The sequence below is a fragment of the Staurois parvus genome, unplaced genomic scaffold (genome assembly GCF_062004578.1).
Source record: "Staurois parvus isolate SC_StPar_1 unplaced genomic scaffold, SC_StPar_1.0 ptg000152l, whole genome shotgun sequence".
NCBI classification, from domain to species: domain Eukaryota; kingdom Metazoa; phylum Chordata; class Amphibia; order Anura; family Ranidae; genus Staurois; species Staurois parvus.
Window position 1 is genome coordinate 2904133 of NW_028317948.1, and position 288358 is coordinate 3192490.

The window sequence follows — 288358 nt, forward strand, 5'->3', positions numbered from 1 at the left end:
CTGGTGCGGCACTGAAATCACACTACTTCAGTGCCATTCCAGAGCCGCATATCAGTGCGTTTTGCACCGCCGATTTCATAGCATTTGAATGACAATTGCACGGTCATGCAACACTGTAATCATATGACATTTTTATTGTTATTTTTTTAGACAGATCTTTATTTTGATAGTATTTAATCACCATGGGGTTTTTTCTATTTTTTGCTTAACAAACTAAAAAAAGACTGAAAATCTTGAAAAATATTTATTTTTTTTAGTTTCTGTTATAAAATTTTGTAAATAAGTAATTTTTGCTCCTTCACTGATGTGCGCTAATGAGGCTGCACTGATAAGCGGCACTGACGGGCACTGATAAGGAGGCACTGATAGGTGGCATTGATAGGCATCACTGATGGGCATTGACAGGCATATCTGATGGGCACTGAAAGGCAGCACTCATATATGGCACTGACTGGCACTGATAGCTGCCACTGAAAGGCAGCTCAGATGGGCACTGATATGTGGCATTGATGTGCACTGGTAGGCGCTGACAGGTGGCATTGATGGGCACTGACAGGTGGCACTGATGGGGCTACACTGATCATCAGTGCCCTGATGATCAGTGTGCATGTCCCCTCTGAGGAATGTCCCTTACCGGCTCTCTTCTCCTCTCGCGCTGTCAGTGTGAGGAGAGAAATGCCGATAACCGGCATTTCCTTGTTTACATGTGATCAATTGTGATTGGACACAGCTGATCACATGACAGAGTCGACCTCATCATCTCTTTCCTCTGATCGGTGATCCGCTGTTTCCCGGGGACACAGCGCATCACCGATCGCCGCACTCCCCTGGGGGCGCGCATGCACAGAATGGGAAGACATGATATGACGTCCTCCTGTCATTTCCTCCTATATTTCCTTCCTTTTAAATACCACCAAAACAAAGCTCTGTGTGTAAATAACACAAAAAACAGCGCAAAAATTAAATAAATAAAAATAATCACAAATAAATAAATGTCCGTGTAAAAATATATATATGATATTTCAAACATAAGTCCTTATTTTCCCAAAAGGATTTTCAAAACAATGTTCCAAAATGTGCTTCCACCTAATCACCACGTGAAAAATAATATTGACCGCACTCACCAGATGGAGGTGAGTAATAAGCCTCATAGGATATAAGGGATCCTATAGCCCCTCAGGAGGAACTCAAATCGCCTTCACCCTGCTTAGATACAGCAATCGACTCCACTCTACTTCTCCATGGAATCCTCAATAGTGTGCAAGGAAAGAAAGGCTACATAGTGTAATACTGCCACTCAATACCATATAAAATCGATAGAATAAGGACACTCACATGTTTCAATAACATAACAGGCCTTGTTTAATAGCCTCAAAGGCTTCAAAGGAACAAGTTTCCAAATTGTAAATATAGGTGTTACGGATCCGCCAGGTGGCACCTCTGGCAGCCCACTAGGCGGAATCACCCGGAGCGTGGGGTCTAAGTCCCGGTCTGCGTTTTCACCAGGGCCCCTGATGGTGGGGATGGACTTGGAGCAGAACCGGGACCAGGTCACGACCTCCGAGCAATACCACCCATGGCAGAGGGAGCCTCCGTGGATAGAAGTAGGACAGAGTAGAGTCAGATGTGAGGAGGCCGGCAGGACCTGGCAGGATAAACCGGCGGTTGTCACCGTGGGAAATGGCGTGGTACCGAGACAGTAGGCAGAGAGTGGTCAGGTCGCACGCTGGGTCAGTTACCGGGGTCAGTCCGCAGAATGGTCAAACAAGCCGGGGGTCGGGACAGGAGAAGGCAGCGTAGTCAGGGACAATCCGGGTCAATCACAGGGGAAGGCAGCGTAGTCAGATAATCCGGGTCAGGGCAGGAGCAGGCAGAACGTCAAACAATCCGGGTCACAATCACAGGAAACACAGGTATCAGATCAGACCTTGCGGCGATTTATGACAGTGCAGGGCATCTTTAAATATCGCGCCCTGCACTGCCATTGGCCGCCCAGGACGCGCCCCCGGGCTGTCATTGGTCGCCCGAGGCGCGCCCGCGGCTCCTACTGCGCATGCGCGGCCTCCTGTCAGCCGCGGCCCGCCGGGATCTGGTGCCTGTGTCCCGGCGTGAGCCGCCGCTATTGCGCATGCGCCGGGGACGGAGCCGCGGCGGACCCTGACAATAGGGATCTCACGCTTTAAGGATCACTGTAGAGGATGACCAGCTTTCCACCTCAAAAATGGCTACTTCAACCGCAAAAGTCGGCGTGCGTTCCAAATACCGGAAGTGACGTAGGCCAAGAAGACGGCAGACCGGAAGTGCGTCAATGCGTTTCGCCCCACCCACAGGGCATTTTCAAGACACCACCTTCAGTATCTAGCCGTCTTTTATACCCCTTAAGGAGACTCTCTCCCTAAGGGGTATAAAAGACAACCAGATACTGAAGGTGGTGTCTTGAAAACGCCCTGTGGCTGGGGCGAAACGTGTTGACGCACTTCCGGTCTGCCGTCTTCTTGGCCTACGTCACTTCCGGTATTTGGAACGCATGCCGACTTTTGCGGTTCAAGCAGCCATTTTTGAGGTGGAAAGCTGGTCATCCTCTACAGTGATCCTTAAAGCGTGAGATCCCTATATTTACAATTTGGAAACTTGTTCCTTTGAAGCCTTTGAGGCTATTAAACAAGGCCTGTTATGTTATTGAAACATGTGAGTGTCCTTATTCTATCGATTTTATATGGTATTGAGTTGCAGTATTACACTATGTAGCCTTTCTTTCCTTGCACACTATTGAGGATTCCGTGGAGAAGTAGAGTGGAGTCGATTGCTTTTAGGATCTCTTGTGAGATAATTGGTATATGTATGGCCCAATTAGCAAGATCTGTTTCCATTACTGCAAGAGGACTGACCGTCCCAATGGTGCAAGTCCTTTGCAGACTAGTTGCCATTCATTGGTTTTAGCACCAGTGTTTTCCAAAGTTGGCATGTCTCAGTTTAGTAGAAATTGCAGCTTGCAACGTTTGTCCCGGGGAAAGAGTCCAATAAAAAAAATATCCTGAAATATTTAGCTGTAGTGTTTAACCGCTTTCCCACCGTCCTATAGCAGAAATACTTCTACAGGTTGGCAGGGGTGCGCAAAATTTATATACGTGATTTTGCATTTCTGGGTAGGGGGCGCACATGGCCTCGGCTGAAAATCACCCGGTCCCGGCCAGTGATTCCATCCGGTGATCACCATGTATCACGGACGGGGTAGAGACCTGTTTGTAAACAACACAGATCCCTCCCCTGTCAGCTCCTGCCCACTGATTTGTATGGCTCTGCATAGCAAAGCCATACAAAGCAGTGTGCTTACAGTGTAAATCACACACACAGTGAAACAGCACACAGTTAACCCTTTGATCGCCCCAGAAGTTAACCCCTTCCTGCCCAGTGTCATTAGTACAGTGTCAATGCTTTGTATTAGCACTGATCGCTATTTTGCTGTCACTGGTGATCTCAGTGACAGTTAGTCAGTGTCCCGTTCCACACCCCCCAGTGTTAGAATGCCCCCCGAAGTCCCACTATAAGTTGCTGATTGCCGCCATTACTAGTACAAAAAAAAAATCCACTATATATACCGCCATTTGTAAACACTATAACTTTTGCATAAACCAATTAGTTTACATGTTTTGGGATTTTTTTTTATCAAATACATGTCGCAGAATACATTTTGGCCTATATTTGTGACGAAATTTGATTTTTAAAACTTTTTTACTGAACGTGCTTATTAGCAAAAAGTCAAAAATACAGTTTTTTTTATCTCAAAATTTTTGGTCTTTTTTTTTTATATAGCGCAAAAAATAAAAACCACACAGGCGATCAAATGCCACCGAAAGAAAGCACTATTCATGGGAAAAAGGACGTAAATTTTTTAATTATTTAATATTCTTACTTTGTTATTTATTACTTTTCTTTACCCTCTCACAACCAGAGGACCTTTGTGTCCATGCTCCCTCAGCTTGACAGCTTTTCTGTTTCAATATTTGTATTGGCAATTAAATGTACAAATTATAGGAACATCGCATCCAAGACTTTATCAGTAGGTAATTTAAAGAGTAACTTCACTTTTGTTGAGAAAAAAACCTTCCCCTCTGGGTGATGTATTTACATTGCAAGGGATCCTACCTTTTGTTATTCTGAAGGATTAGCTGTTTGTGTCCCATGTTCAGAGTGAATTTTTATAGGAGCAGTTTTATAATTATCAATTAGCTGCTGCACCTGCCAGGGTCTGAGGAAATTGGCAGGGTCTGCATCCCTTTCTGGATGTGATTTCCCTTTGAGAATATCTCACCAAAAATTATATTTTTGTTGCAGAGGATGCAAAAAATATGACTTGCATCTTAGTGTTGACTTCTGGGAAATTCAGTAAGCCAATCACAAAAGCAGGAAATGACATTTTTGCGGGACGTTCTGTACACCATCTGTGTACAGAATGCCTCCAGGTAGCCATATTGTATTACATTTTACAGAAATTTACAACGCTGCAGATTGATTTAATAACACTCAATTACAATATTACATTGATTGCCATTGTCATTGCCATTGTACACGCTATATTTTTTGGGTCGGGGAGTTGTTTGCTAATTTTCTTCCCATGAAAGTGGAGTTACCCTTTAAGTGCAAAAGGCATTTCATGTACAACATCATTTTTTGTACCGAGGTCTGGTTTGATATTTCTCATATCAATAGCTGTGCCATACACTTTTTACACAGGTTGAGAGCTCACCAAAATGATATACTCTAATGAACATGTTTCTTTAATCAGGTGCATATGACAACCCAGGAAAATGCAGAACGAATGCCGAATAGAGAAAGAAAAGGAAGAGAAGAGAGAGAAAGCTAGAAGAAGAATATCAGAACATGTGGGTAATCAGAGTTTTGTTCCGTGTCCATCTCCCCTGCCCTTTGTTGGAACTTCGCTGATTGTCTGTCTGCTGAAATATAACTTATCCAAGGGTCCCAAGAACTTTCCAATAAATGTAGTTTATCATTCAATGTGGCTGATAGCTTTTTATGCACCATTTGCCATGACAGCATTCACTACTGAAAAGGGGATGAACAAAAGACATCCAGGACCTGGTGACTGCTATTCTGGCCACTAGGAATGTAAACCAGACCAATTTTTTGGAATGCTTTGGTGCCTCCTCTATTGGTTGGTTAAGTAGGGCCTGTAATGGGGACTTCTTAAAATTGACGAGGGTCAAAGAAAACACAAAATTGTATACACAAATCCCAAACCTTTGACCTTGAGGGACTGACTTGGTGTCACTGACATCCCCAGTGACACAAATACAGTGATCAGTGTTAACAAAAAGCATGGACACTGTACTAATGACACTGGGCAGGAAGGGGTTAACGTGGGGCGATCAAAGGGTTAACTGTGTGCTGTTTTACTATGTGGGCTGTGTGTGTGTGTTTCACTGTAAGCACACTGCTTTGTATGGCTTTGCTATGCAGAGCCATACAAAGCAGTGTGCAGGAGCTGACAGAAAAGGATCTGTGTTGTTTATACACAGGTCTCTCCCCCGTCGGAAATACTCAGCGATCACTGGGTGCCGGCGAGAAATCACCAGCCGGGACCCGATGATTGACAGCCGAGGCCGTGAATGACGGTGTGGGTAGGGCGCACGCGTGTTCCCTACCCGGAAATGCAAAATCGCATGTGTATATATACAGTCAGGTCCATAAATATTGGGACATTGACACAATTTTAACATTTTTGGCTCTATACACCACCACAATGGATTTGAAATTAAACGAACAAGATGTGCTTTAACTGCAGACAGTCAGCTTTAATGTGAGGGTATTTACATCCAAATCAGGTGAACGGTGTAGGAATTACAACAGTTTGCAAATGTGCCTCCCACTTGTTAAGGGACCAAAAGTAATGGGACAATTGGCTTCTTAGCTGTTCCATGGCCAGGTGTGTGTTATTCCCTCATTATCCCAATTACAATGAGCAGATAAAAGGTCCAGAGTTAATTTCAAGTGTGCTATTTGCATTTGGAATCTGTTGCTGTCAACTCTCAAGATGAGATCCAAAGAGCTGTCACTATCAGTGAAGCAAGCCATCATTAGGCTGAAAAAAACAAAACAAACCCATCAGAGAGATAGCAAAAACATTAGGCGTGGCCAAAACAACCGTTTGGAACATTCTTAAAAAGAAGGAACGCACCGGTGATCTCAGCAACACCAAAAGACCCGGAAAACCACGGAAAACAACTGTGGTGGATGACCGAAGAATTCTTTCCCTGGTGAAGAAAACACCCTTCACAACAGTTGGCCAGATCAAGAACACTCTCCAGGAGGTAGGTGTATGTGTGTCAAAGTCAACAATCAAGAGAAGACTTCACCAGAGTGAATACAGAGGGTTCACCACAAGATGTAAACCATTGGTGAGCCTCAAAAACAGGAAGGCCAGATTAGAGTTTGCCAAACGACATCTAAAAAAGCCTTCACAGTTCTGGAACAACATCCTATGGACAGATGAGACCGAGATCAACTTGTACCAGAGTGATGGGAAGAGAAGAGTATGGAGAAGGAAAGGAACTGCTCATGATCCTAAGCATACCACCTCATCAGTGAAGCATGGTGGTGGTAGTGTCATGGCGAGGGCATGTATGGCTGCCAATGGAACTGGTTCTCTTGTATTTATTGATGATGTGACTGCTGACAAAAGCAGCAGGATGAATTCTGAAGTGTTTCGGGCAATATTATCTGCTCATATTCAGCCAAATGCTTCAGAACTCATTGGACGCCAAAGAGTTTTTTAAGGGAAAGAAGTGGAATGTTATGCAATGGCCAAGTCAATCACCTGACCTGAATCCGATTGAGCATGCATTTCACTTGCTGAAGACAAAACTGAAGGGAAAATGCCCCAAGAACAAGCAGGAACTGAAGACAGTTGCAGTAGAGGCCTGGCAAAGCATCACCAGGGATGAAACCCAGCGTCTGGTGATGTCTATGCGTTCCAGACTTCAGGCTGTAATTGACTGCAAAGGATTTGCAACCAAGTATTAAAAAGTGAAAGTTTGATTTATGATTATTATTCTGTCCCATTACTTTTGGTCCCTTAACAAGTGGGAGGCACATATGCAAACTATTGTAATTCCTACACCGTTCACCTGATTTGGATGTAAATACCCTAAAATTAAAGCTGACAGTCTGCAGTTAAAGCACATCTTGTTCACTTCATTTCAAATCCATTGTGGTGGTGTATAGAGCCAAAAATGTTAGAATTGTGTCGATGTCCCAATATTTATGGACCTGACTGTACATGATTTTGCGCACCCTTGCCGCCCTGTAGCGGTATATCTGCTTAAGAATATATTGACACCCGCAGCAGCTCAAAGGCGCTGCATTTTGAGCGAGGAGAACTCACCTTTCCCCCACCACATTCTGGTATAAACCAGCCCGGAGCGTCATTTTTCAATTGTAGAAGTGCTGCCACAGGAGGTAAAAACAGGTGGCTGAGCCACCACATGAAACCCATTCAAGTAAACGGGCCCATGCCACAACTCAATCACTTTGCTTGTGGTGTGATATTTACATACAAGATTTCCATTTGACTGGCAAAAAGGGATGTTTAGTTGGTGGCAGTATAACTTGCTGAATGTCTAGCAGCCACTGCTCTACCACCCTCTGAAAAGCAAGTCACTGCACAACGCCTTGCAAAGGCATGGGTTATTCACCAGTAAAATCCACCTAATGTGACTCATTCAATTGAATAGGTCCAAGCTGCAACTGTGTGCAATGTACACGGTTGCAGCGTGGTGGTGCAGACTTTTTAGGGGTTAAAACAGGCCATGTCCTTAACGCCTGTAAAATGTCCTCTGAAAAGCGATACACCACTCTTCAAAGTACTAAAGCCCTTCAGTGCAACAAGCCCTTAAGTAAAGAACTGTTGTAATTTTCTTTTTATCAGCGCTGCCATTATGAAGGTTTCCCTTCACTTCCTGTCCTTTAGACTCAGCAGGAAGTGTAAGGATAGCTTTCACTACTGCCCTCTGAAAAGCAATTCACTGTGCAAGGTTTTTTAAAGGGGCAACAAGAGCTGCTATTCTCCTTCACCTCATTTATGTATACAGAATAGATATACAATATATGTAATTTTTCTTTTCCCAACAAGCATGCATGCTCCAGGCGTACTCACAATATCATTAGGCAGAACAAAATGTAAGGCCTCATTCACACAGGGTGGGCTCCGCCTGAGCGAGGGCCGTATTTACCCACACAGGGGATGCACACATGTTCCGTGCATCTCTGTGCAGACGGTCCCATTGATATCAATTGGGATGCAGCAGCTGCACAGACGGCCCCTGCTGCCATTTTGACATCTGTTTGGATGCGGGTCCTCGAATGCAGACCGTGTGGAGTTCAGGGACCTGCATGACCCGCATCCACATGAATGCTCTGTGCATCCATAGGTAAACACAGCCCTTGCATGGACATATGCTGTAGTATGCTCCATATAAATGAGGCCTCAAGAGCCAATCCGAGTGGCTCTGTGCCTTGTGATCGTTGTAAACCAATCAAAGCTATTACAGTAGTAAACACCAGCTAGGTTCATTAATTTATTACAAAAATAATTTTCTTTAATTTCCGAAAAAAATTACTATTAGAAGGGAACAAAAAAAAGTTTTTTCGTAAATCAAACCCTGGAGTAATACACAATCGCACACTGCAGCCCACAATATAATGACTGGTTTTGTGTTGAGAGAATGCCCCTTGTGTAACCCTTCATGGTAAATGATCCAGGCAGAGCCAATATGTCTTAGTACACTCCAATTCAGATCTGGCCGACTCCCCATTTATATCTTCCACTTTCCCTGTGGTCACTCTGGCTTTCAATTGATTACTGAAGCCTTATGTAACCACCTCAATACCAGCATGCAAAACATGGGATCTCCATGAGGTGTCTGATTTCACAAAAGGGGTCATTTTTGTTTGATAACAATAACATAAGGGGAAGTTTAACCATTAGCCGCCCGGCCAATGGCCGTTTGGCGGCTTCAGATGTGTATCTGCATTCCGGGTGCACGCCATTTGGCGTGCTCCCGCACATGCGCCGTTTGCGCTAGTGCAGAGCGGCGCAGCAGTGCGATCTGTCATCGGCCGCGCACCTTGGACACGGCCGATGACAGATCCGAGTACCGGCTCCCGTTGCTGGTACCATGTGACCTGCTGTGACCAATCACAGCAGGTCACATGACAGTTGTATACAATGGATGGCTTCATTCATGCCATCCATTGTATACTGGTGTCTAGCTGTGAATGGTCACAGCTAATCACATGCACATGTCATGTGATTAGCTGTGACCAAATCACAGCTAAGCACAAAAAAAAAAAAAAAAAAAGCTGAATGAATCGATTTCATTCAGGTAAATGCTTGCTTATAGCAAAGTAATTCTTTGCTATAAGCAAATTGTGTAAGAAAAAAAAAAAAAATACTGATCACTTCCCCAAAGTAGTACAATGTTACTATGGTAACATTGTACTATTTTGGTCATAGTAAAATATGAAAAAAAATCTTTAAAAAAATTTAAAAAAATGTAATAAAAAATTAAATATAATAAAAAAAAATATATATATATATATATATTTTTTTTTTTCATACTGTCACCAGTCAGTGTCCCTGTTCACCGCCATGCCAGTTATATGATGACGCTGTACTGCACTGGTGACAGTATGTAAAAAAAAAAATAGTGAAAATAATTTTTTTCATTTTTTCATTTTCCGAAAAATTATGACAAAAAAATACAACTTCAAAAAACTCGCCATGCCTCTTATGAAGTACGTCGGACTGTCTACTCTGCAAAAAGGGTCCATTTGGGGGATATCTGTACTATTCTGACATTGTTGGACCTCAAGAAATTAGATTGGCCGTCAGTACTTCAGGATTGATCAATTTTCAGATCTATACCATAGTTTGTGAACTCTATAACTTTCCTAAAAACTAAAAAATACATCCTAATTTGGGTTATTTTCACCAAAGACATGTAGCAGAATAAATCTCGGCCTAAATTTATGAAGAACAATTATTTATTTGTAAACTTTTATAACAGAAACAAAGAAAAATGTGGTTTTTTTTTAAATTTTTGGTCTTTTTTTGTTAATTTAGCAAAAAATAAAAACCCCAGCGGTGATTAAATACCACCAAAAGAAAGCTCTAGTTGTGTGAAGAAAATGATAAAATTTTAGTTTGGGTACAGTGTTGTATGACCGCGCAATTGTCATTCAAAGTGTGAGAGCGCTGAAACCTGAAAAATGGCCTGGGCAGGAAGGTGTAAAATTGCACGGTATTGAAATGGTTAAAAAATAAATGTTCTTGTTTCCTTTTTTGAATTAAAAATATAAAAGTGGTTATAAATACCATCAAAATCTCTATCTGTATAAAAAAATTATGTAAAAATAATCTGGGTCCTGTGTTGCATGACCTAGTAATTGTCAGTCACACTATCACAGCACTTAGTGTTACTAAACCCCGGAGCCTGCATTCACTATACCTAGTCTCCCACAGTACACAGAACATGGAAATGCAATCATTTCAGTAACTACAAACAGCAAAATACTTTTTTCATCAGCAGTATATAGCAGTCTTGTAACTTCTGTTAGTGTCCAACTGAGCACTGGCTAAGCTTATAGGAGGTGTTTCCATTCTTCTCCGACAGTCCTATGAGGCTGTACAACCCCTGACCCTCTGGACATTGATGATTAGCCCTGTACTGATCACATGCACTCTTCCCCCAAAAAACTATCAATACACACAGAACTGAACATGTGCAGAGTGTCTCCTAGGGGCTCTGTACTTTCAGCGGATGGATTGGGGACAGTAAAAGAAAGGGAGGATCAGAGAAGACAGGATCAACCTGCCTTTTTACATAATGTGGAGGATTAACCCCTTAGGTTCCACAGTGAGTATAACAAGCATGCTTTACTGCATATACAGACTTATTTTGCAGTTGTGGGTTTAGTAACACTTTTTAAAACTGCAAAATAACCTGGTAATGGAGGGGGTGTTACATGCCAGTATTGACTTGGTTAATTGAGTACAATATATTGATATATATATTTTCATCATGTAGCTTCTGATAAAGGAAGAGGGGATAGAAAGCATAAAAAAGGATGGACTTCAAGAGGTGGGGGCTTGGGCCGGAGAGGGGCAGCTGAACAGCTGAGAGGGACTCCCCACACTTCTCACCTACCATTTCCCTCCATTCCCCTTCAAGGCCCTACACCATACCCTATGCGTCTTTCCTACCTCACTCTCCTTCCCTCCTCCCACCCTTCTTTTTTCTTACCTCATGCCCTCTTACCCTCTCTTTACCTCTGCTTCCCTTCCCCTACTTCCATTTGATGGGGCCGTCATAGTTCTGAGGTCAGTGCCACTTGGTAGAGCCAGTTGCCTGAAGCCAGTGATCTTTCTAGCTGTCTGCGGGGGTTGCATTCTTCTCATTGACCACCAATGTAAGGGGCAATTTTTCACTGGCCGCCAATGACTTTGTTTTAGTAGGGGTTCCCCGAGACCAGAAAATTATTTCAAAGGTTTCCGCTGGGATAAAAAGGTTGAGAAAGGTTGGTCTAGACCAGTTTTTCTCAACCTTTTCAACACAGATGAAGCCTTGAAATAACTTTCCGGTCTCAGGGAACTTCTGCTAAAAGTGACTATACCTACAACTCATGATACATTAATGTGATGGTCAGGGGGAAGAATGCTCCTTACACTTAGGGTCATGGGGAAGAATTACCCTCTTCCAGAAAGCTAAAAGGACCAATGATGTCAGTGGGAAGTTATCTAAGAGGCAGAAATTGTTTAAGGAACCTCTAGAGCAGGGGTCCTCAAACTTTTTAAACGGGGCCAGTTCACTGTCCCTCAGACCGTTGGAGGGCTGGACTATACTTTAAAAAAAAAAACTATGAACAAATGCGGACACAGTACAGGAGATAACCAGAGACTGTGGACATACAACGGCGGCGGGAATACTGGGCCGGCCGCTCCATAAGACGCACAGACATTTCCCCCCAAGTGTGTCTTATGCAGCGAAATATACGGTAAATGCAGGACACCTTGCTGGGTCAGATCTGTGTACAATGTAAAGAGAGAGAGAGGGGGAGAGATGAGGAGGGGGAGAGAGAGAGGGGGAGAGGGGGGGGGAGAGAGATGAGGGGGGGAGGGGGAGAGAGAGGGGGGAGAGATGTGGGGGGAGAGAGAGGAGGGGGGAGAGAGAGAGGGGAAAAAGAGAGAGGGAGGAGATCAATCATCTATTGCACTTATCTAGGGTCCGTGGCCATGATACCCGACATGCAGCGATGGAGTATCCTCTCTTGCTCCCCCTCTTCCTAGTCAGCTCTAGGCTCCGCCCTCCGGCCGTGGCGGTTGCATGCACTGATCAGAATAGATGGCCGGCTGGCTGCAGAGAGGCCAGGTGAGTGGTGCGGGTTCATAAACCGAGCCCACCTTCCTGTATTCTAGAATTGCTGATCCTGCCCTCCTGCCTCCCGCCCGAGCCCTGCCGAGCTTCTCCGACTTGCCAAACCCTAGTCCCTTGCCTCGCGGCAGATACGCCCCTGCCCGGTGGGCCGGATAAATGTCCTCGGCGGGCCGCATGTGGCCCACGGGCCGTAGTTTGAGGACCCCTGCTCTAGAGGAACCCTGGTTGAGAAATGCTGGTCTAGAGCCTTCTATTATTAGTCCCCCACTGCATGGGGACTGCGGCTCATTGCACTCTACCCTGTATCCTGTAATCGCCCTTACACACCAGGGCCTTGGTTATGTACTCATAGCTCATTACTGGTATATAGCCTGTCACCTCATGTACACAACTCCTACGCATTGTTCTGATTAATGACCAGATGTTTGGTTTGGTATTTTTGGGTAAATTCTCTTTCCCCTCCCTCTCCTTCACATCTACTGTTGTAATGTTGGCTTTGGCCCCCCAGGGCCCTTTCTTTTTTTTTAACTGTTATTTCAATAAAATATGGAACTAAAAAAGAATGGACGTTTCTTTAATTTTGATTTTAATTAAAAAGTTAAATAGATACTCCTTGTCTTGTTTATAACAAAACTGCAATCTCCAACATCCTTGTACAAAGGTGGACAGGACACCCACGTTGAAATTCTCTTCACCATAAACAGGTACTCTATGAATATTAAGATCTTTCCAAATCTATTCAGACAAACTTGCATTTTACAATGCTGGTAGATTTGCACATAACAAAGGTAAAGTAATGACCTCGTGCATAAATGAACATAGTTATTCTATCCTTTTGATATGAAAAAATGAAGTTTGCCTGGTCCGCTATCAGTGCCAACTTCACACACATGAATGTGTATATATAGTGCATTTCCTCATATTTTATATATATCATTCTATCTATGATACACACATTTTATATGCCTACACTAATGTGACTCATTCAAGTGAATAGGGCCAGGCCACAACTGCATGCGGTGTACATGATTGCAGCGCGGCGGTGCAGTCTTTTTAGGGGTTAAAAAAGGCCATGAGGAGACAACCTAGTATCTCCTCATTGACTGGCAAAATGTCCTCTGAAAAGTAACCCATCACATTTCTCTTCAGAGTGCTAAAAGGGTAGAATGAGCCCTTAAGTAAGGAACTGCTGTAACTTTTTTCATCGCCTGTGTCTCATGAGGGAGATTTCCCTTCACTTCCTGTCCTGTAGACTCAGCAGGAAGTGAGAGGATATCTTTCTAATGTGAGGGAAATCCCCTTTTAGACAGTTGTCAGCGGAACAAGTGTCTCCATTGGAACATTTTCTCTGAATTCCTGTTCTGGTGACAACGTGAAATGTCATGGCACATGTGGTGCTGTACCCAGCTTTGTGTGTTACGCCGACATGCAGGGAAAATGCATTTTCCTAGAAGTGACAGCAATGTTCCGGTGCGAATGGCTCCTTCTAGTTGGATCTTTAGAGCTGAATAGCTGGACTGAATGCTGGGGAATTGGTAGACCTTTGACCTGCTGTGATCTCCTTCCCGGTACATTTCCCTGATGTTCCATAGAAGTATGAAGCCCACACTTCATGCTGCGCCAGCCTGCCTATGGTCAGATAGTGATTCCTCTAAGGCCTTGTTTACACATGTTGTCTTCTGAAAAGCAATCCACAGGAGATCTCTTTATAAAAGCATTTGATAGGCGGCTCGTAGCAGTTATGTCGCCTCCACACCATATGTGTTAACTATTAAAAACCTGGAGCACCATGCCTCAACCCCCTGCAGAAGGGCTTGTTCACACTAGTGGTTGAGGGGCAGTAAAACCTCCCGAATGAGCATTTTTCTTGGCCCCCAACCCCTCCCTCTGTAGCTGCAGAGGCTGTGTCCAAGGGTGTAGTCATGGCGTGGCGGCAATGTTTGGCTTAGTGGCTGCAGCAGGAATCTCCCCCCTGTTGCTTTGGATGGGCCTAGTGCCTGCTGACTGTGACCCATTCAAGTCCACCACCAGCATTCGGCCACCTTGCCCAGGTACAAGGCAGTGTGCTCCATGTCCGAAGGCTTCACTTCCCACCAATGTCCTGCGTTGGGGGGCGCACACAGAGAATGCCCCATGACATTGGAGTCGTCCTCCCCCATATCCCTGTACTCCTCTCCTCCCCTCCTCCTCTCACATAGGACTCGTCACACGTGTGTGCAGAAACTCTCACATACATTCACCAACGTTTATCTGCTGTTTTATCTGCGTTTATTCCTCTCCTATTGCATTTTGGTGTGTTTTTTCCTGTGGTTATTCCTTGTGTCATAATTTCCTTTGTGGGGGATGGAGAGGAGAGATAGAGGAGCGTTCTTTTTCATGGTGGTATTTGGGGATGTCTTCAGCCATGGCCCTGATTAGTGTCCGAGCTCTAGTTAGATATATACAGTGAAGGAAATATGTATTTGATCCCCTGCTGACTTTGAATGTTTGCCCACTCACAAAGAAATGATCAGTCTAAAAATTCTAACATTGAAAGACAGAATAGCAACAAAACATCAAAAGAAATGCATGTCTAACAAATGATGCACTGATTTTCATGTTCATGAGGGAAATACGTATTTGATCCCCTATCATTCAGCAGGATTTCTGGCTACCAAGTGTCTTTCATGCAGGCAACAAGCTGAGATTAGAAGCAGTCTCTTAAAGGGAGTACTGCTAATCTCATTTTGTTACCTGTATAAAAGACACCCTCATGAACATGCAAATCAGTGCATAATTTGTTAGACATGCATTTCTTTTGAATGTTTTGTTGCTATTCTGTCTCTCGGTGTTACAATACACCTACCATTCAATTTTTAGATTGATCATTTCTTTGTGAGTGGGCAAAACCAGCATGGGATCAAATACTTATTTCCTTCACTGTAGGTCCCCCAAAAGTCATACAAGGCCCTTTAGGTCTGATGTGACTGGAACCCCTCAAAATGGTGTGGGGTCCCTCCCTGCCAAAAGTCATACCAGGCCCTTCAGGTCTGGTCTTACTGCAACCCCCCCCCTTCATCAAAACAACCCAAACCAGACGTTTTAGGTCTGAAGTGAGTGGCCCCCCACAAATATGCATGTGTACCCCTCCCACCAAAAGCCCTACTGGACTCTTTAGGCCTGGCCTGAATGGAACCCCCAAAAATGAATGGGGTCTCCCCAAAAGCCCTACCACGCCCTTTAGGTCTGCGCTGGCTGAAAATCCAAAAATATGCTTGGTGTACCCCAAAAGCCATGCCAGGCCTTTTAGGTCTGCTCTGACTAGAATTCCCAAAATATGTGTGTGGTCCCCACTAAAAGCCATACCAGGCCATATAAATGTGACAAATGTGTGTATAGTCCCCCCAAAAAAGCCATAGCAGGTTCTTTAAGACTAGTCTGACTGGAAATTCAAAAACATCCATGGGGTCCCCCATATCGGACCCCATAAAACAAAATGCGGGGGTGCGGGAAAGCGGGAGAGGCGAGAGGGGGCGCTAGAGGTACAAGCATGACCGGACAAACACGGGGGTCTCATGGAGTGTGTCGCATGGAGTGTGTTTGGGGGTATAGGAGAGTGTATGGGGGACACCTGGAGAACGCTGTGATGTAGAAGAGTGTGTAGGAAACATTTGGGGTGTCTAGAAGATTTCTCTTCAATTCCTTTTCTGGTGACAGTTGAGATTTCTAACTCTTCCCTACTTTATTTAATTAACCACTTCCACACTGCCCTATAGCAGAAATACTGCTACAGAGCGGCACGGGCATGCAAAATCTGTATATAGCAGTCCCGCTATAAGTTGCTGATTGCTGCCATTACTAGTAATAAAAAAAAAAAATTCCAGTATATATTCCACCATTTGTAAAACTTTCACGTAAACCAATCAATTTACACATATTGGGATTTTTTTTTAGCAAAGACATGTAGCAGAATATATTTTGGCAGAAATTTATGACGAAATTTGATTTTTAAATTTTTTTCACTGGGCACATTTAATAGCAAAAAGTCAAAACTATAGTTTTTATTTCAAAATTGTTTTTTTTTGTTTATAGTGCTAAAAATAAAAAACGCACAGGTGATCAAATACCACCAAAAGAAAGCTCTATTTGTGGGGAAAAAAAGGATGTAAATTTCATTTGGATGCAGTGTTGCATGACCGCGCAATTGTCAGTTAAAGTAACGCAACGCCGTATCGCACAAAATGGCCTGGGGGGGTGTGGGGGGGTGTTTAATACTGCAGGTATTGTTCTATGTGAAACACAACACTTTATAAAAAAAAAAAGTATATAGACATAGTTCTAGCAGAGGGGCCAGTGGGTGTTCAATAGCGCTGCTTCTACAATCACACCTGTGTCATTCCGCTTCATAGTGAGGCTGTAATCAGATCCGAAGCTGTATTGTAAAAATAACTCCCTCGGCCCACATTATGTTCTTTGGCTGCTGACGCCACTGACCTTATTACAGAGAAAGAGAAATTTCTGCTGTTTCAGGACCTGCTGCGTACAGTGCATTCAGCTCTTGAAGAAACTACAAACTAGCTGTGCAGGAAAGGTAAGTTTATGAATTGTGATTTCTATATATAGAGTTCAGTAAAGATCACTTGAAGCATTCCTGAATTTATAAAAGGGTCAGCCTAATCAAAAGTGACATTTCGCTATTAGGGGAATGCCGTGAACCAGGTTATCTAATAGCTTTTCTTTGTTTCTCAGTGGCTTCAATTACAAGATCTCATATCGAAAGTTCCTAAATTTGTCCCAAGCCACAATCACTGCAAAGCCTAGTAAAGAATTCTCACTTCACCTGTTCAATTCTCTAATAATAAAATAGATAAAAATCCAACAGCAAAACTGAGACCTCACTGTTATTGCCAAGGCGTGTATGCTTTGATCCAATCTAAAAAACAGAAATGGAAATATGATCTTGATGAAGAGTCATTTTTTTAATAAAACTGCAAAGTGCAGTGGAATGCTGTTACCCACAGAAACTAATTAAATACCCACTTTTAATATAACTGACCATTCTGAGATGCAGAAATCTTAATTTTTAATTGGTGATGTGGTTTATTAATGCTAGTGATTCAAGAGGAACTGGTGCTACAAAACCAGTGAGGTACATGCCTCATGCTTGTGATTTCAATTAGACAAACTTTCTGAATGTATTTGTAAATGATGTATTGTAGAACAGTTTATTTTTTCTAGGGCTTTGCAAAGGGTCTCATTTTTGAGAGTAGGGTTACAAGTCCCAAGGGTAGCACAACGAATGTTAAAGATCAATTTCAGGTTGATTTCCGCAGCAGGTCCTGAATTCAGCTCACACATCTTTCGATGGTTTTCCTCTTAGGAGATTGGGTGATCATGAGCCTTCAGAAGGTGATATTTTTCTGAGGAAACTGTCTTTCTAATTTCTGATTTATAAAGAGTCATCTCGCTGGTTGATGGTACAGAATTGTATTTTGCATCCTGATTTTTGACGTAATATTTCCTCTTCTCCCAAGCCTTTCTCCAACAATGTTATATTATACATGGTAACTTACATTATGCTTATTGTATTTTGAATTCATTGTAACTCTTCATAGAACATTATTATTATTATTATTATACAGGATTTATATAGCGTCAACCGTTTGCTCAGCGCTTTACAATATAACGGGAGACAATACAGCAACAATACAGTTCAATACAAGAGGGTCAGGAGGGCCCTGCTCCCTAGAGCTTACAATCTAAGAGGGAGGGGCTAGTGGTACAAAGGGTAGTAACTGTGGGGGATGGACTGGCAGGAGGATTTGAAAATTCCATTATTAGCTGAGGGCAGGATAGGCTTCACTGAAGAGATAGGCTTTCAGAGATCACCTAAAAGTGAGCAGAGTAGGTGATAGTCCGATAGATTGGGGTAGAGCGTTCCAGAGGATAGGGGAAGCTCTGGAGAAGTCCTGGAGACGAGCATGGGAGGAGGAGACAAGGGAGCTTGAGAGTAGGAGGTCTTGCGAGGAGCAGAGAGTACAGTTTGGGTGATATTTGGAGACAAAATTGGTGATGTAATTTGGGTTGAGTTATAAATGGCTTTATTTCTTATTGTTAATGTTTTGAATTTTATCCGTTGGGCAATGGGAAGCCAGTGAAGGGATTGGCAGAGAGGGATGGCAGATATGGAGTAAGGTGGATGAGTCTGGCAGCAGCACATCTCACAATATTACGGAATAAAAAAAATAAGACAATAAAAAGATGATTTCCAGGTATGGAAATTTTTATATAGTTACAATGGTACTGCTTGGACTGATGTAACTATGCATATACCATAACAGGCGGATCCCTCTGGAAGCTGGAAATTGCTGTAGTAAGCACCACTAATATAGTCATCTCCCATTGCCCTGCTGTGACCTGGACATAGGCAGTCACCTGCTTGTCACTGGCACTATACAAATAATGCGTTGTATTTTCTCAATGTATGCAAAGCGTCCTCTGCCTGGATGAGGTTGAGACAGTGATGTCACCATCCTGCCTCTCCACCCATCCAATCAGAGAACATTTTGCATTCATTGAGGCACCCAGAAGCTAATGGAAATCATTGTAGTGGCTGGGGGCCTGCTATGGGGATCAGCCAGGTACAATATACTGTGGGGGAGATTTACTAAAGCTGGTTCATTCAGAATCTGGTGCACCTCTGCATGGTAGCCAATCAGCTTCTAACATCAGCTTGTTCAATTAAGCTTCAGCAATAAAACCTGTAAGCTGATTGGTTTCCATGCAGAAGTGCATGAGATTCTGAGTGAACCAGCTTTAGTAAATAAACCCCCGTGTGTCTAGTTACAATAGTCTAAGCTGGACCAATGTATCTATGTAAAAATATCCATGCCTGGAATTCTTTAACATTGGGAGCATGAAGAGGCTCAATACTCTGCCTCCATCTATCAGTATGGCTATACATATCATACAGAGTATACTTGGCAATCAATGCCTATTAAAGAGTGGAACTGATGCTAAAAAGGCAGGCACAGGGCAGATGGGGGCGAGGGGGTGGGAGGTGAGCCGTCCGGTGTGTCAATAAACGCAGACAGGGTAGCTTGGGAACAAGCACACACGAGTGCCCCATAGCAAGGGGCTAGCTAAGGGGGCACTCGACAAAGAGGAGGAGCCAAGCGCGCAGGTGCAGGATCCCAGAAGAGGAGGATAGGAGCTGCATTGCACAGGGCACATAAGTATAACATGTTTGTTATTTTAATTAAAAAAAGTGAAGGTTTAATGTCACTTTAAGCAAAATTAATACTTAAAAGGCATGGTAAACTTTCTTACCTGCACCTTTTTGTTTTTCAGCTGAATAGGATGTGCATCGTTCACGTACATTCATTGTGTCATTTGATGCCCTGTACACACAGTCCATAATAGAAAAAATCTTTGCATTCCTTTGACAGCAGTTTCTGTTTGTGGTGAAATCTGAGGCATGTACAGGTTAATGCACGATCTCTGTCTGTAGTGTGAGACCTGACACATCCTGTAAAGAAACTATATATCCCACAATCCCTGGGAAGCTCAGTTTAGTGCTTTTGTGGGAGAGATCTAAACAGTAAATAGATGTGATACAGACACAAACAGGCAGCGCATTCACAGACACAACGAGAGTTCACGTATGCAGCTAGATATGCTTCATCACCTTAGCACTCCCACATTTGGGATGCAACACAGAGGGGGTGGTAAGGCATGCACTGGATGCTCTGTGACCTAGGACAGGAAGTTGTCCTCTCCCTCAACATGTGTGCCCAATATTACAAGGTAAGATAAACAAACACAGGGAATTTAACTATGCCGATAACTAGTTAAAACAGCAAAGATAGTTAAAAGTGTACAAAGCATTTAAAATTATTTTCCTTTAAAGAAGAAATCTGTGCAGATCTTTATGTTCCCATGCAGCGGGGCTGTGCCTACACTGCATGGGTTAAATGCTTGTTTTTGTCTAGGGGCTCAGAAAGTTGAAGATATACTTACCTAATCCGCCGAGTGCAAGACCGGTCCCCGCTGCTCCTGCCCCCCCAATGCTAGCGGTCTTGTGAATGGGCTGTTCCTGACGTCATCATGCCCATTGGCCAGCTCTGGAGGATGACAGGAACAGTCCACCGCTGGACATGGGGGAGTGCGGTTTTCCAGAGGATTGGAGGAATATGTATGTATATCTTTAACCTGAGTCCCCATACAAAAATTAGCACTTAACCCATGCAGTGCAGGCACAACCACACTGCATGGGAAAATACATTTTTTTACCAGAGTTCTACTTTAATACTTTCTGAGTTCAGGTCCACTTTATATATACAGTATAAGCCAGTGTTCATTTTACTCCTGCAGTAAAAAATTTAATGATCTGTCATTTTAAAGCATTCTTCAGGAGTTGGAGACAGTTTTGATGCCCACTATGAGCTTAATTTTGGAATAAATGGGTGCAAGATCTAAAAATGACAATTTCTTACCCACTGTGGAATAAATCTATCAGCTCAGCAATGCAGACAACAAGAAGAGTGATATCTTATGTAACTGATTCACTACATTACACCTGAATATATAAATTCCACCTCTGATGCTCAGAATTAGTGAGTGCCAAAATAAGAATGACTGCTACCTGGTTTAGCTATACATATTTTTAGCACCAAGATCTATGGAAAATAATTGCAGCTTTTCAGTTGGTATGTATCTGATGCTTACGTTATAAATTCCACTGCAAGTTTACACTAACGATCTGCACAAAATAAAGATAAGCATAGTCATTCCTGTATTTGTATAGCTCCAACATACACTATATTGCCAAAAGTATTGGGACGTCTGCCTTTACACTCACATTAATTTTAATGGCATCCCAGTCTTAGTCCATAGGGTTCAATATTGAGTTGGCCCACCCTTTGCAGCTATAACAGCTTCAACTCTTCTGGGAAGGCTGTCCACAAGGTTTAGGAGTGTGTCTATGGGAATGTTTGACCATTCTTCCAGAAGCACATTTATGAGGTCAGGCACTGATGTCAGACGACAAGGCCTGGCTTGCAGTCTCCACTCTAATTCATCCCAAAGGTGTTGAGGACAGTCAAGTTCCTCCACCCCAAACTCACTCATCCATGTCTTTATGGACCTTGCTTTGTGCACTGGTGCGCAGTCATGTTGGAACACAATGGGGCCATCCCCAAACTGTTCCCACAAAGTTGGGAGCATTAAATTGTCCAAAATGTATTGGTATGCTGAACTATGGTTGTCCTGCAACTGATCTTTCCCCCATTACTGACTAACAATGCCTTGTTCTGCACTGTGTCTATGTGTGGGGGTGTCAGTTTTGGTAGAGGCAGGGCTTTGGTTCCTCATTTCAGTGCCCTCAGTGAACAACAAAATAGTATCATAACCAGATCTCACTCAAAATCTCCTGAGAGTAGCAGTCCGAGGCAGCAGTGCCTCCCACAGAGCAGATATACAACTGTGAGACGGTATGCACAGGAGTGCCTAGGCACACCCATATACCAGGAAGTACACTGCTATTTATAAGGAAGACTTTAAGGTACATTTCAGGGCGCCGTTTAGGCACAATTAACACTTCTACTCTATAGCAAAGCAAATCGTCATCAGGGTTTTTGTCAAGAAAGTAAGTACCGCCCCTGGATGATGCATGAATAAAGGTGATTCCAGGCTTCTGGGGGTAAATGAAGTTGAAAACATTATAGGGGGAGTACCATGATATCATTAAGTGCCGGTTCACATATATGCGGATTGGATGCGGTTTGATCCACATCCAATCTGCATGACATGTGAAAAAACATTGCTTCTCATGGTGCCTGTTCACTTATGTCTGGTGCATTAGCGATGTGGATTCAGTGTGGATTCCGTGCTGTTTGAAAAAGAGTCAAGTATGATTTCTGAGCAGTGCCTTCAGTGTGTATAACAGCCCCACATAGCTGATCAGTCATTCATAAAATGGACAGCCCATACATCGCTCCTTCACTGTGTCATCTATTGGCCAGGCTGTGGGTAAAAGCAGACTACACAAAAAGTGGCAGCCATCCCAACCTATAACCAGCCTTAGTAGTAAGGTACACATAGGTGTTACGAATCCGCCTGGTGGTGCCTCTGGCAGCCCACTAGGCAGGATTACCCAGAGCGTGGAGTCTAAGTCTCAGTCTGCGTGTTCACCAGGGCCCCTGATGGTGGGGATGGACTTGAAGCAGACCAGGACCAGGTCACGACCTCCGAGCAATCCCACCCGTGGCAGAGGGAACCTCCGGGGATGGATACAGGAGGAGAGCCAAATGCGAGGAGGCCGGCAGGCCCAGGCAGGATGGATGGATGGAGGGATGGATGGACGGATCGTGGTCAAACTAGCCAGCTGTCACCGAGGGGGCAGCGAGGTACAGAAACGGCAGGCAAAGGATAGTCAGGTCACACACAGGGTCAATAAGGGAAGGTCAGTCCGCAGAGAAGTCAGAACAAGCCGGGGGTCAATATCAGGAGAAGGCAGCGTAGTCAGGGCTATCCAGGTCAATATCAGGAGAAGACAGCGTAGTCAGGACAATCCGGGTCAATATCAGGAGAAGGCAGCGTAGTCAGGACAATCCGAGTCAATATCAGGAGAAGGCAGCGTAGTCAGGACAATCCGGGTCAATATCAGGAGAAGGCAGCATAGTCAGGGCAATCCGGGTCACTAATGGTACAGGCACAGGAACACAGGTACAGGAAGAGACCTTGCGGCAATTCATTACAGTGCAGGGCATCTTTAAATACCGCGCCCTGCACTGTCATTGGCCGCCCAGCGGGGACTCGCGGCGCCTACTGCGCATGCGCGAGTCTCCCTCAGCCGCGGCCGGCCGGGACCTAGTGCCCGTATCCCGGCGCAAGCTGACAAGACCGCACATGCGTCGGGCGCGATGCTGCGGCGGACCCTGACATTTCCCCCCCCCCTTATGGGCACCCTCCGGGAGCCCCACTGATTTCTCCACCGCGGGTGGGCACGACAAAACTCCCAGTTGAGCCTGGGAGCGTGAACATTTTGAGCTGGTTCCCATGAGTTCTCCTCAGGGCCATAACCTTTCCATTTAATCAGAAACTGCGTCTGGCCCCCCCTCTTTCGGCAATTTAGGATCGCTTCTACTTCAAACTCCTCTTGCTCGCCTATGGCGACTGCTTGGAGGTCTGGATTCTCTATCCGGGAAGGTATCTGGCCTGGCTGGTTTCAGAAGTGACACATGGAACACCGGGTGGATCCTGAAGGTCTCCGGAAGCTCGAGTTCATAAGCCACCTTGTTGACTACTCGCTTGATCCGAAATGGGCCAATAAACTTCGGGCCCAACTTCCTTGATGGACACAGCATCTTCAGGTTGGTTGTTGCCAGCCAAACCTGATCTCCAGGTTGTAGTAAAAGCTTCCCCCTTCTCTTCTTATCAAAAGCCCTCTTGTTATCATCCTGGGCCTTTGCAATGGCCTCCTGAAGTGCCTTATTATTGATTCAAAGTATCTTGCGATGCAGGTACAGAACTTTCAGGCATCAGATCGGGAAGAAAAGTAGGATGAAATCCGTAGTTGGCAAAAAACGGGGATTGCCCCGTAGCTGAGTGGTTCGAGTTGTTATATGCGAATTCTGCAGTTGGTAACAGCGTCAGCCAGTCGTCCTGTAGGTAGGATGTGTAACATCTCAGGTACTGCTCCAATGTTTGGTTGGTTCTTTCCGTCTGACCATTTGTCTGGGGATGGTAAGCGGACGAGAGAGATAGTTTGATTCCCAATGCTTCACATAAGGCCTTCCAAAATTTTGACGTGAACTGGACTCCACGATCAGACACAATATCTTCGGGAACTCCATGTAACCTTACCACTTCTTTGATAAAGATCTGTGCTGTTTCTGGTGCTGATGGCGTATTTTTCAGAGGTACGAAGTGGGCCATCTTAGAAAAGCGATCCACGATCACGAATATTGCTGTGTAGCCTTGAGATGGTGGGAGTTCGACAATAAAATCCATGGCGATCCTTTGCCAGGCTCGATTGGGTATTGGCAAAGGGCGCAACAATCCCCAAGCCTTATTTCTGGAGGGTTTATTTCTTTGGCAGGTAGCACAAGTCTGGATGTAGAGCTCGCAGTCCTTGATCATGTTTGGCCACCAAAACGAGCGCTGCAGCAGCTCCAGAGTTTTCGTGATTCCGAAATGGCCCGCCATTGGGTGGTCATGGCAGTGGCCCAGGACCGGATTCCTACTGGTACTACGATCCGTCCTTCCTTCCAAAACAATCCCTCGTGGCTCTGGAGGACCGTCCCAGGCGGAGTTGGCATTCCCACGAATGCGTCAAGAAGCTTGGAGCACAACTCCGTCTGAAGAATGAGAAAATTTCCAGAGGGTAAGATAGTGTCTGGTTTAGGAGTGACTTCGGGATCTTCAAACATCCGAGATAGGGCATCTGGTTTTGTGTTTTTAGAGCCGGGTCGGTAAGTAATATGAAATGAAAATCGAGAAAAGAAGAGTGCCCATCTCGCCTGGCGAGGTCTCAGTCGTCTTGCTGTTCTCAGGTACTTGAGGTTTTTGTGATCGGTAAATATGAGGATTGGATGTGTGGCTCCTTCTAGCAGATACCTCCATTTTTCTAGAGCGGTCTTAATAGCCAGGAGCTCCCGATCACCAATGTCGTAATTTCGTTCTGCTGGTGTCAATTTCCTAGAAAAGAACACTACAGGATGCAGGAGCTCCTTGGTACCTTTCCTTTGGGACAGAACTGATCCTACCGCGTTTTCGGAGGCATCCACTTCCAAGACATATGGTAGAGATGAATCAGGGTGGCTGAGAATAGGAGCGGAGGTGAATAGTCCCTTGAGAGTTTCAAAGGCAGTTTGTGCTTCAGGAGTCCACTTAAAGAGGGTCCCCTGTTTAGTCAATTGCGTGATAGGGGAGACCAGACAAGAGAAGTTTCTGATAAACTTTCTGTAGAAATTTGAAAATCCAATAAAACGCTGTACACCCTTCTTATCTGCGGGTATCAGCCAATCTAAAATTGCCGTGACCTTCTGAGGGTCCATCGCGACCCCCGCGGGAGAGATGACCAGACCCAGGAAAGTGATACTATGCTGTTCGAAACAGCATTTGTCAGCCTTAGCATACAGCCCATGTTGGCGTAAGCGTTCCAACACCCTCACCACATGATCCCGATGAACCTCGAGTGAGGGGGAGAAAATTAAGATATCGTCCAAATAGACGACCACAAAAACATCGAGGAAGTCACAAAAGACATCATTAATAAAGTGCTGGAAGGTGGCCGAAGGTTGCAGAGCCCAAAAGGCATAACTAAATATTCGAAGTGACCGAATCGTGTACGAAAAGCCGTCTTCCATTCGTCACCTTCCCTGATACGAACCCAATTGTAGGCCCCCCGCAAGTCCAACTTAGTAAAAATCACCGCGGTCTTTAATCTCCGGAGGAGTTCGGGGACCAAGGGTAACGGATAGCGATTCTTTATCGTGATCCTATTTAAATCACGGTAATCAATGCAGGTCCGCAACGGCTTGTCTTTCTTTTCAACAAAGAACAACCCGGCCCCGGCTGGGGAAGTGGAAGGGTGAATAAATCCCTTCCGGAGATTTTCATCAATATATTCCCTTAGTACCCCTGACTCAAGCTCAGACAACGGGAAAATACGGCCGAATGAAATCTCGGACCCCGGCAGGAGGTCTATAGGACAGTCATACGATTGGTGTGGTGGGAGAACGTCTGCCCCTCGTTTGCTAAACACATCCAGGAAGTCGTGGTAGGCCGGGGGAATAGTCTGAGTCAGGTCTGTGTCTCCATCCATGCATAGGAGAAGTTGGGGAGCCATGGGCCCTGAAACGTGGCAATGTTTTTGACAGTATGGGGACTGAAACTGAACTGTTCCCTTCTCCCAATCAATCTGGGGGTTATGGGCCTTCAACCAAGGGAGCCCCAGGACTGGGAAAAGGGGGGACGCGATGGCGTCCAGACGGAGAAATGCTCGGTGATGGTCAGCTACTATGGTGTAAATAGGGGGTGCCTCCTGATCTACCACCCCTGATTTAATGCTGGACCCGTCTGCTAGAAAAATGTTAAGCCCCATTTCTTTGGTTTGGAGAGGGATTTTTTGCCGATGGGCAAAAGTGAGATCCACAAAGCAACTACATGCTCCCGAATCAATGAGTGCTGTCACCGACACAGTTCTTCCGGGGAGCTGTAAAGACACAGGTATAGCCAGGTAACTAGACTGATTAACCCTCTCTGCTGATAAAGAAGAAAAACTGGAAGTGGACTTACTCATTTTTGCCGGACAGGTGCGTACCAGATGACCAGCCTCTCCACAATAGAGACATAGATGCTGTACCCGTCTCCTCTGGCGTTCTTCAACCGATAGTGACGGCCGGGCCAGTCCCAGTTGCATGGGTTCCGAGGTGTCCCCAGGTTCCGAGCTCCGAGTACCGCTCCACGGGGCTGGAGCTGCTCCCCTTGGTGGAGTCCATGCTGCCCTTTGACCCTGGCTGCTCCTCTCAAACCGGCGCTCTCTTAGCCTGCGGTCAATCTGGATGGCTAACTCAATCAATTTTTCTAACGAGTCAGGAAGGCCTACCCATGCTAACTCGTTCTTTAGGGCCTCAGAGAGCCCGATGCAGAATTGGTGGCATAATGCCGCATCGTTCCATCGTGTATCCCCCATCCAACATCTAAATTCGGATGCATACTCCTCGGCTGCTCGTCGGCCTTGCCGCAGAGAGTACAGGGCCATCTCTGTGGAAGCAACTCGCTGCGGATCGTCATATAATATAGCCATGGCGTCAAAGAATCCTGTCACAGATTCAAGTCGGGAGTCGTGATTCTCCATCAGACGATGAGCCCAATCCTGGGGCTCATCCTGAAGTAGAGAGACTATAAATCCCACCTTGATGGTCTCGGTGGTGAAAGTGCGGGGCTGTAGGTCAAAAAAATAGGGTGCATGCATTCCGGAAGGCCCTGAAGCGACTCCGGTCCCCACGGAAGCGTTCCGGCAGGGGCACACGGGGTTCAGGAGTAGGGGGTGCGGCTACTGCTCCGGAAGCTGGGGTTGCTGGCGACTCCCCGGAAGGTGCTGCAGCAACAGGACCCTGGGTAGGGGGTGCAGGTGTGACTAGCGTCTCCATACGATTCTCTAAATGGTTGTAGCGGTCGTGCAATGTCTGGACGGCCTGGGTTAGCGCTGCTAGGTGCTGGCAAATATCCTCTAGGGAAGCTGGTCCTCTTCCTGGCTCTGTCATGGCCGCAAGGTACTGTTACGAATCCACCTGGTGGTGCCTCTGGCAGCCCACTAGGCAGGATTACCCAGAGCGTGGAGTCTAAGTCTCGGTCTGCGTGTTCACCAGGGCCCCTGATGGTGGGGATGGACTTGAAGCAGACCAAGACCAGGTCACGACCTCCGAGCAATCCCACCCGTGGCAGAGGGAACCTCCGGGGATGGATACAGGAGGAGAGCCAAATGCGAGGAGGCCGGCAGGCCCAGGCAGGATGGATGGATGAAGGGATGGATGGATGGACGGATCGTGGTCAAACTAGCCAGTTGTCACCGAGGGGGCAGCGAGGTACAGAAACGGCAGGCAAAGGATAGTCAGGTCACACGCAGGGTCAGTAAGGGAAGGTCAGTCCGCAGAGAAGTCAGAACAAGCCGGGGGTCAATATCAGGAGAAGGCAGCGTAGTCAGGGCTATCCGGGTCAATATCAGGAGAAGGCAGCGTAGTCAGGACAATCCGGGTCAATATCAGGAGAAGGCAGCGTAGTCAGGACAATCCGGGTCAATATCAGGAGAAGGCAGCGTAGTCAGAGCAATCCGGGTCACTAATGGTACAGGCACAGGAACACAGGTACAGGAAGAGACCTTGCGGCAATTCATTACAGCGCAGGGCATCTTTAAATACCGCGCCCTGCGCTGTCACTGGCCGCCCAGCGGGGACTCGCGGCACCTACTGTGCATGCGCGAGTCTCCCTCAGCCGCGGCCGGCCGGGACCTAGTGCCCGTATCCCGGCGCGAGCTGACAAGACCGCGCATGCGTCGGGCGCGATGCTGCGGCGGACCCTGACAGAAGGGCAATGCACATCGCAAACAAACAAAGAATTTCCCAGCAACACTTACCAGCCAGCCTGCAAAACAACCAATTTGCCCCTGTCTACCAGTTTGCATTAAAAACAGAGGGTTTTGTTTGCACACATTTGCATACATTTTCAAATACATGCGTAAGCCACAGTCCCGTGTCAAGGGTCCTCTGTATACTGTGGACCTAACTAAAATTTCCAAAGCATTCCATAGTAGGAGCACATGCTTCAATGGATAGGTTAAGAACAGGTATGCCTGGAGGAGCTAATCCCTCCTTAAAGGTACAGGGACGCACGTGACACCGAGCTATACCAAAATGACAGCAAAAGCATCCAATGCATCCCTACATCCAAAATTAGCCAACTACAATTTACACATGTATTTGCAAAATGTGTGCAAACAAAACCCTCTGTTTTTAATGCAAACTGCTAGACAGGGCCAAATTGGTTGTTTTGCAGGCTGGCTGGTGTTACTGGGAAATTCTTTGTTTGTGTGTAAAACCAGCCCTGATGGACACACAGTGCTGCCAGCTATGTGATCTGTTTTAGTGAAAGGCAGCACTGGTCTCTAGAGTGCGCCCTGTTGTCAGAGACCAGCACTGTCAATCACAAATCTGCATGGGATATATGAAGATGGCAACACAGGAGTCAAGGGAATATGGCTAGGGGTTTAGTTCCACTTAAAAAAATAATAAAAACCTGAAAATTATACACTTACACATTACTTAGCATGTATGTACTTAGCATGACAAAATGCATCTGGTGATGCTAGATGCAGTCTAAAGCCAGAACCATGGTGGTACATAGTCCGGCTGAAAAAAAGACAAAAGTCCATCCAGTTCAACCATAAAAAAAAAAGTTATAATCCTATACCCATAGTTGACCCAGAGGAAGGCAAAAAAAAAAAATCCAGCAAAGCATCATCCAATTTGAGCCTGCTGGGAAACAAATTCCTTCCTGAATGCTTAGCCATTGTCCCCATTATAAAATGTACTCTCCATTACTGCTAATGACTGCTCAATTAAAATAATATAAAAGAGCTATAAAAAAAAAAAAAAAACACTTTTACAAGAGAAGCATCGGAATATATATATATATATATATATATATATATATATATATATATATATATTTTAAATGGTTAGCACTTCCACCTGGCAGTACTAGGGTCATTGGTTCGAATCCCAACCACGGCACCACCTGGATTTTGCATGTTCTCCCTGTGCTTGCGTGGATTTCAGGTACTCGGGTTTCATCCCACATTCCAAAGACATGCTGGTAGGTGAATTGGCTGCTGTCTAAATTGGCCCTAGTATGTGTATGTAGGAATTCAAGTTAGGGACCTTAGATAGTATCCCCCTTGAGGGTTAGGGACTGATGTGAATTTACAATATACTTGTAGCCCTGTTTTGGGGGGGGGTTATGTGAAATGGCCCACACCAAACAAGCTATGGCGCTAACCTGTATATGAGTAGGCAATCCTGAGCCTTCGCTATATGGAAGAGGGGGTTGTGATAATACAAATGGCAGTGCCTCCACCTAGAATAGGGATCCTGCAATTGAGGAGACTCACCCCTTTCTAGGAATGTAACAGGTAGACAACTTAAAGTAACTATACATAGCAGTATTAATGCACCCAGCTTATATTTCTAACATGAAAACATGTCACCACACCTGTATGAGATTAATGCAAAGTTTATATAAAGCAGCCACATAAAACAGGATGCATAAGAATAACATTCAGGAATTACAATTTAGCATAAATTGGGAGGTTGCAATTATACCCGGGTATATGTGCATGTAGTATACAGAATACCTCCAACCATGGGTTACAGCGCAGTCCGGTTGCAGGGGCCCCTGGAGAGGTGAGAGTCAATAAGATGCACGCTTCCACTTTAGATGCTGTGATGGCGTCCAAGTAACATGCGGATGATTGCACTGCTTGTCTGAAGATCAGCGATGCATCACCTAAAAGGATAAAATGCCCTATCTATCCTTACTCTTAGTCCCTATCCCTAAACTGGGCTGTCACCGCAACCGGGCCTCTATCTGTCTAAGTGGCCGTCGGATGCCTAACCTACCTCTAGCCTAATCTATCCAACGCTCCCTATGCTAATCCTAGCTAAAAGGAAATCCAGACCAATAAGGATGTTATGGCTTTAAGCAAAGAGGCTGCAAAGATACACTGCAATTAACAGAAAGTTCACCTGACAGTCTTATGCAGGTGAAAACACTGATCTATATATATATAGACAACTATAAGGATTCTGCAGTGTGTAAATAGAATAATGATAATGAACCACAAATCTCTCTCTTACAGAGATATTAGGGTTCCTATACAGAAGTTGAAATATAAGAGAGGCAGACCTAATCTGCTTCAGTAACAACTAAATAGATAGCAGCCTTGTTAATCTGGATCATTACTCACAGAATCACCATACAGTTCTCCCCAGATACACATGGCAGGCTGGCACCCTCTGCCTGATACTTCCTGGAAAACAAACTATATAACATCCTGGGGTTTCTTGACCTCCTTGTAGGGGCAGGAAGCACACCTAGGGACTTGTCTGTAATGGGACCTCTATGGTAGTGGCTGTATATGGATGTAAACAAACCACAACTAGTGTATAAAATAACAGTTCCCTACATACTGTACATGTAAAGCACTGCGTAAATTGACGGCGCTATATAAGTACCTGTAATAAATAAATCATACTTACCTAGGTGGATGCAGAATCGGTCCGATCCTGCATCTGTTCCCCGCCGGCTCTAAGGGTGAGAATTGAGAGATCAAACACCGCAGATCACTAATTTCTCCCCACTGCTCAGAGCAAAGAGCCAGGACTGTCAGTCACCGCTGTCTGCTCTGCCTCCCCCCCGCACTCGCTGGAGTACTGGGCTGTGATGGGGGTGGCAGGGGCTGGCTCAGGCTCTCAGCGGCTTGCTGACAGGCTGAGCCAGGTGCTGGTTCAAGCTCCTGGGTGGATTCTGACTGTATGGTCAGGATCTTTCCCCAGCCTGGACTGACTCTGTGACATGAGCTGGTCACAGGAGTGCAGAACGAACTGCACTCCTGTGATCCACAGGAGAAGTACACCCAAATGAGCTTTGGCTGTACTTCTACTTTAATGCTTTCCTCCAACATTAGGTAAACCTCATCACTTTTATTATGCATTAGCAATACAACATTGGGAGAAAAGAAAGGTGAAAACATAAAGTGTATTGTTCAATGGTAGAGATGGTCTATTGAATAAAAATTGAATTTGCATTAACAGAACTGACAGTTATAAAGCCAAACAAATATAACAATATGACAGAATGCTAAATCTTACACATTTGATCTATTTAGTCAGTAAAAATGGAAAGATTCATAAAATTCCAGAGTGACTATTCTCCATCTGATTTACAATAGCAATATTTATATTATACAGTAGTTGTGGGAGTAAAATGACTGATAGCATTAGTAAGCACATGAGATTGAGGTCTTCTCTCTGGATTGCATAGATTTTAAAGTATACTTGAATATCCACGGTTGTCCTCTTTTTCTCTATAGAACATACAAAATATGTCCCATCTGAAAGAATTAAAAAAAGGTATTCATCATATAACATAAGGTATGACTCTAGAAAGATTAATAAAAGTCCAGGGTGCATATTCTCCATCTGATATACAATACCAATAATTATGTTATCGTTGTGGGAGTTAAATGACCGATAGCGTTAGTAAACAAGTCTAAATTTGAGGTTTTTCTGTTTAGATTACGTAGATTTTAAAGTATACTAGAAATTCCACAATCGTCCCCTTTTTCTCTATAGAACATGCAAAATGTGTCCCATCTGAAAGAATATAAACATAAGGTATAAAATGTGGACAGAACTTTCACTTTAATGTGGATAGTTATTTTTATGGCTAGGGTTTGGGCAGTGTTACAGGAACAATGACTGACCTATAGGTGAATTCCCAAACCAAGTCCTTTACACTTTTAGAAAAGCTTGTTTGCAAATATTTCCTGAGTTAAATAAAATAAACCCTCTCTAAACTCCAGTGATGTACCTACAGACAGGGCCATGGATAAGGGGGTGCCATTAGTCCTCCTGTACAGGGCCCAGGCCAGCAGGAGGGCCCAGGCAGCTGGGTAAATTAGATGTGGGCAGGAAGGGTGAGTGGCACAGTGGTGGGGGGAGGGGGCAATTACTGGACCCAATCCCCTGTATGGCTCTCTCTGCAGCAGCTGAAAGCTAGCTTCTTCTCCTCTCCCCTCTCTGATGGATTTCAACCGCTGCAGAGAGAGACATACAGGGGATCAGTTCCAGTAATTTACCAGCCCCTTCCATTCCTGAATGAACATAATGAGTGATCGGTACCAATCGCTCACTGTGTTCATTCATAATTGAAGCCTAGTAAACTGTGTTATTTTGTGATGATGGGGGGCCCTGTTAGGTTAGCTGTATGGGGCCCTGTGGTTTAGAGGGCCCTTTCAGGTTGGCTGCAAGGGGCCCTGTGGTTTCTAACAGCAGCCCTGCCTACAGATAGAGAAGAAAATTCACCCAGCGCAGCCTATTACCTCCATGATTTCCTCCAGGGAAAAGCTTTGTCTAGGTTGAATGTTCTTGTCCAATCGCTTTTCCCTGAAAGTGAGTGACACTGAGGATGTCTGCAGAGAGTGATTCCTCCTAATCCCCAAAAGTAATACACATGCTAGATCATCCAATGATGTTTTGCAATAAAGATTGTATGGCAGTCAGATTGTGCATTCACCATCATCCGCCATTTATTGTCTATAGGTAGCTTTAAGCTTGACATCAGTCTTGAATACACGTAGTATAAAATGCTTCAAAACAGACTTGAATGCAGACTGAATGAAGTGGGGTGGGCTGGTAAAGCGAGACTGGGGATGAGAGGACTAGCTATTGATGGATATCTTCTAGCCAGGAAATGAGGCAGGCTCTCTCTGATTTGCTGCAGCTTCTAATACACAGTGTGAGAGGCTCACAGTGTACAGTGAAATTAGAATAAGCAATTTTAGTACGGAAAAGTGGCCTGGACATCTCTGCAAGACTGAATATAAAGCTAGAGTTCGACATTCAAAAACTTTTTCCACTTTTTGTATCACTTATATGAAGGTGTCCTCTCTCTTTATACTAACTACAAACCGTAACGTAAAGGGATTATTTATAATATTGTGTGTAGTGTACCTCCTACATGGGGTAGTGGAGTGGTCTTACCTTCACCAGGGAGAAAGCTAGCATTTATCTCAGAGTGGATCCATGGCTGCAGTGGAGATCGTCACACGGCAAGGAGGGGTGCCATTCACTGGTCTTTAATTTTATTTTAATCAGAAACAATGTTTATTAATGTTGAAGTCATACAAATCTCAAAATGACAAAGCATATGAAAGAATGGTATCAAAGACTCAATCATTAACAAACCAAACAACATAATAAAGAAAACCTTCCAGTGCTATCACTTAGACAGGAAATCCAAGAGTTTCTGCACCATTACAGTGATAACATGTTACAATGCAATCAGATGACATGGTAATTTTTTCACATACAGGACAATAGGAGTATCCCCAGAACAGTAGACCCACAGGAAACAGAGAGCACCGCGTCTCCCACCAGGGAATGCAGGAGAGTCATAGGTTAGCTTTGAGAGAGTGATAATCAATTTACAATTAAAAGTAATTACAACAGCCTATGCATGATTAGATCAAAAGGGGCTAAACCTGGCGTGGCCAACCAAGCATCCCAAAGTTTCTCAAATTTACACAAACATCCTCTATACTGGTATACTAAATGGTCATATCCCATAATTTGCTTCCAGTTGGTAACAGTGCGAGGAGTATCCAAGGTGCTGGTCTTTTTAAGTTTTATTGATTCAGCTTCACAGGGAGAGAGGTTTGGTTAGGTCTCCAATAGCAATGAGGGCTTCCAGACTCCATTAGCCCAAGGGAGTGCCAGGATACTCTGAGGGTAGACGCTGATCCCCCTCCAGCAGACATCCATCAGGAACTTCCAGCTTGGAAAGATTACTCTCCTCTACAAGGCACAGCAGCCTGAAAAATCCTTTGCTAGGCCCCATAGGAATCAGGCCTACACAGCACAAACACTTGTACTTATCCTCCCCAGACCAAAGCTCTGGGTGAAAGAGAGATTCACCAGGCCACTCCTCAAGCATTTTAGCCTCCCCCAGCATGCACCTCTACAGGAACCTACTAAAGGTAGTCAGGAGGGACCTAAAGACTTAATAGTACAAAATGTGCTACCATCCCAGAACTATGGCTAAGTGCCTGTGACACCTTGCATCAGCAGTACAGTACTGCAGCACTTCTAGAACAAATGAGAAGCTACAAATTGTTCCAGGCAATCTACTACCCAGGAAAGGTAAATGACACACTTTAAATACAAGGTGGATACACTTGTAAAGACTAAGAAGCAAAAATGATGCACAAAGTTGGATAGCCCATAGCAACCATGAAATTTCAGTTTACTTTAATTGGATCAGTTAAGGAGTGATTTTTGGATCAATTATTATTGAATAATCTTGTATATGTGTAAGTGCTGATTATGGTATGGAAAACTATGCCTTTGTCAGTATAACTCATTTTACTATTTGAAGGTACGCAGATAGCGTTGGTAGACAAAGCTGTAAATAATGTCTACAGTGCGCGCCAAGCATAAAATGATAATAGATTTCTCCATTCAGAAGGATATGGTTCTTGTTTCAGAGAATGCAAAGGGATTTTTTTATTTTTGCTTGAAGCCTGAGAGTGCCTGAACTTGTTTATCTTGCCATAAAATTCTCAGAGACTTTGCGGGCCTCACTTAACACTCAACTCAGCTCAACAGCTGCCACAGAATTGGTTCAAAATCACACGCACCCTGCACTGTAGCTGTAGTGTAGAACAGATACATATGTGGAATATCTTTATGCCATTATACACAGTACTGATGTAGTGGCGCTCAAGTTTAGCTAGGGAGAGCTAATTCGTTTTTTAGGCAGAGGTTGAGTAGCAGCCTGGGATGAGTCAGCCAGGTTACTCTAGGTCAGTACTGTGGGCTCTGCAGTTCCCTGATACCTCCCCCTGCTCTGGAAGCTTGATACGTTTCCGCTAGTCAGTGGGTGGGGGTGAGGAGGGGCTGATCTGCATACTTATGAGGCCTTGGCCAATCCCCAAGCAGGAGGCTTGGCATGGAGCCAGGACAGCCCTAAAATATGATTGAGCTTGATCAGCAGGGAATAGTGTGTCTGGTGGAAGATGTAGTGAAGGTTGGCGTGTAGAGCCTTGGAGGGGGCCTAGGAGAGGGGCTTACCTACAGGCAGGAGCTGAAAGGAGATTCTCTCTGCTTCATTGTCTCCAAAGAGTGGACAACCTGTGGAGCAGGAAGGTGCCAGCCCAGCGTAAGGCCTGAAGGCAGCCACCGACCCACCAACCTCACAGGAGAGGCAGAGTGAGTAATCCTGCACCCCATGGGCTGGTTAAGGGGAGAGGGCAGTCAGGTGGAACACCTAACTAGCTTCTCATCTGGGACTGTTTTGCTATGCGGCAGTTTCAGTGTCCCCTTGGCCAGGGATACCCTCAGGCAGCTGGGTGAAGAAAAGGATTCATCTGGGGTCTGAGGGGGTACACCAGAGAGCTGGAATGCTCCCAAAAGAGATACTATTTTTGTCCACATCTGTACATGGTTGCTAAGGAGTTTGTCCTCAAGTTTGCAGTTTCCTTAGGCATCCCATACACCCTTCAACCCCAATCAAGTTTTTAACCCCTTAATAAAATCACAAAACCAAGCTCAAGGACTGTTTACTGACTTCAGTGTGCAGGTGTGGAAGGAAATGTGTGTTGCCTGGCTGTGCAGAGCTGTAGTGGGACCCACAAATCAGAGACTCCTAAGGGGGTAGTGCTACACTAGTTTCTAGGGCAGTGACTAAATCAAACCAAGAGAATGCAGATGAAAAGGGAACAATTGCATGGATAGCCTCTACTATAAGGTCACAACTTGATTCATACATTAGTCCCTCAGCTGCTCTAGCAGGTAGTACTGTGTCAGAATGAAACCTGATCCTGACCAATTCTTCATTGTGCCTCTGTTTAGAGTGAAAATCTGTCTCATCTACAGTAGTACATTTTAAAGAAAAATTGTCCCAAAAGTATAGGCAAGTATTCAGTTACTGAAGTCGAAAAAAGGGATACAATCACATACATCCCCAAATATGAACAAGGAAAAATAGGACAGGACTAACACGTGATGTGTGCAGCTGTGCATTTATTATAATCTTACCAAAAGAATAGTGCTGTAAAACAACCATCAGTAAAATAAGTCAGGAAGACAGAAAGGGGGTTTTTAACTAAAACTGTGTGGTGCATAATCTGGTGCAGCTCTGCACAGAAACCAATCAGCTTTCAGGTTTTATTGTCAAAGCTTAATTGAACAAGCTGATTGGTTACTATTCACAGCTGCACCAGATTCTGAGTGCACCAGTTTTAGTAAATCTCCCTCAAAGTATAAAAAGATCATAAGGAACAAAATGTCGGATTCAGGAGCGGACTGACCATTTGGAAACTCGGGCACTGCCTGAGGGCCCGGGGTCAGTAGGGGGCCCCATGAGATGCCCCTGGTACCTTTTTCATAGGCTTTTTTGAGTTTGGGCAAGGACACAGGGGCCCCATGATCCCCTATTGCCCGGGGGCCCCATGAGTTGTCAGTCCGCCCCTGGTGGGGTTTATTCCAGACAGCAACAGGCAAAGAGGTTTGAAGTTTCAAGTGAATGTTTCAGGGTAAACCATCTTCATCAGCAGATACCTGGTCATCATCAAAAGGAACCGATGCCCTATATCAAAATAAAAAGCCAACAAGAAAAACTCCAATCTGGTTCATTAAAAACGCTAATGGGGATAAAGCAGAGCATTCAATTTGATGGTTTTGTGTTGATTACTGTTTTTTGAGTAAAGAATCCAAAGACCATCACTCCCATGATTTATTATCCTGATGCAAGACTAATAAGTGCATTTTCTCTATTATGAGTGCATAATTGATTTCTATTATAGTCTTACAAGCTTGAGATAATACACAAGGTCGTTGCGTCCCTCTTTTTCTTGTTTTGTCGAAATCCTGCCTTGCATAGAATACTACTAAAGAGAATGCAAAGCATGCTGAGCTTCATAAAAGGGATTGGATTGTAACATCTTCATATATTCCTGTAACATGAATGCATATGAGGCTGATTTAAATTCTTATAAAATCAAGGGGAAAAACACTGAAAAGATGTATTGCTTTAGATGTGCTTCTAGTAGTATTGTGTTTTAATTACACCTACAACTACTCTCTTTATTGTAGAATGAATGTGGAAGTGAAGCTTTGTCTCCTGTTGGCGGTTCTCAGTCAGCAAAGTACTGCAGGTGCCCAGAATTCCTTTGTTCCAGGTACCCAAAGAAATTCCACCAGAATCTGTACTATCTGATTTCTCTTTGGCGGGGTCACCAATGGGGCACAGCAGCCTGAATTCCTTAAAGTAACTATGTTCATAGCAAACTGTTTATAAAGCTGCAAATTCAGTTACACGCAGGACCTTCTGGTGCTTGCACACAACTTTCAAATTTGTTTTGTACACTTTGGAGTCCCAAAAACATATGGTGCAAATCCTGACATCCAGAAGCAGAGTTAGGAGATGACTAACCTCCCATCTCTGTGTCCAGCTACTGCTCCAGAAGAAGGGCAAGAAAGGCTGGCTGTTGGGGGAGCACTTGCAATAATGCAGATGTAGCATCCCCCTAGATAGGTGTTAGGTTTGGATAGATTAAACTTAGTTGTGTTTTGATAGGTGAATTCAGTTGTTACACTGTAGCCAGTGTGGTTGTAAGTTTTCATGCACACTGGACATTTTTACAGCTGCAATTTTTGGCTTTTGGAGTTTTTTTTCTAGTGCCAGTAAACTCCCCAGCATGTTATCCTATGTGTCCATGCACACATAGGCTGTAATCAGCGTTTTTTGAATGGAAAAAACCCCAGAACTAGTGGGTTTCTAATTGAATTGTTTAGCTGAAAAAACGCTCCAATGCTGAAAAACGTGGCAGAATGCGGTAAAACGCAGCAAACCGCCGTTTTTGGGTGGTTCTTTTAGCAAAATTTTTTTTGTGTAAAAAACTCTAAAAACTCAAACACGGAAAAACGCAGCTAAACGCTAAAGCAAAAACACTGAAAAACTTGCGTTGTAAACGCAACTTTACACAGCTAACACTAAAAGCGTTATTAAAACGCCCAGTGTGCATGGAGCCTAATTGTTGTTAGGTAAAAGCATAACTTGCACACTGTAATCAGTGTTGCTGTATTGTGCAAGTTAGGGCTGCTTAGTGTGATCAGCTGCAGCCACCCTGATAGCTCTTTCTGTATCCAGAAAGTTCAAGAAGCTTTTGGATATTAGGTGTGCAGCTATGCAGATGGCAGTGTGAATATTGATATAGCCTGCCTATCTGAGGCTGTGATGGCATGCTGGGTAACTGTATACAGTATCTCACAGCAGTGAGTACATTTTATTATATCTTTTCATGTGACATCACTAAAGAAATGACACCTTGCTACAATGTAAAGTAGTGAGTGTACAGCTTGTATAGCTGTGTACATTTGCTGTCCCCTCAAAATAACTCAACACACAGCCATTAATGTCTAAACCGCTGGCAACAAAAGTGAATACACCCCTACGTGAAAATGTCCAAATTGGGCCCAAAGTGTCAATATTTTGTGTGGCCACCATTATTTTCCAGCACTGCCTTAACCCTCTTGGACATGGAGTTCACCAGAGCTTCACAGGTTGCCACTGGAGTCCTCTTCCACTCCTCCATGACAACATCACGGAGCTGGTGGATGTTAGAGACTTTGCGCTCCTCCACCTTCTGTTTGAGAATGTTTCTCAGATGCTCAATAGGGCTTAGGTCTGGAGACATGCTTGGCCAGTCCATCACCTTTATCCTCAGTTTTTTTTTAGCAAGGCAGTGGTCGTCTTGGAGGTGTGTTTGGGGTCATTATCATGTTGGAATACTGTCCTGCAGCCCCAGACCATGTCACTCCCACCACCATGCTTGACTGTAGGTAAGACACACTTGTCTTTGTACTCCTCACCTGGTTGCCGCCACACACGCTTGACACCATCTGAACCAAATAAGTTTATTTTGGTCTCATCAGACCACAGGACAAGGTTCCAGTAATCCATGTCCTTAGTCTGCTTGTCTTCAGCAAACGGTTTGCGGGCTTTCTTGTGCATCATCTTTAGAAGAGGCTTCCTTCTGGGATGACAGCAATGCAGACCAATTTGATGCAGTGTGCGGCGTATGGTCTGAGCACTGACAGGCTGACCCCCCACCCCTTCAACCTCTGCAGCAATACTGGCAGCACTCATACGTCTATTTCCCAAAAACAACCTCTGGATATGACGCTGAGCACGTGCACTCAACTTCTTTGGTCGACCATGGTGAGGCCTGTTCTGAGTGCAACCTGTCCTGTTAAACCACTGTATGGTCTTGGTTACCGTGCTGCAGCTCAGTTTCAGAGTCTTGGCAATCTTCTTATAGCCTAGGCCATCTTTATGTAGAGCAACAATTCTTTTTTTCAGATCCTCAGAGAGTTCTTTGCCATGAGGTTCCATGTTGAACTTCCAGTGACCAGTATGATAGAGTGAGAGCAATAACACCAAATTTAACACACCTTCACCTCATTCACACCTGAGACCTTGTAACACTGAGTCACATGACACCGGGGAGTGAAAATGGCTAATTGGGCCTAATTTGGACATTTTCTCTTAGGGGTGTACTCATTTTTGTTGCCAGCGCTTTATACATTAATGGCTGTGTGTTGAGTTATTTTGAGGGGACAGCAAATGTACATTGTTATACAAGCTGTAAACTCACTACTTTACATTGTAGCAAAGTGTAATTTCTTCAGTGTTGTCACATGAAAAGGTAGAATAAAATATTTACAAAACTGTGAGGGGTGGACTAACTTCTGTGAGATATTGTATATTCAGTGAGCACACTGAGCTCTGGGTCTTTTTCCTGTATAGGATTGGTCCAGCCTGGAGGGGGGCATGCTGACCTCTCAGGCAATGCTGCTGAACCTTCTGCTGTAGGCCACGGGTGGGTGACATGAAGACCTGAGTGCTGAGACCCAGGTTCTCCTAAAGCTACATGAGGGGCCAGCTACTGAAGATCTGGTGTGGTATCACTGAGGAAGGCAACCAGCTGTTCTTGGGCCTTGTGAGCAGTGTTAATTTTGACGTCAAAATTCAATTTAGTTTTAGTCATAAATGCCATTTTAATTTTAGTCGTACTTTAGTCATCTGCATTGTTTTAGTTTTAGTCGTATTTTAGTCAACTAAAATCTCCAGTACATTTTAGTCCACTAAAATCATTTTAGTCCATTAAAATCTAATGGGTTTAGTTAAACTGTAATGCATTTCTTAAAGCGGAGTTCCACTCACTCTGTAAAAAAATAAAAGTCAGCAGCTACAAAAACTGTAGCTGCTGACTTTTAAAAAAACAGCCACTCACCTGTCCAACGATCCCGCGTTGCCTCCGCCACAGCCCGTTTCACCAGCCGTCCTGTATTACGGGCGCCAGCATCTTCAGTGTGGGTACTCAGTTGTGACAGCTTCCGGCTTCATAGCCGGGTTCCCACTGCGCATGCGCAAGCAGCGCTGCGCTTCCTGAATGGCCCCGTCGTCTTCTGGGACCTGTCACGTGTCCCACAAGACTTCGGGGAGGGAGAGTAGGAGGAAAACTTCCATTCCCGATCGCCTAGGCGATCACAGTGGGAGGGGGTACCTGTCAAATTCGGGTACCCGTCTCCCCCGCTCCCCAAATGTCCAATCCTTAATGGGAATGGGGAGTGGGGGAACAATCTTTAAAGCGGAACTTCCACTTTTGGGTGGAATTCCACTTTAAGCATTTCTCCAGAATTTCCAAACTCATTATATACTCCTGGAGTAAAAATCTAATAACATCTTATTATTTATGGTATTAAGGTTTGAACATGCACTACAGACACAGATTTAGCAGTTGTGACATATAACCAGAGTTAATTCTTATGTCAAATTTGGATTTAATTTTTGTCATAATCTTTTGACTAAAATGCCATTTAAGTTTTGGTCGTATTATAGTCATTTGAATTCTTTTGGTTTTAGTTGTGCTTTAATCGACTAAAATAGTATTAATTTAGCCGAAGAAAATATTTTTGGCAAAATTAAGACTGCTTGTGAGTACAGACACTTCTAAAGGATCTTAGAGACTGTGTGCTACTTAAACCCCCCTGGTACTAGGAAGTTGGCTGTGGGTCTCACTAAAGGGGACACCGACTGGTGTTCAGAAGTGCTTTGTCCGCTTAATCTCTTACCAAAAGGTACTCTGCTCTACTTTGCTGCTACTACTTCTACTACTTCCTTAAAGCTGAAGTGATCTCTTGCCTACTCTAGCTGAATGTACTCTAATTAGCTTATTGTTGTTCTACGCTAGAAAGGCCATCACTCTGAATTGGAAAAAACCTGCTTCTCCATCTATTACGTCATGAAAGTGGATAATTAATGCTAATTTACCACTTTATAAGTATACTTATATGCACAGAGGATGCCTCAAAAAATATGATAGAATATGGTCCAAATGGCTGGCCAAACCCTCCACTGCCTCTGACATGCCATAGTCTGTGCAATATTGTATTTTCATACTGCTTTTGTATTTTCTACTAGCCTTTGGGACATAGTGCTCGCTATAATGTACACTAGTATGGGAAACTTCATATGTACACATTTATTTCTTGGTTGGTAGAGACGACCATGTGGGCATCTCAGAGTCTCTTTTGATGCAGCCTTTGTTGTACTTTCTTTGGATGTATGATTGACCTTCTCTGCCCCTGCGAGGGTAGGATAAATGTGAACCAATTTTAATGTCGTTTGTATTTATGCTCTCAATGTGTTAAAAAGTTTAGTAAAAAAATATTTAAAAAGAAAAGCTGAAGTCTACTGTTTTGTTTCAAGCACAGACTTCGTCATAGCTTATTGGAAAGAATACCTCAAAGTCCTCAACTGTACATAGTTCTTGTTTTTGGAGTATCAACACCCTTAGACTGGTCATTGGAGAATTGTATGAATGAGCCTATGTGCCTGGCTGCAGGGCAAAGCTTTTGGGGAAGTGCTGGGGTAGTGCTGCATATACTTGCACATTATGGCAAACTTACCTCTGGTTGTTCTGCTTCCTTAAAAAAGTTCTTTTTTACGCTACAGTTTGTTTATCAGCTGATGGGTAGTTCAGGTAATAATAATAAGGCAGAGGGAAGGAAGGTGGGAGTGTAGCACTGTATTTTGGCTTCCAGAAATTATATTCAGAGTTTCCTAATGTGCTCAAGCGAAACTGAAAGATGGCTTCAGGACATTAGATGCTATTCTTTTACCTAGGTTTCTCACTTGACATTTTTACAGAGGTATTTTTTTTTACTACAGTGCCAAGTCACATTTATTTGTTGGTGATATGGTTAAGTTTATTTAAAAGGTCCTTATTTATACTTTTAGATACAACAAAGTCATTAACGGAATATTTTTTTTCCCTGCTGTTATCAGTACTCCTTCTCTTTATATACAGCAGATAAAATAAGTATTGAACACGTCACCATTTTTCTCAGTATATTTATTTCTAAAGGTGCTATCGACATGAAATTTTCACCACATATCAGTAAAAACCCATGCAATCCATATATACAAAGAAACCAAAACAAATAAGTTCACAAATTGAGTTATTTGTAATAAAATGGAATGACACAGGGAAAAAGTATTGAACATGCTAACTGAAATGTATTAAATTCTTCATACAAAATCCTTTGTTGGTAACGACAGCTTCATGAGGCCTCCTATATGGAGAAACTAGTCACGTACATTGCTCAGGTTTGATTTTGGCCCATTCTTCCACACAAACCGTGGGCCTCTTCTATGAACTGTGATCTTTAGTTCTCTCCATAGATTTTCTATTGGATTCAAGTCAGGTGATTGGCTGGGCCTTTCTAGCAGCTTTATTTTCTTTTTTTGAAACCACTTGAGAGTTTCCTTGGCTTTGTGTTTGGGATCATTGTCTTGCTCAAATGTCCACCCTCATTTCATCTTAATCATCCTGGTAGATGGCAGCAGATTTTTATCAAAAATGTCATGGTACATTTTTTCATTCATCCCTCCTTCAATGACATGAAGTTTGCCAGCACCGTATACTGAACAACAAACCCACACCATGATGTTCCCACCTCCAAGCTTCACTGTTGGTATGATGTTTTTGGGGTGATGTGCAGTGCCATTTGACCTCTAAACATGGTGTGTATTATGGCAGCCAAGGAGTTAAATTTTGGTCTCCTCTGACCAGACTATATTCTCCCAGTATTTCACAGGCTTGTTTAGATGTTGTGCAGCAAACTTTAAACGAGCTTCAACATGTTTTTTCTTCAGCAATGGAGTCTTGTGTGGTGAGCGTGCATACAGGACATGGTGGTTGAGTGCATTATTGTTTTTTTTAAATAATTGTACCTGCTTATTCCAGGTCTTTCTGAAGCTCTCCACAAGTGGTGCTTGGCTCTTGGACAACTCTTCTGATAATTCTTTTCACTTTTCTGTCAGAAATCTTGCGAGGAGCACCTGGTTGTGGCCGGTTTATGGTGAAATGATGTTCTTTCCACATCTGGATTATGGCCCCAACAGTGCTCACTGGAACATTCAGAAGTTTAGAAATCCTTCTGTAACCAATACCATCAGTATGTTTTGTAACAATAAGGTTGCAAAGGTCTTGAGAGAGCTCTGTGCTTTTACCCATCATGAGACGTTTGACACCTTGCTAATGAGACCCCTTTTTAGGCAATCAGTTGAGACTGAACCAGCTGATATATTAATTTGTACTGACAAGGGGCAGGATTGCTTTCTAATTACTGATATATTTCAGCTGGTGTCTTGGCTTTCCATGCCTTTTTGCACCTCCTTTTCTTCATGTGTTCAATACTTTTTCCCTGTGTCATTCCATTTTATTACACATAACTTAATTTCTGACCTTATTTGTTTTGGTTTCTTTGTGTGTATGAATTGCATGAGTTGTTACCAACATGTGGTGAAAATTTCATGTGAATAGCACTTTTAGAAATACTGTATATTTGCTGAGAAAAATGGTGACAAGTTCAATACTTATTTTACCCATTGTATACTGTACAGGAAACCAAGGATGGATCCAAGATGGGAACTATGTTTCACTCATATTTGTGGTCCTTTTAAGAAGGATGATTTGTGTGCAGTTGGTGTGCTCAGGGATTCTCACCTATGCAGGGTGAGGGGGTTCCAGGACATTCCAATCAGAAAGGATAGTACTAATTTACTGCGCTCTCTTGATTAATAATTTCTTATTTGGGACCCGGAATTTAGAGGTTCAGAGAGATATTTGGATGGGAAAGAACCTCCACTTTTTATTACAGGAACTCTGGTCCCAAAAGGGTTAAACTTACCTCCAGGAAGAAAGCCTTAAATACAGGAAGCTCCTGGAGCAGGTGTGGAGTTTGTAGGAGGTTTGGTGAGCAGACAAGTGGTCGGAGTGCTGCATGTCTGCTGGGAGCTGCCTAAAAACACCAGGATTGAACTTCCTGCGGGTAAAACCCTTGTATGAACAAAAATAAAGTGTGGTGTGCTGTCCCTTTAAAAAAACAGACAACCAACCCCACACATATTAAATAGTCCTTAAGTGATATTCAATCCTTCATGAGGAACACTCTTCCTTTGAATGTCTCAGTGTCCACAAAATTAGTCATTCACATTGTAAAACATATAAAAGATCAGTTTTCCAATCACCAAAATGGAACACTGCTCTTTTATGTTTTACAATGTGAGTGTTTTATGTGCTTAATAAAAGCTATTTATTCATTATGCGGGATAGCACTATGAAGCACTGTTTCTTCTTTTGAGTTACTAATATCCCATTGGAGATGTCTCTTAAAGGGACAGTACGTGTGAAGTAGCTGCCAACAGATGGCAGTAGATCTGCAGTGAGTCATCAACACAAAGCACTTGTGACCTATCATGCTGTAGGTCATAGAAAGAGGTGAGCATGTATTGCACGCAGGTGATGGGAATTTGTGTTGGACACCAGAGCACTTTTAAGGATGTACCATTTTGAACGAATTCATAAGAACACCGTAGCACTTGATTTAGAGCACTTTGTTTTCAATATCATTATGAGCGCATATAGTTTATTGTTATTATTTTGATTTTATATATACGGTGTTGCACTACGAGTTTTTTTTTTCCTTTTTTTTCGAGCCACATCTACATTGGAAGCCATAAGGGTTAGTCTCAGTGAAGATAATCTCATAGGAAGTAGCTACTAAGAGTTGGAAGCTGACTTGCAACTACTGTTAATTACAGCACATTTCACCTATATAGTGTGTAAGTCAAACTGCAAGGTGAGCAAGCATTGCACTTACAGTATAGGTGTGAATCACTCATTTTGTGGACACTGAGACACTTTAAGGCTAGGTTCACACCTATGCAGGTTGCGTTTGACCCGTTTCTGCATTGCGTTTTGCGTTGCGTTTTTGCACCTGCAATTTTGCCTTGTTTTTGCTGTGTTTTGCCTTTTTATTTTTTCATTTTTTTTCTTTGTTGTTGCTAGGCAGATTTAAAATGCAAAACGCATAACAAACTCGGCAAAAACGCAGCAAAAACTCACTACATGCTTTTCTGCAGCATTTCCATTGAAGTCTATAGAACCAAAAACGCAACTTTTTGCGTTCAAAAAAGTCCCTGACTCGGGTGAAAACGTGGAGTTGTGAACATGTCCCATAGGAAATCATGTTAAATGGACTGTTTCAGCAAAACGCAAAATGCTGCCGAAAACGCTTAGGTGTGAACCTAGGGTAAGGAAGAGTTTCCTCATGAAGGATTGAATATAAATTAAGGAATTGGGAGATCACTGAGTTTTATTTTATTAGACTTCTGAGCATATGGTGTATATTTACTATTTAATATGCATGGGGTAGGCTGGCTGTTTGTTTTTTAAAGGGACAGGGCAGTAGGACATGCTTCCAATCACATGATCACTGTGAGACCCAATTACAGTGACCACACAATCAAGAAACCCATGAAACACCTATTGTGTCTGTGCCCTACTTTGGGCACAAACAGCAAGTAATACATGCATGTAAACCAAGATATACAACTCTTACATAAAAAGTCCAAAACAAATAAAGTGAAAAACAATAAAGTGTCCACATGTGATTCTTAAAAATATGGTGCAAACCAACAAATGTCCACGTGTGATTCCTGATATTATAACACAATAACATAATCCATAAAGTGCAACCATTCTTCCGCAACGGAGTGAAATAATATAAAACTTCAGAAAAACAAAGTGCTTCACTTAAAATCCACCAATTCCTGATTCTTGTTTCCACTCCACCTGATTGTACTACCACCATCACAGAGAACTCACCAGACAGCCATGACCTTCTCAATTAAGAGTTGGTCTATATGCGCCTGTCTGTATGTATGAATTCCCCCACTCCAGTACGTCAATCCACCATGCTCCTCATTGTTGGCTTCACCAAGGATGCCATGTGTTAAATGGGGAGAAGGAAACTCCGATACCATTTTATTAACATTTACATCAACATGTATAAAACCATTGGTAAATCTGCTCACATGTTATAGTGCATTAAGCCCTGCACTTGTATTTAAACATTGGGTTTGAACATTCAATGTATTACCCGGCTGTCTGCCTCACAATGCTCAGAACGCTCCACACGTCATGCGTATCTCACCACTTCCGGGTCACCAGGGATTTTGAATAAAGCACTTTATTTTCCAGAAGTTTTATATAATTTCACTCCGTTGCGGAAGAATGGTTGCACTTTATGGATTATGTTATTGTGTTATAACAGGAATCACATGTGGACATTTGTTGGTTTGCGCCATATTTTTAGGAATCACATGTGGACATTTTATTGTTTTGTACTTTATTTGTTTTGCACTTTTTGCACTTTATGGATGATGGCAATATTTATGAAATATATATGTAGTTTCCCTTAAACGTTATTGTGTTTATAATAACAGGAATCACATGTGGACGTTTGTTGGTTTGCACCATATTTTTAGGAATCATGTGGAAATTTTATTGTTTGCACTTTATTTGTTTTGCACTTTTTTATGTAAGCGCTGTATATCTAGGTTAATATTTATTTTTCACATTATTGTGTATATCACAGCAGCTATTGTGTAACGGGGGGTTAATACAGTGCAGGTTTTTGGTTATATCTAATACATGTATGTAGTTTTCCCATGCACATTATTAATGTTGAGGTTTTTTTTTTTTTCGTGGTGGGTCATGATAATGGCAAGAAATATACAGTTTAAATGTTACATACATATATATATATATATATATATATATATATATATATACGCTGCTCAAAAAAATTACATAGTTAGTCTGGCTGAAAAAAGACATCCAGTTCAACCAAAAAAAAGTTATAATCCTATACCCACATTTGATCCAGAGGAAGGCAAAAAAAAAGCAAAACGTGATTCAATTTGCTCCTGCAGGGGAAAAAATTCCTTCCTGATCCCCCAAGCGGCAATCGGATATTCCCTGGATCAACTTTACCTAGAAATGTTAGTATCCAGTTATATTCTGTGTATTCAAGAAAAAAAATACAATTTTTAAAGCAATCCACTGAGCTGGCCAGAACCAACTCTGGAGGGAGTCTATTCCACATTTTCACAGCTCTTACTGTGTAGAAACCTTTCCGTATTTGGAGATTACATTTTCCTCCAAACGTAAAGATTGTCTCCTTGACCTCTGTGATGACCTCAAGGTGAATAACTGTACACTGAGTTCACTAAATGAACCTCTGATGTCTTTATACATGTTGATCATATCCCCCCTTAATCTCCTCTTCTCAAGAGAGAATAAATTTAGTTCCTCTAATCTTTCCTCATAGCTGAGCTCCTCCATGCCTCTTATCAGTTTGGTTGCCCTTCTCTGTACTTTCTCCAGTTCCCCAATGTTCTTTTTGTGAGTTGGTGCCCAAAACTGAACTGCATATTCCAGATGAGGTTTTACTAATGATTTGTACAGGGATAATATGATATCTCTCTCTCTCTGGAGTCTATACCTCTTTTAATACAAGAGAGGGTTTTGCTTACTAAACAGTGTATTGAAGTTGGCTTGTAAATTGGAGAAATCCTGTAAGGACGTTATTCCACTGTACAGTTTGGTGACATCTGCAAAGACTGAAATGGTATTTTTAATCCCAGACCCTACATTGTTTATAAATATATTAAAAAGTAAGGGTCCCAACACTGAACCTTGGGGTACACCACTGACAACCCAAGACCATGCAGAGTATGAATCATTAACCACTACTTTCTGAATACGATCTTTTTTCTAGTTTTCTATCCATTTACATATGGATTTTTCCAAGCCCGTAGACTTTAACTTACACATTAGCCGTGTGTGGGGAACTGTGTCAAACGCTTTTGCAAAATCCAAGTCTACCACGTCCACCGCCACCCCTCTGTCCAAGGTTTTGCTCACCTCATAAAAAGAAATCAGATTTGTTTGACAGCTTCTGTCTTTCAGGAATCCATGCTGTCTGTTGCTTAAAATTTTTTTTACAGCAAAAACTAATCTGGGTGGTCTTTTATTAAACTCTCCAGTATCTTCCCAACTATAGAAGTTAAACTAACAGGTCTATAATTACTTGGTAAAGATTTTGACCCCTTTTTAAATATTGGCACCACATTGGCCTTACACCAATCTAGCGGTACTATGCCAGTCATTAAAGAGTCCCTAAAAATTAGAAACAACGGCTTTGAAATGACAGAGCTCAATTCTTTAAGGACCCGTGGGTGTATGCCATCCAGTCCAGGTGCTTTATTCACCTTTATTCTGTCTAAATATTTCTGGATCATATCAATTGTGAGCCAACGTGGATCATCTGGAGCTGTGTCAATACCATGCCCATTATGGACAAGAGCTCCTCCATGCTTCTTTGTATACACAGAGCTGAAGAAGGTATTTAATTCATTTGCCTTTTCTTTGTCCCCAGTCACCCACTCTAGATTACTTTGTAAAGGGCCTACATGCTTGAATCTGACTTTTTTACTATTAATATATTTGAAGAATTTTTGGGGTTGGTCCTGCTATCTTTTGCAATCTGTCATTTGTCTTCAATTTTGCATATTCTGTTATATTCTTTGTAATGTTTAAACGATGATAACGTTCCTTCATTTTCATATTTATTAAAAGCTCTTTTCTTATTATTTATAGCTTTTTTAACTTTGGCCATAAGCCACATAGGTTTGAATTTTAGCCTTTTAAACTTGTTGCCCAGTGTCTTTTTGAAGAACTCCCATTTTTGTCTTGTGTTCATCAATGCCAATATTCCCTCTCAGTCTAAGTCTTGGAGAGCAGCTCTCAGCCTTGGAAAATTAGCATTCTTAACTGGTTGCCATCCAGCCACAGTGTTTTTACTGCGGCAGGACGGCACCGCTGCGCAGAATCACGTTTTTAAACGTCATTCTGCAAAACAGGTAGGGGGCGCGCGCGCCCACCCTACCTGTGCCGCCGATCGCGGCCGCAGGTGTCAATCACCGGGTCCCGGCCGGTCATTACCCACCGGGTTCCGGCGATTACCGGCAATCACTGACAGAGAGCACGGCTGCAGTGTTTACACTGCAGCTCTCCTCCATGTCAGTTCCGAGCACGCTGATCCTGAGAGAAGAGTTTATCTCTCGGGATCAGCTTGTTCCTGTGAAGCACACCCCCCGCCCCCTAGTAAAACACTCCCCTCACAAAGTTAACCCTTTCATTACATAAAGAAGTTAACTCCTTCCTCCCCAGTGCCATTAATACAGTGTCAGTGGGTTTTTTTTTTTGCACTGATCACTGTATTGGTGTCATCGGGGATGTCAGTGACCCCAAGTCAGTTCCCCCCCAGTGTTAAAATGTCCTCCGCAGTCCTGCAGTCCCGCCATAAGTCACTGATCGCCGCCATAAGTCGTTGATCACTGCCATAAGTCGCTGATCGCTGCCATTATTAGTATAAACATTTTTTAAAATCCAGTATCTTTCCCGCCATTTGTAAACGCTATAACGTTCACGTAAACCAATTAATTTACACGTATTGGGATTTTTTTAGCAAAGACATGTCGCAGAATACATTTTGACCGAAATTTATGATGAAATTTGATTTTTAAATTTTTTTACTGGACATGTTTTATAGCAAAAAGTCCAAAATATGATTTTTTTTCTCAAAATTGTGAGCCTTTTTTTTATAGCGCAAAAAATAAAAAACGCACAGGCAATCAAATACCACCGAAAGAAAGCTCAATTTGTGGCAAAAAAAGGACGTCAATTGAATTTGGGTGCAGTGTTGCATGACCGCGCAATTGTCAGGTAAAGTACCGTAGCGACGTAACACAAACCGCTTCTGTAACCGCTTCCTGACCGCCCTATAGCAGAAATACTGCTACAGGGCGTCATGGGTGCGCAAAATCACATATATATACGTGATTCGCACTCCTGCGGTGTTCAGATAGCGTCAGATTGGCCGTCAGTACACCAGTCATCACATTTAACCCCTTGATTGCCAGGAACACGCTCATACACAATAAACCTCCATTACAATATCGTTGATCAGATCAGCACTATACCAGCGTTCACATTAGTATAGTGTCCCCAAAAATGTAGCGTTAGCGGGATCAGCCCCAGCACGTGCCAGCACCTGCGTTTAGCCCCTACGCTTCCCCCCCCTTCTCCCCCAGCAAGTGCAGGGTCAGTAGGTCACTGTCACTTGATTCATTGCACACAAAACCGCAGTGTTCGCAGAGTTAGGCCTGATCTCTGTTAGCGCTTGTCAGTAAATTTTGATGACTCTCATACGCAGCAGAGTGCCAGTACTAGTGCCACGCTTCCTTTTGGTGAACTGGCGAGTACTAGTGGCCTAGTACATCCTGGTCTTTCACATATCTCTTAGATTGTAAGCTCCCAGGATCAGGCCCTCCTAGCCCTCTTGTATTGAACTGTATTGTTCTGTATTGTCTCCCGTTATATTGTAGCGCTGATCAAACTGTTGGCGCCATAAATCCTGTATAATAATAATAATAATACCAGCACTGCAGTATGACTTGGGGACGTGGTGAGTCCCATAAGTGTAGTACAAGCTGGTGCGGTGGCAAGCACAAGTATTGTCCCACAACCACCAAGATTTTGCACACAGGTCCGTAGAGCCCCTAGTATCCTTCCGGATGTGCTTGCAAATCCCGATTGACAGCCCACAAATACTGCAGCACCCGTACTTCCCCCATTCACTGCCCAACCCATAATTCAGGTGGAAATAGCAAATTTAACTACTCCCCTTGATTTTTGGAGCTGTTTTTCACGGAATATCTGTATGCGTTGATTGTGGATCAAAGCAATTTATATGCACAGCAATTTATCGCCACCAACCCAAATTCAAACTTTGCCAGACCAGTCGCATGGAAACTCATTACGGTTTTTGAATTTACATTTTTTTGGGGCCTAACCCTCAACATGTGCGTTATTAAAAAAATGAATTGCGGTTGTATTGGTCCGCAGACGTGATTCATCATATGCCGTGTTCTTTGCTGCCATGGCCAGGCATAGATATGAGACTATAATGTGTTTTATGCATTTCAATGACAATACACTCTATCATCCTCAGGGTGACCCTGAATTTGACCGGCTCCACAAAATTCAGCCCCTCGCAAATCACCTTAACCAAAACTTTGTCTATACTCCCCAGCAAACATCTGCGTTGATGAGTCCCTCATTCATTTTTCTGGCCGCCTTGCATTCAAACAATTTCTCCCCTGCAAGCGTGCCAGATATGGGGTCAAGATGTAGAAGACCTGTGAGAGGGCAACAGGCTATACTTATGTTTCAGATTTACGAGGGAAAAGATAGTCACAAGGAGCCCCCGGTTGCCCAGACTACATGGGGAGCAGTGGCAAGATAGTGTGGGACTTGGTGTCATCTTTTTTCCATATGGGGTACCACTTATGCGTGGACAATTTTTATTGAAGCGTGCCACTATTTAGACATTTGTACAATCTTGGAACTGGCGCTTGTGGCAAAGTGTGACCTAATGTGTGCCTACCATTAGAAGTGGGAGCATGCAGGGCGGTATATTCTAATGATGGGCATACCACACGCTTTTTCTGGTAGCGATTTCTCTTTTTTTCATTCAGTCCACAGGCTGTATACAAAAAAAAAGAACATAGCATATACAATGAAAAAATGAGATCTGCAAAATACTATAACTTTCACACAAAGCAATCAATATACACTTATTGGGATTTTTTTTACCAAAAACATGTAGCAGAATACATTTTGGCCTAAATTTATGACGAAATTTTAGATTTTTGGATATTTTTTATGACGGAAATGAAAAAATATTGTTTTTTTTTTTCAAAATGTTGGGGATTTTTTGTTTATAGCGCAAAAAATAAAAAGCGCACAGATGATCAAATACCACCGAAAGAAAGCTCTATTTGTGTGAAAGAAAGGACATAAATTTTTTTTGGGTGCAGCTTTGCATGATTGCGCAATTATCAGTTAAACTAGTGCAGTGCTGTATAGCAAAAAATGGGATAAATTACATTATCTATACCATAGTTTGTAGACACTATAACTTTCGCACAAAGCAATCAATATACACTTATTGGGATTTTTTTTACCAAAAACATGTAGCAGAATACATTTTGGCTTAAATTTATGACTAACTTTGAGTTTACGATATATTTTTTATAGCCAAAAATAAAATAAACCGTTTTTTTTCAAAATTTGTGTTTTTTTTTTGTTTATAGAGCAAAAAATAAAAAGCGCACAGGTGATCAATTACCACCAAAAGAAAGCTCTATTTGTGTGAAAAAAAGGACATAAATTTCATTTATGTACAGCATTTCATGACCGCGCAATTGTCAGTTAAACTAATGCAGCGCTGTATAGCAAAAAAAGGCATAAATTGCAGTATTTATACCATAGTTTATAGACGCTATAACTTTCACACAAAGCAATCAATATACACTTATTGGGAATTTTTTGTTTACCAAAAACATGACCAAACAATCAGAAACAGACTTCATGAGGGTGGCCTGAGGGCCCGATGTCCTCTAGTGGGCTCTGTGCTCACTGCCTGGCACCATAGAGCTCGATTGGCATTTGCCACTGAATACCAGAATTGGCAGGCCCACCACTGGCGCCCTGTGCTTTTCACAGATGAGAGCAGATTCACCCTAAGCATATGTGACAGACGTGAAAGGGTCTGGAGAAGCCGTGGAGAATGATATGCTGCCTGTAACATCATTCAGCATAACTGTTTGGGTGGTGGGTCAGTGATGGTCTGGGAAGGAATATCCATGGAGGGACGCACAGACCTCCTGACTGCCTGACTGCCATTAGGTATCAGGATGGAATCCTTGGACTCATTGTCAGACCCTACGCTGGTGCAGTGGGTCCTGGGTCCCTTTTGATGCATGACAATACCTGCCCTCATGTGGCAAGAGTATGCAGGCAGTTCCTGGAGGTTGAATGACCCCCACGCTCGCCTGACCTAAATCCAATAGAACAACTCTGGGATATCATGTTTCGGTCCATCCGACGCCACTAGGTTGCACCTCAGACTGTGCAGGAGCTCAGTGATGCCCTGGTCCAGATCTGGGAGGAAATACCCCAGGAAACCATCTGTCGTCTCATTAGGAGCATTTTTTTTTTTTAGCATTATCTTTTCCCAATATTTTTATTTTGTCTCAGTGTATTAGTATGATAAACTTGTGCATGTGTACATATTTGTAGCACCCCCCTGACCCCTGGAAGCATGGTGGTAACCAGTGATGCCAATCGTCAGTATTTTTACTGGCAGCCAGCAGAAAATGGGCACTTTTCTCTTGCCAGTGTACTGTATGCCAGTGACAGGAAAAGGCTGCCAGTTAAAAATATGGCTATGATGCTTGGCTCGGAACTGCACATGAGCTGGGCATCAGTCACTTTAAGGTGCAAAACAAAAAGCTTACACTAAAACTCCAGGGAGAGAGGAATAGGGCACAGGACACCCATGAACCTGTAGACTAGCAGACTCTACAAAAATAGAACAAAATACCCAAAGTCCTCACAGAAAAAGAACTTTGAAGCCAATATGGCAAACTGTGATAGCAGATCTTGACTGTAAAGCACTTGTTAGATCAGCTCTCTGGGTAAAAGACCCCATACTCCAGTGAGGTCCAAGCTCCACATTCAAGTGTCTTCCACCCTCCCAGACATCTGGAGGTCCTCTATAGCTCCTCAATTCCCAGGCTTGGCCCTGAATCCTGGGTCATCCACTCAGGCAGCAAATGTTTTAGCCGCAAGCACACCCCTCACTCAGGCAGTAGGCCCAGGGGAGAACAGACTCCTCAAGGTCACTCCCTACATATTTATATCCTCTCCCAGCATGCACCAGTGGTCTGGAAACTTCTACTGGTTGGTCAGGTTGAAATAAATATTCATAACTCTGATGAATGCAGCTCTCATGCTATAACCAGGGGCAGTAGTGCCACCTACTGGCAACAGAAGGACACATATAGTAACCAGGGCCCAGGAAAAACCAAAAGATGCTGAGCTATCAATTTAGCTAAGCAGACTGCAGCTTAGCATCACTAAACATAGATAGACACTCCTGCTTAAGACAGGGTGGATACATATATTGGATAATGTTTTATTTTTTTCATTAATTTATATGTATGCATTTTTCCATTTTATTAAGTTTTGAATAGGGTGACAAAGGGTTAGAATCCCTGTCAGGTTTCAATGCTATATGGAGCTCTGTTAGAGGGAATTCCTTCATTTTCAGATGTGGGGACAACCTTTTACCAGACAGGAAGTGAGGGAAAAATCAACAATAAAGAAACGGGTTCTAGCATTCCAGTACATAACGTAAAAGAGAGTTTTCTTAATTTCCTGTCCCGTTCTGTATCTAATAGAGCTCTGAACAGCAGCAGAACCACACAGGGGTTGTAATTTTTCCCTGCTCTCCCCAAAAAAATAACTGAATAAAAAAGATTTGCCTATGGATACACTTTCATTTAAACCTGACATATCTATTATTGTCCCGGATGAACGGGATACAGTTCTCCTTGAATGTTCAATAAAAAATCCAACCTGTAAAGCCTCCCTTGATAAAATATACAAAAATTCTGGATGCAGTAAAGCTTTACAATTGCATCATGCACAATTGATTGGAATCGTTTCCATTGTTCTCCTATGAATACAAAAATGAAAAATAAGCTACAAATACGTAATATGGACCGACTTCTGCAGGTGTGATGTTTTAGATCAGGTGTGTGGCTCCACTCCTCCCCCTGGGGGAGTTCATGTGTATCGCCTATTCTTTTTGATGAGATGTCTCGGGTGAACCAGAGGTTGTTGTTTTTTTATTGTTTGAAGACATGTTTTGGGCTTTGTTCCTTTCCCCCATTTCTATTTACATCTGGTCAGGAATAAATAAGACGTAAAAAGGAAAAAGCAAGATATTGTCAAGAAAGTTTTGGATCTTTGTGATCTCTGCTTTGTTTGATTACCATTTCTGTTATTCTGTTTATTACGGGATCTGCGTAACCACGTTGTTCCATTTATGTGTAATTCTGCTGTTGCAGTGATGTCATTGTGGATTCTGTAAGTACTGTTCCATTTTCTCTATTATCTTGACAATAAAAGATGTTTTATCATAGCATAAACATAAAAAAATATGTAATATAGATAGTGTTTTGTTTTTCGTTTTTCAGTTGTGAGTGCACTTTATACATTGAAAATGTTTCACAAAGTTTCTGACTTGCAGTAGGAAAAAGTTTTTTTTTTTTTTTCTTTTTAATGACTACGCTTATAGATTTTACGTAAGGGAATGGGACAAGTCAAGCCATGTTGTCTCAGTGAAGAAATAAACTACATGAATGAAGGATGCTAACATGGTTATATTTTTCCTTTTGGCCTACAGATTTGCCTCCACAACTTTTGCAAGGACTGGTCAGTATATCCCTTTCAGTTTTTACTACATTTTAATAAAAAGGCTGAAATCTTATGTACTATCTTTTTTTCTAGGATGAACTGATGAGCAGAAAATATTTGATTGGTAAGCTGATATTTCAGATAGTTCATATTCGGTAGCAAGAACTATTCAAACTAATGTTATATTAAAATGAGTCTGTGGTAAGGCAATCAACAACCTCTGATCATTGTAAAAGAATTGAAAGCTTTTTTTTGAAGAGAAAAATTACAAAGTAAAACGAAGAATTTAAAAGTAAAGTAATTAGCACATGTGGTGACCCCAAGAAATGGCAGTGGTTTCCAAGGATCTGGTCTCTTGATTAAAAAAGTCTAACTCTTTTCTAGTTGTGAACACTTGCCACTGGCAGCACTTGGCAGCACTGATTATAAACCTCTGAAATGAAAATTGAACAGAGCATATCCCTCTATAGTGTGTACTTGCTTCAATCCAAAGCACTCAGTGTGATTTCTTTCTTATCTCTCTTCCCTCACTTTCCTCTGCTATTTTTAGGAGTCACCTCTGACAGTCTAGCCACCCTCTACCCCTCCAGCACACAGAAGGTGATTAACCATTTGCCGCTCGCCCTATGGCCGAATGGCGGGCGGCAAATGTCATCAGCGTTCTGGGTGGACGCCATATGGCGTCCTCCCGCACATGCGCAGATTGCGCTCCTGCAGAGCGGTGCAGCGGCGCGATCTGTCACCGGCCGTGTACCTCGGACACGGCCGGTGACAGATCTGAGTATCGGCCCCGTTGCCGGTACCATGTGACCTGCTGTGACCAATCACAGCAGGTCACATGACAGTTGTATACAATGGATGGCTTCATTCATGCCATTTATTGTATACTACTGCCTAGCTGTGAATGGTCACAGCTAATCACATGCACATGTCATGTGATTAGCTGTGGCCAAATCACAGCTAAGCACAGAAAAAAAAAAAAAACCCCTGAATGAATCGATGTCATTCAGGTAAATGCTTGCTTATAGCAAAGTAATTCTTTGCTATAAGCAAATTGTGTAAAAAAAAAAAAATACTGATCACTTCCCTAAAGTAGTACAATGTTACTATGGTAACATTGTACTACTTTGGTCATAGTGAAATATGAAAAAACAATCTTAAAAAAAGAAATATAACTTAATAAAAAATAATTAAAAAAAATTAAAAAAAAAATATATAATTTTTTTTTTTTTTTCATACTGTCACCAGTCAGTGTCCCTGATCACCGCCATGCCAGTTATATAATGATGCTGTACTGCACTGGTGACAGTATGTAAAAAAAAAATAGTGAAACTAATTGTTTTAATTTTTTAATTTTCCGAAAAATTATGACAAAAAAAATACAACTTCAAAAAACTCGCCATGCCTCTTATGAAGTACGTCGGACTGTCTACTTTGCAAAAAGGGGTCATTTGGGGGATATCTGTACTGTTCTGACATTCTTGGACCTCAAGAAATTAGATTGGCTGTCAGTACTTCAGGATTGATCAATATTCAGATCTATACCAGTTAGATATCTATATCTAACTCTATAACTTTCCTACAAACTAAATAATACATCCTAACTTGGGTTATTTTCACCAAAGACATGTAGCAAAATACATCTCGGCCTAAATTTATGAAAAACAATTATTTATTTGCAAACTTTTATAACAGAAACAAAGAAAAACTTTTTTTTTTTTCAAATTTTTTGGTCTTTTTTTGTTAATTTAGCAAAAAATAAAAACCCCAGAGGTGATTAAATACCACCAAAAGAAAGCTCTAGTTGTGTGAAGAAAATGATAAAATTTTAGTTTGGGTACAATGTTGTATGACCGCGCAATTGTCATTCAAAGTGTGAGAGCGCTGAAACCTGAAAACTGGCCTGGGCAGGAAGGTGTAAAATTGCCCGGTATTGAATTGGTTAATAGCCTCAACTCTGCATGTTTTCCTATGTAAGGGGGGGGGGGGGTGTCTTTTCGGTCCACTCAGGTATCAGATTACACTCACCTCCATACTCATCCTATGCAGTGTGTGAGGTCATATCCCTGCCTTGTGTTTTAGAAGGCTGTAAAAGAGAGAGGACTGCAGATAAGCAAGTACATTATTATTTTTATACTGCACAGGATTTATATAGCGCCAAAGTGCAAACTGTTGGTGCTGTATAAATCCTCCACAGCGCAAAAAGATCTTTATGTGCAAAAAGTCAAAAAAAAGTCCCAAAAATAAGAATGTGCTCCAATCCCAGAAAAAGCGCTCAACAAAATCTTCAAAAGGTGCTCACACCATCCGTGATTGACAATCCAATCCCCACTCACCAGATGGAGTGGACTCTTTGCTAGTATGGCTAAAGAGTCAAACAAGCTCTAAAGACGGGGTGTTTCCTCCCCAGATACTGTGGCAGGCGCAGCACCCTTTGGTGCCTTGTGCGCTGTGGCATTAGAAAAATTATGCAATTGCTGTTTCTTTGTTTGATTAGACTGACTTTACTCTGTAATTCCTCCAATGCCGCTCTATGGATGCAGTAGGTTTAAAGAGCACACCGAATACTTTAGTTAATCTTCTTCATATAACTGCTTACAATGGCTTATTTCTTTCATATTACAATGGTTTAATTCGTATTACATTGGGTTGATTCGATAGCTTATCTCGATAGGTTCAATAGATTTGATAAATTCGTTCTGTATATTTCGATAGATTGATAAATTCACTTGGATTTCTAAATTCGTTAGATTACTCTACAGTGACTTGATTCGTAAGTTCGGTGGAACTACAAGTAAACACACACAACAGTTTTTAGACACAGATCTACCTGCACTGTTAAACAATAGAGGAACACACAAGTGCATTAAATACCTATTTGGCCTTCTCTACTTCCATGGAGCTTCTCTGATTGGAACTTTGTCTGTTTCCTCCTCTGTCTGGTGAGCATGTGTGTCTAGAAAATCCTAGCAGGGAGTTTTACACAGGCACAAATGTGAAACTGGCTGGGATTGGTTAAGGCTCTGTACAGTATGAGGCTGTCTGTGATTGGCTCACCTTTAACTAACTCTTAAAGGCATATTTTCCTTTTCTGCTTCTGCTAACACAATGAATATAGAAATGTCATATAACAATCAAAGACATAAATTACAACAATGATTCTGCTTTTGGCTTTAACATATGCACATATATACTATACTGAGGTTATTGGCAGGTTTGGTATACACATATATGTGAACCATATTAACAACCTAGGACTGGTCTTAGCTGGCCAGCTACAGATACATCTGCACTTGATATCCTCCAAAAGCGATTCCCACGTTTAGATGGCAATGTAAAACAAAGAAGAACACAAATAATAGTGCAATACTGTATAAAACTCTTTATTCCTTACCTACTGCCAGTCCACTTCTGCAAAGGAGGAATTTATATGGATTTCTGCTATAACTATGAGCCTCAGAAGCTTATTATAGAAGCGTGAACACAATTTATATCATGTGAGTACATTAAGGGCAGTAATTTTTAGGAATAAAGAGTTTTATACAGTATTGCACTATTTGTGTTCTTTATTTCTTTACATTGCCATCTAAACGTGGGAATCACTTTTGGAGGATATCAAGTGCAGATGTATCTGGGAAGGAAACACCCCATCTTTAGAGCTTGCTTGACTCTTTAGCCATATCAGCAAAGAGTCCAGTCCATCTGGTGTGTGGGGATTGGATTGTCAATCACAAATGATGTGAGCACTTTTTGAAGATTTTGTTGAGCAGTATTTCTGGGATTGGAGCACATTCTTATATTTGGGACTTTTTTTGGACTTTTTGCACATAAAGATCTTTTTGAGCTGTGGAGTGTTTATATTTATATTTGATTGTTTTTTTCCTTTAATGAGCAACGGCATTTAGATTTGGATTATATATTTAATTTTCCTTTGGCGCAGGTTGATTTCATTTATTGCTATATAAATCCTGTATAATAATGTAGGAGGACTTTTTCATCTCTGTGTATAACCTGGGGTTTGTCACTTCATCGGTTAAATGTGAGGGTTTACAACCATTTTAAAGTGGACCTTTCCCCCCCTTTCAACAAAAATCACATCAGCAATATTTTTTAGTTAACCACTTTCCCTCCAGAGTATTTACCCCCCTTCCTGACCAGGCCATTTTTTGGGATATGGCTCTGTGCAGGGGCGGACTGAGCAGTAGGTGGTCCCATGAGATGCCCCTGGTACCTTTTTCATAGGCTTTTTTGAGTTTGGGCAAGGACACAGGGGCCTCATGATCCCCTATTTTTCCCACAAATAGAGTTTTTTTCCAGTAGTATTTGGTCGCCTCTGCATTTTAAATTTTTTTGCGTTACAAACAAAAAAAGACTGACAATTTTGAAAAAAAAAACCCAATATTTTTAAATTTTTGCTATAAAACATCCAGTAAAAAAATAAAAAAAATCAAATTCCGTCATAAATTTAGGCCAAAATGTATTCTGCTACATGTCTTTGCTAAAAAAATCTGAATACATGTAAAATAATTGGTTTACATGAAAGTTATAGTCTACAAATGACGGTATATATACTGGAATTTTTTTTTATACTAGTAATGGCGGATATCAGAAACTTATAGCAGGACTGCAGTGGGCATTCTGACACTGGGGGGGGCAACTGACTAACTGCCACTAACATCCTAATGCCACTAATACAGTGATCAGTGCTATTAAAAAGCACTGACACTGTACTAATGACACTGGGCAGGAAGGGGGTAATAACTTAGGTTGTATGCCCCTTGAGGGTTAGGGACTGATGTGAATGTACAATATTTATATGTGTGAAGCGCTACGTAAATTGACGGCGCTATATAAGTACCTGTAATAATAATCTGGGGGGATCAAAGGATTAACTGTGTGCTGTTTTACTAGGGAAACATGCAACTGTGTATTTCTCTGCTGTGCAGAGAAGTACACAGCAGCATGTTACTGCTGGCAGGAGAGAGACCTGTGTTGTTTACTCACAGGTCTCTTCCCTGTCACTGTCCCTCAGCGATCTTCAGGTGCCAGCGGGGAATCTCTGGTGACCTGGTGATCGATATCTGTAACCACTAATGGCGGTGTGGGCAGGGCGGCGTGCACACAACCCCTACCCGGAAATGCAAAATCACGTATATATACATGGTTTTGTGCAGCCCTGCTGCCCTGTAGCAGTAGTTCTGCTATAGGGTGGTACGGAAGCGGTTAAAACATTTTTTATTGTTTAACTAATGAATGTACAGCAAGTATTTACAATGACTGTTTTTCCATTTCCTGGTTGTGTGAGGCACTGGTGACTGATCCAGGGCCTCACAGCTCTATCCTGGAAAGTTCCTCTCACAGAAGTGATACCCAGAGTTCTAAGCAGAGATACAGAAGTAAAAGGAGTAAAAATTGGGGAGGAAAAGAAAAATAAAGTATGCAAAGTTTAAAATAAAAAGCCTGCAATTATCTGTACATATCTGTTTGTCATTACTAAGCATTTCTTAGGTAATATTCCATTTTAAGTACAAAAGACAGCAAACATTTAGAAATATACTTACATACTAGTAGCCCCAAATGAGTTATTTCTCTCTTCCTACCAGGCAACCGGTAAGCAGGAAACAACCATGATATATCTCTGAAAACAAGGCAATAAGTCCGACTTACTGTTTGGGATTGCTGCCCTGGAATGCCCTGCATACATCACCACTTGTCATCGATAATGGAATTTCTTGTAAAGCAAGAAAAAAAAATATGAAGAATATATTTAAAAATATATATTTTTAAAATATATATATTTTTTAAATATATTTTTCAGATTTTTTTTAACATATAAAAAAGTAATTTTAAAATATATTTTTACATATATTTGTAAATGCATTCCGAAAATGTAGATTTATATTTTTAAAGACATACAGTATACTTGAAATATATTTTTTAAAATATTTTTCATATATTTTGTAATAGAAAGGCATTTTCACATACAGTATATATACAGTGAGGAACAGAAGTATTTGAACACCCTGCGATTTTGCAAGTTCTCCCACTTAGAAATCATGGAGGGGTCTGAAAATCACATTGTAGGTGCATTCCCACTCTGAGAGACAGAATTTAGAAAACAAATTCAGGAAATCACATTGTATGATTTTTAATGAATTTATTTGTCTTGCACTGCTGAACATAAGTATTTGAACACCTAAGACACAGCAAAAATTCTGGCTCTCAAAGACCTGTTACTGTGCCTTTAAAAAGTCCACCTCTACTCCACTCATTGATCTAACTTAGTAGCACCTGTCTGAGCTCTTTAAAGACACCTGTCCACCCCACAGTCAGCCAGACACCAACTACTGCCATAGGCAAGACCACAGAGCTGTCAAAAGACTCCAGAGACAAAATTGTGGACCTCCACAAGGCTGGAAAGGACTACAGGGCAATTGCCAAGCAGCTTGGTGAAAATAGATCAACTGTTGGAGCAATTGTTAGAAAATGGAAGAGGCTAAAGATAACTGTCAGTCTCCCTCGGATTTGGGCTCCATGTAAGATCTCACCTCGTGGGGTATCACTAATGATAAGAAAGGTGAGGAATCAGCCCAGAACTACAAGGGAGGAGCTAGTCAATGACATGAAGAGAGCTGGGACCACAGTTTCAAAGGTCACTGTCGGTAGAACACTACGCCGTCATGGTTTCAAATCATGCATTGCACGAAAGGTTCCCCTGCTCAAGTCATCACATGTCCAGGCCCGTCTGAAGTTTGCCAATGACCATCTGGATGATCCAGAGGAGGCATGGGCGAAAGTCATGTGGTCAGATGAGACCAAAGTAGAACTTTTTGGTCTAAACTTTACTCGTCGTGTTTGGAGGAAAAGGAAGGATGAGTTGCATCCCAAGAACTCCATCCCTACTGTGAAGCATGGGGGTGGTAACATCATGCTTTAGGGCTGCTTTTCTGCGAAGGGGACAGGACGACTGCACTGTATTAAGGAGAGGATGAATGGGGCCATTTATTGTGAGATTTTGAGCAACAACCTCCTTCCCTCAGTCAGAGCATTAAAGATGGGTCGTGGCTGGGTCTTCCAGCATGACAACGACCCGAAGCACACAGCCAGGATAACCAAGGAGTGGCTCCGTAAGAAGCATATCAAGGTTCTGGAGTGGCCTAGCCAGTCTCCAGACCTAAATTCAATAGAAGATCTTTGTAGGGAGCTGAAACTCCGTGTTGCTCAGCAACAGCCCTGAAACCTGACAGATCTAGAGGAGATCTGTGTGGAGGAGTGGGTCAAAATCCCTGTTGCAGTGTGTGCAAACCTGGTCAAGAACTACAGGAAACGTTTGCAAACAAAGGCTTCTGTACCAAATATTAACACTGATTTTCTCAGGTGTTCAAATACTTATGTTCAGCAGTGCAAGACAAATAAATTCTTTAAAAATCATACAATGTGATTTCCTGAATTTTTTTTTTCAATTCTGTCTCTCAGAGTGGGAATGCACCTACAATGTGAATTTCAGACCCCTCCATGATTTCTAAGTGGGAGAACTTGCAAAATTGGAGGGTGTTCAAATACTTCTGTTCCTCAGTGTGTATATATATATATATATATATATATATATATATATATATATATATATATAATAATTTTTTTTGTTTATTGAAATATATTGAATATGGAAAAAATTGTAGCATTTCAAATATATGTCAATATATTTGGGAAGAATATTTTTAAAATATATTTCAAATATATTTTTCTTCCATGTGGGAGTGCTGTCACTTACATTGCAGAGTGTACGCTGAGTTGCAAATGCTTTCCAACCACGCTGCTAGCACTGAGATGACTATATAGTCATCTTCATTCTAGCCGAAGGTACGTTCCACTGAGGGTTGCAAATAGGTAGGTAAGTGTACTATAATGCAGAAGAGACATTGGGGTTTATTTGCTAAAGCTGGAGAGTGCAAAATCAGGCTTTCTTCTGCATATAAACCAATCATCTTCTAACCTCAGCTTGTTCAAGTAAGCTTTGACAATAAAACCTGGAAGCTGATTGGTTTATATGCAGAATCGCAACAGATGTTGCATTCTCCAGCTTTAGTAAATAAACCCCATTGCATGCCTGTTCTGCAAGAAAAAGCCTGCCTGTTGACGTGTTTTATATTTTACATTTAGTTCCATTTTAAGTTAAAGTGATACTTTTTGTTTTTCGATGAGTAGTGGTGTAGTGCCCTCTTACAAGCACCAGGTGCTGGGGTCTGTCAATTCTATAGATTCTAACTAAGGAAGCAAAAAGCTGACAAAGGTTCTAAACCTTTCACACTGTATCCAAAACAAAAGCTGACTGACCTATACTTTATTAATGAGAGATTTAACAAATTTGTTACACAGCTGTCACGCTTACTCATAATGTAGGTGGTCAGGCACTATAGCTGGCTTCTGTGTTTTTCACTTATAGCATATCCCCATAAGGCAAGCAGGCCTGCTGTTACTTAGTTTCCCCCAGGACTTATACACAATACAATAGTGCCTGGCCACCATGCTAGGGCTAGCACAAACTGAGCACAGGAAACAGGTACTTGCGGTTGGCAGACAGGCAGAGTGGTTCAATGATAGTCTAGATAGGCAGGCAAAGTTCAGAGTAGTCAGGGACCAATCCTCAGTCAAAAAGCAGGCAGACTTCAGTGATTAGTCGATATCTACTCAAGGGTTATAAACAGAGGAAACAGCAAACAGCAGAGCAAGACAGACAGGGAGTTTGAGCACCTACTATACACGCTATCATGAGCATGAGACTGCAGGCTTGGCTGGCCTAAATCAGGTTTGGTCTGCACCCAGAGACTGGTCATATCAATAACCTTGCCCGTGGCCAGACAAGGAGAATGTATCACAGCCAAAACCAGGATGCTGGAATGAGACCAGCAGCTGTGATGGAGCAGGAGCGCTAGACTCTCCTGACAACAGCAAGACAATGTAAAAGTGGAACTAAACCCCCCAGTATACTCCCCTCCCCCTTCCAGCAATGTGACGGTTACATCTCCCACCAACCAGTCATTTTCTCCTGGGTGCTGGTTTTTCGACCTTATGTGAGTCAGTCATTCTAGAACAGGTGAAGTGTATCAGAAATAAATGCAGAGCTGCGCATGTGCAGCTCAATGTACATTCGGTACAACACTGTGAGCAGGCAGGTAAGTTAGTATTATTGCAGGAGAGACCTAGCATGTCTCTTCTGAAATAAAAAACTTACCTGCTCGCTCTTTTACAAAAGTTAGGTTTAGTTTCACTTTAACGTCCCTGGCGGTATTCCTGAGTGTAGCTCGGGGTAAAGTTTCAGTACCAAAAGTGGTAACCCCAAGCTGCACTCAGGAATACACTGGGGGTCTGCTCAGGGATCTGTTCTTTACTTACCTTGTCCTGTGCTCCCACGATGTCCCTCCTGCAGTGTCCCTGGCAATGTCCTCCGGTGGATGCCGGCATCTGTCTTCTGGGTTCTGTCCCCTGCGAGCGTCGGGACATACGGGGGACGGAACGGCGGGAAATTTGAAAATGACAAAAAGTGACATTCACAAAATACACTAAAATCACATAGTAAAACATTACTGTATCAAAGCATTTCACATACATTTTGTCCCGAGTGCTTTGTCCTGTGCCCTGCCTGCATTTTTACTGTTCTTTCTGCCTGGAAACTGAGAAATGTCCATGGCGTCCAAAAAGCATCCCTTTAGGTCAAAAGTGGTTTTAGACCAGCTAGAGAACAGCCATAGTAAAGTAGAACCACTTGCAGAATTGAGTGATAATGATTCGTGGGGAAATTCGTCATTAGACACTGAAAACGATTTTGCGACTTTGCTCAGTGATGTGCGAACTTGGCTCTATATTTCAAATTTCAGTGTTTTTGGTTTGATTATATTATTGAATTAAATTTATTATTATTATATTATTATTTTTTATGATTATTTATTAAATTATAATTTATGATTTCGTGTTTCAAATTGTAACATACCTGGGATGTTTACTAGACTCTTGCTCGGACAGATTTCAGTGAGTTATTCCTAAAAATTACAGGCCTACAATAAAAAAATACATATTTCCATGCAAAAAATGTACCGCTTTGGGCACAGAAATATGGACATAATCAGACCGGTAAGGAGGTTAAGGAGGAGTAGCAATCCAGATTAAGCAGAAAGAAGACACATGTACTACAGAATTGCTGCTTGATTCCTATATTTCCTTCCTTTGGTGCTCACAACATTAAAGCAGTAGAAAAAAAAAAGGTCCCCTGCAAGGTAATGTCATAATGTGCTAGTATATATTGCATGCTAACACACTATGTAAAACGTACCTTAAAACGAAGCCCTCCAACGTGCACTGTCCCCGCTGCAGCAGCTTCCATCTTCACTTGGTCTTCCTTCCGGGTTCGTGAGCTTCGGCCTTCTGACAGGCCAGGTTGTGATGGTGTCACTCCTGGGCCACGGCACAGTACTCTGAAGGAACGGCACAGGTATGCTGTTCCTTCAGAGAGCATGGGCCGGCTCTAAAAAAGAGAGAATATCTCCTAAATGCTGCACGTTTAGTAGATACTCATTTTACCGACAGGTAAGCTTTAATATAAGATTACCTGTAGGAAAATGCTACAAACAAGAATTTACTACCAGATTACACTTGCTCCCGACCACTTCTTAATTTGTTTGTGTTTTGAGACAAATTGTGCCTCATCTACCATACTAAATCTGTTGAAGAACATTGCAAAATGTCTCAGTTGGGTGCCAAGGATAGCAGGTACATGAGTCATAAGTACTTTCATAAGACAACCTGATATGCAGTTGATGTGCATTTTATTTGTTACTGATATCCTTGATTTTTGTTACAGGTTTCCTTCACATACTGCAGTTTCAAAGGTAATTGTTTTCTTATACACATAATCTAAATCTAAATACATATATATATATATATATATACATACAGTGGTACCTCGATTTATGAACGCCTCAGTTAATGTAACTGTTGGTTTACGAATGAAAATCCACTGAAAATAATGCCTCAGTTTATGATTTTTTTCACAATATGAAGCAAGTTTCCCCAGGATGCATTGTACCTGCGAGGTTTAGAGCGCCGCCCCAGTGCATGCTGGAGTCTGTGGGTAGCACGTGGTGTCGAGTGTGGAGGTGTTTTTGCATCGAGTTTTGGAGCCATTCTGGAAATTTTTTAATCATGTCCCTGTACAGTATTTATGTCTTTAAACTGTGCTTTATAAAGAGTTTTGAACAGATAAAAGACTTTTTCTTTCTGACCTCCGGAAAGGATTAATTGGTTTTCAATGCATTCCTATGGGAAACCGCATTAGATTTGCAAACTAAACGTACCACTGTATATACAGTTGTGTTCAAAATAATAGCAGTGTGTTGAAAAAAGTGAATAAAGCTCAAAATCCTTTTAATAGCTTTTATTTCCATACACACAAATAAATGCATTGGGAACACTTTTTATTCCAAATCAAAACATGAAGAAAAATATATCAAATTTGTGTTGTTCCTCTAAAAAAAATTGAAGAAAAGTGAATATTAGACTGTTAAAAAAAAATGTTTTTGTATTCTTCTTTACAAACGCAAACATTCACTAGATAAACTGAAAAATGTTTGAAGATTTTGCTTTCCTTTGAATCACTTAATTAATATTTAGTCGTATAACCAGTGTTTCTGAGAACTGCTGTACATCTGTGTTGCATGGAGTCAACCAACTTCTGGCACCTGTGAACAGGTATTCCAGCCCAGGATGATTGGACTACATTCCACAGTTCTTTTCTGTTTCTTGGTTTTGCCTCAGAAACTGCATTTTTGATGTCACCCCACAAGTTTTCTTTTGGATTAAGATCCGGGGATTGGGCCGGCCACTCCATAACGTCAATCTTGTTGGTCTGGAACCAAGATGTTGCACATTTACTGGTGTGTTTGGGATCGTTGTCTTGTTGGAACACCCATTTCAAGGGCATTTCCTCTTCAGCATAAGGCAGCATGACCTCTTCAAGAATTCTAATGTATTCAAACTGATCCATGATCTCTGGTATGCGATAAATAGGCCCAACATCGTAGTATGAGAAACATCCCCATATCATGATGCTTGCGCAACCATGCTTCACTGTCTTCACAGTGTACTGTGGCTTGAATTCAGTGTTTGGGGGTCGTCTGACAAACTGTCTCCGGCCACTAGACCCAAAAAGAAGAATCTTCCTTTCATCAGTCCACAAAATGTCCATTTCTCTTTAGGCCAGTCAATGTGCTCTTTGGCAAATTGTAACCTCTTCAGCACGTCTTTTTTTCAACAGTGGGACTTTGCGGGGGCTTCTTGCAGATAGCTTGGCTTCACATAGGCGTCTTCTAATTGTAACAGTACTCACAGGTAACTTTAGACCTTCTTTGATCTTTGATTCTTAGATCTTCCTGGAGCTGACTGTTGGCTGAGTCCTTGCCATTTTGGCTATTCTTCTATCCATTCGAATGGTAGTTTTTCACTTTCTTCCACGTCTTTCAGGTTTTGGTTGCCATTTTAAAGCATTTGCAATCATTTTAGCTGAGCAGCCTATCATTTTCTGCACTTCTTTATATGTTTTCCCCTCTCCAATCAACTTTTTAATCAAGGTACGCTGTTCTGAACAATGTCTGGAACGACCCATTTTCCTCAGAATTTCAGAGAGAAATGCACTGTAACCAGCATGTACAACATTTGCTGCCTTCCTTCCTTAAATAAGGGCAATAATTGCCACCTGTTTTTCAAAGAATGAATGACCTCACTAATAGAACTATACACTGCTATTATTTTGAACATGCTCCTTTCAATTAGTGGTTCAATTACACAGAATCAGCAGCAAGCATGTCATGACTGTTGGGTCTGTTGGATTTCTTTTACTCTACTACACCTGCTAGTAAATTATTTGCCATGTAGAATTATCATTTCTACTAAAAACAGTGACTGATCAGGTTAGTGATGTCTGACTGCTATTATTTTGAACACAACTGTGTGTGTGTGTGTGTATATATATATATATATATTGGGTATGGTATTGTATGGGAAGTATAATATATACAAACAAATGAATTACTGTATATTTATTTTATTGATTATATAATCCTCCCACTTGTGTAGTTTAAAGAACTAAACAGAGGATCCAATGTTTCTATTTTTCAATAAGTAACTCCTAATTCAAAACACAAAATTCAATTATAAATAACTTCTTATCTGTTTGTGCATTTATTTTGGTTCTATGTACAGAAATGTTAGCAATCTGTTACATTTCAAGAAAGGGTGTATTTATAAAGCATCTGATATTAACCAAACATTAACTGCAGATGAATCTTTCAGGTGTTTGGATCCTGGGTTCACATATAGTATATGCGGTGCAGTATATCGCATGTGATACGCACAGGAACTGCACTGCATTCCTATGGAAATCACATGTGATTTGTATGCGGCGCATTCAGAACCATACGTTTTGTATGGCTCTATTCACACCGCAGGTCCCTTTTTTTTGGTCCGCACTACAATCGTATTGCATGGGTATTCACGCCTATGCGATCCGATTCTGCACATTGCACGGCATTTTGCGATCCGCTTTCAGAGTGTTAACATACACACCCGCAGCAGTTCGCATGAACGGGGTGCGATTCTGATGTGGTGCGGAATTCACACAAAAAACACTGCAAATTCTGCACCGCATCAGTGTGAACCAGGGCTAAATGGCAGTGATTGATTTAACATCAGTGAATGTTTGGTGAAAGTCACATCCACTGCTTTATAAATAGGCCCCTAAAAGTTTGCTTGTGACACAAGAATTCCTGTCCTGGGGATAATGAAAGTTATGGCACACACAAGTAAATGACCACAAATACCTTTCCTAAGGTATTGTCCTTGTAGTTATATTCATTGATAGCTATCTAAGTTTACTTAGATCAGTGGAGATCACTGTAGTAGCACCGACTACTACAGCATTTTCTAGCTAACATGAGGCAAACAAGGCATCTGCCTTAGGTAGCATTTTTCAGGCAGAAGGGACAAATGACGTCGCTACAAAGGGCTGTGCTGGGGCAGAGGGGCTTGCTTGTGTGTGTTCAGGCGGGGGGCAAGCTTGTTTGTGCTTGGGCAAGAGGGGGGCTTATTTGTGTGTCCTCGGGCAGGGGGGGGGGCGAGCTCGTGTTTGCTCGGGGGGGGGGGGGCGGATTCGGCTGTGTTCGGGCGAGGACAGGCGAGGAGACAGAGAACCTGTCATCCATGCCCAATAAAGGGCACAATGTCTATGAAGATCTACAGGTTCTACTCATTTTACTAGGAGGTGCAGTATGTGAGTCTTCTCCAAGGTGCTGGTTGGTAACTATATTGGTGAAAGCTCGATGTAGACTAGAAAATGTTGGCAAGTGTGAAATGACTTTGTTGCATTTTATATTGTGAATTATTGGACATGGTGCCAGCACTGGAATGAGTCCTGTTAACTCTGAGTGGCTTCAAAGTCTAACAAGTTGTGCAGCACCCATCTAATTTGTGTCGGGCAAACCAGTCATCCATAGTGCTTGGTACAGACCAGGTCTCTCCGGCCGGTCCACGGTCTCTGACCATCTCCTGTATCCTGTCCGCGGTCTATGACTGTCTCTTGGATCCTGTCCGCAGTCTCTGACTGTCTCCTGTTCGCAGTCTCTAACTGTCTCCTATACTATGTCCACAGTCTCCGACTGTCTCCTGTACTATGTGCACAGTCTGACTGTCTCCTGTATCCTGTCCACAGTCTCTGACTGTCTCCTGTACTCTGTCCACAGTCTCTGACTGTCTCCTGTACTATGTCCGCAGTCTCTGACCGTCTCCTGTATCCTGTCCACAGTCTCTGACCATCTCCTGTAGTATGTTAGAAGACTCTGATCATCTCCTGTATCCTGTCTGCAGTCCCTGACCTTCTCCTGTATCCTGTCCGCAGTCTCTGACTGTCCCCTGTATCCTGTCCACAGTCTTTGACTGTCTCCTGTACTATGTCCGCAGTCTCTGTCTCCTGTATCCTGCCTGCAGTCTCTGACTTTCTTCTGTATCCTGTCTGAAGTCTCTGACCATCTCTTGTATCCTCTCCACAGTCTCTGACCATCTCCTGTAGTATGTTAGCAGAACCTGATCATCTTCTGTATCCTGTTTGCAGTCTCTGACCTTCTTCTGCATCCTGTCTGCAGTCTCTAACCTTCTCCTGTATCCTGTCTGCAGTCTCTGACCAACTACTGAGGTGGAGCTCTAATACAAAGAGTTGGAGCCTAAAGCAGAATGGGCGGAGTTTACCCCCCCACACACACACTCCCCAAACCCTCCCAGTGCCCTGTATGTGTCTCCCTGCAGCCCACCCCCCCAGTGCTGCCAGCTTCCCTCCTCTCCTTACCACTAGCAGCTGCAAGCACACAATAGGATCCTTCAGGATGGAGAGTGGGGGAAGGGTCCAGTAAATATGTCACATTTTCCAGCCTCTTCCTTTCCTGAATGAACACAATGAGTGATCGGTACTGATCACTCACTATGTTCATTCATAACTCAAGCATAGTATGCTGTGTTTTTGTTGCGGGGGAGGGGGCCCTGTTAGATTGGCTGAATGGGGCCTCGTGGTTTCTAACAGCAGCCCTGCCAACAGGTATGGAATATACACACTTACATTGGTTCAAGCTGTAATTATGCAGTTGCATAGTATGTAGTATGCAAGTTCAAACCTGGAGTTCATGTAATTTAAAAAGTAATTTGCAATAATTCTGCATCTTTCATTAAAATACTACCTAATGATCCTGCCATGAAGGTCTGTGTTTAGGCACTTCCTGTTATGGGCTAACATAATTATCTCCCAATTGTGCTCCTGCGTGGCCACAAGGTTGTATGCTCCATTGATGCCGACACTCATTGCAGAGGCATTGTCCAGTAATGTCATTGTCAGGAACCCAGTCCAAAGCAAAGATGTGCTGCCGGTGTTAAAGCAGGATTCCCTCAAGAGTTGGAACTTTTTCCAAGCAGGAGCAAATTGGATCATGCTTTGCTGGGTTTTTTGCCTTTCTCTGGATAAACTGTGGGTATAGGATTATTAGAAATTATATTGTTAGAAATCCGGGAATATCAAATATTTAATACCAAGGACAGGTGTCTTGTGTTCCCATTGCGGGATTTTTCTGTTCACCGTTAGATGTCCTAGTGTCCCCATACAGAAGATCCTCTTCCTGTTCTGACAGTCATTAAATGAGTGGGACTTGACAGTGAGAGATAGAAGTTCTAAACCTTCCATTTTGTACCAGTGGATTTTTTCCCCTATTTTTTTCTGTGCCCCTATTGTGGAGAGGGGGTTCCCTCACTCCTTGTGCTGCCTGACATCTGTCAAACGGATAGGAAGTGGTAAGATTATCCATTACTTCCTTCTCCATCTGCCAGCTGTCAAAGAAACAAGGTGTGTGAAGAGATCTTCCAAATGGGGACATAGGCAACAATAAAGATGTCCTAGATGTTCTCTCTGCCCATTATTCAAAGACTGTTGTGGATGCAATTTGACTTTAAAGTGTTAATAAACCCAGGACCCTGCATTTAATATATCTAATCTCCCATAGTACACACAACATGGAAATACAATTATTTCAGTAAATATAAACTGCTAAATACCCTTTCTCAGGTTCCACAGTGAGTATATCAAGTGTGCTTTACTGCATATAGAGACTAATTTTAATGTTGTGGGTTTAGTAATTAGTAACATTTTAACTTGCGTTTATTGAATGCATGTAAATTATAAATGTTGTATATAATCACTTACTTTACAGAAAGCTCACTTTAGCTCTCCCTTTGTAGCCCCAATACCTGGACATCTGATCTGAAAGACAAAATAAAAGTTTACCTGTATTTAAAATATCTGCAAGAAATTGAAGATCTTCAGGTAACCCCAAAGTACCAACAGCTTTTTGAAGATCAATACAAGTAACGTACACTCTGACTTTCTGAATTTCTGGATAGTTAGTTTCAGAAGAGCGCAGCTCCTTCTTATTTCTTTTTTAGGACTTTACATGCTATCACAGTGTTTCTCATTTATTTATTTTTTATTTATTACAGGTACTTATATAGAGCTGTCAATTTACGCACCGTTTACATCTATATATTGTACATTCACATCAGTCCCTAACCCTCGGGGTGTACAATCTAAGGTCCCTAACTTACATTCATACATACACATACTAGGGCCAATTTTAGACAGGAGCCAATTAACCTACCAGCATGTCTTTGGAGTGTGGGAGGAAACCAGAGTACCTGGAGGAAACCCACGCAGGCACAGGGAGAACATGCAAACTCCAGGCAGGTGGTGCCGTGGTTGGGATTTGAGCCAATGACCCTAGTACTGGTAGGCAGAAGTGCTAACCACTTAGCCACTGTGCTGCCCCATTTGGAGTGATACTGTTGGTTTCCATCTGAACATCTATAGAAGGATGCACAGTACGTGAAGCAATATATTCAAAGCTAAACGCTAGGCATTTAGACACAAATGAATGTTGTCCATAAATACATACTTAAACCTGTTATTTAAATGCAAGCAATGTATGCCCTCAAAATTGCCTTGATATTAGATTCTTAAGCTGGCGATAGATAGGTAGACTTTTGAACAAAATTAGGAAAAGAATGTTCTAAGAAAGTTTGTTTTTCCAATCATCAGTGGGTCAAATTGATGTTTGTTTTTAACCACAGTGATGAAAAAATTCAAAGGAGTAGATTGGAAATTTTTTCTCGAACGAATGGATTTCCAACAGCTTATGCGGTTTTCGTACAGTAAAGTCCACTCATTCCAAGATCAAATGTTAAGCATAAACAAAGTCTTTTCAACAATATTCAAATGTTCTGAGAATTTCAATACACTTTTCCCAAGTCTTTTCCTAAGAATTTCCATTCGAAATTCTCTCCAGCTAAGGCCTGCTTTACAGCTGTTGTACAAGTGAGTTCAGAAAGAGAAAGGAAGAAGCAGCACAAGGGATGACAAAAAGCATGCTGATAGAAAGAACAGCAACTGAAAGATGAGCTCATGACTGTGCTTTTCCTCTCTGCTGCCCAGTGTTCAGGGGGTCCATGACAGCCTGAGTTCAGAGGAAGCAGGTTGAATGATGCTGGCCATCATTCAGTTTGAAAGACAGAGGCCATCTACTGGCAGATAAAAAGGAATGTGAAGGACAGCTGACAGCAGATTGAAGGTGAGTATTGCAGCAAAAGATTTTATTTTTTAATGAGCTGTTAATTTTTAACTTGTGACTGAAGCTCTGTTTTTATTGTTGCTAAAAAAATTGTTGGAGGAAGAAATTAATTGTGATCAACTTCTAAACAGATGCAAATCTATGAAAGCCTAATTGCACAGACCGAACTGAAAAAGTATAGGTGTTACTGTAAAATGTACAGAAACTTGCCAGTTCAGGTGACAATATGTACATCCTGTAATACAAATTACAATCAATGCTTCTGTACTTGCAAATATGCAGCAAGGAGGCTAATCGAGAAAGTTGTACCCTGTAGTGACAAAATATTATTTCTGATTGTACTCCATGATGTCATGACACAACAAAAATGTAACAATGTGACAAATAAATAATAAAATACATAGTAGTTGGGGGGCTGTTACTGTCATGTGTGTTGCATTCAGCATAAGGCCCTGTTCACACTTGAGCGTAGCAGAAACGCGGGCAGAAACAAGCAAGATAAACGTGCAATAAACGCACTACAACACGTATTGCGCTTGCAGTGCCATTATTTCATTTGGCACCCCCAAATGCAGGTAGCAGCCAAAGGTTTTGTAAAATGTAAAATGCAGCGCTTTATAAAATGTTGATAACAGGCAAAATGCTAATAAATTTAGTCACAATGGTGACAATACACAATGAAAAATGTATGTGAGGCGCTGTGAATGTGGTGCTATAGTGAATAATAGTTCATATGTGTCACGCTTAGCGACGGCAAAAACAATGTTATTAGTGACAGTAGTGAATAGTCCAACATATGTGCTGAATAAAATCATCCAAGCACAAATCTCAAATAAAAAGTCCAATAAATCCATGATAGAAGGTGAAAAACGACTCCGTGATAAATTACTTCTCATGAATGCACTCACCAGAAGCGCATATTAAATGCTCATTGAAATATGACAAACTGCTCCACAGGTAAGAATCGTCCACTGAAATGCTCACAGTATGGAAATGAATAACACTGGCCTCATGCTGTATTAAGGAATGACTCCAGCAGACCTTTCCACCGTAGGCAAAAAAACCCAGCAAACACAGCCCACCTTAAAGGGAATAGCTCGCAAAACAAGCCACAAAAAAGGAGCGCTTATGGTGCAGTAATTAATTTATTAAATTCATAGAAAACATCCACGTGGGAAACAAAATGGCAAAATTACACTCTCAAAGATGGCCGCCGGACCTCCGTGAGGACGTGGCGGCGTGACGTCAGTATAACAGGCAAAAGTTTTGCCATGCATTTTTCAAGCAACAAAACACGAATAAAGCATGCTATGCAAAACAGGCTTGGCTCATGTCCAAAATTTGGTACATGAACTTCTTTTAGCATGTTTTAGCATGAAATTATTAGTGCCACTTCAAAAACGAGTTAAAGTTGCCCATAAAACACAAGGCAGTGGCGTCCTTCAAGTGTTCAAGTATAAAGAACAAAACATCCATAAAAACAACATTCTAGGCTGATGAAAGATACGGTAAATTATCAGTCTTGTTTCACTATGACCACATTGAAAAGCAAGAACCTGTATAAACGGTATTACTCTTCTTTTAATGAAGCTTTCTATAAAGAATTACATCACGCAAATCACTGGAGACCCAGAATACCTTCTGTCTGAACTACAACAACTTGATCACCAGTTATTTCCTCTTGCTATGAAATATCTGCTCACAGGGAAGAAAGAAGACTTTACTGAGGTATGTGAAAACATAGTGCTCACTTACTGAACTACAAATGATGCTCTCCTTCATCAATGTGTCTGAGGGAAGATCTGTGCCATAAACAGTGTAATAAATCTGAACAATTGATGTTCGATATAACAAAACGATTGAATCGGACATTGATTGAGCAAGAAAAAAAAATGACATGACTGATGAGTGACGGATAGTGGTGGTCTTGATCAATCTAAGTCAATTAGTTAGAAAAAAAAATCAACTGTACAGGATCAATTGATGGCGTTTTTGTACCCTTATATTTAGAATGATCGCTAGTGAACCTATATGATCAATATTTTCCCAAAACAACTAGTCAACATGGGTCGATCAAAACCATCACTATGTGTTGCTGATCATTTGGCCGCACCATTTTTGTCTCACTTGATTGATGTCTGATTCAAACATTTTGTTGAATTGGACATTGATTGTTCAGTTTTATCGCATCATATACGGCTGTTGATGAAGAAGAAGCGTTTTCAGCTATCTGATACATCCAGGTGTGTCAGATAGTGTGACCCATGGTAAGAGCTGTGGTTCCTCCCGCTGAACCCTACATCACTGTATCCTGCATTGCCCAATGGGGGACGCACTGTCATACATACTCTGAAGGGTCAGGCAGGAGTGACATTTGGAACTCCTTCAGAGAGCAAAGATTTAAAGTCCAAATGAGCCTTCAGTTTCCATCAGCTAAATACATTCCAGGTGCATCAAAATGACAAATCTTCAAGGCTTTATAGTTCACTTTCTTTCTAAAGCAGCCACAGCCTGAGTAGACAATGGAGAAAGCAAAAACAGCGCCTCCAAGTGTAGACTTTTCGTAAAATTGATTGTTCACAAAAATTGGAGACTCACATGTTAAAATCAGAATAGAGGCTTCTTATTTTACATGAGTTGCCAATTTTTGTGAACAATAATTTTTTGTGGAGAGTCTGCACTTAGAGGTGCTGTTTTTGCTTTCTCCATTTTTTACATTATCCAGAGCCAGCTTCTGCTCTCAAACACAGCTTGCCCTCAGTGGATTGACAGACTTATGATATGTTATTTTTATTTAGTCTACAGGACTTTGAATTTTTATACTTTTACGCCAGTGTTCCATGCGCCTAACTTTATCCTTTGTTACAGCCTGAGTAGAAATGTCTGTCCCCTGCCAGGGGACCCTTGTTCTCTGTATGGATGCTGTAATCTCTCTGATAAGCCCCTCAGACTTATAGTTCTACAATCAGCAAATGTGCTAAAACCTAATGTACCAACTTTAAAAAGATGTCAGGTTCTCTTTAACCACTTCAGTACTTGACACTTTAACACCCTTCCTGCCCAGGCCTATTTTCAGATTTCAGCGCTGTCATGTAACACTGTACCCAAATAAAATTTTAATTATTTTTTTGATGTAGATAGAACTTTCTTTTGGTGATATTGAATCACCACTGAGTTTTTTTTTTGCTAAATAAATGTAAAAAATACCAAAAAGTTTGAAAAAAAAACCCACATTTTTTTTTGTTTCTGTTAAACACTTTGCAAATAAAAACTTTCTTAATAAGTTTAGGCCACATGTATTCTGCTACATTTCTTTGACAGAAATAACAAGTCAGTGTATATTATTTAGTGTGTGTGAAAGTTATAGAGTCTACAAAGTGTGGTATTATATATTTGAAAATTGATCAATCCTGATGTAATGACGGCCTCTCTCATTTCTTGAGGCCCTAAAATGCCAGGACAGTACAAATACCCCACAAATTACCCTTTTTTTGCAAAGTAGACAATCCAAGATATTTAATATGAGGCATGACATTTTTTTAAGTTGTAATTTGTTTTGTCATAGTTTTTTTTTGAAAATTCAGAAATTAAATACAATTTTTTCCACAATTTTTTTACATACTGTGACCAGAGTAGCACAGTGTCACCATAGTGAAACTGTACTGGTCTCTGGGGAGGTTTTTTACACTATGATTGCTTATTACAGTGATGATTACTGTAATAAGCAATCATTTTTATGAATGGCATCCATTCATGTCTCATAGTGTAAAATTGTGATAGCTGCAAATGGCCACAGCTATCACATGGTACAGGTGAGCTGTGATTGGTCCTGTCTGTACCATGTCATCACTGTGACCAATCACAAAGATCACAATAGTACAGTATGAATGAAAGCGATTGTGTACACTTGACATGTGATCATTGTGATTGGTGACTGCATTGTGATCTGTCTTCCGCTGCTTCTGGTGACAGACTGCACCACTGCAAGGGCCCTAGGGTGCGCATGAGGCCCGTGCCCAGAGGACGTCTTATGCCGTCCACCCAGGATAGCGGTGCTCCCGCCTGAAAATTTTATTATAATTGGCTGGGTGGGAGGGGGTAAAATGTATATCCAGATTACCTAAACTTGCCCCAAACCTCACTCTCCCCCTCTAGATCATGTCATGGCATTATATTTTTCTTTTGCCTTACTCATTTAGCAAGAAACTGCTTTTGTTGCTCCCTTCCACCAGGCGTGTATTATTCTTGCAGGGGCAGCTGCTGGGAGGTCAGTTTCTATTGAAGTTAGCATGGCCCCAAAGAACTACACCTCCTACGAGTCCATACCCTATGCATGAGTGTAGGGACACTCTTGGGAGTCAAGGCAGCAGCATTGCTTCCCTGGGAAAGACAACAATGTATGCATGTTGAGTAGGGCAAGAGGAGTGAGGGGATAGGTGGACTTGTGTAGTCCAGCAGGCAAGGCTGACAATGCTAGATGGAAACAGGTACATGCATTTCCATAAGGACAATCCACAGTGCACCTGAACTTCCTCTCTGGTGATACAGATGTCAGATATATAGTGCAGTAGCCAAGGATTTTTGTAGCTCGGTGAGCAGTGATCAGTATTCAGACACTAGTTCCCCATTAGGTCCACTCCCCTTGTGATTGGCAGTGGGCGGATAAAAAAAACTGAACAGATTCCCTCATCCACACAAGCTGGGTGGATGGAGGAATGCTCCCCACTATGCTATTGTATTCTTACAGGGGGACTCCTCTGCTGTCAAAATAAGCTGATCAGCCAATCTGCTCCAGCACAGATCAAAGGAAAATTTTCCAACAAGCTGGTTCGAACAAAATTGATTATTAGTTCAACTTCTGTGGAATGGGAACAGCCATAGTTAGATTGAAATTTGACCAGTCCATGTTGAACTGGTCGCATTCCAGTCCATCTATGGCCAGTTTTAAGCTTGTGGTACATTGGAGTGTTGGTCAGTAGGAAGAATGGTCCTTACATTTGAAGTACTTTGGAAGACTTCCCCCTTGCAAACAGCTAAAAAGATCATTGTTGTCAGTGTTTACTCATCTGAGAGGCAGATATTGCTCATAGCTCAAGGAACCCCTAACAACCTTTGGAGGAACCCTGGCTGAGAATGGCTGGTCCACACTATACATAGGTGACAGGTAAAATCAGTTTAATTGAATAAAATGCTTACTACTTAATCTGGTCCCAGGACATGTGGGGATCTATTTATAAATGTTTTCACACTAGATTCATACAACTTTACTCAAGACTCACACATATTTTTCTTATAATAATAAAAAGACCAATTGGTCTTTTACTTCATTTAGGGATGCTAAAGTGTATACATAGCTAAAACCATTTTCTAGCTTTGAATAGAGTAGGGAGGGTCACCTAGTACAAACACAGGAGTGGTTCTCTCCAATGGGAACACAGACACCAATAAAAATTTGACAGGGGGTCTAACCCTTGCCCATTCTATCAAAAACTATCTAGTGTCAACTGTTCTTTATTTGTGTTGTTCCAGGACATCAGTATTTTTCTGGATTTTGAAACCATGAGAGATAAGGTATTTCAATGTCCTATAGCAAATCGAACATTATTCACCCTCACCTACCAGAAATGCCTTCAAGCTCTGAATTCAGCAGACTGTGTAGACATACTGGGACAGGTTCTACGCATGTATGGGATGATGTATTTGGACGCAAATATGATAGTAAATTTGCCAACTGAAATATTAGACGACCCCTTCCGAAACCTGTAAGTACAATGTCGTATGCAATTATTATCTGGCACATACAGCACTATTGTTGTGTCCTTTGATCCCATATCTACATGAGTGTATAACATATTTAATATATTTTAACTTCCTCTGAATTATGTGAGGAACTATAGAAAATATTAAAACTATGGAAAAAGCAGGTGGTTTGGGATTATGTAAATATCTGAATATTCACTCATAAAGCCTATCGTGCATGTATATGTAAGATCCACTTATCTTGCAATCCACCATGTTAAAGTGATACTAAACACACACTGTTTAATTTACATTATCCCTTATATTTCTGTATATAGATGATGGCACTGTAATTATTTTAATAAAAAAAAAATCTAAGTACTTTTTTCCTAATCAATATACAGCTGTCACATGAACCAACTCTTTCCCAGCCTGTCTGCAGGGAAACAGTGGCAGGAGGAGATTATTTTCCTCTGCTGCTCATCACATCTTCAAAATAAAAAAAAACAGACTTTGGAATACAGAGTAAACATAAATAATATCAATAAACTACTTTAAATTGTTATACAAATATGTACTGTATTTGAAATCAAATCTTTATTATTTTGTGGAAATAACATGGTGTGGGCAGATTTCTGCCAGTCACGTCCCTCCAGATTGTGTCTTCGAATAGGAGGAAGGTGATTTCTACAATAATCTACATTTAATATACTACCCCCATTGTTTTTAACTAGATAGTGGGCATGGAGGAGGAAGGGAGTGGGCTGTCATTTACCACTGTGTGTAAGCCCACATGTGTGACTCTATAGTCACATGGGCTGCTCAGGCGTGATTGGGAGGAAATACTCAGCACAGAAACTCACTGAAAACTGAGCATGTGCAGACTTGCCACTACAGCTACAAAATCTCTAGCTGAATTGGGGACATGAATCTCACAAGAAGAATCTCCATTGCTGTGTAGGACTCCATCCTTGTGAAATTTGGAATCCTCGGCTTTCCCATGATCTCTTGCCAAGTCCCAGTTTAGCCTCACCTAGGCATGCTTGCTGGATTCATGATTGTAAGATGAGTATGTAGTGCCCCTCTAGATAGCCACGGGAAGCTAGATAATTTTTAGTGAGATAGGCTGAATAGCAGCCTGGGCATGAGGCAGCCTGGGTGGGAGTCAGCCAAGTCAATTTAGGTCAGGGCTGAGGGCTCTGCAGGTCAGTTCCCTGATACCTCCCCTTTATCTAGAGACTTAGTGAAGTCTCTAGAACTTAGTGGGTGGGGGTGAGGAGGGGTTGGCCTGCACACTTATTGGTGAAAAATCCCCAAGTAGGAGGCTTGGCATTTGGACGGGGCAGCCTTTAAGTATAAGAGAGCAGGAGAGTTCGGGTGGAAGATGAAGTGAGAGGCTGAGATGCAGGAGCCTGGGAGGGGGCCCAGTGGGAAGAGGCATACCTCCAGGCTGAGGCTGGAAAAGAGGATCTCTCAACCTGAGCAGTCCCCTGAGAGAGGACCACCTGTGCAGCAGAGAAGGAGCCAGCCCAGCAGAGGGCCTGAATGCAGCCACCAACCCGTACCTGTCAAGACTAGGACTCCAAAAAAATTATATGCCACCTTTTGAGTTAAAGCAGAGTTCCACTCAAAAGTGGAAGTTCCACTTCCTCCCCCCTCCATTGCCATATTTGGCACCTTTTGGGGGGAGGGGGGGATTGGTTACCTGGTTTTGACAGGTATCTGCTCCCACTTCTGGCTCAGTTAACCGTGGCGAAGTGAGCCGGACGTTTGGCCCCTTCCTCCCTCCTGCAGTCTCCTGGGAACTTTCACAGGTCCCAGGAGACTGCCGGACCAATTAGGAAGCGCAGTGCGACTCGCACATGCGCAGTGGGCACCAGGCTGTGAAGCAACAAGCTGTCACAGCCTGGTGCCCACAGTTGAGATGCCGGCGCCGTGGAGGAAAAAAGGGGAGAAGGGATCGCGCGGGTGAGAACATCACTGGACTTCGGTACAGGTTTTGTGTGGTTTTGTAGCGTCTGACTTAATAAACACAAAAACGTCCAGAACTCCACTTTCTGTTCCGGTTTATGTCAGCAATGAGGTATAGATGGTCAGACAGCGATGCCTCAGAGAGATTTTGTATTTTATGAGGATTTATGATAACCATGTATACTGAGTACATTTTTGAGTACAAGACTTTAAATAACATGAACAGTTTTTTGAGGATATTAAACTTTGCTGGTGCATTCTCTATTCATTTCACAGTAGTCTATAAACATTTGTCTCCACACTTCTCCATTGACCTAATCCACAGCTGTAGCCCCACAAAAAGTCAAATGTAGATTTCACTAAGATTTCACTAAGCAAAAACTTGCTCAAAGCTATGATTCCCATGTAGTGCAGTCACCAAACTCTGCACTGTGGCAAGGAGTCCCAAGGTATGGATGTGGTCCAGTGGGGTGCTTGATATCAAGGGATACTTTCCATAGGCCTAAAGTTTGAGAAACCTTTGGATTTCCCTTTAAAATGTATTGGTGATTCAGTTTCCCATTCAAAGCAAGCAGGACTTCTTTTATGAGTCTACCCTTTCTCTTCTTGTTTTTTTAGGTCATCTGTGTTTAGAGATCTATATGATAAAATGACAGCTACTAACCAAAGAGCCGTGTATGAGTGGATGACTCAGACTCTTCAAAAATTCTACCCCGTGTATGGTGAGTGTAAAGTACATTTGCAGCCTTTTGCTGATATTGTAGATGAAACGCTCTCCTTTTCTTTAATCTAGCTTGTTACTGCAGCGTAACAGGATAGCCAATGAAAGGAAAGTGAGAATCAGCAGAGCCGATTGTGTCTCACTGACCTCCATTGCAGGACACACCTGTTAGAAAAAGAGAGAGCATCTCAGGACAGCAGGGTTTCCCTTGCCATGTACAATAACTCACTTAAAGATACAACTTCATCAGAGGCAAATGAAATTGTAAACGTCTGTTCCTTTGCTTTTGTGAAGTCAATTAATTGTACATATAGCTGGCAACATTTTAAATCATTATTACAGACACTTTGCCATCTAAGCTTGGAACATACAGCATTGTCAAGGTAAATTTTATACTGAAACTATAGTTTCTTTGTTTTTCTCAATGCTGCCCTTCAGAAAACAATAATGTAACTAATGTACTGAATTATAGAAACAAAAAAAAAGGGCGCACAGGCCTGGTGCATTACCTTAATAAAAATGGGATTTATTTATAAATAGTAAAATTCTCACAAAGAAATGTAAAATCAGACCACCAGACCACCCACAGGGGTTCCTGAACCACTCTGCATTCCTTGCGACATGCTTCCCATTTTGATTCCATTTTAATCTGATTTTACATTTCTTTGTGAGTATTTTACAATTTATAAATAAATCCCATTTTATGGAAATGCACCAGGCCTGTGCGCCCTCTTTTTGTTTCTTATATACAGTTCTCTTTGGATTTGCCTAGTCCGTTGAGGGCAGCAAGGCTTGCATTTCTCTCTCACTCATGTGGGGATACTGATATTGTTAGTCCACAGTCCATCGCAGGAGCACATGCATTCGATTGCTTTATTCTTCTTTACTGAATTAAAGAGTTAAATGCCACTTTCATTGTTTAAAATACACCTCCTGGTGCCAATATTCTTTCTCATGCCCTGTAGAGAGTACAAGAAAACCCAGGGCACTCTGCTTTGCAAGTAACTACCAGCTCCTGTAGTCTCTGGCTCTGTTCCACTCTCTCCAGCCTCCCTCTCCTTAGTGTTGGCTCATTACTGTAATAAACATGTTATAAATAGACCAATAAATAGACATTGGAATGAGACAACGGGCAGCTAGAGTTAATGATGATGCCAGTTTGTTTCAGGTATCATAGAATGACCCCTTCTTTAGGTCTTGGAGGTTTGGCAGCATGCTCAGAATTACTACAATGAAAAAGACTGATAGATGTCAACATAAATAAAATAATACTGTATAATAGTGCAATCCTTTGATTTACATGCAATATAAGACAAATTATTATAACCTTGGGAAAGGTTAATAATACCTCTATCAGACCTTTACTGTTGTCTGTATCCTTCAAAGGGTAAATTTACCCTCCCTTCCTGTCTCAGTGTTAATGGGAGGTAAACTCTAGAGAAGACATTCTCAACCAGCAGAATGGAACCCTAGGATTTATTCAGAGGTTCTATGAGTTCCTTCAGCTGTGGCTGATTGTCCTCCTATTTGATTTTGCCTGTATAGTTTTGGGGCCAACACAACAAAGCTGGCTGTATGACACCAATGATTGCTTTAGCTGTCTGTAAGGGGGCATTCTTCTCACTGTCCGCCAATATAACACATATTTTTTCCACTGACTCCCAATAAATTGGTTTTAGCAGGGTTTCCTCTAAACCTGAAAATAATTTCAAGGGTTCATTGGGGGTAAAAAGGCTGAGAAGGGCTGCTCTAGAGTGTATTCTCAGTATACTCCTATGGATCTTCACAATGTGCAGGGGTACCCTGCATTGTATTATGTGATCCACTGGGGGATGTTTCCCAGTGCTGCCATTGCTGAAATTTTAAAGTTATACTGCTTTCGAAGTGATTGTACGGAAATCTGATCATTATTACACGGCTTTCATTTGAAATTATTTGAAGGTACAAGCATGAAAATGTTTCACGAACGAAACCAGATCCTCTGATCTTTGTTTTATCAGTAGAGTTTTTGTCTGAAAATACAATACAAATACATTATTATTATTGTTATTATTATAATACAGAATTTATATAGGGCCAACAGTTTGCACCCTATATAAATACAAAATGAAGGTGGACATTACAGTTACAAAACAATTATAGTGTAAGAGGAAACAGAGGGCCCAGCTCATTAGAGCTTACAATCTAGGAGGAAGGGTTGAGTGATACAAAAGATAATAGCTGTGGGGGGATGAGCTGATGGAGGAAATAATAGGCAGTTTACTAGTTAGAAGCAGGATAGGCTTCTTTAAAAAGAGAGGTTTTCAGTGATCGTCTAATGTGTATAGATTAGGAGATAGCCGGACAGATTGGGGTAGGGAGTTCCATAGGACGGGAGAAGCTCGGAAGAAGTCCTGGAGGTGAGCATTGGAGGAGGTGACATGGGAACTAGAGAGCAGAAGGTTTTGGGAGGATCGAAGAGAGCAGTTTGGTTGATATTTTGAGATGAGGTTGGTGATGTAGCTGGGTGCAGAGTTGTGGATGGCTTTGAATTCGTATTTTGAATTTTATTCGTTGGGCAAGTGGAAGCCAGTGGAGGGACTGGCAGAGATTTGCAGGGAGTTGCAGTAGTCGAGGCTAGAGATAACCAGGGAGTGAATTAAGAGCTTTGTGGTATCACTGGTTAAAAAGATGCATATTCTGGAGATGTTGCAGAGGTTGAGGTAGCAGGATTTGGACAGGGATTGGATGTGAGCCTGAAAAGATAGTTTAGTATCCAGGGTTACCGCTAGCACCCTGGCATGCAGGGATGTGTTGATAGTGGTGCTATTGATCCTGACCAAGAAATCAGGGGAAGAGGCACATGGGGGAGGAAATATTATGAGCTCAATTTTGGATAGATTGAGTTTTAGAAAGTGGTGTGACATTCAGGCTGATATGTCTGTTAGTATATTGGAGATACGTGAGGAAACTGATGGGGTGAGCTGAGGAGAGATAAGATAGATTTGTCTGTCGTCAGCATAGAAATGGTATTGGAAACCATGGGAAGCTGACCCAAAGAAGAAGTGTAGTTCGAGAATAGGAGAGTTCCAAGGACAGAACCTTGGGGGACCACAACAGTAACAGGAGTTGGAGAGGAGGAAGTAGAGTAGTAAGTGACACTGAAGGTGCGGTGAGATATGTAAGATTCGAACCAACGGAGAGTTCAGTCACGGAGACCAAGTAAATAGAGTTTTTTGAGGAGGAGGGGGTAGTCAACTGTGTTAAAGGCAGCGGAGAGGTCGAAGAGTAAGAGTACGGAATAGTGATCGTTGGTTTTAGCGGTTAGTAAGTTGTTTGTGAGTTTTAGGAGAGCAGTTTCTGCTGAGTTTTATGGTGAAATCCAGACTGAGGGGGATCAAGAACGTTATTCTCAATGAGGTGGCAGCTCAGCAGGTTGTAGACTAGACGTTCAAGGAGTTTGGAGGAAAAAGAGAGTAAGGAGATGGGTCTTAGGTTGCCAACATTGGTGGGGTCCAATGAGGCCTTTTTAAGTATGGGGGTGACTACGCATATTTTAGAGAGTTGGGGAAGATGCCAGTAGAAAGGGAGAGATTGCAGATATGAGTTAAAGAGTGAAGGATAGAGCCAGAGAGTGGCCGTAGTATTTGCGAGGGAACAGGAACATTATATCACTTCCGAATTTTCTTTCTGTCATACAATAATTTTCATAACTTTATTAACCTCTTCACTTTCGATATGAGATTAGCATGCAAAAAAAAAACGTACGATCATTCATTCAATATTCTCATCGTGTGTACGGGGCTTAAGACTAACTGGCTCCTTGAAGAGCTGAGCTTACAGAAGGCAGACCCTAAAATGATACTAAGCACACAATGTTTAATGTACATTATCCTTTTTCTGTATGTGGATCATAGCACTGTAATTATTTTATTTAAAAAAAACCCATCTAAGTACCTTTTTCCTAATCAATATACAGCTGTCAAATGACCCAGAACTTTCCCAGCTTGTCTGCTGGGAAACATAAGCAGGAGGAGCTTCTAGTCCTGTGCTGTTAGTCACATATTCAAAATAAAAAACAGCCCTTGGAATACAGAGTAAAAATAAATATTTATTATTAATAAACGGTTTTAAATAGCCATACAAATATATATTTGAAATCAAATATGGATTATTTTTTGGCAATAACATGGTGTGGGTGGATTTCTATCACTCACAGGCTGTGTCACATCCCTCCAGTCTGTGTCTTAGAATACCAGGGAGGTGAAGCCTCCATCAGTCAAGATTTAATATCCCACCCTCATTGTGTTTAGCTGGTTAGTGGGCATGGAGGAGGAGGGAGGGAGTGGGCTGTCATTTACCACTATATATGCCCACATTTGTGACTCAATAGTCACATGGGCTTTCTGATGTGATAAGAAAGAAATGATCAGCATAGAAACTCACTGAAAACTGAGCATGTGCAGTAACTGCCAACACTGCTCTGTAAAATCCCCGCTGTTTTGGGGACATGAACAGAAGGTAGAGATAGAGAATAGCAGGATCTACCAGATTTTTGCAAAATATAGAAAATGAATCCCTTAGTGACTAATTGAGTTTGAACAGTATTTTAAATATTTTTTAATGATGTGGATTTAGTGACTCTTTAATGCTATGGATGTCTGGGATGTATTTATCATCTTAGTGTAGAAATATATTCTATGATTACAGAAGCCAATGGATCATCATCATCATGGGTAACCGCAGAGAGCCTCTGGATATTGGGACAACTTATGGTTCTTCTACCACTGAATGAAATCAAGAAAATAAATATTAATGAGGTAGGTTAAAAATAAATATTTATTCTCTTCACAATTATTCTGACTCCAGTTCTATCAGACTTTTATGTCTGGCTTGAGCAAAGTTGAGCCATGCACTGCAGACAATCTTTGCCAGCTAGCTGAATTCACCAAAATAGTTGGCATCCACAAACATAATTTATCGTATGTAGGTGGATTCAAGTATATACAAAGATGATGTGGTAGAATTAAGTATTTGGAGGTCAAAGGAAACATTCTCATCTAAACTTGGTTTACAGGATGAAAAAGGCAATTGTATCACAAACTGGTGAAGCTGATGACTGGAGAAGCTTCTAGAAGTCAGTAGGCTTTGTCCCCCTCTCCCCATTAAGGATTGGCACCTTTGTAGAGTGGGGGAGGGAGCGGGTACCCAAAATTGACATATACCCACTTCCACTGGGATCGCCTGGGTGATCAAAAGCGGACGTTGTCCTTCCCCTCCCTCCCCATAGTTTTCTGGGACATGTGACAGATCCCAGAAGACTACAGCACCATTCACAAAGTGCAGCACTACATGCACATGTGCAGTGGGCATCTGGCTGTGAAGCTACTGCTGTCACAGCCGGGTGCGCACACTGAAGATGCCGGCGTCGGGGAGAGAAGACGGCTGGTGAAACCAACCATGGTGAGGACACCGCTCAACTGAGGGACAGATAGGTGTCTGTATTTTAAGTCAGCAGCTACAATTTTTGTAGCTGCTGACTTTTATTTTTTTTTTTATTTAACTGGAACTCCGCTTTAAAGTGGTAATAAACTCAAAAGCAAACATTTATTATATTGCAGCTTACCCGTTCCTAGCTGTGATGGCTGCATTTGCTTTCTTTTTCTTATTTTCACCTGGTGATCTGGTCAGTAAGTCTGTTGTTTTTCAAAAGAACGAGCTATCCTGCAGATGTAGCAGTTACAGGGATGAGACAAACCATTCACCACTGACAGGGGTTCTTACACTAGTCAGCTTTTATTTATTTATTTACATAAAACCTTTATCCCAAAAGGATAAAAGCTATTGCTATAACTGCTTATAAAGTATTAGCTGAAGTTTGGCCTCAGTTTGTTAGTGTATCGGCAACTGCTAGCACATCTAGCAATCCCCTCCCCCAGATTAACAAAGCTGCTGTCCAAAGGTGCCCCCTGTGCTCCTTTATCCAGAGTTGAGGCACTCTAATACAGGAGGTGTGTTACATGCCAGATCACCAGGTGAATATAGAGGGGGGAAAAGCCTACAAAAATAAAACTAATGCAGCTACCACATCTAATGATTGGTACTGTAAGCTGCAATATATATTTGGTCTTGGGTTTAATACTGTTTTAAATTCACTAATGTGCAGTCAGCAATCTATTCATAATAAAAATCTGTCTACAGTGAGAACATTTTCTAAGATAGTGAAACATTCCATATGCTAAGACTTATTCTAGAACTAATTAGTTTAACACTCTGCTCTGTTCCTAGATCCGCGTGTTTATTAGCTATGACAATGCTACAAAGCAGCTGGATACAGTGTATGATATCACACAAGATCTTGCCAAAGCATTTCTGGCACTTATAAACTCATCGGGGTTTGATATGAGGAACATCTCCACTATATACAGGTAAAATGTCAGTATATTTCATGTATTTTCAGGCTTCTCTAGTCAAAATGTGAAAAAAATTAAAGTGAGCAGCTACAAAAACTGTAGCTGCTGACTTTTAAAAAATAGACAGCTGACTCTCAATCCAGCGGTGTCCTCACTGCAGCCGGTTTCACTGGACGTCTTCTCACCGCAGCATCTTACGCCTGGGCACACGGCTGTGACAGCTTGCGGCTTTACAGCCAGGTGCCCACTGTGCATGCATGCACCTTGTGAATGGTCCCGTAGTCTTCTGGGACCTGGGGTAGTCTTCTGGGGTCTGTTCATAATATTAGAGGGTGCCTCGGGACTGTCCATAATTCTAAAGGGTGCCTCGGGTCTGTTCATAATATTAGAGGGTGCCTCGGCACTGTCCATAATTCTAAATAGTGCCTTGGTACTGTCCATAATTATAGAGGGTGCATTGTAACTGTCCATAATTTTAGAGGGTGCCTTGGAACTGTCCATAATTCTAAAGGGTGTCTCAGGACTGGCTGTAATTCTAAAGGGTGCCTCGGGACTGTCTATAATTTTAGAAGGTGCCTCGGGACTGTCCATAAATCTAAAGGGTGCCTCAGGTCTGTCCATAATATTAGAGGGTGCCTCGGGACTGTCCATACTTCTAAAGAGTGCCTCGGGACTGTTCATAATTTTAGAGGGTGCATTGGAACTGTCCATAATTTTAGAGGGTGCCTCGGGACTGTCCATAATTCTAAAGGGTGCATTAGGACTGTCCATAATTTTAGAGGGTGCCTTGGGACTGTCCATAATTCTAAAGGGTGCCTCCGGACTGTCCATAATTCTAAAGGGTGCCTTGGGTCTGTCCATAATTTTAGAGGGTGCCTCGGGACTGTCCATAATTCTAAAGGGTGCCTCAGGACTGTCCATAATTTTAGAAGGTGCCTCGGGACTGTCCATAATTTTAAAGGGTGCCTTGAGACTGTCCATAATTCTAAAGGGTGCCTCGGGACTGTCCATAATTCTAAAGGGTGCCTCAGGACTGTCCAAAATTTTAGAGGGTGCCTCGGGACTGTCCATAATTTTAAAGGGTGCCTCGGGACTGTCCATAATTTCAGAGGGTGCCTTGGGACTGTCCATAATTCTAAAGGGTGCCTCGGGACTGTCCATAATTTTAGAGGGCGCATTGAAATTGTCCATAATTTTAAAGGGTGCCTTGACTGAAAAAAGGTTGAGAGACACTGGCCTAGACAATCGCAGCAGAAGTGTCAGCGTGTACCTGTCAAAATCGGGTACCCGCTCCCCAAAGTTGCCAATCCTTAACAGGGATTGGGGGACGAGGCCTTAAAATGGAACTTCCCCTTTTGGGTGGACCTCCACTTTAAGGAACCATGATCTTCACCCTACAGTCCTCCACTGACCATTGACAGTTGTCACTGACTCTCTGATGACCTCCAATCTCTTTGAGGGCATGATGGGTGACAGGTAGTAGGTAGACCAAAGAACTTAATGCCTGAGCAAGACAAAAATGTTTACAGGCGTCAAGCTCTTGGGCATTAATTCATTTCATTGACTTGAATTCTAGGTACTGAAATGAATGCTCAAGCCCTAAACACACCTAGCATTAACACACATTTAGGCTTGTTTACAAGCATCAAGCGTTTTTTCTGCCAAAATGCTGCTGCTCCTGGACACACTGGCAGTGGGTTTTTTCCTGCCTCTAAACTCTGCTGCACTAAATGCTGCTAAAAGTCTATTTGTTCATGGACACATAGGCTAACATGGAGGGGTGTTAGCAGGAAGCAGGAAAAAAAATACCTGACGCCACTAAAAGCAGCAGTAATAACATCCTGTGTGTATGAGGCCTTAAGGTAAGTTTTGATCTTGGACTAGCAGGAAGAAAGTTTAAAGATAACTCTAAGACCTGGTTCACACTGATGCGGTGCTGATACTTTGGCAAGTGAAACCTGAACAAAGCTGGAGACCGCTGTAACAGATAAATGGCCTGTGGAATGGCCTGTGTCTTGCTGCCCATCTCCAGATATCCAGCCAAGAGGACCCCAGTGTTGGGCTGGGAGTGGGACTTCTTGCAGGAGACAGTCTCTTCCACAGACCCTTACCATTGCACCACTGACACTGTGAGGCCTACATCTCATCTGCTGCCTTGTGGTGCACAGAGTACAGCCGGCCTCATTCACCTCCATCCAGCCTACACGAGTGACTATCAGGGGCCTGACAGGAGGACACCTTCATATGGTGGTGAGAGGTCCTTTGGCCCCTCTTATTTATATTAATCTCGCTTGCTGTCTTTGGAAACTTTGATGTTGCCAGTAGAGCTCTCCCCAAGACCCTTTGGGAATATTCACTCCATAGCCTGGATATGGATTACAAGTACCCTCACTTTGAGGGTGAAATGCTCCAATGTGAGATCAAGGGCCCCACCACCAGCAGACCCGCTTTTTATATCTTTGGCCAATGGCTAGACAGGGCCCATACACTGTAGTTAGTGTTATTTGTGCTATGTTGTGTTGTAGAGGTATTTACTTCAGTTAGTGCTTTTGTATCAATGTTGTTCTCTATTCAGTCACCTAGGGCATTCTGCCAGGGTAATTTGAAAAGCAGTTAGTGGGAAAACAGCATTTACCTTGTTGCATTTATATGTGTTTCAGTATTTGATATTGGGTTAACACTGTCACTGTCAAAACTTTAACATTCTTCAGCCCTTTGTACATCTGGTACAGTTGTGGCCAAAATTATTCAACCCCCAATGCTGTAAAGGGGTTTAGGGACTATAGTGTACATTTGGAATTGTATTCAGAATCAAATCCTACAAGGACGTTGTAACTACCCAAATGCAACTAAAATGACATCAATTGTTTATGTAATACAGTAGTAAATGGTTCTTATGTGGTTTCTTCATTGCCACAATTATTCAACCCCTTAAAGACTACCACTCTGAAGAACAGAGGTTCATACAGGTGCTTTCCATCAGGTATTGAAAACACCTGTGGATGTCACCGAGCAGCAATCAAGCATAATAAGCACCAATTAGGCAGCTTTAAAATGACTGTGATACTCAGCTCCTTCTAGACATTTACTGGTGTGGTTACAAACATGGTGAAGGCAAGAGAATGGTCCAGGAAGACAAGAGAAGAGGTGATTTCTCTTCACAGGAAGGGCAATGGCTATAAGAAGATTGCAAAGATGTTAAACATACCAAGAGACACCTTAGGAAGCATCATTCGCAAATTCAAGGCAAAGGGCACTGTTGAAACGCTACCTGGTCGTGGCAGAAAGAAGATGCTGACTTCGACTGCTGTGCGCTACCTGAAGCGTAGAGTGGAGAGAAGTCCCCGTGTGACTGCTGAGGAACTGAGAAAAGATTTGTCAGATGTGGGTACAGAAGTTTCAGCCCAGACAATAAGACGCACACTGCGTAATGAAGGCCTCCGTGCCAGAACTCCCAGGCGTACCCCCTTGCTGTCTCCAAAGAATAAGAAGAGTCGACTGCAGTATGCCAAAAGCCATGTGGACAAACCACAAAAGTTGTGGGATAGTGTTCTGTGGACTGATGAAACAAAATTAGAACTGTTTGGGCCCATGGATCAACGCTATGTTTGGAGGAGGAAGAACAAGGCCTATGATGAAAAGAACACCTTGCCTACTGTGAAGCATGGTGGAGGGTCAATCATGCTTTGGGGCTGTTTTGCTTCTGCAGGTACAGGGAAGCTTCAGCGTGTGCAAGGTACCATGAATTCTCTTCAGTACCAGGAGATATTGGATGGAAACGTGATGCAGTCCGTCACACACCTGAGGCTTGGGAGACGTTGGACCTTTCAACAGGACAATGATCCCAAGCATACCTCCAAGTCCACTAGAGCATGGTTGCAGAGGAAAGGCTGGAACATTTTGGAGTGGCCATCGCAGTCACCAGACTTAAATCCGATTGAGAACCTCTGGTGGGACTTAAAGAAAGCAGTTGCAGTGCGCAAGCCTAAGAATGTGACTGAACTGGAGGCCTTTGCCCATGAAGAATGGGCGAAGATACCCGTAGATCGCTGCAAGACACTTGTGTCAAGCTATGCTTCACGTTTAAAAGCTGTTATAACTGTAAAAGGATGCTGTACTAAGTACTAAGATTGAATGTCACTTGGGGGTTGAATAAAACTGATAATGCTGTGAGCACAGAAAAGACATTTGTGGTTATTTCATTATAACTGTTATGTTATATTTGTCTGACCTACAAGTGCCTCTTTAATGTAAATGTAAGCAAGATGACTGAATGATCAAAAGCAATGTCAAACTGGCCAAAACACTCAATTTCAGTGGGGGTTGAATAATTTTGGCCACAACTGTACATCGAAAGTCTGAAGAGGTTAAACAAGCTTGAAGCCGTGAGCTTGTTTCTGTTTTTACTAGCCGGCTCCTGGCGTTACTGTAAATATGATCTGGGCGGCTTTAGAGCTGCCCGATCACTATTATTTGACTTGCTGAGTGCCGTGTGTGAAAAATTAAAATTTGCTCCAGGGAGGAAGTGTTTAAACAGCACTTCTTTACAGAGTTTTTTCTTACTTAAAGTGAAACTAAAATCATTTTTACCTTAATGCATTCCTTGCACTAAGGTAAAAAACATTTTTTATTTCTCTGTCCTCCTCCTTCTCTGTGTGAAGGGGAAGAGAGGGGAGAAGAAATTCAGCACTGAGCACAGCTGCATCTCCTCTCCCCTCTCTTTCTCTTCACACAGGGACTCGAACAGCAGCAGGAACCATTGGCTTCTGTTGCTGTCAATCAAATGCAGTAAAGGAGTCCTGCTAAGTCCTGCTGTGTATGTCTATGGAGTGCAGCTCGGGAGTAATCAGACACTGTGTGCCTCCATAGCAACAGCTTGCTATGGGGACAAATATTATAGAGAGAAACTTGAAAAAAAGAAACTAACGCAGTCATCACATTTTAGGACTGTTAAGCTGTAATATATTTCATTTTTGTTCCTGGGTTTAGATTTCCTTTAATGGCAGCTCTGTCTTGCAGAGGTGCTGATTAGAGATGAGCGAAGTATTCAAAAATTCGATTCGGCTGATTCGGCGAATTCGAGGAATAAATTCGATTCGATGCGAATATATTCGCTGCGAATTTAACTTATAAAAAGGGTGTTTCTAGGCTTCAGAGAGACTTTATATTAGTGCAGAACACTGTACCTTTAATTTAAATGCCCTTGGAGTCTGCTGGGGAAGAGAAATAATACTGTCAGTCAGTATGACATGCAGATGAGTGCCGTCGATCTTAGAATCACCGCACACTTCACTCATTTGGGCAGTCACGGGGCCAAAACCAGAGTGTGGAGCCACAGTGTGGCGGTGGAGGCAGCAGCAATGGGAGGCCATACAGCACCCTATGACAAAATGGAACCCACCAGCAGTGTGAGGAGACCTGAAAGTGGCACATGGCAGAGTGTGGCGATGGAGACAGCAGCAATGGGAGGCCGTACAGGGATCCATGAGACACTCTGGACCTGGCAGCAGCATGAGGAGGCGGTACAGGGGCCCATGGCATATTACGGGACTGGCAGCAGCAATGGGAGGCCCGTAATCTGCCAGCACCCTATGACAAAATGGAACCCACCAGCAGTGTGAGGAGACCTGAAAGTGGCACATGGCAGAGTGTGGCGATGGAGACAGCAGCAATGGGAGGCCGTACAGGGACCCATGAGACACTCTGGACCTGGCAGCAGCATGAGGAGGCGGTACGGGGGCCCATGGCAGATTACGGGCCTGGCAGCAGCAATGGGAGGCCCGTAATCTGCCAGCACCCTATGACAAAATGGAACACACCAGCAGTGTGAGGAGACCTGAAAGTGGCACATGGCAGAGTGTGGCGATGGAGACAGCAGCAATGGGAGGCCATACAGGGACCCATGAGACACTCTGGACCTGGCAGCAGCATGAGGAGGCGGTACGGGGGCCCATGGCAGATTACGGGTCTGGCAGCAGCAATGGGAGGCCCGTAATCTGCCAGCACCCTATGACAAAATGGAACCCACCAGCAGTGTGAGGAGACCTGAAAGTGGCACATGGCAGAGTGTGGCGATGGAGACAGCAGCAATGGGAGGCCGTACAGGGACCCATGACACACTCTGGACCTGGCAGCAGCATGAGGAGGCGGTACAGGGGCCCATGGCAGATTACGGGCCTGGCAGCAGCAATGGGAGGCCCGTAATCTGCCAGCACCCTATGACAAAATGGAACCCACCAACAGTGTAAGGAGACCTGAAAGTGGCACATGGCAGAGTCTGGCGATGAAGTCAGCAGCAATGGGAGGCCGTACAGGGACCCATGACACACTCTGGACCTGGCAGCAGCAAGAGGAGGCGGTACAGGGGCCCATGGCAGAGTGGCGAAGCGTAAGCAGCTTAAATTGAAGGCCATACAGAGGCCTATGTTAAAAATAATAACATGTTTGGGGCATGATTCATGGCGGATTTAGTCAGTTGTGTCAGGAACTGGTGGTTTGAAATCTAGACTAATCCACGCCTGATTCATTTTCACAAACGTGAGTCTCTCCACACTTTGGGTGGACAGTCGTGTCCTCCGCGGAGTTACAATACCTCCTACCGCACTAAACACGCGCTCCGATGCCACGCTACTGGCCGGGCATGACAGCCTTTCAAGGGCAAATTCAGCTAGTTGGGGCCAAAGGTCAAGTTTCGTTGCCCAGTAGTCAAGGGGATTGTCTACCTCGGTTGGCAGGGTGCTGTCCAAGTAGGCCCGAGCCTGTTGTTCGAGGTCCTGCTCCAGGTCCACCTGATGCTGCTGCTGCTGCGGCTGGTTAGTAGTTTCCTCACTGCGCTGGTGAAGAAAGCTACTCATCATTGACTGCAGACTGAGGCAGCCGCTGCTGGTGGAGCTGCCACTAATCCTACCACCCCACCCCTCCCCTGCTGCCATGGCAGCGGAACGCGAGCGCACAGGGCCCACAGTGTCTGAGGATGGACGTTGGCGCACAAAGGCAGAGACCAACTGACTACATAGGTGGTTTTTATAGTACGTTATTTTGGCCTCCCTCTCAGCAGGTGTGAAAAAGGCCACCATTTTTGAACGGTAGCGAGGGTCCAACAAGGTGGACAGCCAAAAGTCATCCCTCTGTCTGATGGTTATTATTCGGCTGTCGCTACGCAAGCAACCGAGCATGCTATGGGCCATTTGTGCCAAGGAATGCGAGGGACTCCCTGCCTCCATCTCCACAGCATACTGCCACGGTGCGTCTGGGTCCTCTGTCTCCTCCTCCTCCTCTACCAGATGCTCCTGCTCCTCCACTCCTGTCCGCTGAGTGGAAAAACCACCCATTTCACTCAATAATTCCTGAGCACCAATGTCCTCCTCTACCTCCTCCTCTTCTTCCTGTCCTGCCCCCACAGGGGTCATGTGGCGTTGAGATCTGTGCGCCACGTCTACCGCACCCTGACCAGCCATTGTTAACAGCATTTGTTCCAGGACGTGCAACAGAGGAATGACGTCGTTCATCCCATAGTCCTGCCGACTCACGAATAGCGTGGCCTCCTCAAAGGGTCTGAGCAAGCGGCAGGTGTCACGCATGAGCTGCCAATGGCTGACATCTAAGTTACACAGGGGAGTACCTTTATCCGCTTGTAACATCAGGAAATCGGTGATGGCCTTTCGCTGTTCGTAAAGGCGGTCTAACATGTGTAGGGTTGAATTACACCTTGTTGCAACGTCGCAGATCAGGCGATGCTGTGGAATTCCGTTCTGCCGCTGCAGCTCAAGGAGGGTGTGCTTTGCGGTGTAGGAATGGCTGAAATGCATGCAAAGTTTACGTGACATTTTAAAGATGTCTTGCAGTGGGATGGTGGATTTTAGGAACCGCTTGACAACCAGATTGAACACGTGAGCCATGCATGGCGCATGGCACAACCTTCCTTGACGCAGAGCAGACACCATGTTCTTTCTGTTGTCGGTCAACATGGTTCCGATTTTCAGTTTGCGCGGAGACAGCCATCTGTCGATTTCTCTGTTCATTACACTCAGAAGTTCCTCCCCTGTGTGACTACGTTCGCCAAGGCATACCAGGTGCAGCACAGCGTGACACCGTTGCGCCCTGCACATGTGATATGCCGGTCGGGTAATGGGACTTGGCACGAGGGTGGCGGCTGAGGACACGGCGGAAGAAGAGGTGGTAGAGGCGGACATCTTTGCTGGACCAAGGACGTGCAAACATGGAGGCAAAAGCGGCGTGACCTGTCCAAGTTGCTGGTGCGGCTGTGCCGGCACCACGTTCACCCAGTGGGCCGTAAATGACATGTACTGTCCCTGACCGTAGTTACAGCTCCACACGTCGGCGCTGCCGTGCACTTTGGCAGAGACCGACATGCTCAAAGACTGGCCCACCATCTCTTCTACATGTGAATGCAGGGCTGGCACTGCCTTTTTGGCGAAGAAATGCCGGCTTGGCACTCTCCACCGCTGCGCGGCACAAGCCATCATTTCTCGGAAAGGTGCTGAGTCCACCACTTGGAAAGGGAGGGACTGCAGCACCAGCAACTTGGACAGGAGGACGTTCAGCTTCTGCACCGTCGGGTGCGTGCTCGCAAACTGTTGTCTCTTGGAAACGGATTCCAAGAAAGACTGCTGACGGAATCCGTGAAGAGGAGTAGCAGGAGAAGGAGCATCTGAACGAGCGGAAGATGCCAACGAGCGACAACTCCCCTCAGCAGAGGTGTTGGAGCCTTGACTGGCTGATAGAGGGCGATTGACGTCGGGTGACGGAGCAAGTAACGGAGCGGGTGATGGAGCGGGGGCTGGGGCAGGCAGAACCGCCGTATCTTTATCACGGTTTTCCCAGGCCACCAAATGGCGACGCTGCATATGCTGACGCAACGCTGTAGTCCCAACATGGGCCCCCTGGCCACGCTTGACTTTCTGGCCACATAGTCGACATACGGCTACGTTTACTTCCTCGGGCGGCTTGACGAAAAATTGCCACACCGCCGAGTAGGAAACTTTGCCCCCGCTACTCCTCACTGGCTGACTGCTACTTCCTCCGTGCACACCGGCACCACTACTGGCCGTGGTGGTAGGCTGCAGTGGAGCTGGTGCTCTACTCCGTGGCCGTTTGCCTCCACTGACACTGCTGCGACCCTGCTGCCTCCTGGGCAACCCACCGACTGTTTTGCTCGCTGCCAAGCTGGCACCCTCTTCTCCTGATGATGCGGAAGCAATAGCCTGATGACGACGAGGCTGCCAAGTGCGATCAGCCTCATCATCATCAATTAGGGTCTCCGCCTCACTACTAGCCCCCTCGGCTGCGTGTGGGTCAGGAGACAGACCTGTCTCTAGACCGGCTACCGAGCCACTCTCCTCGCCAGTACTTCTTCGCCTGGCTGCTGAAGAGGCGGATGTCTCCCCCCGTTCCTGACCGCCCTCTGTTAGCTCTTCCTCACTGTACAGTGGGGCTGAGCCCACAGCATGCGATACTTCGCTTGGTGAGGGAACACCAAAGGACAGGGGCAGGTAGAGGACACGTGATTTCAGTGGGCTTGCTCCCGGGCCATGCCAACTAACGGTTGTGTCTGACGTACCCACCGACCGTTGGCTGTAGGTGTCAGAGGTGACCTGGGAAGAGGAAGACGACCGAGCCAACCAATCGATGACGGCAGGGTTGTCGGTGGAGACACGACCGCTGGATGACACCGGGAGCACTGGCCTCTGGCTGCGACTAGTGCTGCCTCGACCCCTTCCTCTGCTGCCACGTCTGCTCGCTCCTAAAACATGGCCTCCTCTGACACTCCTCTGCGTGTTGTCTGACATACTCTTTAATTCAACGATTCTGTGTCCCTGAGTAACAATTCTGTGTCCCTCAGTAACAATTCTGTGTCTGTCCCTGAGTAACAATTCTGTGTCCCTGAGTAACAATTCTGTGTCCCTGAGTAACAATTCTGTGTCCCTCAGTAACAATTCTGTGTCCCTCAGTAACAATTCTGTGTCTGTCCCTGAGTAACAATTCTGTGTCCCTGAGTAACAATTCTGTGTCCCTGAGTAACAATTCTGTGTCCCTCAGTAACAATTCTGTGTCCCTGAGTAACAATTCTGTGTCCCTCAGTAACAATTCTGTGTCCCTGAGTAACAATTCTGTGTCCCTCAGTAACAATTCTGTGTCTGTCCCTGAGTAACAATTCTGTGTCCCTCAGTAACAATTCTGTGTCCCTCAGTAACAATTCTGTGTCCCTCAGTAACAATTCTGTGTCTGTCCCTGAGTAACAATTCTGTGTCCCTGAGAAACAATTCTGTGTCCCTCAGTAACAATTCTGTGTCCCTCAGTAACAATTCTGTGTCCCTGAGTAACAATTCTGTGTCCCTGCGTAACAATTCTGTGTCCCTCAGTAACAATTCTGTGTCCCTCAGTAACAATTCTGTGTCCCTCAGTAACAATTCTGTGTCTGTCCCTGAGTAACAATTCTGTGTCCCTGAGTAACAATTCTGTGTCCCTCAGTAACAATTCTGTGTCCCTCAGTAACAATTCTGTGTCCCTCAGTAACAATTCTGTGTCTGTCCCTGAGTAACAATTCTGTGTTTCTCAGTAACAATTCTGTGTCCCTCAGTAACAATTCTGTGTCTGTCCCTGAGTAACAATTCTGTGTCTGTCCCTGAGTAACAATTCTGTGTCCCTGAGTAACAATTCTGTGTCCCTCAGTAACAATTCTGTGTCCCTCAGTAACAATTCTGTGTCTGTCCCTGAGTAACAATTCTGTGTCCCTCAGTAACAATTCTGTGTCCCTCAGTAACAATTCTGTGTCTGTCCCTGAGTAACAATTCTGTGTCCCTGAGTAACAATTCTGTGTCCCTGAGTAACAATTTTGTGTCCCTGAGTAACAATTCTGTGTCCCTCAGTAACAATTCTGTGTCTGTCCCTGAGTAACAATTCTGTGTCCCTGAGTAACAATTCTGTGTCCCTCAGTAACAATTCTGTGTCCCTCAGTAACAATTCTGTGTCCCTCAGTAACAAATCTGTGTCTGTCCCTGAGTAACAATTCTGTTTCCCTGAGTAACAATTCTGTGTCCCTCAGTAACAATTCTGTGTCCCTCAGTAACAATTCTGTGTCTGTCCCTGAGTAACAATTCTGTGTCCCTGAGTAACAATTCTGTGTCCCTCAGTAACAATTCTGTGTCCCTCAGTAACAATTCTGTGTCTGTCCCTGAGTAACAATTCTGTGTCCCTCAGTAACAATTCTGTGTCCCTCAGTTACAATTCTGTGTCTGTCCCTGAGTAACAATTCTGTGTCCCTGAGTAACAATTCTGTGTCTGTCCCTGAGTAACAATTCTGTGTCTGTCCCTGAGTAACAATTCTGTGTCTGTCCCTGAGTAACAATTCTGTGTCCCTCAGTAACAATTCTGTGTCCCTCAGTAACAATTATGTGTCCCTCAGTAACAATTCTGTGTCTGTCCCTGAGTAACAATTCTGTGTCTGTCCCTGAGTAACAATTCTGTGTCTGTCCCTGAGTAACAATTCTGTGTCCCTCAGTAACAATTCTGTGTCCCTCAGTAACAATTCTGTGTCCCTCAGTAACAATTCTGTGTCTGTCCCTGAGTAACAATTCTGTGTCTGTCCTTGAGTAACAATTCTGTGTCCCTCAGTAACAATTCTGTGTCCCTCAGTAACAATTCTGTGTCCCTCAGTAACTATTCTGTGTCTGTCCCTGAGTAACAATTCTGTGTCTGTCCCTGAGTAACAGTTCTGTGTCTGTCCCTGAGTAACAATTCTGTGTCTGTCCCTGAGTAACAATTCTGTGTCCCTCAGTAACAATTCTGTGTCTCTCAGTGTTAGGAATGGACTGGCCAGCAATGGTGGGACTCACCTGCCTTTTGATCTGCAGTACCAGGGCTGGCCAGCGGGTGCTCCCAGCAATCAGAGACTCAACCTTTCAGCCAGCTAACACCTGGAACTGATGATGCTGGGGTATTTAAGGGATGGCCAGACTTGCAGACTCTGCCTTGGTGTTGTGTTTGTCCTGGGCCCTGTATCTGTCCTGCATCCTGTTTCTGTTCCTTTGCTGACTTCTCCTGCTCTGATCCTGGCTTGTGACCCTGACCATTCCTCTGTCTGACCCTCTGTACTATGCTGCTTGCTACCTGCTGAACCTGGCCTGTGACCCCGACTATTCTCCGCTTGCTCCCCCTGTACCTACCTGCCCAATTGATATTGACCCGGCCTGCCTGACGACGCTTGCTTGTATATACTGTTATCTGTGGGTGGTTTGGTTTGGTTTGTTTGCACTGTATTATGTTTTAGTATTGCACTGCGTTTATGTTTGTACTGTTAGTGTTAATAAATTATATTGTTTATAACATATCTGAGGTCTGCGTTTCCCTGCTTCAGTCACACACCTCTGGTCATACCTGGGAGCCCTGACATTACACCAAGGCCAATCCTGACCAGAAGTGGCTGCACAGGGAAGCCATCTTGGCTTGTTGATGGGAAGGATGGATCTAGATGAGGTTGAGTATTTATCTCTGCTAGTGCTTGATGACAGAGAGTATGCTTATCAGACTCTGAAGGAGTATACCCGGGATGAACTGCTAGAATGTATACGGCTCGCTCATGTTCTAGTAGATCAGGGCACAGTTTTCTCTATGGTGCAGCCATTGATTCAGGTTTGTGTTGAGTTGGTTTCATCTGGTTTCCCCGAATGCAGGGATGAATTTTTGCCACCATTTAGTGCAGACCAGGTAGAGTCCCTGGTGTGGTTATTAGAGGATGATGTGGGTTACTTTCTGGAGCGTTATTCCACATGTTCACCACAGACACTGAGAGATTGTATAAACGCAGTGCAATCATTGACCAGACAGACTTTGTGTAAACTCAGCTTTGTTCAACCCCTACTGCAGACATGGACAGATTTGTTGCACCCAGCCTCAGTCAGCTTACAAAGACCCAGTCCTGCTTCTAACTCTACTCCTGTATTCCCACCAGCTCCTCCAGTTACAGCCCAGTATACTTGGCTATCTACCGCATGTCAGTACCCTGTTCCCACTCGCTGCACCTATCCTGCCTTTAACCCTGTAAAAAAGCCCTCTGTAGCAACTGCTCCCTCTCCTGTTCCATCCTCCAGTTCTTCTCTGTCTCCAGCTGCTCCATTCGTTTGCAGACCTGCGTTTACTTGCAGTGCTCCAGTAGTTAAAACCAGAAAAAAGCGAAAATTCTTTCCAACCAATACCATCCTGCCAGTATCCAAACTGGTGAGCCTGCCTTCCGTGGTTCAGACTGATGCCTGTACGCAGCCTGAAGCCTCTACTCGGCCTGAAGCCTCTACGCGGCCTGAAGCCTCTCCTCAGCCTGAAGCCTCTCCTCGGCCTGAAGCCTCTCCTCGGCCTGATGCCTGTACTCGGCCTGATGCCTGTACTCGGCCTGAAGCCTCTACGCGGCCTGATGCCTGTACTCGGCCTGATGCCTGTACTCGGCCTGATGCCTGTACTCGGCCTGAAGCCTCTACTCGGCCTGAAGCCTCTACTCGGCCTGATGCCTCTACTCGGCCTGATGCCTGCATTCAGCCTGATGCGCTACTCAGCAGGATGAACTGATCCAGCCCGACGATCCTATTAGGCCAGTTGACTCGATGCCCGCTGTTGATCCAGATGATCCGGTACCTGATCCAGTGCCCGCTGTCGTGCCAATTGACTCAGAGCCCGCTGTCATACCTGGTGACCCGGTGCCCACTGCCTTGCCAGATGACGCGGTGCCCGCTGGCAAGCCAAATGACCTGATGCCTGGTGACCCAGTGCCCGCTGTCATACCTGGTGACCCGATGCCCGCTGTCGAGCCAGACGATCCAATGCATGGTGACGCGGTGCCCACTGCCTTGCCAGATGACCTGATGCCTGGCGACCCAGTGCCCGCTGTCATACCTGGTGACCCGATGCCCGCTGTCGAGCCAGACAATCCGGTACCTGATGCCCCGGTGCTCACTGTCGTGCCTGTTGACTCGGAGCCCACTGCCTTGCCAGATGACGCGGTGCCCGCTGTCGAGCCAAATGACCTGATGCCTGGTGACCCAGTGCCCGCTGTCCAGTCAGACGATCCAATGTCTGACCCAGTGCCCGCGGTCATACCAGTTGACTCGGAGCCCACTGCCTTGCCAGATGACGCGGTGCCCGCTGACAAGCCAAATGACCTGATGCCTGGTGACCCAGTGCCCGCTGTCATACCTGGTGACCCGATGCCCGCTGTCGAGCCAGACAATCCGGTACCTGATGCCCCGGTGCTCACTGTCGTGCCTGTTGACTCGGAGCCCACTGCCTTGCCAGATGACGCGGTGCCCGCTGTCGAGCCAAATGACCTGATGCCTGGTGACCCAGTGCCCGCTGTCCAGTCAGACGATCCAATGTCTGACCCAGTGCCCGCGGTCATACCAGTTGACTCGGAGCCCACTGCCTTGCCAGATGACGCGGTGCCCGCTGTCGAGCCAAATGACCTGATGCCTGGTGACCCGATGCCCGCTGTCCAGCCAGACGATCCAATGTCTGACCCAGTGCCAGCGGTCATCCCAGTTGACTCGGAGCCCACTGTTGTGCCTGGTGACTCGGTGCCCGCCGCCCCGCCTGGGGGCCCGAGACCTGTCGTTCCGCCTAAGGGCCCGAGACCTGTCGCTCCGCCTGGGGGTCCGGCACCTGCCACTCCGCTTGAGGGCCCGAGACCTGTCACTCCATCTGGGGGTCCGGCGCCCGCCGCTCCGCCTGAGGGCCCGAGACCTGTCGCTCCGCCTGGGGGTCCGGCGCCCGCCGCTCCGCCTGAGGGCCCGAGACCTGTCGCTCCGCCTGGGGGTCCGGCGCCCGCCGCTCCGCCTGGGGGCCCGAGACCTGTTGCTCCGCCTGGGGGTCCGGCGCCCGCCGCTCCGCCTGAGGGCCCGAGACCTGTCGCTCCAGCTGGGGGTCCGGCGCCCGCCGCTCCGCCTGAGGGCCCGAGACCTATCGCTCCATCTGGGGGTCCGGCGCCCGCCGCTCCGCCTGAGGGCCCGAGACCTGTCGCTCCGCCTGGGGGTCCGGCGCCCGCCGCTCCGCCTGGGGGCCCGATGCCTGTCGCCCCGCCTGGGGGCCCGATGCCTGTCGCCCCGCCTGGGGGCCCGATGCCTGTCGCCCCGCCTGGGGGCCCGGTGCCTGTCGCCCCGCCTGGGGGCCCGGTGCCTGTCGCCCCGCCTGGGGGTCCGGTGCCTGTCGCCCCGACTGGGGGCCCGGTGCCTGCTGCTCCGCCCGGGGGCCCGGTGCCTGCTGCTCCGCCCGGGGGCCCGGTGCCTGCTGCCCCGCCCGGGGGCCCGGTGCCTGCTGCTCCGCCCGGGGGCCCGGTGCCTGCTGCTCCGCCCGGGGGCCCGGTGCCTGCTGCCCCGCCCGGGGGCCCGGTGCCTGCTGCTCCGCCCGGGGGCCCGGTGCCTGCTGCTCCGCCCGGGGGCCCGGTGCCTGCTGCCCCGCCCGGGGGCCCGGTGCCTGCTGCTCCGCCCGGGGGCCCGGTGCCTGCTGCCCCGCCCGGGGGCCCGGTGCCTGCTGCCCCGCCCGGGGGCCCGGTGCCTGCCGCCCCGCCCGGGGGCCAGGTGCCTGCCGCCCCGCCCGGGGGCCCGGTGCCTGCCGCTCCGCCTGGTGGCCCGCTGCCTGCCGCTTCGCCTGGTAATCCGATGTGCCTCTGCCCGGAGTCCTGCCCGATGTACCTCTGCCCGGAATCCTGCCCGATGTGCCTCTGCCCGGAATCCTGCCCGATGTGCCTCTGCCCGGAGTCCTGCCCGATGTGCCTCTGCCCGGAGTCCTGCCCGATGTGCCTCTGCCCGGTGTGCCTCTGCCCGGAGTCCTGCCCGATGTGCCTCTGCCCGGAGTCCTGCCCGATGTGCCTCTGCCCGATGTGCCTCTGCCCGGTGTGCCTCTGCTCGATGTGCCTCTGCTCGATGTGCCTCTGCCCGGAGTCCAGCCCGGTGTGCCGCTGCCCGGAGTCCTGCCCGGTGTGCCAGTCTTTGATATCCCGCCAGTTGCCAGACCCGGGCGGTGGAACATTTTGCCCAGCTAGGACTGTTTGGAGCGTCCTGAGGCCGCTCCTTGAGGGGGGGGGTACTGTTAGGAATGGACTGGCCAGCAATGGTGGGACTCACCTGCCTTTTGATCTGCAGTACCAGGGCTGGCCAGCGGGTGCTCCCAGCAATCAGAGACTCAACCTTTCAGCCAGCTAACACCTGGAACTGATGATGCTGGGGTATTTAAGGGATGGCCAGACTTGCAGACTCTGCCTTGGTGTTGTGTTTGTCCTGGGCCCTGTATCTGTCCTGCATCCTGTTTCTGTTCCTTTGCTGACTTCTCCTGCTCTGATCCTGGCTTGTGACCCTGACCATTCCTCTGTCTGACCCTCTGTACTATGCTGCTTGCTACCTGCTGAACCTGGCCTGTGACCCCGACTATTCTCCGCTTGCTCCCCCTGTACCTACCTGCCCAATTGATATTGACCCGGCCTGCCTGACGACGCTTGCTTGTATATACTGTTATCTGTGGGTGGTTTGGTTTGGTTTGTTTGCACTGTATTATGTTTTAGTATTGCACTGCGTTTATGTTTGTACTGTTAGTGTTAATAAATTATATTGTTTATAACATATCTGAGGTCTGCGTTTCCCTGCTTCAGTCACACACCTCTGGTCATACCTGGGAGCCCTGACACTCAGTAACAATTCTGTGTCCCTCAGTAACAATTCTGTGTCTGTCCCTGAGTAACAATTCTGTGTCTGTCCCTGAGTAACAATTCTGTGTCCCTAAGTAACGGTTCTGTGTCCCTAAGTAACGGTTCTGTGTCCCTAAGTAACGGTTCTGTGTCCCTAAGTAACGGTTCTGTGTCCCTAAGTAACGATTCTGTGGCCCTAACTCTGTCCCTCAATACAGACAGGTCTGTCTCTCTTGAATGACTGGAGGCTAATGGAGAATTCTAAAATGGCCGCAATTTATAGCTCGACCATTACACAGTGCTGGCTGGCTGGCTGCTGATTGGCTAATGCGATCACATGTCATGAATGAATGCATTATGGGTCAGCGCGCCTTGTCTGCGCGCCTTCCCAGAGATCCCTGCTCCGTCGCCGCACATGTCGCCGCCATTTTTGGAAAAATTTCGATTTGCGCATCCGAAGTCTGCTAATTTTCGGATTCGGCGCGAATCGAAATTTTCCTAATATTCGAAACGAATTCCACTTTGCCAAATTCGATTCGCTCATCTCTAGTGCTGATGGGTGGTACAACTGTGTCTGCACAGCCTATGTCTATGGCCAGCCTTAGTTATCATTGTTAGATTAGTGCAATCATCAAGTCTAGTAACTAGTACAGTGAAAAAATTAATTACAGGATAAGCTTCATTGTCTATTGTTTCAGTGGATTTCTTGTGACAGAGCTCTAGCCACAGCTTTGCTTTGAGACAAGAGTTTACACTGTAATACATGAATATGAAAAACACGCACATCCAAAAATAGAACATATTCAGTACTGGATCATACACTTAGAGAACTAGTACAGAATGTGACCAGGGGCTTCCACACAGATCATACAAAACCTCTGACAACACTATTCAGCCTTTAACATCTTTTCAAAAAACACTGGATATGCTTTTTTCTTTTGTTATAAAAAAAAGTTGAATAATTATATTAGAAGTTCAATGAGCAGATCATGGAAGGAAAAATGGGATGTGAATCAAAGTGGAAATGTAAAATGGTTTTTGTACATAATGAAGTGAAAGCAAACTAGAACACCTAAAGAGCAGTTAAGTCAGTCTTCTAGTTCTCATAACATCTCCTGCATGCCGCGCAGTTCTGCATTTCCATCATTGGAACCTGTAGGTGCCCATCCTTTGTTGCCCACTGCAATGCCCCATTGCAAGGATGATCTCTTTTAGGTCTCATGCACACAGACACTTGAGGCCATATAATGAAAACCGCTGGCATATTTCCCCACCTGAGATACAGAGCTGCCCCATACAGTCGACCATAGTAGTAATTGGCTCTTTGAGGCTGTAAGGCTAGGTTCACACCTATGCTTTTTGCGTTTGATCCATTTCTGCAGTGATTTTTGTGGTGCGATTTGCGTTTTTGCACATGCGTTTTGTTTTTTTCAACTAGTTGCTGGGCAAAATAAAATTCAAAATGCATCAAAAATGCATCAAAAACACACTACATGCTTTTCTGCAGCATCTCCATTGAAGTCTACAGAACCAAAAATGCAACGTTTTCCGTTTTAAAAAGTTTCTGACTCTTTCCAAAAACCACACCAGGTGAAAATGCTTAGATATGAACATGTCCCATAGGAAATCATGTTAAATGGACTGCTGTGTGTTTCTGCAAAACACTACAGAAAACGCATAGGTGTGAACCTAGACTAAGTTGGTTTACACAGAACATCTTTGTTGTTTTAGTAGTCCTAACCTCTCTTAGAATATTGTGATAATGTTTAAATACGTTTACATGGGAACCCAATTTCTATTGATCATGGGGAAAAAGTGTGACCTAAAACTAACTTATATAAAAAAATTGGCTATGTTGCCTGTAAGTATAAGCCTGTTGTATCTAATTGTAAAGCCAATCTTAAAGCAGTAATAAACCCAAAATGAAACATTTATTATATAGCAGTTTACCATTTCTTAGATGTGATGGCTACAGTTTCTTTTTTAGACTTTCTTTCTCCTATTTTCACCTGGTGATCTAGCCAGTAAGTCTGTTGCTTTTCAAAAGTACAAGCTCGCCAACAGAATGTATCAGTTTACAGAGATGCGACAAACCATTTAACACTGATAGGGGTGCTTACAGTGATCAGCTTTTATTTGTTTATTTGTGTAAAACTTTTATCAGAAAAGGAAAAAATTGTTTGCTGTAACTGCTTATAAAATATTACTTGATGATTGGCTTCAATTTGTTAATGTATCTAAATCTGCTAGTACATCTAACACTCCCCTCTCCCCAGACTGACAAGGTTGCTATCCAAAGTGTCTCTGTTTCTCCATCATCCGGAGTGGGGACACTCTAAGAGTTGATTCACACATGTGCGGTTTTGATTAAAGCTCAGGTTTCACATCTAATTGATACAGTAGTTGTTCAGCGGTTCATGTCAGGTTTAAATCAGGTTCAGAACAGGATTATGGCAGGATTTTATCCAGTTCACATGTGTGCGGTTTAGAAATGGTTCCCATAGAAGTCAATTGCCTGTAATCCACACCTGAAAATGAAGGTACTGCTAAGAAATTGTACATTACTTTTTTTCAAACCACACTGAATCAGCACCGCCAATGCACCAGATATACACTATATTGCCAAAAGTATTGGGACGCCTGCCTTTACATGCACATGAAATTTAATGGCAACCCAGTCTTAGTCCGTAGGGTTCAATATTGAGTTGGCCGATCCTTTTCAGTAATAACAGCTTCAACTCTTCTGGGAAGGCTATCCACAAGGTTTAGGAGTGTATCTATGGGAATGTTTGACCATTCTTCCAGAAGTGCATTTGTGAGTTCAGGCACTGATGTCAGACGAGAAGGCCTGGCTTGCAGTCTCAGCTCTAATTCATCCCAAAGGTGTTCTATCGGGTTGAGGTCAGGACTCTGTGCAGGCCAGTCAAGTTCCTCCACCCCAAACTCACTCAACTATGTCTTTATGGGCCTTGCTTTGTGCACTGGTGTGCAGTCATGTTGGAACAGGAAGGGGCCATCCCCAAACTGTTCCCACAAAGTTGGAATGTCTTGGTATGCTGACTCTTTAAGAGTTCCCTTCACTGGAACTAAGGGGCCAAGCTCAACCCCTGAAAAAAACCCCACACCATTTTCCCCTCTCCACCAACCTTTACACTTGGCACAATGCAGTCAGACAAATACTGTTCTCCTGGCAACCACTAAACCCAGACACATCCATCGGATATCCAGACAGAGAAGCATGATTTTGGTAGATGCAAAACTAGAAACGAGTTGTGTAGTGAGCACTTACTGTAATGAAAATTTGGTACAAGCCGCTAGAACACCAAAAAAGGTAACCAACATAACCTTCCAAGATAATATATAGAGAAAAAGGTGCAGCGCTAATAATGAAAAGGTGAAATGTCAACATACACTCAGTTTCAAGAGTAGAAAGATGAGGACATTAGATCATATATTCATCACAAAAATAAATTTGATGTTCAATCTAGTGTCCACAAACATATAAAAGGATGTGATGTGCCAATTCTGCCAGGTCTCCTTTGCCAATCAGAGTGAATGATCCAAAAGTGAGCAGGAAATAAATTAAATGCGCACTCACCAGAAGTGCGTTTAAAATACGCATGAAAGAAGTTTCCTTTCTCATCAGGTACATCTAGGTTCTCCACACTCAGGTAAAGCTGCGCTCCCTGGTCCTCACTGGTCATCCATCCTGGTCAGGTTCCTTGGTTCATCAGACACTCATACACCTCTGGAGTCCCTCCTTAAACTTGGTACTGCGAAAGGGTGGCGCTCATAAAGAGCCCAATAAGGGACATCACATAGCGTGATACTGCATAAAGCACTTTATTCCAGAAGTAATGATGTAATATAAAAATAAAATACTGACCGCAATCATAGAAGAATAGCCACCAGCCGTGATTAAGATGTACAGGTGCTGTAGCCCCCTCTGACGCGTTTCGTGCTATGCACGTTCTCAAAGGGTACAGGGCTTACAAAGGGTACAGGGCTTACAGGGCTCTGTAAGCCCTGTACCCTTTGAGAACGTGCATAGCACGAAACATGTCAGGGGGGCTACAGCACCTGGACATCTTAACCACCGCTGGTGGCTATTCTTCTATGATTGCGGTCAGTATTTTATTTTTATATTACATCATTACTTCTGGAATAAAGTGCTTTATGCAGTATCACGCTATGTGATGTCCTTTATTGGGCTCTTTATGAGCGCCACCCTTTCGCAGTACCAAGTTTAAGGAGGGACTCCAGAGGTGTATGAGTGTCTGATGAACCAGGAAACCTGACCAGGATGGATGACCAGTGAGGAAGAGGGAGCGCAGCTTTACCTGAGTGTGGAGAACCTAGATGTACCTGATGAGAAAGGAAACTTCTTTCATGCGTATTTTAAACGCACTTCTGGTGAGTGCGCATTTAATTTATTTCCTGCTCACTTTTGGATCATTCACTCTGATTGGCAAAGGAGACCTGGCAGAATTGGCACATCACATCCTTTTATATGTTTGTGGACACTAGATTGAACATCAAATTTATTTTTGTGATGAATATATGATCTAATGTCCTCATCTTTCTACTCTTGAAACTGAGTGTATGTTGACATTTCACCTTTTCATTATTAGCGCTGCACCTTTTTGTCTATAGAGAAGCATGATTGGTCATTCCAGAGAACACGTCTCCACTGCTCTAGAGTACAGTGGTGGCTTGCTGGCTTGGATGCAGCTACTCGTCCATGGAAACCAATTCCATGAAGCTCTCTACACACTGTTGTTATGCTAATCTGAAGGCCACTTGAAGATGGAGGTCTTTAGCTATTAACTCTGTAGACAGTTGGCAACTTCTGCGCACTGTACGCTTCAGCACATGCTGACCACACTTTGTCATTTTACGTGGCCTTTTACGAGTTGCTGTTGTTCCCAGTTGCTTCCACTTTGTTATAATACCACTAACAGATGACTGTGAAATATTTAGTAGCGAGGAAATTTCCCGGATGTACTTATTGCACAGGTGGCAACCTAGCACAATACCACGCTTGAATTCACTGAACTCCTAAGAGTGACCCATTCTTTCACAAATGTTTGTAGAAGCAGTCTGCATGCTTAGGTGTTTGATTTTATACACCTGTGGCCATGAAGGTAATTGGAACACCTGAATCCAATGATTTGGAGGGGCGTCCCAATACTTTTGGCAATGTAGTGTATGTGAACAAGCACCATAGGAAACAATGTTATTTCACATGGCATGCAGATTGGATGCGGTCCAAACCGCATCCAATCTGCATATACACTATATGCAAAAAGTATTGGTACACTCCTCCAAATCATTGGATTTAGGTGTCCCAATCACCTCCATGGCCACAGTGGCACCAGTGCACAAACAAGGTCCATAAAGACATGGATGAGTGAGTTTGGGGTGGAGGAACTTGACTGGCCTGCACAGAGCCCTGACCTCAACCTGATAGAACACCTTTGGGATGAATTAGAGTGGAGACTGCGAGCCAGGCCTTCTCGTCCAACATCAGTGCCTGACCTCACAAATGCGCTTCTGGAAGAATGGTCAAACATTCCCATAGACACACTCAAAAACCCTGTGCACAGCTTTCCCAGAAGAGTTGAAGCTGATATAGCTGCAAAGGGTGGGCCAACTCAATATTGAACCCTACGGACTGAGACTGGGATGCGTGTTACTGGCTAGATCACCAGGTGAAAACAGACTAAAAAAAGAAAACAAATACAGCCACCACATCAAATGATTGGTAAACTGAAATATATTATGGTTTTGGTTTTGGTCTTAATACTACTTTATGAAATTAAAGCTAATAGCTAATTCGGCTACATTCATAATGGGTTATATAGCACTAGCTGAATTGCAGACATTTTATCCTGAAAATATACTGTACTCACATCAGGTGAGGTTGATAACTTAATTTTCTTTGATATTGTTTAAAGCTTATCTATGGCCAAAATATATAATCATAGATGCATTTCCACATTATATTTCAATTATTTGCAGCCTACGCCTGTTAATCTGATTAATCCTTATGTATGTAAACTCACTTTTGAAGATCCCCACACATTTGCTTGAATCGTGTGACACATTGTCTCTATGCCCTGTAAGTAGGTACTGCTGTGTCACACATTTTACAGAGCCTGCCTTCTAAACTAGGGGTGCTGAGAGGAGGAGTTTAAGGAGGCGGAGTCAGTACAGAACTCACTGTTTGCAGGCAAAAAAGCACCATGGAATATTTAGTCCTTAGAAATTAAAAGTAAACAGCAGAGGGGAAGATGCAAAGCATGCAGGGAATACAGGAAGTTGTGGAAAGAGATGACCTGAAGACAAATGAAAGGAGAGTTTTCAAGTAAGCTTATCTTGGATTTTCAATATTTAACAAATGTTTGTATTGCTATTACAATGCTGATAGTATATAATGAACATATATGCTGTTACCAGAGATTTCTTTTAAGATGATTTTAGAGCTTGCCAGGTATAAGTATCAGTCTCTATTTGTATATGGATGATAATAATAGTTGTTTTCTCACTGTTGATTACAGACTGGGTTTACTGGTCTGCTTCTATGATGATATTCAAGATATTGATTCATCAGTTGCAAAAGCCTTACTTCATCAGATGATCAAGTGCAACCAGCTGAGGGGCTTCCATGCTGATGTACAGAAGGTAGACTAACGTCACGTATTAAATCTACAATATTCCCAAAGGCTCTCAGGTTATGACAGATTTATTATTATTATTATTACACAGGTTTTATATAGCGCCAACAGTTTGCTCAGCGCTTTACAATATAACGGGAGACAATACAGCAACAATACAGATCAATACAAGAGGGATTTGAGGGCCCTGCTCCTTGAAGCTTACAATCTAGGAAGGAGGGGCTAGTGGTACAAAAGGTAGTAACTGTGGGGGATGGACTGGTTGGAAAAGTAGAAGATTCCAGTATTAGTTGAGGGCAGGATAGGCTTCCCTGAAGAGATAGGTTTTCAAAGATCGCCTAAAATTGAGCAGAGTAGGCGATAGTCTGATAAATTGGGGTAGAGAGTTCCAGAGGATGGGGAAAGCTGTGGAGAAGTCCTGGAGACGAGCATGGGAGGAGGAGACAAGGGAGCTAGAGAGTAGGAGGTCTTGCGAGGAGCGGAGAGTACGGTTTGGGTGATATTTAGAGACAAGATTGGTGATGTAACTTGGGGCAGAGTTATAAATGGCTTTATATGTTTAACTGTTCCCTGCTCTATACACCACAAAAAAATAAATTGTGAATGGGGTTGGGGTTTAATCACTTCAATATTGGCCACTTTTACCCCCTTCCTGCCCAGGACAATTTTCAGCTTTCAGCGCTGTCTCACTTTGAAAGAAAATTGCGCGGTCATGCAACATTGTACCCATATGAAATTTTTATAATTTTTTTCACATAAATAGAGCTTTCTTTGGTGGTATTTAATCACCATTGAGTCTATTATTTTTTGATAAATAAAACAAAAAACACCTGAAACGTTTGAAAAAAAAAGCACTTTTATTTGTTTCTGTTATAAAATTTTGCAAAGAAATTACATTTCTTCATAAATTTAGGTCAAAATGTATTCTGCTACATTTCTTTGGTGAAAATAATAATAATTATTGAATCTGTATTTTTTTTTTTCAAATGTTTCTATTTTTTTATTTTTTATTACATTTGTTCATTTTTTAATATTTTATTTTTCAGCACACTGTGAACAAAGCAATACAATGTTACCATAGTAACATTGAACTACTCTGGGCAAGTGATCAGGATTTTTTTTTTTTAACACATGATTGCTAATACCAATGTATATCATTGAGATTTGCAATCATTGTTACTGAATGAAACTGATTCATTCAGTCTTTTGTTGTGATTAGCTGTGATTGGGCCAAGCTGATCACATGATACAGATGGGCTGTGATTGGCCCTGTATGTATCATATGACTGCTTGACCAGTCACAGCTAACAACACAATTATATACAATGGATGGCATGACAGGAAGCCATCCATTGTATACAATTGACATGTGATCTGCTGTGATTGGTCACAGCGGTCACATGATACTGGCAATGGGCCGGTGTACTGATATATCATCGGCTGTGTCCCATGGACACAGACGGTGACAGATCGCGCCACTGCGTGGCCCCGTGGCTGCGTGAGCGGCTCGTTTTGACAGGACGTCATATGACACCCAGTCACAACAAGGAGTGTCCCGCCCAGCCATCAATCTGCTATAGGCGGGCAGGAAGGTGTTAACCACTTGCTGCCCAGCCACCGCATATAAACGGTGGCAGGGCAGCGCTCGTAGGCAAAAGCACGCTTTAAAACGGCTGCCTTCAAAACAGGTAGGAGGCGCGCGCCCGCCCTACCTGTCCCGCGGGTGTCAGCAGCGGGTGGGTCACGGCCGGTTTTTACCGGTTGTTTTCCCGCGATTGCCGGTGATCGCTAACACAGAGCAGGGCTGCATTGTTTACACACAGCCCTGTTCTGTGTCAGTTCTCTGACAGCTTGTGAGAAGCTGCAGAGTTTCCCTCCCTCGATCAGCTCCCCCGTCCCTCCCCCCGTCCAGTACACACCCCCGCCCCCTAGTAAAACACTCCCCTTACACTGCAAATTCTAAAAATGTTAACCCCTTCCTCCCCAGTGACATTAGTACAGTTTCAGTGGTTTTTTTTCACTGTATTGGTGTCACTGGGGATGTCAGTGACCCCAAGTCAGTTCCCCCCCCAGTGTCAAAATGTCTGCCGCTGTCCCGCAGTCCTGCCATAAGTCGCTGGTCGCCGCCATATGTCGCTGATTGCCGCCAAACGTCGCTGATCGGCGCCATTATTAGTATAAATAAAAATTCCAGTATCTTTCCCGCCATTTGTAAACGCTATAAGTTTCATGCAAACCAATTAATTTACACGTATTGGGATTTTTTTTAGCAAAGACATGTTGCAGAATGCATTTTGGCAGAAATTTATGACTAAATTTGATTTTTGCATTTTTTTTTACTGGACATGTTTTATAGCAAAAAGTCCAAAATATTGTTTTTTTTTCCTCAAAATTGTCAGCCTTTTTTTTTATAGCGCAAAAAATAAAAACCGCACAGGCGATCAAATACCACCGAAGGAAAGCTCAATTTGTGGGGAAAAAAAGGATGTAAATTTCATTTATGTACCGTATTGCATGACCGCGCAATTGTCCGTTAAACTAGCACAGCGCTGTATAGCAGAAAAATGGCGTAAATTGCAGTATTTACACCATAGTTTGTAGACGCTATAACTTCCACACAAAGCAATCAATATACACTTATTGGAATTTTTTTTACCAAAAACATGTAGCAGAATACATTTTGGCCTAAATTTATAACCAACTTCGAGTTTACTATATATTTTTTATAGCTGAAAGTAAAAAATATTGTTTTTCTTCAAAATTTTTGGCCTTTTTTTGTTTATAGCGTGAAAAATAAAAAGCGCACAGGTGATCAAATTACACCGAAAGAAAGCTCTATTTGTGTGAAAAAAAGGACGTAAATTTTGTTTGGGTGCAGCATTGCATGACCGCGCAATTATCAGTTGAATTAGTGCAGCGCCGAATAGCAAAAAGAGGCCTGGTCATTAAGGGGGGTAAATCCTCAGGAGCTCAAGTGGTTAAAGGATAAGTTCACCTTTTCTGGCAGAATTTCACTTTTCATAATAAATAAAAGTGTTTTCCAATGCCATTTCTGGCCCAGATATCCCAGTGTGCTTTTCACTCACTTACCTTATCCACAGGAGGTTTAAAATCTTGTCAGTTTATTTGAATTTTTTAATTGATTTTCAGATTCTATCACTTCCTGTAGATCATCTCTCAGCATTCACATCCTGTAGGCCATCTCCCAGAAGCCTTCACTTCCTTGTTGCCTCACAGAAGAGGACTTGTTCGCCACTCTGGAGCACACCTCCCTCATTACAATACCACCTTCCACCAGTCTAATTGTATAATCTCCTTTAGATTTCCCATCAGCTATGTAGTACAAGGACCTGTCTGATTTGATACAAATTGAATGGACTGTTCAGGTGTGTCCTCCTATTTCATAGTTCTGGTAACTCTAAAGGAAATTGTACAGAGATTGTACAATCAGGTTTCATAGTGTATGGCCATCTTTATACAAGTACATAGAAGGAAGTGGACAGAGAGACTCAGTTGTAAGACCCTGTTCACATCACCACGTAGTGAAAACTCATGTTCTCAAATGCGTTTGTTTTGGGTGTTTTGGAGTGTTTTCACTCATCACGTATTGGGCAACCTGTTGAGCTGAACGTTCTGCCCTACACACAACAATTGCCCCAGAAAAGCTCCAAAGCTTTTTTTTGGGAGCAGAGCACGGTGCAATACCACAGTTTTTAGTGCGTTTGCCACACTTGGGGCGCCTTTAAGATGTAATGACAACACAAACATGATGCACATTTGCTGCGTGTTTCTGAAACCCATGGCAAAGCGTGCATTTTCTGTGCAGATTGCCATGCATTCAGAAACACACAGATGTGAATGGAGCCTCATTGTTGTAAACAAACCAATTTCACTTTCAGGCCCCATTCACACCTAAAGTAGCATGAGCGCATGTTTTTGGGCTGGTTTTTCCAGTGACACCCATAGGGCAGCTCGTTGATTTCAGTAGGCTGCACTACACGTGGCAAAGTACCTCATGGGACTATTTGGTGTGATGCGAGTTGCATGTTTTTTACTGCGTGTTTTGCTGCGTTTGTCACTTGTTTTTTCATGTGGAAAAATGTGTGTTTGCTTTTGTGTTTGGTGTGCCGCTAACAATTAATGACACTGAAAGCGCATTTAGGTAATGTTAGGTTTATAAATTTGGCCATACACTATACAATCTCTGTACAGTCTCCTTTATATTTACCAAAGCTATATAATAGGAGAAACACACCATCTATCCAATCACCCTGTATCCAATCAGGCAGGCCCTTGCACTACATCAGGGGTGTCCTGTGGGCTGCATGCAGCCCTAGGTAGCTTAGTATGCGGCCTGAGCCTGTCTGATAGGAAGCTGGGCAAATGCCGGGGATGCTGAGAAAAAATAATTGATGGATGAAGGGTGTGTGTTTTAATTAGGTCAGTGCAGGGTGTGTTTGCTAATGCGATTAGGTGGTAAACTGCTTCCTGGGTCTTACTGGCTTCTCTGTCCTAAATCTACATACCAGAAAGTCATGAAGCTTTCTAAGAAATAAAGCAAAGGTTAAGGCAAGGCCTTGTTCTCAAAGCCAAAGAAAGCTTTTATTTTTCTGCAACAGAGGTACATTAATGGTATATTGATACATAGAGGAGCTGGATTTCAGAAAAAAAGAAAAAAGGTGAATGTAGCCTATAAAGTGAACTATGGAGTAAATAAAGTGAACTAAGGAGTAAATAAAACTCACCTATGGGAATACTTACAGCCCCACTGCAGGGGTTAACTACTTGTTTAGTCTAGGGGTCAGAAAAGCAATTTTACTTACCTGATCCTTCACTCCCTTGGCAAACAGCGCTCCCCTCTTTTCTGGCAGTGGACTGCCCCTCGGCGACCTCACATTCAGTGCAACGTTATGGGCTCTGCATCAGTCTTGATGATGTCAGAGTACTTTATACTGCCAAAACGTAAGGGGGAGGAGACTGCAAGGGCCGCTGTAGCAGTGCAGAGGAGCCGCTGTAGCAGTGCAGAGGAGCCTGCAGGAGCAGAGCATTAGGTAAGTAATCCTGATTTTCTTGGTCCCCTAGGTATAAATGAGCAGTTAACCCCTGCAGTGCAAGGGCAGCTGTTACTGTCTTCAGGTACTGTAAAGTGTTTTCTCTCCAAGTCATTCTCCCTGCAGCCGCATAAAGTAATACTAATGGCATATATATATATATATATATATATATATATATAAAGGAAAGAAAATTAAAAAAAAAAGCTAATCTAAACTGAAGCCATCACATCTAAGAATTGGTGAGCAGCAATACAATACATTTTTGCTTTTGGGTTTATTACCACATTAGGTCACATTGTAGGTAGAAACAAGCATTCAGATGGTGTAATTGCAACACAGAAATAATTTAAAGTTTAAAAAAATACATTAATCATGCATAAAGATAAAAGATTTACAAGTCGGAAAATTAACATCTACTACTGCTTGAAAATAGGTTTTGTTTATTACTATTATAACAGAATGTTTAGTGTATTTCAGGTAATAAATTTAATGTTTGTAATAAAAATAACTGTCTGCCCTTTGCAGCTGAAAGCTAGGCTCGTGCATATTGCCACCATCAATCAGACCCTGAATGACAGTCTGGGATCACTCTCGGATGCTGTGGTAGGCCTATCCATATCCATTCTGGAATCACTGTCACCAGAAGCTGTGCAGGGTGCTATCCTAACCTTGCAGCAAGTCTCCGGGTGGACCAAGAGCCAGATCATGATCTTGACCAAAAAGTTTCTCCAATCTGAAAAGGTAACCCTCAAACATCTTCTAGAAAGAAGACCTTCCACAGTGGTATGATGACAATATGGTTTTTATTTCTTATGTTTCTTAGAACTTAACATATTCCAACATAAGCCAGCTTGGAGAACTGGTGACTGGTGTCAGTGCAGACTTATTTTATGAGATGAACTCACGGGAGCTTTTACTGGCTCTGAAAAATGGACTTTCCCAGCATGCACCAGGAATTTCACCAGCACAGCAAGAAAGCATTCTTAGCAAGGTATCCCAACCATTTTAGATTAGATAGGCTCAAATCAGAGAATTTGAAAAGTAAGTCTCTGAGGGGTGTATTTGTAAGGCATTTGCATTGCTGTTCATCTATTAAAACTCCATGTAAACTTGCTCTGCTTGAATAGGGAAAAATAAAATATTCTCTGCAGATGGAATGTGCAAATTGGGAAAATACTGCATGATGGCCAATAGATGGAGATGAAGAGCATGCTTATTTCTTATTATAACCAGTGCCATCTAGTGGCCATAATACAGTATTTTCTCCATTCACACATTCCATCTGTACATAATATAGCCTTAAATTTACATGCAGTTATGCCATTTTTTTTTATAAACACACCTCTATTTCTTTTTATCCCTTTCCCCCTGACATAATTAGAGAGGGGTTTTCCACTTTATTGGAAAACTGAAACCGCCCTGTAGCAAAAGAGAGGGGACATATTTTTATAAAAGGTTCGCTAGCAGATCTGCCATACATTCACGATACAGTACATTTGCTAAACATTTGCCAGGTGAAAAAATACATTTTGTGATATTTGGTTACATTTGTTCTTCAATAGGGAAAAGGTGCTTACTGTAAAATTGAGCCTGTTTTTAAAATAGTGAATGTCATATTCTCTGCAGAAGAAGATACAAAGTCACCAGCACTCCAGATAAATGTGTACCACTTATTGTGAAAACAGAGTCATATCAGTCAGAAGAATGCCAACATTTCCAGGCTTTGCAGGGATCCTTCTACAAGGCGATACATGTTGCTTTGAGGCAGGGACGGACTGACAACTCATGGGACCCCCGGGCAATAGGGGATCATGGGGCCGCTGTGTCCTTGCCCAAACTCAAAAAAACCTATGAAAAAGGTACCAGGGGCATCTCATGGGGCCCCCTACTGAGGGTCAGTCCGCCCCTGTTTTGAGGATGGGACCCCGTCAATGTGACAACATTTTCACAATAAATCAGTAATACGCATGATTTATCTGGAGTGCCTGTGACTTCATATCTTCTTTTCTGGTTCTGGCATGACACCCACAAATTGCCTAAAACTTGGTACCGTCAAGGTTGCCGCTTCATATTTCTCAGGGTTGAGATAGCAAAACATTGCAATGGTTGCCTATGTGGAATGCATGTTCTGCAAAACAAGACCATCACACAAAGCATGCAGGTTAGTATCCCTATGGCAAGGACACAAGCTTGCAGCCCCTTCCCTAATGATGTCAATTCACATAGCATGCAAATAAGTAATTGCTTATGTTTAGACCAATTCCAAACATGGGCTTGTTCCCTCTTTTGGGATCCTGTACCATGAAAGCCTTTTAGACCCCACTGGAACCTGGAAGGTATTAGTTAAATGAGGTATTTTGTGAACAGAGTTAAAGAGGTTGTAAACCCCTACATATACCCATTGAAGTGACTGGCCTCAGGTGATACACAGAGATGAAACAAATCCTCCTACATATGTTGTACCTGTTTATCTGTAGTTTTTTTTTCTCTACATCCATTCAAAGTGCTGTATTTTAAAGCTTATCTGGGAGTTCAGAAAAAAGGGGGCTGAGAGATGAAATTTCTCTTTGCAGAGATCAATGAGGAGAGTTCTGAGAGCTGATTGGAGGAAAGAGACACACCCCTCTAGACACTGCTCACAGGAACAGAGCTGAGGCTGTCAATCTGCTGGAGGTCCCTCCCCTGTCACCTTTTTTTCTCTTAGTGTTCAGAAAACTTGTACTAGACTACAGGGCTGTGTGTTTCTGTTGATGCATACAGTGTAGGGAGACACAACACTAGTCCCTGCGTGCAAGGGTGACTCTATAAGACACTGCAAGAGGAAGGAACCACTTTAATACAAGGAAACCTGGGACAGTGATCATGGCACCAGTTTAAACTGAAACATAAGTAGTAATTAAAAAAAATAAGCTGCATAGTCAATAAAATAATAAATCAGCTGCTGAAAGTGCGTACAGAACTGAAGGTTTAATATTACTTTAAATCCATCCTTCATAACCTTCCCATCTCCAGGCCTGAGTGTCCCAGTCTTTCTTTTAGCCTGAATCCCATATACATGTATTTTGAGGGAAGGAACTGACAGTATGGTAACTATAATTCCTGTGTCACCCTTAAAAAAAATATACACTGCTCAAAAAAAATTAAAGGAACACTTTTTAATCAGAGTATAGCATTGAGTCAGTTAAACTCTTGGGATATTAATCTGGTCAGTTTAGTTAAATTGTTAATCAATTTCAGCTGCTTTGGTGTTAATAAAATTAACAACAGGTGCACTAGATGGGCAACAATGAGACAACCTCCAAAACAGGAATGGTTTTACAGGTGGAGGCCACTGACATATTTTTTCCCTACTCATCTTCTCTGACTGTTTTTCACTAGTTTTGCATTTGGCTAGGGTCAGTGTCACTACTGGTAGCATGAGGCGATACCTGGTCCTTACAGAGGTTGCACAGGCAGTCCAACTCCTCCAGAATGGCACATCAATACGTACCATTGCCAGAAGGTTTGCTGTGTCTCCCAGCACAGTCTCAAGAGCATGGAGGAGATTCCAGGAGACTGGCAGTTACTCTTGCAGAGCTGGACAGGGCCGTAGAAGTTCCTTAACCCATCAGTAGGACCGGTATCTACTCCTTTTTGCAAGGAGAAACAGGATGAGCATTGCCAAAGCCCTACAAAATGACCTTTAGCAGGCCACTGATATGAATGTCTCTGACCAAACAATCAGAAACAGACTTCATGAGGGTGGCCTGAGGGCCCGACGTGCTCTAGTGAGCCCTGTTCTCATTGCCAGCCACCATAGAGCTTGATTGGCATTTGCCATTGAACACCAAAATTGGCAGATCCACCCTGTGCCTTTCACTGATGAGAGCAGGTTCACCCTGAGCACATGTGACAGACATGAAAGAGTCTGGAGAAGGCATGGAGAACGTTATGCTGCCTATAACATCGTTCGGCATGACCATTTTGGTTCGTGGGTCAGTGATGGTTTGGGGAGGCATATCCATGGAGGGACACACAGACCTCTACAGGTTAGACAATGGCACCCTGACTGTCATTAGGTATCGGGATGAAATCCTTGGACCCTTTGTCAGACCCTACACTGGTGCAGTGGCCCCTGGGTTCCTCCTGGTGCTCGACAATGCCCAGTCTCATGTGGTGAGAGTATGGAGGCAGTTCCTGGAGGATGAAAGAATTGATACCATTGAATGGCTCCCACGCTCACCTGACCTAAATCTTATAGAACACCATGTTTCAGTCCATCTGATGCCGCCAAGCTGCACTTCAGACTGTCCAGGAGCTCAGTGACTCCCTGTTCCAGATCTGGGAGGAAATACCCCAGGGCACCATTCATCATCTCATTAGGAGCATGCCCCGATGTTGACAGGCATGCATACAAGCACGTAGGGGCCATAAAACTACTGAGTACCATTTTGAGTTGCTGCAATGAAATTTCAGCAAAATGGACTAGCCTGCTGCATCATTTTTTTCAATTAGATTTTTTTTATACTATATATATATATCCCACCTGCACTAAAGTACCAAGCATATGTACAATTATATAGTAATTGACTTTAAAAATGTTAATGTATCATATAGACTACTGTTTGGCAGCTGTAAAATCCACATGATTTCAGATTTTTCTTTTTTTGGTACATGTTAATAGCTCACAGTTGTCAATCTAAAAAAGTCAAACTGTTCTCAGGAACAATAGAATGAAATGTGTTTGGCGTGTCACAGTGGCACAGCTTATATGTCCTTGCTGTTTTTCTCCTAATTAGCTGATGTCTTCTGGAGAGTTTAAGACGGTTCTAGCAGAAATGAGTGGAGCATTCTTTAAAGACTTGTCTCTCTCGCAACTATTAACAGAAAGGGACTTGGAAGTCGCAGTCCTAAAGGAGAAAGAGATGAGAACAAGTCAGGTAATTATGTGTTTAACCTAAATGCCCTTCAGCAATCAGCGTTTATTCAAGCTGGGTTTGGAGTTAGAAAGGTTTTAGCAACCTTCAGCTCCCTAGGTAGTCAAGATAAAACATCCATTGAAGGGCAAATTTATTGTTCTTTGCTTAGAAAGAATTCACTAATGTGGTTTTAAAAAAAATGTGATGTCTTATAAGTATTCATCAAGTCAGTGACTATTTTTTAACTGTACATCATTTGCAAATAGACTCAAGCTTCATGTGGGCTTTCCTTTCTTTAGAAACTGCAGGTGCCTGGATGCCAGAACCTGTAGAGCATCAACTGTCTAATTCAAATTCTTATATATAGTTCAGGTACAGATAGCTGTGGAGACAGTGGGGGGAATGATGATGTATTCCATCTGATATAAATTACTTTTAATATATCCTATCACCCAACATCACATAGAGGGAGTGCAGCCTACCAGTCTACCAGCTCAATACTCCAGATTTTCTCCTAGTGGTTGCTGTAGTGTACCAGTCCACCTGAGCAATTTTTGGCTGTGATCTGCTTATGCTGGAAATACAGAAGCCACAGAGAGTAGTTTGGCCCCGCCCACAATTCCTCCTCACTGGCTATGATTGGCCGCTGCAGGAGCCAATGCCTCCTGCTGCTGTCTTTGAATCTATGAGGAGGGGAAGAGCCGAGAGAGCTGCTGCTCTTGTGCACAGTGCTGGATCGGGATCAGGCTCAGTTAAGTAGACAACTGGACAAAGAAGGTTGTTTACCTTAAAGCAGTTGTCAATCAGCTACAGGTCTTTCCCCTGTCACCATTTTTCTCTTGGTGTCAGGAAAACTTGTCAGAAGAGATTCATGCTGATTGCAGAGGAATGAAACAGTAGACAGAAATGTCACCTAGTGCTCTTAATTGAGACAAGTACATACTATAGAGGGATATGCTTTGTTCATATTTCATGACTGAGATTTAGAACCACTTTAAGGCTTTATGCTCACTAGGAGCTAAAAAAAAGCTGGAAAAAACTTTTTTGTTGGCGTTTTTCAGTTTTTGTACCGGCGTTTTGACGGCATTTAGCAGTGAATAGCGGGTTGTTAAGGAGTGGGTGGCCGCCCATGTCCTTAACAACCGATGACTAAACAGCTGAATGTAAACAAAATAATGCCAGCACTAAAATATAAAAGAAACTGAATGGGGAGGGGGGCTCCCAAACCATACCAGGCCCTTTGGGTCTGGTACAGATTTTAGGGGTACCCCATGCCAAAAATAACAAAAGAAACGGCGTGCCCCCCCCCCCAAATCCATACCAGACCATGCAGGCCAGGAAAGGGGGGAAAAGGGGGAGCGAGCGCACCCCCTCCGAACCATACCAGGCCACGAGTCCTCAACATGGAGGAGTACTTTGGGACAGAGCCCACCCCCCCCCAAAGCACCTTATCCTCATGTTGATGTTGGCAGTGGCCTCTACTCCACAACCCTGAGTGGTGGTTGTGGGGGTCTGCAGGCGGGGGGCTTATCAAAATCTTGAAGCCTCCTTTAACAAAGTGGGCCCATACATCCTGCTCCCCCCCCCCAAATGAATGAGTAGTGGTACCCCTAGTCATTCACCAAAAAAAGTGTAAAAAATAAATAAAAATGCAGAGACAGTTTTTGACAAGTCCTTATTTAAAAAAAAATAAAAATAAAATGTCCCCTGAAGTAAATCCAATGTCAATCACAATGAACATCACCAGCCCCCCCCCCAAAAAAGAGCTCCACACCCAACAGTGATTCCCACCATCTAAAAGTTCCACTTCATAGCTGCCGCTAAATAAAGAGCATGGCCACCCGGTGACGTTACCAGGTGACCCTGCCCCTTGTGATGTTATCGACCCAGAATTCCCTGCTGATGACATCACAAGGGGTTGGGTCACTCAGTAACATCACCATGTGGCCCTGCCCCCTTAGTTTACTTAGCGGCAGCTAAGAAGTGGAGCTGTAAGACGGCGGGAGCCAGCATTGGCTGTGGAGCTCTTTTTTTTCAGGTTGGCAGAGGCGGCATTCATTGTGATTGATGCTGGATTTTCTTCAGGGGACATTGTTTGTTTTCGCTTTTTTTTATTGTAACCACTTGCCATCTGGCCGCTGTATATAAACGGCCAGACGGTGGCAGTCCAGGGGCGGGTTGCCGTTCATAAACAGCGCCTGCCATTCTGGACTGTGCACGCTCCCTGGGAGCGCGCAGCACCACGGAACACCGCAGATCTGGAACACCGATCGTCATACGGGACCTCTGTGCGAGGTCCCGATCATGTGATCACTGATTGGCCAATCAGTGAACACATACAGAGTAGTAAGCAAGATGTCACTTCTGACATCATTGCTTACTACGTGTGAAATCTCTGAATTATCAGAGGTCAAATGGTACAAGGCTATTCACAACAGCCTTGTACCATGTGACAAGCTGTGACCAATCACAGCTCACACAGTAGTTCTCAATGGCTGCAAGAATGCAACCAGAGAGAAGGAGAAATTATTGCTTTTACAGCCTTTATGGGTGTAAGAGCAATCAGTGTAAAAAAAATAAAAATCTTCATCACCCACCACAAGTAGTACAGTGTCATCATGGTGACACTGTACTGCTAGGGTGACATGATGTAGAAAACAAACCCATAAATATTAATATAAAAATAAAAATGTAAAAAATTTTTTTAAAAATTATAATTTTTGGTTATAAACTAATTTGGGTTATTTTTTTTACTAAAAAGATAACTGAATACATTTTGGCCAAGATTTATGATGAAATATTATTTATTTGCAAAATTTTATAAGAAAAGCACTTTTTAAAAAACTTTTTGGACATTTTAATTTATATAGCAAAAAAAATAAAAATCCCAGTGGTGAATAAATACCACCAAAATAAAGCTTTATCTGTCTCAAAAAAATGCTAAAAAATTCATATGGGTACAGTGTTGCATGACCGCACAATTGTCATTCAAAGTGTGACAGCGCTGAAAGCTGAAAACTGGCCTGGACAGGAAGGGGGTAAAAGTGTCCGGACTTGAAGTGGTTAATAAAGGACTTCAAAAACTCTCTCTGTGTTTTTATTTATTTTGGACACTTTTTGGTGAATAAGTAGGTGTGCAATATACCCCATGCTCATTCACATTGGGGGGATCTAGGGGCCCCCTTGTTCAAGGGGTTTCCTAATTCCGATAACTCCCTGCCTGCAGGCCCCCACAACCCTGGAAGAGGCCCTTGTCCCTATAAAACATTGGGAGAAGGTGCTTTGGAGGGGAGAGGGGCCTGGCATGGATTTTGTTTTACTCAATTTATTAATGCCGGCATTCTTTTGTTTACATTTAGCTGTCAGCGGAAAATCCCACTGACAGCCGACGAGTCATCAGTAGCTAAAGCTCCACTCAAAAAGAGAAAGTTCCTCTTTAAGCCTTTGTCCCCCACTCCCTATTAAGAATTGACACCTTTGGGGAGTGAGGGGGAGTGGGTACCCGAATTTATAGGTACCTGCTCCCACCTCCGCTGCGATTGCCTAGGCGATCGGAAGCGGAAGTTGTCCTCCCTCCCTGTAGTCTTCTAGGACATGTGATAGGTCCCAGAAGACTATGGGGCCATTCACAAAGCACAGCGCTTCTTGCGCATGCGCAGTGGGCACCCGTTGTGAAGCCACAAGCTGTCACAGCCGGGTGCCTACACTAAAGATGCCGGCACCAGAGAGAGAAGACGGCAGGTATTTTTTATTCTGCTGCTAAATACTGAGCTTAAAAAACACCTCTAGACTAAAAAGTGAGCAAGGACACATAGGATAACATTATTTGCTTCTAGAAGAAGCAAATAAGGCTCAAAAAATCGCTGTATAAAAAATGCTGGATAGAAAACGCTGGTAATAGTGTATTTTAGTATCATTTAGGAGTGTTTAGGTAAATTAGCATATTATTAGTGTTTTTACAGTACTTGAAGAGGAAAAAAAAGCCGTTTTAGAAGCGTTTTTTTTTCTGCTGGAAAAACTCTCAATAAAATTCTACAAAAACGATTCTTTTCTGCTCCTAGAAGCTGAAGCTCAAAAAATGCTAATAGTTTAAAGTAGTGTGCATGGACACATAGGATAACACAATTTAGCTTCTAGGTGCTGAAGAAAATGCTGATAACAGCTTCTAGGAGCTTACAAAAAAACTAGTGTGCATGGAGCCTCAATGCTGGAAAATTGGATCTGCTAATCTAAACAAAGTTGTGTATATAAATAATGTTAACCCATCTACTACCTCAAAGCAAGTGGAATTTTTCAGCACTTTTGATTTCTGTCTTCCAGGCTCTATTTCTATTTGAGCTGCTGTCTAATAAAACAACACTGGAGAGTCTGCTGAGGTAGTGTGATACACAATTCAATGTTGCAATATTTAATTGTATCATTAACCATTTAGCAAATCTGGAACTGTTGCACACAGACCCTGATCAGATTGTGTACTTCATTTTCCCAGCAAATGAAGGATGAAATCTGCTTGGTTGCTCTGGGCAGCAGTACCACTTTGCTTGAGATTTCTTTGATCTTCTGCTCTCCCTCTTCCGCTCCTGTCCTCTCCTCCTGCCTTCTCTATTTTACTTCCCCTCTTCTCCTTTCCTCTCCTCCCCTCTTCTTTCCTCTTCTCTCAGACTCCACCTATCCCCTCTTCTCTTCTCCTACCCTCCTCTACCCTACCCTAATCTTTCTCTTCTCTTTTCCTCTCCTCCCCTCTTCTTTCCTCTTCTCTCACACTCCACTTATCCCCTCTTCTTTTCTCTTACCCTCCTCTACCCTACCTTAGTCTTTCTCTTCTCCTTTCCTGTCCTCCCCTCTTCTTTCCTCTTCTCTCAGACTCCACCTATCCCTTCTTCTCTTCTCCTACCCTCCTCTACCCTACCCTAGTCTTTCTCTTCTCTTTTCCTCTCCTCCCCTCTTCTTTCCTCTTCTCTCAGACTCCACCTATCCCCTCTTCTCTTCTCCTACCCTCCTCTACCCTACCCTATTCTTTCTCTTCTCCTTTCCTCTCCTCCCCTCTTCTTTCCTCTTCTCTCAGACTCCACTTATCCCCTCTTCTTTTCTCTTACCCTCCTCTACCCTACCTTAGTCTTTCTCTTCTCCTTTCCTGTCCTCCCCACTTCTTTCCTCTTCTCTCAGACTCCACCTATCCCTTCTTCTCTTCTCCTACCCTCCTCTACCCTACCCTAGTCTTTCTCTTCTCTTTTCCTCTCCTCCCCTCTTCTTTCCTCTTCTCTCAGACTCCACCTATCCCCTCTTCTCTTCTCTTACCCTCCTCTACCCTACCTTAGACTTTCTCTTCTCCTTTCCTCTCCTCCCCTCTTCTTTCCTCTTCTCTCAGACTCCACTTATCCCATCTTCTCGTCTCCTATCCTCCTCTACCCTAACCTAGTCTCTCTTCTCCTTTCCTCACCTCACCTCTTTTCTCAGACTCCCCTAAACCCCTTTCTTGTTCTCCTGCCCTTCTCTACCCTACTGTAGTTTCCCCTATTCTCCTTTCTTTCCTCCATTCTTCCCTCAGACTCATATATTTCCCTCTCCTCTCTTCCTACCCTTCTGTGCCCTATTCTGGTCTCCCATATTCTATTTTCATTTCCTCCCCTAAACTCACATCTTCTCTCAGACTCCAATCTCTTCTTCTCTTGCCCTCTTCCAACCTACCCTAGTCTCCCATCTTCTCCTTTCCTCTTTCACCTCATTTCTCAGACTCCTGTACTGTCCACTACTCTTCTTCTTTCCAGCCCTACCCTCTTCTTAACTTTCTATCCCCTTTGCTCTTCTTTTTTCCCTTGCCCTACTCTCTTCTCCTCTCTTGTCCCCTCCGTCCTCTTCATTGTTCTCCTCTCCTCTTCTTCTGCTCTCCTTTACCCTGTTCTCTTCTCTCCATCTATCCCTTCCTCTCACTCTCTAAAGCCCCTGGTAGAGAGCCTACCTAATTTTTTTCTTTCTAGTACAGGACAGTTGATGAAGGGTATTACCTGTGAACAGATAGACAACATTATTGACTCCAACCATTTCAAGCTCATTGAGAAGAACCTATTGTTACTTTCTCCATTTCAGGTGACATAGTCTAGTCCTAACTATATATCCTAATGAAATGGATTTGTAGCTCAGACCACCATTATGTCTCTGATTCTTGGTGACTCATAACCTCTGAAATATTGGATTATTTGCATATAGTTGTTTCTGCAGTATGTCATCAATTAGAGTACTCCAGCCATGATTATAAAGTTCATTAATTATTTGGGCCAATTTTCAAGTTTTGCAGCAATTGTTTGTTAATATATAAAGATTTGTTATTTTCAAAATATTTGTTGGAATTGGTGCTAGGCTCAGTTCACACTACTGCGATGTGAGTTTGATGTGACTTTCAGTGCGATTATGTAGTGCAACTTTGACGTTGGATAAGGTTAACATATTTTATGGAGCCAAATTGCACTGAAATCGCACCAAAGTGGTACAGGAACCTTTTCCAAAATCACACAGCACATTACTGTGAACGGGTACAAGTGATTTCCCTTGTTGTGCGATTCTGTGCTACTCAAGTCGCATGAAAAATCACATCAGTGTGAACCAGCACTTATGGTGTGCAACTCTTTTTTGTTAGTCCTTGTTTTTAGAAAAGTAACAAATAATACAAGTAACTTGACCTGTGCATCAAATATAACATAAATTCAAGACATTTGCCATATAGAGTCCCTAAGGCTAGGTTCACATCTGTGCGGGTGGTGTCTCTGTGGATCCGCATGAAAATCTGTGTAGCTGCACCACCTGAAAAGAGGAATGCGGACCCGCAGGCCGGTGCCATTAGTTCTAATAGCACGCCACCCACACTGGAAAATGCAATCATGCTGGGAACCGAGGTTCCCGTGCAGGCTGTGTTTTCAGAAGAAGTGTAGGGACTTCTTCCCTGCATGTCACGGGGCACAGGAGTCCACTCAAATGAATGGGCTCTCGTGCCCGAGCAAAACGCGGCCCGCACATATGTGAACCAGGGGTTAATAATGTCATGCTTATACAAGTTAATGTACAGTATGTCTCCATATTTGTTAAATGTGCTTGGCTATTTACATTGACGGGGGCATTTTTGAGCATTCACACCACTGGCTTAAATAATTATTTAATTCAGTGACCTATCAGTGACCAAATAAACAATCTACAATGACTGATGATTTTAGTGAAAGTCATCCTGATTTCAAACTGTAGCAGCTATTAAACCAGGTTGCCTGTTTTTGATGATTTGGAAATGTTTTTGTATTTTACATAGGCTGAGATTTATGCAGCTGATTGGAATAAAGATCCAATGGGAAAAGTTAGAACCATGGATAGCAAAGGTTCAGGAGATAACCATACTATATTAAAGGATAAGTTCACCTTTTAATAAAAAAATAATAAATGCAGATTTTTTTTGCAAGTAAAAATGTGTGCATTTATTATATTTGTGTGAAGGTGCCTGTAAAGCATGGCACCAGTGATCAGCAGATTGCTGGTGCCATGCAGGTCTCCTGCAGATCTGTCAGTATATCTGCTTGCCAGTATGGGATGTATGAGCAAACAGATATACTGACAGGAAGAATCAATGAACTACTATGGCACTCCACAGCGCCGTGGTAGTTCATTGAGAACTACAAGCTGACAGCCGCTAGCGGTCTGATCATAACCAGGGGCAGTCTGACCATCTGGAAACTTGGGCACTGCCCGAGGGCACGGGGTCAGTAGGGGGCCCCATGAGATGCCTCTGGTACCTTTTTTCATAGGCTTTTTTGAGTTTGAGCAAGGACACAGGGGCCCCATGATCCCAATTGCCCAGGGGCCCCATGAGTTGTCAGTCCGCCCCTGATCGTAGCGTTACATGTTACACCCTGTAGATGGGTGTAACATGTTATGAAAGGTGAACTTATCCTTTAAGTAAAAAAAATGCTTTTTGACATTCTCTGAGGCTCTTTCATGTGGCTGTATCTATCTTCTAAAGCCATGGAATCTACATTCCACAGCAGTGACTGATCCAAGGTCGGAGCTCTACTGTACCCTCTTGCACCTCTTTAAACTAGAGAGAAGCTTACATTGCAGAAGAAAAGCAAAGGAGAGGAGGGATGAGCTCCACCATCAGAGGTCATTAATGAAATTTATATAGCAAGCATCTTGGGCTTCTCTAACATTTAGGAGAATTTCCCTCAAGTCTTGTCCCTGTGCTACCGATACAAGAATTGACGAATATAGGTGTTCCCAAGAACAGTCCACTGTGCCAAAACTTTGCTTTGTCAGTATCAATGTCTTGATAGGAATTGAGGCTCCATTCACACCAATTTGGTTTTTGTCCGTTTTGCAGTGCTTTTCACAGTTCGTTTTGCGTTTTTCTACACGCGTTTTTGACGTGTTTTTATCACATTTTGCATTTTGCTCAGCTCTTTTTTTTTTAAGTGGAGTTTTTTTTTGTTGCTGGGCAGAATAAAATTGCAAAATGTGGCAAAAATGCATTACCATGCATTTCAGTAGATTCTCCATTGAACTCTATTGTAGTAAAAATACTGCTTTTTGCTTTTAAAAAAGTCCCTTACCCTTTCCAAAAATGCAGCAGCTCAAAAAAAGCATAGCTGTGAAACCATGTTAAATGGACTGTAGTGTGTTTCTGCAAAAAGCACTAAAAAATGCATTGGTGTGAACAGAGTCTGAAAATCTCCCCAATGGAAATACAAATGGCAGTAAAAACCTAACAGGTGCTAACCCTTCCCCACTTTATCCAAATTTAAAATAAAAGTTTTGGCTGGAGATGGGGTTTGATTTCCACACAGCAGATTTTAATAATTATTTACTTAAAACGCCACTTTTGTTGAAAAAAAAACATTCCTCTCTGGGTGTCTATGTACTTTGCAAGGATTTGACCATACTTTGTTTCAGATTACTTTTGTTATTCTAAAGAAAAAGCTGTTTGTTTGTCTGTGTCCATGTGCTCAGTGAATCTGTATGGGAGCGCTTTTATAATTATCAATTAGCTGCTACACTTGCAGGGTTCTAATGAGGAATGTGGGTCTGCATCCCTTTAGATGTGATTTTCGTTTGGGAGTATCTCACCAAAAATGACATTTATGTTGCAGGAGATGCCAAAAATATAACTTGTATCTTAGAGCAGACTTCTAGGAAAGTCAGTAAGCCAATCATACAAGCAGGAAATTACATTTACAGGGGGCGTTCGGTGTACAGAACGCCTCCAGCTAGCCGTATTGCATTGCATTTTACAGAAAAGTACAGCACTGCAGATTGAAAAGGAAAGGTAACTGTTATAAAATTCAATTACAGTATGACTTCAGTCATAATTGTATATGCTATATTATTTATTTATTTTTTTCGTTTGCTTATTTTTTTTCCCATGAAAATGGAGTTACCCTTTAACCACTTGCCCTCCAGAGGATTTACCCTCCTTCCTGACCAGACCATTTTTTGCAATACGGCGCTACGTTACTTTAACTGACATTTGAGTGGTCATGTAATGCTGCACTCTGAATTTTTTATTTTTTGCGCAAAAAACAAAAAAAGACTGAAAATTTAAAAAAAAACCCTATATTTTTTTTACTTTTTGTGATAAAACATATCCAATTAAAAAATTTAAAAATCTAATTTCTTCATAAATTTAGGTCAAAATGTATTCTGCTACATGTCTTTGCTAAATAAAATCCCAATATGTATAAATTAATTAGTTTACTTAAAAGTTATAGTGTCTACAAATGGCGATATATATTCTGGAATTTTTTTGTATATACTAGTAATGGCGGTGATCAGCGACTTATAGCGGGACTGCAGTGGGCATTCTGACACTGGGTGGGAACTGACTAACGTCCACTGACATCCCCAGTAACACCAATACAGTGATCAGTGCTAATAAAAAGCACTGACACTGTACTAATGGAACTGGGCAGGAAGGGTTAACATGGGGGGTGAACAAAGGGTTAACTGTGTGCTGTGTGTATTTTACATTATTTATTAATTTATTTATTTCAGGTACTTATATAGCGCTGTCAATTTACGCAGCGCTTTACATATATATTGTACATTCACATCAGTCCCTAACCCTCAAGGGGCGTACAATCTAAGGTCCCTAACTCACATTCATACACAGACTAGGGCCAGTTTAGACAGGATCCAATTAGCCTACCAGCATGTCTTTGGAGTGTGGGAGGAAACCGGAGTACCCGGAGGAAACCCACGCAGGCACAGGGAGAACATGCAAACTCCAGGCAGGTGGTGCCGTGGTTGGGATTCGAACCAAGACCCTTGTACTGCCAAGTGCTGTGTGTATTTTACTATGTGTGCATATTACATTATGTGCTGTGTGTGTTTTACTAAGGAGACATGCTGTTTTGTATCTCTCTGCTGTGCAGAGAGATACAAAACAGCATGTCCATGCTGACAGGAGAGAGACTTGTGTTGTTTACACACAGGTCTCTCCCCTGTCCCGGGAATCGCCGTCCGGGACCCGGTGATTGACATCTCTAGCGGCTCGGGCAGGGTGGCTCACGCCCTCTACCCGGAAATGCAAATCACATAACTATACATGATTTTGCACAGCCTTGCCACCCTGTAGCAGTACTTCTGCTATAGGGCAGAGGGCAAGCGGTTAAGAAATAACTCGAGGAAATAAGTAAAATCAATCAATGTGAACTATAAACCCTATCCAGGAGATACTGCAACTGTTAATGCAATTTGGTTACAATTATTAGGCTTTATAAAGTCATTTTTAACATGATTCTGTACATTTTGTAAAATATGTTGTGATGTAGTTCTGGGCAACACAACTGCTGGATGTTGTACTGCCCCTGTGGATGTTCAACTAGTAGACATATGGCCTGCATTTTCACAGACTCAGATTTATGGCCATTTAGAAAATAAAGATACCCCCTACTATGGGGATTTTGTGAGCAGGCAGCCAGTTGCACAACATAAAGTCACAGATAAATATTGGAGTCACTTAGGGGCTGAGTTATAATGGCGATCAGATATCTGTATCTGCTCTTTGTTATACAGGACAGAATTGCAGCCCTTTTATAAAATGCAGCCATGGTATTAAGACTTCTGTATGCTGCTCCCCCCACAGCCCCCCAATACTTACCTGAGCCCAATCTCAATCCAGCGCTGTGCACAGGAGCCTCGGCTCTCCTGGTTCTCTCAGTCCTCATTGGCTGAGACAAAGTAGCAGGAGCCCTTGGTTCAAATGTCTCAATCACAGCCGGTGAGAAGGGAGCAGGGGCAGGGCTGCCTTATAGACACACAGAGAAGGGGCTCAGGCTTGAGCACGCATAGGTGCTCCCAGAGCAAGCCGCTTGCTCTGAGGGCACTCTGCAAGGGGAAGGTTCCAGTGGGGGACACAAGAAGAATAACATGTTACACATTGCACTCTAAATATGGGTGTAACATGTTACTAAAGGTGAACTTATCCTTTAACACATTCAATACAGATTGTACCCATGAAACAAAATTCACAGAAACTGTTTGCCTTTAGACTTTCTCTTTCTGATTGAAGCTAGGTACCGACATCTGAACGCTTCACAAGGGAGAGAGATGAGTCGCTGCTCTGACTAGTTGTGTGTGACTTGAGGAAGAGGTAGCACTATTGATGTACCCTAACTACTGTTATCTCAGTGTAGAGTCAATAGATGACACTGTCCTTAGAAATTGAGTTTAAAGCAATGGGAGCACCATGTAGAGGTTCTGAAATTTTGTAAATTGGATGATATGCAGTATGAAATGCTCTAGCAAGAATGAAAAATGAGACCATGGAAAAGATCCTGCTCATTCTTAATTACTGGGAAGTGCCAATATGCGTGCATATGAATTATTATGATGTGTAAATACATCATTGGTTCATATAGTGAACTTGGTGTAGAGTAATTCATCCTGAGGTCATCACAGAAGACAAGGGGGCACTCTTTACATCTGGAGGAAAAGAAATTTAATCTCCAAACATGGAAAGGTTTCTTCAGAGTAAGAGCTGTGAAAAGTTGGAATAGACTCCCTCAACGGTTGGTTCTGGCCAGCTCAGTGGATTGCTTTAAAAAAGTCCTGGATTCTTTCTTAGATACACAGAATATAATTGGATACCAACATGTATAGGTAAAGTTTATCCAGGGAATATCCGATTGCCTCTCGGGGGATCAGGAAGGAATTTTTTCCCCTGCAGTAGCAGATTGAATCATGCTTTGCTGTGTTTTGTGCCTTCCTGTGGATCAGCTGTGGGTGTAGAATTATAACTTTTTTTTTTTTGGTTGAACTGGATGGACTTTTGTCTTTTTTCAGCTAGGGGAACCATGTAGCTATGTAGCTATATTATTTTGAAAATATGACAAAGCCAGCATGTTAAAAGGAGAAAAGTCATGTCAAATATTAATGTTGTTTAAATGTTAAAATGGTAGCACAAAGTAAATACATAAATGTTTGTCAGGGCTTTCTTTAAAAAGCTTGTTTACCAGTATTTTAATTTCATAGATATGTTTTTTGCAGCTTATGTTTTGTCTGACTTTTCAGATTCATTGTCTGGCCTGGAAATACTGGAGGGTTTCCAAAGCAGACATTCCCCCGTTCCTGCTAGCTGTACTTCCGTGAGTTTTCAACTTCAAAGAGTTTCAAAAATACAATTTTGTAACGGCACATTGCAGCTTATGCAAATGAAGAGACAGGAGGCATCACTTTGTTCATCCCTAGGCAAAAACCATTCCGTTTCTTTGATCATCATTGCAATGAGGAGAAACTAATCACGTTGTCATCACCTGGGTCATGAAGTACGCTGCAGTGTTGCCTGAAGAGCTGAACATCAGTAATAAGGCTGGTTAGCGAAAAGTGTATATGAGATGGGAATACTATGATTGTAGGGATCTGTCATCTATTATGGATTGCCTAATAAGACCCATAATGGCCAGGTGTCTTTCTTCATTAAACTGATTACACATCCTTTTCTGAGCTGTTAATAGTCATCATGTCCAATTATTCATTTGCATAAGTATAATTTACCATTATTAAATGGCTGACAGCAGAGAGAGATGAGAAGTAAAGGAAGAAAATCAGACCTGAAAGCAGAAAATTTCAATTTCCATAAAAACGCGAAATCTGTTTATTTTAGACCTCACTATGTGGTTAAAGCAGTAATATACCTAAAAGCAAAAAAATGATTATATTTCAGCTTATGATTCTTTGATGTGGTGACTTCATTAGTGTTTGTTTTTTATGCTTTTCTTTTCCTTTTGTTATTACCAGCCAGATAGTATGATATTTTTCATCTTCCTGTATAGACCAAGTTGTCGAACAAAAGTAGCAGTTAGAAGGTTGAGACACACAATGTAACACTGCCAGGGATGCTTACAATAGTCAGCATTTATCATTTTACGTAAAACCGTTATCAAACAAGGAAAAAACTGTTGCAGTAATTCTTTAAAATGTTTTATCTGTAGTTCACCTTTAATTTGTTTGTCAAGTCCGTCTAAATCTGCTGGTCAATCTAACACTACCCTCTCCCCAGATTGACAATGCTGTTGTCCACAGGTGTCTCTGTCGCTCCTCTGACCAGAGTGGAGACACCTTAAAGGCTAAGTTCACCTTTTTTTCTAAAATCCAGGTCCCCTATGCACCAGTATATCATTAATGTACCTCAGTTGTAAAAATGTACACGCTCTCTTTGGTCTGGAGAACAAGGCCTTACCTTAGCCCTTGGTAAACACTTTTTCACTTCCTGGAATGTAAAGTTAGGACAGAGGAGCCAGTATGACCAGGAAGCAGATTACCAGCTGATCTCATTAGCACACAGATCCGGCAGTGACCTCATTAGCACACATCCTTCACCCCCCCTTTTTTTCACAGCATCCCCGGGATCTCTCCCCACGTGCATTTACCTGGCTACCCCAGCATCTCTACAGTTGAGCTTAGTCCACATGCTTAACTACCTGGAGCCACATGCAGCCCACAGGACACCCCTGATGTAGTGCAAGGGCCTGCTTGATTGGATATAGAGTAATTGGATAAATGGTGTGACCTCCTATTATATAGTTTTGGTAAATCTAAAGGAGATCGTATAGAGAGTGTACAATCATATTGTATAGTGCATGGCCACCTTTATACACCTAAATTAACTAGTTGTTGTCAGGGCTCCGAGGTGTGACCAGAGGTGTGTGGCTGACGCAGGGAAACGCAGACCTCAGATATGTTATAAACAATATAATTTATTAACACTAACAATACAAACATAAACGCAGTGCAATACTAAAACATAATACAGTGCAACCAAACCAAACCAAACCAACCACCCACAGATAACAGTACATACAAGCAAGCGTCGTCAGGCAGGCCGGGTCAATATCAATAGGGCAGGTAGGTACAGGGGGAGCAAGCGGAGATTGGTCGGGGTCACAGGCCAGGTTTAGCAGGTAGCAAGCAGCGTAGTACAGAGGGTCAGGCAGAGGGATGGTCAGGGTCACAAGCCAGGGATCAGAACAGGTAGCAAGCAGCGTGGTACAGAGGGTCAGGCAGAGGGATGGTCAGACAAGCCAGGGATCAGAGCAGGGTCAGCAGAGAATCAGACAGGAACAGAGAACAGGATACAGGGCCCAAGAGAAACACAACACCAAGGCAGAGTCTGTGGGTCTGGCCATCCCTTAAATACCCCAGCATAATCAGTTCCAGGTGTTAGCTGGCTGCAAAGTTGAGTCTCTGATTGCTGGGAGCATCCGCTGGCCAGCCCTGGTACTGCAGATCAAAAGGCAGGTGAGTCCCAATATTGCTGGCCAGTCCATTCCTGACAGTACCCCCCCCCCTCAAGGAGCGGCCTCAGGACGCTCCAAACAGTCCTAGCTGGGAAAAATGTTCCACCGCCCGGGTCTGGTAACTGGCGGGATATCAAAGACTGGCACACCGGGCAGGACTCCGGGCAGCGGTACACCGGGCAGAGGCACATCGGGCTGGACTCCGGGCAGAGGCACACCGGGCAGAGGCACACCGGGCTGGACTCCGGGCAGAGGCACACCGGGCTGGACTCCGGGCAGAGGCACACCGGGTAGAGGCACATCGGGCTGGACTCCGGGCAGAGGCACATCGGGCTGGACTCCGGGCAGAGGCACATCGGGCTGGACTCCGGGCAGAGGCACATCGGGCTGGACTCCGGGCAGAGGCACATTGGGCTGGACTCCGGGCAGAGGCACACCGGGCAGAGGCACATCGGGCTGGACTCCGGGCAGAGGCACAGCGGGCTGGACTTCGGGCAGAGGCACATCGGGCTGGACTCCGGGCAGAGGCACATCGGGCTGGACTCCGGGCAGAGGCACATCGGGCTGGACTCCGGGCAGAGGCACACCGGGCAGAGGCACATTGGGCTGGACTCCGGGCAGAGGCACAGCGGGCTGGACTCCGGGCAGAGGCACAGCGGGCTGGACTCCGGGCAGAGGCACAGCGGGCTGGACTCCGGGCAGAGGCACACCGGGCTGGACTCCGGGCAGAGGCACACCGGGCAGAGGCACATCGGGCAGAGGCACATCGGGCTGGACTCCGGGCAGAGGCACACCGGGCAGGACTCCGGGCAGAGGCACACCGGGCAGGACTCCGGGCAGAGGCACACCGGGCAGGACTCCGGGCAGAGGCACATCGGGCAGGACTCCGGGCAGAGGCACATCGGGCTACCAGGAGAAGCAGCAGGCAGCGGGCCACCGGGCGGAGCGGCAGGCACCGGGCCCCCGGGTGGAGCGGCAGGCACCGGGCCCCCGGGCGGGGCGATGGGCACCGGGCCCCCGGGCGGGGCGACGGGCCTCGGGCCCCCGGGAGGGGCGACGGGCCTCGAGCCCCCGGGCGGGGCGATGGGCCTCGGGCCCCCGGGCGGGGCGACGGGCCTCCAGGCGGAGCGGCGGGCGCCGGACCCCCAGGCGGAACTACAGGTCTCGGGCCCTCAGGCGGAGAGGCGGGCGCCGGACCCCCAGATGGAGCGACAGGTCTCGGGCCCTCAGGCGGAGCGGCGGGCGCCGGACCCCCAGATGGAGCGACAGGTCTCGGGCCCTCAGGCGGAGAGGCGGGCGCCGGACCCCCAGATGGAGCGACAGGTCTCGGGCCCTCAGGCGGAGCGGCGGGCGCCGGACCCCCAGATGGAGCGACAGGTCTCGGGCACCCTCAGGCGGAGCGGCGGGCGCCGGACCCCCAGATGGAGCGACAGGTCTCGGGCCCTCAGGCGGAGCGGCGGGCGCCGGACCCCCAGATGGAGCGACAGGTCTCGGGCCCTCAGGCGGAGAGGCGGGCGCCGGACCCCCAGATGGAGCGACAGGTCTCGGGCCCTCAGGCGGAGTGGCGGGCGCCGGACCCCCAGATGGAGCGACAGGTCTCGGGCCCTCAGGCGGAGCGGCGGGCGCCGGACCCCCAGAAGGAGCGACAGGTCTCGGGCCCTCAGGCGGAGCGGCGGGCGCCGGACCCCCAGATGGAGCGACAGGCATCGGACCCCCAGGCGGGGCGACAGGCATCGGGCCCCCAGGCGGGGCGACAGGCATCGGGCCCCCAGGCGGGGCGACGGGCCTCGGGCCCCCAGGCGGGGCGACGGGCCTCGGGCCCCCAGGCGGGGCGACGGGCCTCGGGCCCCCAGGCGGGGCGACAGGCCTCGGGCCCCCAGGCGGGGCGGCGGGCGCCAGACCCCCAGGCGGGGCGACAGGCCTCGGGCCCTCAGGCGGAGCGGCGGGCGCCGGACCCCCAGATGGAGCGACAGGTCTCGGACCCCCAGACGAAGCGGCGGGCACCGAGTCACCAGGCACGACAGTGGGCACCGAGTCGTCTGGCAAGACTGTGGGCACCGAGTCGTCTGGCAAGACTGCGGGCACTGAGTCGTCTGGCAAGACTGCGGGCACAGAGTCGACTGGCAAGACTGCGGGCACAGAGTCGACTGGCACGACAGTGGGCACCGGGTCATCAGGTATCGGATTGTCTGGCTCGACAGCGGGCATCGGGTCACCAGGTATGACAGCGGGCACTGGGTCACCAGGCATCAGGTCATTTGGCTTGCCAGCGGGCACCGCGTCATCTGGCAAGGCAGTGGGCACCGGGTCACCAGGTATGACAGCGGGCTCTGAGTCAATTGGCACAACAGCGGGCACTGGGTCAGGTACCGGATCATCTGGATCAACAGCGGGCATCGAGTCAACTGGCCTAATAGGATCGTCGGGCTGGATCAGTTCATCATGCTGAGTAGCGGCATCAGGCTGAATGCAGGCATCAGGCTGAGTAGAGGCTTCAGGCTGAGTAGAGGCATCCGGCTGAAGAGAGGCATCCGGCTGAGTAGAGGCATCCGGCTGAGTAGAGGCATCCGGCTGAGTAGAGGCTTCAGGCTGAGTAGAGGCTTCAGGCTGAGTAGAGGCTTCAGGCTGAGTCACGGAAGGCAGGTTCACCGGTTTGGATACTGGCAGGATGGTATTGGTTGGAAAGAATTTTCGCTTTTTTCTGGTTTTAACTACTGGAGCACTGCAAGTAAACGCAGGTCTGCAAACGAATGGAGCAGCTGGAGACAGAGAAAAACTGGAGGATGGAACAGGAGAGGGAGCAGTTGCTACAGAGGGCTTTTTTACAGGGTTAAAGGCAGGATAGGTGCAGCGAGTGGGAACAGGGGACTGACATGCGGTAGATAGCCAAGTATACTGGGCTGTAACTGGAGGAGCTGGTGGGAATACAGGAGTAGAGTTAGAAGCAGGACTGGGTTTTTGTAAGCTGACTGAGGCTGGGTGCAACAAATCTGTCCATGTCTGCAGTATGGGTTGAACAAAGCTGAGCTTACACAAAGCCTGTCTGGTCAATGACTGCACTGCGTTTATACAATCTCTTAGTGTCTGTGGTGAACATGTGGAATAACGCTCCAGAAAGTAACCCACATCATCCTCTAATAACCACACCAGGGACTCTACCTGGTCTGCACTAAATGGTGGCAAAAATTCATCCCTGCATTCGGGGGTACCAGATGAAAGCAACTCAGCACAAACCTCAATCAAAGGCTGCACCTCAGAGAACTCTGTGCCCTGATCTACTAGAACATGAGCGAGCCGTATACATTCTAGTAGTTGATCCCTGGGATACTCCTTCAGAGTTTGATAAGCATACTCCCTGTCATCAAACACTAGCAGATATAAATACACAACCTCATCCAGATCCATCCTTCCCAGCAACAAGCCAAGATGGCTTCCCTGTGCAGCCACTTCTGGTCAGGATTGGCCTTGGTGTAATGTCAGGGCTCCCAGGTGTGACCAGAGGTGTGTGGCTGACGCAGGGAAACGCAGACCTCAGATATGTTATAAACAATATAATTTATTAACACTAACAATACAAACATAAACGCAGTGCAATACTAAAACATAATACAGTGCAACCAAACCAAACCAAACCAACCACCCACAGATAACAGTACATACAAGCAAGCGTCGTCAGGCAGGCCGGGTCAATATCAATAGGGCAGGTAGGTACAGGGGGAGCAAGCGGAGATTGGTCGGGGTCACAGGCCAGGTTTAGCAGGTAGCAAGCAGCGTAGTACAGAGGGTCAGGCAGAGGGATGGTCAGGGTCACAAGCCAGGGATCAGAACAGGTAGCAAGCAGCGTGGTACAGAGGGTCAGGCAGAGGGATGGTCAGACAAGCCAGGGATCAGAGCAGGGTCAGCAGAGAATCAGACAGGAACAGAGAACAGGATACAGGGCCCAAGAGAAACACAACACCAAGGCAGAGTCTGTGGGTCTGGCCATCCCTTAAATACCCCAGCATAATCAGTTCCAGGTGTTAGCTGGCTGCAAAGTTGAGTCTCTGATTGCTGGGAGCATCCGCTGGCCAGCCCTGGTACTGCAGATCAAAAGGCAGGTGAGTCCCACCATTGCTGGCCAGTCCATTCCTGACAGTTGTGCTTTCAGTGTTATTATTTGTTAATGGAACACCAAACACAGAAGCACACATTTTGCCACATGAAAAAATGAGTGACAAATGCAGCAAAACACGCAGTAAAAAACGTACAACATGCACCATGCCAAAATGTCCCATGATTTACCCCAAGTGTGGCAAACACACTAAAAACTGCAGTAACGCACTGTGCTCTGCTAAAGAAAAAGTTCTGGAGCTTTTCTGGGGCAGTTGTGTGTACGGCAGCCCATTCAAGTGAATGGACTTCCCTATGCATGAAGAGTGAAAATGCTCCAAAACACCCAACACATGCGGAAATGTTAGTCTTCACAATGCAATCTGATTGTACATCTCTGAACAATTTCCTTTAGGTGTGTCATCCTATTCCATAGTTCTGGTAAATCTAAACAATCCATTGAACTGGTATCAAATTAGACAGGCTCTTGTACTACATAGCTGATGGAAGGAAAGTAGTATTGTAATGAGGGAGGTGTGGTCCAGAGTGGTGAACACACCCAATCACACCCTCTTCTGTGAAGACTTCTGGGAGATGGCCTACAGGAAGTGAATGCTGAGATATCATCTACAGGAAATGATAGAATCTGAAAATCAGTTCAAAATCTTACATAAACTGACAACAAATTAAACGTCCTGTGTATGAGATAAATGAGAGAAAAGCACACTGGGATGGCTGGGCCAGAAATGGAATTGGAAGACACTTCTATTTATTATGAAAAGTGCAATTCTGCCTGAAAATGTGAACTTCTCCTTTAAGATAGGAAGTGTGTTTCTAACAGGATCAAAAAATAAAGGGAAAAAAGCCTAAAACAATAAAACTAATGTACCACATTGGGTTTAATTTAAAGACCACCAGTTTTCTTTTTTTTAACATCTGCAATAAAAGTAAACCTGTGATCAACAAAATATGGAAGTGGCCTTTCCTGACCAACTTCTGGAATGCAAGTTACCTTATTTTCCTGCTGTTGACTTTTTCCGAATCCCTGATCCAGAACAAGTATGCAGCCTGTCAGATTGATGGCAGTACACCTAATTTCCCTGACAGCTCCATGTCAGCACACACCTGGTGGGCCCTGCCCACCCCTCTGCACTAACAAGATCATAACTCATAAATTTGAGACCCACCTCCAACCTGGTGTTCTGTTCTTTTCCTTTCTTCCTGCACTAGGATGCACATGTGGTTCTCTTGCCTGGGTGGATTAAACATCTAGCAGTCCATCCATACCACTAGATTAGCTGGGCATGGTTCCTAATTCTTGTGCTAAAAGCATCATCTTTATGGAGCCCCGTTACTACTAACTGAGGTGGTTGCTCAGCTAACTAAAGGTCTGGCTGCACTGGGCAGCGCCACAAATCTCTTCATCCAGGGAGGATGCATGCACTATTTGGCATCCTAGCCTGTGCATTGCGGTGCTCTTCATTGTGGATCTCACGATGCTCATGCACACCACCTTCTGACAAATCTGAAGCATTTGAGGGAGGGTTTTTTCCGTACTGTCATTGCCTAGAATTGTTTCTCCTTTGGTGCTGCTGTCAAGTAGTTGCTCTCTGCTCCCCAGGTGTACATTATGTGGTCAGCTTGTCTGTGAGTAGTGTGATATCATGTTAAAAACTAGTACTTATTTTATAGCTACTCTCTCTCTATTTTAACTGGCAATGGAAATGCTAACTCCTGCCAAAGACTATCGTCTATAGAGAAGGTAGGAGCCTGCATTCGCCATTCACTTGTATTTTTACATTCTTCTCGTTTGACCCCATGGTCTTTTCTTATTCCGTAGCTCATTAGGCTCAAGTCATCGCTCTTTTATCAGAGAATAGAGACCATGCAAGAAGTAGTTGTCGGTTCCCTTCTAGAGACAGCCACCATTACAATAGACACTCAGGGGACAGACATTCTAGGTCCAGTTCCAGATACTGGCATTCTTCACCAAGATACCTTGATGATTTTCATCATCCACAGCCCAGACCAGGAGATTTTTAGGCTTGCCCCAATATGGCTTTTCCATGAGTCCTGTTGCAAGCAAGCAATTAGGGGCAAAGAAGTGAATAGTAGGAATATGGTGTCTAGGATGAAGCAAGCCTTTCAGGACACACTAAAATCATTTGCTGCTCATATTCCAGACTCCTCCTCAGCAGATGGCATCCACCTCTTAATCAGCAGCTCCTCAGTTAAACCCTGTTACTTAAGAGGTCCAAGAGGCCTCAAGGTCTTCATCATTAGGGGAATTCTTCCTCTGAGGAGGGAAGAAGCCACTTTGATGGCTTCAATTTTTCACTGGTTCAACCCTTTTTAAAAAAGATTCGACCAAAGCTGGTGAAGGAAGACCTTGGGGAGGACCTGCAGAAAAAGCAGAGGAAATATTTAAAGTATATTGGGAAAGAAGGGTTGAATTTTTATCTTATGGAGAAAATTAAGGATATTATGGTGGATGAATAGAGGCCAACAGATAGGTTTTTTTTTTTTCCAAAACTTTATGCTTTCAGAAGGGAAGATGTTAAAAACCTTGATTATCTGCCAGTGGATTTAATCAGCCCTAATGTGGCTGGCTAGACATGTCACCCTGCCTCTGGATAATACTGTAACCTTTAAGGATGTGCTGGATACATAGGTGGATTTAGATCTTAAAATATCTAAAGGTGGGCTGAGATTCAGTGACTTTGACATCAATTTCCAAGGCATTGGAAGACTGGATTGAAAGGTTTGAGTCAGCTGTGCTAAATAATCTTGGTAAAGCTAAGATTCTAGCCTTGTTTAACAATCTAAAGTTGACAACTAGCTTTATGCCTGTGTAGCCCTGTTTTGGGGGGGGGGGGTTATATGAAATGGCCCACACCAAACAAGCTATGGCACTAACCTGTATATGAGTAGGCAATCCTGAGCCTTCGCTATATGGAAGAGGGGGTTGTGATAATACAAATGGCAGTGCCTCCACCTAGAATAGGGATCCTGCAATTGAGGAGACTCACCCCTTTCTAGGAATGTAACGGGTAGACAACTTAAAGTAACTATACATAGCAGTATTAATGCACCCCGCTTATATTTCTAACATGAAAACATGTCACCACACCTGTATGAGATTAATGCAAAGTTTATATAAAGCAGCCACATAAAACAGGATGCATAAGAATAACATTCAGGAATTACAATTTACCATAAATTGGGAGGTTGCAATTATACCCGGGTATATGTGCATGTAGTATACAGAATACCTCCAACCATGAGTTATAGCACAGTCCGGTTGCAGGGGCCCCTGGAGAGGTGAGAGTCAATAAGATGCACACTTCCACTTCAGATGCTGCGATGGCGTCCAAGTAACACGTTCTATGCGGATGAATGCACTGCTTGTCTGACGATCAGCGATGCATCACCTAAAAGGATAAAATGCCCTATCTCTTCTTACTCTTAGTCCCTATCCCTATCCCTAAACTGGGCTGTCACCGCATCCGGGCCTCTATCTGTCTAAGTGGCCGTCGGATGCCTAACCTACCTCTAGCCTAATCTATCCAACGCTCCCTATGCTAATCCTAGCTAAAGGGAGATCCAAACCAATAAGGATGCTATGGCTTTAAGCAAAGAGGCTGCAAAGATACACTGCAATTAACAGAAAGTTCACCTGACAGTCTTATGCAGGTGAAAACACTGATCTATATATATATAGACAACTATAAGGATTCTGCAGTGTGTAAATAGAATAATGATAATGAACCACAAATCTCTCCCTTACAGAGATATTAGGGTTCCAATACAGAAGTTGAAATATAACAGAGGCAGACCTAATCTGCTTCAGTAACAACTAGATAGATAGCAGTCTTGTTAATCTGGATCATTACTCACAGAATCACCATACAGTTCTCCCCAGATACACAGCACATGGCAGGCTGGCACCCTCTGCCTGATACTTCCTGGAAAACAAACTATATAACATCCTGAGATTTCTTGACCTCCTTGCAGGGGCAGGAAGCACACCTAGGGACTTGTCTGCAATGGGACCTCTATGGTAGTGGCTGTATATGAATGTAAACAAACCACAACTAGTGTATAAAATAACAGTTCCCTACACCTGCAACAATAACATCCATTGATATTTTTAGGTCCCTCTCCAGGGTAATGCTAAACACAGTTATGGGAAACAGGCCCTTTGGCTTAGGTCATAGGTAGTGGACTCTTCCTCCAAGCAAAGGTGGTACAAGAAACCCTTTGAGGGTCAATCCCTCTTTAGGAATAAATTGTATGCCACAATAGCTAAAGCTACAGGCTGCAAATCAGGAATTATTCCCCAGGATCAAAGGCTGCTTTGACAAAAAGGCTCCAATTTCAGAGGTCCTTCAAAATCTAGAGGCAAGAACCAACAGGCTGTGCAAAGAGTTGCATAGGACATGGAATAACACCTCAACATTTCAGAAGCATAAGTGATCTGCTTCCTTCTTGGGATAGGAGTTCTAGAAGTCCTTTTGATGGTGTGCCTACCCATGTTTGCCAGGTCAGGGCATGCTTGACAATTTCATAGGTACCTGTGCTCGATCTCTGTTCCAAGAAAGTTGCCTTTCTGTAGTCAGAAGAGAGTAATCCTCCGGACTTTGTTTGCAGACCTTGACTTTACAGGATACGATGATTCCCAACTGACTGAGTTGTCTATGGTACCCTCTGCTTTTTCACTTGAGCACTAGGGCTCCTCTTCCCTTACTGCTGAGGCCAGACCTTCTGGGGTTTATTTACTAAAGCTGGAGAGTCCAAAATCAGACTCCCTTCTGCATAGAAACCAATCAGCTTCTAACCTCAGCTTGTTCAATGAAGCTTTGGCAATGAAACCTGGAAGCTGATTGGTTTCTATGCAGAAGGGAGTCTGATTTTGGACTCTCCAGCTTTAGTAAATAAACCCCTCTGTGTCAAGGACTCATTCTTCATCCAGTGTCAGTGAGGCTGGGTTTCTCTATTAAATAGACTTAAAATAAAATGGGGAATACCCTCATAAAGTCACAAAAAGATAGCATCAATTGTGCGTAATAACAGAGTGAGACTTTGCAGCCTCACATCATTTTTTAGGAGCTGTCTCAAGTTTGCCACACTTAAACTTTCTATTATCTGGTCGGGATATGGGCTTGTGTGTAAATACACTCAAAGGTCAAATTTCTACAATCTCACCTTTCACAGGGATTCACTGGGTAGCCAATAGGCTAAAAGCCCAGGTCTTCAAGGCCACTGTTACACAAAAGTGGTATCTTCCTCTAGTATATGACTTCCTGGCATCAGATACCTTTGGTCAGGAAGCTTCTCTCTGGAATGTCACTCTGAAGACTGCTTTCTTTATTGCAATCTTAGAAGGGTTTCCTCCCTGGTGGTGCTAGGGTTTAAATAAATCTTAACAACTTTCTTTGTGGACAGAGTAGTTCTCATTCCAATGTTGGGACTCTTACCAAAAGTGGCCTCCAAGTTCCATATGATTCTGGAGATAGTTCTCCCTACATTCTTCTGCGGGAACAGCCACGTGATTAGCCTCTTAGATGTGGGTAAAGTTCTGAAATCTTACATAAGGTAACAACTGATACCAGGAAGTCAGATACTATAGAAAGTGTCATCATTGCTATAAAGCTATAGTGTAAACTGTTAAAGTGTATCTAAACCCAAAAACAAGGATTTATTAAATTGTAGCTTACCATTCCTTGGAGGTTGTGGATGCATTGATTTTCTTTTTTTCAGGCTTTTTTTTCTTTATTTTTATTGTGTTATCTTGCCAGTAACACTCCTTCTGTTCTGCTGTAACACTCACTTGTATTTATGGAGGAGTTGTCACACTGGGACAGGAAGTGTGTTAGGACTATAGAACATCTCTATCACTCCTTATCTCCATTACATAGGGAGAATGTGTTCATTAGTCCACAAGGAGAGAACTAGGCAGGGTCAACAATACTGCCTCTACTGAGATCTTTGAGGAGGTTAGGGACTTGGATTGAAGGGTCTTTTTTTATCTTTTGTGTAGTGCTACCCTCATGAGGACTGCTGTGTTGTGAGTATCACTAAGCTTCCCTCTGCACAGCCAGGCAACAGCTATTTTTCACATAGACTTACATACAAAGACTATGACCAGTCCATGAGCTTGGTTTTGTTGTTTTCTTAGGGGAAGTCAACTTGGACAGGGAAATAGGGATTATAGGATGCCCAATTTGTCTTGAAACAACGGAAGGGGGCACTTCCTTCCTATGTACAAAAACAGATCCTAGACTGTTCTTTTCCTAAAAGCCATCAGTCGTTGCAGATCAGTAGCAGCTGCCCTTTATGGGTAAAGAACTATCAGCCTCTCAACAATGACTTTACTTCTGGTAGCTGCAGTACATGCAGAGATGTCTTCTCTCTCCCTACAGAGCTGCTTCCAGCGCCACAGCCTGAAAGCACTACCAGCCCTCCTGGCTTCTCGGAAGATCTCCTGGGACAAGGGCAAAGGACTGAGCTCAATGCTGTCCTTAGAAAGATGGCTATGAATGGCAGTCTTTCCCCTTAAAGATCCCAATGTGTGCTGCTGTACTCACACTGTCCTCTTTGCTCCCTACTGCTCCAGGCCTTTATCCCATCCTCCCCTCTACACAGCATGTATCCTCCTGAGCCAGCCTGAGCCCAGCCTAGAGGTTGCCCCCCCCAGACCTAGGGGACCCTGCCTAGACACCAACAGTCTCCTCAACACTCCATCGAGGGTGCTACATTTGTAAATGTTTTTAAATGTTTTCTTGTGCTAATCCAATTAAAACATCCTTTTCATTCTGACTTTACCAGTCAAAGTTTTGTAGCATCTATATTGGCACTTTTAAAGTGTATGGAAACCCTACATTTATTTCCAGTTACTTTGGCATGCCTCGCTGTATACAGTTTTTTTAAGAAGATCATTTTTTTAATCTGTTGCAAAGTTTTGAATTAACAGCCCGTTCTGTTGTAGACTGACAATGGTAAGTTGAATGATGTCAGCTTGCAAGCTTCTTCAGTTGGCCATTATGCTACTTATCTAAATGATCTGATAAGAAGCCCGATGGGTAACTGAAGGAGTCCTGTTATTAGCAGGATATTCAAGTAAAGCCTAGTACACGATCAGAAAATTGTATGAAAAATACCACTTTTGAAGCCATCGTACAATAATCTGATTGTTAGTGCACAGCTTTCGTCCGAAATTATTCAAAGGGACAAGCATGAAAAATTTTCTCATACGATACCAGATCGTACTATTTTTGTTTAATTAGTACAGTTTTCATCTGAAAATACAATACAAATACAATACATTACATCACTTTTGAATTTTTATTCTGTTGTACAAAAATTTTCATAACTTTAGTAACCTCTTCACTTTCGATATGAGACTAGCATGCAAAAAAAACCCAGACTATTATTCGTATGATATTCTCATCTCTCAAACTGTGAACTCAGTGCTACTGCTTCATGGAAGAGAAAGAGCATGTGAGGGGATTTGAATCAGGAAAAAAGGCTTACTTTTATAATGGTGGAGGGGAGCAGTAACAACTAGGCCTCAATTATCTACGTCCTAGCATAGTCCTGGGAGTATTCCAGTCAGGATTTGGGAGGTATGTAAGGGTCGGAACAAGGGGTGGGCATGAGGGTGAGGGGTAGCACTAGGAGAACAGCGGTAGGGGAGGGCGCCCCTTCACCACACCCATGCTCCAGATCAGTGACTAGCAACCTGGGGATGCAATTTTATGTCTGCTCTGACAGCTACTTCCATCACATCTTGCTCCAACATACCTGCCTTCTACCCCATCCACCCACAGCTGACACAAAAACACCCAATGCATGTGCAAATACCCTCTAGCCACAAGAAAGCAAGTGACTGACCATGTAGGGGCTACTCAAACTCCATGCCAACCAAGGGCAGTTGGAGTAAGGGGAAAGAATAGGCACAAGGGGGTATACTGATTTTATGTACTGCCTACACCTATAGCAAAGGCACTATTCAATTTTAGTCAGAGTTGCACAGTTTGTTTTTATCTGCAAACACCCCTTATCTGTATAGACAGATTTTTTGAACTAACCCTTTAATAGAATTCCACTGCTACTTTATTTATGCATTTAACAGTCAGGCCTAAAGGATATGTAAACCCTAGCATTGAACCCTTCTTATTTTCCCCTTTTTGGTCTGTCAAATATAACTGTAGCACTACCCCCTTAGGGGTTGCTGAGTTTTGTATACCCCTACAGTTCTGCACAAATAGGCAACACATTTTCTTCCACACATTGCATTCAGAGTCAGTAAACAGTCCTTAAGCTTGGTTTTGAGATTTTATTAAGGGGTTGATAACTTGGCTAGGGTTGAGGGGTGTATGGGATGCCCAAGGGAACTGCAAAGTTGAGGACAAACCCCTTAGCAAATATGTACAGATGAGGACAAAAATAGTCTCTCCTTTAGGAGCATTCCAGCTCTCTGATGTACCTCCTCAGACCCCAGATGAATCATCCTCTTCACCCAGCTGTATTGACGGTATTCCCTGGGCAAGGGGGCCCAGAAACTGCCAATTTAGCACAGCAGCCCTGGATGAGAAGCTAGTTGGGTTTTCCACATGACTGCCCTTTCCCCTTATGTGATCCAGGGGGTGTAGAAGTACTCAAACTGTCCTCTCCTGATAGCTTAATGGTTGTTGGCTGCCTTCAGGCCTTTTGCTGCGCTGGCTCCTTCCCTGATGCTCAGGATATCCTTTCTTGGAGACAGTGGTACAGTAGAGATCCTCTACTCCAGCACCTGCCTGTAGGTAGGCCCCTTCTGTGGGCCCCCTCCCAGGCTCCACACACCAGCCTCTAACTCCATCTTCCACCCGACACTGCCCTCTCACTCCTAGGCTCTGTGATTCTTAAGGGTTGCCTTGGCCACCATGCTCAGCTTCCTGCCAGGGAATTGGTCAAGGTCACTTAAAGGTCCAGTAAAAAAATAAATAAATAAAAGTCAACAGCTACAAAAACTATAGCTGATATCTTTGTAAAAACAGACACTCACCTGTCCCTTGATCCCACGGTGTCCTCACACTGGCATCTTCAGTGTGGGCACCAGGCAGTGACAGCTTACAGATTCACAACCGGGTGCCCACTGCACATTGTGAATGGTCCCGTAGTCTTCTGGGAACTGTCACGAGTCCAAGAAGACTACGGTGGGGGGGGAGAACAACTTCCACTTCTGGTTGCCTAGGCGATCTCAGTGAAAGTGGGAGTAGGTACCTGTCAAATTCAGGTACTCGCTCCCAAAAGGTGCCAATCCTTAACGGGGAGCAGGGGACGAAGCCTTAAAGCGAAGCTTCCCCTTTTGGGTGGAGTTCCGCTTTAAGCATGCAAATCCGAACGTCCTCCCCTCCTCCTGAAAGCTCTCAGGTTTCTGGAGACTTGGGAGGGCTCCAGAAACTCTGACCTTAGAACCTCCCTAGTCTGTCATGAGGTGAACTCCTGCCTCACCCACAGGCTGACTCATCCCAGGCTGCTACTCAGCCTCTGCCTAGAATGATAAAACAGCAAACTATTATCTACCTAAGCTAGAGGGTGTTACATACCATTGAAATCTTTTTGTTATATCTGTTTGATAAGTACAATAAAACCTGTTGCTCTAGTCAGAAATTCAGAGCTGTCATAGCACACTTCCTGTGTTATGTCAGAGAACACTTCTAGTTCTTATCTTGGACTAGAGCAAAAGACAATGGTCTGGGCTGGGCTTACATCACTAAATCCAAAAACAATTGTGTGTTGTCAGCCCACAACAGGATGTCGGAGCTGAGTAAATTTCCAGAAGATCAACCGGCATTTTACTGTACATCCATGTAGGGTCCATTATTATGGATTGTAGGGTTGCAGTTCCTATTGGCACGCCTAGATGTCCTCCTAGTTCTTTAGAGTTTTAGTTTAGTTCTCTCTTGGGAGAGAGTTTTGCCTAGGAGTTTGCTAGTCAATTCTGCCTGCCACTCTAAGGTCTCACAAATTTTTTGTAAATCATTTTTTTAATTGTTGTATAGCAGCCCACAAGATTTAGCACTTTATAAATTGTAATACAGGAAGTGTGTTATTGGCCAGATCACCAGGTAAAAACAGAGGGGAAAACACCTAAAAGCAAAAAACGAATGCAGCCACCAAATCAAATGATTGGTAAGCTGCAATATATGCCATTTTTTTGGTTAGGGTTTAATACCGCTCTAAAAAGAATCATACACATATAGGTGAAAAAATTAGAATATCATGCAAAAGTTCATTTATTTCAGTAATGCAACTTAAAAGGTGAAACTAATATATGAGATAGACTCATTACATGCAAAGCAAGATAGTTCAAGCCGTGATTTGTCATAATTGTGATGATTATGGCTTACAGCTCATGAAAACCCCAAATCCATAATCTCAGAAAATTAGAATATTGTGAAAAGGTGCAATATTCTCGGCTCAAAGTGTCCCACTCTAATCAGCTAATTAAGCCATAACACCTGCAAAGGGTTCCTGAGCCTTTAAATGGTCTCTCAGTCTGGTTCAGTAGGAATCACAATCATGGGAAAGACTGCTGACCTGACAGTTGTGCAGAAAACCATCATTGACAACCTCCATAAGGAGGGAAAGCCTCAAAAGGTAATTGCAAAAGAAGTTGGATGTTCCCAAAGTTCTGTATCAAAGCACATTAATAGAAAGTTATGTGGAAGGGAAAAGTGTGGAAGAAAAAGGTGCACAAGCAGCAGGGATGACCGCAGCCTGGAGAGGATTGTCAGGAAAAGGCCATTCAAAAGTGTTGGGGACTTTCACAAGGAGTGGACTGAGGCTGGAGTCAGTGCATCAAGAGCCACCACACACAGACGGATCCTGGACCTGGGCTTCAAATGTCGTATTCCTACTGAACAACAAACAACGTCAGAAGCGTCTTACCTGGGCTAAAGAAAAACAGACCTGGCCTGTTGCTCAGTGGTCCAAAGTCCTCTTTTTTGATGAGAGCAACTTTTGCATCTCATTTGGAAACACACACTGCAAGAAGCTTGAAGTCCAGTGTGAAGTTTCCACAGTCTGTGTTGATTTGGGGAGCCATGTCATCTGCTGGTGTTGATCCACTGTGCTTCATTAAGTCCAGGGTCAACACAGCCGTCTGCCAGGAGATTTTGGAGCACTTCATGCTTCCTTCCGCAGACAAGCTTTATGGGGATGCTGACTTCATTTTCCAGCAGGACTTGGCACCTTCCCACACTGCCAAAAGCACCAAAACCTGGTTCAGTGACCGTGGGATTAGTGTGCTTGATTGGCCAGCAAACTCGCCTAACCTGAACCCCATAGAGAATCTATGGGGCATTGCCAAGAGAAAGATGAGAGACATGCGACCGAACAATGCAGAAGAGCTGACGGCTGCTATTGAAGCATCCTGATCTTCCATAACACCTCAGCAGTGCCACAGGCTGATAGCTTCCATGCCACACCGCATTGAGGCAGTAATTGCTGCAATAGGGGCCCAAACCAAGTACTGAGTACATATGCATGCTTATACTTTTCAGAGGTCCGATATTGTTCTATGTACAATCCTTGTTTTATTGATTGCATGTAATATTCTAATTTTCTGAGATTGTGTATTTGGGGTTTTCATGAGCTGTAAGCCATAATCATCACAATTATGACAAATCACAGCTTGAACTATCTTGCTTTGCATGTAATGAGTCTATCTCATTTACTAGTTTCACCTTTTAAGTTGCATTACTGAAATAAATGAATTTTTGCATGATATTCTAATTTTTCGAGTTTCACCTGCACTTTAGGTGGAATCTCTCCAATATTTCTGTATTTTCTTTCAGGACTGAATACTTTGCCTCTTACCATCTGGAATGCACAAAGTTGTTAATTAGCCTCAGGAAGATGGACCTTAACTATTTGCTGTTAATTGAAAACAAGAAGCAGTTTGTAATTAACAAGGTGAATCAGTGCCTGGTAAGAAATGTTTTCCAATTTGTCGAAATGTATTACAGTCCATGTAACATGGTTTCCTGTGGATCTAGTTCACATCTGTGAGTTTTGAGTCAGTATGTTTATTGGAAAGGGTCGTGGACTTTTTTCCCACAGCAGATTACATTTTGCGTGTAATAGACTTCAATGAACTCACACAAAAAATGCAAGTGTTGTGTTTTTTATGCTTTTTGTGGGGTTTTTTTTGCTAATAGGAAAGTATGACAGTTTTTTTCACGTAGTGCGACTTTGATGCCATTTTAATGCGACTTTACACTCTCCGGCACTCAAGTAGCATTAAAGTCACATCAAAGTAGTGCAGAAACCTTTGTGTCCAAAGTCGCATGTTATGGTTGGGGTTAAGGGCTAAGGTTAGGGTTAAGGGTAGCCCTTAACCCTAACCCTTAATACTAACCATAACATTTCACCGTAACCCTACCCCTAACTCTAACCTTAACATTTACCCCTGGCCCCTAACCCTAACAATTAGCCCTAGCCCTTAACCCCAATACTAACTTGCAACTTTGGACACAAAGGTTCCTGCACTACTATGATGTGACTTTGATGCTACTTGAGTGCCAGAGAGTGTAAAGTTGCATCAAAGTTGCATCAAAGTCACACTATATGACCAGAACTGTCATACTTTCCTATTAGCCAAAAAAAAAGTAAAATGCATTTAAAAAGTGTCAAAAATGCATTGAAAATGCATGTTAAAAAATGCAAAACGCTTTGGAAAAACGCATCAGCCGCGACCTGCATAGATGTGAACCTAGCCTAAGGGAGGATTATAACTCCTTTCATTTTTTTTTTTTTTTTTGCCATATGTGTCCCATTGGGGAGTTTTTCCTTCACTTCCTGTCCCATAGCCAAAACAGGAATTGAGATGAGAACCCTCCAAAGTGAGGGAATATTGAAGTGTCACCATGTTCACCAGAACTGGTGACCCCATTGGGGGATCTCCCCTCTATTACTGTTTTGGTGTCAACCTAAAATGTGGGATTTTCTTTCACTTTCACTGTCGAAGATATTGGTAAACAGGACAAATAGAAAGGGTGAATTTCCCTAACGGGCACAGACAGCAATAAAAACTGACAGGGGTTCTAATCCATCTCCACTCTATCCAAAACTTAAGAACATTTTTGTCTTTAGATACTGAGCTATTAAACTTGTGTAAAAATAGAACACAATGCATAGTCATGGTTAATGTTCCTAATATTGGGAATTGAATATTTATATAGTTAATATTCCTTAAGCCATTGTTTATTAGCCTCAGTATAGTTAGTTAACATACAGCCATCTTGTGGATATTTTGCTTATTGCACCATATTTTTCTGTCCTACATCCTGTGTTCCCTCCTACTAGCTTGTGATGTATTTCCTTTTCACTCTGTCTTTATTGGAATGAATATGGCCGCTTGTTTCTAGTTCACATGTAAACTTCTCGTATCTGGGAACGCTTAACCATGTTTTGACTTACAAATGCCATCTTTTCAATCATCTGCCACATCTTGTTGTCTGCTGTAATTGTTGCATGCAATAAAGATCTCCTTGGATGAGAAAAGGTGTTTGGTGTGTTCAGCTATCTGATAAAGACTGTCTGCAGTGACTGTATCTGCTTATACAGGCCAGGCATAGAGGTCTCAGCAAGGGATAAGTCACTAATACAACAGATGGAGTCAAAATAGATACACTTTAAAGATATTTTTGATTGATATATAACGGTCACATTCTTGGTGGTTTTATTTCATAAACTCCATATATTTCGGATGACCCACATTGATGAGCCACAAGCACTATGCAGGATAATGGCTGGGTCCAATTTTGTCCTCTAATGCCGTCAGGAGGTTAGCAGTGCAGAATGGCATAAATTATGAATGCTTCTGTCTTTCAGAATGGTTCTATAGCGGATGTGTACCAGCTAGACATGCTTGGTAGCCTCATCTGTCACTTGTCCCCGAATATCATACGGAATGCCATCCACAATGTAATTGCATCAGCAATAAATCTGTTGAAGACCTGTTCTAACCTTAGCCATGAGCAAAACCAAGAAATTAAATACAGAATCCTGCAGTATTATGGGTATATGAGCTGTCTTCTTTTTGCTTGTTAGATGATATCAGCATATATAGAAATGTCTGTTTCATTTGCTTGCTGGTGTTTCCTGCAGAAACCCATTAAACTGGACATCTGAAATAGCACAGGATATGGTTCCATTCTGGAATCTTCTATCAAAAGAGGAGATCATGACTGTATTGCAGAAGGTAAGTTGGTGATGTGGAATGGTGATTTATTTCACAGTACTGACACTGTTTTAGTGAGTGATTGTTGAATTATTTCTGTCAGGCCTTGCCTTCAGATTGCAGAGTATAATTTGCTTTCTATCTCCTTACAGCTATGTACAGTCAGGTTGTAACGTGCATAGTGAGCTACTGTCATTATTATTATTTATTACAGGTACTTATATAGTGCCAGCAATTTACACAGCGGTTTACATATATATATTGTACATTCACATCAGTCCCTAACCCTCAAGGGGTGTACAATCTAAGGTCCCTAACTTACATTCATACATACACATACAGTACTAGAGCCAATTTAGACAGGATCCAATTAGCCTACCAGCATGTCTTTGGTGTAAGGGAGGAAACCCACGCAGGAACAGGGAGAACATGCAAACTCCAGGCAGGTGGTGCCGTGGTTGGAATTCAAACCAACGTCCCTAGTACTGCTAGGTGGAAGTGCTAACCATTTAGCCACTGTGCTGCCCTATAGACTCCATACCACACTCATAATTATATACAAACACACCTGGTAAAGCCAGTTTGGATAGAAGACAATTAGCCTACTAACATGTAGGGCTGTTGAAAAAGCAGAGCTTCTGTAGGAAAACTATACAAACAGCTAGTCAACAAAGTATAAGCAAAAAAACACTTCAAAAAAGTATTCCAGTGGCGCATGAATCAATTGTCAATGTACAAAATAATGTGAAATGACATATAAAAATAATGTGAATAATGAATAAAGAATAATATATAATAAATAATATTATCCACTTAAACAATGTTAATAGTGTAAAATCAATAATAAATATTTTATGTTATTCCAAACAAAAAGTCCAAATAACTCAGTCCATCAAACGATCTCCACGTGAAAGAACTTGTGCCACAATAAATTATATATAAGTGTGTGATTCTCCCCTCTCAGGTGTGCACTCACCAAAAAGTGTTGCCTCCCACTCTCATGGTTGGCACACTAAGCATTGATCAGTGATTTCCCAAGGACTAGATCAGACCACTTGTGATATTATGTTCTCCTTAAACTTGCGACAATGGAATCCCAGGACAAACGTTCCTGATCTCCAGCACAAAAATTCCTCCTCCCAATGCTCCACTCACAATAGACCATATAGGAGATAAAAAGATGAGAAAACCCCAAATGGTGCAGTACTAACTGAATGGTTTTATTGCCACAATAAAGTACTACTTACAAAATGGAAATAGGTAATATAGCCTAAAGATGTTTAGCTTTGCAAGCTCTCAATATGAGGAAAGCCGGATCAGTGCTCTCACCACCGCCGGTCTTCGATCTCTCATGCTCCCACGTCACTTCTGGTTCCGGTCTGCGTCACTTCCGGTCGCTGCACAGCCTCGCCCTGACGTGTTTCGTCACTTTTGACTTAATCATAGGGCAGTCAACTAAGTATGATTAAAGGGGATCTCTACTCTGGACAAGTAATTATGTTTTGGAAAGACTGTAAACCCCAGGCAAAGTCTTTACTGCTGTCCTCCATCCCGATGGTAAGATTTCTCTACAGCTCTGGATGTACAGTGACAACCAGGGTTCTGTGTCAGCTGAACTTCCTTCCTAGTTCTTCTTTTTGGAGAGCATTCTTAAAGGCTAAGTTCTTTTTTTGCATAACAGTGACTATGCAGACCAGGGCCCTCAGTAGGTTAAAGAAAATGAGCATCTTTGAACAATAATAATCATTATAAATTACATGTCTGTAGGTCATTTTTAGCACCCCAGGAAACTTGGTGGAGTAGCTGGTGCAATAGAGAGTGAGAGAAAATGCACCGTGCATGTTTGGGTTGAGAAACACTTGAGTATTTTTTCTATATTGCTTTTTTAGAAAAATGTAGATTAATTCACACTAGTGCGTTGATCTGCTTTTAGTGCAGCTGTAATTTTTTTTTATGTGTCCTTTTCATACTACAATGCTGCATTGACGTGCATTGTGTTGCGTTAAAATGCAACATGTAGTGCCAACAAAATATCCACCAATATACACCACCACCACCACCAGCCTGAACCGTTGATACAAGGCAGGATGAATACTTGCTTTCGTGTTGTTTATGCTGAAATCTGACCCTACCATTCTGACCCTGCAGCAACCAATTTGCCCATTCTCCTCTGACCTCTGACATCAACAAGGCATTTTCATCCACACAACTGCCGCTCACTGGATATTTTCTCTTTTTCAGACTATTCTCTGTAAACCCTAAAGATGGTTGTGCATGAAAATCCCAGTAGATCAGCGTTTTTTTAAATACTCAGACCAGCCCATCTGGCACCAACAACCATGCCTAATTCAAAGTCACTTAAATCCCTTTTCTTCCCCATTCTGATGCTCGGTTGGAACTTCAGCAAGCCGTCTTCATCACGTCTACATGCCTAAATGCATTGAGTTGCTGTTATGTGATTGGCTGATTAGCAATTTGTGTTACCAAGCATTTGAACAGGTGTACCTAATAAAGTGGCCTGTGAGTGTATGTGTCACAATGCACTAAAATGGGCAATTGTCAATAAGCCCCAGAGTCACCAGCATTTTGGCTAACGTAATTCAGGATAGGTATACTAAGTAAATATGCATTAAAGACATCCAAAGACAAAAACAGCCAGCGAACAGCTCTGCGAGCTAAAACACTTTTTCAGAGCTAGAGAATGGTCAGACTTTTTGCAGCTTACAGAGGTACCTAACTGCTCAAGTAACCAAAGGTTAAGATAACATCCATAGTATGGAATTCGGGGTAAGCTAAATATGTATATTTACTAACCTTTTTTCCCTTCAGGCTTTGTTTTTTTATTTGATTCACTAAAACTTTTTGGCATTATGAGGGCTGTGAAAAAACAGACCTTGCTTGGTAGTGCAAGCTCCGCTTTAAATCTTCTTTTACAGAAACTGCATTAAAAAAAATATGTCAGTCTTCAATATTTCATACAGCTGTACTGAGTACGTATAAGCTGGTAGACATCAAGTTTGCTAACACCCACATGGAAGAAAAATATATTTGAAATATATTTTAAAAATATTCTTCCTAAATATATTAACATATATTTGAAATGCTACAATTTTGGCCATATTCATGTGTGTGTGTGAGTGTGTGTGTGTGTGTGTATATATATATATATATATATACAGTCATGGCCGAAATTGTTGGCACCCTTGATATTTCTCCAGGAAATCATGTATTTCTCACGAAACGTATTGCATTAACACATGTTTTGCTATACACATGTTTATTCCCTTTGTGTGTATTGGGACAAAACAAAAAAAGGGAGGAAAGAAAGCAAATTCGACATAATGTCACACAAACCTCCAAAAATGGGCTGGACAAAAGTATTGGCACCCTTTCACAACTGCGGATAAATAAGAATGTTACAAGCATGTGATGCTCCTGTAAACTCACCTGGGGCAAGTAACAGGTGTGGGCAATATAGAAATCACACCTGAAAGCAGATAAAAAGGAGAGACGTTCACTTAACCTTTGCATTGTGTGTCTGTCTGTGCCACACTAAGCATGGACAACAGAAAGAGGAGACGAGAACTGTCTGAGGACCTGAGAACCAAAATTGTGGCAAAATATCAACAATCTCAAGGTTACAAGTCCATCTCCAGAGAACTAGATTTGCCTTTGTCCACAGTGCGCAACATTATCAAGAAGTTTGCAACCCATGGCACTGTAGCTAATCTCCCTGGTCGTGGACGGATGAGGAAAATTGATGAAAGATTGCAACGCAGAATAGTCCGGATGGTGGATAAGCAGCCCCAAACATGTTCCAAAGACATTCAAGCTGTCCTGCAGGCTCAGGGAGCATCAGTGTCAGCGCGAACTATCCGTCGACATTTAAATGAAATGAAACGCTATGGCAGGAGACCCAGGAGGACCCCACTGCTGACACAGAGACATAAAAAAGCAAGACTACAGTTTGCCAAAATGTACTTGAGTAAGCCAAAAGCCTTCTGGGAAAACGTCTTGTGGACAGATGAGACCAAGATAGAGCTTTTCGGTAAAGCACATCATTCTACTGTTTACCGAAAACGGAATGAGGCCTACAAAGAACAAAACACAGTACCTACGGTAAAATATGGTGGAGGTTCAATGATGTTTTGGGGTTGTTTTGCTGCCTCTGGCACTGGGTGCCTTGACTGTGTGCAAGGCATCATGAAATCTGAGGATTACCAAAGGATTTTGGGTCGCACTGTAGGGCCCAGTGTCAGAAAGCTGGGTTTGCGTCCAAGATCCTGGGTCTTCCAGCAGGACAATGACCCCAAACATACGTCAAAAAGCACTCAGAAATGGATGGCAAAGAAGCGCTGGAGAGTTCTGAAGTGGCCAGCAATGAGCCCAGATCTAAATCCCATTGAACACCTGTGGAGAGATCTTAAAATTGCTGTTGGGAAAAGGTGTCCTTCCAATAAGAGAGACCTGGAGCTGTTTGCAAAGGAAGAGTGGTCCAAAATTCCGGGTGAGAGGTGTCAGAAGCTTATTGATGGTTATAGGAAGCGACTGATTTCAGTTATGTTTTCCAAAGGGTGTGCAACCAAATATTAAGTTAAGGGTGCCAATACTTTTGTCCAGCCCATTTTTGGGGTTTTGTGTGACATTATGTCATATTTGCTTTTCTGCCTCTGTTTTATATTTGTTCCAATACATACAAAGGGAATAAACATGTGTATAGCAAAACATGTGTTAATGCAATACCTTTTTTGTGTGAAATACTTGATTTTCAGGAAAAATATCAAGGGTGCCAACAATTTCGGCCATGACTGTATATATATATATATATATATATTGCATGTTGAAATGCGTTTTTTATATATTATAAAATATATGAAAAATATTTTTAAAATGTTATATTTTTTAAATATATTCTTCAGGTTTTTTTTAACATATAAAAAAAGTAATTTTAACATATATTTTTACATATATTTGTAAATGCATTCCAAAAATGTAGATTTGTATTTTTAAAGACATACAGTATATTTGAAATTTACTTTTAAAAATATGTTTCATATATTTTGTAATAAAAACGCATTTCAACATGCAGTGTGTGTGTGTATGTGTATATATATAGATATAGATATATATTGCATATGGCCAAAATTGTAGCATTTCAAATGGGCAGTCTTGCACTATCTATATTTGGCTTAGATTTTTTTTTTACTGTGGTATTTTGAGGTAGAATGTTCTTATTTTCAGTTGTGATCAAGTGCATGTGACTGGGCTGTGATTGTCATCAGTAGGTCACTTCAGTATATACCATTTATTCCATTTCCACTACTAACCGCTGCTAAGTTTGAGATTTTTCTAGATTGTACATATATAAGATCCCTGACTTAAGACCTTTTAAACAGTTTCAGAATTTAGCACCACGGATGGTATCAGAAGCTGCAGGAATTCCTCAGGGTGATGAGATGCTATCAGCCTTACACAATGCCATTTGGTTACATGGTACCAACGATTCAGTGCCCGCAGGTAAAAGATTTTATCTTGGAGAATATTCACATTCTGCAGATCTCATAATAGCACCATTTCTTCTATTTCCAGACAGCATTCAAAAGCCCCTTTGTTTGCCTGTATTGAAACAATGTCTTTTCAGATATTGAATGGCCTGAACTATTCATACCTGAAGAAAGCTGTTGTACTGATGACCTATCCTGAGATTTGGCTGACAGATCTAAGCTGACATTTTTCCTTGAAATGGGAGAAGGGAACCTTGTAAATATGTATTTGAGCAGTAGTGCTAATGGTAGCCATAGACATGAGCCAGTATGGACAACGAACATCTGTGGGAGACCCTCCCACAGCTAGAATAAACGAAGAGTCCCAATCTCCTTTACCGCATCTAAAAAGGCAGTACTAATTCCTACTCCTATACCGACATCTCTACATTAACATTACACAGCAAGGGTTGTGTCCTAGTCTGTTGTTTATTCTGTTTGAGGGTAGTAAGATTGCTAATCTGTTTCCCACAGCAAGCAATGAATTATTGCCAACAAATTAATGATATACCATACTGGTGGCTATATCTCCCAACTTTCTGAGTTGGGAAAGAAGGATACGTTATGGCACAAAGTATGTAGTCAAAGGGCAGACCACCTTGTTAAGTGGACCATAAAGAATTAATATGCAAAAATGTTTTGGTTTAAATCAACTTTTTTTTGCTACTCTTTTCTTTTATACTATTTTTTCAAAATTACAAAAAGTTGGATATAAGGTTAATAGCTGAAAAATAATTTGGACAGTTAACGAATACATCTGTTTTGCGGTATATACTGTACATCAGTACAAAAAGAGGGACATCTGAGGAGGAAAGATGAACAGAAGAATTTGGCTCCAAAGGAGGGACAGTCCCTCCAAATCAGGGACAGTTGGGAGGTATGCTGGTGGCCCTGGGTGACTGTTCCACTTTTGGTCTGTTTTTGCTCCACCTTTTGTAAGTCATCTCCATTGTTTCCAATTTTTCCATAATTATTATTATTATACAGGACTTATATAGGGCCAACAGTTTGCTCAGCACTTTACAATATAAAGGGGGAACAGTACAATTACAATACAGTTCAGTACAGAAGGAATAGAAGGGCCCCGCTCATAGAGTTTACAATCAAAAGGGAGGGGGAGGTGGTACAAAAGGTAACAGTTGCAGGGGATGATATGATGGAGGTAATTGCCACTAGCAAGTCAGATTTTGGTAACTTCCAGATAGGAGCATAAGTACATTGATCATTAATATTTCAAAAGCAACAAACTAATTATTTCTGTATAGAGTGCTGGAAAACATTTACTATTAGCAGTTTGTTTATGACACTTTTAGTACTTGAACTGATTGCACATAACAGAAGCTGTCATATTTGACACAATGTAGACTGCTGGAATGTTATCAGACAGTATTTGGGTGAACCAGACAACAAAAAATAATCTGCATGCCACATTTCACGCTGATGAGAAATGATGTACTCTGTATTTTTATCATTTTAGCACTTGCAAACAGGCAAGAAAAGTATCCATTCATTTGTATGTGTCAGGACCTTGGAGCACATCATGCTCAGAGAAAATTATTGAAAAGTGCCAGTCACAGCACTGATATTGCCTTTCAACACAGTAACTAGGTTTTAAACCTGAACCCTCCGGCTTCAGTACTTTGTCATCGTCGCAGACTGAGTCACACATCAGTCACTGACGTTAAACAAATGTGTAATTTTCACACACTTTAGACATCGATAGTTACTCTGAAAGTACTGAATGCGTCCACATAACTGCCAGGAAATGTGTATTTCCAGAGGTCAACTATGCAAACCCAATGATTTCACTCATGACATGTTTGATTTAAAGAAACATGGGAGCTGTTAGGGCTCGTTTTCCACTTGGTTCGATTTCTACATACATTAAAGTAGAGTTCCACTCACCCTGTCAAAAAATAAAAGTCAGCAGCTACAAAAACTGTAGCTGCTGACTTTTAAAAAACAGCCACTTACCTGTCCCTCAGTCCTGCGGTGTGTCCCCCGCAGCCCGTTTCACTTGCCGTCCTGTATTCTAGGAGGCTGGCATCTTCAGTGTGGGCACCCAGCTGTGACAGCTTGCGACTTCACAGCCGGGTACCCACTGCGCTTCATGAGTGGTCCTGTAGTCTTCTGGGACCTGCCACATGTCCCAAAAGACTACAGGGAGGGAGGGAGAACACCTTCCGCTTCTGATCACCAAGGCAGAAGTGGGAGCGGGTACCTGTCAAATTCGGCTCCCCCCCCAGCCCCCCAAAGGTGCCAATCCCCCCCCTGCCCCTCAAAGCTGCTTCGATGATGCTTTGGTGGTGCTTCAGTGATGCTTTGGTGGTGCTTCAGTGATGCTTTGGTGGTGCTTCAATGATGCTTTGGTGGTGCTTTGATGATGCTTTGTGGTGCTTCAGTGATGCTTTGGCGGTGTTTCAGTGATGCTTTGGTGGTGCTTCGATGATGTTTTGGCGGTGCTTCAGTGATGCTTTGGTGGAGCTTCGATGATGCTTTGGCGGTGCTTCAGTGATGCTTTTGTGGTGCTTCAATGATGCTTTGATGGTGCTTCGATGATGCTTTGGTGGGGCTTTGATGATGCTTTGGTGGTGCTTTGATGATGCTTTTCTGAAGCTTGGCAGATGCCCTGTGTGTGTGTTAATATTTCATGCCTGCATTACCTCCAAAACAAGCCAAAGCTGAATAAAGGTCTCTGGAAACCTGCAGGTGCTGTAAGCAAGCTTTGTCATAGACTTCTATGGAGGTTTTGAAGATGCTTTGAAGCACGAGTAAAGTGACATTGGGTATAATTTATGAAGCGAAGCAAAGCAAATGAAAGCAAAGCAAACACAACGTGTAAACAGGAATGTAACTAACCATTTTATTTAGTGACAGGTGACTTGCTTGGCGTTCAGAGTGCTTTACAAAGCATGTCCAATGCCATGTTTTGAAGCAAGTGTAAGCGAGCCCTTATTGGTAGCTCTTTTTCTGAAAATGCTAGTTGTCTGGCAGTTATGATGATCCTCTGCCTTTAATAATTTGAGTAACGTGGGTTGATTTATTAAAGGCAAGTAGAGTTGTCACTTTGAAAGGAAATTTTCACCTTGAAAGGGAATTTGCCCTTACCTTAGTTAACAAGGTGAAACCCTTCTGACTATCATCCAACCACGTGTAAAAATACTGCTTTTTTTCATTGCATGTAAATGGGTAGTCTTTACAAAGTGAATTTACACCACATTCACCACTAACCTAAGGGGAAATTCCCTTGCAAAGTGAACAGCCTATTAGCCTGTACTAAATCAATCTCACTGGATCAGGTGAGCAAACAAGGAGCTTGACTTTCTTGATATGCATATTTGAGGTCAAGGACATGGAAGGAATTGAAATCTGTGGATCAGCATGACATCAATGTAACTAGGTCAGCAACAGCACCCTAGGTAATTTCTCATGACATACTGTACCATAGGAATAATGCATACAAGTATCCTAAAATAATTGCAGCGTGGATATAAAAAGGTCTACATAGTAACATTTAGAGAAAAACAAAAGTTGCCCATTACATTTAGCGAACGTATAGGTTTCTAAGGATGTTTTTCTAAAGAAGAATTCCAGGTATGGAATGTTTTACATAGTTACATTGGACCAGCTTGAGCAAATGTAAATACCATACCTGGCCGATGCCCCTGGAAGCTAGAATTCACTGAAGTGGACACCACTGCTCCAGTGATCTCCACTAGTTTCTGGGTCCTGTGTTTGGTGGCTGCCCTACTGCACTCTGAGCACAGGAGGTAGGCCACTTGGCATGGGCGCCATTCAGAGAATGCTTTGCATTTTCTCAAGGAGAGGTGGACAATGATGTAATATCAAGAATTCACTGAATGGCACCTGTGCTCAGTGTGTTCAGAATTCAGTAGGAGAGCTTCTTGGAACGGGATCCGGAAGCTAGTGGAGATCACTGCAGTAGTAGTGTCTACTACAATGATTTCCAACTTCTAGAGAGATCCCACAAATGTGGTATAGGCAAGCTGGACCAATGTAACATTTTAAAAATGCTGTACTTGCAATTCTTTCTGCTTTTTTTCAGCTAGCACATGCCATGTGAAGGTAAGCCAACAACTCTGGAGCTAATTGTAGAATTTCATGTCTTAGGAGCAGAGTGTATGGACACCACAGCTCTGTCTGCTGATACCATCGCACTACTGGGTGAAGCCATTTCTCTTTGGTCACCAAAGGAGCTGCAGTGTATGAGCATGGAAACCTTTGGCAAAACTGTCCATATCCTTGGTGGTTTGAGACGCTTCAGTGAATCTCAGCTGTCTGTTCTGAAGGATAAAGGAAAACTGGTACACTTGTGGAACATACAATGCACACACAAACACACATACACACGCGTGCACAGTAAAGCAATTATTGAGCTTCACGGAAAGGAGAAGGGAACAGTGGAGGTACTGCTTCATGAACAAAGGACACAGCTGGAATCTGTGAACTATACAGACAGGTTGCTTCCTTCTTTCCTTCCTTTAAGTATCTGTACAAACGATGCTTACATACAGTATTTTGTTATCTGTTTGATATCATTCAAAGTAAAGCTATATTCCACAGTACCTTTTTGTAGAAAAAAAAACTATTAAAGTTGAATGATGGACTAAAGAAAAAAAATATTTTCCTGTAATAGGCCAAGCTGTTCAACAAAAATGACAGTTATAGTGGATGGGACAAACCATTTAACACTGGCAAGAGTGCTTGTGATAGAGGACAGGCCATTCAGATGGTTTAAGCCTTTTGTTGTAGAATAAAAATGTTCCTGTAAATGTTAGCTGGAGTTGGGCTTTAATTAGTTTTTTTGCTTACCTAATGCAAATAAAAATTACATGCCCAACTAAGACTAGCTTTTTTCCCAGGGTGGTAATGCTGCTGTGTAATTTCTCTGCAGAACAGTATTGTCACCCCCAATACAGTAAGTGGAATATTAACAGATCTACTGGCAGGATAATCAGTTTAAAAACCTATGTTACAGGGACACTGCTGTAGTAATTCTAGTGACAGACTTCAGCACACAAATTTTTGAGTTTGCCCACAGTTCTTCTTTAAATATTAATGTATAATTGTTTTCCTTACAGATCTGGGGTCCACTTTCAGAATGGAAGAGCTATCATGTTACTGCACTGGGGCACATTGTCACTGCTCTAAATGTCAGTGAAATAGATCAGCTGGATTTGGGTTCCATAGACACCATTTCTGCACTGACACAGCAAACTAAATGGACTGAAGCACAAGTGAGTATTTATATACAGTATACACCATCTTTTTTCTTGCCCTCCAAAGGATTTACCCCCCCTTCCTGACCAGGCCATTTTTTGCAATATGGTGCTGCATTACTTTAACTGACAATTCCGTGGCCATGCAACACTGTACACAAATGAAATCTATGTCATTTGTTTCCCACAAATAGAGCTTTCTGTTGGTGGTATTTTATCACCTCTGCATTTTTAATTTTTTGCGCTACAAACTAAAAAATACTGACAATTTTGAAAAAATATATATTTTTGACTTTTTCCTATAAAACATATCTAATAAAAAATGTTAAAAATGAAATTTCTTCATAAATTTAGGCCAAAATGTATTCTGCTACATGTCTTTGCTAAACAAAAACCCAATACGTGTAAATTAATTGGTTTACGTGAAAGTTAGAGCATCTACAAATGGTGATATATATATACTGGAATTTTTATTTTTTTATACTAGTAATGGTGGCGATCAGCGACTTATAGCGGGACTGCAGGACTGCAGCACTGTGGCGGGCATTCTGACACTGGTTGGGAACTGACTAACTGCCAATGACATCCCCAGTGACACCAATACAGTGATCAGAGCTAATAAAAAGCACTGACACTATACTAATGACACTGGGCAGGAAGGGGTTAATATCTGGGGCGATCAAAGGGTTAACTGTGTGCTGCGTGTGTTTTACTGTGTGTGCATTTTACTAGGGAGACATGCTGCTTTGTAGTTTTCTGCTGTGCAGAGAGATACAAAACAGCATTTCCATGCTGACAGGAAAGAGACCTGTGTTCTTTACACACAGGTCTCTCCCCTGTCAGCTTTACCCAATGATCGCTGAGTGTCAGCCGGGAATCGCCGGCCGGGACCCAGTGATTGACATCCCTAGCCGCCAATAACGGTGCAGGTAGGGTGGCGCGCGCATGTGCGCCCTACTCGTTAATGCAAATCATGTATATATATGATTTTGCACAGCCCTGCTGCCCTGTAGCAGTACTTCTGCTATAGGGCAGCGGGAAAGTGGTTAACAAATAGGCATTTTTTTCAGGGTATGCCCATGAAAAAGATTCTAGGAGCACTATAGGAGAGATCACAGCAGAAGTTGTTTCCTCTCCTTTAATTCTCTGAATTAAACTGCAGGAGGGGCTTTGGGAAGGGAGGGAGAGAGACTGTCACTGCTGTGACTAAATTATTTAAAGGAGAATTATAGTCAAAGCTATTTTGGCTATACTTCTCCTTTAGGTCACAGGAGTGCAGTTCGTTCTGCACTCCTGCGACCCATTTTCAGCTGATAATGGGCTAAAACCCGTACCTCAGCCAGTTCAGGCTCTGAAACAATCCCAACTATGTGGTCAATATCTACCCAGAAGCCAGGACTGTCATCTGGCTCAGCCTCTCAGAGATCCATTGAGAGCCTGAGCCAAACCCTCCTGTCCCCTCCACAGCCCAGCACTCCAGTGAGCACTGGAGGGGCAGAGCAGAGAGCTGCTGACTGACAATCACAGCTTTCTGCTCAGAGCAGAGGGGAGAACTGAGTGATCAGCAGAGTTTGATTACTCAGTTCTCCCTGCAGAGTCGGTGGGGGGCAGATGCAGCATTGGATTGATGCTGCATCCACCTAGGCAAGTATAATTTTTTTTTTTCTTCAAAGTCCATACTTCTCTTTTAAATTCTAGCTTGATCTTTTTAACAGGCTTTTACAACAAAAGTAAAGAAGTATCTGAAAAATATAAAAAGGAGTCTACTACTACCTACTGACTGCATCGAAAATATAAAACATTCATATGCAATATTTCATTTGTGCCTGACTAAAAAATATATATTTTATGACTTAGATTTATATAATCCTGAACATAATAAATAAAAAAAGATTAAAAACCCTTTACATTTTCTTTATGTAGCAAGGAAGCATGACTTGTGTGGCTAATAGGGTTTTCTTCCGTTCAAAAAAACAAATGTTAACGGATGTAAAAAGATGTTCATCCATTTACATCCGCAAGTCCATAGAAATACATGGGGGCCCATTTTTCTTCTGTAAATGGACAGATGAAAAACAGACCTACGGAACGCCGGTGTGAAAGATGCCTTAGTCTTGGATCTCTCGATTCTATCTCCTGTAGACTCTGCATTTCTTTTCTAAATAACGTAAGTTCATGTTATTATCTTTGCAGGCAAAGTCCATACTATATGGGTTCTTGAATGATTCGGGAAAATCAGTAAGAGACTTGAAGAGCTTTGAACTGGCAGGATTAGGAAGCAGCTTTTGTGCTGCTGAACATGAGCAGATAGTTCAGATCAAGCCTACGGAATTTCGGTACGTTATCCTAAATAAATTACTTATCGATTATTGGTTATTGGCTGGGTTCACCTTTTCTGGCAGAATTTCACTTTTCATAATAAATAGAAGCCTTTTATAATGTAATTTCTGCCCAGTCCATCCCAATGTACTTATTTCTCACTTAGCACACCTATAGCCAGGGCCATTGATAAGGGGGTACCACCAGTCCTCCTGTACAGGGCCCAGGCCAGCATGGGGGTGAATTGGATGTGGGCAGGAAGGGTGATCGGCATGGTGTGTGTGTGTGTGTGTGTGTGTAGGGGGGCAATTATTGGAATTGATCATCTGCATGGCTCTCTCTGCAGTTTCCTAAAGCTGGATTCTTCTCCTCTACATCCCATTGGTTTTCAGCTGTTGCAGAGAGAGCCCTACAGGGGATTGATTCCAGTAATTGCCTGCCCCCCCCCCCACCCTCCATGCCGATCACCCTCCCTGTGCACATTTGATTCATCCAGCTGTCTGGACCCTCACAGTGCCGGCTTCCCTCCTCTCCTTCCAGCTGCAAGCACACAATAGGATCCTTCAGGTTGGAGAGTGGGAAAACGGTCCGATAAATATATCACATTAACCAGCCCCTTCCTTTCATGAATGAACACAATTACTGATCACTCACTGTGTTCATTCATAACTGAAGCATAGTAAACTGTGGGGTTTTTTTTTTAAGAGGGCCCTGTCAGGTTGGATGTATGGGGCCCCATGGTTTCTAACAACAGCCCTGCCTATAGCAGCTTTTAAATTTCATCTATTTCAGTTTTTAAAAAAGCTTTCAGATTCCATCATTTCCTGTAGACCATGTAAGATCCAGGAAGCTTTGAATCCTTGCTGCATCACAGAATAGGGAATGATAGGGTGTATTCACCACTCTGGACCACACCTCCCTTATTACGATAGCATCTCTTGTTTTATTTCTACCCACGTTCTCTACAATCTGATTGTACAATCCCCCCTAGATCTCCCATCATCTATGTAGTGTAAGAGCCTGTTTGCCTTGATATAAATTGAATAGGTTGTTCGGGTGGGTTCTCCTATTCCATAGTTTTGGTACATCCAAAGGAAATTGTACAGAAATTGTGCAATCAGATTGCCTAGTGTATGGTCGACTTTATGCAAGAACATAGGAGGACAGAGTGCACAGAGACACTCGGCAGTCATTCCCCGTTCACATCTCCGCATAGGAGGAACTTACATCTCGTTTTTTTGGCTGTTTTAGAGAGCTTTTGCTTGTCACACACAGGACAGCCCATTCACTTGAATTTGCTTCCCTAGGCATGACAATTGCCCCACAGAAGCTCCAGAACTTTTTTTTGGAGCAGGGCGTGGTGCATTTTTTACCGTGCTTTTTGGTGCATTTGCAGGACATTTCTTGTGTGGCAGACGCACGCCTGCTACCAGCATGTAGGGTACCATTAACAGCAACGCAATGTACACTTGCAGTGCATATGCAAAACACGCGGCAAAGCGTGCATTTTCTGTGTGGTTTGCTGTGCACTTGGAAACGCAAGGATGTGAATGGAGTCTCATTGTTCTTGTGTAAACACAACAATTTAACTTTCCAGCCCCATTCACACCTAGCGTAGTGGAAGATAATGTTTTTTGGTTAGTTTTTCCCACAACATGCATAGAGCAGGCCATTGATTTCAGTGGGTTGCCCTACACATGGCAAAGTAGCTCATGGAACATTTTGGCATGTTGTAGTTTGCGCATTTGTTGTTTGTTTTTTCATGTGTTTGCTCCTTTGTTTGGGGTGCCATTAACAATTAACCACTTGTTGCCCTCCTGAGGATTCCCCCCCACCTGTCTGACCAGGCCATTTTTTGCATTCTGGCGCTGCGTTATTTTAAATGATGTCATGCAACGCTGCACCCAAATTAAATTGATGTCCTTTTGTCCCCACGAATTGAGCTTTCTTTTGGTGGTATTTGATCGCCTGTGTTTTTTTTATTTTTTGCACTACAAAAGAAAAGGCCAACAATTCTGAGAAAAATAACAATATTTTTGACTTTTTGCTATTAAACATGTCCAGTAAAAAAATTTAAAAAATCTAATTTCATCATAAATTTAGGTCAAAATGTATTCTGCTGTATGACTTTGCTGAAAAAAAATCCAAATATGTGCAAATTAATTGGCTTACGTGAAAGGTATAGTGTCTACAAATGGCAATATAGATACTGTAATTTTTTTATTTTTTTTCACTAGTAATGGCGGCGATCAGCGACTTATAGCAGGACTGCAGGACTGTGCTGGGCATTCTGACACTGGGAGGAACTGACTTGGTGTCACTGACAGTGACAACAATACAGTGATCAGTGCTAAAAAAAAGCACTGACACTGTACTAATGGCACTGGGCAGGAAGGGGTTACCATGAGGGCCGATCAAAGAGTTAACTGTGTTCAGGCAGTGTTTTACTAGGGGCGGTGTCTGTGTTCTTTACTGTAAGCACACTGCTCTGGATGGCTGTGCTGTGCAGTGTGCCCGAGCTGACAGGGAGGAGGACTGTTAATCAACAAAATAGTCCTCCTTCCCATCGGAGATGCTTGGTAATCACCGGCCAGGACCCGGTGATTGACAGCCGCGGCTGTGAATTGCCACACAGGTAGGGCGCGCACATGGGTCATGCGCGCCCCCTACCTGGAAATTCAAAATCACGTGTTTGTGTGTATATATATATATATATATATATATATATATATATATACAGTACGTAATTTTGCTCACCCCTGCCACCCTGCAGCAGTATATCTGCTATAGGGCAGCGGGGAAACGGTTAATAGCCTTTTTTTTTAAAAGTAATTTTAGGCCTGAAGATTACTTAAAACCCCCCAAACATTATATATTATTGAAAAGCAGATACGCTAGAGAATAAAAAGTTGGTACAGGCGTACCTCAGTTTACGAATTTAATGCATTCTGCGAGACATTTGGTATTACGAAAAATTTGTAAACCAAAACGCGATTTCCCATAGGAATGCATTGAAAACCAATTAATCCTTTCCGGATGTCAGAAAAAAGTGAAAAAAAAGTCTTTTATCTGTTCAGAACTCTTTATAAAGTGCACTTTAAAGGCATAAACACTGTACAGGGACATGATTAAAAATTAATTCGTAAATGCATTGAAAACCAATTAATCCATTCCGGAGGTCAGAAAAAATTCAAAAAAAGTCTTATCTGTTCAAAACTCTTTATAGAGTGCACTTTAAAGCCATAGTACTGTACAGGGACATGATTAAAAAAAATCTTAAATGCACTGAAAAGCAATTGATCCGTTCGTATTGCGAAAAAAAATCATAAACTGAGGCATTATTTTAAATGGATTTTCGTTCGTAAACCGAAAATTACATAAACCGAGGCGTTCGTAAACCGAGGTACACCTGTAGATCCAATTTTTTACGTTACACAATATTAGCGCTACGGTTTATAAAAAGCAACATTTCAGCAAAAATACATTGAAGTTAATTTGCAATTTATTTCCCATTTTTTGTAAAATATAAAAGATGAGGTTGTGTTGAGTAAATAGATACCCAACATGCCAAACCTTAAAATTGCATGTGCCTGTGAAACGGTGAAAAATTTCAGTTTGTCATGGGCAATGCTTTAAAAGCCCCTACATGTCATCAGTTTACAGTTACGCAGGAACTGTGGTGCTAAAATTATTACTCTCACTCCAGCATGTGTGGTGATATAGAACATGTAATGTAATCACTGTTTTTGTACATAGGCACCCAAAAGCATGTGTTTTTGTATGTGTGGGGGGCAGTCACTAATTTTTTTTTTATTCTTATTATTTTTTATGTGCCTCTTAAAACGTTTAACATTTATTCTTAATTTTTTTTTAGTCGCCTACAGTTGCAAGAAAAAGTATGTGAACCCCTTGGGATTACGTGAAGTTTTGCATGAATTGGGCATAAAATGTGCTCTGAATGTCATCTAAGTCACAACAATAGAAGAACACAGTCTGCTGAACATAATACTACACAAACATTAGATGTTGCCATGGTTTAATTGCACATAACATGTAAACATTCACAGTGCAGGGAGGAAAAAGTATGTGAACCTTTGGACTTAAAAACTGGTTGACCCTCCTCTGACAGCAATAACCTCAACCAAACGTTTCCTGTAGTTGCAGATCAGACCTGCACAACGATCTGGAGTAATTTTGGACCACTCCTCTTCACAAAACTGTTTCAGTGTAGCAATATTCTTGGGTTGTCTGGTGTGAATCGCTCTCTTAAGGTCATGTCACAGCATTTCAATCAGGTTGAGGTCAGGACTCTGACTGGGCCACTCCAGAAGGCGTATTCTGTGCTGTTGTAGCCATTATGTTGTTGAATTACTTGTATGCTTTGGGTCATTGTCCTATTGCATCACCCATCCTCTGCGGAGCTTCAGTTGGCGGACAGATGGTCGTATGTTTTCCTGCAAAATGTCTTGATAAACTCTGGAATTCATTTTCCCATCAATGACAACAATCCGTCCAGGCCCTGAGGCAGCGAAGCAGCCCCAAACCATGATGCTCCCTCCGCCATGTTTTACAGTGGGGATGAGGTTTTGATGTTGGTGTGCTGTGCCTTTTTTTCTCCACACATAGTGTTGTGTGTTCTTCCCAAACAACTCAATCTTGGTTTCATCTGTCCACAGTATATTTTGCCAGTAGTGCTGTGGAACATCCAGGTGCTCTTTTGCAAACTTCAAACGTGCTGCAATCTTCTTTTTGGACAGCAATGGCTTCCTCCGTGGTGTCCTCCCATGTACTCCATTCTTGTTTAATGTTTTCCTTATTGTAGATGTGTCAACAAAAATGTTAGTATGTGCCAGAGATTTCTGTAGGTCTTTAGCTGACACTCTGGGATTCTTCTTTACCTCATGCAGTATTCTGCGCTGCGCTCTTGCAGTCATTTTTACAGGATGACCACGCCTAGGGAGAGTAGCAACAGGGCTAAACTTTCTCCATTTGTAGACAGTCTGTCTTACCGTGGACACATGAATATCAAGGCTTTTGGAGATACTTTTGTAACCCTTTCCAGCTTCATGCAAGTCAACAATTCTTGATCGTAGGTCTTCTGAGAGCTCTTTTCTGTGAGGCATGGTTCACATCAGACAGTGCTTTTTGAAACCAGTAAACCCAAAACAGGTGTGTGTTTTTAAGGGCAGGACAGCTGTCAGCAACACATCCAATATCATCACACTGATTGGAGTCAAGGTTGGCTCACTCCTGGCTTCAATTAGCTCTGGGAGAAGTCATTAAGCTAGGGCCTCATATACTTTTTCCTCCCTGCACTGTGAATATTTACATGTTATGTGCAATTAAACCATGGCAACATCTAATGTGTGTGTAGTATTATGTTCAGCAGACTGTGTTCTTCTATTGTTGTGACTTAGATGACGTTCAGAGCACATTTTATGCCCAATTCATGCAAAACTCCACGTAATCCCAAGGGGTTCACATACTTTTTCTTGCAACTGTATGTGATAGCATATACTGTAGATGACAGGTACTCTTTATGAGACATCTGGGATCTATCAGACAGCACATCATGTTCATCAGCCGCTTCCCTGGGCACTGGTTCCAAAGAATGATGGCATCGGTCCAGTAATTGACATCATACATGTCACTTTCTGGTCTGCACAAAGAAGGGAGGCTTAGTAGATGGACGTCCTTTGAGCTCTCACTGTCCTTTCCAGCGACACCAGCTATGACCATGGGACAGCGGAGCCCGGTAAATATGGCAGGGGGAGCGGCAAATTGCATTGTATTGGTGGCTTCACAACCGCTTGTATCTCTTCCACATTGACAGCCAACAGTGAGTTTCATAAAAGTACACGCACTCTCGGCTGGTATAATGACTGGGACTGTGTTAAAAAATACGTGTCTGCAGCACAGTTAAAAATCAGCAAGTGCCTGGGGATTCGGATTTTACCACCCACCCTATCTTGCTACCCTAAGACAGGTGTAAGCATAAAAAATAGACCATGCTCATCTATAAAAAATATATAAACAGCGCAAACCAATACCTATTAAATATAAAGTAATATTATAGTGTCCAAAAAAGAATATTATAAATTAATATATCAATAAATGAAATGTGTCCATAATAACTCAAAAATAAATAAATGTGTCCATAATAACTCAAAAAATATTCTTTATATATTCAGAATCCTTCCTCCCAAACTCCACAGTGCTTGAACAAAGAAATATTCTTATGTGATAAATGCTTCCACCATCCACCAGTGCAAACCGACATAAACCGCACTCAGCAGATATTGGTGAATAGTAGGCCTTTTAGGACTTTCAGGGATCCTATACCCCCTCTATAGCCTCCAGACCTCCATTCCACCATGCAGAGCTATGATGATCCTTCCACTCCCTCCTTGGTTAACCATTAGCTGCCCGGCCAATGGCCGTTTGGCGACTTCAAAAGTGCTTCGGCATTCCGGGTGCACGCCATTTGGCGTGCACCCGCACATACGCAGTTTGCGCTAATGCAGAGCCTTGCAGCGGCGCGATCTGTCACCGGCCGTGTACCTCGGACACGGCCGATGACAGATCTGAGTACCGGCCCCCCGTTGCTGGTACCATGTGACCTGCTGTGACCAATCACAGCAGGTCACATGACAGTTGTATACAATGGATGGCTACATTCATGCCATCCATTGTATACTACTGCCTAGCTGTGAATGGTCACAGCTAATCACATGCACATGTCATGTGATTAGCTGTGACCAAATCACAGCTAAGCACAAAAAAAAAAAAAAAAAAACCTGAATGAATCGATTTCATTCAGGTAAATGCTTGCTTATAGCAAAGTAATTCTTTGCTATAAGCAAATTGTGTAAAGAAAAAAAAAATAAAAATACTGATCACTTCCCCAAAGTAGTACAATGTTACTATGGTAACATTGTACTACTTTGGTCATAGTAAAATATGAAAAAAAATCTTTAAAAAAATGTAATAAAAAATTAAAAATAATAAAAAAATAAAAAAAATAAAAAACTATATATATTTTTTTTTTTCATACTGTCACCAGTCAGTGTCCCTGTTCACCGCCATGCCAGTTATATGATGACGCTGTACTGCACTGGTGACAGTATGTAAAAAAAAAATAGTGAAAATAATTTTTTAAATTTTAAAATTTTCCGAAAAAGTATGACAAAAAAAATACAACTTCAAAAAACTCGCCATTCCTCTTATGAAGTACGTCAGACTGTCTACTCTGCAAAAAGGGGTCATTTGGGGATATCTGTACTATTCTGACATTCTTGGACCTCAAGAAATTAGATTGGCCGTCAGTACTTCAGGATTGATCAATTTTCAGATCTATACCATAGTTTGTAAACTCTATAACTTTCCTACAAACTAAATAATACATCCTAATTTGGGTTATTTTCACCAAAGACATGTAGCAGAATACATCTCGGCCTAAATTTATGAAGAACAATTATTTATTTGTAAACTTTTATAACAGAAACAAAGAAAAACGGGTTTTTTTTTTTAATTTTTGGTCTTTTTTTGTTAATTTAGCAAAAAATAAAAACCCCAGTGGTGATTAAATACCACCAAAAGAAAGCTCTAGTTGTGTGAAGAAAATTATAAAATTTTAGTTTGGGTACAATGTTGTATGACCGCGCAATTGTCATTCAAAGTGTGAGAGCGCTGAAACGTGAAAAATGGCCTGGGCAGGAAGGTGTAAAATTGCACGGTATTGAAATGGTTAATCACTCCAAACCAGCTCCACCGTTGTGCCAAAGGAAAAATATTGCATATAGTGTAATATTGCTAATGACCATAGAACATGTATAAACAAATACCAGGCCACTCACATAATCCAAGATTCATAAAAGCATGTTTAATAGCCTCTAACAGCTAAGTAGAATCAAACACCATCCATAGACAGCTCCAGAAATCTCACAGCTCCAATATAGCAGAGGATGACAGTACGTAGGACAGACAGATCCCAAGATGGCTGCTTGGAACGCACCGCTCAGCGTACGTTCCACTCACTAGAAGTTGTGCAAGACGTAGGGACAGCAGACCGGAAGCACGTCGACGCGTTTCGCCCCTCCCACTGGACGTTCTCAGACTCTTAATCACCTTTGCTTCACTGTTCGATCCTAAATGCCCTTTTTTGCACCTGAATTTTTCCCTTCTTACTTGTTTGCCTCTACCATATATCTTCAGTCTATTACTAATCCCCCCCACGAAAAAAAAACATACCATGGCCTGGACAAATGAGAACCTTTTTAGATGACAACAAAGGGCAGTGATAACCATTTTAAATCAAGTTAAACTCTTTTACATAAAAACATTGAAATGACTGTAAAATTTTCTTTAACTGGAGCACAGTGGTCCTCCATTGGGTGGTGTAGCCCAAGTGGTCCCTTTCCTAATGACAACAATGGTTTTAAGTGATAGGTGGACTTTAAAGTGTTACTACCACAACAGTAAAATCAGTCTGTATATGCAGTAAAGCATGCTTGTTATACTCACTGTGAGAGCTAAGGGGTTAATCCTCTGCATTGTGTAGAAAGGCTGTTTGATCCTGACTTCTCTGATTTTCCCCTTCTTCCAGTGCCCCCCCCTTTAACTCCTGATAAGACATATTGTGTGGAGACATTCTGCACATGCTCGGTTTGGTGTGAATTGCTACACAAAGGGCCAATCAGCACTGTCAAAAAACAAAACAGTAAAATTCCCAGCTTTAACTTGCCAGCCAGCCTACAAACAAACCGAATGTACCTGTCTAGCAGTATGTGTTAAAAACAGGGGCTTAGTTAGCACACAATTGCAAATACATGCGTAAGCTACGGAGCCACGTCACGGCACCCCATTATTCTGTAGTTCCTAAATTTAAGAGCCCCCATAGTAGAGTCATGTGTATTTAATGGATAGACCAAGGGCAGATGGACCTGAGGGAGCCCACCCCTCCTTAAAGGTACAGGAGCGCCCTGGACTCCCAGCATGTAGCATAATAGCGACGCATGTCAAACAACAAAACAGAACCGTGACCGGTTTTTGTACCAATCAGGTCAGGGGTTTTACATCCTCCTAGAACAGAATGAAAACTCCTCCTACAAGCTTTAACCAGTGCTCTGCTGGACAATGATAGAAGTCACAAGACTGCTCTAACTGCTGATGAGAAAAGGTATTTAGCAGTTTATAGTTACTAAAATAATTGCATTTCCGTGTTGTGTGTACTGTGGGTGATCAGATATAGTGAATGCAGGGTCCTGCGTTTAGTAACACTTTAACCTTGATTGATTTCATATGTGACACAAATCGTATGATCTCTCCTCTTTTCCAGATCTGTTATTTCAAGGCTCGGATCTCTTCCTTGCAGACCAAACGTTTTGCAAGCATTCAAAAAACAGGCAGAGATGATCTATGGAAAAGTGGAAACATGGAGCCATTTTATTTTGAATGATATAGGCTTCATTGCAGGTGATTTTGTTGGCTATGATATGCGTATTACCTCTAGCTAATATAGTATTCTTCAAAAAACAGATTTTTACAGCAGAAGGCTTTTTTACCATTGTGCATATTTCCCTTTTCCTGCCCCATAGCCAAAACAGGAAATGAGAGGAAAACTCTCCAAAGCGACGGAATCCCTGGTTTTCACCAGGGTTACCAGAACTAGTGTCCCCATTAGAAGATTCTCCTCTGTTCCTGTTCTGGTGACAACCCAAAATTTGGGATTTTCCTTTACTTTCAGGTTCAGTGATGATGGTAAACAGGACATTAAACGGGGGAAAAGCCAGCAAAAGAAAAAATCTTGCGTTCTAATCCCTCTCCACTTTATCCAAAAATGAAAAAAAAAAGTTTTGCTTTAAGTTATACTTTAATGGTTCTTGATCAGTAAGTGTTATATGCTGTTATTGCGACAAATGAGAGTACACTTTGTTGAGTCAGGGCTAAAATATGCATATGTAAATCAGGGGCGTCTCTAGGGTTGGTGTCACCCGGTGCGATAACACTTGGTGACACCCCCTCCGACGATCCCCGCAGAATGGATCGGATCTGCGGATTCAGCATAATGGATCAGACTCAATCCGCAGATCGGATCTATCCTGTGGGGATCGTCGGCGTGCTTTACAACTTATTTTTTCGTGGAGTGGGTCCGGTATCACCCCGTATAGGTTGCATGCCTACGATCCCCGCAGGATGGATCAGATCTGCGGATTGAGCATAATGGATCAGAGTCCGATCAATTGTGCTCCCCAATTTGCAGATCCGATCCATCCTGTGGGGATCGTCAGCGTGCTTTACAACTTACCTTTTCGTGGAGCGGGTCCGGTATCACCCCATGCTGTAGGTGTCACCCGTTGCGGCATGCACCCCCCGCACCTGCCTAGGGATGCCCCTGATGTAGATCACATTTTGTTGAAGACAGCTAACGATTATATCTGTTTTATTCACTTTTTAAAGCTGCATTAAGTGAACAAGATTTCAAGGCCATAGACCCAAGGTTAATGCCTTATATCCAACCTACAGCCATTTCCATGATACTAGAGCAGACATTTAAGGTAACAAACCAGTATTATTTTTTTCTTTTAAGTTGTATGTAAACCCTGGCAATGAAATTCTCTTTCTTATTTTTTTCCATTTTGTTGTGTTAAATATGTTATGTAAAGGATAGCTCCACTTTCATGGGAATAAAAATATCAAATAAAATTAAATTAGCATACACAATTGCAACTCAAGTCATAATGTTTTTGATTATTAAAAATTAAATTTTCTTTTCAATCTTCAGCTCTGTAATTTTCTGTAAAACGCAATGCAATATGGCTACCTGGAGACATTCTTTACCAAAAGGGTGTACAGAACGCCCAGTGAAAATGTAATTTCCTGCTTGTGTGATTGGCTTACTGATTTTCCAAGAACTGCACTAAGATACAAGTCAGATTTTTGGCACCCCCCGCAACAAAAATGTCATTTTTGGTGAGATATTCCCAAAGAGAAAGCACATCTAAAAAGGGATGCAGACCCTGACAATTTCCTTATTAGAGCCCTACAGGTGCAACAGCTGACTGATAATTATAAAAACACGCCCATACAGAGTCACTCTGCACAGGGACACAGATACACAGCTATTTCTTCAGAATTACAAAAGGTAGAAATCTGCAACAGTTTGTTAAAATCCCTGCAATGTACATTAATCATCCAGAAAATAATGGGTTTTTTTTTCTCAGCAAAATTAGAGTTACTCTGTAAAGTGGAACTTTAGGGTAAAAAATAAAAAAATGAGCAGACAGTCAGGATTTTTTATTGCAGAAGAGACATGTTTTGTCTCTTCTGCATTAACCACTTGCCCTCCTGAGGATTTACCCCCCCCCTTCCTGATCAGGCCATTTTTTGCGTTACAACGCTGCTTTACTTTAACTGACAATTACGCGGTCATGGAACCTGCAACAAAATTAAATTTACGTCCTTTTTTCCCACAAATAGAGCTTTTTGCACTAGAAAAAAAAAAGACCGACAATTTGGAGAAAAAAAACTATATTTTTGACTTTTTTGCTAAACATTAAACATGTCCAGTAAAAAAAAATGTAATCAAATTTTGTCATAAAATGGCAGTATATATACTGGATTTTCTTTTACTATGGCGGTGATCAGTGACTTATAGTGGGACTGTGGACATTCTGACACTGGGGGGAAGTGACTTGGTGTCACTGACATCCCCAGTGACACCAATACAGTGATCAGTGCTAAAAAAAAAAGCACTGACACTGTACTAATGGCACTGGGCAGGAAGGGATTAACATGAGAGGCAATCAAAGGGTTACCTGTGTGCTGGGAGTGTTTTACTGGGGAGCGGTGTGTTGGTGCTTCCCTGTAAGCACACTGCTCTGGATGGCTGTGCATGACCCAAAACATGTAAGTATTTGAATTCTTCTCATACCCAGAATACAGCTTTGGTCCCAATTTAAAGCTGTTGTTTTGGGACAAGTTCCAGTAACCTCCTCCATGGTCCAAGCTAGAATCTGCTCCAGAGGGTTCCATCCATGGTTCCATCTCACCCTTTGCCAGCTGCCTACTGAGAGTGGGTTAAGCAACTGCAGATGTGTCCTTGTTACCTTGGTGGAGGCCCAGATCAACATGATTTATTAAAAGGTTTTATAAGCGCTATACAGCATGGTCAGTTCCGTTTTGTCTGTTGTGTAAGTACAAAGAACACCTTTGATTGAACACTGGTATAAATATTTTATGACACTGGTGACACTCCATTCCCTGGCATGGAACATGCTTACTGGGCTACTCAAATTGACCGTAGATAGAATTTCAAGCTTTTACTCATGCTGTAGTATGTAAAAAAGTTTGATTATTGCATTGCAATATACACTCACCAACCACTTTATTAGGTACACCTGTTCAATTGCTTGGTAACACAAATTGCTAATCAGCTAATCACATGATAGCAGCTCAATACATTTAGGCATGTGGACTTGGTGAAGACAACGTGCTGAAGTTCAAACCGAGCATCAGAATAAGGAAGAAAGGGGATTTAAGTGACTTTGAACGTGGGATGATTGTTGGGCTGGTCTGAGTATTTCAAAATCTGCTGACCTACTGAGATTTTCACACACGACAATCTCTAGGGTTTACAGAGAATGTTCCGAAAAAGAGAAAATATCCAGTGCAGTTGTTTGGATGAAAATGCCTTGTTGATGTCAGAGGTCAAAGGAGAATGCGCAGACTGGTTGCTGCAACATTCAGATGGAAGGGTCAGAATTTTGAGTAAACCATATGAAAGCATGGATCCATCCTGCCTTATATCAATGGTTCAGGCTGGTGGTGTAATGGTGGATATTTTCTTGGCATTAATAAAATGGCTGGTGAGTGTATGTTACCTTAATCTACCATACACACATTAGCAGGGGTGGACTGACCATTTGGAAACTCGGGCACTGCCCAGGGGCCCGGTGTCAGTAGGGGGCCCCTTGAGATGCCCCTGGTACCTTTTTCATAGGCTTTTTTGAGTTTGGGCAAGGACACAGGGGCCCCATGATCCCCTATTGCCCAGGGGCCCCATGAGTTGTCAGTCCGCCCCTGCACATTAGCATGTTGCAGTGGCATCCATTCAGGCTGGTGATCGTGGTGTACTGGTGTGGGGGATATTTTCTTGGCACTAGCAAGGTGTACCTAAAAAAGTGGCCGGAGAGTGTACATGAATAGTGAAAGCAAATTCTTATCTAAGGAAAACTAATACTTGCACAGAAAATAGAAACAAAGAGCTAATACATCCTGTGTTTTTTAAGGAGCTCTCAGCAGAGCATATATCTAATCTAGGACCTGAAAATGGAGCAATGGTTACAGAATCCCAGCGTGCACTGCTCAATACCTCTCAACTGCAAGCTCTGAGTCAAGCACTAGAGGGCATCAGAATAAGCAGCTACAGGACACAATCCCGGACAACAAAAAGTACAACCACAGCCACCAGTCTAACTTTTAACTCTGTATCGAATGGTAAGCAAAGGCCAAATATTATTTACATTTCAAAAAAACTTCATGGGTGAAAATAAATAAACTAGACCATAAAGTAATATTAAAGGATATATATTTTTTTAAATAAGAAAGATGTTATACTTACCTGCTTTGCGCAATGGTATTGAACAGAATGGTCCCTTACTTCATCTTTGGCAGTCCCCTGGCCGCACAAATTGCAACACATTTTTTGGGGGGATACCTACTTTCGGTGAAGTGCAGCCAGCACTTCCACCTTTCTCGCCTAGGTCAGGATGATGTTTCCCCCTGCCCACAACTTCTTGGGATAGCCATGTCACCCATATCAGAAGTCTTTGGGGGTATGTAGACTAGTGCATTCTATGTACAGTGCGTACATGAGCAGTGCAGCATCATCAGGAGCAGGGGCGGACTGACAACTCATGGGGCCCCCGGGCAATAGGGGATCATGGGGCCCCTGTGTCTTTGCCCAAACTCAAAAAAGCCTATGAAAAAGGTACCAGGGGCATCTCATGGGGCCCCCTACTGACCCCGGGCCCTCGGGCAGTGCCCAAATTTCCAAATGGTCAGTCCGCCCCTGATCAGGAGGCCACCTGATAGAGCGACCTCTTGATGACATCACAAACAAGATGGCATCGTCGGACCTGGTATGTGTAGTCTTTCAGCAGATTACATCTGGATAGCACTGGATTCACTGAGCAAGTGAGTATTCTATTATAGCTCCTTGGGGGGTTAGGGACTGATGTGAATGTACTATATTTATATTATATATACACGCAGTGCTCAGCATAAATGAGTACACCCCTTTGGAAAAGTAAGATTTTAATCTACTATAGTGAACTCAGTGTAGAGTTATTCACCCTGAGATCATCACAGAGGACAAGGTTTCTTCACAGTGAGAGCTGTGAAAATGTAGAATAGACTCTCTCAAGAGTTGGTTCTGGCCAGCTTAGTGGATTGCAATAAAAAAGGCCTGGATTGTTTCTTGGCTACACAGAATATAACTGGATACTAACATTTATAGGTAAAGTCGATCCAGGGAATATCCGATTGCCTCTCGGGGGATCAGGAAGGAATTTTTTCCCCTGCAGGAGCAAATTGAATCATGCTTTGCTGTAACTATGTAATCAATATGTCAATGAACACAAGAACAATTTCCAAACTTTTTAAAAACTGAGTTTTATAGAACATTTGTTTAGCTCATTACATTAAAGTAAGGTTACTAACATAACTCAGATTACAAAATTTTCAGTATTACTTGAAAAATGAATACTCAAATTATGGTGTTCAATCTTAGTGCAGTCTACCTCCAGGCCAAAATCTATGAAAATTCTAGGACTTGTTTGGGATGTTGAGAACTTGGGCTGTGCAACGTTTCAAGTCAATTGATTGAGTTTTAGGCACATTATGGTACGTTAAGCTCTTTTTACACTAAGCTGTTCACATTAAATGTTTTAGCATTGTAAAATATAGCTTAACGTGAATAACTTTTGGTGTGATTTACCAAATGATCTGAAATTTTCAGAATATGTTGCCATAGATAGAGTATTCTATTTTGTGAAGTTTGGGGGAAATTGGAAAACATCTAAGCTCTTTTTTGTATGTTAAGCCACATTAAGCTCCCCAAACAACAAGCTTAATGTCCCACATTTTCTTTGTGGCATTCCAAAATCTATGAAACTTCCAGGACATGTTTGGGAAGTTGAGAACTTGAGCTGTGCAACGTTTCAAGTCAATTTAACTTAAAGGAATGCGCTAAAACCACAAACTATTCCTAATTTAGTGTAGAAACATTAGTGCAAAAGATATATATATCTATTCTCAATTAATATAAAAAAATATCAAAATTATGTGCAAAACTATTTTTTAGTGCATAAGTAATTTAAATAATTAAATTTGTGAATATAAAAATTGTCCAATTTTGAATTTCTTCAAATGTCCAAACAAATCCTTTTCAAATTCAAGTGCTCTCAAAGAAATTGTGCCAAACTCCACCACCAAAGTAAAGTTGGGTAACTCACCAGAGCTCCATGCTGATCAATCTCTAGATCAGCAAAAAACGCTTTTTGCTCTGGGAGCAGATGCAATGAATCAACTTCTCAGGTGTGATGATCAATTATTAGAAGTTGATTTATTGCATCTGCTCCCAGAGCAAAAAGCGTTTTTTGCTGATCTAGAGATTGATCAGCATGGAGCTCTGGTGAGTTACTTTACTTTGGTGGATTTTGGCACAATTTCTTTGAGAACACTTGAATTTGAAAAGGATTTGTTTGGACATTTGAAGAAATTCAAAATTGGACAATTTTTATATTCACAAATTTAATTATTTAAATTACTTATGCACTAAAAAATAGTTTTGCACATAATTTTGATATTTTTTTATATTAATTGAGGATAGATACAGTGGGGATCGAAAGTTTGGGCACCCCAGCTAAAAATGTGTATTAATGTGCATAAAGAAGCCAAGGAAAGATGGAAAAATCTCCAAAAGGCATCAAATTACAGATTAGACATTCTTATAATATGTCAACAAAAGTTAGATTTTATTTCCATCATTTACACTTTCAAAATAACAGAAAACAAAAAAATGGCGTCTGCAAAAGTTTGGGCACCCTGCAGAGTTAATATCTTGTACTGCACCCTTTGACAAGTATCACAGCTTGTAAACGCTTTTTGTAGCCAGCCAAGAGTCTTTCAATTCTTGTTTGAGGTATCTTTGCCCATTCTTCCTTACAAAAGTCTTCCAGTTCTTTGAGATTTCTGGGCTGTCTGTCACGCACTGCTCTTTTAAGGTCTATCCATAGATTTTCAATTATGTTGAGGTCAGGAGATTGTGAAGGCCATGGCAAAACCTTCAGTTTACGCCTCTTGATGTAATCCCCCGTGGATTTCGAGGTGTGTTTAGGATCATTATCCATTTGTAGAAGCCATCCTCTCTTTAACTTCAGCTTTTTCACAGATGGCATCAAGTTACCATCCAAAATTTGCTGAAATTTTATTGAATCCATTTTTCCTTCTACTCGTGAGATGTTCCCTGTGCCACTGGCTGCAACACAACCCCAAAGCATGATTGATCCAACCCCATGCTTAACAGTTGGACAGAGGTTCTTTTCATTAAATTCTGTATCCCTTCTTCTCCAAACGTACCTTTGCTCATTCCGGCCAAAAAGTTCAATTTTAACCTCATCGGTCCACAGAACTTGTTTCCAAAATGCATCAGGCTTCTCTATATGTTCATTTGCAAAGTTCAAACGATGATTTTTGTGGTGAGGACGTAGAAGAGGTTTTCTTCTGATGACTCTTCCATGAAGACCATATTTGTACAAGTATCTCTTTATAGTGGAATAGTGTACCACAACTCCAGTGTCTGCCAGATCTTTCTGGAGGGATCGTGCAGTCCAACGTGGGTTTTGAATTGTTTTTCTCACAATCCTGCGAGCTGTTCTGTCTGATATTTTTCTTGGTCTTCCAGATCTTGCTTTAACTTCCACTGTTCCTGATGACTGCCATTTCTTAATTACATTCCGAACAGAGGATATTGACATCTGTAAACACTTTGCTATCTTCTTATAGCCTTCTCCAGCTTTGTGAGCATCAACTATTTTCAGTTTCAGTTTTCTAGACAACTGCTTGGAAGAACCCATGGTGCTGATTGTTGGGGCAAGGTCAGATGAGTCTGAGCATTTAAAACCTTTGAGATTGACATCACCTGGTCTTCCCAGACGATGATTGAGAACAATCCATGACACTGGCAGGTCTCAGCTTTGCAAAGGGGGCAGTGCATGCTATAAATTATGCAGGGTGCCCAAACTTTTGCAGACGCCATTTTTTTGTTTTCTGTTATTTTGAAAATGTAAATGATGGAAATAAAATCCAACTTTTGTTGACATATTATAAGAATGTCTAATCTGTAATTTGATGCCTTTTGGAGATTTTTCCATCTTTCCTTGGCTTTATGCACATTAATACAAATTTTTAGCTGGGGTGCCCAGACTTTCGATCCCCACTGTATATATATATCTTTTGCACTAATGTTTCTACACTAAATTAGGAAAAGTTTGTGGTTTTAGCACATTCCTTTATTTAAGTTATAGCACTAAGAAATGTATTTGGTTTCTTTGAGGTGGAATTGCTGCTTTAAAGTATTAAGGGTGTGGCGCTTTTATTACACTTGTGATTCAAGTCAATTGATTGAGATTTAGGCAGTGTATTACATGTTAAGATACATTAAGCCATTTTCACATTAAATGTTTTAGTCTGTCCTGTGTATCTTGTAGTATAGTGTTCCATAGAAAATGTTGATTTTGAAAGGAAAGTAATGCAGGCCATACATGGTTCGAATTCCGAAGGATGGTTTTGTCTGAAAATGGACAATGAAATGAAAACGTTGTTTTCTCGGTAATCTCATGGTGCCATCAATGATTTCGAAAATTGGCCAACCAAGTCATAAAGTTCACCCCATATAATAGGTGAAACTTCTGTTCCTTCCAGGTCACGGCTCATGCGCATATTCTTTTTGGAAAAATTATCATATGATTTGACCATCATTGAGTCGAAAATCAGTCGTTTTTCACAAATGTTGCAACATGCCCGATCACCAAAAAGGGGAGGAACCACAAAAATCGTCCAGTGCCATTGACCCACTAACAGAGCAAAAATCGGCCGATTATTCTTAGGTCCGATTTTCGGATGAAAAATCGGTAGAATTTCAATCCATGCATGGCCGGCCTAAGGGTTTACGGACAAATCTGTTGAGGTGTACTTATTTCTGCTGAGAACTGTATACAGTATATATATATATATATATATGTGTGTGTGTGTGTCTTAAGCGCTGCGTAAATTGACAGTGCTATATAAGTACCTGTAATAAGCACCTTGCTGAACCACAACCCATTTGTAGAGACAATAAACATTTTGGCCAGGAGTATGTAATGTATATCACAGCTTACACAGTACAGCAATCAGGACATATGACATAGCATATAGATTGCAGGGGTTAGCGTTATAGCTGCAGGCTTTAGATCAGCCCCCCACCCTTTCCACAAATTATCCCTTCAGACCTCAGATTATTTCCCTTATCAGACCATATCAGCTCCCCTTCAGATCTCACATCAGCACTCCTTCTTTCCTCAGTCCACCCTGCAATTAGATTTACCATTGTACCACTTAAGAACTCAGATCAGCCAAAAACTATGCTAGGAAAGGCAGCTCATACTTACATGACCCAGAGGTTGCTTCATTGCCTGGCTCTTAGTGACAGTTTTCTCCTGTGACACTATTTCCCTGGTGGAGAGAAACAGAGAGCAATGATATTAAAGGGCTGGGACTGCCAAGATTGAAACAAATGACCTAACTCTGTGCTAATCGGAGCAGCAGGGCAGGGTGGTACATTCCACAAAGAGCAGTACAAATCGCTACATTCCCTGGGAATCATTGTGCATTTTAAAAACACAGTTCTGTCCCAGTCAAAACAGTACAAGTAGAGCATTCCAGGATTTTGACATATTACAGGTCCGAGACTCATAAAGTACCGAGACCAGTGAGTTTTATGCGTTTTATTGAGAATTGCAAAAACAACCAAGTATAACTAAAATCACCTTTTTGTATCTCTTACAGGTGCCACACTGACAGCTAGTCATATCATCATTTTAGCAGTTATCAGTAATTTGATTTGTTCATGAATGCTGATGGATGACGTGAAATATTAATTTAGAAGATTATGGTGCCAGCTCTACAGTTGACCATGTACCTGACCATATATACTAAGATTGGATATTTATAAGATTTGTTCATACATGCTAAGGGACAAATCTGAAAGATCTGGGTGTTACCTAAGAAGAAGAAGGCCCATAATGCACAGGGAGCAATATAGGTGGAGTATGGTGATTACATGCACTGTTCTGATCACCGGAACCGACAGTCCCAAATGTTTTTTAGCTGAAGGCTACCTATAATGACTTGGTGCTGGCAACTGTTCAGATATTATAATACCTAGTCTGTCTAATCTTGATTGTGCTGACTATGAGAAACAATCCAAAGTTCATCTATTGCCTGTGACACCTGGGGAATATTTATAAAGTAGTGAATGTGACACTCATTCACTGGTGAATAATCAATCACTAGAAAATCAACAAAGGACGCCACTCTGGGTGCAGCATTAAAAACATAAGAAATTTATTGAAGCAGCAAGTTGCAACTCCCATGTAGGGCACATGCACAAAAACTGCATCCTGGATATACAGTTGTGCTCAAAACTTTGCATACCCTGGCAGAAATTGTGAACTTTTGGCATTGATATTGAAAATAGTTGTTTGGCTCCTTTTTAAATCATCCAAATGGCCATGATCAAAAGTTTACTTACCCTGTTTGGCCTTGGTACTGATTTAAAAAGGAGCCAAATAACTATTTGATAATAAATGGCTTCATATGATCATCATCCTTTAATAAAAGAGCATTTTTTGGCATGATCAGTCACCTTTTCAATATCAATGCGAAAATTTCACAATTTCTGCCAGGGTATATAAACTTTTGAGCACAACTGTAAGTGGGATCCCAGGAATCCACCTCTCCAAATCGTGCATAGGACAGCTGTGTACTGGGAGCCATCGGGGGGCCATGGGACACCATCTGGAAGTGATGTCAGTGCCTAGGACAGGAAGAGTCATGGCAAACGCATTTCAGAGCCTCCCAGCTCCTTTCTCAAAGCCTAACATATTCACAACTTTCTAGATATTATTATTTATACATCAGTTATTTAATAGTATTATCACTAGCATGAGGGTACATTTTTTTTGGAATTTCTCAAGAGATTGTTCTGAATGAATTCCTGTACTATTTTAATCAATTATTATATATACATATTTATTATCCGCTAATGATTTTAATTGGTTTTTGGTATATCCTTCAGACACTGCCATTATATATTATTATACATTAATTCAGTTATTTATTTATGTATTAAAATGGAAAAAAATGTCAGCCTTTGAGAAAGGAGCTGGGAAGCACTGAAACATGTTAGCCATGCCCCTACCTGTCTTAGATGCTGATGTCACTTCTGGTTGGCGAAGCCCGGCGTCTTATTGCCCCCAGGTGACTCTCAGAAAACACAGTGGTCCAGTGCACGATCTGGACCGGAATTCCTGGGATCCTTGATATATCCATGATGCAGTGGCAACATCAGTCTGTTTTGAGACATGCGCATGTACCCTAAACGTGAGTAGCCACTTGCTGCTTTAATACATTTCTTATGTTTTTATTGGTGCACCAAGAGTAGTGCCCTTTGTTGTCTTTCTCATTACTGCAGAGATCCCTTCATGTCTCTAAGGAGCTGACTTCCAAGTGATGCTGTATACTTTCTATGAACTATTTTGGGACTTATGTGTCACTATCCCTCATGGACTTTTGGAGGTGTTACCCATCCTAAGCACCATCTGTGCACATGTATGTTGGGTAATCAATCACTGTCATTTAAAGCAAATGCCCCGAGAAATTCAGCTGCAGTGATTTTGTTGAATGTCAGATTTAATGCTTCATAAATATACTCCATAGACAGGATAAACAGTGAGGTGTTCCTTTTCATGGGGATGTTCTATCTTATTCAACAATTTGGACGACATTTTCTAACTGCTATGGATAGTACTTTTGACAAGTAATTGACAGTTTCTAACATTTTATTTTTTTCATTGATTGTCCCTCCTTGTAGCTCTGTGTAGCAATTATTTGAGTTTCGTTTTTCAGAAATGTATAAAGTATGACAAAGGGATCTGAGTTATCCCAAAAGCTTGTATTATTAATACATAAACGTAGGTAATAAAGGGTATTACCCCAGCTCACCAGAACTAGTGTCCCCATTGGAACATTTCCCCTCTATTACTTTTCTGGGGACAATCCAAAATGTTGGATTTTCTGTTACTTTTTCTTTCAATGATAATGGTAAACAGGACAAATAGAGAGGGTGAATCTCCTTAATGGGGACACAGACAGAAATAAAAATTGAAAGGAGTTCTAATCCCTCTGCACTCTATCCAAAACTAAAAAAAAGTTTAGTTATACTTTAAAGCAGACATTACATATCAAAATCCTTTAGGTTCTGCATTTAGGTCTCATGCACACTGGACATTTTTACAGCTGCTCCTAAGGGCGTCTGTTTTTTTTCCGGCCTCTAAACTTCTCTGCATGTTAGCTTGTGTCCATGCACACAAACGTTTACCCCCGGTTCACATATATGCGGCCGCGTGGGCCGCGTTTTGCGCGGGCACGAGAGCCGATTCATTTGAATGGACTCCTGTGCCTGTGACACACAGGGAAGAAGTCACCGCACTTCTTCTGAAAACGCAGCCCACACGGGAACCTCGGTTCCCAGTACGGTTGCGTTTTCCAGTGCGGGCAGCGTGCCATTAGAATTAATGGCACCCGCCCATGGGTTCGTATTCCACTGTGCGAGTGGTGCGGCTGCATGGATTTTCGTGCGGATCCGCAGCCGCACCACCCGCACATGTGTGAGCCTAGCCTTAGAGGCGTTTAGTGGCAGGAGAGTTTAAAGGCAGGAAAAAAAAAAACACTGCCAACGTGTCCAGGAGCAGTAGAGTTTTGTCAGAAGAAAATGCTTGATGTGTGTGAAAAAAGCTAAACGCGCGTTAACGGTAGGCATGTTTAGCACTTGAGTATTAATTTCAATGGACAGAGTAAATTATTTATTCTGGCCAATGAAATTAATTAATGTCCAAATGCTTGATGCGGGTAAACATGGTAAACACCTTACATTTTTTTTACAAATGTCAAACTTTTTTTGGCCATAATGCTGCTGCCAGGAGTGTTCTAGGTGAGTTAAAGAAAATGTCCAGTGTGCATGAGGACTTACCGTATTTTTCGCCGCATAAGACGCACCTGACCATAAGACGCACCTAGGTTTTAGAGGCAGAAAACAGGAAAAAAAAAATTCTGAACTAATGGACTGCAGACACAGTACAGGAGATGACCAGAGACTGCGGACAGCACAGGGATGACCAGAGACTGCGGACAGCACAGGGATGACCAGAGACTGCGGACAGCACAGGGATGACCAGAGACTGCGGACAGCACAGGGATGACCAGAGACTGCGGACAGTACAGATGACTGCTGACCTTTGGGGAGGTGGGGAGCGGGTACCTGAATTTGACAGGTACCCGCTCTTACTTCCGCGGAGATTTTGTTTGATCTTACCTGTTCCTCGATCCAGCCGCGCGCTGTCTTCCCGGCTTCTGTAATGGCGCTCGGCATGACAGCCGGGTGCCCAGTGCGCATGAGCGAGAAGCACTTGCGCTTTGTGATTGGTCCGGCGGCTTCTGGGATCTCTCATGTGTCCCAGGTACCGCCTTACCATTCACAAAAAGCACCGCTTCTTGCGCATGCGCACTTGGCACCCGGCTGTCATGCCCAGTGCCCACACTACAGAAGCCGGGAAGACAGCACGCTGCTGGATAGAGGAACAGGTAAGGTCCCGCTGCAGAGCTGAGAGGCCGGCCCGGTATTCTGACACGGCCGCGGTGGAAATACCGGACCGGCCGCTCCATATTCGCCCCATAAGACGCACTGACATTTCCCCCCCAGTTTTGGGGAAGAAAAAGTGCGTCTTATACGGCGAAAAATACGGTACTGTTTTGCTTTCTGTTACTCTTCTCATTTTAGTTTAGATACAGCATAAAGTCTAACTTCTCTTTCCAGAAACACGAAACACTCTGAGTTAGGGCAGTGAAGTCATCACCTTTGCATATAAGATATAGAGTATTACATGCTCCATTCACTAAATCTGGCTATATTCTGATCAAAATGTCACTGGTTCTGCAGAGACTGGACAAATTTTGTTCAGTGTGTGGCTATTCTTGCTCAGGGAAGGGACATGCTGGAAAATGTTTTCAATCAGTGTATCCTGATAGTGGCAGGCCCCGCTCTCAAAATACAATGGCCTGGTAGAGGGATTGTGTGAATGGAGGAATCTGTTTTTTTTTTTTAGTGCTCAGCCAGTTGCCTGAATGCAAAAATTAACAATCTATGGCCAGCTGGACCCATTCCTAAAATAAATCCATTTTCACTTGCCACCCTGGTCATATGACCAAACAGCTTCAGATTTTTTCACACAATCCTTGTTAACAGCCAAAATCAGAATTCAGATTGATCCCCCTTTCAGTAGATATCACGTTATCCAAGGTGTCACCCATCTTGAAATCACAGAAAAATAGCTCCTCCAGACAGAGCAAATAATTTCTGCCTTTTACAACAGTTTATGACTTTAAGGGTTCATGTACACTGCAGCTGATAAACTCACGTTCAGGAACTTTTCTGTGTTTTTTCAGCAGCCCCTGAACTCTCCCTAATATTGTCCTATGTGTCCATGTACACTATGTCGTTTACAGTCGTTTACAGGCAGTTGAGTTTACAGTCGTTTTTTTTTAACGCACCAAACTTGCATTCAGGAGTAGATTTTATCAGCGTTTCAAATGGCAAAAGCTTGTAAACATGTGTAAATGTGGCTAACCGCATTTACAAGCATTTGCGTTTAGAAGCGTTTTTTAAGTGTTCCATATCCAAATGCTGTCCAGAGCCTTTTTTCATCATCAGATGAGCGTTTTCCATGAATTCAAAATGATTTCCATGTATTCAAATGGACCTAGCACACCAGTGCAGTCAGTTCCAGGTTTTGTGTGAAGGAAAAAATGGTAGAACGTGCTGCATTATGTTCATGATGGGAACCATAGTGACTACAACCAGAAAAGATAGGTAATCTCAACACATACTGCTTCCTCTGCTTCTGCTCTCTTTATTTCTCTCGAAATGTCTAAAATAGTTAATTTTTTACTGTTCTTCTGTGCATTCTGGGCATTTTGGAAGGTCTCCTGATGTTATCTTTTAAAAACGCTTCGAAACTCAAACGCGCATATACGCGGTATGCAAACACGGCTAAACAGACTTTTTTTAACCTACGTTTTCCAGCAGTCAGTTTCCATCGTTCAGAATTGTTTTCCAAACGTCCCGTGTACATGGGGCCTAAGGCTCCATGCACACTGGGCTTAACAAAACACCAGTTCCCTTGGCAGAAATAAAAACGCTGATATAGAGTGTTTTGTACACAGTTTAGGGGGGTTTAGGAAAGTTTGGGGTTTTTTCTGCCAGAAAGCTCCAATCAAAAATGCGAACCAGAAGGGGTTTTTTTCCTGTCTGTAAACAATGAGGTTAAAATATGCCTCTAATCATCCTAATGTGCATGGATACATAAGATAACATTGAGCTGCTTCTACAGGAAAACCACAAAACTCCTGTAGAAGCAGCAATTTATAAGCCAGTGTGCATGGAGCCTAAGAAAGCAGGGATCTTATCTGTATCTCCGCTGTAAATGGACGTCAAATTACAATTTGAGATAAATGCAACATAAGTGCTCATTCACACTAACCTTGAAACTCCTATAACGCCTGTTAGATTTTTATTGCAGTCTTTGTCTCTGCTCAAAAAAAGGTGTAAATACGAAGTGCAGTGAGGTTCCAGGGGATACGTTGATAACAGTATGGGCAGATCCAACAACTCATCTGACCAGCAATGAGGCATGAGCATAAAACAACAAATAAAGGAGCACTCCAAACCCTGTGGAAGCCAGTAGAATCACAATCCCAGGTACCAGGTCCGGACTGGGACAAAAAATAGGCCCGAGCATTTTAGACTGAGCAGCCAATTTCTTTGGGGGGGGGGTGCAAAGGCATTTGTGGGGGGCAGTTGGTGATGGAATATTCATGGAGACGGTCCTCTGCACTGTAATATAAAGGGGCACTGTGATCTAAAGGGGGCTGCACTGTAAAAGGGCACACTTCAGTCTCTTTTATATCACAGTGCCCCTGGATATCTAATCACAGTGCCCCCTATATATTCAAAAATATGGCCCAATCCAGCAAAGAGACATCCCCATATAGGCAAAAGATAGCCCAGTCCAGCAAAGAGACATCCCCATATAGCAAAGAGACATCCCAATCCACAAAGAGGGGGAATGTCTCTTTACTGGATAGGGATGTCTCTTTGCTGGATGGGGATGTCCCTTCTTGGACTGGGCTCTCTCTTTGCTGGATTAGGATGTCTCTTTGCTGGACCCAACTGGGCAAAGAGACAGCCCAGTCCAGCAAAGAGACATCACCATCCAGTAAAGAGACATCGCCATCCAGCAAAGAGACAGCCTGTCCAGCAAAGAGACAGCCCATCCAGCAAAGAGACAGCCACATCGGCAAAGAGACAGCCTGTCCAACAAAGAGACAGCTCATTCAGCAAAGAGACAGCCCATCCAGCAAAGAGACAGTCATCCAACAAAGACACAGCCCGGTGTGCCCTATGGCCAGTTCGGGCCTGCCAGGAACAGATAAAATCAAAAGTCACTTTAATGTTGGGTTAAAAAGCATGACATCTAGGAGTGTCCAGAATGATGCATCACCAAGCCAGTGGAGAGAAGAAACACATATTCCCAGAAGCTGGAGGATGACATATGATCCTGGACCCAACAGTAGGTTGCTCAGCCCAGGAGCCTAAGGACAATGTGAGGAGTGTGTGGATGGTAGCCACCGGGATCACTAAGGTGGTTTGTCCGTCGAAAGTCACATGTCCCAAATCCAGTTGTAATGTCTTACACCTGGCGAAAAAACATTTGAACAAGGGCTGGTAAGGGCAAACTGGAAGCCTAGGGGAGCACCCAAACCATGTCAAACCAAAGTAGAAAAGGCAGTCATCATGATAACATGTTTCAGGGACTTGCCCCTTCCTCACATCACGAAGATCATGCTTTTTTACCTCTACTATGCGTTTATATTGCTTTTTTAAATATACAAATGCAACCATTTTTAAATTGGATGAAAGGTTTAGCACTGTAAAACACTTTTTGTTTAGATAAATAGTGCATTTTTAATACATCAGACCAAAATGAGGGAAAAATGAAGAGGAAGGAGGGATAGTGGGGCTTTGTTCCAAATTAGGAAAATTTCTCAAAAGCAGGGACAGTTGGGAGCTATGTAATCAGTATAATGATCTTTATTGGATTCACTACTTTTACTTTGTATGCTATAATTGTGTGTATATATATATATATATATATATATATATATATATATATTTGGTTCTCCTTATAAGGAACAACATAATAAAAACACATTAGATGTAAAAGCATTTCAAAGCCAGAATAATGAAGTCACAAAATGATCCTACAGATAAGTGAATAGGTAGAACTGCTGTGAACAACTGATTGTTGAATGGTCTAGCATCTGTTTTGTTGCTTTATATGAGACCTTTACCCAAGAGATTATATGAAACATGAAAAACTATCCCACGGGACAGTGCTTTCTACACAACATAATGTTTCCAATTTGATACATAATAATTACTATGTTTACATCGTTACATTTAAAACTGCTCTGGTGACATACTTAATTCTTACACCATGTTGGTCAACATATTTGATTTGGTCAGATTTATTTAAACCCAAAGCAAAAATGTTATTGTCCATAGTGATGTATCAAAATTCTTGTTCAATGTTTCCATAAAAAGAAAGGATAAAACCTGATTGGCCTCTATTGACAATGTATCATTTGTTCTCATCTTTCATTTTCCAGTTTTCATTGTAATAATTGTTTGCCCAGTATTGAAGTACAACTAAAGTAAAGTAACTAGAGAAGATCAACAAAGAGGAAAATACTGAAAGAGAAAAGACACCAATTTACAACATTCCAGTGGGCAGTAGTTTTCGTATGTTTGCAAGGGCATTTTCATGACTTCAGGGTAATATTCCGGGTTCTATAAACCTGGGGCATCCAAAGAGGTTTTCCATGTTGAAAGACCATGTTGCTATGATTCCTGTATGCGTTAACTTTCTCTAGTTTTAATGAACTAGATATTACCATGTTTCACTTGCAACCTATATCTTTGAGGGACTCCTGTATCTAATGACCCTTACTCAGCATCATTCATCTTGTAACATGTCTTATTCTGTTGCAGCTGTGAAAGTGTATTTCTAAATCTACTCTGTATGTATGAAATGAATTAAAAATCCAACAGAAATTATGAGACACGCTTCTATGGCCAGAGCATATGGGTGAAACTGGGAAATGCTGAGCTATCACCACCAAACTCCAGGAATAATATGCAAGTGTGCATATCACATACCTGATAGCAGGGGTGGACTGACAACTCATGGGGCCCCCGGGCAATAGGGGATCATGTGTCCTCTTCACACACTCAAACCACACCCAAAAAAGCCTATGAAAGGTACCAGGGGCATCTCATGGGGCCCCCTACTGACCCTGGGCCCTTGGGCAGTGCCCGAGTTCCCAAATGGTCAGTCCGCCCCTGCCTGATAGGCCACTGGGGAAGCTGAATAATCCCTGCAGTAGTTGGCGCTATTACAGTGATAGCCCTGATCTTCCCAGTCCTGCTGAGGTTCTGTGCAAGAGGTTTCCATTATGCACACTGACCACAGAGGCTCACTTGCTCAGAATATAGAACTTATATAGAACATATAAAACATCTTGCAATTTTTTCAATTAATACAAGATGTTCCCTAATTAGAACAGGTGGAGAGATCTTATGATTTCATGATCTCAACCTCGTCTAATCAGAGAATGTCTTGTATTCAATGTAAAAATTACATGGTGTTCTATGAATGGCAGCAATGTCCAGTGAGAGACCCTGAACCCCAGCAAAAGATCATGGTTATCATTGCTGCAATGATTTTCATCTTCCCCAGGGGTTCATTAGGTATGAGATTTTACTATACATTCTGTCATTTTACTAGACATTCTGTCATTTTACTATACATTCTGTCAAACTGGGCCAATGTAAGTATACTGTACAATAGAATAAGATAGCCCTGGGGCCACCCTAACTGAATTAGAATTCAGGGATTAAAAAACAGAATTTTGAGTCTCAAACTCAGAATTATGAGATTAAAAACCAAAGAGATTAATTTGAGATTAAAAATCAGAATTCTGAATTTATAAATGTAGTTAAGGTAGCCCCCAGCGGGCTGAACAAAAAAACTGCAGACCTCGAGAGAAGCTCGCTGTGTTAACTATCCAATGTTAGTACAGTGATCTTCCCGCTGAGCATTTGTATTCTGACAGGGCCACAGCCACCTGCCAGAACACACTGGTCAGCACTCGCAGCCATGGGCTGAAAGCGCTGATCGGATGCCGATTGGCAGATGTTGTTCAGTCATGCCCCTTTGGGCCTTTTGCCCCTGTACATGGTTTCTGCTGAACCAGCTACTACCAGCTGATATGTGACCTATGTGTACAGGGTTTAAGAAGGATTGCAATTTGTAAAATTACAGTATAGTATCACCTACATGCTACACCAACCATCATTCTGAATACAGACTTTGTAGGCTTTGTCTTTTGTTATCTGTAAGCATACATACAGTTGCAAGAAAAAGTATGTGAACCCCTTGGGATTACGTGGAGTTTTGCATGAATTGGGCATAAAATGTGCTCTGAACGTCATCTAAGTCACAACAATAGAAGAACACAGTCTGCTGAACATAATACTACACAAACATTAGATGTTGCCATGGTTTAATTGCACATAACATGTAAACATTCACAGTACAGGGAGGAAAAGGTATGTGAACCTTTGGACTTAATAACTGGTTGACCCTCCTTTTGGCAGCAATAACCTCAAGCAAACGTTTCCTGTAGTTGCAGATCAGACCTGCACAACGATCTGGAGTCATTTTGGACCACTCCTCTTCACAAAACTGTTTCAGTGTAGCAATATTCTTGGGATGTCTGGTGTGAATCGCTCTCTTAAGGTCATGCCACAGCATTTCAATCGGGTTGAGGTCAGGACTCTGACTGGGCCACTCCAGAAGGCGTATTCTGTGCTGTTGCAGCCATTGTTTTGTTGAATTACTTGTATGCTTTGGGTCATTGTCCTGTTGCATCACCCATCCTCTGCAGAGCTTCAGTTGGTGGACAGATGGTCGTACGTTTTCTTGCAAAATGTCTTGATAAACTCTGGAATTCATTTTCCCATCAATGACAACAATCCGTCCAGGCCCTGAGGCAGCAAAGCAGCCCCAAACCATGATGCTCCCTCCACCATGTTTTACAGTGGGGATGAGGTTTTGATGTTGGTGTGCTGCGCCTTTTTTTCTCCACACATAGTGTTGTGTGTTCTTCCCAAACAACTCAATCTTGGTTTCATCTGTCCACAGTATATTTTGCCAGTAGTGCTGTGGAACATCCAGGTGCTCTTTTGCAAACTTCAAACGTGCTGCAATATTCTTTTTGGACAGCAATGGCTTCCTCCGTGGTGTCCTCCCATGTACTCCATTCTTGTTTAATGTTTTCATTATTGTAGATGTGTCAACAAAAATGTTAGCATGTGCCAGAGATTTCTGTAGGTCTTTAGCTGACACTCTGGGATTCTTCGTTACCTCATGCAGCATTCTGCGCTGTGCTCTTGCAGTCATTTTTACAGGACGACCACGCCTAGGGAGAGTAGCAACAGTGCTAAACTTTCTCCATTTGTAGACAGTCTGTTTTACCGTGGACACATGAACATTAAGGCTTTTGGAGATACTTTTGTAACCCTTTCCAGCTTCATGCAAGTCAACAATTCTTGATCGTAGGTCTTCTGAGAGCTCATTTCTGCAAGGCATGGTTCACATCAGACAGTGCTTCTTGAAACCAGTAAACCCAAAACAGATGTGTGTTTTTTAAGGGCAGGACAGCTGTCAGAAACACATCCAATATCATCACACTGATTGGAGTCAAAGTTGGCTCACTCCTGGCTCCAATTAGCTCTGGGAAAAGTCATTAAGCTAGGGCCTCACATACTTTTTCCTCCCTGCACTGTGAATGTTTACATGTTATGTGCAATTAAACCATGGCAACATCTAATGTTTGTGTAGTATTATGTTCAGCAGACTGTGTTCTTCTATTGTTGTGACTTAGATGACATTCAGAGCACATTTTATGCCCAATTCATGCAAAACTCCACATAATCCCAAGGGGTTCACATACTTTTTCTTGCAACTGTACATATGTATCCAAGGCTAAAGCCCCATACACACAATCAGAAAATCATACAGGTCAGGTGCAATGCTTTAGCCAATCACAGCGCAATTGGGTGGAGCTAGCAGTGGCATCACCACTAGCTCCGCCCACTTGTTTACATCTGACCGGAAAATGTCAGATAGTGGAAAGTGCTCAGCGGGTTTTTTTTTATTTTGGTGAGTCGGCGTCATCATGCCAACACTTGAAGCTGTGATTGATGGATTACAATGATGGAACCATTTTTTTGGGGTTTTTTTTTTTTTTTTAAATAAAAGGACTTGTCAAAAATTGTGTTTTTATTCACATTTTACACTTTTGGTGAATGGGTAAGGGTACTATGTACTCCATACTCATTCACAAGGAGGCTTCCAGATTCCGATAAGTCACCCCCCCCGCAGACCCCCACAACCACAGCCCAGGATTGTGGGAAAGAGGCCCTTGTTCCCATCAACATGGGGACAAGGTGCTTTGGGGGGAGCCCCCTTACCCCAAAGCATGCCGTTCAGGAGGGCGGGGGGTATTTGTTAGTCTCCCACCTTTAGGGGGACCCTATCCTTTTCTCAATAATTTTTTGGGAGTGGAGTTCTCCTTCAAAGTCCTACCAGGCCATGAAGGCCTGGTATGGCTTTTAGGGGGAACCCCGTGCACTTTTAAAAAAAGATTTTTACTGTGGGGTCCCTCTTAACCTTCCTATCAGAAATTAAAAAAAAAAAGTCAGTCCTGCTGCAGCAGGTTCTATACATTGTGCAGATGTGCAACTAGTTAGGCAGGTAGTTTAAGGGGACCCCCCCCCCCAGGCATGATATTTAAAGGATTTTTTTTTTACTTTAAGCAATGAAAAATGACTGCCCTTTTAGAAATAGTACTTTTTGAAAAAAAAAAAAATTCTCTGATTCATGTCCCAAGTCCCCATAACCCTATTATGGCCAATAACTTGCATATAAGCCTTCAAAATGGGCACCTTTTAATTTACAATTTTGAATCTCATAGACTTTCATTTTGTTCAAAGTTCATGGCCGTTAGGTTTGAATGTTCGACCGTGAACCGAACAAGGGGGTGTTTGGCCCATCACTACTCAGAAGTTTGACTTTAAAAGTCAACATTTTGTTTGATAAGTTTTAGGATGGTCCCAGGGCTCTGCCATCATTTTTAAATTATCATATTTGAAACTGTCCTCAGTCCATGCTGAGAATATATGGAAAGGTTTTTAATGGCATTTGACCTTTTGCTCTATCTGCATCAAGGTAAAATTTTGCCTACTGACAATTTAGCTGCCTAATACTTTTTAAACATGAAGAATGAATTGCAGAAAGAGGAGTTTGCAGTCAACACTGTAGAAGGTGTAACATCAATTTAAAGTAATAACTCTACAAGATCAATTCCAGACAAGCGAAAGTATTCAGAGAGTTTATGAAGCCACCCAGTAAACACAGCAACTAAGCTAAAGTCAAGCATTCAGTTTCCTTAATCTAAGTCCACATTCAGTTTGTGCTCCTTTTATACATCTAAAGGTTTTTTTTTTTTTTTCATTTTTGATTGAAGTATACCTTTAAAAGAATCATTTTGATTTGACAGTCCAGTACAGATAAGCAGCTCACAAGCTAATAAAGTAATATTGTATATTGATGGCTACTTACACTATGAAGCAAAGCCCTCTTGACCCACAGCTTCTTGGTTTGCATGCTGTTCTATTTGGTCTGGCCTTCCCTTTGCCCTGGAAGAGAGGCTTGCCAACATGCAAAATGGTGCCTCAAGACACCAATGGAGCCTCAAAATCCCTGTGGGCTGGCACGTAGTCACACACAGAGAGAAAGAGTGCATGCACATGCGCAAGCACAACTACATGCATCTCTCATAAACGCTGGTGCCAGATGGGCTACTTAAATTGAGCCACTGCTCAGGTCCAGTACTGTCTTGTCTACAGCATTCCCATGAGACCTATGATCTGCTACCTGCATCTGATTACTAGTTACTGACCCGGCCTGCCTTGATTATCCTTGAACTCCTGACTCTGGCTTTTATTTGAACTTTTGCTTCTGCCTGTTCTTTCTGCCATGGATCCACTCATCTGGTATCAACTCCGGCTTTCTGACCATTCTTTTGTCTAATTATATTCTGATTGTCTGCTACCAACTTGGCTTGTCTGACTCCACTGTTCATCTGCCTGCTGTCCAATCAGTTTACGCTGATGGTCCATCTGTAACCATCCAGTACCTGCTTATTCCTGAATGTTAACCAGCCTGCCTACGCTGATCATCCTCCCGCAAACCTTGTGGGTTCCCATTAGTCTCCTGCCTGCTGTCCAGCTAGCCATCTGTTGTTGCCCGGCCGGTCTTCCCCTGTCATTATCTGCTATCTGGCCCGACTCTGTTACTGCTTGTTTGCTTGTCCCATCTCTGTTGGCAAGAACTACTAGGCCATCATGTCACTCTACACTCTCACATCACCTGTTCACTCTACCAGGGGTCCTGAGTTGAAGGCGCAAAAGAGGCCTTTCCCATCACTTCAGATTCCTCCACTAGGTATGTGACAGCTCTTTCCAAAACTTTAATCCCACTGCTGAAGACCCTGGGTGGTCCCCAGGAGAGTACTGCACATAGCCACTGTTGTTCAGTAGTGGCAGCTGCGAACCCAAGCGTCTACTGCAGATCCTTGCTGATGGTACCGGCAGTGCCCCCCTAGCACTGGGTACCACTGCCCCCATACCACTGACATTCTGTAAGTCCATGATTGTTAAGTAGGACACATTATACACACTATAGAACTCAAGGCTATACTGCCATGAGTCAAGGACCAATCCTGCTAATTTAGTCTCTTCACACCTGTGCACTGTGTGATGGTAATTGATTGGCATTACAGTAACAGGGACAGTACTGCTATAATATGGAGATGATCAAAGACCCCATTCACACTTGAACTGAGCATCTTAGGGTGTTTTTTCAGGTGTTTGTCTAACATTTGTACAAGTGTTCTTGCCTGTTATTGTACTCTTTTCAGCCTGGGTTCACATATACAGTTGTGTTCAAAATAACAGCAGTGTGTTGAAAAAAGTGAATAAAGATCAAAATCCTTCTAATAGCTTTTATTTCCATACACACAAATGCATTGGGAACACTACACATTCTATTCCAAATCAAAACATGAAGAAAAATATATCAAATTTGTGTTGTTCCTGAAGAAAAGTGAATATTAGACTGTTCAAAAAAATAGCAGTGTTTGTATTCTTCTTTACAAACTCAAACATTCACTATATAAACTGAAAAATGTTTGAAGATTTTGCTTTCCTTTGAATCAATTAATATTTAGTTGTATAAGCACTGTTTCTGAGAACTGCTGTACATCTGTGTTGCATGGAGTCAACCAACTTCTGGCACCTGTGAACAGGTATTCCAGCCCAGGATGATTAGACTACATTCCACAGTTCTTCTCTATTTCTTGGTTTTGCCTCAGAAACTGCATTTTTGATGTCACCCCACAAGTTTTCTATTGGATTAAGATCCGGGGATTGGGCTGGCCACTCCATAACGTCAATCTTGTTGGTCTGGAACCAAGATGTTGCACGTTTACTGGTGTGTTTGGGGTCGTTGTCTTGTTGGAACACCCATTTCAAGGGCATTTCCTCCTCAGCATAAGGCAGCATGACCTCTTCAAGTATTCTGATGTATTCAAACTGATCCATGATCCCTGGTATGCGATAAATAGGCCCAACACCGTAGTATGAGAAACATCCCCATATCATGATGCTTGCGCAACCATGCTTCACTGTCTTCACAGTGTACTGTGGCTTGAATTCAGTTTTTGGGGGTTGCCTGACTGTCTCCGGCCACTAGACCCAAAAAGAACAATCTTACTTTCATCAGTCCACAAAATGTTGCACCATTTCTCTTTAGGCCAGTCAATGTGCTCTTTGGCAATATGTAACCTCTTCAGCACATCTTTTTTTCAACAGTGGGACTTTGCGGGGGCTTCTTGCAGATAGCTTGGCTTCACATAGGCGTCTTCTAATTGTAACAGTACTCACAGGTAACTTTAGACCTTCTTTGATCTTCCTGGAGCTGATTGTTGGATGAGTCCTTGCCATTTTGGCTATACTTCTGTCCATTCGAATGGCAGTTTTTCGCTTTCTTCCACGTCTTTCAGGTTTTGGTTGCCATTTTAAAGCATTTGCGATCATTTTAGCTGAGCAGCCTATCATTTTCTGCACTTCTTTATATGTTTTCCCCTCTCCAATCAACTTTTTAATCAAGGTATGCTGTTCTTCTGAACAATGTCTGGAACGACCCATTTTCCTCAGAATTTCAGAGAGAAATGCACTGTAACCAGCATGTACAACATTTGCTGCCTTCCTTCCTTAAATAAGGGCAATAATTGCCACCTGTTTTTCAAAGAATGAATGACCTCACTAATACAACTCCACACTGCTATTATTTTGAACATGCCCCTTTCAATTAGTGATTCAATTACACAGAATCAGCAGCATGCATGTCATGACTGTTGGGTCTGTTGGATTTCTATTACTCTACTACACCTGCTAGTAAATTATTTGCCATGTAGAAATATAATTTCTACCAAAAACAGTGATTGATCAGGTTAGTGATGTCTGACTGCTATTATTTTGAACACAACTGTAGGTGGTGCGCTATATCGCATGTGATTCAGACAGGAACCGCACTGCATTCCTGTGCAAATCACATGCAATTTGTGTGTGGTGTGATTGAAACCATATCAAAAAGGTACAGGACGCTTTTTTGGGTCCGCACTAGAATCTGATAACATGGGTATTCACACCTATGTGATCTGATTCTGCACATCGCAATGCGTTTTGCGGACTGCTTTTGGGGTATTGTTAACTTAACATACACACCCGCAGCAGTTCACATGAATGAGCTGCAATTCTGATGCGGTGCAGAATTCCAACAGAAAACTCTGCAAATTCTGCATCAGTGTGAACCATGGCTCAAACGTTTGCAATTTTTCTAGTTACTAGGCAAGAAAATGTGTATGTGTGTTAGATGCGTTTTTGCGCTTTTTTGGTAGGCGCGCTCATTGAAGTCTGTTGTAACCAAAATGCACGACTGTGTCCCAAAAGAAACAACACTACACTCAGACGGGAATGGGTACCATTGAATATGATGGAAATCCTAGTGTGGAGCATGACCCTGGTAAGAATGGGGTGTATAAAGACAACTAGTGCAGTCAGGAGGCAACAAACCTGGGAAAGCTCCTGCTCCCACTATAAAGTGTATCAGCAGCAGACTTATTCAAGTGTAGTATCTGTTCTTATCAGTGTCCAGTAGGGGTGCTACGCCAGCATTCTTGCCTTCTGGAAGGGATGGCTGGCTGTATAGTTCCTCTGCCGGTATGAAGAGTGTTCTGAAGGTTAGTACCGGCTGGAAGAGAAACCAAGGCGCCCACAGGCTGTTGGGGCCCTGGAGTAATTCCCCTGGGAAAACTGGAGGGGCCCAGTTCCTCCTAATTTGATTGGGTCTACCTTGTCTGGCCGGGGAGGCAGAAAGTCAATGGTACAGTGCCCCATGGGAGTGATCGCCTCAGGGGTGCTCTTAATTACACATGGGGGTGGGATCCCACGTCTGAAAAGTGCACATGGTCACTGTTCTAAACACTTTTTCTGCGCTGTGCCTTTTAGGGCTAGGCCTTTTGGCTAAGCCCAGGGCAATTTTTTTGCTACAGGCCTCAGGGCCTAGCCAGTGCACAATTGCACGGTCACTTATTTATTTATTCCCTCACTGTTGCCTTTCACTTTTTTTTCTCATTTGGATGAAGGGTGTGCGTCCTTGGGCCTGCCCTGAAGTCTAGGGAGAGGATGTGTGGCCATTAGGTATCTTCCTCCCCTGTTTCTGGGGGGGTCTGTCTTCGGGAGAGCTCCCTGACCTAGTACTTTGGTGGCCGGCTTCGGCTAGCCACGAGGTAAGGGGTTCGCCAGGCCTTTTGGCTAGGTGGACCATGTTGGAATCCTTTTGTCCCTGCCAGGAGCCTTCTGCCCCAGGGAATCAGAGTAGCGGTCCTACCCCAACTGGGGGGGAGGGATTGGGGCGGACAAAAGCACACCCCTAAGTGCACTTTTTTGTGTTTGTGTTTTGCACTTGCATGTTTTTTGTTCACTTACAGATTTTTCGTTTTTTCACACCTCCGTGAAAAAAAAGGCAGCAGACTTGTTATGTGTACAGTGCTAAGGTTTCCTGTGATCACCCACACTAAGCAGCAGGACAACCATTCGGCATGGGTTCCTGGAAGCTAGTGGCAATCACTGTGGTAGCGGTGCCTACTACAATGATTTCCAACTTACACAGAGATCAGCCAGGTGTGGTGCATGTATACTTAACCGCTTCCTGTCTGCCCTATAGCAGTAATACTGCTACAGGGCAGCACGGGTGTGCAAAATCACATACAGTCAGGTCCATAAATATTAGGACATCGACACAATTCTAACATTCTTGGCTCTATATACCACCACAATGGATTTGAAATGAAACTAACAAGATGTGCTTTAACTGCAGACTGTCAGCTTTAATTTTAGGGTATGTACATCCAAATCAGGTGAACGGTGTAGGAATTACAACAGTTTGCATATGTGCCTCCCACTTGTTAAGGGACCAAAAGTAATGGGACACAATAATAATCATAAATCAAACTTTCACTTTTTAATACTTGGTTGCAAATCCTTTGCAGTCAATTACAGCCTGAAGTCTGGAATGCATAGACATCACCAGACGCTGGGTTTCATCCCTGGTGATGCTCTGCCAGGCCTCTACTGCAACTGTCTTCAGTTCCTGCTTGTTCTTGGGGCATTTTCCCTTCAGTTTTGTCTTCAGAAAGTGAAATGCATGCTCAATCGGATTCAGGTCAGGTGATTGACTTGGCCATTGCATAACATTCCACTTCTTTCCCTTAAAAAACTCTTTGGTTGCTTTTGCAGTATGCTTTGGGTCATTGTCCATCTGTACTGTGAAGCGGCGTCCAATGAGTTCTGAAGCATTTAGCTGAATATGAGCAGATAATATTGCCCGAAACACTTCAGAATTCATCCTGCTGCTTTTATCAGCAGTCACATCATCAATAAATACAAGAGAACCAGTTCCATTGGCAGCCATACATGCCCACGCCATGACACTACCACCACCATGCTTCACTGATGAGGTGGTATGCTTAGGATCATGAGCAGTTCCTTTCCTTCTCCATACTCTTCTCTTCCCATCACTCTGGTACAAGTTGATCTCGGTCTCATCTGTCCATAGGATGTTGTTCCAGAACTGTGAAGGCTTTTTTAGATGTCGTTTGGCAAACTCTAATCTGGCCTTCCTGTTTTTGAGGCTCACTAATGGTTTACATCTTGTGGTGAACCCTCTGTATTCACTCTGGTGAAGTCTTCTCTTGATTGTTGACTTTGACACACATACACCTACCTCCTGGAGAGTGTTCTTGATCTGGCTAACTGTTGTGAAGGGTGTTTTCTTCACCAGGGAAAGAATTCTTCGGTCATCCACCACAGTTGTTTTCCGTGGTCTTCTGGGTCTTTTGGTGTTGCTGAGCTCACCGGTGCGTTCCTTCTTTTTAAGAATGTTCCAAACAGTTGTTTTGGCCACGCCTAATGTTTTTGCTATCTCTCTGATGGGTTTGTTTTGTTTTTTCAGCCTAATGATGGCTTGCTTCACTGATAATGACAGCTCTTTGGATCTCATCTTGAGAGTTGACAGCAACAGATTCCAAATGCAAATAGCACTCTTGAAATGAACTCTTGACCTTTTATCTGCTCATTGTAATTGGGATAATGAGGGAATAACACACACCTGGCCATGGAACAGCTGAGAAGCCAATTGTCCCATTACTTTTGGTCCCTTAACATGTGGGAGGCACATATGCAAACTGTTGTAATTCCTACACATTTCACCTGATTTGGATGTAAATACCCTCAAATAAAGCTGACAGTCTGCAGTTAAAGTACATCTTGTTCGTTTAATTTCAAATCCATTGTGGTGGTGAATAGAGCCAAAAATGTTAGAATTGTGTCGATGTCCCAATATTTATGGACCTGACTATATATATATATATATATATATATATATATATACACAGTATATATATATATATATGTGATTTTGCATTTCTGGGCTATTCGAGGCCTCGGCTGTCAATCACCAGGTCCCGGGTGGTGATTACTCGCTGGCACCCAGTGATCGAGGAGCATTACCGACAGAGGGAGAGAACTGTAAACAATACAGATCTCTCCCCTGTCAGCTCCTGCACACCTCTATGCATGCCTTTGCATAGCAGAGCCATGCAAAGCAGTGTGCTTACAGTGAAGCACAAACACACATCACACAGTTAACCCTTTGATTGCCCCTCATGTTAACCCCTTCCTGCCTAGTGCCATTAGTACAGTGTCAGTGCTTTTTATTAGCACTGATCACTGTATTGGTGTCACTGGGGATGTCAGTGACACCAAGTCAGTTCCCCCCAGTGTCAGAATGTCCGCCGTAATCCCACTATAAGTCACTGATCGCCGCCATTACTAGTAAAAATAAAAAATAAATCCCAGTATATATACCACCATTTTTAAAATGCTATAAATTTCACATAAACCAATTAATTTACACGTATTGGGATTTTTTTTTTTTTTTTACTGGACATATTTAAAAGCAAAAAGTAAAAAAAAGTTATTTTTTGTTTATAGAGCAAAAAATAAAAAACGCACAGGCAATCAAATACCACTGATAGAAAGCTCTATTTGTGGGATAAAAATGACGTAAATTTTGTTTGAGTGCAGCGTTGCATGACCGTGTAATTGTCAGTTAAAGTAACACAGCGCTGTAACGCGAAAAATGGCCTGATCACAAAGGGGGGGGGGGGTAAATCCTCAGAGGGCAAGTGGTTAAATTGGCTCAAGCGGGACCAATGTAACTATGCAAAAAAGCCATATCTGGAATTTAGCTTTAGTGCTGGTTCACACTATTGCAGTGGGGGAAACTGCATGTGATGCGGACAGAATTTACACCGCATTCCTGTTCAAATCACATGCGATTATTTGCAGTGCAATTTGAGCCATTCATTTTGTATGGCTCAAATCGCACTGCAAATCTCACCTCACCAGCAGGAAAGGTGAATGCATCTTTTTTTCACACTGGAATTGGATAGCATGGGTGTTCACACCCGTGCAATCTGATTCACTCAATCACACCGCATTCTTCAAACTTTTTTAGGGTGTTGTTAACATAGATACCCGCAGTGGTTCACATGAACAAAGTGCAATTCTGATGCTGTGTGGGAAACGCACAGAATTCGCTGTGAACTGCATTAACGTGAACCGGCACTTAATGGTACTGGGGATGTTCCTTGTTGTTGCCAGGTTTACACTTACCTAAAATAAAAGAAGTAACATTTAGGGCAGCACAGTGGCTAAATGGTTAGCATTTCCGCCTGGCAGTACTGGGGTCATTGGTTCATAATCCCAACCACAGCACCACCTGCCTGGAGTTTGCATGTTCTCCCTGTGCCTGTATGGGTTTCCTCCAGGTACTCCAGTTTCCTCCCACACCCCAAAGACATGCTGATAGGTGAATTGGATATTGTCTAAATTGGCCCTAGTATATGAATGTAAGTTAGGGACCTTAGACTGTACACCCCTTGGGGGTTAGGGACTGATGTGAATGTATAATATATATGTAAAGCGCTGCATAAATTGACAGCGCTATATAAGTACCTGTAATAAATAAATACATTTTCAAATATTATGTAAATATCCTGAATAACAGTGATTATTTTTTTTCCGAGAGTGAAATGACAACTCTGAATCGCTGTCACCCACAGCACAGCAATTTTGTTGGTATGCGATTGTCAAATGTTTGAGAAGCAAATGGCACTAACTGTGCTGTAGAAAATGTTTCTCTTTGCAGAAGTGAGTCAGACCAAAGTGAAAAACCTGTTTTGGATGGAAATGTGAGAAGCACTTAGCCTACGCTGTTGCTAGGTGCAGAAAGGTCTCGCAGGATATGTATCCGGCAGCCAGGGGATTCAACCCAACAGGTGATTTAAAGGGAGAGTCTGGGATGGGATTAGGTAGTGCTCTGATGTGAGAATGTGCATTATTATTTAGAGTACTGCTTACAACTCCAAGCCAAGCCAATAGTTGTCTGTCATTTCTAATAGCAGAGATATTTACATAACCTTTTATGAGTTTTTTCTGAATCTGGATTTAATAAGCAAATTTAAAGGCAAATTTGTCTTTATTACATTTTTGCATTACATTTTACAGAACAAAGCAAAAGGAATAGTGATAACATGTACATGCAAGTAAATATACAGAAATCATGAATGTGGAGATGATCTAGGAGAGTAGGACACTAGCTTTGTTAGCAGGCGTTAGACAGGCGTTTGGAAAGCGTTTTTAATGCTCCTCAAACACCTATGAAAATTCTACACATGGCAGCACACAGTGCTGTTCACACTGAAGCATTAGCGTCGCACCAAAATTGACGCCTCGTGTCCAATCAGGAGGAGTTGAAGCCTCTCATTCAAGTCTATGGTGATGCTCCTCAAACGCTTGGCAGGCATTTGCGGAGATGTTAATATCATTAACCTCCCTGGCGGTATTCCCGAGTCTGGCTCGGGGTAAAGTTTCAGCACCACAAGCGGTAACCCCGAGCTACACTCAGGAATACCTTGCAGCGTTGCTCCAGGATCTCTTCTTCACTTACCTTGTCCTGCGCTCCCGCGATGTCCCCCCTGCAGTGTCCCCGGCAATGTCCTCCGGCGGATGCCGGCATCTGTCATCTGGGTTCCGTCCCCTGCGACTTCGGGACGTACGGGGGACAGAACTGGTGGGAAATTTAAAAATGTGAACAAGTGACATTCACTAAATACACTAAAATCACATAGTAAAACATTACTGTATCAAACCATTTCACATACATTTTGTCCCGAGTGCTTTGTCCTGTGCCCTGCCTGCATTTTTACGGTTCTTTCTGCCTGGAAACTGAGAAATGTCCATGGCTTCCAAAAAGCGTTCCATTAGGTCAAAAGCGGTTTTAGACCGGCTAGAGAACAGCAATAGTAAATCAGAACTTCTTGCAGAATTGAGTGATAATGATTCGTGGGGGAAATTCGTCATCAGACACTGAAAACGATTTTGCGAAATTGCTCAGTGATGTGCGAACTTGGTGCTATATTTCAAATTTCAGTGTTTTTGGTTTGATTATATTATTGAATTAAATGTATTATTATTATATTATTATTTTTTATGATTATTTATTAAATTATAATTTATGATTTCGTGTTTCAAATTTTAACATCCCCGGGATGTTTACTAGACTCTTGTTCGGACAGATTTCAGTGAGTTATTCCTAAAAATTACAGGCTTATAATAAAAAAATAAATTTCCATGCAAAAAAATGCTTTGAGCACAGAAATACTGACATAATCAGACCGCTAGGGAGGTTAAACTTCGTTATAGGTGTTTGTGGTGCGGTTTTAACACTTGGCAAATGCCTATCAAATGCCTCAAAAATGCGCATAGGGCATTTGAGGAGCATTAAAAATGCTTCCAAAACACCTGTCTAATGCCTGTCAAACACAATAGGGGCATTTGGCAAGAGTTAGAAATTAGTCAAGTGTGAACGAGCCGTAAATATAAATAGTTCCAGACATCGAAAAGATGAAAGGATCAACAGCATTTGCTACGGAGATATATAAAAAAAAAACCATAGTTTCAAGGGGAGTATCCCTGGGTGAGACTTGAGGAACAAATAGAAATACTTCCGTATAACTCAGCATATAAACCCAACTAGGTAAAAAAAGAAAAGAATATAGAAAGAAAAGAAAGAAGCCAGTTTTAGAGACAGTAAAGGACAAGAAGGGAGAGGGTCGGGAGGCAGGGACGGCAAGAAGCAGAGTCACAGTGGTCCACCGCCAGGACCCCATTGGTTCGACCCAGCGACCCGCAGCCAAACGTGGGCGGTAAGGTCAAACTGGTGGTCATTGCAAAATGAACCAGGTAGAGGAGGCTCAATGCTATTAGGACACAACAGGGGAGCAAAATTCTTGGAGGGTCGAAGAGGAGGAGAAATGGAGCCAGACTGACCACAGTAACTTGTGTTTATCGTAGGTATCATTGGCAAACGGCAGCATTTCCTCCATTCGCATGATATCATTACGCGCAGAAACCCACATCGGAAGAGGCGGAGGGGTGGCCGTTTTCTAAAAGAGGGATATCAATTGGCGAGCCGCAGACAAAAAGAAACGCAACAAACTTTTCTTCTGTGCTGCATAATAAGCAAATTTAAAAAGAACAAAAAAAAAGCGGCATCATTTCACCCTAACAAAATTCCGGGCACTGCGAAGGGCGGCAAATAATTTAGATTAAACTGGCAACAGGAAACAAACATCTGTTTGCATTGGCCTACAGTAGTAATTTTGCATTAAAGTGTTACTAAACCCAGGACCCTGCATTATTATTATTATTATTATACAGGACTTATTTAGCACCAACATCTTGCTCAGCACTTTACAATATGAAGGGAGACAATATAGCAACAATACAGTTCAATACCAGAGGGTTAGGAAGGCCCTGCTCCTTGGAGCTTAATCACTATATTTGGTCTCCCATAGTACGCAGAATATGGAAATGCAATTATTTTAGTAAATATAAACTGCTAAATACCTTTCCTCATCAGCAGTTAGAACAGTCTTTTGACTTCTATCAGTGTCCAGCAGAGCACTGGTAAAGCTTGTAGGAGGAGTTTTCATTATCCTGTAGGAGAATGCAAAACCTCTGACCTCTGTTTGACCAGTGCTGATTGGCCAAGTGCTGATCACATGCACTCTCCCAAGAAAAAAAAAACCTTTCTAGCAATACACACTAGCATGTGCAGGAGGGCTACGGGTTTAGTCTGTCTTATCACTGCAGACATTTGACACTGAGGGGCAGAGAAGTCAGGATCAAACTTTTTACACAATGCAGAGGATTAATCCCTTAGGTTCCACAGTGAGTATAACAAGCATGCTTTACTGTATATACAGACTGATGTTACTGTTGTGGGTTTAGTAACACTTTAAGGGCCAGTTCACACTACATGCATTTCAGTTGCTTTTTTTCTTCATCCAAAAACGCACAGAAAGTAGGTGATATGGTTGTCAGTGTCATAGTTCACATCAGTGCTTGCAGTTCCAGTGCGTTCCGGTTTCAGAAAAAAAAGTAGAATATGCTGCATTTTTTCTGCACAGAATTGTACTGGAATGCAGTAAAATGCATCAAAAGGCACCAGAAAGCACTGAAATGCACCAAAACTACACTAGAACACACGTCCCTATTTATAATAAAGAAAAAGAGATGGTTAAAAAATTAACTGGAATGCATAAAAAATGCATTGGAATGCGTCAAAAATGCATAAAAACCGCACTTGAACGCACCAAAAATGCATAGAAAATGTGCATGCAAAAACGCATCTGGACTGGGTTCCCATAGTGTGAACCGGCCCTATGGGCTAGTTCACACTAGATGCAGTTCAGTGCGGTTTTTTTTGCATAAAAAATGCATGCAAAGTGTTTTCCAAGTATTCCAATGGCCCTGGTTCACACCAGTGCTGTCAGTTCCAGTCAGTTTCCGGAGCAGAAAAAAAAAGTAGAACAGGCTGCATTTTTTCTGCACAGAATCATACTGAAACATAGCAAACTGCAGCAAAACTGCACCGGAACTGTGTGTGGTGTGAACTGTAAGCAGCAACATATCCAGAATGCATCCGGAGTGCGTTTTTGTGGTGTGAACTGGCCCTGAATATATTTGTTCCAATTCCAGTGATCTTAGCGCACGACTGACACATTCAATAAATTATTCCTCTTGTCTAGTTTAAAAGCTGAGAAAAGTTGCTCATTATAAATACAATAATATCATTATTGGTCATATTATTCTGCGTTGTCATCCATCAAACTGCCAGCACCTAATACAAATGTATTTGCAAAAATTAAAAATAACGAAACAATAAATAAATAATAGTGCAGCACTTTCCCACCCTAAAAAATATATATTTGTGGTATAAACCAAGCCTATCCAATTAGTCATAGGCTTATAGCACAGCTAGCACTTTATTAAAGAAGGGGGGCTTGGTGTGGTTGTGGTGGTCTCCAGGCTCCTGATCTCACTTTTGGTGTTTATTGAGTAAAGGTATATGTTTACAAAGATGTTGGTTTATATTCACTCTATTCCTAGAATTGATATTGATTATTTCTTATAGGTTCACAGAACTTAAAGAAGTGGGGTATCTGGGATCCACGAAACACCTCGTGACAAATTCCCCGACCAGACTTATTCTCAGCCTTTCAGTACTGAGCTTCAGGAAAAATAAATACAGCAATATTGAGTAATATGGGAGGAATAACAATATGCCATGAAACATATTTAGTAGAATGTCTATGTATTGCACGTTTCCACATGTAAAATACAAATGTTGTTGGGCAAAGTACACCAAAAATTCATTTTTTTAAAATGTAATAAAAAATGCAATTTAATTCATTGTTATTATTCAAAGTAACTCCCCTCCCTATCGTCCATCCATGTCTCCATGCTTTATTTTGCTGAGAAATCATTTTGAAAAACACACTCTAACATTTCTGTTCGTGGCCATCTTTTTTTTTTTATTCCATAAAAGTTTATTAGTGAAATACAGAATGGTACAGGAAATAGGCGTAAAAAGCGGATACCAGACAGTTGACAATGCGTAAAACAAGAAACAGAAAAGCATGGAATGAAATGCAAAGCTGTGGGTATTATTAATATATTAGGCCGTGACAGGGATAAGCTTGTAATACTCAGGAGCAGGGGCGGACTGACAACTCATGGGGCCCCCGGGCAATAGGGGATCATGGGGCCCCGGGTCCTTGCCTAAACTCAAAAAAGCCTATGAAAAAGGTACCAGGGGCATCTCATGGGTCCCCCTACTGACCCCGGGCCCTCGAGCAACGCCCGAGTTTCCAAATGGTCAGTCCGTCCCTGCTCAGGTGTTATTATAAAGCGATATGGAGGATTGTGGCGCCGTACCTCCTTAAAATACATGTCGAAGTGCAGATCTGTAAAGAACGGGAGGATAGATTCGGAGCTTATGTAAAAGGTATTACCACGATCGTAAGACGATAGAGATATCGGAATGCAGGTGGAAATTGTCGTGAGGGCCGCTAATAAAAATAATAAGGGGGGTATGCTATCAACATACTACTAAAAACTAAAAATTCTTCCTGCGCCAATAAAAAACTACTACAGGATCTATCCTGCTGCTGTGCAATGTGATAAACACAAAATGTGACAAATATAAATAAACAGCGCAAACATAGACCTCTAAATCAAATCAATGTATAAAGTGCATAATATGTAATAAAAATTATATTAGTAGTGAAAATCAATCATAATAATAAACAGCAAAAGTTCGTGAATCACAAAAAGTTCGTGCAAAAAAGATCAAAAAATTCTTCAGATGCAAAGAAAAACTTCCACCTTCCACCCGTGCAAACCAACATCAAATACACTCACCAGATTTAGGTGAATGAAACGCCTTTTAGGAATTTTTATGGGATCCTAAACCCTCTTTCGTATCCGCTCTATAGGAATCCTCACCATCAGTATAGGCTCCACCATACAACCGGGGAGAGAAAATCTCAGATAGTGTAATATTGCAAATTACCGTTTTTAAATAAAACAAGGATTAAGGCCACTCACATTTAAATCACTTTAAAAAGGCATATTTATTAGAACAAACTTCTTCCAGATGGACAATGAATGTCAGACAACCTCCTCGGGAATCTCACATCCCAGCTCCAGGATACAGCAGAAGCTCCACAGAGAACAAAGATGGCCGCTGGAACGCACCGCTCAGCGTGCGTTCCCCTCAACGGAAGTGACGTCAGACGTATGGGGTAAAGACCGGAAATGCGTCAACGCGTTTCGCCCCTCCCATCGGGCGTTCTCAAGTCTTGAGAACGCCCGATGGGAGGGGCGAAACGCGTTGACGCATTTCCGGTCTTTACCCCGTACGTCTGACGTCACTTCTGGTGAGTGGAACGCACGCTGAGCGGTGCATTCCAGCGGCCATCTTTTGGGATCTGTGCATGTTTGTTCTCTGTGGAGCTTCTGCTGTATCCTGGAGCTGGGATGTGAGATTCCCTAGGAGGTTGTCTGACATTCATTGTCCATCTGGAAGAAGTTTGTTCTAATAAATATGCCTTTTTAAAGTGATTTAAATGTGAGTGGCCTTAATCCTTGTTTTATTTAAAAACGGTAATTTGCAATATTACACTATCTGAGATTTTCTCTCCCCGGTTGTATGGTGGAGCCTATACTGATGGTGAGGATTCCTATAGAGCGGATACGAAAGAGGGTTTAGGATCCCATAAAAATTCCTAAAAGGCGTTTCATTCACCTAAATCTGGTGAGTGTATTTGATGTTGGTTTGCACGGGTGGAAGGTGGAAGTTTTTCTTTGCATCTGAAGAATTTTGTGATCTTTTTTGCACGAACTTTTTGTGATTCACGAACTTTTGTTGTTTATTATTATGATTGATTTTCACTACTAATATAATTTTTATTACATATTATGCACTTTATACATTGATTTGATTTAGAGGTCAATGTTTGCGCTGGTTATTTATATATGCTATCAACATGCCAAATATTCCTGTAATGGGTAACTAAAATGTATAGGAGCATGTAAGAAGAGCAAGAAAAGAGAAGAAAAGATGGGAGCGAGAGAAAAGAAAAAAAAAAGGGGGGGGGGGAGTTTGTGGCCATCTTGAGTAAGGGCAGATGATTCATGTAGCATTTACTTCCTTACTTATCTGCCCTTATATCAGGCACTTGCTCCCCTCCTGAAGACTCCTGGGATATATGACATAATTTTCCCAGGTATGGAAACCAGGAAGTAATTGAAGAAATGTAAAAAAAAAAAAAATAAAAACTAGTAAATATGATGCTTTCCTATATATCTACTAACTTCGAACGAGATTTGCAAAACTGTTTGCAAACCAGATTCAGACAGATTGGCTCTGTCCTAGTCCCCATATAATTTCATCCTTCCTCCTCCTTCTTTCTGTCTTTTCCTTTTTGGATTCTGTCTCCTTTTCTGCTGCACATAGAGGTCAATCATTTCTGATCTGGTCCTTTTTTTACAGTGGTCCCAAACCAGAGAACCAGGGCACTTAAAGTGTTACTAAACCCAGGACTCTGCATTCACTATATCTGATCTAACACAGTACACAAAACATGGAAATGCAATTATTTTAGTCAATATAAACTGCTAAATACCTTTTCTCATCAGCAGTTAGACCAGTATTGTGACTTCAGCAGTGCACTGGTTACAGCTTGTAGGAGGAGTTTTCTCTCTGCTTTAGGAGGATGTGAAACCCCTGACCCTCTGTCTGGACAGTGCTGATTGGCCCTGTGCTGATCACATGCACTCTCCCAAGAAAAAAAAAAAACCTCTCTAGCAATACAGACTGATTTTACTGTTGTGGGTTTAGTAACACTTTAATATATGCCATTGATTCCACCATACATTATATTGTGTATTCCTAATTAAAACATACTTTGTACTCTGGTGCTTAGAAATGCCTTTCACTGTTATCAGGATAAAATTGATCTGGTTTTAAGCCTAATAACCTTTTCTGCTGAAAAATGAATTACAAAATAGTCAAACCATTATTTCGTGAATATGATGATGTGTAGAGATGTGCACAACGAAAACATTTGTTTTGCTTCAGATTCAGTCCTTAAGTAAATCATTTTGTTTTGTCATATACGTCACATTAGAATTATTTGGGGTTTTTCTGAATTTGATTTGTATATTAAGAATTAGATTCATTTTGTATTTTCATTATTTCTGAATCGATTTGTTATTTTCAGAAGTTATTTTGTACTTGCTTGCAACTAATCATCAGAATGTACTCAAAAGAGGCATTGAAAAAATGTTGCTTCTTCACAACCATCTATTAACAAATCAATTCAGATCATTCGTTATTGTAGATGCTTCAAACATCGAAATGAAACAAATTAATTATGTGGTTTCATTATAATTTATTGTGGATTAGTTGAAATTCATTACTGTTGTTATTCAGATATTCAGATACATCCAAGTCTCTGAATAATGAAAATTTTGTCCAAAATGTGATTAGTAATTAAATGAATTAGTGATAATTTGTGATTAATTAATAGTGAATTTAGTGTAGAGTTATTCAATCTGAGGTCATCACAGAGGACAAGGGGGCACGTCTGGAGGAAAAGACATTTAATCTCCAAACACGGAAAGGTTTCTTCACAGTAAGAGCTGTGAAAATGTGGAATAGACTCCCTCAAGAGTTGGTTCTGGCCAGATCAGTGGATTGTTTAAAAAAAGGCCTGGATTATTTCTTAGATACACAGAATATAACTGGATACTAACATTTATAGGTAAAGTTGATCCAGGGAATATCCGATTGCCTCTCGGGGGATTAGGAAGGATTTTCTTTCCCCTGCAGGAGCAAATTGGATTGTGCTGTGCTGGGGTTTTTTTGCCTTCCTCTGGATCAACTGTGGGTATAGGATTCTAACTTTTTTTTTTGGTTGAACTGGATGGACTTTTGTCTTTTTTCAGCCAGACTAACTATATGTAACTATATGAATTGCACGTCTAATAATGTGTCTGAATTATACTATCACTGATGGAGAAAAGAAAATAATGTCATTTTCAACACTATACAAATCAGATCAGTAGCTCTCATGAATTGTTTGCACCCTCAGAAATGATCCAGATTTGATTCAGCGCTTATATGCCGCTGAATGGATTTAACAATTGGTCCCTTGTATCCAGTGGATTAAGCGAGTCTCACAGTGAATGGATTTTGCTGCATATGTGCTTTTGCTGAACATCTTTTGTAAGTGGATGTGATTTTGAATAAAGTTGTATTGAAGATATCACAGAAGGCCAGCGCTCTTTCTGTTTGTTCTATAGTGTTGTGCAAGGATTTCCTAGACTGGAGAGAGCTGCAAGGCTGTGTGTAAAAGGGCTCTTGTACACTGCAGCTATTAAACTCACGTTCAGGAGCTTTTCTGCATTTTTTTCAGCAGCCCCTGAACTCTCCCTAATGTTTTCCTAAGTGTCCATGTACACATAGGTCCTTTTATCATGCAGCGGTAAATGACTGCTGCTCAGTTCTTCGTCATTCTCAGAGGAGAGAGTTCTCCTCTGAATGCCTTTATATGAAGCGGTGTACATCGCTTCTCTGAATGAAGGGAGAAGCGATCTACAAACACTTTGAATGCTGGAAAACGGTTGCTTTTACTATAATCTTGCGAGATTACAGTAAGAGATCAGTCAAACACCGTTTACTAAACAGCGGAAAATTATCGCTGCTTCGTTTGCGGTTGCTCTGATTCTCCAGCTCTGAGCTGGATAATCTGGAGGGAGAACACAGATCGCCAGTGAAGGGTTGAGATCGCTCCTTCATACACTGGCCGTCTGTGTGCTGAGATGATCAGTGGAGAACATGTTCTCTGCTGATCATCTCGGTTTCCTAAACCACTAATGATCGGAGATCAGCAATGATCCTTATGATCGCCGCTGATCTCTGTTTAATAAAAGGACACCATAGTCGTTTACAGGCAGTTGAGTTTACAGTCGTTTTTGTGCACGCACCAAACTTGCATTCAGGAATAGATTTTGGGCTCATGTACTCGGGACATTTGGAAAACTCTTCTGAATGATGGAAACTGACTGCTGGAAAACGTAGATTAAAAAACGTAAGATTAGCCATATTTGCATACGCGTTTATGCACGTTAATGTGCATTTGCATTTAGAAGCGTTTTTAAAAGATAACCTCAGGAGACAATCCCAAATGCCCAGAATGCACTGAAAAATAGTAAAAGATTAAGTATTTCAGACATTTTGAAAGGATTAGAGAGAGCAGAAGCAGAGAGAGCAGTATGTGTTGACATTTCCTGTCTTTTCTGGTTGTATTCACTATGGATCCCATCATGAGCATAATGTGGCACGTTCTACCATTTTTTCCTTCACGCGAAACCTGGAACAAACTGCACTGATGTACTAGGTCTATTTGAGTACACGGAAAATGCTTTGCATGCATTTCTTTTGAAGAAAAAAGGCTCTGGATAGCATCTGGACATGGAACAGTTAAAAAACGCTTCTAAACGCAAATGCCTATAAATACGGTTAGCCGCGTTTACATGCGTTTGAAGCGCTGATTTATTCTACAATTATGTGAATACAACTAAAATGAACATTGGATGAAAAATGCTAAACGGCAGTATTGTATAGTTTCAATACTTGTAGTAGATCAGTTGCTAGAGGTGGAAGATAACCTTTGGCATCTAGTTCTAACATTGGCTATACATTTGGACAGATGTTTTGTAAAATTTGATTTTGAAAACAGCCAAACAGACCAAGGCAACCAAGCAGCAACAGTTTCTATTGAAATTGTGGCTATCAAATCTGCTGATTGTTGGTTGCTTTGGTCCATTCTATCATTTTCTGCAGCCAAAATTGCATAGTGTATGACTTGCATACTGGTGTGTCATTGCAAACAAAAAAAAGCATATCAGTGTTCCTGTCATTTCTGTGTTCCTGTCATGCCTACAGACCATTAACTGCTGGTGAGAATTGCATTGGTATTCCTATGTCATTGGATGGGTGTGACTGTTTGACTTCAATTTGGAATGTTGTGTTTTCCTCTGTTTGCATTACAGTGGCAGATCTAAAGCCTCGCCCAGGTACTATTCTGTGTCAGCTGAATCAGCATATGGAATGAGTTGAAAGGACACATCATCATTCTAAGGTTCTGTATTTGACAGTAATCATCCAAGTGGAACCAAAGGATTATGTAGCTGTACCAAAGAGAACCCCAATCAATGGGACTTTAAAGGCATCAATAGATAAGTAAAATTTAAATATCAATCTTTATTGAGGGCCAATAGCAATTAAAATATCAATCATAAAAATTATATATGGGCAGTTACTTTAAAAGATAAATACATTATTGTATCACCATTCAAAGATGTAAAAACATTACAGAGTTCATGGAAAACATGGATGTTTGGATGTTTTTCATGAACTCTGTAATGTTTATACATCTTTGAATGGTGATACAATAATGTGTTTATCTTTTAACTGCTTCCACGCGGCCCCATAGCAGAAATACTGCTACAGGGCGACATGGCTGCACAAAATCATGTGATTTTGCATTTCCGGGTAGGGGGACACGTTTCAGTTGTCAATCACCGGGTCCTGGCTGGTGATTCCCCGCTGGCACCCGGCGATCGCCGAGTATCACTGACGGGGGAGAGAGCTGTGTATAAACAACACAGATCTCTCCCCTGTCAGCTCCTGCACACTGCTTTGTATTGCCCTGCGTAGCAGAGCAATACAAAGCAGTTTGTTTACAGTGTAAAGCACACACACAATAAAACAGCTTACAGTGAACCCTTTGATCGCCCCAGATGTTAACCCCTTCCTGCCCAGCCTCATTAGTACAGTGTCAGTGCTTTTTATTAGCACTGATCACTGTATTGGTGTCACTGGGGATGTCAGTGACTCCATGTCAGTTCCCCCCAGTGTCAGAATGTCTGCCACAGTCCCGCAGTCCCACTATAAGTCGCTGATCACCACAATTACTAGTAAAATAAATTTTTTAAAAATTCAAGTATATATACCGCTGTTTGTAAACGCTATAACTTTCATGTAAACCAATTAATTTACACGTATTGGGATTTTTTTTTGCAAAGACATGGAGCAGAATACATTTTGGCCTAAATTTATGCCAAAATGTGATATTTAAATTTTTTTACTGGATGTTTTACAGCAAAAAGTCAAAAATATAGTTTTTTTTCAAAATTGTTGGTCTTTTTTTGTTTATAGTGCAAAAAATAAAAAATGCAGAGGCGATCAAATACCACCAAAAGAAAGCTCTATTTGTATGGAAAAAAAAAATGTAAATTTCATTTGGGTGCAGCGTTGCATGACCGTGCAATTGTAAGTTAAAATAACACTGCGCTGTATCGCAAAAAATGGCCTGGTCAGGAAGGGGGGTGATTTCTCTGGTGGGCAAGTGGTTAAAGTAACCGCCCATATATAATTTTTATGGTTGATATTTTAAATGCTATAGATGCTCAAAAAAGATTGATATTGAAATTTTACTTATCTATTGATGCCTTTAAAGTCCCAATGATTGGGGTTCTCTTTGGTACAGCTATATATTCTAGGGATGTTGGCATCTATTAGCAATACCTCATGGTCATTTTCCCAAGGGATTATGTGTTGAAAGAAACTACCGCCTTCTTACTATGTACCTAAAATGTGCTATAAAGTAAAGGTAAAGTATAGTGGTTTTGTACATAATTTTGTTCTTAATTTTAATATGGTCATAAGACAGGTAAATATAAAATACAAGAGTACCTCGGTTTACGAATTCAATGCGTTCTCTCGGACGTTTCGTATTGCGAAAAATTCGTAAACCGAAACGCGGTTTCCCATAGGAATGCATTGAAAACCAATTAATCCGTTCTGGAAAAAAGTTTTAAAAAAGTCTTTTATCTGTTCAAAACTCTTTATAAAGTGCACTTTAAAGGCATAAATACTGTACAGGGACATGATTAAAAATTAATTCGTAAATGCACTGAAAACCAATTAATCCATTCCTGAGGTCAGAAAAAAGTCAAAAAAGTCTTATCTGTTCAAAACTCTTTATAAAGTGCACTTTAAAGGCACGGGGCCGGCGCTATAAACCTCCCAGGTGCAATGCATCCTGAGGAAACTTGCTTCGTATTGCGAAACAAAAAAACATAAATTGAGGCATTATTTTCAATGGATTTTCATTCGGAAGCCGAAAATTACTTTAACCAAGGCGTTTATAAACCGAGGTATGCCTGTATTGTATATTTTGCATTATGGATAAAAAAATTAGCATTGTTCTTTTGAACCAGCAGGTGGAGCTTTCAGTTCATTTTCACATTTTTCTATGCACCCACTTTGCTGTCACAGCTGTTATTTACATGCAAAAGTGTGTGATATAACCCTTATAGTTGGACTTTGTATTGAACTTTAGTCAAAATGGAACAAAAGGCAGGCTGTCATTACTGTGCTGTCCCTTAATTTAAAGCGGAGTTCCACCCAAAACAGGAAGTACCGCTTTAATGATCGGTCCCCCCGCTCCACATTAAGGATTGGAACTTTTGGGGAGCGGGGGGGGGGAGCAGGTACCTGAAATTGTTTGACAAGTACCCGCTCCCACTTCCACTGCAATCGACTAGGCGATCGAAAGTGGATGTTGACCTCCTACCCTCCCTCCCTGTAGTCTTGTGGGACACGTGACAGCTCCCAGAAGACGACGGGGCCATTCAGAAAACGCAGTGCCACTCACGCATGCGCAGTGGGCACCCAGTTGTGAAACCGCAAGTTGCCTCAGCCAGTTGCCCACACTGAATTTGCCGGTGTCTGGAATACAGGATGGTCGGTGAAATGGGCTACACCGGGAGCACCGTGGGATCGTGGGACAGGTGAGTGACTGTTTTTTAAAAGTCAGCAGGTACAGTTTTTGTAGCTTCTGACTTTTATTTTTTTACAGGGTGAGTGGAACTCCACTTTAAGCCATATTGCTCTGTTAATTTATTGTCATGTATCAAGTCTTTGGGCAGTACAAGTGAAAATATAGGCAAACAGTTTAAAGTAATTTGCGTGAACTACATAACCAAAACATTTAATTCTGTTCCGCTGTTTTATTATATCCAACCACTCCTGCTAGACATAAAAGCCAAACCTTCATGATTCACTTTTCTCCACTGTATTTAAAATAATACAGTTTGGTGCAGACTGTGACTACAGAATAGTGAAGGAGTAGCACTCTAATTAGGTCATCTTGGTGTTCTTTCCTTGAAAAGCTCCATTTGTTCTCTGTACTCTGCACTGCAGTAAACCCCAATTGCCTTGCATTGCTGTCCATTTCTCTCCCACTCTGAATGCTGATATATAGGGGATTACAAAAGGACTAGTACAAAGAGAGATTAAACGATTATTTAAAACATCAAAGTTTTAAAAAAAATGCATTATATTATTGGTTTATACCTGCCTGCACTACAATTCAAACAAATGAAATATACGTAACATCATTGGCATAGAAAAAATTATCAGAGGAATGTGGAACTACAGATCCTGCAAAATGGAATTCTTTTACAATATCTTCTGGAGCTACAAAAACATCACAGCGCAGCTTTACTCAACCTTTTTACCCCAGTGGTACCATTGAAATCAATTTCAGAACTCAGGAATCCCTGCTGAAAATGATTTTATCTGTTGCTCAAGTGTGGTTAACAAGTTACTGAATGTTTTAAAGAGAACATAGTATATTGCTAATATAAAGTGCTTTCCAACAGCCTCCTACTCAGTATGCTCTATGAAGAGAAACAAGTCAAAATAATGGACAGAAAATAAACACAGATAATAAAATTGTAGTTTTTACTTACACTAGTGGCCAGTGAAGAAATGCCATCTTACATTGGTGGTCTGTAGGAGAAGAGCCCCTTACATTGGAGACCATTGAAGCAGTTCCCCCCAAATTGGAGATCGATAGAAAAATTCCCAGCTTACATTGGCGGTCAGTGTAATTCCCCCTTACATTGGTGGTTAGTGTATTGCCCCTGTACATTGGTGGTTAGTGTATTGCCCCCTTACATTGGTGGTCAGTGTAATTCCCCCTTACATTGGTGCTGAGGCCAGCAAGAGAAGCCAGTATGGTATACAGTGAAAGTCAAGTATCTGGATGTGCTCCCTGACAGAAGTGCTAGATCATAAAGCTGATTGCACACAATTTCAAACTTTGGCAGGCAAATAGGATAGCATTTAGTTGCTAGTCTGAAGTTTAGCGTTAAGTCCTAAACTGAGTCATTACCTTGTAATTGCCATTACAAATCACATCAGAGTGTTATCCCTGGGTGCCTGTACATCTCAGCTAGAATTTTCCATGAGCCCCAAAATCTGAACAGCTCTAATATGCAAAAACTAACTTCCACTAAGGAACTTGTACATGGCTACATTTCCTTCCACCTCCTTCAGTCCATAACTAGCTAATGAATGTGGTGAGTGGCTCCAACGATCAATCAATGAACAGGAGCTTAATTGAAACTGGCATACTAGATACCCATTGAATGTTTGCATATTAGAGCTTTTCAGGTTTCAAGGCTCCTGAAGTTCTCAATGGTAGATAAAAAAATATGCAAGCATTGCTTATCCCCTGCAGTAATTAAAATGACCCAATTTACAAAAAGTAGTGAGTATGGGTAGGCATTAAGATAACATAATTATGCAAAGTTATAGATGTAGTACCCTGTCCTAAACAGAGACTACTATCTAAATTTAGTCATGCTGGGTGGTAGTCATCTCAGATTGATTTATAGTCTGTTTGTTCATTTGGTTTTTCCCCTGTACCCAGTGGAGCTGTTATGTGTCTATGCTGTCAGTAGGTGTCACTCATACCCTTCCAATCATTTGGAAGCTCCAGAGGTGAGAGCTTTCTAATGAAGATCCAGACTTTGCTCCATTAACTATGAATTCACACTCCTTTTTTTCTAGGTAAAAGAAGTTTCAATCCTGTCCATAATGTAACATTGAAATCCAAATCTGTAAGGTCTTTAATTAAGTGTAGGTAAACCGTAACAAATGAACTTCTCATATTTGTTCTGTTTTGGTCAGCAAAATATACAACCCCAATTCCAAAAAAGTGGGGACGCTGTGAAAAAAAGTACATAAAAACAAAATGCAATGATTTGCAAATCTATAAATCCATATTTTATTCACAATAGAAAATATATCAAATGTTTTAACTGTGAAAATGTACAGTTTTAAGAAAAAAATAAGGAAAGTTGGAAATTTATGGCATCAACGTTTCTCTAAAAAAGATGGAACAGGGCCATGTTTACTAGTGTGTTGCATCCCCTCTTCTTTTAACAAAACTCTGTAAACATCTGAGAACTGAGGAGACCAGTTGCTGGTGTTTTGGGAGAGAAATGTTGTCCCTTTCTTGCCTGATATAGGATTCTAACTGCTTAACACTGGTCTTTTTTGTCATACATTTGTTTCAAGATGCACCAAATATTTTCAGTTGGCAAATGTTCTGGACTGCAGGCAGGCCAGTTAAGCACCTTGACTATCTATGAAGGCATGCTGTTGTCATAGATGCAGTATGCGGTTTAGCATTGTCCTGCTAAAATATGCAAGACCTTCCCTGAAAAAGACATTGTCTGGATGGGAGCATATGCTTCTCTAAAATCTAAATATATCTTTCAGCATTGATGATACCTTCCAAATGTGCAAGTTGCCCATTCCATATGCACTGATGAACCCCAATACCATCAGAGATACCGGCTTTTGAACTGAGGGCTGATAACAAGTCATAAGGTCCCTTTCCTCCATAGTCCAAAGGATAGTGGTGCCCAAGGCTGCCAAAAAGATTTTCAGATTTTGATTTGTCTGACCACAGAACAGGTTTCCACTTTGCGACAGACCATTTTTGAAATATTCCTAAACCCATGGAGTAATGTCCATAACAGAATCATGCCTGTTTTTAATGCAGTGCAGTTTGAGGAACCAGGAATCAAGGGCATCCTGTATTGTGTCTCAACCAGGTTCTCAGAATCCTTTGGTAATATTAGTTACTGTAGATTATAATATACAGTATTTAAAGTCTTTGCATTTACAAACAATATTGTAAAATTGTTAGACAACATTTAAATGCAGATTTTCACAGATTGGTTAACCTCTGTCCATCTTTACTTCTGAGACACACTGACTCTTTAAGATGCCCTTTTTACACCCAATCAGGTTACTGACCTGTTGATAATTAACCTAAATATGTGCAAAGTGTTCTATCAGCTGTTCCTTGTTAGTAGCACTTACTTTTTGTTGCCCTGCCCTAACTTTTTTGAGATGTGTTGCTGCCATCAATTTCAAAATTATCTTATGTTTTTTTCTTAAAATGGCACATTTTCTCAGCTGAAAGATTTGATATGTTGTCTATTTTTCTATTTCCTAGCAGGGGGAGATAAGAGAAATCCACCTGTAATCCTTCAGAAAATAAATATGCACGGCTGACAGCATATGCTTAGGGTTTTAAAGCTCTAAAGCCACTGGGGGGAATTCAGTAAAGCAGTTTAACACTTTTCTGGCTGTAAGGCCCCTGTGCTTAATTCAGAAACACCTTGTGGCAGTTCTGTTTGGAGATCTGAACCGTGTGCTATACTCAGGTAGTTCTTATTTCTGCTACTTTAAGAATCAGTTACTTTGGTGGCTACAAATTCAAAAAGAATTGGCACTAGTTTGCAGATAAACAAACTGGTGGTAATTAAGACCACAGAGAGACAAACAGAGAGATGCCAGAGATCAGAGTGGGGTATTTTGTGCTGGGAAGCTGTCATGAATGTGACAGCTTTCCGCATGGGGCTCGCTGGTTTGTATGAAGGTGCTGGATGCCGGCAGCACAGCAACCAATGACTCATCCATGGTCCCATTCATCTGCTGGCCAAGAAATTCCTTGTCTGATAGCTGAAAGTAAACAAAAGAGCAGGGATGCTGGCTGACATAATTGGCTAGCTAGCAACAGGCTGTACCTACACTAAGAACTGAGTGTCTGTGGTGTGAACATTCGCTCTCAATGCCGCCCCCTCCATGTGACAGATTCTTATTCCTGTTCCCAACAGGTACATGAATTTGTCTCACCATCCATTTCAGGGCAAACCGAGACTCTGCGTAAATCCATTAGTAAAAAAAAAATTATCCTCAAGAAATAATCGGCACTTTAATAGAATCTATAAGCAGGTAACTTTTATTAAATGGAACAACACATAAAATCCACACAGAGAGCCAATGTGTTTCAGCTGTTAGGCCGTAGTTATGGCTAGCAATACAAAGTTCAGAAACGGCCAATATATAAAGATTAAAACCACATGTATTTAGGGAAAGGAGTCCATATTTTATTTATTTTGTTTTAGGTACTTATATAGCGCAGTCAATTTACGCAGCACTTTACATATATATTGTACATTTACATCAGTCCCTAACCCTCATGGGGTGTACAATCTAAGGTCCCTAATGCAGGCCATAGATGGGGAGAAAAAACGGCAGATTTTTCTTTTAAAAAACGAAAATTCAGTCCTTCAAGCGGCCAACGTTACCATCAATGGTAAAAAAAATCGGCCGATTTTCATCCCTTCAACAGCTGGCAAAAAGTGTCCCTGCAGAGAGCCCCGCTATTTCTGACAGTTCTCTGACAGTTCCTTCACATTTACAGCGGTTGAAACATTGTATCTATTTGTTTCCATTTAGGATACAGATGTTTTTATTCGGAAACAAATAGATACAATGTTTCAACCGCTGTAAATGTCAAAGAACTGTCAGAGAACTGTCAGAAATAGCGGAGCTCTCTGCAGAGATACTTTTTGCTGGACTGGAATTCTTCTTATTTTCATCCTACTTCTTCTTCTTCATCCTCATCCGCATCCTCTTCTTCTTCTTCATCCTCATCCTCTTCTTCTTCATCATCCTCATCCTCTTCTTCTTCTTCTTCTTCTTCTTCATCCTCTTCTTATTCTTATTCTTCTTCATCCTCATCCTCTTCTTCTTTTTCTTCATCTTCATCCTCATCCTCTTCTTCTTCATCTTCTTCTTCTTCATCCTCATCCTCTTCTTCTTCTTCTTCATCCTCATCCTCTTCTTCTTCTTCTTCTTCTTCTTCTTCTTCATCTTCTTCTTCATCTTCTTCATCCTCATCCTCTTCTTCTTCTTCATCTTCTTCTTCATCTTCTTCTTCCTCATCCTCTTCTTCTTCCTCATCCTCTTCTTCATCCTCATCCTCTTCTTCTTCTTCTTCTTCTTCATCCTCATCCTCTTCTTCTTCATCATCCTCATCCTCTTCTTCTTCATCATCCTCATCCTCTTCTTCTTCTTCTTCTTCTTCATCCTCATCTTCTTCATCCTCATCCTCTTCTTCTTCTTCTTCCTCATCCTCTTCTTCATCCTCATCTTCTTCTTCCTCTTCTTCATCCTCTTTTTCATCCTCTTCTTCATCCTCTTCCTCTTCTTCTTTTTCTTCTTTTTGTCTTCCTCTTGCAGGTCACTGCTCATGCGCAGATTTTTTATCGGTAAAAAATCGGCCGATTGGCCCATTAATGCCGCGAAAATCGGCCGATCGGCCGATTTTTTTCCAACTTTACCAAAAAAAAAAAACGGCCAAAATCCCGAAAAACGGCCGACCAAATCGCCCACTAACGATCCGAAAATCGGCCGATTTTATTTTCAGCCAACAAATCGTCCGATTTTTGACCCATCTATGGCCTGCATAACTCACATTCATATACTAGGGCCAACTTCGACAGGATCCAATTAACCTACCAGCATGTCTTTGGAGTGTGGAAGGAAACCGGAGTACCCACGCAGGCTCAGGGAGAACATGCAAACTCTAGGCAGGTGGTGCCGTGGCTGGGATTCAAACCAATGACCCTAGTACTGCCAGGTGGAAGTGCTAACCATTTAGCCACTGTGCTGCCATATGAGCTGGGTTCTATGTAAACACTGGAACAGAATGGAGGACAAAATGCATTCAGTATTGCTATACAGAAAGCTTAAGATGCATAATATAATGAAATATAAATTAACTGCTTCTCGCCCGCCCTATAGCAGAAATACTGCTACAGGGCGGAATGGGTGCACAAAATCACGTATATATACCGGATTTTGCATTTCCGGGTTGGGGGTGCACAAGCCCTACCCGAATCGCCATTCGCAGCCGCAGCTGTCAATTACTGGGTCCCGGCTGGTAATTACTTTCCGGCGCCCGATGATTTCCTAAGATCTCTGACGGGGAGGAGGACTGTTTTGTTTACTAACAGTCCTCCTCCCCGTCAGTTCGGGCACACTGCTCTGGATGGCTGTGCACAGTACAGCCATCCAGAGCATTGTGATGACAGTGAAGCACACTGACACGGCCCCCTAGTAAAACACTCCCTGCACAGAGTTAACATTTTGATCGCCCCTCATGTTAACCCCTTCCTGCCCAGTGCCATTAGTACAGTGTCAGTGCTTTTTTTTTAGCACTGATCACTGTCTTGGTGTCACTGGGGATGTCAGTGACACCAAGTAAGTTCACGCCAGTGTCAGAATGTCTGCCGCAGTCCCGCATTCCCACTATAAGTCATTGATCACCACCATTACTAGTAAAAATTAAAAAAGAATTCCAGTATCTATACCACCATTTGTAAACACTATAACTTTCACGTAAACCAATTAATTTACACATATTGGGATTTTTTTTAGCAAAGACGTAGCAGAATACATTTTGGCCTAAATTTCTGATGAAATTAGATTTTTTTTTACTGGACATGTTTAATAGCAAAAAGTGAAAAATATTATTTTTTTTCTCAAAATTGTTGTTTTTTTTTATAGCCCAAAAAATAAAAACAGCACAGGTGATCAAATACCACCTCAAAGCTCAATTCGTGAGAAAAAAAGGCCGTAAATTTCATTTGGGTGAAGTGTTGCATGACCGCGCAATTGTCAGTTAAAGTAACGCAGCGTCGTAACGCAAAAAAAATGGCCTGGTCAGGAAGGGAGGTAAATCCTCAGGAAGGCAAGTGGTTAAAATAATTTTAAATACAGGTCTACTTCTCAATGATAGTTGAGACCATGTGGTAGACTAGTTAGCTAGTTGTGTATCCACCAGACTTCTCTTTCAAGAAGCCTACTATACCTATCACCATCTCTCTGTGTCATAGTTACCTTTTCTACACCACAAAAAAATAAAATTGCTGTTGTGTATGGTTCTGAAATATTGTTAGCATCCAAATTAACTGCATCACAGTAATGTTCCTCGATTCTTGTGAGAAGCGGGCGGGTGGTACAGCCCACGTATTGTATGTTACGGGTAGTACATTGTACTACAGATATTACAGAATTAGTGCCACAGTTTATGTGTGTTTCTTAATGGGGAATTTCTGGTCTATAATGAGTGAAGTAACTGTTTTTATGCACACAATATTTACATGTGTTAAGGTCACATTTAAAAGATCCTAAATGGTGTAGGCAGGTAGCTTTTTTGTAGTGTAAACTAGAGAAATAGCTAGGTGATAGAGATGTGCATAATGGAAAAATTTGTGTAGGTTTGGATTAGTTAGTTAAGCTAATAATTTTGTTTCATCATATTTGTTATGTTATAGTGATTCGTTTTTGGAATTTGTTTTCTTTATTAGGATTTGTTTTGTATATTAAATATTTTCAAATTGATTTGAAATTCAAATTAGAAATCCAAATTCGAATATCAAAAGGCAGCTATATTTATTCTATTCTAATCTATTCTATTTTTTTCTATTCTATTCTTTTTTATTTTACTCTATTATTTTCTATTTTACTCTGTTCTACTCTTTTATTTTTTAATCTATTTTATTACATTCTAATCTTTTCTATTCTTTTATTTTCTATTCTAATCTATTCTTTTTTATTCTGTTTTATTCTTTTCTATTAAAGCATCATCTTTTTAACCTTTTATATCTTACTGTATTTATTGCATTATGTTTCCATTTCAAACTCAAAATTCTTTTTAAAATTAAAATAAATTTTCAATTTCAAATTCATTTTCGAATTCGGATAATTCATTTTATTATCATTTATTTCAGATTCGTTGAAATTTGTTACTATTGTGATTCAGAAATTCAGATACATCTGAATATCCCAATAACGAAAATTTTGTCTGCAATTTGATTTGTAACTAAACAAATCGCACATCCAGATAATAGTAATGAAGCCAGAGTGGGTGCCCTGTGGCTAGAGAATGAAATCGTTTTGACAAGATGGAATGTACAGTAGTTGTCTGTCTGAAGACAGGACGATTCTCTTTGACAATCTTTACAATTTAACTTTCAAAATGTTTACAATTTTATTATATTCAACTGAATATGTAATGACAAATGTCACTCCTGAGTTTTTTTGATAGCGCTTTGATGCAGGATGTTTACCTAGCCTGCTATGACCACCATCAATAATTCAGTTATTTTTCTATGGGAAGCAATATCTAAGCCTCTCTTAAGGGACCATTCAGAGTATCCTGTTTGAGAAGCAAAAGCATAATAATAATGACCAGCACACCATAGGAGAATCTCAAATGTTTGCTAAGGCTAGGTTCACATCTGTGCGGGTGGTGCCACTGTGGATCCGCATGAAAATCTGCGCAGCCGCGCCACCAGCACAGAGAAATGTGGACCCGCGGGCAGGAGCCATTAATTCTAACGGCATGCCGTCCGCACTGGAAAACGCAACTGTACTGGAAACTGAGGTTCCTGTGCAGGCTGCGTTTTCGGAAGAAGTAAAGGGACTTCTTCCCTGCTTGTCACGGGGTACAGGAGTCCATTCAAATGAATGGACTCTTGTGCCTGCGCAAAATGCGGCCCGCATATATGTGAACCTGGGCTAAGATCTCAATGGCAAAATATGCAATAAAAACCATCAATGTCTCACATGTGACTCTCTTTGGGAATTCCATGGGCTGTGGTATCAGCTCAAACAAGAAGGTATGAACACACTATATTTCTGGCAGTTATTTTTCTGTACTTGCAGCATGTTTAAAGGGATAAAATATGGAGAAATATGCCTGTATTGCAGAGATGTACTAAATATGCCTTTACACTTTAATGTTTGTGCTTTTCTTCTTGTTGTTCTGGTGTCACAGGGTCAGCAAGTGAGGTGAAACCTTCTGATTAGGCAGTAGCTCCTAGATTGTAGGCTCTAACGAGCAGGGACCTCTGTTTCCTTTTGTACCAAATTGTACTGTAACCAGGGGCGGACTGACCATTTGGAAACTCGGGCACTGCCCAAGGGCCCTGGGTCAGTAGGGGGCCCCATGAGATGCCCCTGGTACCTTTTTCATAGGCTTTTTTGAGTTTGGGCAAGGACACAGGGGCCCCATGATCCCCTATTGCCCGGGGGCCCCATGAGTTGTCAGTCCACCCCTGCTGGGCTGTACCACCCGCCCGCTTCTCACAAGAATCGAGAGATGGTGATATATATAGCAGGCTTCTTGAAAGAGACTTCTGGTGGATACACAACTAGGTAACTAGTCTACCACATGGTCTCAACTATCATTGAGAAGTAGACCTGTATTTAAAATTATTTTAACCACTTGCCCTCCTGAGGATTTACCTCCCTTCCTGACCAGGCCATTTATTTGCATTACGATGCTGCGTTACTTTAACTGACAATTGCGCGGTCATGCAACATTGCACCCAAATGAAATTTACGGCCTTTTTTTCTCACGAATTGAGCTTTGAGGTTGTCAGTCCACCCCTGATTGTAACTGTTATGTCTTCCTTCATTTTGTAAAGCGCAAACTGTTGGCGCTATATAAATCTTGTATATTAATAATAATAGATCCACCCAGCACACTTTATGTGTATATCATTAACGGGTGCTCTAAGCAGCAATGACGCTGTCACAATCACAGAGATAATAGACATTACATTTAGATTTGATTGATGCTTATTAAAGTGTGCTGGCAGCTTTCCTTCAGTCACAGTCACAGACAGCAGTAACATCTGACAGAATCTCTAACTCTTCTATTCTCTGCCAAAAACAAATTGTAATGCTAGCCCCTAGTAATGGACACAGCAGGTAGCTGGAGCTTGGAACTCAGTTGCAACGATCTCTCCACTATTCATCCCAAGGATTCATGTAAAGTAGGTTGACAACAACCTACTGACATTAGTACACATTTGACATATCAGTTTACGTGGAACAAAACAAACCCATTCCTTATGAATATTAGATGTAGTGTATATATATATTGTGATAATGCGGATTTGTATAATTCATCTCCTTTCATTTGTACACAAAATACAATAGTATGTTTGCCTTTTTTAAAATCATGGTGATTGCTATAGTAAGAATCTAGATATAAAAAATAATAAGGAATAGCGGTCAAAGAATTGACAGTAAAGCAATATTGCCACAAGCAGACATACAGCCTGAAAAACAACAAATATGCCAATAAATACCTGGCACCAGCCTTTGTGCTTTAAAGATCTATATCAACATGAGGCTGTTCAAAAGCAGCACAATCTGCCCATCTTTAGGGAAAATGGGTTTGCTTCTGTGTTCTTGTTATTCTCTTTGAGCAGATTTCCTCTGAATTCGTGTGATATGAGTAGAATACAGAGTTACATAGTTAGTCAGGCTGAAAAAAAGACAAAAGTCCATCCAGTTCAACCATTTAAAAAAAAGGTTATGATCCCATACCCTCAGTTGATCCAGAGGTATGAGGCACTGAATTTAATAGAGAGGTATGAAGCACTGTATACCAAAAAAGGTATGAGGCACGGTTTGCGATAGAGAGACTTGACAAACTATGGGGAAAAAAGGTTATGAAGCACTATATTAGAAAGGCAATGAGGTAATAGAAAGGCATGGGGCACTGTTTGTAATAGAGTCTTAAGGCAGTGCATGTGAGGCACTAAGCAAAAACAAAGGGATAAGGTGTCCATCTGGTGGCCAAGGGGTGGGTGGGAGAGGCGGCTAACCTGGGTGCAATAGTTTACTGTAGGAATGGGGGTGCTTTCCTTCTGTTTGAGGCTGACAGGAGTAGTAACAATGGCATCACCACTCCTGTCAGCCCAGTGCTGGGAGCAGAGAGAAGAGAGAGCTGAGATGGGGTGCAGGCTGTGTTCTCACTCCCCCTCCTCGTTCCTGCCAGTGCAGTGCTCCTGTATTAACAAGCAGGCGGTGGTGTTCACAGACACACAGTAACTGTATTAGCAGGAAGGAGGTGGGGGGGGGAGCACAGCCTGCACCACCAAGTGCAGAAGTGTCCAGGAGAGAGCCGGGAATGGATAGCCATCCACACAAGCGTCTGACCAGTGTTAAAACTGATCTGCACAGTGTTTTGACAAGCGAGTGACTGCATGGCGTAGGATCCAAAAAAACTTGCATGGGGGGGGGGCACAGTTTGGCATCTTTGATCTTGTCCCAGCACTGCATGCCAGGTGCAGATCTCACTTGTGACACAGTTATTGCAGAATAAGCTGTGTGTGTTGGAAAGCAGATCTTACTAATGACATAGAAACTAGCATACTTATTACTATTATTATTGTACAGGATTCTTATACCGCCAACACGCAGTGCTTTACAACATAAGGGCAGACAGTCCAATTACAATACAAATGAATACAAGAGGATTCAGAGGGCCCTGCACAATCTAAGACTAGGGAGTTTGTGTTGGGGTGCAGATTGTACTACTGCCATGGATGCTGGGAAATGGGGTGTATGTGCTGGATTGTAAATCTTGCTAGTAATATGGATACTGAGCAGTATAGTGGGTATGTAAGACTGCAGATCCAACTGGTAGTATGGCTACTGGGAAGTAAGGTATATGTTTACTGGAGTGCAGATCTCACTGGTGTGAAGTTACTAAAGCTGGCAATACACTAAGATTTCTTTTTTCTCCTGGCTCCTTCAGTTGTCAGATCGAAGGATGTTAGGCAAAGAGGGTGTTGAAAAAGGTCACCTATGGCTTGAATTTTGGCCAGCTCATCAGGAACCAACTAAATTTTGCTTCTTGTGTGGTGGGAGTAAAGATCTCCTTAGTTTCTCCTACCACACTTCATTGCCTGTGTGTTCAGGAAATCATTGGCTTAAAGCAGGTGTGTCAAACTGGTGGATCTCCAGCTGATGCGAAACTACAAGTCCCATCATACCTCTGCCTTTGGTAGTCATGCCTGTAACTGTCAGTTTTGCAATGCCTGATGGGACTTGTAGTTTGGCAACAGCTAGAGGGCCGCCAGTTTGGCACCCGTGGCTTAAAAGGATAAGTTCACGTTTTTGGACAAAAATAATGAATACACATTTTTTTTCCAGGTACAAAAATGTGCATTTATTATTTTTGTCCAAATGGAGCCTGTAAAGCATTGCACAAGGGATCCGTAGATTGCTGATGCCATGCAGGTCTCCTACAGATCTGTCAAAATATCTGCTTGCTGTATAGCATGTATGACCAAGCAGATATTCTGACAGGAAGCTTCAATAAATTACCATGGAGGTCCACAGCGCCATGGTAAGTCAGTGAAAACTACAAGGCCAGAGCCGCTAAGGCTGTTGGGACTTGCAGTTCATTCAGTCACAGAACTCTGTGAATGAGTGACACGGCCGTGTGGGCGAAGCCCCGCACGGCCACGCTGTTTTCAAATCTGACAGATAGAACGGGGAAACTTCTCCCTGTACGATCTGTCAGAGGGAGGGTGGGGGGGCAGGTGCGGCTGCGACTATGGGAACATGTACATGTTCCATCCTAAAAATGGGTGGAACATGTTGCCAAAGGTGAACTTATCCGTTAACCTTCTGTGTATGCAGGAAATCAGTGACTTGAATTCCTATGTGTTCCATCTTTCCACCTGCATTTTGCTTCACGTGTCTGCAGAAAATTGGTGACTTCTGGAAAAGTAAGTACTATGGATGAACAGGGGAAGGATTACACAAACCTCTTCTACCCTTCTTCTCCTGGAACCTCAGCTTCCCTTAAATACATTACATTACCATGCATTTCTCAGAACGTGTACATTGAGAACTTTGAAAAGTTGTATTACCAACCCAAAGCAATGCAGACATGCCATTTATTCAGACTTTACAGCTGCAGAATTATCTTCTATCACATAGCGGTTTCATTAGTTGGGTGCTGGGACATTTCCCACAAGGTCACTGCTCACTGCTAAGGTAAGTGAAATTTTAGATTCATTCTTCATGAGGTCCTAACCACACTCCTGGTTTAAAATACCCAAGTAGAGTTGGGCAGCAAACACTTCCTTCACTTTCTGCCATACTGGTAATGAGCAGGGGCGGACTGACCATTTGGAAACTCGGGCACTGCCCAAGGGCCCGGGGTCAGTAGGGGGCCTCATGAGATGCCCCTGGTACCTTCTCCATAGGCTTTTTTGAGTTTGGGCAAGGACACAGGGGCCCAATGATTCCCTATTGCCCGGGGGCCCCATGAGTTGTCAGTCCGCCCCTGATACTGAGATATGTGAAAAGCTTCTACAATTTCCTTGTGACACCATTTGGTGTCCATTGGGAATCCAAGGGTGTTATCTGACATCAGCCACATGTAATGAACCATGAGATATCAGGATATCACAAAGCCTACTTTTGGTTAGTATTGTTTTAGGGAGCACAAAAAGTGTTCCTGCAGAAGGGCCCTAAGTGATTATAAGGAAAACAAACAGAGGGTGTACCAGCCTTGTGCATTACATAAAAAACATTTATTTAACCATTTCAAGTCCGGACATTTTCACTCCCTTCCTGTTCAGGCTAATTTTCAGCTTTCAGTGCTATCACACTTTGAATGGCAATTTCACAGTCATGCAACACTGTACCCATATGAATTTTTTTAGCATTTTTTTGAGACAGATACAACTTTTATTTTGGTGGTATTTATTCACCACTGGGATTTTTATTTTTTTGCTATATAAATGAAAAAGTCCAAACATTTTGAAAAAAAAGTGTTTTTCTTATAATATTTTGCAAATAAATAATCTTTCTTTATAAATCTTGGCCGAAATGTATTCATCTATCTTTTTAGTAAAAAAAAAAATAACCCAAATTAGTTTATAACCAAAAATTATAATTTAAAAAAAAAATCACTTTTTTTTAACATACCGTCACACTAGCAGTACAGTGTCACCATAATGACACTGTACTACTTGTGGGGGGTGATGAAGATTTTTTTTTCTTTTTTTACACTGATTGCTTTTACACCAATAAAAGCTATAAAAGCAATAATTTCTCCTTCTCTGTGACTGCATTCTTGCAGCCATTGAGAAATAATGTGAGAGCTGTGATTGGTCACAACTTGTCACATGGTACAAAGCTGTTGTGAATAGCCTTGTACCATGTGACCTCTGTGATCATTCACAGATTTCACTAGTAGTAAGAAATTATGTCAGAAGTGACATCTTGTTTACTACTATTCATGTGACACATGAATCGGGACCTCACATTGAGGTCCCGTACAGCGATCGGTGTTCCTCTGTTCTTCCAGGGTGCGTGCACAGGCAGTGAATGTGGAGGCCGTTTATAAACGGCCACCCGCTCCTGCACTGCTCCCATCCAGCTGTTTATGTACATGGGCCGGGGGGGAAGTGGTTAAGCAATAATAATAATTTCTGGGGAAATTGTGGAAATTGTGTGAAGTGCTCTTGCCTCCACCAGTAGTCTACAACTCACACTCTAGCTTTCGTCACTCTGCTGCCTGCTCACACACCTGGGTTCCTATGGCAACTCACTCTACAGCAAGGGCAGAGAAGAGCATTTAAAAACAAACTGCTCCAACTTGCTCACTTCACTGGCAGTTGCCATCTTCAAATGGTTGTAGTTTAAAAACTATAAATCCTACAGCAAAGAGCTTTATATTGTGAGAATCACAAGACCCAGACCTACATTGTGATGCATAGTATGTCTCTAAAATATTAAAAATGAAGGCACAGTCACAGTTTAGAAATTGCCCTTCAAATTTGAGGTGGCTACAGTGGAGTTTCAATGAATGTCAATGGGCGGCATGAGTTTCAAACAAATGGTCATATTGTAAAAACTATCAGGACTATGGCTTAGCCGTGGACATTTTTAGTTGCAGCAGGGATAGCTGAACGTTTTGATATAAGATTTGTGTAGGTGGGCTTGAAAATGAGGGAGTGATGGCAGTTTAGAAATCTTGTCCTGATTTTTCAGCTCACACTCTAACTTTTGTCAGCTCCCACTCTAGTTTTGAACATTCCGCCATTCATTCCTATGGGACCAATTTCACCACAAAAATGGCAATATTTCGTGAACCATTCGGCGAAACGTTCCAAGTAATAGCACACCAATCGGGAACAATCCGCACGTTTCGGTATATTACTGTCTATGTAGTGTAAAAACTGTGGGAGGAGTTAGGGTGGTAAATTTGGCTATAATAATAAGAATATATATGTGAGATAACAGTAAGTGGTCTTGCCATGCAAGAACATTTAATAATAGGTATTGTACTCACAAATGACAATTTTGTCAAAGGCACATCATGAAAGAACAGCTCTGCCCAATCTACACTAAGTGTCTGTCCGCAATGGGAACCCTGGACTTCCAACAGGCTGATGCATTTTGAGGACTTGCCTCTTCTGTTCTTTCATGATGTGCCTTTGTGTCGTTTGTGAGTACAATAGTACAATACAATACAGTACAATACAGTATAATACCTATTTTTATTGCTTAAATAAAAAATTTTAGGTAATGCACAAGGCCGGTGCGCCCTCTGTTTGTTTTCCTCTATCCAGTACATTTGGACTTCCCCGGTCCTCTGAGCGCAACAAGGAGTGCACATTCCAGGGCATCTGAGATATGGCCATAGCCTTTATTGAGTCCATTCCCAAGCGCAGGAGTATTTGGGTCTGCTGTTTTTGTTCCCTAATTATGTCTGTCGCTGTACCAAGCATGATTGAAAAAACAACTGCTGGGATCATCATGTTGCTTTGCCACACTCACTTTTCTTTTTGTAAATTACACAGTTCTTGGAGAACGTTTGTGCAGCTGTATTTATTCAGAGGTTTCATTCCCAGTGGGGGAAGATTTCTAAGGTTAGGATTTCTTTTTGCACCTCCACCATAGTAAACAAACAAAAAAACACTGACAGTTATTAGAACAAGAGTTGTTACAGCATTGCCAAAAGGAACAAATGGATGATTGGATGGATGGATGGATGGATGGATGGATGGATGGATGAATGAGTACATGATGAAACAGTATTACAAGCAAACCATGGTAGTCTTTCAAAGTTACAGAATTTTGGTCATTCGTTTATACATGTAAAATATCTCTAATCAGGATACATAGTTTGATGCCCACATTCTGGATTACTGCTTAGGACAAGAGGACAATTTTATGAAATACTTTAAAGCAGTATTAAACCCCAAACCAAAAATGTTATATATTGCAGTTTACCAATCATTAGATGTGGTGGCTGCATTCGTTTTCTTTTTTAGGCTTTTTTTCCACTGTTGTTACCTGATGATCTGGCCAGTAACACATCTCCTGTATTAGAGTTCCCCCACTCTGGATGAAGGAGCACAGGGGGCACTTTTGGACAGCAGCACTGTCAGTTTCAGGGGAGGGTCGACACAGGTGGATTAGCAGATTTAGATACACTAACATGTTAAGGCCAAACTCTAGCTAAAACTTTATTTTCTTTTGGGATAAAGGTTTTACATTAAAAAAATAAAAGCTGATCATTGTAAGCACTCCTGTCAGTGGTAAATGGTTTGTCTCATATCTGTAACTGATACACTCTGGTAGAGAGCTTGTTCTGTTGAAAAACAACAGACTTACTGGCTGGATCATCAGAAAATAGAAGAAAGAAAATCTAAAAAAGAAAACTAATGTAGCCATCACATCTAAGAAATGGGAAAGTGCAAGATAATAAAATGTTTGCTTTTGGGTTTAATATTGACTTATATTTTCCTGCAAGGTAAGACTAGGAATGGGTGGACTTGCCCCTGAACTTAATTGGCATTATTTCCATTTGCACTTCCATTTTATGGAAAGCAAACTATGAGAGTGTTGAGTGAGCCTTTACAACTACCGCGGAGATGTGCTTGTCTAGTGTTCCCTAATTTTCATTTGAACTGTTTTGTTTCCGAATTGGTTGTTACTCATGACTGGCTACATCTGCCTACTAATAACGCATGCACAGCAACTGAAGCTGCAATAAATAAATGTATCCTTTGAAACACTGGGGTATTTTCCTTGCCACAGCATACACACAGATTGACAATAATCAAGTTGGCTCCAAATGTCCGCTTGTATGTTTTCCAAATTGTGTGCAGAAACCAACTGTGCCACATCACCAAACAGCCCAGTCTAAGTGAACTCATATCAACCAGAATACTCTACTATTCCTAATATACAGAGATGGTAAAATTAGTGGGCAGCAAGTGTTATGGCCATCCTTTTCAGATCAAATGTTAGGATTTTTGTTCATTTAGATTCCACCCCACCACTCCTCAAATTATCACCAACTGAGACACACCCCTAAAGCACAATTAGGCCTCTTAAATGTTAATCTTCAACAGATCAACTGAGAAACCTTATAATTAAATGAGGCTAAAAATAAGAGGATTATTCCTCATTTCAGGACAGTGGATGGAGCCATGCAAAAAATTCCCTTATGCCTCAAACAGCCAAATGCTTATTCAGAACCTCTGGTGTTTAATGCAAATATAGCATTATATAATAAAAATCATTTATTCTAAACTGCACATGACTGTTTCAGGATTGTTGGCTATCATCAGTAAAGTATATGGAAGCCAAAGCTACTGTGGAATAGGGTTGAGATGCAATGACCCAGTAGCCTCCACATCATCCACAACTCTCAGCAATCATATATTCACTGCAACACCTCCACCCTCAGGAGCCATATGGTCACCCCATCACTCCCCACCTTTACCAATCATATAGTCACCCCATCACTCCAGACCTTTACCAGCCATATAGTCACCCCATCACTCCCCACCTTTACCAATCATATAGTCACCCAATCACTCCCCACCTTTACCAGCCATATAGTCACCCCATCACTCCCCACCTTTACCAGCCATATAGTCACCCCATCACTCCCCACCTTTACCAGCCATATAGTCACCCCATCACTCCCCACCTTTACTAATCATATAGTCACCCCATCACTCCCCACCTTTACCAGCCATATAGTCACCCCATCACTCCCCACCTTTACCAATCATATAGTCACCCCATCACTCCCCACCTTTACCAATCATATAGTCACCCCATCACTCCCCACCTTTACCAGCGATATAGTCACCCCATCACTCCCTACCTTTACCAATCATATAGTCACCCCATCACTCCCCACCTTTACCAATCATATAGTCACCCCATCACTCCCCACCTTTACCAGCCATATAGTCACCCCATCACTCCCCACCTTTACTAATCATATAGTCGCCCCATCACTCCCCAGCTTTACCAGCCATATAGTCACCCCATCACTCCCCACCTTTACCAGCCATATAGTCACCCCATCACTCCCCACCTTTACCAGCCATATAGGCACCCCCTCACTCCCCACCTTTACCAGCCATATAGTCACCCCATCACTCCCCACCTTTACCAGCCATATAGTCACCCCATCACTCCCCACCTTTACCAGCCATATATAGTCTCCCCATCACTCCCCACCTTCACCAATCATATAGTCACCCCATCACTCCCCACCTTTACCAGCCATATAGTCACCCCATCACTCCCCACCTGTAGCCTCCCTAGCGGTCTGATTATGTCAGTATTTCTGTGCTCAAAGTGGTACTTTTTTTGCATGGAAATATGTATTTTTTTTATTGTAGGCCTGTAATTTTTAGGGATAACTCACTGAAATCTGTCCGAACAAGAGTCTAGTAAACATTCCGGGTATGTTAAAATTTGAAACACAAAATCATAAATTATAATTTAATAAATAATCATAAACAATAATAATATAATAATAATAAATTTAATTCAATAATATAATCAAACCAAAAACACTGAAATTTGAAATATAGCACCAAGTCCGCACATCACTGAGCAAAGTCGCAAAATCGTTTTCAGTGTCTGATGACGAATTTCCCCACAAATTATTATCACTCAATTCTGCAAGTGGTTCTGATTTACTATCGCTGTATTCTAGCTGGTCTAAAACCGCTTTTGACCTAAAGGGACGCTTTTTGGACGCCATGGACAATTCTCAGTTTCCAGGCAGAAAGAACGGTAAAAATGCAGGCAGGGCACAGGACAAAGCACTCGGGACAAAATGTATGTGAAATGGTTTGATACAGTAATGTTTTACTATGTGATTTTAGTGTATTTAGTGAATGTCACTTTTTCACATTTTTAAATTTCCCAGCAGTTCTGTCCCCGTACGTCCCGACGTCGCAGGGAATGGAACCCAGAAGATGGATGTCGGCATCGGCCGGAAGACATTGCCGGGGACACTGCAGGAGGGACATCGCGGAAGCGAAGGACAAGGTAAGTGAAGAAGAGATCCCGGAGCAAGGCTGCAGGGTATTTCTGAGTGTAGCTCGGGGTTACCGCTTGTGGTGCTGAAACTTTACCCCGAGCTACACTCAGGAATACTTCCAGGGAGGTTAATAGCCAAATAGTCACCACATCAACAACCCCCCACCCTTAACAGCTGTATAGTTACCACATAACCACCCACCCTCAGCAACCATATACACTCACAGGCCACTTTATTAGGTGCACCTTGCTAGTACCGGGTTGGACCCCCTTTTGCTTTCAGAACTGCCTTAACCATTAGCCGCCCGGCCAATGGCCGTTTGGCGGCTTGAAAAGCGCTGCAGCTTTCCGGGTGCACGCCATTTGGCGTGCTCCCGCACATGCGCGGTTTGCGCGGTTGCAGAGCGACGCAGCAGTGCGATCTGTCACCGCCCGTGCACCTCGGACACGGCCGATGACAGATCCGAGTACCGACTCCCGTTGCTGGTACCATGTGACCTGCTGTGACCAATCACAGCAGGTCACATGACAGTTGTATACAATGGATGGCTTCATTCATGATGCCATCCATTGTATACTAGTGCCTAGCTGTGAATGGTCACAGCTAATCACATGCACATGTCATGTGATTAGCTGTGACCAAATCACAGCTAAGCACAAAAGAAAAAAAAAAAAAAAAAAAAGCTGAATGAATCGATTTCATTCAGGTAAATGCTTGCTTATAGCAAAGTAATTCTTTGCTATAAGCAAATTGTGTAAAAAAAAAAAAAAAAAAGAAAAATACTGATCACTTCCCCAAAGTAGTACAGTGTTACTATGGTAACATTGTACTATTTTGGTCATAGTAGAATATGAAAATAAATCTTAATAAAAATAAAAAAAAATGTAATAAAAAATTAAATATAATAAAAAAATAAAAAAAAATAAAAAATATATATATATATTTTTTTTTCATACTGTCACCAGTCAGTGTCGCTGTTCACCGCCATGCCAGTTATATGATGACGCTGTACTGCACTGGTGATAGTATGTAAAAAAAAAAATAGTGAAAATAATTTTTTTAATTTTTTCATTTTCCGAAAAATTATGACAAAAAAAATACAACTTCAAAAAACTCGCCATGCCTCTTATGAAGTACGTCGGACTGTCTACTCTGCAAAAAGGGGTCATTTGGGGGATATCTGTACTGTTCTGACATTCTTGGACCTCAAGATATTAGATTGGCTGTCAGTACTTCAGGATTGATCAATATTCAGATCTATACCATAGTTTGTGAACTCTATAACTTTCCTACAAACTAAAAAATACATCCTAATTTGGGTTATTTTCACCAAAGACATGTAGCAGAATACATCTTGGCCTAAATTTATGAAGAACAGTTATTTATTTGTAAACTTTTATAACAGAAACAAAGAAAAGTGTGGTTTTTTTTCAAAATTTTTGGTCTTTTTTTGTTAATTTAGCAAAAAATAAAAACCCCAGTGGTGATTAAATACCACCAAAAGAAAGCTCTAGTTGTGTGAAGAAAATGATCAAATTTTAGTTTGGGTACAATGTTGTATGACCGCGCAATTGTCATTCAAACTGTGAGAGCGCTGAAACCTGAAAACTGGCCTGGGCAGGAAGGTGTAAAATTGCACGGTATTGAAACGGTTAAAGTATAACTAAAGGCAAAACGTTACGTTTTGGATAGAGTGGGGAGGAATTAGAACACTTGTCAATTTTTATCATTATCTGTGTCCCTGTTAGGGAGATTCACCCTCTCTATTTGTCCTGTTTGCCATTATCATTGAAAGTAAAAGAAAATTCCAAATTTTGAGCCTTATAGTCAACATATCACCCTCCCACATTCGCCAGCAACCTTTTAGTCACCATATCACTTCCCCAGCAGCCTTATAGTCACCATATCAACCCCCAACCTCAGCAGCCTTGTAGTCGCAATATCACCTCCTCACTTCCCCAGCAGCATTATAGTCACCATATCATCCCCACCCTCAGCAGCATTATAGCAAACATATCCCTTCCTACCCAATTATGCCAGCATTTTTGTTCTTCTAGAAGCTAGAAGACTGCATTCTTCAACACAATCACGAACCTGTGGAACTACAATATCCATCATCTCCTAGATTGTAAGCTCTAACGAGCAGGGCCCTCTGTTTCCTCTTGTACCAAATTGTATTGTAACTGTAATGTCTACCTTCATTTTGTAAAGCGCTGCGCAAACTGTTGCCGCTATATAAATCCTGTATAGTAATAATAATAATGCTCCGGCAGCTCAGAGAAAGGATGGGAGATAAACAGATAGTTTTTTCTTTAACATACAGGCAGAGCCCTATCAGTTTCCAGCTGTTTTTCCATCTCTCAGAAGGGCATTTCTGCTACTCAGAGTTTACAATCCTTCCATTTAAAACATCTGCCAAATTAAACACGTTTACCCTGAAGCATTGTGTCAACTATCATTGCCCATACACAGGCGTCAGTACTCCAGTGTGAGAGCAGTGCATTGGAGGTATACAAGGCATGTCCAGTACTGGAGTTCCACCTATAGGCTTGTCATCACCTCACCTTCAGTCCAGGACATCTCTGAAGAAGCAAGCTGTCAGCAGCACACTGATCTTCCCAGTGTAAGGCTCTGCAGGGGTGGGGGTGGGAAAGGGGAGTCAGAACAAGTCTGATCACTGGATTAGAACTGACCATGCTATCCTCTCCTGCCTAGTGTGGTCAGTTTTTAAACGCAGAGGGACTGGCAAGAACAACAATGATTTCACACAAGGAAGCAATACAAAGAGAACAGGATCCTTTTTTCATACAAGTACATGGTACAGCAGGCGCATATCAGGAATATGAAATGTTGGGTTTACATATTCTTTAAGTAGAAAGTAAAATCGACCTGATAGAAGCAGACAAAAATTAAATCAAAGCACTGGACCTAAATTTAAGATTTGAGTTTAGGTTCACTTTACATTTGAAATAAAATGTAACCTTAAATGTAATTAATTATAGTTTAAAATATGCAACATCCTGATAGAAAGGTTTGTGTAATTGTAAAAGAGGCTAGCAATACATGGCCAGTATTCTCGAGTGATTGGATTACTTTGACCACCAGTAGTGACACCTAGGTGGTTTATGGTTTAACTTCCTGAGCAATAATGAGCTCCTGTGAATGTCAGAAGTGCTCATTATCACTGGCAGACATTTTTCTGTTGCTTCAATAAGTCAATAATGATTCCAGCTTCTTTACAGGAATAGAAAGAACACTGCACATGCCAACATCATCCAAATTAGTGAAGTAGGATAGTGGTAGTATGGCCCTTAAAAAAGTCCTATGCTAGATTCACAAAAACCCCACCACCAGTTATGGTAGCCTTACCAACACATGCAGCAGTATCAGGTAGTCTTAATAGTACCACCTTTAGCTTTTATTTTTTGTTATTATAGGTACTTATATAGTGCTGTCAATTTATGCAGTGCTTTACATATATATTGTACATTCACATCAGTCCCTAACCCTCAAGGGGCATACAATCTTAAGTCCCTAACTCACATCCATACATACACATACTAGGGCCAATTTAGACAGGAGCCAATTAACCTACCAGCATGTCTTTGGCACGTGGGAGGAAACTGGAGTACCTGGAAGAAACCTACGCAGACAGAACATGCAAACTCCATCGAGGTGGTGCCATGGTTGGGATTAGGAACCAACAACCTTAGTACTGCCAGGCGGAAGTGCTAACCATTTAGCCACTCTGCTGCCCAAGAATTACCTCCAATTTAAAGATAGCAAAACTGGGGCTAATTAAGACCAATGCTAAGTTGCTGTGTTGCAGAGCAGCATATTTGCCTCCTCCCATTTGCACCTCCCACTGGCTGTCAAGGACATTGTCGGCTTCAAAGCCAACAAGCTCCTAGCAATAGTTGAGCAAAGCCTGATGGAGAAACTGAAAGACTAGTTCCCCATTGGGTCCTCTCTATTCGTGTGATCCACAGCAGGTAATGAGTGGATTCTACAGCCAAAAGCAGCCTTCAATAGGGTATTGAATCCATCCACCGCCTGCTGTCACAAAGGGAGCAGCCTTGTGGGAAATTAGAGTCCCTGAATTCCTATCAGGCTCCATCCATTCAGCTACAGAACTCCTCAGCCGTCTGGTCTGTGTGACAGCTGCAACAGATTGGGGTGGGGTGGACTTGATGGACCCGTGGCACTCCAGCCTCAGTTTACCTCCACACGCAGTGATTGCCTAGAATTCATATACCTGTTTCCAGCAGGTACATAAATGTGTCACCTGCACTAACATTTGTGGTGTGGAGGCACCATGGAATTTCAAAGAGTGTCGCAGAAACTCTTTATAAATTCCCCAAAGTATGTTATGGCCAAATACAAACTGAACAAATAGCTGCATCCAGTTTGTGCCATTTTAATTTCGTTGACAAAAATATTTTCGTCATAGTTTTTGTCTGCTGCATGTTTTCAGTGACGAAAACTAAACAAAAATTAATTTCAATTTTCATTAAAAAAAACTATGAAGGAAAAAAATTCCAGTTTTTGCCAATGAATGAAAACGGAATGAAAATGTGAGGGATATTTACCCACCTAAACTTCTCCTTTCTCCGCCTGTCTGTTAAAGCCCCAGCCCCCTGACTCTATAGGAAAGCTGTATTGGCTCTCTCTGTATACCTGCTATCTGGGAGTTCTGGAACAATGTCCTGCAAACCACAGAAAAGAACTCCTCCATAACATTTGTTTGTGTCTTTCTGGATGTGATGTGGTGTTTCCCCTCCCAGCAACGTAGCAGTGCTTATCACTGTGTAAAATAATAGCCTCACCAGACCGTGCAGTTCTCTACCTTGTGCACTCCCTCACTCCCATTTACTTCCCCATCCCCACTTGCAGCCCAAATCTATGTCTGTACTGCATATTCAAACCTTAAAGCGGAGCTCCATCTAAAAGGGGAAGTACCACTTTAAGGCCTTGTCCCCTGCTCCCCGTTAGAGATTGCAACCTTGGTACTTAATTTTGACAGGTACCCACTTCCACCTCGCTGCGATCGCCTAAGCAATCATAAAAGGAAGTTGTCCTCTCTCCCTCCCCATAGTCTTCTGGGGTATGTGACAGGTCCCAGAAGACTACAGGACCATTCACAAAGCGCAGCACTACTCGTGCATATACAGTGGGCACTCAGCTATGAAGCTGCAAGCTGTCACAGCCGGGTGCCCACACTTAGAATGAGAGAGGACAGCTGGTGAAATTGGCTGCGGTGAGGACACTGCTGGATCGAGGGACAGGTGAGTGTCTGTTTTTTTCATTCAGTCATTAGCTACAATTTTTGTTTAGTTTTAGTAGCTGCTGACTTTTATTTTTTTAGATTTTGACAGGACCTCCGCTTTAATAATATAAATAATAACATGTATTAGATTTTTACTTCAAGAGTATATAATGAGTTTGGAAATTCTGAGAAATTCTTAATACATTACAAGTTAACTAAACTCATTAAATTTTAGTCGACTATAATATACTGGAGATTTTAGTCGACTAACATATGACTAAAACTAAAACAATTTGGATGACTAAAATATGACAAAACTAAAATGGCATTTTAGTCAAAAGACTACGACTATAAATCGAAATTTGACGTCAAAATTAACACTGGTTTGTGTGTTTCCATCCTAGCATTTGTGTATCCCTCTTTTGGAGGGGGGGGGTTGAGAAATGACCCTCCCCAAGCAGGACACTGGTAGTAAATAAGAGAACCAGAGCCTTTGCTAAGTGGAAGAGTAGGTTTGATAATAAAGTTGGCAGTGCCTCCGACCAGGACAGGGTCTCTGTGAACAGAGGGGATTCCCTCCTAGGAAATTGACCAGTAATCTAATCAAAGTATGTGGGAGCAGAGGAATTACTGCAGATAGTATATACTGCAATAGTAACCATAAGGATATACAGAAGATACATGCCAGTATAGAAACAATAAAAGCTTTATATAGGAAGAGATTAATAATAGTAAATACATCAAATGTACAAACAGGTATTATAAGCAAAGGGTCCAATGAGAGTCTTGGCAGAATTGTGCACATATACTGTAACCAGGTATATATAGTTACTAACAGGGGTGGACTGACAACTCATGGGGCCCCCGGGCAATAGGCGTTCATGGGGCCCCTGTGTCCTTGCCTAAACTCAAAAAAGCCTATGAAAAAGGTACCAGGGGTATCTCATGGGGCCCCCTACTGACTCCGGGCCCTCGGGCAGTGCCGAGTTTCCAAATGGTCAGTCCGCCCCTGGTTACTAATAGAGATACCTCCAGATGAATGTTACAGCAAAATCCAATTGGAGGAACCCCTAAGGATGATCATGATGTAGCTTCTGTCTTTGCGTTGGAGACCTGAAGTAAAAATGAGCAGTGATAGGGAGATCCTCTAACCATTGTCCAACCAGCATGGAACGCAGCTTCTCAGACACAGAAACTGTGGCATTGGAACTCAGAGTCCCCTACCTACTGTGTACTTTAGTCCCTCCCTAGTAGTTTCTAATCTGATATGCAACTGGACCTCTAACGCGGCCAGAATTTGTATACAAGCCAGTGGGTGGATAAAGACTAAGCTTTTTAGTTACACATAGCAACAGGTTTTCATTGTGCAGCATTCCGACCTTCTAGTCCCTGGCATCCTGACAACCAATGATGTCATCAGTTGATAAGAAAGATGTTGGGCACCTGCACAGCATCCTTGTTTGCCTCTGTCCTGCCCCTATCCATCAGCATTGGGGTCATTAGAGTGAGGGGGAGAAACTGGAGGGGAGAAACATTGAATTACTAGGCAGTACCAGTGTGAAAGGTGTATTTACTTTGGAAGATTAAATCACCTCTAATGTTGGGTGTCTTATGTGTGTGGATGTTGCTGTGATACATAAAACTATTAGTTTAATTTTTTACATTGTAGAATGGTGTGCCTCAAGATTGTGCACAATTTTAAAGGATGCCTTGACTGAGAAAAAGGTTGAGAAACACTTCTCTTTTCCAAAAACACTTTATTAGTATAAGAATATCACGAGAGCATACAGAGCATATACAGTTAAATAACTCAGTCAGAACATAGACATGATATGTAGCCTCCTGTTTCGCAGACGGGACTAATTGTAAACTGTAAAACATGATCATGTGGGGTAGAGCATTACATCAAATACACATTGCAAGCCAGTGGATACGCAGAGATATGTGGATATATCTATGTAATAGTATGTTGTCACGTCTGGGAAATCTGCACATTATAATGCAGAGGCGATATGAAGTTCAAAATATGGAAGGCATTGGATGTTATGAAAGTCATGGTTTACGTGATTATAGCTTGAATGTATGATATAGTTGAACCCAGTCATATCTATGTAAAAGTGAATGCTTTATCTGGTTGAGAAACACTTCTCTAACTACCAGAAGTGGCTGTCAGATGCCTAACCTGGTTCCAACCTATTCTAGTTATTTAGCTCTAAGCTAAAACTAGCTATAAAATCCCAGACCAGAAGGGTGAGGGTTAACTAAAATACCAAGAGCTGTATATAAACCCCACTGCAATAAACAGGTTCACCTATCAACATAATGAAAGGTGTCTGCTACATACATACAGTAGCACAGACCTAACTATCTGGGACTTTGCATATGAGATAATAACAATAGGATAGAGATAAGTTTGTCACAAGGATTTATATATACACTCAAGAAGCTATGGACAGCTGCAATTCAACTATTAATTACAGGAATATTTGCTTAATAGTCTCTGCTTCTGGTCTGGGTGAAAATACAGCAGCAGTAATTCCATGGACTCTCTCTCTCTCCACTTTCTCCTTCGGGGGTTTTTAAAGAGACAGGAAGTGTTAATACATAATATAAGTGTTAATACAATATTTAACACTGTGATGTTGGCAGCTAGCAGTAGAGAACAGCAGATCCCAACATATGTAAAACTAAACGTTGGCAATTGTCGCGTCTATGTTTTCTCAAAAAAGGATTTCCTATAAGCAGCTAGGTACCTGAAAATGTTAAAGTGATTGCAAAATTAATTTTTTTTTAAATTAAAATAGTTACCAGGTTTGTACTTATCTGCTTTGTGCAACCCTATTGCACAGAGCTGCCCTGAACCTCCTCTTCTGGGATCCGCCACCAGCCCTCTAGGCTCCTCTGTTCTGCATGCGCTACTATAGCAAGCCACTTGCTATGGCAGCGCACGTGTATACTCACCATAGACACACAGGCTGGCTCCCCCCAACAGGATTTAATTGACAAAATCAGGAGCCAATGGCTCCCACTGATCTCCCACTAATCTAGAAGAGAGGGGGAGAAGACCTGCAGCTGGGCACAGCGCTGGATCGATCCAGGAGTCAGGAATTAGGCTAGGTTCACACCTATCCAGTTTGCATTTGACCCGTTTCTGTATTACGTTTTGCATTTTTGCTTCATTTTTGATGCGTTTTTTTTTTTTTTTTTCTTGTTGCTAGGCAGATTTAAAATCCAAAATGCATCAAAAACACACTACATGCTTTTCTACAGCATTTCCATTGAAGTCTATAGAACTTACGTTCAAAAAAGTCCCTGACCCTGTCCAAAAAATGCACTGGATGAAAACACGGAGTTGTGAACGTTTCCCATAGGAAATCTTGTTAAATGGACTGTAGTGTGTTTCTGCAAAATGCTAAACACTGTGGAAAACACTTAGGTGTGAACACTTAGGGTTAGGGAGGAGGAGCGGGGGACAGACAATGGAGAGAGATTGCTTTAAAGTGAAAAATAAATTCAACTTTACAGCCACTTTTTTTTAAGTGTATCTATGGTCAAAATGTCAATTATTTCTAGCCCACTCCTATTAATCTGAATGACCTTGAGCCTGGGTTCACACTGCAGTGCGGTACATTGCATGTGATTTGCACATGAACCGCACCACATTCCTGTGCAAATCACATGTGATTTGTGTGCGGTGCGATTGGAGCCATACATTTTGAATGGCTCTAATCGCACTGCACCCGCACCAAAAAGGTGCAGGACCCTTTTTTTTTGTTCGCACTAGAATCGGATCACATGGGTATTGAAACCTATGCGATCCAACTCTGCACATCGCACCGCGTTTTGCGGACCGCTTTCGCACAGAAAACGCTGCATATTCCCCACTGCATTAGTGTGAACCAGGGCTGAAGTTTGTAAACTTACTTTCTGAAGATCGCCACACATTTACTTCCTTGAATTCTGTGACACATATTCATTATGCCTTATTAGTAGGTACTGCTATGTCACACATTCACAGAGCCTGCCTTCTGAAAGTGGAGTTCCACTCAAAAGTGAAAGCTCCGCTTATTTGTCTCCTCCCCCCCTCCACTGCCATATTTGGCACCTTTGGGGGGGAGGGGGTTTCTGGTTTTGACAGGTACCTGCTGCCACTTCCGGCTCAGTTTGCAGCTGCGAAGTGACCCGGAGGCTTGGCCCCCTCCTACCTCCCGCAGTCTCCTGGAAACTTTCACAGGTCTCAGAAGACTGCCAGGCCAATCAGGAGGCACAGCACGACTCACGCATGCGCAGTAGGCACCCTGCTGTGAAGTCGAAAGCTGTCACAGATTAGTGCCCACAGTAGAGATGCCGGCGCCGTGGAGGACAGAAGGAGAGAAGGGACGGCGCTGGTGAGAACATCGCTGGACCCTGGGACAGGTAAGTGTGTGTTTATTAAAAGTCAGTGTTTGTATTATTATAATGTTGGTGTCATACTACAGATTTCCTTTAAAGTGGCTGTAACAGCTCAAGGTTTTTTACCTTCATGCATTCTATGCATGAAGGTAAAAAACCTTCTACATGCAGCTCCTCCCCAGCCCCCCCCCCTTAACACTTACCTGAGCCGCACTGCGATCCAACAAGGTGCACAAGGGCCTTGGCTCTCTGGGGACTTTCCTTCCTCATTGGCTGAGACAGCAGCGTGAGTCATTGGCTCCCACTGCTGTAAATCACAGCCAGTGACCCAATAAGGGGAGAGAGGGCCGAGCCACAGCTCTGTGTGTGAATGAAAAAACAGGGCAGCGACTCAGGAGCGAGCCTTAACGGGTGCCCCCATAGCAAGCTGCTTGCTGTGGAGGCACTTGGGAGGATGGAGAGGCCAGGACCGCTGGTGGGGGACCCATGAAGAGGAGAATCATAGCTGCTCTGTGAAGAACAGGTAAGTATGACATGTTTGTTGTTTTTAACCGCTTTAGCGCCACCTCATAGCAAATATACTGCTACAGGGCAGCAGCTGTGCACAAAATCACGTATATATACGTGATTTTGCATATCCAGGAAGGGGGCGTGGTTGCATCTGTCAATCACCAGGTCCCGGCCGGAGATTGCCATGCATCCCCTATAGGGGGAGAACTGTTTCTAAACAAAACAGTTCTCTCCGGTCAGCTCCTGCACACTGATTTGCATGGCTGCGCATAGCAGAGCCGTGCAAAGACGTGTGCTTACAGTGAAGCACAAACACAGCACAGATTGTAAAACGGCACACAGCACACAGTTAACCCTTTGATCGCCCCATATGTTAACCCCTTCCTGCCCAGTGTCATTAGTACAATGTCAGTGCTTTTTATTAGCACTGATCACTGTATTGGTGTCACTGGGGATGTCAGTGACACTAAGTCAGTTCCCCCCCAGTGTCAGAATGTCCGCCGCAGTCCTGCTATAAGCTGCTGATTGCCGCCATTACTAGTAAAAATTAAAACTTTTTTAAAAAGGCCGAATGTAACATTCCTACTGTTTGATGGATTGCTAATGTTTTTTGACATGTATGCATATTTGGATATGTATTTGTTTGCATATGGCAATAAAAACGCTTTAAAAAAAAAAAGCTCAGTATATATATACCGCTATTTGTGATATAATTTTCATGTAAACCAAATAATTTACACATATATGTTTTTTGTTTTTACCAAAGACATGTAGCACAATACATTTTGTCCTAAATTTGATTTTTAAAATTTTTTTTATGGGACATGTTAAATAGCAAAAAGTCAAAAATATTGTTTTTTTCTCAAAATTGCTGGTCTTTTTTTTATAGCGCAAAAAATAAAAACCACACAGGCAATCAAATACCACCAAAAGCTCTATTTGTGGGGAAAAAAGACATACATTTCATTTGGGTGTAGCGCTGGATGACCGCGCAATTGTCAGTTAAAGTAATGCAGCGCAGGAACGCAAACAATGGCCTGGTCAGGAAGGGGGGGGGGGGGTAAATCCTCTGGAGGGCAAGTTTAACAATAGTCATGATAATCCATGTTACCTAGCACCCTGTTGTCAGAACTCCCCCTTTGTTTTCTTATACAGCAGTGAATGATTAGCATTGTGTCCTGTACTGATACATCCCGTGTATATGAAAGTAATGGAAGAGGTCAAGAGTCAGCAGGTTCCAACCAGGAAAAATGTATCTGGGTCAATCTGTTCAGTCAGCCCTAATATTTATGCTGGTGCTTGCAGTTCCACATAGCTGCTTACATGTTCAATAAATCTTCATTTAGCTGATTGTTCACTGTGCACATGTTAATGCTTCACTGCAGTCCTTGACAACCATTCCAACTTCCTCGCCACATATGTAACAAATGAAGATTTGTGGAGCCCAACTAAAATTTCAGTTTAAATCAACTAAATACAGTTGTGTTCAAAATAATAGCAGTGTGTTGAAAAAAGTGAATAAAGCTCAAATCCTTCTAATAGCTTTTATTTCCATACACACAAATGCATTGGGAACACTACACATTCTATTCCAAATCAAAACATGAAGAAAAATATATCAAATTTGTGTTGTTTCTCTAAAAAAATTGAAGAAAAGTGAATATTAGACTGTTCAAAAAAAATAGCAGTGTTTGTATTCTTCTTTACAAACTCAAACATTCACTATATAAACTGAAAAATTTGAAGATTTTGCTTTCCTTTGAATCACTTAATGAATATTTAGTTGTATAAGCACTGTTTCTGAGAACTGCTGTACATCTGTGTTGCATGGAGTCAACCAACTTCTGGCACCTGTGAACAGGTATTCCAGCCCAGGATGATTGGACTACATTCCACAGTTCTTCTCTATTTCATGGTTTTGCCTCAGAAACTGCATTTTTGATGTCACCCCACAAGTTTTCTATTGGATTAAGATCTGGGGATTGGGCTGGCCACTCCATAACGTCAATCTTGTTGGTCTGGAACCAAGATGTTGCACGTTTCCTGGTGTGTTTGTGGTCATTGTCTTGTTGGAACACACATTTCAAGGGCATTTCCTCTTCAGCATAAGGCAGCATGACCTCTTCAAGTATTCTGATGTATTCAAACTGATCCATGATCCCTGGTATGCGATAAATAGGCCCAACACCGTAGTATGAGAAACATCCCCATATCATGATGCTTGCGCAACCATGCTTCACTGTCTTCACAGTGTACTGTGGCTTGAATTCAGTGTTTGGGGGTCGTCTGACAAACTGTCTCCGGCCACTAGACCCAAAAAGAACAATCTTACTTTCATCAGTCCACAAAATGTTGCGCCATTTCTCTTTAGGCCAGTCAATGTGCTCTTTGGTAAATTGTACCCTCTTCAGCACAGGCCTTTTTTTCAACAGTGGGACTTTGCAGGGGCTTCTTGCAGATAGCTTGGCTTCACATAGGCGTCTTCTAATTGTAACAGTACTCACAGGTAACTTTAGACCTTCTTTGATCTTCCTGGAGCTGATTGTTGGCTGAGTCCTTGTCATTTTGGCTATTCTTCTATCCATTCGAATGGCAGTTTTTCGCTTTCTTCCATGTCTTTCAGGTTTTGGTTGCCATTTTAAAGCATTTGCGATCATTTTAGCTGAGCAGCCTATCATTTTCTGCACTTCTTTATATGTTTTTCCCTCTCCAATCAACTTTTTAATCAAGGTACGCTGTTCTTCTGAACAATATCTGGAACGACCCATTTTCCTCAGAATTTCAGAGAGAAATGCACTGTAACCAGCATGTACAACATTTGCTGCCTTCCTTCCTTAAATAAGGGCAATAATTGCCACCTGTTTTTCAAAGAATGAATGACCTCACTAATAGAACTCCACACTGCTATTATTTTGAACACGCCCCTTTCAATTAGCGATTCAATTACACAGAATCAGCAGCATGCATGTCATGACTGTTGGGTCTGTTGGATTTCTATTACTCTACTACACCTGATAGTAAATTATTTGCCATGTATAAATATCATTTCTACCAAAAACAGTGATTGATCAGGTTAGTGATGTCTGACTGCTAGTATTTTGAACACAACTATACATTCCATCAACTAAAAGTTTTCAGTGTCTTTCAGTTTGTTTTCTTTAGAAAAGAGCAGAAAAGCCTGACCCCTGACAGCATGCTGCAGAGAAGGATGCTTGCTCTCTGTGTGTCTACAGGGGGATGTCTACAGGGGTCTCTCTACAGGGGTCTAACATGAGACCTATAATGCTGCAATCAGTAAAACTCATGTTCCCTGCTGATTGCAGCACTCTTCATCATTAGGTTGTGTGTCAGACGTCTGCAGAGAGACCACTGCTTCCACACAGGGAATAAGGGTCCTTCTGAGCAGCATGCTGGAAGGGCGCAGGCTTTTTTTTTTTTGCTCGGGCTATGGGTGCTTGCTAAACAAAAAGGCGATATGGAGGCTTAATCAGACCTTGGGTCTACACCTAGGGTTGATGTAGACATGCGTCTAAACCTCCTTTGCCTCTGAAGCACGATCTGCTTTCAGATTGCATTCCAGAATATACTAATCAACATGACACCTCTTTACCACCTGGTATAACACTATTTTTTACCAACAAACATGTCACATGTGGGGCATTTGCCAGGGGCGGACTGACAACTCATGGGGCCCTTGGGCAATAGGGGATCATGGGGCCCCTGTGTCCTTGCCCAAACTCGAAAAAGCCTATGAAAAAGGTACCAGGGGCATCTCATGGGGCCCTCTACTGACCCCGGGCCCTCGGGCAGTGCCCGAGTTTCCAAATGGTTAGTCCGCCCCTGGCATTTACAGAGCTTCCCCATTTACTTGAATGTGTACCGCTTCGTGGGCAGTGGGTCTGCCACCCGCAAATCGCTACTGGTCAGGTAAACTATGCAGCGAGTTGTATACATCCACATCCACTGCCTATGGCAGTTTAAGGTGGGGACAGTTGATGGGTAGCAAAAACACCCCAAGCCGCTTCCTTCCCAGCTGAAGGGGAGGGGTTGAGGGGCAGTAAAAATGTGGCTGGAATGAGAGTTTTTACTGCCTGCCCTTCCACAATTGCCTAGGGGAGAATAGCGGAAATTCAGAACGACCCCTCCCCACCGCAACCTCCTGAGACACGTCACATGTCTAAGGAGGTTACAGAACCAGCCTGAAAGTACAGCATGTCTCATGCATGCACAGTGGGGAGCTGGCTTTAAAACAGCCAAGATGGCGGTGTCAGGGATCCAAAGCACACGGGGCGTTTTAATAACGCTGGTAACGTTAGCTGTGTAAAGTTGCAGTAAAAATGTGTTCTATTAGTGTTTAGCAGCATTTTACTGAGTTTTTTCACATTTGCATTTTTTAGCGTTTAGTTTTTTTGGTCAAGAAAAGTCCATAAATGCCAGTTTGCCGCGACTTAGAGCATTTTTACATCTAAAAAAACTCCCCTAGAAACCCACTAGTCCTGTTTTTTTTTTTCAGCCAAAAAACATTGATTACAGTCTATGTGTGTATGGACACATAGGATAACATGCTGGGAGTTTACTGCCTGTAGAAAAAAACATCAAAAGCCAAAATCAGCCTCTGTAAAAATGTCCAGTGTGCATGAAGACTTAACTTGGATACTTTTGACCTTGTCAACTGAACAATAAAATTCTAGAAGTGATACATTTGAAGTGTATCTAATTACAAGAACAAAGATTGTTAGTGTTTCAGTTTTCAGGTCCTTAGATGTGGTGGTTACATTCCTTTCCTTATTTCAAACCTTTTTGCCTTTATTTTAACCTGGTAATCCTGCCATTAGCTCACTTACTGCCCTAGGATGACAACTGTACTGAGCACTGTTGTCACCTGAGGACAGGAAGTGTGTTAGGACTACATAACACCTCCCTCTCTTCTTCATAGCAGGGGGAGCTGTTTTGTAGTCCATGTAGATAGCAGGAAAGACTGCTGATAATAGTCCAGAGGCAGAGACAACAGGTAGTCATCCGCTAACAAGATTTCTGGACGAAAGAAGTGATTTTTTTTTTGTTGCACTTGTTAAACAGACATAAAAAACACTTTCAATGATATGTTTAAAGCAGAACTACATCTAAGCACCACAACACCACAATATTTAATTCATTTTTAATACTCAAAGCAAACTCCCCCATCCATCCACGTCTCCAGGCTTTATTTTGTTGAGAAATCATTTTGAAAAACACTCCCCTAGCATCCTGGCTGTGGCCACCTTGCATAAGGGCAGATGATTTATGTAGCATTTACTTCCTGGAATCCATCTGCTCTTAGCTCAGGCAGGCAAGAGGGTTTGCTTAGCTAAGAAAACCCCTCCCTCCCTCCTGAAGCCTCCTGGGATGTATGGCATAATTTGCCTAGGCATAGAAATGAGGACGTAACTAAAGAAATGTAAAAAGAAGTTTAACCACTAGCCTACCGGGCACTTTTACCCCCTTCGTGTCCAGTCCAATTTTCAGCTTTCAGTGCATTCACACTTTGAATGACAATTGCGCGGACATGCACCACTGTACCCGTATCAATTTTTATCAATTTTTTTCACACAAATAGAGCTTTCTTTTGGTGGTAATTAATCACCACTGGGTGTTTTTATTTTTTGCACTATAAACAAAAAAAGAGCACTGATAGTCAGCACTGATGGGCACTGATGAGGTGGCACTGGTGGGCATTGATGAGGAGGTGCTGATGATGCTGCAATGATATGCAGCAATGATGGTCACTGATAGGCAGCACTGATGGGCAACACTGACGGGCGGCACTGACTGATGGCACTGTTGGGCGCAACTGCTTGTACAGAACTGATGGGTGGCACTGATGGGGGGCACTGCAGGGCACTGATCATCAGGGCACTGATGATCAGTGTCGATCTTTTCTGTCACATTTGCCGGTTATCGGCAGTACTTTCCTCACGCTGTGACAGCATGATAATCGGCTACTGTATTTACTCCGTGATATGTCATTGGACACAGCTGATCACGTGGTAAAAGGCCGCTGTGATTGGCCTTTTACTTCATCATGTGATCAGCTGTGTCCATAGGAGACATCCCTTATCAGCACAGGCATTCTTGGTAAAGGTGAACTAACCATTTACCAGACTAAAGGGAGCAAATAAAATAATTGTATAGTTAGAATTTACCCACACACTTTAAGGTTCAGTTCACATTTGTGCAGGTGGTGCCGCTGCGGATCTGCACAAAAACCCGTGTGGCCGCAGCACCCACACAGAAGAATGTGGACCCGCGGGCAGGTGCCATTAGTTATAATGGCACTGTGAAAAAATACTCCTGCGCTAGATGAACCACCTATTTTATAAGCAGCTAACACTTGCCTTAACCACAAGGAAAAATCAATAATTGCAAGAGAAATAGTGTAGCGCTAACAGCCTAAATAAAACACAAATAAAATAAGAGTGTCACATATAGAATGCAAAATATATGATATCACAGTATATGGTGTTATGTGCTCATAGAGTAAATGCTAAGTGCAACAGTCCATAAATACAGATGATGGTGAAAAACCACAGCAAACTCCATGAGGTGACCACAGTGCCACTCTATGTGCAGACAATCCACAAACGGCCAATGTGGCCCCTCACCTCCTTAATGCGACCCAATGGGCCAAACAGCTATAAAGGTGACCTTGTACACCAAATAAGGTATCATCACAGGATGGGACACTTTGATAGATCACTCCAAAATCTTCTCCTATCTCCTAGGACTCGATTCCACAGGACCATTTATCAGGTGACATTAAAAACATGGTAGTTCATTGATTCTTCCTGTCAGTATATCTGCTTGATTGTACATCCAAGTTACCCCCATGTCGGTCTCTCTATCAGGCGCCTACCAATGACGTAAACGTAGACTACCATGTTTTTAATGTCACCTGATAAATGGTCCTGTGGAATCGAGTCCTAGGAGATAGGAGAAGTTTGGAGTGATCTATCAAAGTGTTCCATCCTCTGGTGATACCTTATTTGGTGTATAAGGTCACCTTTATAGCTGTTTGGCCCATTGGGTCGCATTAAGGAGGTGAGGGGCCACTTCGGCCATTTGTGGATTGTCTGCACATAGAGTGGCACTGTGATCACCTCATGGAGTTTGCTGTAGTTCTAATGGAATGCCACCCACACTGGAAATCACAACTGCACTGGGAACCAAGGTTCCCGTGCGGACTGCGGTTTCCAAAGAAGTGCAGGGACTTCTTCCCTGGGGCACTGGAGTCCATTCAAATGAATTAATTCAAATTGCGCAAAATGTGGCCCACAAAACCGCATATATGTGAACCAGGGCTTAATGGCTTGCCGACCATCTCATGTAGGAGTTCCGCAGCAAGATGGCCTCTCTGCGCTGGACCACGTATCTAACACACTATCCAACTCTTCCAGGCAGTGGGTGCGCGCGCAGCCTGGTTAGGTTGTGATTAGTAACAGAACAAGCCGATCTGCGGGTCCCGACCAATGGATGATGGCCGGGACCTGCCGATCGGACAGAGCTGTGTCCTGTCAGCGGGAAAGTTGGATCTGAGCAAGAGGTTCAGCCTTGAAACGCATCAGCCATTTGGAGGCCTAGAGTCCCCCAACAGCCACCATCTAGGGAGATTGGACCGTGCTGTCTTTTTTGTGATGTGCCTTTGATTTTATTCTTTTGTGAGTATACTACTTTTTATTCAATAAATCTAATTTTTAGAAGGTAATGCACTAGGCCAGTGCGCCCTCCTTTTGTTTCTTTGCCAGCGGGGATTTGCCTGTTCTCGTTTCCCTGCAAAGCGAGGAATACAAATCGGCACATCCCTTATTAAAAGCAGTACACACCAAGCACTGTTAGGCACACAGTTAACCCTTTGATCGCCCCAGATGTTAACCTCTTCCTACCCAGTGTCATTAGTACAGTGTCAATGTATATTATGAGCACAGATCATTAGTGTTAGTGGAGATGTTAGTATTAGTGTTACTGGAGATGTCAGTGGCAGTTAGTCAGTTCCCCCCAGCATCAGTTAGTGTCAGATTGCCCTCTGCACTATCACAGCCTCGCTACAAGCTGCTGATCACTGCCATTACTAGTATTAAAAAAAGACAAATTCCAGTATAATTACCATAGTTTGTAGGCACTATAACAATGGGATTTTTTTTTACCAATGACAGGTAGCAGAATGCATTTTGGATTACATTTATAAAAAAATTTGATGTTTTATGTTTTGTTGTATGTTTTATAACAGAAAGCAAAACATATTGGGGGGGTTTTTTGGACTTTTTTTGGTTTGTATAATGAAAAATAAAAAACCAAGTGTCACGATCGCGGCGTCAGATCCCAGACCTTCTCACCAAACTCGTGACCGAAGGACTGGCCGATCCAAACCACGATGTGACGTGCGTAACAATGCCACGCCCAGCTGCGCCCTGCACAAAGATTTTCCAGCTAATGGACTACAATCTATGTACCTGCAACCTGAGAAATTGAGCAGAGATGTAACTAAGATATATATATATAAATTTACAGCTCATCAGTGCTGCCTATCAGTGCCCATTATTGTTGCCTATCAATGCCCATCAGTGCTGCCTATCAGTGCAGCCTCATCAACACACATCACTGAAGGAGAAAAGTTACTTGTTTGCAAATTTTTATAAAAGAAACAAAGAAAAACTTTTTTTTTTCAAAATTTTTGATCTTTTTTTGTTTATAGCACAAAACATAATAATTCCTATCATGTAAGGAAACCATTTCTGATTCAGCCTCCTGGGACTGTTCCCAGCAGGAAACTCCAGCAATGATGTGAGAGGGTCTCCCTCAGCCTGGAAACAAGAAGTGTTGCAGAACATTCTAGGATCCACTCTGGCTTTAAGGGGCGTGGCGACCACCTTGGCAAGCCGCGGGACGGGGGCGTGGTTCGAGGCCGGATTGCGGCGCGTCATTGTGCCTGAGCGCTGTCTCCCGGCGTGCATTGCGCACGCTGCAGTTAGGCCACGTCCCCGGGCCACGTAGCTCGGCTCTCGCCATTTTAACGGATTGAAGTGAGCGGCTGCAGCGTCAGAGGCAGTCTGCGCGGCCCCGGGTCACCTGTGCCCTCTCTTCTTTCCCTGCACACCCGCCTCTCCTCACACCATGAACGTTTTCCGACTCACCGGGGACTTGTCCCACCTGGCAGCCATCATCATCCTGCTGCTGAAGATCTGGAAGAGCCGATCCTGTGCCGGTAAGTGGTGCCCTGGAGGAGAACACCAGGCATTGGGGACAAACTTTCCTGTGCAGCAGACCTACCTAGAGGACTAATCCCACCTCTGGTCACTTACCTCCAATGGGAAGTATCCGGGGCTCCCAGGACTGAGCTGTCATTGGAGAACACCCCATTCCTTCTCTGCTCTATGGGCTTAGTGCAGACTTGATGGGGGTCTGCTGTCATCGGTCTTCCATTGATCAGGTCTGCCATACATTGGACCATGGCTGTACTTCATAGTGTGCTCCTGTGCTGGCACTTGTAGTTCTCCGGGACCAATCAGATCCTCTGTGGATCTGGCCATACACTAGAACTGCTCATACGATCTCCTATTGTCTCCATTCATCCTTCAGCATCTGTCTCCAGCAATTTTGAATCTTTTTACTGTCTTGTTCTTTAGGCTTGAGTGTTTTTACTGTAGCCAATGGGAAGCTAGCTATTAGGCAGAGGAGAGGCAAGTGATTGTGTGAAGATTTGCGTTTATCAGTGGGATTTTTTTCCCACGGCCCCATTGAAGTCCATAGGGACCACAAAAAATGCAAAAGAACTGCCCCCCCCCCCCCCCCAAAGAGGGTTGCATACTTTTCTAGAGATGAGCATTAAGAGGCGTTACATTCTGCCGTTTGGTAATTCAGAAAAAAAAAAAGCGTATGAATTGGGCTGAGGGTTACCAAATATGAGAACAGATCCGAGCAACCCATTTCAGTCAGTTCAGACAGGCCCCTGCATTTCATGGTTTAGTAGATCTAAAGGAGATTGTGTATGACTATACACTCTACAATCTGATTGCACAATCTTCTTTAGCCTATAGCTGGCCATAAATGGATTGAATCTCAGCTGGTTCAGCAGGGACCAGACAAAATTGCTTCCATCTATGGGTAGACTGGTTGTACTCAAGTCAGTCTATCGATCGACTTCAGTACAACCGGCCTGTCGGAATTTTTGCATGCAGTCACTGCTGACAGCTTTTAGCCACTAGCAGTGATCACTATGTTCTGGTGTGGAAGGCTCTCCACCGGCAGAACACAATGGTGCTTCTGACTGTTGATGGGGGGGGGGGGAATCAAGCAGGTATCTTTCCACCCATGGTGAAAGGAAAGAAAGCTGTATAATCTATGGCTTGCAATAAGCTGATCATAGACCTAAAGCAGTAGTAAACCTAAAAAATAAGAAACTCCTCCCTGTAAGTTAAAGCAGAGCTCCACCCAAAAGGGGAAATTCCGCTTTAAGCCTTTGTCCCCCATCCCCATTAAGGATTGGCACATTTGGGGAGCGGGTACCCGAATTTGACACGTACCCGCTCCCACTTCTTCGATTGCCTTGGCAAGCGGAAGTTGTCGTCCAAAGCCACCTCCCCCGTAGTCTTGTGGGACACATGACAGGTCCCAGAAGACTACGGGGCCATTCACAAAGCGCAGTGCTTTTCGCACATGTGCAGTGGGAACCCGGCTATGCAGCTGCAAGCTGTCACAGCCAGGTGCCCACACTGAAGATGCCGGCTCCAGGGAGAGAAGACGGCCGGTGAAACCAGTGGTGGTGAGGACACTGCTGGACCGAGGGACAGGTAAGTGTCTGTATTTTAAAAGTCAGCTACAGTTTTTGTAGCTGCTGACTTTTTTGTTTTTTTTTCTTTTGTCAGGTGGAACTCCGCTTTAAGAGCATAGTGTGCTGGTATGCATTATGAAAGACTTACTATTTAAACAAAGCCCTCCAGCAGTGCACTTCTCACCACTGACAGGGCTTCCATCTTCACCTGGTCATATTTCTGGGTTTGTGGGCTCCGGCCGCTTGAGTGGCTATGCCGCGATGACGTCACATGCATGGGGGAGCCACAGCACAGCCTTCTCAGTGGATAGCATGCCAGTCGTTGAGAGTGCAGTGCACATGCGCGGGTGATGTCACCATCTTCTATACAAGTAAATATCCCCTAAGCAGTGCACATTTAGGAGATATTTGCTGTACCTACACGTAAACTTTATTCTAGGCGTTCCTGTAGGTACAAACAGGACTTTGCTATTGCTTAAACCATGCCCATTGGAGATGAGTCAGCCTGTGGATTAACTCCTCTTAAACAGGACTTTGGAAGATTTGTGTTTGATCAGTGTATGCAGCCAATCAGCTGCACTGATCAATGTATTCTGGCAGTAGAGGTGTCAGAATACGATGGCACAGAGGAGAGGATTTCTCCATCCACCTCCAATATGTGGATGGTGGAATTAATTTGGGAGTTGATATTTTTTTGATCGGCTGGCTGATCAAAAAAAGAGCGGATCATCTATGACCAACTTTACTATCCTCTTTGCAAAGGCCTGCCTGATCTGATACAAATTAAATGGGTTCTGTTGGTGGGTCCTCCTGTTGCATAGCTTTTGTAAATGAGATTCTGCAATCAGATTGTACAGATTGAGCTTAAAGCTACCCATACAATCTCTGTGAGATCTAACGCTGACTATGTAGTGCAAGGGCCTGCCTAGGGGGATACAAATTTTTAGGTTCCTTAGGTGCTCATATCCCATTGTGTAGTCAGATTGAAACATGTATGGTGACCTTTACACTCCAGTCATCAGAGCCAGTTTAGATAAGAGGTGGGGGCTGATGACTTAGCAGTGTAAATGAAGTGAAGCTATGTTCCCTCTGTATACCCAGTCATGTGCTAGGGAAAAATATTTAGGTGTTTTTTTTTTTTTTTTAAATCTCCCCTGCACTTGGTTTGTTGTGTCCACAGCCCTGGCTAACCTGTTAAGTGAGCACTACTTATCCTTTAGTAAATTGGCCTCTTTTTATTTCATGAAAGCATACAGTATAAATGTAGATGCTGTCAGATCTGCTCACATATACAATATATGAATGCGCAGCATTTCTGGCTGGAGATATCAGCAGAGGCAGTCAATAGTATGCGAATTTAAAGATGCTTTGTACAAACCTAGCTCTATACTGAAAAGGTCTTTCCGCTGTCATTCTGTGTTCCTGAACATTATCATTAACCAGTAGTGCTGTGTGTTTTATGATGCTGTGCAGCTCGGGCAGAAGTATGCGGGGTGAAGGTTACTTGTGTGTGCTGTTCCTGATCTGTATATAATAAGATTCCTGTGCTTGGTGATGTGAATGGCCGGTGGTGTGCAGGCAGTGTGCTTCCCATGCCGTGTGTTCTTGTGCACGCTCCTCACTCTTAGCTGGAAGTCAATGAATCAGTGCTACACCAAGTGATAGGCTCTGGACTGTGTGTGGATCTGACGTGGCAGCCGGCTGTAAGGCGTGGTGAGCCTGTAATCCATGGGATGCCATTATTACATGTCGCTGCAGATGATTGAAATAGTTAGAGGGATCACCCTCACAGCCCTCCTCTCCTCCCGGATGTCACCAGACGTGTGCCACAGCCAGCTGGGACAATGTTGGTTTTTGGATGACTGAGCTAATAGTGAGGAGGATACAGCCACATCATCATCCCGGCTCTACCTGTTGCAGAGTCACCGAAAATCTATCCTCTTCGGTCTGATAGCATCTGATATATTTTCACATTGTAGATAGTCCAGCCTTTGTATTTTGTTTTTAAAGATCTAGCAGTGACATTAAATACATCCTTTGGGGATTTTGTAGAATGTTTTTTTTTTTTCATTTTTTAGATTTGTTCACAATGTATGTGATGTAGGACAGTGATTAGGCTTTATTGCTAGGTTTTTGGTTTTTTTGGGGGTTTTTTTAGCTAATGTATATTATTTCATGATAGAAGCAGGCTTTTTATGCTTCATTGCAGTGTGTGGTCACTTCCACTGAACTGTAACCGTTAAAAAAACAAATACATTTCCTCTTTTTCATTTAATAGTAAGAATCCCCCACTGTATGTTGTGTTCCCATTTACCAAGCATACCTTTAAAAAAAATTTAAATATTTCTTACATTTCTAGTTTATTTGGAGCAGGATTCTATATCTTACTCTATAGCCAACTTCCATTGTTTGGCATAGCTTGTATTGTGCAATTAGGGGACTGATTTAAAGACCGTTTGGATTAAAAGTGCCTTAAATCTGAAAGTAATTTTTGACACATGCCCAGTAAACATAAAGCCACACTAATGAAGTGTCCCCCATGTGTCTACGGTGCAGAGTTGTGTACAACTCCGATTTTCACTTCTCTATACAGTGCAGTCGGCAGCAAAGGCTACAGTTCTGGCTGGAGCATTCAGATCACAGAAGAATGCTCACACTCCACTTCCTCCATTCAGTACACGTTTTGCATTTGTACTACCAATACAAGGGGCTCTGTAATTGGAGGAGGGGAGATTGTGATGTTCACCCGTGGAGTGCCTTGCATGAGTTGGTGGGAAAAAAGATGTTTAGCATTTTTAGACTGATAGAAGTGATTACAGGCATGTCTTCTGTCCTTTAGGTAAATTCATACAATTCTTTCTTGCTACACCATCTTAGCTGTACTTGTACAGAGGTTTTGTTTTTTTGTTTTTTTTTTTTTTAATTGCAGCCAAAGGAAGGAAATGTGAAAGTAAAGAAAATAAATGTTTTACAAATTCACATCTAAAGATTGACTGGCTGTCATGGTGATGCATTAGCTTTACTTCTATTTAGTCAATGACCTGGAACAAGGAATTCTGACACTTTTGTGATGCCTACTTATATTAGCAGTCAAAACACTGACACCAAAAACTGTTACCAGTTTAATATAGTAAATTTTGGGATGACTGGGGAGTTCACCGCATGGGAAGGAAATGTTGACCGTTGGTGTACAGATATTCTACCTTATTCGCTGAACAACTCAAGGAACAAAGTGCTAAGGGAGGTAGACTGTACCAACCAATTGAGTGCCAGACCAGAACAATATATTTTTGGATGGATTATTGGGGGTACTTTTTGCTTGGCATGTAGCTTCTTTCTCTGTTTAGTGAATAAGCCTGCTGGTGGCCTTTGCTCCAAAGGCATTCAGTAGGTATGTGCCTGCACTTAATGAGCTCAATGAATAAAACATCTTTAAATACACCCCCCCCCAAAAAAAAAAACAGAAGATAAACTGTTTACTAAGGTGGTTACTTTTTTTAACCATTCGCATGAGATGATAGCCATTTTTTGATTGGCAACCATGATCCTAATATAAATATAACACTCCAGATCCTCTGTCTGTGGCCTTCTTTAAGGTATTTAGAATTTTATAGCAGGTGCCTATCCTCAAATTCCTGTGATGGATACAGAATCAGGTGACCTGCTTCAGATACTCATTTTATACAAACTTGTAAGTTTTCTGTTGTAAAACCATGTTCCTTTTAATCAAATAGCTGTGAAATACCTTCAGCGTGACTTGTAACAAAAAAATAAGGCCTTCTAGCAATGCTGCATTCATTGATAGTGCTCACAGTCCGGTATTGGCTGTCCTCACTTGCTCTTTGTAAATGGAATGCATTTCTAAGTGAGAGTCTTTCTAATATGATGACTATACCTTTTTAACAAGCTTAAAAAGTTAAGGGATTGGAGTTGGTCTCAGATGGCAAAACCAAATTATGTAGTCTTTTGGGTCAACGGACTAGGCCAAATCATGAAGGAGCAAAAAGTGAGTCGGTGCTTTACCCAAGTAAGGCAAACATGTTTGATTTAATGGACGGATGGCCAAACAGCAAACGCCGATCAGCCTTAACATTATCCGTTGAAGCATGGAAGCTACTAGACCTCTGAAGGTATGCTGTGGCACCAAACCTTCAGTAGCAGATGCTTTAAGTCCTGTAAGTTTCAAGTTAAGGCCACTGTGGATCAGACTTGTTTTTCCAACACATCCTACAGATGCTAGATTGGATTGAGAGCTGGCCAATTTGTAGACCAAGCATGTTGTGTTCCTCAAACCTTTCTTGCAATCCTCAGACCAGCCCCCAGACAAGACCACCTTCTTTCATTGTTCTGTGGTCCAGTTCTGATACTCGCATGCCCAATGTGGGCATTTTTGGCTTTTGACATGGGATCAGTGTGGGCACCCTGACTTGTGGGCACCCTGACTGGTCTGCAGCTATGCAGCCCTATCCTTAACAAACTGCAGTGCACTCTGTGTTCTGACACTTTTCTATTGGAACAGCATTAACTTTTTTGGAAGTTTGAGTTATAGTTGCTATTATGTTGGATTGGACTACAGTGGCCAGCTTTTGCTCCCCATGTGCATCACTGAACCTTGGTCGCCTATGACCCTGTTTCAGTTCACCAGCTTTCCTTCCTTGGACCACTTTTGATAGGTCTGGACCACTGCAGACCAGGAACATCCCACAAGAGCTGCTGGAGTTGCTCTAACCCAGTCGTCTAGCCATTACAACTTGACCCTTGTCAAAGTTGCTCAAGACCTTAAAGTGAAGTTCATTCCAGTATGAACTATACTTAAACCTGTTCCCATCCCCTTTCTAAGCCTATTCTAACTACCCTGTAAAGGAGAGATGTCTATACTTGCCTTTTCTGAGGGCACTCTGGTCTGGTCTCATGTTTGGCTCCCAGTCCAGGCGTCAGTGTAGAGGAGGGACAGCTGACAGTGGATAGCAAGCCTATGGGTGATGTCACTGCACAGGCTCTGCAGTCGGCGATCTCTTCATTGAAGCTCGCCGCTGGGGAGATCGTGTGACTGGACCTGAGCGACTTCAGAGTAGCAAGTGTATAGGCATCTTTCCTTTACGGGGTAGTTAGAATAGGCTTGGAATATGGGTCAGAGTAGGTTAGCATTTGACTGGACTTCTACTTTAAAGTGAAACTTGACTGATAACTTGATACATTTTTTTTTTTTTTCTTTTTTTTTTTTTAGCAAGGATCATACATTCCACATTTAATAATAATTATGCTACCAAAATTGTCTGTTGTGAATTGCCTCCAGCATTGGTCCTGTTTCTTCTTGCTGGGGGTTGCCATTTTGCTGAAGCCTAGAGCCCCTTAGCAGCAGTAAATCTTTAGGCTGGCAGCAGATCGGCCTCTACATTTTCAGAACAGTGCTGAAAAATAGAGAGCAATTAAGCATGTGCAGAGCGGGGTGAGACACTGGATTATAAACAGTATAGCTGCCTATTTTTTAATGTTTTACATACAGTGTATCTAAAAAGTCTATACACCCCTGTTAAAATGTTGGGATTCTGTGATGTAAAAAGAGACAAAGATAAAGCATTTCAGGACTTTTTCCACCTTTTTTTAATGTAACCTATAAACTGTACAACTCAATTGAACAACAAACTGAAATCTTTTAGGTGGAGGGAAGTTAAAATAAAATGGTTGCATAAGTGTGCACACCCTTAAACTAATACTTTGTTCCTTTTCGGTATGTGTCTAGAAGCATGGCACATCTTGACTTGGCAATATTTGCCTACTCTTCCTTGCAAAAACAGTCCAAATCTGTCGGGTTGTGAGGGCACCTCCTGTGCACAGCTCTCTTCAGATCACCCCAGATTTTCAATTGGATTCAGGTCTGGGCCCTGGCTGGGCCATTCCAAAACTTTAATCTTCTGATGAAGCCATTCCTTTGTTGATTTGAATGTATGCTTTGGGTTGTTGTGCTGAAAGATGAAGTTCCTTTTCATGTTCAGCTTTCTAGTAGAAGCCTGAAGGTTTTGTGCCAATATTGACTGGTATTTGGTACTGAACTGTTCATAATTCCCTCTACCTTGACTAAGGCCCCAGTTCCAGCTAGAGAAAAACGGCCCCAAAACATCATGCTGCCACCACCATGCTTCACTGTGGGTATGGTGTTCTTTTGGTGATATGCAGTGTTGTATTTGCACCAAGCATCTTTTGATATTATGGCCAAAAAGTTCAGCCTTGGTTTCATCAGACCATAACACATTTTCCCACATGCTTTTGGAAGACTTCAGATGTGTTTTGCTCAATTTAGCTGGGCTTGGATGTTTTTTTCTTTGTAAGAAAAGGCTTCCTTCTTGCCACTCTACCCCATAGCCCAGACATGAGGAATACGGGAGATTGTTGTCACATGTACTACACAGCCAGTACTTGCCAGATATTCCTGCAGCTCCTTTAATGTTGCTGTAGGCCTCTTGGCAGCCTCCCAGACCAGTTTTCTTCTCGTCTTTTCATCAATTTTGGAGGGACGTCAAGTTCTTGGTAATGTCACTGTTGCGTCATATTTTCTCCACTTGATGACGACTGTCTTCACTGTGTTCCATGGTATATCTAATGCCTTGGAAATTCTTTTGTACCCTTTTCCTGGCTGATGCCTTTTAACAGTGAGATCCCTCTGATGCTTTGGAAGCTCTCTGCGGACCATGGCTTTTGCTGTAGTATACGACTAAGAAAATGTCAGGAAAGACCTACTGAAACAGCTGAACTTTTATTTGGGGTTAATCAGAGGCACTTTAAATGATGGCAGGTGTGTACTGACTCCTATTCAACATGTTTTTGAATGTGAGTGCTTAATTCTGAACACAGCTACATCCCCAGTTATAAGAGGGTGTGCACACTTATGCAACCACAATATTTTATTTTGTTTGTTTACATCGCCCCCCCTGAAAGATTTCAGTTAATTTTTCAATTGAGTTGTACAGTTTATAGGTCACATTAAAGGTGGAAAAAGGTCTGAAATGATTTATCTGTGTCCTTTTTTTTTTTTTTTTTTTCTTCACATCACAGAAACCTGACATTTTAACAGGGGTGTGTAGACTTTTTATATCCACTGTAGCTGTACCTGCAAATGGGGCCAGCCTGAAGTGACCTAGCAGGGCTTAATTATCTGTTCTACTTTAAGCGTGCCCTTTTTTCTTTTCTGCTTTCAACACATCCAGGGACAGTTTGTTCCAAAAAGCCCTCACTCTAATTGGTGTGCAGCACATTATAGCCATTTAGTTTTGTATGGTTATCTTGTTGGGTCCCAAGCCGTACTCCTCGGAATCCATGATTTCCACACATTGCACACATGATGGTGAAGTAGCCTAAGGCCAGGTTCACATTTGTGTGGGCACGAGAACCCATTCATTTGCCCTGGGACGTGCAGGGAAGAAGTCCCTGCACTTCTTTGGAAATTGCAGCAGTTCAGGTGGCGTGCCATTAGAATTTAATGGCACTTTCCCGCGGGTCCCACATTCCTCTGTGTGAGTGGTGCGGCTGCAGGTATTTGTGCGTGTCCCGCAGCGGCACTACCTGCACATATGTGGACCAAGCCTAAAACCTTTTGCAGTTTTGAAGAAATGCTATATTTGCACTATACACCCTGGGCTCTGGATGTGCTTCTGGCAAATGGAATGTGCAGCAGTGATTTGCATGGCTCCATGCATTGTCCTGAAATGAGGAATCTTCTTCTTTTTGGAATATGTGATGGAACAAGACGTGACTACCTCCTGTTTTAAGAAGACTTTGCTGCACTATTCTTTTATGATGACCTATGAGAACATGACACACTTCTTCTGCTGATTGATCTGCCCTTTGTACTTGGGTCAGAGTAAAACTAGAATGTACTTTGCAGATGTAATATATTATCTTTAACCATTTCTGTGTGGAACAAATTTTGGTATGTCTATGCAAATTTAGTTCTCTTTTATAGCCTTGGAAACTTGAAATTATTATTCAGTATTTATATAGCACCAAAAGGTTTGCTCAGCGCTGTACATTATAGTGGGGGACAGTACATGAGACAATACATGAACAAAACAATACACGAGGGGTTCGAGGGCCCTGCTCTTTCGAGCTTACAATCTAGGAAATGAAGGGTGTCTCATTATACAGAGTTTGATCAGTGGTGGAAGAAAGGTCCATGGTTGGCCTACTGCTTCTTAACACTGTTGGTTTGGAAGGCCACCCAGCAAATTTAGCAGCCTGTGAACCTGTTTTGCTTATGTAAAAGAGAGCGTGTATACAAGGTACTGGTAGGCATTCAGGTTAACTTGTTGCCTTATGATGGGCAATGTACACGTTGATCACTTCCAAGGGGTAGCTTTGTATTACAGAGAAACCCTGGCTATCCTGAATGCAGGTGTCCTAACATCTATATTAAAATATATTTTTAATTATTTTTTTTTCTTTATTAGGGAAGAATGAGGTTCTGGCAGGATTTTATTGTTGCCTGCAGGTACATAAGGGTGATTTTCTTTTCACGGTAATAACATGATCACCTGACCATATGTGCCATACAGATTTAGCAGTTCCTGATGAGATCGGAGAAATTCCCTTAATGTTGACACGGTCTTGCCCAACATCCTTGGTTTGAAAGAAAATTCAAAAATTGGAAAATTGTCAGCTGAACAGTGGCTGCATCTAGTCAGGTGTAGACGCTGTTCAGGTATTTTTACAGTTGGCGGGCCAGCTCTCTTAATACAATAGCTGCAGCCGGAAATTCATCCAAATAAAAAGCCAAAAAAAAATTCTGTCAGCTTTGCCCTTTCTATCCAAAAAAGAACAAAGAAAATGTATCTTTTGTTGCTTTATTCACTAGCGTTTGTATAAATCAATGTTCAGTTTACAAACCGTATTTAGCATGTGGCTGCTGCAGATGTTACATTCCAAGTATATTTAGTACATGATTCATGTTACCGGTATATATTTATTGGGTATTGTAAGGATATTAGATATGTAACTCAATTCAAAGGGTATTGTGAGGATGTTGGATATGTAACTCAATTAAAAGTGCAGAAAGTATTTTTATATAGTCCTTTCACTTTATTGCAATGTCCAGTAGAGCCGTCCTAAAACAGAAGCTATTTAAATGGTTAATTTCCATCATGAATGGGGTGGAATCATTTTAGGTAAAAATCATGCTGATTCCCGACACTGCAGTACATTGCATACTCCACACTACTCTACTCTTGAATGCTGTGCTCCGTTGTATACTCCACATCACTAATTATCATGGTATTGTCACATAGAAGTTTATTCATATTGAGAGTTTCAATTTTCTACCCTATTTTGGGGATTTGTGATGCCAGTGAGACATGCAATGGTTTATAAAGGTTCTTCTGTTTTTCACACCTGTTTAGCCAAGGCATTTAGTTCTTTTTACCCCACTTCAGCATAACCTTCCCTGTTTTTCAATCCAGGCTCTTGAGAGTTACCTTTTTTGTTTTAACTTTTTTTGTTTTTAATTTAAATTTTTTTTAAATTTTATAGGTATTTCTGGAAAGAGTCAGCTTCTGTTTGCTCTGGTGTTTACCACTCGGTACCTGGATCTCTTCACTTCGTTCATTTCATTGTACAACACTTCTATGAAGGTAAGATGCTTGCTAATTATAGGTGTAATTGACATAAAAAGAAACCTGTGTTTGCAATATGGAGGTTGCCAATGCCAACCCTTTTGCTGCCAGGTTCGTACGTCATATGGACCTGACAGTGGGGGGTTTTATATACACACCGGGACTGTCTAAAACTGACAGGAAGACTCTTGCCTGTCAGGTGAAAACAGTTGGTTGGCTGTGCTACGACCCCCCCCCCCCCCCCAATAGAAAAAAAAATTTAGAGGTCCTCGATCACCACATATACACATGTACAAATGTAAACGGGGGGGTTGCCTACATGTGAAAACGTCAATTACGATACATTTTACATATCGCAGCGCACATTAGAGTGAGAGTAATAATTTTAGCACCAGACCACCTCTGTAACACTAAACTAATGACCTAATGGCTTGTGAAGCTTCGCCTATAGAAAATATAGGGTACTGAAGTTTGTTGCTATTTCATGGGTGCACACAAATTTAAGGTTTGACATGTTGGGTATCTATTTATTCGGTGCAACCTCCTCTTTAACCACTTGCCCTCCTGAAGATTTACCCCCCCCCCCCTTCCTGTCCTGGCCATTTTTGCATTACAGCTCTGCGTTACTTTAACTGACAATTGCGTGGTCATGAAACGCTGCACCCAAATTAAATTTACAACCTTTTTTTTCCAAGGAATTGAGCTTTCTTTCGGTGTTATTTGATCGCCTGTGCGCTTTTATTTTATTATTTTTTGCGCTATATATTAGACAATTTTTGAGAGAAACAATGTTTTTGGCTTTTTGCCATTTTTAAACATGTCCTGTAAAAAAAAAAAATTTTAAAAACAAATTGTCATAAACCTTTGCCAAAATGTATTCTGCGACATAAAAAAAAAAAATCCGAATGCGTGTAAATTAGTTTACCTGAGAGTTATAGCATTTACAAATAGCGATATAGATACTAGAATTTTTTTTTTTGTTTTTTTTCTAATAATGGCGGCGATCAGCGCCTTATAGCGGGACTGTGGCGGGCATTCTGACATTGGGGGGGAACTGACTTGGTGTCCCTGACATCCCCAGTGACACCAATACAGTGAGCAGTGCTAAAAAAGAAAAAGCACTGACACTGTACTTATGGCGCTGGGCAGGAAGGGGTTACCATGAGGGGCAATCAAAGGGTTAACTATCTGTAGGGAGTGTTTTATTGGGGGACTATGTGTTGGTGCTTCACTGAAAAGCACGCTGCTCTGGATGGCTGTGCTGTGCACAGCCATCCATAGCAGTGTGCCTGAGCTGACAGGGAGGACGACTGTTAGTAAACAAAGCAGCCCTCCTCCCCGTTGGAGATCCTTGGTAATCACCGGGCGCTGGTGGGGAATCACCAGCCGGGATCCGGTGATTGATGGCACTGTGCCCCCTTACCCGGAAATGCAAAATCACGTGTGTATATATACATGATTTTGCACACCCCTACCGCCCTGTAGCAGTATATCTGCTATAGGGCGGTGGGGGAAGCAGTTAATATATTTTACAAAAAAATTGGTTAATTTTTTTATTGCATTTTTAAGTGCCCTAAAATGCACTTTTTTTAGTGTTTGTTGTGTTTTTTTTTTTTTTTTTTTTTTAATGCCATTTTTTTGCATTTCCTAGTTTTTTTGTGGTAATATTGAGTTCCATAAAATATTGGAACTACCAATATTTTATTCCCTGGGGTGTCTACTTTCAGAAAATAATGTTTGACGGTTTTTGTAATCTTCAGGTCTGAAATTTTTTAACCGTGTGCAAAAATAGCTCTGGCAGGAAAATGGTTAAAAGTGCTGGTTGTCTGGCTACTTCTATCTTCAATATTTGACCACACCCAGAGCAAACAAGCAAATTTCAAAGTTAAAGTCTGTAAAGGTTAAAGTCAGGTCTCTGATTCCAAAAAGAGTGAAGACATAAGATCAGTATTTTCAAAAACAATCCTGCTTTCATGCAGGCTTTCTCTAAACTACATACAATATAACTGCAGAACGCAGCATTTAAAATCGGGTGTTTTTCATGTCTGTAGCTCAAAGTGTTTTGCTGTACAGTTTTAAGGATTTTGTATTTTTCATTAGCTCTAAAGGTTTAGTGGGTTCCTTTTGACATGAAAACTGGACACATGCCACCTTACCCGCGCTGCTATTAGCTGCTGGACATGTCGGTCGCCGGTTCCTGGCTGGCGATTCTTGGCCGGGACTCGGTGGTCGTTTGCAGAGCTGACAGGGGAGAGACCTGTCTGTAAATAACGCAGATCTCTCTCCTGTCACTAAGGACATGCTGCTTTGTAACTCTCTGCACGGAGGGGAAATACAAAGCAGCATGTCTCCGTAGTAAAAAAAAAAAAAAACAAGCACACAATGTAAAACACACAGCATGCAGTTAATCCTTTGATCACCCCAGATGTTAACCTACCAGTACACTGTCATTGCTTTTTATTGGCACTGATCACTATTAGTGTCACTGGGGATGTCAGTGGCAGTTAGTCAGTTCCCACCCAGTGTCAGAATTGCCCGCTATAAGTCGGTGATCGCCACCATTACTAGTATAAAAAATTCCAGTGTATACATACCTCCATTTGTAGGTGCTATATTTTGCATATATATATATATATATATGTAAAAGGCCTGGTTAGGAAGGGGGGTAAATCCTCTGAAGGGTACGTGGTTAAAGAACACTTGCGGGGTAAAGACTCTGAATAGTGATTAGGTTGATTACCTGGGATTTGGCAAACTGTATAAAGAGTCGGGGCCCACAAACAGCCCCTCCTACAGATCAAGAAGACTTTGGAATATAGGATGGGAGTGAGTCAGGCCCTCTATTCAAAGTGAAGCCTAGGCTTACGCTAGAGCTGCTGCATAATCATGCATTTTTCAGTGCACTTTTGCGTGTGTGTATGTGTGTGTGTGTGTGTGTATGTATATGTATGTATGTATATGTGTGTGTATATGTGTGTGTGTGTATATATATATATATTTCATGCAGTGATTTTGTAGGAGGAGACTAGTTAATCAACACTCAATCCTGCCAAAAACACTATTCGCCATGATGTGAATGGACACCATAGAGAAGAATGTGATTTCCATTGCTGTACATTGCAGCACAACAGTAGATGCAGGAGAAATGTTAATGTAAACGCGACCTTAGTGTTCACTGTTTATTACAGTATGAATAAGTATAAGTAGTATCAGGCAGTTCAGGGCCTTCCAGCTGCCTATATTTTGGACAGATTTTTCCAGTATGAGGGGGAAAAAGTGTGATGGGGCACACTGTCCCTCTACTCGCTGAAGAAATTGTTGAGGGCATATCTTATCACATTTCACTGTCAAAGTGCACATTAAAGTATTTCTATATTCTTAACAAGCAGTAAAAGAACTGGAGGACAACCCCCATACACCTCTCTAGCTGCACGTATTGTGTAATTCGTTCATCCTCAAGGATCACAACAGAGGCTGTTGTGGATGGACTTTAGTCCTTTTATATGCTCAACCGCTTGGAAGCACCCGCTGTTTACACAGCCATGGCCAACTGCTAAGATTCTGCTCCCTTAGAGTAGGAGGGGAGACCACCGTGATTTTAGTACTTCTGTTGTGAACTTTGAAGATTCATTGCTCTACAATTCCTACAGCTAAAGCAGTTGGCGAGGGCTTGTTTGAAAAGTTATTCTAATTATTTTTTATATGTGAATACTTTTATTAGTGCATAATCCTGCCACAGGTGCACTTTAAAGTGGAACTATAGTTGTCATTCGCAATTTTTAACAGGTACATATTTATAACTGAAGAGATGCTGTATGTTTCTTCAGTCATAAAATTTCTACCGCGGCCTACAAGCTTTTTAATATTCGACACTGACCGCTGTATGTGCGCACACAGTAGCTACTGTACGTGGGATTTCCACCATCTTGGCACCCAATTAATCAAGATGGCCAAAGACTTCTGAAAATAGAAGATGAGAGCTTCAGTGACGAGGAGAGCAGATGTTGCATTACTTGAAGGTGTGCACTTTGCAAAACCGTAAGGTAAATTTTAAACTGATGGCAGCAACACATCTCAGAAAAGTTGGGATAGGCTATGTTTACCATGGTGTAGCCTCCCCTCTTCTTTTGCCAGCTCTGTAAACGTGTGAGAACTAGGGAGACCAGTACTTGAGCTTTGGGAGCTAAATATTGTCCCATTCTTGCCTGGTATAGGATTTTATCTGCTCAACAGTCCTGGCTCTCTTGTTGCATTTTTCGTTTCAAGATGCACCAAATATTTTCAGTTGGTGAAAGGTCTGGACGGTAGGCCAGTTAAACACCTGGACTCTTCTACTATGGAGCCATGCTGTTGTCATAGATGCAGTATGTGGTTTAGCATTGTCCTGCTGAAATATGCAAGACCTTCCCTGAAAAAGATGTCATCTGGATGGGAACATAATCTGCTCTAAAACCCAGATATATCTTTCAGCAGTGATGGTGCCTTTCCAGATGTGGAAGCTTGCCCTTTCCTTATGGACCCCCAGAACCGTTAAAAATGCAGCCTTTTCGGCTGATTGCTGATAACAAGACAGAAGGTTCTTCTCTTTAGTCCAGGGAACGCGGCCCCCATGGTTGCCAAAAAGTGTCAAATTTCGATTCATTTGAGAACAGTGCAGGTTTCCACTTTGGGCCAAAGCTCATTTAAAATGGTCTTTCGCAGAGAAGAAAGCAACATTTTTGGATCGTGTTCAGATATGGTTTCTTCTTTGCATCATGGAGCTTTACATTGCATTTTTGGATGGCATGACGAACTGTGTTCATAGACAATGATTTTTGGCATTATTCCTGAGCCCATGGAGTAATGTCCATCACAGAATCCTGCCCATTTTTAATGCAGTGGCATCTGACAACTTGAAGATCACTCTCATCCAATATTCTGTTACGGCCTTGTCCCTTGTGCACAGAGATCTCTCCTGATTCTTTGGGATCTTTTGATGTTATGTACTGTAGATGATGATGATATATTTAAATTCTTTGCAATTTTATGCTGCGCAACATTTATTCTGAAATTGTCCAATTTTTTAGACATGCTTTTCATAGATTGGTGAACATCTACCCATCTTTACTTCTGAGACACTGACTTTCTAAGATGCCCTTTCATGTTACTAACCTGTTGCCAATTAACCTAATTACTTGCAAAATGTTCTTTCAGCTCTTCCTTGGTAGCAGCACTTTGCCAGTTGTTTGTTTCCCTGACCTAACATTTTTGAGATGTGGTGCTGCCATCAATTTCAAATGATTTTTTTTTTTTTTCTTAAAATGGTACAATTTCTAAGTTTAGACATTTTGATATGTTTTCTATTGTGAATAAAATATGAGATAAGTAAATCATTGCATTCTGTTTTTATGTAGATTTTACACATATACAAACCCAATTTTTTGGAATTGGGTTTGTATATGGAATAATGGGAGGAAAGACCTTATGTAACAATACTTTTCTTCAAGAACAAGGTGTATGATAGAATAACTATTATATGCTGCATTTCACAACCTGAATAATACATTATCTTATTCATATACTGGACTTTTTTCATGTGTCAGTTTCAGCCTCTTCCTGTTTTGATTTGTAGGCAGAATAAAAAACCCCTGCATTAAAACTCTGCAGGTTTATTTGAAATCTACACTTGTAATGTTGCAGTCATTACTCATCTCCTTTCAATAACTACTCAATAAGCTCTTATGCTGTTAGACACACTGAATTGTAATAAGGGAGTACACCTTTTTTATGCTAGTGATTTTCATCTTGTTTAGACATTTGTGTTTCCTACTGGCACGACACATTTTTTCCAGGTAATTTTAATTAAACGGTTTTTGCTTCTTTCCCAGTAAATCAGAAAACAACCATATCTGCTGTTCAAGGGTTTTTGTTTTTTTTTTTTTGTTTGTTAAACTAGACAAGCACAATAAAATAAACATTCTCTAGTAAGCAATTTACAGTTCTTACTCCAGAACATGCAGTTTAAAACCTTCAGTGCTGTTCTTGTGTGCTCAGTGCTGCTGGTACCTCCACTCTCAGTGCTGCTTACCTGAACTTCCAGTTTTCACAGGAAAGCGTTAACAGTGGATGATGCAGTCTGTAGTCAATCTATTAGCTTGGAAAAAAGGAGGCAGGAGCAGAGGAGTGCCTTGCCTTAGGCTTGCATGGGGCTGCATTTTGCAATCAATGCGCACATTGTAGCGAGACACAACTCTATATCCTGCATGCAAGAGTGGCTCCATAGGATGCCTGAGGCAGTAACCATGGCACCAGCTTAAACTTGAACATAGGTGAGGATTACAATATTAAAGAAGCTGCATATTTAGTAAGTGATGATCGCTTCCAGCAGCCCATTGAAGCTACCAAGGGTTTAATATCACTTAAGTGGAATTTTACTTTTTAATAATGCTTGCTCAAGACTCCTGGTATGGCCACACCAAGATCCCTTTCCAATAATGCTCATTCTGCAGGAAGTAGTAGCTATATTCCCCAAATGCACCAATTGTGCTGTAGCGTAGCTAAGATTTCATGGCACACACTGATGGAAATGATTCTTTCAGTGGTATGTCTAAAAGGCTTTATATGAATCAACTGAAAGAATAAGACCGGCATTCCTATATTATTATTATTTTTTTTTTTTTTTGGTGATCCACTATATTGCCAAAAGTATTGGGACGCCTGCCTTTACACGCACATGGACTTTAATCGCAGTCTTAGTCCGTAGGGTTCAATATTGAGTTGGTCCACCCTTTGCAGCTATAGCCGCTTCAACTCTTCTGGGAAGGCTGTCCACAAGGTTTAGTAGTGTGTCTATGGCAGTGTTGCTCAACTCCAGTCCTCATGGACCCCCAACAGGTCATGTTTTCAGGATTTCCATTATTTTGCACAGGTGATTTGATCAGTTTCACTGCCTTAGTAATTACCACAGCTGTTTCATCTGAGGGAAATCCTTAAAACATGACCTGTTGGGGGTCCATGAGGACTGGAGTTGACAAACACTGGTCTATGGGAATGTTTGACCATTCTTCAAGAAGCACATTTGTGAGGTCAGGCACGGATGTCAGACGAGAAGGCCTGGATCGCAGTCTCTGCTCTAATTTATCGCAAAAGTGTTCTATCGGGTTGAGGTCAGGACTCTCTGCAGACCAATCAACTTCCTCCACCTCATACTTGCTCATCCATGTCTTTATGGACCTTGCTTTGTGCACTGGTGCGCAGTCATGTTGGAACAGGAAGGGGCCATCCCCAAATTTTAGCTGTTGACTCTGCAGACAGTGTTTGAATTCGGCACACTGTGCGCGCTTCACCATGCACTGACCCCACTCTGTCATTTTACGTGGCCTACCACTTCGTGGCTGAGTTGTTGTTGATTCCACTTTGTTATAATACCACTAACAGTTGACTGTGGAATACTTAGTAGCAAGGAAATTTCATAGATGAACTTATTGCACAGGTGGAATCTATCAAAGTACCACGCTTGAATTCACTGAGCTCCTGATAGCGACCCATTCTTTCACAAATGTTTGTAGAAGCAGTCTGCATGCCTAGGTGCTTGATTTTATACAACTGTGGCCATGGAGGTGATTGTAACACCTGAATCCAATTATTTGGAGGGATGGCCCAATACTTTTGGCAGTGTAGTGTATGTTAGTCTTGTGTACCTCCATGGCAGCACCAGCAGGTTAGCCTATGTAAAATGTAGGTGTGTCCTTCAGCATTTCTGAACATTGGTTACTCCTCATTTGCTATTTAACTCTCAGCTGCCACATATAAAGTTTGTAGGGCTTTAATCTCCTTGGTCAATAGGTGTAGGGTGTTTTTACCATGATGGGCTCTATGGTTTGTTACCACACTTCAACTGTAAAATTAAAAGTTCCAGTGTACTCGGTTTTAGATCCTGAAAATGTCGGTATCTCATTTATTTGTAGATGAATGTCTCTTTGATAGCCAAATCCCTCTGTGCCTTCATGCTCTCAAATGTACCATGACTGGGTCAGATGTACAGACCTTTGTAAATGTACTATAGACTTGAAAGAGTGCCTTATTTATTTATTTCAGGTACTTATATAACGTCAATTTACGCAGCGCTTTATATACATATTGTACATTCACATCAGTCCCTAACCCTCGGGGTGTACAATCTAAAGTCCCTAACTCACATTCATACATACACATACTAGGGCCAAATTAGACAGGAGCCAATTAACCTACCAGCATGTCTTTGGAGTGTGGGAGGAAACCGGAGTACCTGGAGGAAACCCACCCAGGCACAGGGAGAACATGCAAACTCCAGGCAGGTGGCGCCGTGGTTGGGATTTGAACCGACGACCCTAGTACTGCCAGGCAGAAGTGCTAACCATTTTAGCCACTGTGCTGCCCTATTCTAGTAAACATTTCATTCTAAACTTAAATTATTACACTGGAAAATTTCAAGTACTGTAAAGGAAAAGTAGTTGTCATGCAAGAAGGCCAGTAGGTTAGCTAATCAGTCCTTGGCATTTTTTTTGATTGGCCGTGCCCTGTGTTCTTTGCCAATTAATTTTTTTGCAGAAAGGTAACCTCTTTCCCATTTCTCAGAAGGTGGGAGGTATTGTTAAAGGTGCTTCTAAGGTACCCATGCAGTTGGGTCCCCCTTGGACTGCATGAATTAAGTGCTTGTTTGGCTAGGGAGGGATGGGGGGGAAGACATAAGTAGAAATACCTTTTTTATTCCTCTTTACCCCATCCGCTAGTGCTCTCCTCACCTCTCGTGTTCTTGGGATGTGGTCTGGTCCTCGCATATAGTGGAGGTAATGCTTTCAAGGGACCAGTTACTCTGGAGGGGAGGAAATCTATGGGAACGAAGAAGAATGTAAATGTTTCCTTTTTTTGGTGTGTGTGTGTGTGTGTGTGTGTGTGTGTGTGTGTTAATATGGTTATAGCTATAGTTTTTTAGGGTTTTTTTTTTATATCTTTTAATAAAATCTGATAAAACAAGATGATTATCATGTGCACAGGGTACATGTGATAAGCACTTGGCAGGTAAGTAAAGAAAATGGTAGATTATGCTATATGTAAGTTTAAACCATGGGAAATAAAAACGCAACTGTAGGTACATGTGACAGACAAATGCATGCATTTTAAAAGTAGAGAGCTCAGACATGTCACTTATAGTATTCCATGTCAAGATCTGCCCTCCAGTTGACAAGCAGTGAAAGCGACACAAGCAGTTTAGTAAAGTGGATGTGTAAGGCTATGGAAAACAAAAAGCCTAGTTCAAACATTGGATGAGCATGAGGAAGAAGGGAATCTAGCCAAAGTTGGCGTCTCTAACACAGCTCACCAGTCTGATCCTGGAATATTATTATTGCAGATACCTTTTCATTTAAAGTGATAGTAAAGTCGTGTCATTCCCTTTTACCTACTGGTAAGCTTTATGATCAGCTACCTGTTGGTAAAAATGGCAATCTTCTAAACATGCACCATTTAGGAGATATTCCACGGAGCAGCATACTGGGCCGTTCCTTCAGAGGTCTGTGCCGTAAACATTGACTCCCGTCCACATGTACAGGAGTGATTTCATTGCTGCTCAGCCTGTTGGACGGCCCAGAGTCTGCTCACCCGGAAGGAAAACTAGGTGAAGATGGATGCCCTGTTACCGGTGAGAGCGCGCCCCTGGAGGGCTTTGTTTTTAAGGTAAATTTTTCTCAATGTGCAAGTATGCAATGCATTATGACATTGCCTTGCAGGGTGAATTTTTTTTAACAAAGTTTACTACCGCTTTTAATCATTGTCCAGATGAGAGTAGATTTTGTTCTAGAACTTTGCTGTTCATGTGGCCCTTACATATTGCTGTTTGTCTTCCAGCTGATCTACGTTGCTTGCGCATATGCAACAGTTTATCTCATATACATGAAGTTCAAGGCTACCTACGATGGAAATCATGACACATTCAGAGTGGAATTTCTCATCGTTCCTGTTGGTGGATTGTCCGTCCTTGTCAATCATGACTTCTCTCCCCTTGAGGTATTGTCTGCTTTGTTTTTTAGTGGTATTCCATGGATTACCAAACCTAAAAATGTTATATGGGCAGAGACTAATTGGCAGTATTTACCAGGTTTGGTTATGGTGTTTAATGTATTCCTCTTTTTTTTAAATATTGCCAAGCGATCCCTTCATTTGGCAGTATTCATGGAAATCACTGCTAAATATGAACTGTTAAGTTTTTATAAAGGATTCCTCAGTGTATAATCTCTGAACAGGGACTCTCTTCCATTATATCCAGTTGTTCCCCCCCCATTAGGTGCCTCCACCACTAAAGCCAGGCTGTCATTCAAACGTCAAGACACCTCTGTGCCACTACTGCTGGCTGCATACCCTAGTGACCACACATGGGGAGTGGTTAGAGTTGAGATGAGGGTTTAGATTCTGATCTTTGTCAAAGACTTGACATCAGTGTATCGGTAACAGTGCTGTTCGCTTAAAGCTATTTAATAAAGCTTCCCCCCCCCCCCCAAAACATGTTATAGGTAACTGCTCTGTGTAATGGTTTTGCACAGAGCAGCCCCGATCCTCCTCTTCTGGGGTCCTCTGCTAGCACTGCTGGCTCCTCTTCTCTGCTGAGTGGCTACCATAGGAAGCCACTTCCTATGGTGGGCTCTCATGTGAGCTTGCTCCTGAGTCAGGATGTATGCAAAAGGTGTGGGGTTTTTTTTTGTTTGTTTTTTTTTTTTTTACCTTTTTACAACTACTTTGTAAAGTAGTACAAGCTGCTTGATATAGGTAAGGAGTGTATTTTAAACCACTTATCTTAGGTTCATACTTGAGCAGTTTTCAGGGCGTTTCCCAGTTTGTAGGAAGACACTACAGTCCATTTAGCATGGTTTCCTATGGATCTAGTTATCTGTTCACAACTGTGCATTTTTGAACCGTTGCATTTTTTAGCAAGGGTCAGGGACTTTTTTTCTTTTTCTTTTTTCTTGCAGATTGCAGTAGACTTCAGTGAAACAGTGTCAAAAATGCAAGTGTTGCGTCTTTTTTTTTTTTTTTTTTTTTTTTTTTTTTTAATTTTGCCAATGGGAATGTATGACAGTCTTAGGTTTGGGTTAGTGGTAATTGTCAAAATCGCAAGTTCACAAAATGCATAGGTGTGAACCTAGCCCTACTATGAAGACACTATTGTTTTTCCAAGGGAAATTGAAAAATGTACTTTAGGCACTATTCGTTTTGAAAATTGGTGGTAGTATAACGCTCTCTTAATTATAGGATGAAAATTTCCATCTGCATTAAGAGATCCCTGTTGATATAAGTAAGCCAATCCACACTGTGTACTTTCCAAGGCCATACAACTGATCCTGACTGCCACATGGTTACATGGGGGGTAATTTACTAAAATTGGAGCAAACAGAATCTGGACAAGCTGTGCATAGCAGCATAGTAACCAGTCGGCTTTTAACATGAGCTTAGTGCAACAAAGCCCACTGATTTTAGAATGTTTCCAAACCTGTTATACTCCATGCATACAGTAAACGATAACTGTCACAGTTGCCTGTGCTCCCAACAGAACAGTCAAGCCATCAAATGGCTGGTGCCATAACTAATTGCATGTGCAGCACCATGGCCAACTGCAGATCAAACGTACGCTAAGATGGCATCTTCCTTGACTGTAAATGATCGGAGGGTTTAGTTCTGCTTTAAGATTTGAAAATGGACTGTAGAAGCTGATTGGTTGCTATGCACTGTTCCAGATTCTCTCTGCATTTCCGTCTCTGCCTATCATTACCTACACAGCATTCTTGTATTTGTGGGTATAGAAGACACTTCATTTATACTGCTTTTTACTAGTGCAAACTTTTTAATTCACTACTTGATTTCAGATTAAAACCTAAAAAGCAGATTTAAACATGCCTTGCAAATATTTTTTCAGTAGACTTTTTACATGATAAGATATGGTAAAGAATAGGTTCACCCTTTAATAACATTACATGTTCTACCCATATACCCCCTAAACCAATTTTGACAGTGGGCAGGGAATACTCTCCCCACACCTGCTGTCATAATTTAAGTACAGCGTAGCTCTGCCCACACAGCCACGTTGTTCATTCAAAGAGCTCTCAGGCAGATGGTTTTGTAGTTTTCAATGATTCTTCCTGCTGTTCAGTACTTGTCTGCCCATATGGAAGGTATGGGCAGACAGCTGTTTTGAGAGTCTGTAGGTGCCTGACCTGCAATACTCTGTATGCTGCTATAAAAAAAAATATAGAAGCAATTTTGTTTAAAAAAAAAAAAAAGTGAACTTTTCCTTTTTAAATATCTTTTGTGTAGAAATTTTGTTTTCCTCCACACAGCTGACTTCTGAATAGTCCTGTAGAATATTGCCAACTGTCACTTTTTCAGCCTAAAACACCCAATGGTGACATAGAACAAAAGGCTGCCCAGCCAGCTGTACTATCAATATTTGTAAATGCTTTAGATACATACATACATACATTTCTATGAATGTGTTGCTGTTTCTTATATCAAGCAACCTTTATTTTACAAATACATATTTTTAAAACTATCATTCTAAGATGTAGCTATTTTTGTTTAGATCCTTTGGACCTTTTCTATCTACCTGGAGTCTGTTGCCATCCTCCCTCAACTATTCATGATTAGTAAAACAGGTGAAGCGGAGACCATCACTACTCATTACTTATTCTTCTTGGGCTTGTACCGTGCCTTGTATCTTTTCAACTGGATTTGGCGCTATGCTTTTGAAGGCTTCTTTGACCTGATTGCCATTGTTGCAGGCGTGGTACAGACCATCCTGTACTGTGATTTCTTTTACTTGTATGTTACGAAAGGTGAGTGCAGCAACTTTTCTTTCTTCAATTTTTTTTTTTTTTTTTTTTTTTTTACTGTGAATTAACATTTTAACAATTTTGTCTTCTGATTTTTGGGTCTGTGCTGGTACAGCTTAGCTGGTTGTCTTGGGCTCACTAGCTTGCCTTAAGTGAAAAGTAATTTGGGGTGGGGGGAGATTTTATAAACTCCAGCTAAGTCTCTACATCAGAGGTGCATGGAAGGACAGCTCAAAAGTTGGGCTTCGGCTGTAAATTTTAGAGATCATTAGCTACTTGGCTCCTAGGTAGTAGTTCAGACCTGCTGTAGATGTTGCAGTCTTTACAGATGTTGCCAATGGTGGGTGCAGTTAGAGACCACATTCTGAAAATGCCAGCTGCCTAGAATTCTCTGGCTTCAGTACTTCAGCCATCTCTGTAATTGAATACAAGAACAGTGAGCGCTCAAGACTCTGATGAGATCAGCAGCAAATGCACTAAAAAGGAACCCAGGACCTTATATAAAACACAAACAAGAACTGGTGCAGCGCTGAAAAAATTAATACTCAAAATGTTAATATGAAGATATTAAATACAAGTGATAACAGGAGTGTATGTAATGAGCGCAAATAAACAAGTGCGGCTGTGAAAGTCATAAACAAAAAGTGTTCATATGATGGTGGATTCGTGTGCAGCACAATTGTCAGACCCTCACCATCATATTAACACTTTCTTTGTTTTATGACTTTCACAGCCGCACATGTTTGCACTCATTGCAGCGCTTCATACACTCCTGTGTTATCACTTGTATTTAATATCTTCATAATAATAATATTTTGAGTATTAACTTTTGCAGCGCTGCACCAATTCTTGTTTGCATCTCTGTAATTGCTACTAGCACCCCAATTCTTCCCCCCCCCCCCCCCCCTCGGATTTGTGCACAGATGTGTCGAAAGGTTCTGCCTGGTTTGAGGGTTCTGGCAGAGCTCTTCGGCACGTGTTTGCGCCAGGAGATTTTGCACGCATGCACAAGGATGGCAAAGGTTTTTACCAGGGCATATGGGAGCAGTGTTGGACCAGTGTAAGCCAGGGTCATGTCTAGTAACAAGAGCTGCAGGAATGTTGTGCTTTGCTAAACTGTGTTTCTTCCCCTTGACTTCCAGAACAGCTGTCAATGGGGAAGTATCTGCAGCGGCCTCTAGCCCTTAGCCCATTTGAAGCTGTGGGAGTTTCCCGTGCTTTTGTATCGAAGTTCCTGGGTATCAGGGCAATGTGTGTGGGGGGTGTGTGTTTTTTGTTTCGTGTTTTTTTTTTTTTTTTTTTTTTTTGGGGGGGGGGGGGGGGGGCTCTGTTGTCAAGCCTCTGGGTCATGGAGGCCTGCTGCAGGTGTGGTCTTATGTCAGTTGCTGGCTGACAGCAGTCATGGAAGTGGAGAGGGTGAAACACAGCTTGCCTCAGCACAGCATTCACTCAAGGACAAAAAATGTTTTAATATTAGGACCAATGGTGAATATAGAGGATGGGAAAGGGAGATGAAAAAATTACTGTAGTAACCACCTCTTTGTATTGTCAAGCTGCCATTTTATAAATCGGAGGTGTCAAATGCGGCCCTCCAGCTGTTGCAGAACTAGAAATCCCATGAGGCATTGCAGGGCTGACAGTTAAAAGCATGACTCCCAAAGGCAGAGGCATTATGGGACTTGTAGTTTCTCAGCAGCTGAAGGTCTGCAGTTTGACACCTGTTATAAATGTTATTTGTGGATTTAAATAACATTGGAGTTTGCTTAAATTTTTCTTTGCCTTTTTAGGACATTAAAACCAAATTTTATTGGGGGGGGAAAAAAAAGAAAGTTATCCAGTTAATAATTTTTTTTTTCTTTTTACAGTACTAAAGGGGAAGAAACTGAGTTTGCCAGCATAAGTGCCAAAGATTGGGACCAGCAGCTGTCCGCCACACCGTTTGGACAGAACAATCCTTTGAGCGAAGGCATATGATGCGCAAAGCAGAGTCAAATACACTACTTTTTTATATGCAGAACTGCCTGCTTTGCTGCCGGAGAGGTCCAGAATAGAGTGGCATGATGGCCCCCTCCAACAGCAAATTGGCTTCTCAAGTTGACTCTGGCCAACCAGCTGATTTGTTTTATGCATCTTGCCTTCCTTGTTTTTTTATGATGTATAAAGATTTTTTACATAAAAAGGTATACTGTAATAATAGATTCAGTG

The 288358-nt window shown here is 42.5% G+C and overlaps 2 protein-coding genes and 1 long non-coding RNA gene across 3 annotated transcripts; all 3 read left to right on the forward strand.

The window, feature by feature from the left end:
• The first annotated feature begins 37872 nt into the window (after nucleotides 1–37872).
• Nucleotides 37873–67466, forward strand: LOC149463786 (uncharacterized). The gene is made up of 4 exons (XR_016312391.1): nucleotides 37873–37953; nucleotides 56573–56601; nucleotides 56677–56707; nucleotides 67439–67466. It is a non-coding gene; the product is annotated as an uncharacterized LOC149463786 (long non-coding RNA).
• An 8901-nt stretch (nucleotides 67467–76367) lies between these two features.
• OTOA (otoancorin) lies at nucleotides 76368–189210 on the forward strand. Its single transcript, XM_089674777.1, has 23 exons — nucleotides 76368–76511; nucleotides 80313–80545; nucleotides 83112–83215; nucleotides 87904–88013; nucleotides 89482–89621; nucleotides 112848–112971; nucleotides 118544–118759; nucleotides 118842–119009; nucleotides 122797–122937; nucleotides 127237–127292; nucleotides 128895–129003; nucleotides 135460–135533; nucleotides 153617–153749; nucleotides 155655–155842; nucleotides 155931–156024; nucleotides 161400–161520; nucleotides 165678–165871; nucleotides 166649–166804; nucleotides 168980–169122; nucleotides 178443–178579; nucleotides 179564–179661; nucleotides 182395–182602; nucleotides 188216–189210. Exons 1-23 carry the CDS (start codon nucleotides 76368–76370, stop codon nucleotides 188278–188280), a joined length of 3156 nt encoding a protein of 1051 aa, XP_089530903.1. The 3' UTR covers nucleotides 188281–189210.
• A 72687-nt stretch (nucleotides 189211–261897) lies between these two features.
• KDELR2 (KDEL endoplasmic reticulum protein retention receptor 2) lies at nucleotides 261898–288188 on the forward strand. The gene is made up of 5 exons (XM_089674809.1): nucleotides 261898–262149; nucleotides 273235–273335; nucleotides 283182–283340; nucleotides 285904–286156; nucleotides 288019–288188. The coding sequence occupies exons 1-5, from the start codon at nucleotides 262059–262061 to the stop codon at nucleotides 288051–288053; spliced, it is 639 nt and encodes a 212-aa protein (XP_089530935.1). The 5' UTR covers nucleotides 261898–262058; the 3' UTR covers nucleotides 288054–288188.
• The last annotated feature ends 170 nt before the right edge of the window (nucleotides 288189–288358 follow it).

What these genes read in the sequence shown, in the direction of transcription:
- OTOA (XM_089674777.1), top strand. Translation starts at nt 76,368, where the DNA reads ATGAAGCTTTCTATAAAGAATTACATCACGCAAATCACTGGAGACCCA. An exon ending in AAAATTCTACCCCGTGTATG is followed by an intron (nt 83,216 to 87,903) that starts GTGAGTGTAAAG and finishes CTATGATTACAG; the next exon opens with AAGCCAATGGATCATCATCA. An exon ending in CTAAATGGACTGAAGCACAA is followed by an intron (nt 166,805 to 168,979) that starts GTGAGTATTTAT and finishes TTATCTTTGCAG; the next exon opens with GCAAAGTCCATACTATATGG.
- KDELR2 (XM_089674809.1), top strand. Translation starts at nt 262,059, where the DNA reads ATGAACGTTTTCCGACTCACCGGGGACTTGTCCCACCTGGCAGCCATC. An exon ending in TGTACAACACTTCTATGAAG is followed by an intron (nt 273,336 to 283,181) that starts GTAAGATGCTTG and finishes TTTGTCTTCCAG; the next exon opens with CTGATCTACGTTGCTTGCGC. An exon ending in TTACTTGTATGTTACGAAAG is followed by an intron (nt 286,157 to 288,018) that starts GTGAGTGCAGCA and finishes TTCTTTTTACAG; the next exon opens with TACTAAAGGGGAAGAAACTG.